The sequence below is a fragment of the Phaethon aethereus genome, assembly GCF_964289735.1.
Source record: "Phaethon aethereus genome assembly, chromosome: 3".
NCBI lineage: Eukaryota > Metazoa > Chordata > Aves > Phaethontiformes > Phaethontidae > Phaethon > Phaethon aethereus.
The window spans coordinates 26683903-26972260 of NC_138576.1; the positions used below are offsets into that span (position 1 = coordinate 26683903).

The 288358-nt window shown below is 39.4% G+C and overlaps 4 protein-coding genes across 6 annotated transcripts in view; 3 read left to right on the forward strand and 1 right to left on the reverse strand.

Moving 5' to 3' along the window:
• Nucleotides 1–19370: 19370 nt before the first annotated feature.
• MCPH1 (microcephalin 1) lies at nt 19371–152568 on the forward strand (the record flags this gene model as incomplete). Its single annotated transcript, XM_081998087.1, has 13 exons — nt 19371–19457; nt 23687–23805; nt 32089–32173; nt 34547–34667; nt 34956–35096; nt 36261–36356; nt 40217–40423; nt 47171–47283; nt 61878–61915; nt 64935–65097; nt 73481–73558; nt 150267–150504; nt 152513–152568. The coding sequence occupies exons 1-13, from the start codon at nt 19446–19448 to the stop codon at nt 152566–152568; spliced, it is 1467 nt and encodes a 488-aa protein (XP_081854213.1). The 5' UTR covers nt 19371–19445.
• Nucleotides 77948–119618, reverse strand: ANGPT2 (angiopoietin 2; the record flags this gene model as incomplete). 3 transcript variants are annotated; one of them, XM_081998085.1, is made up of 9 exons in its annotated part: nt 77948–78108; nt 79533–79663; nt 82176–82342; nt 82861–82962; nt 89285–89412; nt 92360–92592; nt 94224–94345; nt 96484–96639; nt 119334–119618. In XM_081998085.1, the coding sequence occupies 9 exons, from the start codon at nt 119616–119618 to the stop codon at nt 77948–77950; spliced, it is 1485 nt and encodes a 494-aa protein (XP_081854211.1). The 3 variants fall into 3 exon arrangements, with proteins under 3 accessions (XP_081854211.1, XP_081854210.1, XP_081854212.1); XM_081998084.1 differs by having other exon boundaries at nt 89285–89415; XM_081998086.1 differs by lacking the exon at nt 96484–96639 and having other exon boundaries at nt 89285–89415.
• Nucleotides 152569–183364: 30796 nt separating the features above from the next.
• AGPAT5 (1-acylglycerol-3-phosphate O-acyltransferase 5) lies at nt 183365–239889 on the forward strand (the record flags this gene model as incomplete). Its single annotated transcript, XM_081997178.1, has 8 exons — nt 183365–183937; nt 199377–199446; nt 199657–199772; nt 206262–206351; nt 213758–213848; nt 224375–224536; nt 237820–237943; nt 239664–239889. The coding sequence occupies exons 1-8, from the start codon at nt 183719–183721 to the stop codon at nt 239887–239889; spliced, it is 1098 nt and encodes a 365-aa protein (XP_081853304.1). The 5' UTR covers nt 183365–183718.
• A 45070-nt stretch (nt 239890–284959) lies between these two features.
• The window catches only part of TMEM14A (transmembrane protein 14A), a gene marked incomplete at its 3' end in the record, with an annotated part of 7371 nt that continues 3972 nt past the window's right edge, over nt 284960–288358 (forward strand). The window contains exons 1-2 of the mRNA XM_081998327.1: nt 284960–285221; nt 286928–287029. Of these exons, the coding sequence (XP_081854453.1) occupies nt 285068–285221; nt 286928–287029 (256 nt within the window). The 5' untranslated portion in view covers nt 284960–285067. The remainder of the gene's footprint in view (nt 285222–286927; nt 287030–288358) is intronic.

Sequence of the window (288358 nt, forward strand, 5' to 3'; positions counted from 1 at the left end):
TCTTTAACTATGTTGGTCAGATAGCCTACTTTCAGAGCAGGAGAGCAAGAACAATTTTCCTATGATGTAAAATAAAACTTTTGCAAAAATTGCTAGCTGTGTTCCCTTTTTAGTTTCTAGGTGACTTCTGAAACTCAACTGAGATTGAAAAGTTATGTAAGAATTATTTTTAAAAATGAAGCAACTTCTTTCCCTGCAGCACTTCAGATTAATGATGCTCTTGATTTTCTCTTTGTAACCAGAAGCATTGATCAGCTTTGATTCATGTAAAGATCATCTTCTGGTATGCTTCTTTCTTGTGATATGATGGATATAACCTAATTTTCTAAAACTCAATATGCTTGTTTTACTAGCAGAAGTTTTTTTTCTTGATTCTTGCCCCCCCCCACAAAAAAAATTATGTACATTTCCTGTCTTCACCAGTCAAACATAACTTTTCCAGCAATAAACGTCATACCCTGGCTTCATAGTCTGGGTGTAGTGGTCCTGATGTTATGAACCCGGACAGGTCTTGGAGAAGGACATGATTTTCCTCTTTCTCTCTGAGGCCAGATATGAATAAAGTCCTGAATTTTTTCTTCATACTGCATGGGCCCATAGTCTGGAAAAAGCAAGTATCACCACTGAATAATGCAAAGAAGAAAGGCCATGTACAATACAGCTGTCAAAAATGAGGCTGTAGTTCATAATATGCTGTCTTTAACAATGAAGAACACTGAAGAAGTTTCTCGTCCTCAGGAGCTCCTTCTGGCCCCTCCTACCCACTCTGAATCAGAGCAGTAAAATGAAATAACATTGTTCAAAAAAATGGGTCTTGGAGGAGAGGACATTACCTTTAACCTGAATGCAGCCAGCGATGCATCATGAACACCTAACAGCTTAAAGAGGACAGCAAACAACGACGGTATTACTGTATGTGTAGGGAAGGGATAATTTCTTAAGCCTGTTTCACCTTCAGAGATATTTTATCATGGATGTACTGCATGAAAACTGCCAAACTACTTAAAATCTCTGCATTTAAAACAAGAGGAGCCAAATGTTATCCTTGGTGTTGTCATGAAGTTCAAAATACCCCTGATATTTATCATATTGAGAATTACGATGAGCCTAATTTGTAGCAGACTTGTTAAACTGCTGGAAAGCATACACCATCCCAGTAAATTTCTCCATGCTTCTAAGACACACGCATACCTGCTACAAAGTTCTTCCCTTATAGGGAGAGAAAACGATGTAGACCGACCTTACTGATCCTACTGTCTCTCCTGAGCTTTGCTGCTCCTAGAAGTTTCCCTCTGTAAGAACACTTCGTCTCTTCCTCAGCCTCAAGAAACATTCAAATCCTTTTTATAACCCAATACATTGGCAGTAAAAACTCCTTGTTCCAACAGGAAGCCAAAGCAGATGAATTCCACATCACTGAGTATATTCCGAGAGCATGAATCCTTTTACAATCCCATTCGAGACTTTATATACTACTTTTTATTGGAGCAAGTATAGTGATGCAACTTTTTTCCTAATAATACATTCACTTCCTTTTTGTCTGACTCAATTTTGCTGCTATCTACAAGTCCTACATGAGAGTGCAAAGAACTATTTCTTTGCCCCAATGTTCTGCCATTTTTGAGAATGTTAGTTTTAGGCCTAATTTTTCCAAACCAATCAATAGTTTTAGATGCTCAATCCAAACTTCTCTACATCACTTGTTTCAGAGGAAGGCAGATGATATTTTCTAAGACTATTAGCAACTTACCAAGATAAAAGAAGTTAACATAGGCCATGAACATGCAATGAATTTGTCATTCCACTGTAACAATTCATGTACATACTTTGCCTTTTGTAAACATTCTCTTGCTAGTCAGTGAGAAAGGGTGATCAATCATCCACTTGCTTCTAGGTAAGAGCAGTTACTTTTTGGCAGTTATTGGACAAGCTGTTGTGCTGTAAATTAACAGATGAATTCCACAGTGACTTCTCTATAGGTCTACACCTTAACAACAAAAATGTTCTATACAGTAACCACACTGAAATTTAGGCACACAAAATTATCATAAAAAGTCTCAGTACGAGTCTGGAGCCTACTAATCATGCCCAAACTGCTTTTACTGCCAGCCTCATGAGTGTCAGGCCTTAATCTCTAGCCAACAAAAAATGATGTGAAAACTTCAAGCTAGACGAACAGAAATCAGTTTCAGAAATGTTATGTAGTGCTGCTGGGCTGCATGGAAGAGTAACTTTTTAACTTTACCAGCAGGCATATGGAAATGTAACATATGCGTGGCAAACGGACATAATACAAAACAAGGTAATCTTTTAGTTCTCATGTTGTCTAGCTTTGTGTTACACAACATATCAGAACTGCATTATGTGAAAGAACACAGAAAATAAAGTAGCTACATAACCACCTCAAAATAATCTCATTCTTGGGCTTTGTCCAAAACAATCTTTGCTCTAAAACTTTGGGATGCCAAATAACAGTCCTCTTATCAGTCAGTGGCTTTCAGTTTTTTCCAGTCTGTGGATGCCTACAGCTTTTCCAGTAGATCTATATGTCACTTTAAATTTTCATAACCATTGGATTATTGCATAACAAATACTGTTCATATGGCAAATCCCTAAGAAGCGATCTATGTATCTGTAGCCTACAGAGTAGAAACACTGTCTTAATAAATATAATTCATGTGAGTGTTCTGCAAGCATTACATAATGGCACTGATCACTCTTAACCGAGAAGCACTCTCTTATCTCATTATGAGCAGTCTGACAAAGTTGCTTACTCTTCTGATAGTTTTTGTTGCATTCTGATGATCCAAATATATTCTCTCTCTGCCTTGCTAAATGCAAATTTGAATCCAGCTTCAAAAAGCTGAAAAGCCAATGGGTTAATCTTTAGTGCTCCCAAGTCTCCCATCTGCCATTTACCTTCTTCCTTATAATCAATTTCTGAATTTTGTTCCATTTAATATTAGATGGGCAATATTCATTACTGGCTTCACTAAAATTGCATAAAAGATTAGTTTGATCCCCGATAACTAAAAACGTATGATGAGCAATAGAAACAACCAAAATGGAGTGTTGCACAAAAAGGCATTAGCTAATGAGAACGCCAGTTGACTTACAATAATTTTTATAATTGTTGCCCTAAAAACTAAGTGCTCCATAACATCCTGGAAGACAGCATTCCCAATGGTGATCTGTTCATAGAATCACAGAATATCTCAAGGTGGAAAGAACCCATAAGGATCATCAAGTCCAACTCCCTACTCCTCGCAGAACTACCTAAAACTAAACCATATGACTAAGAGCATCAACCACATGTTCCTTGAACTGACAGACTTGGTGCTGTGACCGCTTCCCTGGGGAGCCTGTTCCAGTGACTGTCCACCCCCTCAGTGAAGAACCTCTTCCTAATGTCCATTCTGAACTTCCCCTGATGCAGCTTCGCTCCATTTCCACATGTCCCATTGCTGGTCACCAGAGAGAGGAGATTGGCACCTTCCCCTCCACTGCCCCTTTTGAGGAAGTTGTAGACTGCAATGAGGTCACCCCTCAGCCTTCTCTTCTCCAAGAGGAAGAAACCAAGTAACCTCAACCACTCCTCATAAGTCTTGCTCTCGAGACCCTTCACCGTCCTGGTCACCCTCCTCTGGACACACTCTACTAGTTTGATGTCCTTCTTACATTGAAGCACCCAAAACTGCACACAGTACTCGAGGTGGGTCTGCATTAGTGCAGTGTTGAGTGGAACAATCACCTCCCTTGACCAGATAGCTATGCTGTGCTTGATGCACCCCAGGACACGGATAGACCTTTTGGCTGCCAGGGCACACTGTTGACTCATATTCAATTTACCATCAACCTGAACCTCCAGATTTCTTTCTGCAGGGCTGGTCTCCAGCCTCTCATCCCACAGATCATATGTATAACCAGGATTACCCCATCCCAGGTGCAGAATCCGGCACTTGCTCTTGTTACACTTCACAGAATCACAGAATCATAGAATCATTAAGGTTGGAAAAGACATTTAAGATTACCAAGTCCAACCGTTAACCCAACACCACCATGCCCACTAAACCATGTCCTGAAGCGCCACATCCACACGTTTTTTGAACACTTCCAGAGATGGTGACTCCACCACCTCCCTGGGCAGCCTGTTCCAATGCTTGACCACTCTCTCCATAAATAAATTTTTCCTGATATCTAGTCTAAACCTCCCCTGGCGCAACTTGAGGACATTTCCTCTTGTCCTATCACTAGTTACTTGGGAGAAGAGATCAATACCTACCTTGCCACAACCCCCTTTCAGGTAGTTGTAGAGAGCGATAAGGTCTCCCCTCAGCCTCCTCTTCTCCAGACTAAACAACTCCAGTTCCCTCAGCTGCTCCCCATAAGACTTGTGCTCCAGACCCCTCACCAGCTTCGATGCCCTTCTCTGGACACGCTCAAGCACCTCAATGTCCTTCCTGTAGTGAGGGGCCTAAAACTGAACACAGTGTTCAACGTGCGGCCTCACCAGTGCTGAGTACAGGGGCACAATCACTTCCCTGCTCCTGCTGGCCACATTATTTCTAATACAGGCCAGGATGCTGTTGGCCTTCTTGGCCACTTGGACACACTGCTGGCTCATGTTCAGCTGGCTGTCAACCAGCACCCCCAGGTCCTTTTCTACCATGCAGCTCTCCATCCCCTCCTCCCCAAGCCTGTAGCATTGCATGGGGTTGTTGTGACCAAAGTGCAGGACCCGGCACTTGGCCATATGAAACCTCATAGAGTTGACCTCAGCCCATCGATCCAGCCTCTCCAGATCCCTCTGCAGATCCCTCCTACCCTCCAGCAGATCAATACTCCCACCCAGGTTGGTGTCATCAGCAAACTTACTGAGGGAGCACTCGATCCCCTCATCCAGATCATCAATAAAGATATTGAACAAGACCAGCCCCAGAACCGAGCCCTGGGGAACACCACTTGTGACTCGCCGCCAGCCGGATTTAACACCATTCACCACAACTCTCTGAGCCATTTTATATGGTTGGTGATTGTCCAGCTGTCTAGTCTATCCAGATCTCTCTGTAATGTCTCTCTACCCTTGAGGGAGTCTACAGCTCCTCCTATTTTAGTATCATTGGCAAACTTACTTAAAGTACATTCAATTCTTGCATCCAGATCATTTATAAAAATATTGGAGGGCACTGGCCCTAAAATTGAGCCCTGTGGGGAACCCCACTGGTGACTGGCCGCCAGCGTGATGCAACCCCATTTAGTCAAACTCTTTGAGCCCGACCCATCAGCCAATTGCTCACCTAGCATATTATGGGATTATCTGTCTGTGTGCTGGGCATTTTATCCAGAAGGATGCTGTGAGAGGCAGTAGCAAAGGCTTTGCTAAAATACAAAAACAACATATATGCTGGCTTCCCTTGGTCAACTAGATGGGTGACCTTGTCATAAAAGGAAATTAAGTTAGTTAAGCACGACTTTCCCCTCATGAACCTGTGTTGGCTATGACCAACGACTGCATTGTCTCTCAAGTGTTTTTTCAGTAACTCCCAGAATAACCTTCTCCATAATTCTACCAGGCACTGAAGTGAGACTGATAAGCCTGTAATCACCAGGGTCTTCCTTCTTTCCCGTCTTGAAAACTGGGACAACATTTGCCAGCTTCCAGTTGACTAGGACCTCTCCAGACTCCTAAGTCCATTGAAAAATAATATAGAAAGGTCCTGCAATGACATCAGCGAGCTCTTTCAGTACCCTGGGATGAATTCCATTGGGACTCATAGATTTATACGCATCCAGCTGGAGCAGCAATACCAGAACAAGTTCAGGGTCAGCTGGGAATTTATCATCTCCCCCCTAGTCACGGTCTTTCAACACAGGGCTCTGGGACACCTAGAGCCCATCACCAGTGTTGAAGAGAGAGGTTAATAAGGCATTAAACATCTCCACTTTGTCTACATCCCTATTTGTGAGATGACCAACGTTACCTCTGATTCTCCTTTTGCTATTAACATATTTTAAAAATCCCTTTTTCTTGTCCTTCACAGTGCCAGGCAGCTTGAACTCTAATCAAGCTCTTACTGCACGAATTTTCTCCCTACAGTGGCAAACAGCATCTCTGTAGTCTCCTTGTGTCACCTGTCCTTGCTTCCAATGTCCATATACTTTTCAGTCTAAATTCTAGAATAAGATCCCTGCTCAGCCAAGCCAGCCTTCTACACTGCTTGCTTGACTGCCGACACCTCGGAATTGCCTGCTCCTGCACTCTTAAGAAATGGCTCTTAAAAAGTGACCAGCATTCATGGACCCCAATACCTGCAAAAGCAGATTCCCAGGGGACCTTACTTACCAGTTCCTTCAGCAGCCCGAAATCTGCTGTCCCCATTTCCAGGGTCAAAGTTTTGCTAGCAGTTTTTCCCCTATCGCAAATAATTTGAAACTCAACTGCTTCATGGTCACTGTGACCAAGACAGCCACCAATCACCACTTTGCCCACGAGTCCTTCTCTGTTTACAAACAAATCTAGGAGGGCACCTTTCCTAGTCAGCTCCCTTAGTACCTGCACCAAGAAGTTATCTTCAACATGCCTCAGAAATTTCCTGGACCTGTTTGTGTCTGCTGTGTGATATTCCCATTCGGTATCTGGGAAGTTAAAATCACCCATAAGGACAAGGGTTGTTGATCTAGAGAGATCCCTTAATTCCTTGTAGAATAATTCATCAGTATTGTCATCCTGGCTGAGTGGATGATAGAAGACTCCCACAACATCTGCTTTATTTGCTTTCCCTTTCATCCTTACCCAGAGGCTCTCAACAGTATTGTCACCAACTGTAAGTACCATACAATCCAACTCCCTTACATACAGCACCACCCACCCACCTCACCTGCCCTGCCCTGCCTATCCCTCCTGAAGAGCCTATCTATAATTGTCCATCACAGCACCCCAGTCACAGGACTCATCGTACCAGGTTTCACTTATGCCAATTGTGTTCTAGCTCTGAGACTGGGCCAAAGCTTCTAGCTCCTCTTGCTTATTCCTCCTACCATGCACATTAGTATAAAGGCATTTCAAATGTGCTCCAGTGTACTGAGCACATCATGGACCTCGCTAGCACACCATTCCTAAAACACCAGGCTGCTGCCCCTGGGCTTATCTCTAGTGAGCCTGGTTTTATCTCTTTCCCCTTTCAAATCTAGTTTATAGCTCTTTCAATGAGTCCTGCTAACTCCTGTGCAAAGATCCTTTTCCCTCTTTGAGACAGGTGTACCCCATCTGTTGCCAGCAGGCCTGGTGTCATGTAGACCAACCCATGATTGAAAAACCCAAAATTCTGCTGATGACACCAGTCTTGGAGCCAGGTATTTATATGCTGGGGCTTCCTCAGACCTTCCTTCTACCCTCATCATTCCCTGCAACTAGAAGGATACAGAAGACGACTACTTGTGCTCCTGATCCCTTAACCAGTTGTCCCAAGGCCCCGAAGTCTCTCTTGATTGCCCCCAGACTTCTCATCGCAACTTCATTGCTGCCTACATGAAAAATCAATAATGGATAATAATCCAAGGGCCATACCAGGGTAGGAAGTTTTCTTGTCACATCTTCAACCTGGGCCCCAAGGAGGCAGTAGACCTGTTCTTCTCTTAAAGATCAGGCTGCAGGTGGTTTTGTTCCAGGTGGTTTTGTTCCACCTTTAGAACATTGGCCTGATCTACAGCAAGAGGTGAAAGATGTCTTGGACTGCTGTGATTGTGCAGTTCCACAGCAGCTTACACTGGTCCAAATCAGATGTGTTTCAGCCCCTCTCTCAATCATGTGGCCCTATCCCCTGCTTTGCACAGGCACTGTTGCTCAGAAGTCATGCGGTAGGTGACCTAGTTCAAGGAGGTAATCTAGCTGAAAGTTCATAGAATTAGCGTGTAAATCTATTTGGAAGGGATCTTGGGAGTTTGTCTAGTCAGGTGCGACACTGAACTGAGACAATGTTTGCTTGAGTCTTTGTGCACTCAACTCTTGAAAACCACCAAGAACCGATATTCCACACCCTCTTTGGGCAACATGATCAAAGCTTTTGGGCCCACCTCCCTCAGCCTCTCCTCAAAGGACACATGCTCCAGCCAACTTGATGGCCCTTCACTGAACTTGCTCCAGTTTACCCATGTCTTTCTTGTACAGGAAGAACCCAAACCAGACTGTATTATTGACAGAGGTCCTTCCTGCCCAGTTGCAGAACTTTGGATATATCCTTGTTGAATTTAATGAGGTTCCCATCAGCCCATTTGGGTCCCTCTGAATACTGTCTTACACTCAGGAGTACTGACCCCACCCTACGTTGCAGTCATTCACAGTCTTAATGGATTCCTTTCTACAGCATCAAGGGTCTCACAAATTGGAACTTAAGAAACATAAAAATATGTATTCTGAGTCAAAGTTTACCTAACCCAGTAACCTCCCTCAGACAGTCTCAACCTATTTATGGCTTCAGGATTTCCTGAACTAGGCATAGTTGTGATAAATTTAGTAGTCACCGGTATATTTTCCTTACAGCCTCCATCTGAATTCTGTGACCACTTTTGTCATCCACAACACCTGGCTGCCAGGAGTTCTACAGTTTAAGTTCCTCTTGTGTGGAAAAAAACACTTTTTCTTGTTTGTTTTGAATCTGCCTTCTGTTAATTTCTTTTGATGACTCTACATTTTTTATTGGGAACAGAGAGTTAACAGTCACTCTCCAAACACCCTCTCCAGACCACTGATCATTCTATTATATTACATCCCCCCCCTCAGCTGACTGTTTCCCAGCCCATTTTGAGGTCCATTTAATTATACAGAATCTATTCCATACCTTTGATCATGCCAGTCACACTTCTCCGAACCTGAACTCTACTATACTCTACTTAACTTGGGAGACAAGATCTGCTGGCAGGATGTGGGCAAACTAAAGTTGCACATGTAGCATTCCTTCTTTTGCTGTTTATTCCTAAAGAGACAGCACCAGAGGGCTTCTGTCCTGTGTGTACCACTTCATCCACGCCTTCAGATGAGCTTTGGTCATTCATGTCAGGAAGATACAAGAAGTTCACACTTACCGTTGTTCTCTTTGCTATGTGCGTTGCTTCAGGAGCTGTCAGCTGCAGCAAATGTGAATCAGCACCTTTCCTGCCTCAGTCCACAGCCTGAACTCCAAACTTACCCTACCACCGCTCTTCCTGAGACTTACATAAACTGTGGAGCTCACAGCAGGAGGTGGAAACCTCTTCAATTGCTCTCACCATATATCACCAAGACCTGCCTGAACACACGCCGCAGGACAGTGTTTTTAAACAGGATCTTTTGGGCTGCTTTGCCAAGTGAGAATAGGACCATGAAGCATTTTGGATACCGCTCCTTAATGCAGTCTTCCGTAGTCTGGGTCTGCATCTCCACAAAGAGCTGTATGAAAAGCAAGCAGCCTGTGGTCAGTAGTCCGGTACTGCATTGCTTGGGAAAATCAAAACCTTCAGCACAGAATTTTAGTACAGAGGTCAGATAAACTGGCTTTCCCACCCCTTCACAGCTGCAGTCATAGCCTGAACTGCAGGCAGTGAAAACTGTTCAGAGGGCAGAGGTATAAGCCTTCTGCACCAGCATGAACAACACGGACACCTGCTTATTAGCGTGTTGTTGAGTCATGCTCTCAATTACATGATGGGCTGTTATTTTTCAGCATGGTGCTGTGTTTTTCTTCCGTGATAGGCCTTTGGGGTCATAGTATGTCAAAGACATTGTCTTACTGGGCAAGTTAAAACTTACAAGGCCAGGTCTCCATCCTATTATCAGAGTTTCACAAACTCAGAATAAACCAGTGCTGTGTCAGCAGATTAGCTGTGGCTCTAAAAGGGGTGATTTCTTAAATTACAGGGTAGAAAGAGAAAATAAAATTGGTGTCACTGCCTCAGTTGAAATAAAAAAAAGTAACTGCTTTTTCTTTTCCTGAAGAAGGCTTCATACTTAGTACATGTCATTGTCTTGATCATGAACATCACCATTAGAAAATGAACAGTCATCTCATCAATGAGAACATTCAACAATTTTGTAAGACTACATGTTCCGTAATATTACATGTTCTTTGTGACAAGAAATAAATGTCCCTCATAATTTTTTCCACATTCCATCAAACACAAATAAGGAGTAAGACTATCAGTAAAGGGTTTTGACAAAGATAAATACCATCTACCTGACAAGTTTATGCAACTTTTTTTCACAATATCGCTCACAAAGATCCTTTGGCTATTAAAAAAACTCTAATTTTGTTGTCTGCTTGTTTTATCAATATATAGTAATACTCCATATAACATATACCAAAAGAAACAGAGAAAATACGAGCTAAGAATTTCCCCCTCTCTGCTTAGATTTAATTACTCTGTAAAACAGAAAAGCTTTCATTGTTCTGTGGAACAGAAGTGGAAAGCTAAAACATGCCTTTTTCAGCATCAGTCAAAGGAGGAAAACAGGAAAACAAACACACCACTGTTGGTAATCTCAGGAGCCGTTCTGCTTGTGGAGAAGCAATGAGACTAGAATGTCTCTGAGACTACTGAGGTATGACTCCTGTATCTTATTTACAACAGTTCAGCATAAACTACTGCCAGCATATGTGTCAGATTATTATGTGGTATGAAAAATGGCAGTGTCAGAATTTCCTTTCACTAGTATGGCCCCAATTTTGAGCTATATTAGCACTACTTTCAGCTGGTTTCCTAGCCTGTAATTCTGCTGTGTGTCATCAAAATTCAGTCCTAACCAGCTGGAGGTGGCCATTCCTGGGCTCAAAGAAGTCTTCCTGGTGCTAACTGGTCAGGAACAATTTTGCTGACTTTTATACCAACTAGGATAGGAGAAAGGAAAAGGCATTTAGGGGCAACCTATGGCATAGGGAAGGGACAAAAATTGTCAATTGCATAAATTAATATTCCTGAGATCACGCTACCATGTACCTCTTTTTCGTAAGAAATTGTTTTCTAGACAAAGGTAACAAAGATGAAATCTATGTTGCTTTACTAAACCATTTGAGATATCTTAAGTTATTACTGTATATGAAGAAGAAGGGGGTTTGTTCAAGAAGTCCTAAGTGGGGAACGTAGACAGGGATAAGACACGTCACAGTAGACGGAGCGCTAAAGAAGATTCTAATGGAGGTTCTGAACAAGCAGTTGAGACCCAGTCGTAGCTCCAGTTAGGTCTAGATCCAGTTAAGATCCCTTCTTACTTACTATTTTAATTATGAGCTTGGAAATAAAGAAAGTGCGTGCTAATGAAATTTGCAGATGGCCTGAACAGAGGCTTTATTAAAACAGAGGCAGACCGGAAAACAGAAACAATTGGATGAGCTCACATATTGGAATGCAATGAAATCAGAAACTAATAAACAAGCAGCTACAATGTCAGAGCTCATCAGCTGGAAATATTAATCTATCACAGAATAATTAGGTGGCCCTGAGAAAAGGCACATACATCCTAGGGTGGATTATGGAAAGTATATCCAGAAGTCCAGTATTAACATCATGGTACATGGCAGCAGAAACACTGTACAATTTTGTATGCTACTTAGGAAAGCAACATTCAAACTGAAACAAGCACAGATGAGAACTGTTAGGGTGACTGAGAAAATGAAGAGTCTACTTTGTCAGAGGAGACTATGGTAGTCGATGTGGACAATGAGGGCTGCTTTCTGGGCCTTCCTCCATGAAGGCAACATGCAAGTTTGTACCTCCTCCAAGCATTTCTTCCCATCCCCGCATCTATAATGGTCAAGTAGCATTGTAGAGAAGGTAACTCCAAGTATGTTTTCACATACAAGCATTCAGGTGTTAAATATACAGACTGACTGACTGGCATTTATGATTTTAGGGGAAGTATCATAACCTAACTTTTTAAGTTTACCTGGAACACATGACTCACACTTGGAAATTTAAGAATGAAGAAAAATACAAAAGGTTAAAACTGTTGTTCGTCCAAATTGGAAACAGGCCCATAAAGCCAGCCAACCAACCAACAAAACAAACACCTCCCAATAATAAATACACAAAACTAGACTATACTTAATAATAAAAAACCTTCTTAATTGTTCTAGGTATCTTTCACATGTTTAATGTCAAGTCTTAGGGAGTAATTCATAGGCCACTATCTGAACTCTGTTCCTGATAAATTAACCTTATCTCTGTGTTACAGCCTTACAAAACACCATCCCAAAGATCTCTTCCAATTTATATCAATCAGTTAAGGACTGGTTGAGAGGGAATCTCCTGAATTATCAAAAAAATACTTGAGAATGCAGCTCCTTTTTATACTTTACTTAATTTTGGAAAACTACTGTATTGTAGGTTTTTTTAGTTTTTCAAGATTGGTTGGATGCCTGGGAAACATTTAGGTGTTCACAGGACTATTACTTCTTTGGGACTATTACTTCTTTTTGATTAGGAGCTCAAGTGAAATGTAACTTTCACTGGTGCTTCCTTTTTCAGCATAATATAACCTGTAAAACGCTTTCTTCACAGTGCAGCATTCTCTAACCTGTATGTCCTACCTAGTAAGTACTGACTGTACAAAAACCATGTCAATTCTACAGTTTATGCTATATTCCAAACGTTATAGACAGCTTGAAATTGCGTATCAGCAAGCCGAACAAGCCTAATTAAGAGGGCACTTACATTAGGTTTACTTCTACCCTACTTACTGTCATTTTCAGGAGTCCATATGCCATGAAAGCTAAAACAGCCTGATGTATTCAAACTGGCAAAACAGCAGCTGCAAAAATATATTGCTGCTTTCTGTAAGTACTACAGGACTATAAATGCTAAGGATGAACTGACAACAAGACAATACTGACACAAGAACAGACAGCTATTAACTACCAATGGAATTCTGAAGTTTTGTCACCATCCAAGAATGAAGTTCTTGTAAAGCTTGAAGTAACTGCGAGGTCAAAACTTCAACAGTTTAAGACAAAACTGTAAATTCATGAGATACTTTCAGCATTGTATGTATTTGTCTCTGAAATAAAAAAGGTGGGTATCCCAAGTCCAATGTTCCCATGGGTAGCCCTAGTCTGTTCCAATAATGAGTTGTACCAGCTTCTTGCAGCCACTACTCTTCATTGTCTCTACCAGTGTAGAATCAGAGCATACAGGTGTAATTGTATATTCCAGCAGATATCCCTTTAGAGTCTATAAAACCTGCTACTACTTCTCAGTTAAAGGGTCAAACTCAGCCTGTGTGTTTTCTACTGAAGGCCTTCAGTCTTGTATTCTGGATTAAGTATTATGCCTAGACACATTTGTACAGATTGATAGATTTTAATTATGCTGAAATTTCCCTCTCTCCAGATCTTACTTTTATTAGAACCACTGGCTGTAGGATCTTGTTGTTTGTGTCAGCTTTGGTTATGTGGATTGAGTTGAATTATATTGCTGACACAGCTGGAAACTATTCACAAAAACATGTAGTTTTCATGGATGTGGTGAAGCTAGTACCACCATTTCCTTATGGTGCTACTACCTCAGCTGTCTCACATTAGGCAGTTTCCTATCCCATACGAATCCAAAGAGATTGTGTGGGTGTGTCCAATTGTGAACTAATGTTATTTACAGATGCTCAACCGAATTTGATGTATTTACACGTGCTTAACAGAATTAGATCTGCTTGCTAATCTCCTGAACATCCCAGTTTTATTATGTGTGTTTCCAAACTCCATTTGAAAGCTCACGGCTACTTATTCTACCCCTTATCACTAATTTAATAGTTCTGAATTTAAGGAAGCACTAATTCAGTGACAAGACTCCCAATAGATTTCAATGGGGCCAGAGTTTCAGAGATTAAATGCTGCCTCTTGAACATTATCATTACTATATCCCCATATAGGACACAGCTCTAACTGAGCAGATGGTTATCTCCAACTGCGTTGAGAACTGAATCTCTCTGACACCATACGTTTAAACCTCCCCTACCTCCGCTTCTAGAATTGCCTTCAGACCAAGTGTTCATAGACACAGCATTAAGACTAGACTCCCTTTTCCTTGAGCCACGGATGAGAACCTTTGTAAAAATATTTCATTATTGCTGAGCAAAGAGCTGTGTAACACACTGACAGAAGTACAAAAGATAACTAAATACATACAAACGTATATACATGGATTGATTGGTCACTTTATTTGCATAGTGAATACATAGGCAAAAGGAAGTCTGTCACAGGTTCAGAAAATAGAGGACCCAAGAGCTTGCGCTCAACACATGCCATAGATCTAGGGTCATATTAATGCCCTGGAAATTAAAGAAACCGTATTGATGCTAAAATATTATATACTAGATTAAGATATCTTAAATAGCATTGGTATAGCCATCTGCTTGGTAGACTCCTAGGGGTCAAGATTTAAGTTTTGAGCTTGACCATGAAAGTAAGAATGGGCATAATAGACCACACCAAAGCCTTTTTATGTCAGCACTGGCTCTCCAGTGGGAGATGGCTGAAGAAAGAACGAAAGCAAAGAAAAACCCAAAGCGTTCACTATACATTCTCTGAGTCCAGCAATCTGCAATTCAGGGCTTTACTGTGGTAAAAGTGGTTTTGTACATTTTTTATACTCCTAAAATGGATTTCACAAATTAGCTGAATTTGTTTCTAGAAACCACATGGTCTGCTAGCACTCTGAACACACTTCCACAGCCTGATGAGGGGCAATGTGGAAACATCTCGTCCGAGAAGACTCCATCTGCTAGTTTCATTTGGTGCCCGGTAGTTCTCATTGGGAACGCACCGCTCCACGTTCACCTCCACGCACTCATGATTTCACAGACCTCTAGCACATCTGCCTTCCGCCATTCCTTTTCCAGGTTGACAAGTCTTTGTCTAAATAGCTACTTCTCATACAGAAATTATGTAGTACCCTTGTTTTGCATCTCTATTGTTTTCCATTTCTGCTGCGTTATTTTTCAGACGAAGAAACAAGGATTGCACATTGAAGATTTCAGAACAGCACCTATTTATTTATACAGCCATACAGCAATGCCTGTGCTTCTGAGCTGTGCGAGTTGTGTAAGAGCCATGCAGCAACATTTTCCTTTAAAAAAAGATGTGCTCCCTTCTTTCTTATTGTAAATCTCCTTATACTCACTAATTTCATTATTTTATTATAAATTTTATCAGTTTTTCCTGGGGAAGACATCAGGTTTTCTCTCTCTTATTTCCCGCTGATATCACATTTACTACACTCCAACCTTCTAGCACCAAAGCCCTTTCACGTAAGGGTGAGCTTGTTATAGTTAATAGTACAGTTGCCCTCAGGCAATTTTGGATGCTCCAGTAAACACTGCCTGGCCGTTCCTGATTGCTAATCCCTGTTTTGTTGGATTTCTCTGTTCTTTTTTTTCCATTTCAGACACTGCACCAGGGAGTTCAGAGGGCACTGGTTCTCTAAGGCACCTTCCTACAAAGCAAAATTCTTCAGAGAAGCCTCCTGAGGACTCCTCATGGTGAACGCAAGACGCAGAACATTCACTTATTGTTTGGCTTTTCAAAACAGTGTTTTCAGAAAAGCAGCCTTCAGCTGTCCCCCGGCGCTAAGCTCGGCCGGAGCTGCCCGGACAGCGCACACGTATTTCTTCTAAAAGGCCTTCAGGGCGCCAGAACTACTTTGCATCCTTGACTTCCGCAGCCACGACACCGACGACGCTCGAACGCTGTTCCTCACACCTCCAGCCAGGCCCCCACCCGCCAGGACCGCTGAACTGCCACCGAACCGCCACCGGTCCCCGCTCCTCCCTTGGCGGCGGCCGGCCGCAAGGCGCAGGCGCGGCGGGGGGGCCAGCCGCAGCACGCAGTGCGCAGGCCCGGCGGCCGTGCGTGGGGGCGGGTTTGAACGGTGGCGGGTACCGGAGCCTCTCGGTGTTACGCCGCGCTGCTAATGGAGCCCGTCCTGAAAGGTACCGCCTCGTCCGCTGTGCGCGGGCAGGGCCGGGGGCTGGGCCATGCTTCTCCCGGCGCGGCTGAGGGGAGCCGCCGGGCTGGAGCGGGTCCGTTTTAAAGCGCTGCCCTTGCCACCCCGTCTCCTTGCGGCCCTTTCTCCGGCGCTTGCCGACGGAGAGCGGCCTCGCCTGGTGGGGCCGGGGCCGCTGTGGTGCCTCCGGATCGTGGTGGCCGGTCGCCTCCTTCCTCGTCCGGGGGCGGCCCGCCGCTGAGTCCGGGATGGGACCTAGCCTTCGAGGTGGGGCGGTCTTCAGCTCGGCCGCGTAGCGTGGCTTCCCCCCGCGGGTAGGAAGCCCTCCCACGGAAAGGGCTTCGGTGGGGGGCTGCTGCGGCTAAATCGCGAATCCTTCCGAAACCGGCGGCGGAGCCTGGCGGTCGGGCTGCCCCCGGCCTGTCCCGGCGGGACGCGAATTGTGCCCGGCCGGAGGCGGGGCGGGGGTGCGCGGCCACTGGGGCGGGCAGGGCTGGAAGCACGGAGGGCCCCTCGGGCAGGGGAGGGAGCGACTGCCCCTTGGGGTAGCTCCTGGTACGGCACTGGCCGCGCTGCCGCTACCCGCCCCTGTCGCCACGCATCGGCGTCTGCCTCGCTCTTCCTGTCCGGATCAGTCATGGCTTCATCCTGTCAGGTTTCTTCTTCACCTTTCTAAATCTTCTGCCTCGCTAGGTTCCCCTCTGATGTTTATTTTTCCCCACTGTCACTGTCTTCTCTGAGATCTTGTAGCGTAAATTGCCCTTTACAAGAACCGAACTCTACTCAGAGCTCTTCTAGTTCAAAAAAGCTCCAAACCCTTCCTCGTTTTCCTTTCCATCCACTCAAAAAAAAAAAAAACAAAAAAAAAACCAGACACAAAAGGGTCACCTTACTGTAACATAGTGGGGGGCTTGTTTTAAGAGTGTGGTTAGAAGGTATTTCAGCTAGATCAGGAAGGGAGGGAAGGGAACAACGCAATTATCTGCCTATCATGCTTCGGGCCTATCACACTACAGATCTATCACCCACAGAGCTCCTCCATAATCCACAACCTGTCATTAGCTCTCCCAAGACAATTAGTGTAGTTTAGGGGCTTGCCCATCACTTCCATCTGACATTAAAGAGGTTGCTTTAGAGCAACGCTATCCAAAGGTGACACACTAGAAAAAACAAGGTTTCTTAAAACAAAAAATATCCCCTCCATACAAAAACCCCCAGCCCCCAATATCGGCAGCCAGAAGGGGCGAGAGCCAGGGGAGCAGAAACAAGAAAGGCCTGGGTTTAGCAGAAAAGACAAAGTGCCTTGTCTTTTGGTTGAGTGTATTTGATTAGCTAAAATTGGCTAATTATTGTAAAATAGACCTTTGATCCTACCGCAGGTGCATGCGGCTTTGAAGTAATGTTCCCCTAAGTTCCTGGTTTGACCTTCACTGAAAGGCTTTAAGTTGTCCTTCTAGGAGAATTGTAACTATGGAGGTTCTAGAATACTGTAAGAGGAAGGGTATTGGTTTTTTCGAATGCAAGTGCAGTATTTTTCACAACAGAGCAATCAAGAAAAAAAGCGAATCTGGCAAAAGCTGCCCTTGTCCAGCAGTAGAATGGACACAATTAAAAGCACATTGGAGTGGACTTAAGTCTTAAGTTCCCATGTATATCCGAAGTCATAATACTGATAATAGATTTTTCCCTGTGGTTTGACTAAGGAGGTGTTTTATGTTCCATATTTCTCTTGAATGTTAAAAGTATTTCTAGCAATTATAAAAATATATTAATCTTTATAAAAGCACTTCTGTTGGAGCATTATTCTGGTTTTCATTTAGAAAGACAGATGACACTAATGCATCAGAGGGACATATGTCGTAACTAAGACTTTAGTAACTACTTAAGTAATGTTTGACAAGGATGACCCTTTTAAATTGATGCTTTCAATTTTATTTATGAATTCTGAGAGTTGTCTGGCCTGTAGTTTGTGTAAAGTTGTTTCTGGCATTCCTCCAGTTTTCTGGAACTTTCCTGATTCATCATTCAAAATTGTACACTGGCATGGCTGATGGAGCTGTAGGTAACTTTAGTGAGCTGTCCTAAGTAAAATTAATGAAGGGATTGTTATGAGTTTCATTTAGTTATCCCCCCGTGTCAATACATCTGGGTTGGTTGGTTTGTTTAAAGACCTTTGTTGTGGTTTAACCCCAGCCAGCAACTAAGGCCCACGCAGCCACTTGCTCACTCCCCCACGGTGGGATGGGGGAGAGAATTGGAAGAGTAAAAGTGAGAAAACTCATGGGTTGAGATAAAGACAGTTTAATAGGTAAAGCAAAAGCTGTGCACACAAGCAGAACAAGCAAGGAATTCATTCACCACTTCCCATCGGCGGGCAGGCGTTCAGCCATTTCCAGGAAAGCAGGGCTCCATCACGCATAACAGTTACCTAGGAAGACAGACGCTGTAACTGCGCACATCCCTCCACCATCTTCCTTCTTCTTCGTCCCAGCTTTATATACTGAGCATGATGTCATATGGTATGGAATATCCCTTTGGCCAGTTTGGGTCAGCTGTCCTGGCTGTGTCCCCTCCCAGCTTCCTGTGTACCTCCAGCCCTCTAGCAGGCCAGCATGAAAAGCTGGACTGTCCTTGACTGCCTAGCAGCAACTCGGAACATGACCACATCATCAACGTTTTCTCATGCCAAATCCAAAACATAGCCTCACACTAGCTTCTATGAAGAAAATTAACTCTACCTCAGATGAAACCAGGGCAACTTTGTAACCAAGACCAACTTCATTCCTTGAAGAGATTATTGATCTGGTTGATAAAGGAAGCTACTTATATGCGATATACCTAAGGTTACATGAAGCAGCTGACATGAAATTGTATTAGCTCCTGTTATATGTACTTAATTTGGGGTGATTCAGTATAAATAAGGTGGAATTTTAAGTCAATTGGAAATTGTTAAGTAATATTTCTGCATTTTTTTCTGGGGTTTTGGTGAAGGAATAATTCTATTATGTTTATTTTGTTATGTTCTCTAAATCGTGTTACATCACCTTGTCTTAAAATTTTTGATTAACCTGAAGATTAGCAGTGATTAAATAATGATAAAGGTAAGCAGTCCTGTAAAGATGCTGCATTGCTTGTTAAGCTGGTAGTGTGCTTTGAACAGACCAAGTAAAAGTTGTGTAACTAATGCCAAACTTCTAAGTTTGTTCCATTACAACGAATTTAAGGGACAAAAATACTCTAAAATTATATTCTGCTGCTAACATCTGATACATTATTAAAAACTGTACTTGCTATTGAATGCAATATGTATAAAGGCAAAATTTTGTTGGAAAGGCAGTTTAACCAGTTCTACCACAGTATATACTTCATTAGCTGTTTGTTGTTTTCTCTCTTCTCATCCAGGTATATCTGCATTTGTAGAAGTTTGGTCATCTAACAGAACAGAAAATTACTCAAAAACCTTTGAACACCAACTTCTTGATATGGGAGCAAAAGTAAGGAAACTATTTTGAAATAAATAAATAGGAAAGCTCTTAATTACAAACCAGCTTGCACATTCTGTTTGTCATGTATATTTCTTAGTAGTTTTTACAGTGCAGGAAGGAAGATAATCATAGAATCTTTGCGTTGGAAGGGACCCTTTAAGGTCATCTACTCCAACACCTCTGCAAGGAGCAGGGACGTCTTCAACTATATCAGGTTGCTCAGAGCCCTGTCCAACCTGACCTGGAATGTTTCCAGGGATGGGGTGTCTACCACCTCTCTGGGCAACATGGGCCACTGTTTCACCACCCTTGGTGTGAAAAATTTCTTCCTTATATCGAGTCAAAATCTGCCCTCTTATAGTTTAAAACCATTACCCCTTGCCCTACCGCAACAAGCCCTGCTAAAAAGTCTGTCCCCATCTTTCTTATAAGCCCCCTTTAAGTACTGAAAGGCTGCAATAAGGTCTCCCTGGAGCCTTCTTCAAGGCTTGGAGGTCTCTAAGCTGGAAATCCTCTACAGATACTGTTTTTTAGCAAACAGGGACAACTGTTACTTCTGGGTGCTCAAGCAACCTGAGTAGCCTCTCGCATTCACTGTTGCAAGCCTTCTTTTCTCCAGGCTGAACAATCCCAACTCTCAGCCTGCCCCTCAGATAATTGCTGTAGCTGGTCCTCCTCTGGACCCGCTCCAACAGCTCCATGTCTTCCCTGTGCTGAGGGCTCCAGAGCTGGATGCAGGACTCCAGGTGGGGTCTCGACAGAGCAGAGTAGAGGGGCAGAATCCCCTCCCTCGACCTGCTGGCCACGCTGCTTTGGATGCAGCTCAGGATATGGTTGGCCTTCTGGGCTGCATGTGCACATTGCTGGCTCATGTCCAGTTTTTCATCCACCAGTACCCCCAAATCCTTCTTGGCAGGGCTGTTCTCAACCCCTTCATTGCCTGGCCTGTACTGATACCAGGGCTTGCCCCAACCCAGGTGCAGGACCCTGTACTTGGCCTTGTTGAACTTCATGAGGTTCACATGGGCCCATTCCTCAAGCTTGTCCAGGTCCCTCTGGATGGCATCCTCAGGTGTGTCAGTCACCATCACAGACCTGAGAATAGATGCATGTGCTTGTTAGTGACAGATGGGGAAATGCATTTAAAGCCTCCCTATATCTATAAACCTATTTGTATATTAATATGATAGCATGCATTTGTTGTGACGTATTGGGCTTGCCACATACTGTGAGCAAACCAAATCTAAGTGTTGAAAACCTGTGGCTTACAAGTATGTACCTTATGTTGTTTTGTTAACTTCTAGGCAGCTGCTCTGTTGTTACTACAATATTTTCTAACCCAAGTACCATGACAGTTTATTCTTCCATTCACTTTCTTACAAATACAGTTCAACTCCAGAAAGTGCTAGCAAAAATACACCTAAGAGACTTTGTATATGTCTCAGTGATTTTTTCCATATCAAGTGTAGTTGACTTGTAGGTGTAAAATACGTTTAATTGCCAGCTGTAAAATTTCAATCAAAGACCAAAGTCAAACTGGCATCTTCCCTTCTTGCACATTATCACCGGTTAATGGAGATTTTTGCAGCCCACATTGTGCTCTAAATAACATTTGCATGAACTCTCCATGCTTTTTAACTGTGCATGTGTAGGTTTATCCCTCAGTAAGTTTGCAGATGACACCAAGCTGAGTGGGAATGTTGATCTGCTGGAGGGTAGGAGGGCTCTGCAGAGGGATCTGGACAGGCTGGATCGATGGGCAGAGGCCAACTGTATGAGGTTTAATAAGGCCAAGTGCAGGGTCCTGCACTTTGGCCACAACAACCCCATGCAGTGCTACAGGCTTGGGGAGGAGTGGCTGGAGAGCAGCCCGGTGGAAAGGGACCTGGGGGTGCTGGTTGACAGCCGGCTGAACGTGAGCCGGCAGTGTGCCCAGGTGGCCAAGAAGGCCAACAGCATCCTGGCCTGTATCAGGAATAGTGTGGCCAGCAGGAGTAGGGAAGTGATTGTGCCCCTGTACTCGGCACTGGTGAGGCCACACCTTGAATCCTGTGTTCAGTTTTAGGCCCCTCACTACAAGAAGGATGTTGAGGTGCTGGAGCATGTCCAGAGAAGGGCAACGAAGCTGGTGAGGGGTCTGGAGCACAAGTCTTCTGAGGAGCGTCTGAGGGAACTGGGGTTGTTTAGTCTGGAGAAGAAGAGGCTGAGAGGAGACCTTATCGCTCTCGACAGCTACCTGAAAGGGGGTTGTGGCGACGAGGGTGTTGGTCTCTTCTCCCAAGTAACTAGTGATAGGACAAGAGGAAATGGCCTCAAGTTGCGCCAGGGGAGGTTTAGATTGGATATTAGGAAAAATTTCTTCACTGAGAGGGTGGTCAGGCATTGGAACAGGCTGCCCAGGGAGGTGGTGGAGTCGCCATCTCTGGAGGTGTTCAAAAAACGTGTGGATGTGGCACTTCAGGACATGGTTTAGGGGACATGGTGGTGCTGGATTAATGGTTGGACTTGATGATCTTAAAGGTCCTTTCCAACCTAGTGATTCTGTGATTCTGTAATCTTACTGTAATTTAGGAAGTTTTGCTGATGTCCCCAAAGCTTCTCTTTCTGTATGAATTTATCTGAGATAGCATGACAGAAGAGTAGAATAAGTTTTTATTATAAAAGCAAATACAACTCTCAGTAAATTGAGTAAGAAATGTTTCTTGTTCTTCTGTGCTGTCCTCTCAGATCTATGGAACTCTGATGTTTGGTTTTTCTCATAGAAAATATGACAAAGCATACGACTTCAAAAGTCCTCAAGCTGATCAAAAAGTAGCTGGATATGGTAAAAGCTATAGGCAGATGATACAGATGAGCCTATTTAGCAGATCCCTGTGACTGAAAATGGGTGGTTCTGTCCCTTCACTATTCCAGACACTTCCTTCCCTTTTATTGGGCTGAGCACATGATAGTAAACTGACTTGGCTCACTCTGTCAGGAAAGAAAATTGTAAATTAGTTCTTCACTAGATCATTGATTCAGACATCTCAAGCTAAGGTCAGGTGAGCAGTAGAGGATGTCCAGGGTAAGAGAGGAGATAAGAGAGGTGAGAGGGAAGTATAAGGTGGTGCTCCTCCATAATTTGGAGGCAAAGCTGTATGACACATCTGTCTCCTTAGGACATGGGCTGTGAGCTGGATACTAGCATAAGTGAGTAAGCAACTGTATCTGGAGTCATAATTTATTCTGAAGGAATTCATTGGTCCTGTATATTTAAATTATCATGGTTTTTTTGTCTTCCAAGAAGCAGTAAATCAGCTTGCCACCAGAAATTTTTGGAAAAGCTGAGTAGTTCTCTTAAAGCTAAATAAGATCCAGCATGTTGGAAGCTAAGTATAGTGATGCAATTGAGAGTGCAGCAGAAAGCTACCCAGCTATTTCTATTTGGCTGTGCTGAGAGGATGTTGCTGTAAAATATGAATTGTACTGATATCACCATGTCAACAATCACAACAACTGATCAAATAGTTTTATGCATAGGTTGTTTAATCTTCACAAAAGGAAACTTTGGTTGTGAAGAATGAAGTATCTAGAACTAGAAAGGTTATTACTTAGTTGTCAATAGAGGCTGGTAACTGAAGATTTGATCAGTTGTACAACACAATGAAAATGTCAGGTATGATATTAGCTGTACTGACTTAAGTTTTCTGTATTTCTTACTTTTTAAAGTGTTCCCATGTAATTTTTTCTGTTTGTAGTATCTTCAGCCTTCCCTCAAAACTAAAAGTGATCCTTATTGATGAGAATTAAAGGATGAGGTTAGCTGTACTCTTTAAGCCTGTGAGATCTTTGATAAATAAAAAAAATAATTTGGCATTTCTTTGGATAGTGGCAACTACTTTCTGTACTGGCTCTTGCATAAGAAATTATGTTGGGCTACATAAGTAAAAATGTTGTAAGATTAGCGATACAGCTGGAGTAGGGAGATTAAAATGGTAATCTAGAGAAAAGAAGTTTGAAAACAAAAGGCTACTCTAGCCCTCTAGCATGCATTGCTTTGGCTTGACTAATGAGCCTTGAGTTTTGATTGCTTGAGGCTTCTTGCGAAGTTGAGAAAGATCAAAAGAGTCCTTGACATAATGTTTAGAGTAAGTTTTTACGCTAATGGTTTATACATTAAAAACAGACTATGCTAGCTAGTTTCATTAGCATTTTCTGATTATCAGACTTAAAGATGAACTCTCTGTGTATTTCTGCAGGTTTCAAAATCTTTGAACAAGTATGTGACCCATGTAGTCTTCAAAGATGGACGTTTGTCTACATGGAGAAAAGCACAGAAGATGGGTGTAAAAATAGTTTCTGTACTCTGGGTGGAGAAGTGAGTACTTGTGAATATAATGAATGTGACCCATTCCAGAGATAATGGATTCTAGCATTGTTTTATTTAAAAACTTAAGTACAGTACCTGTTTTTTTCATGTACTTGAAATAGTGATAAATCTGTAAGTAAATTATAATTTTCCTATGACATATTCTTATTATTAAGCAAGTTACTTGCACAAAAAGGTAAAATGTTAACTCTTAAAAAATGAATGTGTTGAAGTAGTTCCGTAGTATATTTGTTAACCATTCAGTGTTCCAGTCCTTTGCTCTCAGATAGTATGCGTGGGCAGTGAAGACCAGATATTTATGTTGAATAAAATTCTTCAATTTGCACATGAAAAAGCACATTTCATCAGGGACATTGTACTGTTTCTCTACTTAACTCCTGGAGACAGAGTATCTCCCAGCAAGAAAGAAAAAAATCCATATGTAGTCTGGCTTTTAAGACATTTGGCAGGTTCAGAACAGCACTGCTTGAAGATTCTGAATTACCATGTGGAAAAAGTTAAATTTAAATAAACAAATAAATCAAATTTCAGCTGTGCAGCCAGCCAGTCCATGAGAATTTACTAGTCCATAGCTTCTCTGCGTTTGCAAAGCGGTTGTGAGACCTAACTTAGATTTCAGATAAAGTGTAAAATCACTTCCAGTGTTTAAGAATATGCATGTGTTATACTCAAACACTCCAATCAATAAATTGCTGTGATGATGAAAATTAGAATGTAAGTCAAGTAAAGAGGCCTTGTCCCATACCAGTTGCAATATACATGGAGAGACAGAAGTCTGCTAAATGAAAAAGTAAAAAAGAAAAAAAAGGGGAGGGGGGCAAAATGAGCTCTGCAGCCACTTAAATGTAGGCCAGTACAACCGCAAAACTTGCGATGCAAGACAGTTAGCCAAAAAAGAAATTCATGCAGTTCTGCAGAAGCCAGAGTTTTCTGTTTTTTTAAGAATATCGGATATAGAAGTTAGAGCTTCACAACCCAGCTAGCTTTAACACCAAGGAAGAAATACCTCAAAAATGAGTGTGATGCAAAATTTTATTTATGTGAATATATCTTTTTCTGTCCTGCTATCTGAGTGCATGAGAATGGTGGTCATTTCAGCAGGAATCTGGTTATGAAATTAAATATGCTCTTCAGCTGACTAAGTGTATAAGCACGGAATTTGAAACCTTAGTCACAGGACCTATAAACTATTTGAGGACTTGGATGTACTGTAGTAAAAAGGATCCCAGAAAAACATCCAGGTGAGTAGCATCTGCAATGGAAGAATGAATGTGCCTTACAGGGGAGAGTCTCGGATGTGTCATACAGAAATGCTGTCTCTAATAGCAGTTCCACCCCAAGAGTCTCGTCTGCAATACTGGAAGGTATTGAGTGCATGAATGCTGTAGAAAGCTCAGACACGGAGACAGCTAGATATGTGATACTATAGGGGTGTGGTGGGTTGACCTTGGCTGGATGCCAGGTGCCCACCAAAGCCGCTCTATTATTCCCCTTTGCTGGATAGGAGAGAGAAAATGTAATGCAAATCTTGTGGGTAGAGATAAGGACAGAGAGAGATCAGTCAGCAATTACTGTCATGGGCAAAACAGACTCGATTTGGGGAAAATAATTTAATTTATTGCCAATCAAATCACAGTAGGATAATGAGAAATAAGACCAAATCTTAAAACATCTTTCCCACACCCCTCCCTTCTTCCCGGGCTCAACTTTGCTTCCGATTTCTGTACCTCCTCCTCTCCAGCGGCACAGGGGGATGGGGAATGGGGGTTGTGGTCATGTCATCACACATTCTTTTCTGCCGCTTCTTCCTCCTCAGGGGGAGGACTCCTCACACTCTTTTCTGCTCCAGCGTGGGGTCCCTGCCATGGGAGGAAGCTCTCCATGAACTTTTCCAAAGCGAGTCCTTCCCACAGGCTGCAGTTCTTCACAAACTGCTTCAGCCTGGGTCCCTTCTACAGGGTGCCGTCCTTCAGGAACAGACTGCTCCAGTGTGGGTCTCCCACAGGGTCACGAGTCCTGCCAGCAAACCTGCTCCAATGTGGGCTCCTCTCTCCACGGGTCCACAGGTCCGGCCAGGAGCCTGGTCCAATATGGGCCTCCTACTGGGTCACAGACGCCTTCAGGCATCCCCCTGCTCTGGCATCGGTCTGCAGGTGGAGATCTGCTCCAGTGTGGAACTCCATGGGCTGCAGGGGGACAGCCTGCCTCACCATGGACTTCACCAGGGGCTGCAGGGGAATCTCTGCTCCGGTGCCTGGAGCACCTCCTCCCCCTCCTTCCTCACTGACCTTGGTGTCTGCAGAGCTGTTCCTCCCATATTCTCACCCCTCTCTCTGTCTGCAATTGCTGCGTGCCACTTTTTTTCCCCTTCTTAACTATGCTATCCCAGAGGCACTACCACCATCACTGATTGGCTTGGCCTTGGTCAGCACAAGGTCCATCTTGGAGCTGGCTGGCATGTGCTCTGTCAAACACAGAGGAAGCTTCTATCAGCTTCTCACAGAAGCCATCCCTGCAGCCCCCCACCACTACCAAAACCTTGCCACACAAACCCAAAACAAGACGACAGCATGGAGCTTTGAGATCCAGATGTAAAAGCCTCAAGAAACTTCAGCTGGAAACTTTTTTGTTGCTGGATACCAGCAACAAAAGAAAAAACAGGAGAAATGATCTGGAGGGAAAACTTAAGCTGTTTGATAGGAAAGAGAAAGCTAGCATCTTCCTGGTATTTTTTGAAGTGTTCCTAGTATGTGCTGGACAAGGCAGGGTCTTGCTATATGGCTTAGAAGATGAGGTTCATTGGAACTGGGGAAATCATCTGCCATGGAGAGATGTATTTTATTGTGTGGGGGATGACACTGAACACCCAAACTGTGAATTATGATTGAACTTCTCTGTAATTTTTTTCTTTTTCTTTTCTTAATCTTTTTCTTCTGCCTTTTAGTTTAAAGTTAATGCCAAAAGGTACACAAGAACATACAACTTAAATTTTTGTATACTCTAGGCAGAATTCATAGGAATATCATATCCTTGAGCAAAGTAGAGGTCAGGAGCAGTAGAAGCTTACATAAGAGATAGTAATGAATAGTCTTACTACTGATAGAGTTATTCAAATGAGGGACAGACAATACAAAATTAAAATGAGTCTGTGCTAGCATACATGCTAAAATTTTTTGTAATAAGATGAGGGAGCTGGGGTGCCTGACTTAAAATTATATGCCGAGTATATGAATATCTGAGAAATTTGGCAGGCAGAAGGTGATCTGTGAACCCTGGGACAATGTAAACAGGAAGGACTGGATAGTCTGTGCCAGTAAAATAGTGGTCCTGTATGTATGGAAACTTAGTTTGAAAATTATAACTGTGTAAGCAAATAATGCAGAGTTCATATGAGTTGAAGTTTTAGCATTACTAAAAAAAGATGGCTTGATCAACCATCTGCTTTGTTCAATAGAGAGTGGAACGTTCTCAAAATGGTCTGAAATGCTGTGAAATGTCATTTCAGGAAATGTAGTAGTAAATGGCAACTTTCTAGTGTAGACTGGGGATTGGATGACTCCTGTTGGAATGCAGTGTGAAGACAAATATTTTAGGTATTACTTGGTCTTAATTGGCTTGTGGATGGCTGTACAAATTATTTCAGAGAACCTTGTTGTCAGTATGACCACAGTATAAAACCAGTGTTCATACTGGAACAGCAAAACCCAAGAAGTTTTGTGACAGTGCTCAACTTCAAAATGGAGTGTACTTAAAATGGAAAAAGTTCTATTAAGAAGCTAAGACAGTGAAGGGAATAATATTCTTGCTGGTGTCAAGGAGACTAAAGCATAAGTCCTCTTAAGTATATGAGAAGGAAGATGGTCATCACATTGTGTGAGCAGAAAATTAAGGTTTTGGGACTTACAGTAAGTGTTTTCATGGCATTACTACCTAAGCAGTAGTCAAAATTCATGTTAAATAGAACATAAAACCTCATGTGATGGTATGACAGCATTTTATCATGGAAAGTTCTGACAAGATGGCAACAAGCATGACTGAAGCTATAAAATAGTTTTCTCACAAGATGTGATTGAAGAGACAAGAATTCTTCAGCCTGGGAAAGAAGTGGGAGTGGAGGGCGAGATACTCTTCTGAACACAAAGGTTCACATGGGTAGGCTGAATAGGGAACGAATGTATGTTTTCCTTTCCAGTAGAAGAATTGGAAAGCATCACATGAATCTGAAGGCAGATTGAGAGAAAACAGTAAATGATGTTTTTTAGGAAAAACATAGTTAGGGAACTCTTTGTTGCAGAACCATAGTCAGCAAAGATTTACATGAGTTTAAAAATTGCTGATGCAATTGAATGTTTAGTTTTACCAAAAACCAAATACAGTATTACATCTGACCATCCCTAAACCAGACATCTGTGGAGCATGGCAAAGTAAACTGGGAAAGTTTGCCTGTGTTTTCATGTTTTCACATGTTCTTGGGAATTTTGATATTGGAAACAAGATGCTGGAATATATGAAAGTTATGAAATCACAGAATAGTTTAGGTTGGAAAAGACCTTTAAGATCATCAAGTCAAACCTAGCACTGCCAAGTCTACCACTAAACCATGTCCCTAAGTGCCACATCTACATGTCTTTTAAATACCTCCAGGGATGGGGACTCAGCCACTTTCTGGGGCAGCCCGTTCCAGTGCTTGACAACCCTTTCAATGGAGAAATTTTTCCTAACATCCAATCTAAAACTCCCCTGGTGCAATTTGAGGCTGTTTCCTCTTGGACTATCGCTTGTTAATTGGAAGAAGAGACCGACACCTACCTCACTACAGCCTCCTTTGAGGTAGTTATAGAGAGCAATAAAGTCTCCCCTCAGCCTCCTTTTCTTCAGACCAAGCAACCCCAGTTCCCTCAGCTGCTCCTCATTCAGAGACTTGTTCTCTAGACCCCTCACCAGTTTCATTGCCCTTCTTTGGACGCGCTCCAGCATCTCAATGTCTTTCTTGTAGTGAGGGGCCCAAAACTGCATACAGTATTTGAGGTGCGGCCCCACCAGTGCCAAGTACAGGTGTACAATCACTTCCCTACTCCTGCTGGCCACGCTATTGCTGATACAAACCAGGATGCTGTTGGCCTTCTTGGCCACCTGGGCACCCTGCTGGCTCACGTTCAGCCAGCTGTCGATGAACACCCCCAGATCCTTTTCTGCCAGGCAGCTTTCCAGCCACTCTTCCTCAAGCCTGCAGCGTTGCATGAGGTTGTCCCTCAAGTGCAGGACCCAGCACTTAACCTTGTTAAACCTCATACAGGTGGCCTCGGCCCATTGATCCAGCCTGTCCAGATCCCCCTGTAGAGCCTTCCTATCCTCAAACAGATGAACATTGCACCCAACTTGCTGTCATCTGCAAACTTGCTGAGGATGCACTTGATCCACTCATCCAGATCATTGATAAAGATATTAAACAGAACTGGCACCAATGCTGAGACACTTGTGACTGCCTGCCAACTGGATTTAACTCCATTTGCCACAACTCTTTTGAGCCCAGCCATCCAGCCAGTTTTTAACCCAGAGAAAAGCACACCTGTCCAAGCCACCAGCACCAGTTTCTCCAGGAGAATGCTGTGGGATATGCTGTCAAAGGCTTTACAAGTCTAGGTAGACAACATCCACAGCCTTTCCCTCATGCACTGAGTGAGTGACCTTGTCATAGAAGGACGTGTCTTTATAAACCCATGCTGACTGGGCCTGATCACCTGGTTGTCCTGTACGTGCCATGTGATGTACGTACTGCTCAAGATGATCTGATCTATAACCTTCCCTGCCACCAAGGACAGAGTAACAGGCCTGTAGTTTCCCAGATCATCCTTCTGACCCTTCTTGTAGATGGGTGTCACATTTGCTAACCTCCTGTCAATTGGGACTTCCCCAGTTAGCCAGGACTGCTGATAAATGATGGAAAGTGGCTTGGCGAGCATTTCCGCCAGCTCCCTCAGTACCCTTGGGTGGATCCCAGCTGGCCCCATGGACTGGTGTGTGTCTAAGTGGTGTAGCAGGTCGCTAAGCATTTTCCCTTGGATTATGGGGGCTTCATTCTGTTCCCCATCCCTGTCTTCCAGCTCAGGGGGCTGCACACCCTGTGAACAACTGGTCTTACTATTAAAGACTGAGGCAAAAGCGGCATTAAGTACCTCAGCCTTTTCCTCATCCTTTGTCACTACGTTTCCCCCCGCATCCAATAAAGGATAGAGTTTCGCCTTAATCTGGACACTACTTTGTGATGTTTGAGCTCTGAAAACACCAGATAAGCAAATCATAAGCAAAATCATAAACAATCATAAAATCATAAAGCAAATCATAAACAGTTACTCCAGCATTTCCTGATTCTTCTGCTTTGTGCCAAATACTCTCTCACTTAACAGGTAGTGGACCCCTACTTCCAAGCTGTTTCATGTGTACACTACTGCTACCTTCCCACGAGCAGTGCTTGAGCCTCTCAGAGGAACATGCCCTATGATTTGAAAAATACTATAATAATCACTTTTCTCTATTAAAACCAGCACAAATCATTACAATACAAGGCTTTGTGCAGTATTTAGTGAATATTGCCTTGTTGAACTCCACTGGATTTCTAGTGCTTTCTCCAATGATCTGCCTCAAACTTGTATTGGAAGCTTCTGCTTTATAGTATGAGCATCTATGTGAATCTAAATTGAATGTAGTTCTGCAGTTTAATAGGAAATAATTTGATTGATAAGAAGGCTCTTTAAAATAAAATGACAATTGAAATTCAAAAAAATTCCTAACTGCAGAGTAAATGTATTTTTTATTGTAAAAAAATTTGTTTTACTTTTTTATTTTCTAAGAACGGTAGATATGTCTAACTTTAAAAATAGTGCACAAAATCATGGACTTGCTGTAATATTCATGTAAATAAATTGTGAGTTTAATGCAAAATGAGTGACAGCTTTGGGGTCACTGAAAAAAATTTTTTTAGTGCTTCTTCAACTCAAATACCTCAATGAGCAACCTGAAAAAAATCAAAACCCAATAACAAAAAGAACCCTACATAAGATAGAATTGCTACAATCTGTGTCCAAATTAAGAACATGTAATACTTCCAAATCAAATCCATAATTGGGAAAATCTACCTTATCTACCTTAGTATAGTAATTCACTCATGTCACAAATAAATTTGCATTCAGATTTGTCTGCAAAGTAAAAAATTCTTTTAAGATATTTCATGGTCAAATTTTCTTCCTTTTAGCTTCTCTGAATCAATTAAATCTCTGAATTAATGTAAATTTTAACGTAGTCTACATCTATGCTGATTGTTATACAGAATTTAATAATAGCCACTGAAGTCCATCATGTTGAATATCATCTATTTGATGCTCCAGAGAACGCTAAACTCAGTTAGTTTGAGAAATACGTGTAGTGGTTTGGCTTTTCTTTATTCAAAACTGAGTAAGCATTAGATTTTAATTCTACAGATACAAACTTTATAGCAGTTAGATCACTAGGTGTCACTAGAACCACAATTTTGAATGACTTCTGGGGGAATTCTAGTGTAGTCTATTAAGGTTCCATACTCTTTCCCATAATCGGTTTTATTATCCATTGTTTTAGAATAAAACTGTATTTACATATTTTTATCAAAAGAACTTTAATGTTCTTAATGTTCTTCTTATTAATTAATAACCAAGTTTTTGTCTCAATGTCATCCATAGTGTTCACAAATACAGTAGATTTTATCATATTCCAAGATAACATTAATCCTACTATTCTCAAATCAGTCTTTGAATATGAAAAGACAAGAAAAACTAGGGGTATGGTATCAGTTGGATTTTTGGTTTTGTAATTAAAAAAGAAGTTTGCATAAATACAGATTACTTCTGTGTAAAGGGCTGGCTTTGGCATGGCATGTACAAAGAGAAAGCAGAAAACTGAGACTAATGGGTAAGATGTAAAAGCCAGGATCAGATGAAGCCTCCTTCCTCATTTGCCCAAATAGAAAAATTTCCTGCCCTCCTCTCCTCCTGCCATGACATTCTGTAGACTACTTGGGAGTTTACTGTCATCACAGTGACCAAGTTAAGGTTTTAAGTTTATTAGCTAGTGAACAATGAAAACCTACAGTCCTCACAAAAGTCAGGGCAAGATTTGACGTTCATGAGAATCTGTCCAGAAGGACTTAATACAATGATTTTTTAATGTGTGGAAAATAAGTGTGAATCTTTGCATTTCAGAACAGCAATTTAGAGGGCATCGTAATTTATTATACAGGTGTCGAGAAACTGGAGTACATGTTGATGAATCCTTATTTCCTGCGGTAGATGCTAATGAAGGATTACCGCTACGGATGAAAAAAGTGAGTATGTGACTTTTTTTTTTTTAAATAGGCCTAGAGTAGTAAACTTTAAAGTTTGAACTTGATTTCCTGACCTCAGGCATTTTCAGAACATTCTGTAAACTCTACCTATCCATCTAAATAGGTTTTTAAAGGTAGGCTATGGCCGTGATGATGTGACATCTTATCTGAAGAAAGGATAATAAAAGTAGAGTTTTTATATTGGTGAATAAAGAAATTAAGTTTTAAATTAAAATGACATATTGATTAACTAATCAAAAAAACATGACCGTAATGTGGCTTATGTTTCACTGAGTTGCAACAAAGCCTAAAATCCTGGTATTTAAAAAGATCACAGAATCACAGTATCACAGAATCACTAAGGTTGGAAAGGACCTTCAAAATCATCAAGTCCAACCATTAATCCAGCGCCACCATGTTCCCTAAACCATGTCCTGAAGCGCCACATCCACACGTTTTTTGAACACTTCCAGAGATGGTGACTCCACCACCTCCCTGAGCAGCCTGTTCCAATGCTTGACCACCCTCTCGGTGAAGAAATTTTTCCTCATATCCAATCTAAACCTCCCCTGGCACAACTTGAGGCCATTTCCTCTCATCCTATTGCTAGTTACTTGGGAGAAGAGACCAATACCCTCGTCGCCACAACCCCCTTTCAGGTAGTTGTAGAGAGCGATAAGGTCTCCCCTCAGCCTCCTCTTCTCCAGACCAAGCAACCCCAGTTCCCTCAGCCGCTCCTCATAAGACTTGTGCTCCAGCCCCCTCACCAGCATTGCTGCCCTTCTTTGGACACGCTTAAGCACCTCAGCATCCTTCTTGTAGTGAGGGGCCCAAAACTGAACACAGGATTCAAGGTGCGGCCTCACCAGTGCCGAGTACAGGAGCACAATCACTTCCCTACTCCTGGTGGCCACGCTATTTCTGACACAGGCCAGGACACTGTTGGCCGCCTTGGCCACCTGGGCACACTGCCGGCTCATGTTCAGCCGGCTGTCAACCAGCACCCCCAGGTCCTTTTCCATCGGGCAGCTCTCCAGCCACGCCTCCCCAAGCCCATAGTGTTGCATGGGGTTGTTGTGACCGAAGTACAGGACCCGGCACTTGGCCGTATGAAACCTCATACAGTTGGCCTCTGCCCATCGATCCAGCCTGTCCAGATCCCTCTGCAGAGCCCTCCTACCCTCCAGCAGATCAACACTCCCACCCAGGTTGGTGTCATCTGCAAACTTACTGAGGGAGCACTCGATCCCTTCATCCAGATCATCAATAAAGATATTGAACAAGACCGGTCCCAGAACCAAGCCCTGGGGAACACCGCCAGCCGGATTTAACGCCGTTCACCACAACTCTCTGGGCTCGGCCATCCAGCCAGTTCCTCACCCAGTGAAGAGTAAACCTATCTAAGCCACGAGCCGCCAGTTTCTCCAGGATAATGCTGTGGGGGACACTGTCAAAGGCGTTACTAAAGTGCAGGTAGACAACGTCCACAGTCTTTCCCTCATCCACTAGGCGGGTCACCTGGTCATAGAAGGAGATCAAGTTGGTCAAGCAGGACCTGCCTTTCATGAACCCATGTTGGCTGGGCCTGATCCCTTTGTTGTCCTGCACGTGTCCTGTGAGCACTCTCAAGACTAACCGCTCCGTGATCTTCCCTGGTACGGAGGTCAGGCTGACAATCCTGTAGTTCCCAGGATCCTCCTTCCGGCCTTTCTTGTAGACGGGCGTCACATTGGCAAGCCTCCAGTCTTCTGGGGTCTCCCCTGTAACCAAGACTGCTGATAAATGATGGAGAGTGGCTTGGCAAGCTCCTCCGCCAGCTCTCTCAGTACTCTTGGGTGGATCCCATCAGGCCCCACAGACTTGTGGGTGTCCAGGTGGCTTAACATGTCCTTAACTGCTTCCTCCTGGATTATGGGCAGGTTATTGTGCTCTCCGTCCCCATCTTCCAGTTCAGGGGAATGAATACCCTGTGGATACCTGGACTGGCTATTAAAGACTGAGGCAAAGGCAGCATTAAGTACCTCAACCTTGTCCTCGTCCTTGGAGACAGTGTTCCCCGCCATATCCAGTAAGGGATGGAGATTCTCCTTGCCTTAGTTTTTCTACAAGCGAAAAAAAAAAGATGGTGACTTAGTCTCCTTTTTACTAAAATCTAATCTAAAATAATATGCTAGGTTCTTTCTTATTTCATATTAAAGTTCACTTTGGAAAACGTTAACTTCTACAGTTATCCGTGACTCTCAAAGAGACGATAATAAGTAGCATAGAGTTAAACACTGAAAATAAATGCTGTAATAAAGTGGGCAAATAGGAAAGAGTAGTTACTTCTGGCAGTTTTATACCATATAATTAATAGTTTTTTGTGTCTTGTAGCACAAATGTATGCAGCCAAAAGACTTTGTGGAAAAAACTCCAGAAAATGATAGAAAGCTGCAGAGAAGACTGGACCAGATGGCTAAAGAATTGGCTGTACAAAAGACAGCAATTGATGATGGTAAGAACAGCTTTGGACTAAGATTCAAATATCTTAAGTTATTTCTTTAAAGCATTTGATGGGTTTTGGTTTTTTCGATTTTTTTTTACTTTTGTGCATCTTACTATCAGAAATAAAGTTGACTTTTTACGGAGTTCTTCGCAAGTTTGTGGTATTAAGGCATCTGTAGTGATGTTAGGTATAAGGAACCTAATTTTTTTAAGTGTTTTTTGGGGAAAAAAATGACACTTCACCTGAAGCTGTTATAGCATGTAAATACTAATGTACAAATGCAATTTCTTTGTATAGAAACTGATGTACCAGTTTTACTATTTGAAGACAATGGTTCACTTGTATACAGCCCTGTTAGTAAAATAAAAGATCAGTGCAGTGCAATGGAAAGAAGAATAAAGGAAATGAAGGAAAAAAGAGAAAATCTTTCTCCTACTGGTAAGAGGTTACATTTTACTTATCCATGAACATGCACAAATGGCTACCATTTTTATCGCTGAATTTCTGGCGCACTTGTCTTGCTGTGGCCTTTAGTTTCTTTCTATCAAAGGGCACAAGAAGTCATGGAAGACAACGTTTGCAAAAAGGAATTTCTTAGTAACTAGACAGCTCAAGAGGACTGACGTTTAAGCTAGACTTTCTAAACTTGTAAATTGATATTATCACAACTCGGTTAAACTTTATAGCGAGACTCTAAATCTTATTTCCTATTAAATTTTAATGTGAATGCTGTACTTGACAAAAATTGTAATGTTATTACTCCCAGGCCAACAGTTTAAAGAGGAGTCTAAAATGGATGAGACATCTGTCCAGGTACTAAATAACAGGATTTTAAAAAATAAATTAGTTTGAATGACCTAATTGAATAAACCTAGTTGACCTCAAAATGCAGATCCTGGTGAATTAAATCTGGATTGCAGTTTTCAAAAAATTTTTTAGTGTTTGCATTACTTCATTGTGAAAGTATTGAGGTCTAAGTCATTAGGTTTTGCAAGTTATTATAAAAACTGTTGAAATGTAGAACATCTTGGGGGGGGTGTCAATCTGTAGTATTTCAAGTTTTAAGAGTTCTGTGTCAACTGCGCTGTCAGTTTATAATTTAAAAAGTAATTGTGGGAGGAGAGTAAAGAACCAGTGATACATGGATGAAAAATTAATTTATTTTAGCCTGGCTTGTATTTGTTTACTCTTTGAGTTTTAAGATGATACCTTCAAATGTTTTGAAAAGCATTTCTGCTGTATCAAGGCTTTGCTGCTAATTGCACAATTTGACAGATTCTTCAGTCAAATGCCTCAACTGGCTTAGAAATGTCTATAATATTTTCTAAATGATTTCCCATCATTCTTTAGTTTCAGAAAAATGTGGTGCTTGAGTTACCTAGAAAAATTTGCTTAAAATTTTAGAATATCTAATAGCTTTTTTGTTAGTATGTAAATTTGAGATACTATTGAGCAGTCTATAATTATTTATGTGGTTATAGTTAGTCAGCAAAACAAGGACTTGTCTATTATGAATGAGCTGTTTTGAAATAAGAATAAATGGTGTGGAAATCTGTATGGTTGCAAATAGGGATAACTAGTTTATTATTTACAAATTCCTAGCTTCACAAATGTCTCAAATACCTCCAAGTGGTTCACCAGGAGACTGCCCGCTGTCTACTTGTGTCTTAGCTAATTCAGAAGATGCATTGTTACCAGGTAACTAACACAACTTTATATATTACAGAAAATAAAAATAATTCATGGCCTGTATATCTTATTTTGGAAAATATGTTATACTGAAATGGGAACGGTATATATTTGCTCTATCATTTATATTTAAAGCTGAATTATTTCAGTTTTTCTTAACTGGCAAAGTATGTAGAAGTAAGAACTCAAGGAAAATGGAGCATGAGGAGTCACATCGGGTAAATGATCTGCCTTACTGCTGTGTTGCTTGCTTCACCTTGTGCTCTTTCCTCACACCATTCCCCACTAATGGCTTCTTGTCCTGGCATGGTGTCAGTCTTCTCTGCTCTTACAGTGATCTTGTGTAGAATACAGAATGCATACTAAACAGTGTGATGTGGGAAGCAAAAAAGAGAACTGAATGAGAGAGGCCTTAGGGAACTGAAATGTCTTCCAAACTTTCAATCAAAGAGCTTGAATGTGTTCTCCAACTTAAGTACCGTGATCAAAGAAATAAAAAGAGTAAAAATAAATTGGCTTTTAAAATGTTTTATGATTGCAGATTAATTCAAGTTGTTTGTTATCAAGGTTCTTATTCTCATAAATTTAGGGGGGATTTTCCTGTATTTTGGCATAGTAGCAGGATGTAAGGGAGAAGATTATTGTGAAGGCTGCTGAGCTACATCAGTGGGCATTTTAACAGCATTAATCATGTATGCAAAGGATATGTACTTCATACCTCACATCTTCTGTCAGTCACATGAGCAAAAGCTGAAGTCACATGCTGGTGTTTGCTCTCATTAGAAAAGTAAGGAGAAGACAGTGTTCAGAATTCATAATGGGGCCACTTGAGTGGTCTGTCTACTCTCCATTCGACCCCAACAGTAAGCTATATCTCATGCTGTTTTCAAGTGTTGTATTTTATTGACATCAGAGAGTAATTCTGTCATGGTGGCTTACATAAGAACAGGGGCAGGATCCTGCAGCCTGAGACAGCTTGGTATGTCTTCATGCAATTTTAGGGGGAAGTAATAGCTTAATACTGGAAGTAGCATAGCTGTGCCAGCGAACTTTTTTATTTTCATAAATTAGTTGTGTGCTAATGATTTTAAACATAGTGATTTGAGAGCTTTACCTTGAGTATGTCCCTCCAACATTACAATTGCGCAATGTAATTTTACATTAAGAATAGACCTCTACATCCTGTGGCAATATTCAGTGTAGCTTCCATCTGATGCTCTGTGACGGTGGCCCTTTTGTTTGTGCTTGTGAGATACATGAGAGCATGTTGGTTAATAATGGTTAAATTTTCATCTCCATATATTTAATTTTTCTGAATTTAGCTAGCTACACCATATGTTTAAAAATATTACTTATATTTCATAAGCAAATAACATCAAGACTTCTAAAACCTACAGGAGCACTTATACAGAGGACTATTGCTGAAACTTTGCACTTAAGGTGAATTTAAACAAAAGCATCTATTGCAATAATCACATTGTAGAACAACTGGATTTTAAACATTTTTTTCTGAATAATCAAAGATACTAGCCTGTTTCAGAGAAATTTATTGTGAAGAGTTATGAATAGATTATTTATATCACCTCCCCCAGAGTTATTTCATAAGAATAGCTACAAGAAATGATATGTTTTTCCACATTTTAATTATTTTTGATACATTGTGTTGATGTGTGTGGTGTGATACTATGATGTTGTATTTAATTTCATCTTAACTGCAAAAACTACAAGGTGATGGTAATGCTGTGGTAGTAAAAATGGTGATTGAGTTTCCAGTATTAATATAGGTAGCTTTATCAGTGTAAAATCATGCTGGTTTTCTCCACAAATTCAAGAGTGAAAGGGAGTTTCTCTGCTGCTTTGTTTCAAGAAAGCAGAACAGGACTTCACAGAATCACAGAATCACAGCATCACAGAATGGTAGGGGTTGGGAGGGACCTCTGAAGATCATCTGGTCCAACCTCCCTGCCAAAGCAGGATCACCTAGGGCAGGTCGCACAGGAATGTGTCCGGTCGGGTTTTGAAGGTCTCCAGAGAAGGAATCCACAACCTCTCTGGGCAGCCTGTTCCAGTGCTCCATCACCCTCACAGTAAAGAAGTTTTTCCTCATGTTGAGGTGGAACTTCCTGTGCCACAGTTTGTGCCCATTGCCCCTCGTCCTGTCACTGGGCACTACTGGAAAGAGACTGGCTCCATCCTCCTGACAGCCACCCTTCAGATATTTATAGACACTAATAAGGTCCCCTCTCAGCCTTCTCTTCTCCAGACTAAACAGCCCCAGGTCTCTCAGCCTTTCCTCATACGAGAGATATTCCAGTCCCTTAATCATCCTCATAGCCCTCCATTGGACTCTCTCCAGAAGTTCCCTGTCTCTCTTGAACTGGACACACCACTCCAGATGAGGCCTCACCAGCGCAGAGGAGAGGGGGAGGATAACCTCTCTCATCCTGCTGGTCACAGTCCACGTGTCCAACTCATACTTCCTGAGCTTCACTATGAGGATGTTATGGGAGACAGTGTCAAAAGCCTTACTGAAGTCAAGGTAAACCACATCCACTGCTCTCCCTTCATCTACCCAGCTAGTCACTCCATCATAGAAGGCTCTCAGGTTGATCAAGCACTATCTCCCCTTGGTGAATCCATGCTGACTACTCCTGATAACTTTTTCATCCATGTGCCTAGAGATGGCCTCCAGAAGGAGCTGTTCCATCACCTTCCCAGGGATGGAGGTGAGGCTGACCAGTCTATAATTTCCCAGTTCTTCCTTCTTGCCCTTTTTGAAGACTGGGGTGACTCTGGCTTTGCTCCAGTCCTCAGGCACCTCTCCCGTTCCCCATGATTTTTCAAAAATGATGGAGAGAGGTGTTGCAACAACATCAGCCAGCTCCCTCAGCACTCGCGAGTCCACCCCATCAGGGCCCCTGGATTTGTGAGTGTTCAGTTCATCCAAATGATCTCTAACCCAAACCTCATCAACCAGTGGAGAGTCTTCCTCCCTCCAGGCTTTTTCGCTTACCTCCAGGGTCTGGGTCTTATCAGTAAAGACTGAAGTGAAAAAGGCATTCAGTAACTCCGCCTTCTCTGCCTCCTCTGTCACCAGGGCTCCCACTTCATTCACCAAAGGTCCCACATTTTCCCTAGTCTTCCTTTTGCCACTGATATGCTTGAAGAAGCCCTTCTTGTTCTCTTTTACTTTGCCAGATTTAGTTCCAAGAGGGCCTTGGCCTTCCTTGTTACATCCCTGCATATCCCGACAACATTCCTATAGTCCTCTCAAGTGACCAGTCCCTTTTTCCACCTACTGTAAACTCCTTTCTTCCATACAAGTTTTTCCAACAGTTCCTTGCTCATCCATGGGGGTCTCCTGCCTCCTCTACTTGATTTCTTACTTAAAGGAATGCACCAATCTTGAGCTTTAAGGAAGTGGTGCTTGAATATTAACCAACTCTTTTGGGCTCCCCTACCTTCTAGAGTCCTAGCCCATGGGATACCTCCAAGCAGGTCTTTGAAGAGGACAAAGTTAGTCCTCCTGAAGTCCAGGGTCGCAATCTTACTTATCGCCCTGCTTCTTCCTCGTACAATACTGAACTCCATCATGTCGTTATCACTACAACTAAGGCTACCATGGATGCTTACTACCATGTAAGAAGATATGATAGCTAAAACTATTGTAGCTTCCTGTCAACATAGAACATACTTTGTTTCTAATCCATTTTCTGTTTAGTTTTTGATGACTTGCTGTATAATATCCAGAGAAGTGGCTAAATCTTTGTTTTCTTATGTCAGTAATTTAATATGTATTTTACTAAGAATATTGGTACTCTTTCTGTTTTGTTAAATACATTTATATTGCCACTTTTCATATGTTGCAGGAGAACAAATGGAAGACTGCTTGAACTCAAGTTATGATTATCTTTGGGGAACTGATAAATTAAAGAGACAGAAAACAGAGGTAGTAAAACATGCCTGTGATACTTTGACTGATATTCATGTATCCATGAGTGCGTCAGTGAATTCTCCCTCACATAGCTATGAGCAGAAGAGCTTAACACCAAAAAAACACAGTAGAAGAAGCTTAAGAAAGAAACAGATTTTGCAGCACACTTCGGATGATAAATTGTCTTTAGAAAAGAAAGATCTAAAAACATTTCCAAAGCAATATCAGAAAGATGAAAATAGCATGACTACTTCAGTTGGAAATGAAAGTTCTCTTCACCAAATCAAGGGCTTGGGTCATATTATTCCTTCCAAAAAAATAGTTAAGTTAAATACTGTTCCTGCTTTGATAAGCTGTTTCTCTAATTCACCTATGAACAGTGAAGACTTAAATATATGTTCATCGGATAGAAGCTTCCCTGCTGACAGAAATTATTGTATTCTTGAAGACAAGAAGAGGAAGAAATTACAAACACTATCTAGTTTGAAACTGGCTACCTCAGAACAGGATGCATCAGGGTCTAAAGAGTTATTGCAGGCAGTTAGTACATATAGCAAGTCTTTTTGTGCTGAAGAGACTTCTTATGAAGACTTCTTTTCGTCATCTAATTTGAGTGAAAATGAAGTACAGCTACAAGTACCAAAGGAATCACAGAATCCTCCTGAAGTTTGTTGCAAAGACCCTTTTACAAGCATGGACTCACTTGATGTGAGTTTCTGTAAGCCACATACTACTTCCAAGAAAAATAGGAAAAAGTCTATTCCAGCAAATGATGTTTCAGTAAAGAAAAACTTCAAACGAGCTGAACATCCTGGAAGCGTGCCATTAAATTATATGTCAGATGGTGAGAAAGCTGACACTGCAGAAGCTCTAGGTTCTGATGATGTGAATAGGCTGCCCCAGCATGCTCATGAAAAATCCTACAGAACCAATGTGAATTACGGTACTCACACTGCTGGTAAGTTGCTACATAGAGCTGGAAAATGAAAAGATACGATACCACATTAGATATACTCATGCAACTAAATTGCAAAATGAACTGCCATTCCCAAGGGAAAAAATATTTCAGATTACACCAAAAGAAGAAAATGCTGCAGTACTGACTTTATTTTTGAGTAAAATAAATGAATGTATAGGATCCAAAAGAACGCCCATCTTTTCCCCATACATTACAAACACAAAGAAGTCACAAAGAGATAAGGAAACTGTGCTCACAAAATGCAACAGAAGTATGTGAGCCTTCTTTTTCCCTAATGCTTGTTATTCTGTAAACTTTCTGCTGCTATTCAAAATACATTTAAGAAACCAAAGTCTTTCTGTTTTAAACGTTATGGTGCTCTTGTAAATTGTTTATAATTAACTCCTCATCATAGGATCCCGTGTTCAAATTATTTTTATCTCACAAGTTAAAATTAATTGCAGCTAAGGGCATAAAATCTCTAGTGAAAAAAATATTTGAGTTAGCAATTTGTAACTTGTGCTATGATGAAGATTGAATAAGACATTGGAGGGCATGTGCAAGAGTTGCAAAGTAAGCATCATTTTCAATTATGGCTTTTTTATCAGGAACTAATCTTAGTTTTTAATAATAATTTTAAGAGTATTTTTTATTTTTGAGTGTTTTCAAGTTGGTTTAGCTTAAGTTATTTCAATGTAAATGTATACTAGAATATTGAATCTCAGGAGCTTCCCTGGAAAATACTTCTAACTTGCATTGGGGTAATCACTTTCAGATTTTGGTATTTTGAGCTCTGTTTGTCAAGCTTTACATAGGGTTAAATATTTGTAATTGTAATTGTATATTTTAGTCATTTGTTTTCCCTAGAATTTTCTGCATCAGGGCATCCATGAATTATATAAAATTAATTATTAACTTAAAAGGCTCAACAAACTTGGTATCAGACTTAGGAAATCATCCAGTGGAAGTATTGAATGGTGACTGTGCTTAGATCTGTGGCTAATAAGCTGCTGAACTGTGAGCTGCTATCTTGGGTTCACTATATCTGTATTTTAATACCTGGAGAGCATCATTACAACACAGTGTAAAAAAAAAAGTTTATGCAGGTGCATGTTATACAAGTATGAATGTACACCCATAAATGTGTGAAGCCACTGTATGTACTTTTTGCCATGTGGCAATGTACTAGAAGATTATCCTTAAATCATGTATTTCTTAATGTCAAAGAACAGTCTGTTTTTCATTAAACAATCATGAAAACAAATGGGGAAGAAGAAAATGTTTACTACTTTTAAACTTAGCTATGACAGTTAATTTTAGAGGTAATTCTAACTTTTAAATGCTGGTGATTAAATTATAATCAATGTTCTAGCGTGTTATGCTTTTATTTTCTCTCTGGACAACTTGTTATAATAACAGATATTGGAGGAGGGGAAAAAGGATCAGTATTCAGCAAACAAAAATCTGATGATTATACTTTTTATCCTTTTTGTTAGGAACTTCTGTAAGTCTCAATTTGTATTTCTAGTGATTTTAATAATATTTGTGATTCATGCATGTGTTGTGTAGCCAAGTAGGACCTCAAGTTTGACAGCTCAGATGAGCTCACTTAAAAATGGAAGGAATTAATAATGAAAGATGAGTTGTATTTTCCCTAATGCAAGTTCTGTGGAAGCAAATTAAAATCTTGTTTTAAACTTACTATTGTGACAGTGTATAGTGGAATAATTGATTTTTATTAAATACAGATTTAATACTTCCTATTTTTTTGCTTAAATGTAAGTTATTTCTTGTCCCTGTTAGTAAATAAATGGTAAATTTCTTTGGTTTTCTGTATGCTGTACATGATTTGAAAGCTGGTAAATACAGTATATTATTTTTAAAAGGTAAAGAATTCTTTTCACTCATATATATACAGTTAGGAGTAATCAAATAACCACATAAAATTAATTATAGCTGTATATATTTTAAATATCAAGTATTTTTCTTGCCCATTTTTTTCCTTGTGTTTTTAGTGGCACCCTTACCCAGTGTCTTTAATGACAAGAAGTAAGATTTTATAAGCTTTCTGAGCTTTGTTTCTGGAGGTGAAATAAATTTTCTATCCTTCTTATTAAACCAGCCACACCTGATAAATTTCAGTGCTCTGTAATCAATAAGTGCTGTGTAACTGGGATTTGTGTGTCAGTGCCTAAATTTTTAGCAGTTGCAAAATGAGGAAAATGGTGGCTTTTCTCTGTCATGAATATAAGTTTATGGAAATGCAGTAATACTATCTTTTGTGAAAGTTAATAATCTGTGTTACTAGGAGAGTCTAAGAACTTATTTGTCATTCATGTTGTAAATTGCTTTGCTTTGAAATCCAGTCCATCTGCTTATAACTTTTGTACTAGGGCTGATGGTAGGGTAAGTTGGCACTTGAACTGCATGATTTAGAATGCCAATACTTGCTCAGATTTGATGAATTCCTATGACTTTTCATCTGAAAGCTACAACAATAAATAATATTAGGCAAGGAATGCAAGAGTACCTCTTTTAAGCTTTTGTCATTCTAAAATCATTTAGAAATATGAACTGTTATTTAGCATTATTTCCAGTCTTAAAAATAATCAAGGCTTCGCTGAGTGAATTTTAGATATTTATGGTTAATGTGGGAAGCAAATATTTTCTTAGTTGACCAAAAGACATAAAATAAGCCTCATTATAGTGTAATTAATGTAGTTCGATGTTAAGATGGGGAATCTGGAATATCATTCTGTTACTTGGTGCAAAAACGATGAAATTTAATTTAGATGAATGAGTTCTACCTGAGGTTCTAGGTGCTAGGTGCTTAATGCTGCTAAAATACTGTTCATGTCTTTAAAAACACACATGTAAAAACTTCCTTAGATTTGATGTGCCTTTTTTTTTCTTCAGTTTTGGAAGAAGACAAGCTCACTAAAAATATTTTCTGATGTCCTCTATCGACATTTTATTATGTCCTTTCAAAAAACAACTGAGGGACAAAGAGGAAAACTATTTCGTGCTTGATTCCTTGTTTTGTTTATCTTCACAAAAAGTTTAGTTGTAACTAATTATTAAAATAAAAAAGGACAAATATTTCTGAATAGAGGAACAGGTTGAGTATTATTTTGATGTAGTGAAATTTATAAAGCCTGATGACACTTGTCCTAGAGCACATAACAAACTAGATAAAATTGTTTTGAACCATTAGCATGTTCTCTTTGAGAACTTGGTGGGCACATAAGCTTTCAGAAGACTTGAAGTAATTGTGTTCTGAATAGCAAAAACTTGGTATTTGCCCATGCTGGAATAATAACTACAATAATAATCACACAAGTTATTAAATGTTCTGTGCAGATGTACCTGAAGGATTACTAATGATGGCAAATTCAGACTTACTTTCTTTACAGTGGGGAAAATCATCTTGTGGATAAGTACAAAATAGTAGATATGATATAGCTTAATTTCAGCAACAGTTTGCTATGATATTCTTAAAGCAGAACACTTTAGATAAAATTTTTATTAGATAGACATGATTGATTTGATTGAACAAAAACTAGTTGATTGTGCCTGATCATGGCTTTTCTTTAATTCGAAGGAAATATCAAATGGAATTTTTGAAAATATTCTGGTTCAAAACTTCACACTGGTGATAAATGATCATGAATGAGTAGAAGCTTAAATTGCTAATTAAAGTCACTCTAATTTTTCACAATACTTCAGAGGACTATCAGAGCTGTTAATTTTGATACCAGTCATTAAGCAATGTTTTAGAAGAGAATTTAGGGGATCTAATGGACCACAGTGTTATGAGTTAGCTGCATATTTGAAATAAATTTCGGGATCAGTGGATGGAATTGCTTAGAAAAGTTCTGTCGATCTTATCTGAAATACACTAGGAAAAGCTACTAAATATGAAAACTCCTTACCTGTGATGGAGCAACTGCTTTAAAAAGAAGCAGTCGGAATATCAGACAATAGACAGTGAAGCTTGAGACCTACAGGATGGAGAAGCTGGAAAGTGTTTAAGGAGTCCTGATAGTCAGGAGAGAAATAGGAAAAGAATAGTCTTTATTTATGTAATGTATAAGATCCCCAAGCTGATAATCAGAGGAGGTGCTGGACATTGTCCACTGTTCCTGCTTTCCTGTAAATATGAAGAACCAATGAGAATAAACCGTAACTGGAAAGAGATCCAAGCATACAGGTCTTGAGACTTTAATCCCAAGTGGGACAATAGCTGTGGAGCTTGAGCATTCAGGCCAAGAGTGGCAAAGGGAATATTACACCACTTCTTGCTGCTCTCCCCAACCCACCTCTCAAAAACAACCCCAAAATGGTGCATTGTCCTTTTACAGTGAAATGACTTACTGGAAGTTAACAGAGAGATACCTTGCTTTACCCCCATCTGCCTGCGGTAAAGCAATGGAGTACAGGATCTCCTGACATCCTTTGCAGTCCTCTGGTTGGTTGGGGTTTTTTTTCAAGATTCAAAATACATATTTAAAAATTCTGTTTTCCAAGTAAAAGGAGTTAAAGTTAAATTTCTTAGCTTTTTTTATTGTGTGGCAAGATCTGTTCTCCTCTTCTACTTGTCATCAGTCTTGCTCAGTGATTGAAGTTGATGGGCCTCAGTCCAATACTAAATAAATTTAACATAGTTAAGTAATTAGTTCTCCCTTTATGACACTTTGTTTTTAAATATTGACTTTAAATTAATGAGTATACCTGAAAACCAGGTTTACTTGTCTTACACAAAAATTACTGTAATACTGTGTAAATTCATGTGAAACTTGCAACTTCAGCATGGAAAATTTTTACTAGTTTAAAGGTTATAATTTTAAAATAAGCAATCAGTAATGGAAAATGCTCATCATTTTTTGTTGCTTTATTTATTGTTTTTGCTCTGTCACCTCAAGGATTAAGAGTTTAAATAGGTAATAGAGGAAAACCAAATGATTCTTAGTTATATATGCATTCAGACTAGTAAATATGGATAGTAGCCTTTAGTATTTTCCAAAAGTAATCAGAAGCAGCTTATTTGTGAGGAACTGAATTTAGGCCACTTCAATCACTAATTATTAAACTTTCTTTAACTTGTCTCATGCATTTTTTGAAATGAAAAATTAACAAATGTCCTAAAGTAGACTTCATTGAATTAAATTTGGGAAAAATTATCTACTTAAATCTTCAGTAATTAAAACTTCATTGATCAAATTATTCATCAAGGTTTTTCATCTTATGCAAGCAAGCTAATTTCTCAAATGATTCAAATGTCATCCTGAATGATGACATTTGAAAAATTAAATATATGTTAATTCACAAAATACGTGATGAAAAATACTGCTTTTTGGCAGTCATGTTAGAGTACATTCTTATGGATGGTGCCTTTTTATAAATAATAGGACTGATAAGTTTGCGTGTGCACGCAGTCTTTGCCTGCTAACAACTTGCTAGTTTTGCTTGCAAAGTGTTTGAAAGCATGTTTCAGACTTTCAGGTCATTTCACATAAACGAAGTGTGCACTGAAAGCACTGACATTTCAATAAGAAAGTAAAAATGTAGCCATAGCTGCTTCGAACTCTCAAATACCTCTGTTCAGAGGAATTGCAAATTTTGTAATAAATAGAAGACAATTCAGCTGATTCTCTACTTGTAGTTAATATATGGTTTTCAAAATATTGGAAATTGGGAATTTTACAACCAGTTTGTTTACAAGGTCAGATACTGAATGATGAAATCAGATCCTTGAGTGTCATCTTTTTTCCCGTAACTGAAATACAATGGAAAAGTAACTGGTACAAATTACTAAACTTAGGTATCTTAATTGTACGGAGCTCTATGTGCTATGACCAAATAATTAATTGGTAGCAGTTTCATTTCACAAGATTGCATTTTTCATTTCAAGTTTCTAAATTTGGTTTCTAGGTGGTGAAAATGAAGTTTCAGAGTGTCATGTTACTGATGGCCCTTGCAAAGTTTTTAATGAGCAAAAGACTAAGCAAAATGGGGCGTTAAGAAAACCTAGAAGACTCCAAAAGGTCAGTTTAAATGCACATATTTTTTAAGCTCTTTCTTTTTCTTGGAGAATCACTGAGTGACTTTGTATGTACAAAAAAGAAATGCATTCTCTATTTAAAAACTTTTCTGCATTTCACTTTCCTTGAAATGTTATGCAAATGGTGTTCAGAGATAATATGTATAACCATGGAACTCAGCTTTTTGGTAACTTGTGGTGGCAGAGTCTGTGCCAAGCTGAAGTCGTAAAGGAGGCTGATAAGCCAGCTCAAACTGTTGTAGTTGAAAAGCCACTGCAGTAACCTGAAAAGATGCCTATCCTGTTTGGAGGAGTTACTACATGGGGTAGTTTTTTTTGTTTGTTTTATAGTGCATCATCCCCAGTGAATGTTTCTGCAGGATAAAGATTTATGCAATATTTTCTTCTAAGTTCAGGTAAAGCTAAATTTCTTAACTTACTACTTGAGCTCAGTTTGGATGTAAAAAAAAGTGAGAGGACTGGGTCAGCACTGAATCTTTTTTAGGTGTTTTTCCCTTGTAAAAAGTTTTTTCTAAGTAAATATAAAACTAATCAAGAAAATAGATAGTTCTTTTTATCAGTAAGTAGTAAGTCATACAGTTAAAATGAGCACTGAATTGTTTTGAGAATGGGAAGTCCTAAAGCACTAAAAGGTGTCTGAGGTAATTAATTATATGAAATAAATTAAACAGGTGTTTCAGTGGTAGCTATTGGTGGAGTTTCAAAGAGGTTGATCACAGGTTTTGATCCTCTTTACATAAAAAGTTCTGAGAGGTGCAATTAGTAGGCTGTTCAACCTTTTAAAAATCCTGAAGATGGGATATTAATCTCCATGGACCAGTGATCTTCTCTGGGTTAAAATTATTTGACTTCTTGTCTGCATCTTACTGCTTGTTACTTCTCTTCAGTATTTGTTCACTTTCTTTTCCTAAGTATATACATATATGTTATTTGTATAACTAATAACTATTATGTAGAATGCATAAATCAACTTCAGTCTAGATCCGTGTCCTGTAGAAACATTATAAGATAGTCTATTTTTTAGACTAAAGCATCTATCCAGAACAATTCCATTTCCTGCCACAGAAATCTGCCTAAAGCTGCTAAATGTATATCCACAAACTACAGTCAATGGTTCTTCCTTAGGCTATCTGCAGAAATGGTGCTTGGAGATTTAGCAGATTTGTTGGTACAGATGCCTTCTCCTGTGTAATTATGCTGCAAGGGCATTATACAGCAGTGCTAGTTTTGATTCATTTCTCTTAAGAAACGATCCCAACATAACTATTGCATGCTGAAGAGAAACAAAAACCAATATGAAGTTCTTATTTCTTGTTCCCCATTTTCAAACCTGGCCTTGCAGTCAAAGGTGGTATCTTTGAATGGTTCTGTTTGGCGTCTGCTTGCAAAGCATGCTCTGTGAGGTGTTGAATGGTAGCAAAAGCTAAGTAGTAGCTGGAGAAAATTCCTATTCAGTGTTCCGAGATCTCTTCTTTTATCCATCCATTTCAGCTGGGTGATAATACAATTTGACTCAAATATCAGCGAAATAGCAGTATATACTTTCTTTCATGTAATGAATTTTTTTTTCAATAATTTTAAACGTTCCCAGTTGCAGTTTGACGGTTCAATTTCATATAGAGACAATGCTGGGGGGGGTGGGGATTGAAAAGTAGAAAGAACTTAACAAAAAGATTTTATGTGGTTTAACCAGACAGTCTGGCAACCAGACTGTTGCACTGAAAAGTTTTATTTCATATTTTCCTCAAGCGATTTTCTGTTAATATATATTAAATGTTTATGAAATTAATTATTAATTTAAGATCTATTTTCCATTGTTTGTATTCATACATACAAGCAAAATTTGTTGGAGGTCCCTAGGAAATTCTTAGTGAAGCAATTTTAAGAGGATATTGTTTTGAACAAAATCAGACTGAGTGTCTCAATTTTTGTAAAGAATTAAGTTGCAAACCTTCTCTAGTACCAGTCATAATATGTTCGTGAAGCTTTTTAAAAATAACCAAACATTACACAAATTTTTATAAACACTTTTTTTTAATGGCTGCAGCTTAAACATTGCAACATTTTGCTAATGGTTGACAACGTGAAAGTATAGTTAAATTAGGCAATTTTGGGTTGTTTCTTTTGCCCAAAGCAAAAAGTGTATGAGAGAAATAGCACAAATATTTTAAAAAATATGATTTAATTGAATCATAGTATTATGAAGAATTTTCTAATGTTTATTTAAATCTTAAAAAAAGTTTATGTTTAAAAATAAAGTGCAAAAGAAATGCCATTTCCTAGCTATTTTGATGGACTAACATTTCCAGAAATTTGACTATGTGAATCTCAAGACCCTTTATATTTAAAAAAGAAAAAAAAAGTCATTAAATTGTAGTCATTGTTGAGTATATGCAGTTTTGTACTGAATAGTTCCAATATGAGGTTTCAGATCATATTGTTGGTGTTCCAAGAGTCTGTTTTAAGTGTAATCTGTTAAATTCATTCCTTAGCTGTAAGTCTCTTCATTTGGGAAGCAATGTAAATTGCAGTTATTTTTTTTCTTAGAAAAAGAGTTTGAAATTTAATACCTCTTTAAAATCATTTTAGCTGTTTGCTGAATGTAATTCCTAGACAATATCTGAACTGAAACCTTTTAGAGTACTTTATAACTCATGCACTATAGTGAAGGCATGTCAGTAGGCATTTGGAGTTCACTCTGTGACAGTAAATATTAAAAAAGCCATACAAAAATATCTTTAGTAAATATGACCTGGCATAAGTGTTAACATTATTTACTTCCATGGTTATTTCAATTTGTCATTTGTAGTTTCTTTAATTTAATATAAATCAAGCTGTAGATTCTGTATTTCTCTGCTGTGCTATTGTGTTATGCATTTATTTTCTTCAAAACCTCATGCAGTTTGAGTTTCTTGTATTTTGTTTTAGCTGAAGTTAAAATCAAGAATGACTTTGTTAGGTACTTTTATATCACAATTTTAGATGACAAGTACTCATGTTTTCTTTCTTTATCTATACTATTCATATAGGCATGCTTATTGTACTCTTAACATGGAAGACTTCCCATCAAAGTTATGTAAAATTGTACTGTCAACTAAGAAAAGTCATGAAGACAGAGCAGTTGATAATGGCAGCAGTAGGCATGTTGGGGGAAGATATGTAAGATTTTTCAAGAGTCTTTAATGGCTTCAGGAACAAGTTTTTTGAATTTAAAACACCACCACCACACCAAAAACCCCAGGAGTTTTCGTGTGTTGTACATATTCAGATGCAGCACATAAGGACAGATTTGTAAAACTGGCCTATAGGTTTGAACTTCTTAGTTTTGAGACATGACAACACATAATTGAGGATAGTTCCAGATTCTTCTCATAGAGTTGGTAAGGATAAACGCTGTGGATTAATGCCTATGAATGTCAGCAGGTGGCTTCCCTGGTCTAGAATTCTAAATTGATGATACTGGATTGCAGGGATACAATCAACCCTTTATGCATTGTGATGCATTTTTCAGTTATTCCATGGTATTGAATACATAGTTCTTTGGTGCTTTGTATAGGGAGGAAAAAGTGAAATAACTAAAAATCATAAAGCCAAAAAGGTATTCAAACATGTTAGTTACACTGGTGTTAATTTGTTGGTATGAGGGTTGAGTGCTCATTTCATTGTTTAATGTCACAAAAATGTTTACATTTATCACAACACCCGTTGCATGTCACCAATGTAAACATTTTGTACTTGATCAGAGAAAGACTCATTATGAATACCCAGTTAACTGCCATTTTTATTCAAATAAAAAGTTGTTTAATATTTTTGGAGGGATATGAGAGCTGACAGATATCTTTTAAAGGATCTAACAGTATCACATCACTAGAAATGCAATGGGAATGAATTTTACAGTCAAGAAAACCCTTAAAATACTTTCTTCTGAGTGAATAGAAGACACTCTTCAACCATGTGAAAAAACAGTTAAGCATCATGAGGGATAATTAAAACCATATTTTCACAGAGAAGACAGTATGGACTTAACTGAAATTCCCTCAGTTTTGTTTTTAAACAGATTCATCTTGGCTTGTGTTTTTGTATCTCTTGGATTTGGGTGAAGGTAAAGTTACCAACACTGAACTTGAGAGAAGAGAAATTTTTTACAAAGAATCTAAGCTCACACGGTGGAACAATAGTGTGAAGCAGGCCGTCATTAGATCCTGTTATCAAAATCCTTCTTTCTGAAAATACTTTATTCGTGGCAAAACAAATTTTAATATCCTAAAAAATCTGTAACTACAAAACATGAAGCATTTTGCAGACATTCAGGAAAGTAACTTTATGTCTCTGATATGTATATTTGTAGACTGTCTTAAACAGATTGTATTTGTATAGGGGACAACATCTTTTTATGTTTTCCTTCCAATTTTGGTTTTGTAGTACATATTTTAAACACTGATACTTGAAATGTTACTGAGTTTGAGCTGCAAATGAATATTAAGCTAGTGTGAATTAGAAAAGGTGGAAGTATGCAAGCTCATTTACAGTTAACAGTGAAGAAACTGGAACTACCTATATGTTTACGGTCTGGGAAAGATATTTGATGTAATGGGGTTGCTGGACAAGTGGTCACTGAAAATTATTTAAACTGGTTGCTTCTGGGTGTAGTGATGATATGAGTAACTGAAGCTACAAATTATAAGAGTGCTTGCATAGTACCATCGAGAAACTTTTACGGTATTGACCAAATGTCCAGTGGTGTGATTTTATGCATATCTGGATTGATCCTAGAATGTTTTTGTTTACAAGATGACTCGTCTTACATGAAGTAATCCTGAAAATGTCTGACCAACTCCAGCTGATGACAATGTGAATAGTTGATTATTGTTTAACTGTAGTTATCTAGCTGACTCAACGTAAAGTTGAAGAAATGAGTCGCTGGGAAACAAGCTTTTGAGCAGACCACATTGTGGGACAAGTAACTTTGAAAGTGTCAGTGATAAAAGGATCTAATGTCATACATCACTGCAGAAAATTTGCTTCCTTGAGTGTCTGAAATATGCCACTGAATGGGACACTGAAATCCAACAAGAAGGTTTACTACTATATCCAAAATATAGCTGTGGTCATTTGTTTTTTCCAAATATCCAGGTCTTGTAATAATATTAGCATTTGAGAACAAAGTATCAATAAGTAGTGTTAGTATTTGTTTCATATAAATGGAATATCATTTGATAAAATACTTCTTTTCTTTCTTTTGATATAAAGTTAAGTAATGAAAAATTCTAAGAACTTCATTTTGGCCTAATGGATTTAAAAAATAGAAGAGTGGTAAGATATGAGTGATGCATAGGAAAAACTAAAATGAGTATCAGCAAGGTTAATATGAGGTGGCTAAGATCACTGAAAAATATTCTTAGGAAATATTTGAAAAGCAGTGTCTCAAAATACTGCCTGCGACTTAGTACTTGCTGGTCATGCTCAAGCTTTTCAGGGGATAGCACTGTAAAGGATGCCTGTATACCCCATGGTTTCAGATAGTTTTATAAGTCCTGCTGTATGTTTAATCTCATGACTATTTTCACTCAACCTTTGAAAGGCAGTTCTGGTTCTGAATTTTGTCCAAATAGTGAATTTGGCCCCCATACTTCTCCCACATCTATTTGAGGGCTTTCAGAACAGAAACCATACTCTTGACATGTGCTGCAGCACCAAACAGTGCATGCTTTGGGCAACAGCTTCATTATCACCACTTAGGGATGCTACCATTCCTGCCAGGAAGATCTCCCGTAGATGGATCTAGTGGGCTGATTCACGGCCTTGGGTCCCTAGAAATCATTCTCTTTATGATAGGTTTCATGCTAGCTATTCTGGACTACCTATTGAAGTGCTATGGTCTATGCCTTAACTTGAAAAAAGTGTTTTTTCACTTTCACAGTACCTTTCTATGGCAACAGGCGCAACCTCCTCTCGACTCAAGTTTAAGGTGTTTCCTGTTGTCCCAGGGACACTTGCAGCTGCCATTCACGCTCTTGTATGGGTTGCTGTTTGAAACACTGGAAACACATGCCATGACAGTGATATAGGAGGTGGTTGACTTTGTGGTTTGTCATCTTAGCAGGCAGAGTAGTTAAGATCCAGGAGTTGAATTCACCCAAGTTTTTATGTAAAATTGTCACTAAATTTCTGTTCCATCAACAGATTAACATATTGGTTCTTTTTCAGAACCTTATTCAAGAAACAGTGGCTTATTGAGAGTTTTGATTTTTTGTCCGCATAGAATTAAGAAAAAAAATCTTCACTTTTTTGTTGGGGGAGGGGGTGTTTGCTTGTTTGGGATTTGGGGGTGGTTTTTGTTTGTTTGTTTTTCCCCCAGAAGATCGGTGGGTATGGTGATTTTTGGTTCAAAGACTATTTATGAGGTCTTATGTAAAGGCAGAACATATTTTTTATTATTACTTTTAGGCAAGTAGGAAATTGCTCGAGAGCTATCAATGTTGAACAGTAGATAGGGATAAGGACCAAGAATAAAATCCTAGAATCCCAAATTACTTGAAGTACATCTATACCATCTCCATCCTTTTATTTAAAAGTCTATGTCATTCTTGGATTTGATGGTGGAAGGGAGGCTTAGGTCCAAGAAACAGATGCAACTCTTTCTGGCTGAGAGCATGAGGGAACAGTGCATAAACATTGGGTAAGAAGGGAGAGCATACAGTACACGCTTGAGACATACATAACTCAGTGCTGAAGATATGTATGTCTGCTGGAACTTAACTCTAGCTACTGGTATATCACATTTATTTTCCAGTTTTGGGGTACACTGTTACATTTAACACTGAGGTCATAACCGTCATGCTAGAAAACCAGACAATCCACTGGATTGCAGCTGGTTTGGCAAAGAATCAGTGTAAAGCTCCAACTATTTTTCCTCTTGGCATCAAAAACCACCAGGAGGAAAAGCAACTGCTGGATAGATCCTCTTTTTTTAGGAAATTTAACTTTTGGAAAAATGAACGCCCTACATAAACCTACTGACATCTGGCATGACTCTGTAGGCCGGAAATCCTTTAGTTGATGGAACTGCTTTCTAAATGATAGCCTCACAGCTCTTGAAAATCGTTGAAAATCAATCTGAACAAAAGACTTCCTAAACTCCATTTCATCAGCATTTGGTGTGTCTTCATTAACAATTTTTTTAACAATTCAACAAATTCCACCATTCTTTTCTACATCAAAATTAAACATTTTATGGTTTAGTGGTGTAATCTTTGTAGAATTGAATTATGAGCTCACAAAGAAATCTGCATAGAACAGGAGCCTAAATATGCAGTTAAATAGGAAGAAATCTTGCACCTCATTACTCCTTAATAGAAGTACTACTTCCTATTAGTATAAAGAATCAGAAATACTGAAAACAGTGGCTGTTGATCATAAATATGCACTACAAAAAATTTTTTTTTAAAGAATTGTGTGCATGTATGATTAATTCATAATCCTTTGAGATCCTAAAAATAAAAAAAAAAGTGGTTGAGTTTTTAAAATTATTATTCTACCCTTCATAATACTGCTGTTGCATCTCAAAGCCTGAAATAAGTATTTTTCAGTTATTTACAATATTGTCTAGAGGTCAGTAAAGCTTTAACTCAGGGTGTTGATTATCATCAAGTGGATTACAATCTTGTCAGCAGGGTATTTACTCAAGTTTACAGTCTTGTATCTTAACACAAACCTAACATAAATCCAGGTTTGACATTTTTGGCTGCAAATGTGTTCAGGAGTATCTTCACCTGAAATTCCACTCATTGCTACATAGTTGGCAATCTGCAGAAGACTTCAACTATCCAAATTAACCTCATGGTGTTAATAATTTTGCAAACCCAGTATTTAACAGTTGGTGTGATTCAAAATGGTTCTTTCCCTCTTAAAATGGTTCCATCCCTACAACCTATGCAATGGAAGTGTGTCTCTCTGTGCCTAAGCTGTTTCTGCCCGATGTGTGACCCACTGTGAGCATGTGAGCCACTCATGACTGCAATGAAGTAGCTGAGGCAGATATTTCCAATGAACCTTCCATGATGGGTGGCAACCACCAAAAATGGGATGAATGACTGATGAGGGCTTAAAAATCAAACTATTAATTCCACTGAAGCTACTCTACTGTTGCCCACTACCCTTGTGGCTTGCGTTTTATGTCACAGCTGGGGCATAGGTTATCTCAGATGAAGCTGTATGAAGTGTTTTTAGTGGGTCATAAGTCATTTGTCCAAAGAAATTGTTCACTTTGTTGAATCATTATGAAAGCATAAACAGTTTTTAATGTCTGAACAGATGAAACGGATTCACTTCTACATCATGCTTAATTTTTCGTTGAAATCATTCACAGACAGATACAAACTATTTTTGTTAACCTTGGTGAAGCTGGGGGGCAGTGGGCAGAAGCTCACGTTGCTGAAATTTCAGCAGAAAAAAATTAACTGTGCTGGACTTTCTCACAGACCATTTGGGAAGGCATTATTTGGTGCTAATAACAGAATTTATGCCTTAGTGTGGTCTTTAAAATGTTTCTGCTTGCATGTATGAGTTTTCTCCATAGCATAGTCTTGCCCTATGATATCACTTCTTTCTTCTGTCTTGTGACTTTTTTGGGGTGAGGGAGTGTCCTTCTTTCACTCAAGCTTGCATTTTCTGTTAGAATCTAAACTATAAAGTAGCTTTCTCCTCCACCTTAGCATCCCACTTCTTGAGATTCACTTCTGTCACATTGGCAGCCTCTCCCTCTCTGCATGTTACATGGTCTAGAGGAGAAACCTTCCTTGTAAAAGACAGTTGAGAACTGGGCTGTTTTTTTCCTGAGCAATGTTGACGAAGAAGTCAATGCCTAATTTGTGCCTATTGGAAAGGCTTGGGCTTCCCATGAGACAGGGAATGACTGCTGCCTGTGCTCACAGAAATTATAGTCATGCATGTTGGCTTTTTTCAGGTCATGTTTGACTGACTTGGAAATTTTTGGTTGCAGTCAAACGGGTGGGAAGGAGTATCTGCTCTCCCCTTAATCTTTGTCCTAACAGAAAAAGTCAGTCTCTAGTTTTGTTAAAGATCACAGCCATTGTCCTTTGAAGTTGCAGAATGCTGTGAAAGCTGTCCCTTGCTACAGAGTTTTGTATCCCCCATGGTTGATTTTATTTTTTTTTTACGTAGTTCTTAGCTATTATGGTTGCATGTGGAAAACTGAAAATGTCAGTAAGTTGTAAACTGTGACACTGCTAGTCTGAAAAGTCTGAAGCTATTCATCATCCTTAATCTTGCCAACAGAAGTTCTAGGGGTTCCTATGTCTGTGATTACAGCATTTCTCATCTTTGGTAGTGAAGAAAAACTGATGCCCAGGCACCTGTCATGTCATCTTATTTTTCTGTCTTCTTATAGCCTTTGTTTTTTCATCTTTCCCCATGGCAGTATTGATTTGGTTAGGATGGATGCATTTTTCACATGTCTCTAGGACCAAACCAGAGGTACTATATTTTGTCAGGAAATTACAGTCGAAATTCAGTTTGCAGCCAGAGGAAACTGGAAAAATATCAGTATCAAAGGATTGATAAGAAGAGAAAGGCCAGCCAGAAAGTAAATTACAGCTTTGAATAATTGCTGTTTAAAACTACTGAATAGTAATCATTCATTAAAATTACCAATTATTTTCAGCTATGAGCCACAATTACTTGAATAGAATAAATTAATGTAGCACAATTTATAGATTGTTTCTAAAAACAGCCTTAAAGTTTTGGATCCTCATTATAACCTTCCTAGATAAAAGCAGAGTGAAATTAACCTGATTCTTGAATATTCCCATGCTACACATGGCTCTGGTTTTTGGCGCATGTACTAGTAGGACTGAAGATTGTTACTTCTGAAACATAGCTGTAAAGATCAAAAGTGAGTATACGAGTTCTGAACGAATTTCAGGATCATCTGATGGACCTACAATAGCCAGAGAAAAAAGGGATTGGAAAAGTACAAAACAGATAGCATAATGATCTTGTACTCTCCCTTACACTTTAATTTGCACATGCATCCCCTACTCTCCCCTGCCTCCCTCCTGCCCCCAAAAAGTCCTTTGTCCCTGGTGTATTGGTCAAACCACATAGGGTAATTATCTTGTTGAGTCCTGAAGGTGAAGATCTTTTTTTACTCCATCGTAGCATGTCTGAGTTTGAGAGTATAATGAAGCTTATTTCTTTCCGAACGTCAGTCAACTCTAAAGCATAAGAGCAACATTTGGGCTAAGTAATACACAATTCAAAAGTGGTATTTATTGGTTGAAATCCTTTCTTGAAAAATATCTGAGGCCTGGGTTCTTGACCCAAAGACAAAATGAGATCTAATATACTTGGGCTGGAATTTTTAACCAGTCACAAATATAAAACTATTCCTATCGAGCCAATTCTTAGCATGAGTGCACTTTATTCTTGAGGACTGGTCTGGAAAAACATATTTTAGGGTCACATTTTAACTCATTTGTCACTTATGAAAAACAACTCATGACATTCTTAAGGAAACAAAATTTGAGTTCACTTTCTTGAAAAGCAGGTTGTACAAAACAGGACTTTTCTTTTATTGTCCTTCAGCTCCAAGAAACACCTGCTCACTCTTTGAAGGAAGAAAGAGTACATTCTGAGGTTGGATGCCTCTTTTGTGGTGTAAGTCAGCATACAGGAAGTATCACATTGTCTTTTAAGTACTGGGAAGATTTACAAATACTATTTCCTTTCAGCTACTGAAATGCATGTTTTATATTTCAGATGACTTAAAAAAATCTTGCTGTTGGCAAACTAAAGAAATGCTTAATACAACTGTGCTCTTAAGAAATTTATAAAGGAAAGCTGTGACATGTCATTTATAACACAGCCTATATGCCAGACCTAAAAAAGAATTCAGAGAGAAGTGTGTTCTGATTTAGAGTACAGATATGCAGGTCTTCCGGATTCAGAGATTAATGATAAATAAAAGGACCAGTTACCTTAATACCACCTTTTCCAGTGTTTTATTAATAATAATCCTGCTACAAATGTGCATTAGAACTCATAATGATGCTCAACAGATGTCTTTTTGCAGGTCGGAAAAGAAAATGCTAACTCAAAAAAAATTTTGCAGTAAAAGCAACATGTAAAATAAAACAGACACAAAAAGCATAGAAGAAAAATTGCATAGCAAGGAGGGAGAAGCAATTAACTTGAAAAATGTACAACTGAAAATTAAAACATAGTTTGGCTAAGTTTTCTGCTTGGTAACTGTAATTAAAGAGGACTGCTTGTCTTACTGAAGCAATAAAACAAAATGTTGTCTGCTTAGCAAATGACCTCTAACTTGCAAAAATATGCAGTTCTGAATGAAAATGAAATAACAGTTTGGAAGGAATTAAATTTATTCCAATTTCTACCTTTTGTATGCATCCTTCTACATTCTTGAGTCTTTGAATCCCTTTGAAGCACACTGACAGAACATTTGCCCAGAATACTCACTGTACCATCTTGTATGCTGTGTGTTGTAGCATAAAAGCTACAGTTCAAAAGCTAACTTTCCAAGGTAATGTCAGGACAGGCTGCAAGTTTCCCAGTTTGTGTGGATCCAGTATTTTCACTTCCCTATAGATAAGGTATTAAGGAGATGTTAACAAACTTTTCTGCTTTGAAGTTAAAGAAGCAGCTGTAGGATCTCAAGCTGCTCTGGCCTTGGTTTATAGTAATGCTTTTTTTCAACCCAAGTTTGGCAAAAGTAGTGGTCCAATTAGTAATACTTCCCTGACATTTCCTTTATAAGAAGTTGTGAGGAAGGATATTTTTCTGCACATTCTGAACAGGCACATCAGGATTTGGCTTTGCAGCTTAGCACTATACAAGGGCCCCAAGAAGCTAGTGCAATTCTTTTGTGTGGATGTAACTCCGGACTTTTAGCCAAAGAGCTTCATTCTGATGGCAGTGAGGGTCAGCTTCAGATACTGAAGGAGAACATCGTGATGATATTGAAGCATACATATTTGACATAGATGAGGTTTTCAGCCTAGAAAGATTGAACAGAGTAAAACCTTGCTTTTAAGCCATGTTTTGTGCCTTCCCAGGCTGTCACATCCCAGGACCCTTTAATTTTCAAAAGTTTATGCGAATGCAACAACATGTATTAAGACAGTATGAGGTATGTCCTCAGTGTTGTATAAGGTGGCCCCATGTCTGATTTCAATCATCTGACCTAATCTGTTCAGTAGAGTGCTTAATATTGCAGTCCTTCTGCCAAGAGAACCCTTATTCACTCTCTTACAAGATCTCTTTTTGAGCGTATATACTCAATTTTTATGTTTATATTACTTAATACTAATTATATGAATGTTATGATAGATATATTTTATATATATTGTTGCATTGTTATTATTTTTGCTCAAACTCTTTACGTATAAAAGTCAAATGTGGAATTTAAACTGCGAAGTTCTTGGATCTTCCAAGAGCAATTAAATGTAACTGCTTATTTGGAGTTGAAAGTAATACAGTAGAAAGTCTTTTGGCTAAGGGTACAACAAATTTGGATTACAGATAAGTGCAAATTATCTTCTCTTCAGCTGTCAGGCTAGCAGTAGGCTAAGGCATCATTAGTAAGTATTGCTGGCAATTAGTTAGAATTTGGAAACTTAGATTTCAAAAAATACTGCATAGAATTTCTCTCTAAGAAATGTTTCAATATAAAAGTTTCATCCTTTCCTCATTTGAAGTTCTATTCCATTCTACTGTTGGTTGTTTTTACATTTTCACGTTCTATGTATTTCCAGTTCTGAAGTATGGTATAACTTATGTAATGTTGTCTGAGTACATGTTTATCATTAATTTTAAAAAAATTATTGAATGTGCTACATTATGCTGCTTCTGAAGACTTAAATAGTATCATCTGGCTGTTATGCTTTTTCGAATTTACCCGATGACAGAATGAAATTACCATGTGTATGTTGAAATGACTACTTCTTATGTTATCTTTAATATCTAGCTTGTCAAAGGTATCTAAATTGTGTTTTATTTATGCAAAGATTGTTCATATAATGAACAGTCATGGTACACACTATTAGTCTACAGTATATTAGTTTACAGAGATAATTCCAAGGAACTCCATTCTTACATGTGACAAATTGCTTGAACACTTAAAGGAGAACAGCTCTGTACTGATAAGAGAGGACAAATGGAGTCGCATCAGAGTATGTTCTCTCTCCTGTTGCGTGATTCATTACTGGGTAAAATGAGTTGCCCTTGAGTCTTTTTTGGCCTGTGCTACCAGCTGTAATGCAATTCAAATTTTTGTGGTCTCAGCTCAATGCATTATTCAAAGAAAACTGAATTTTAGCAGAGACTTTGGGAGCTTACTGCTTGTGGTAGTGGTAATATATTGGGGGGCAGAAATGGGAATTATTATTTCTTATGGAGCAGTAGTTATCTAGAGAAATAATTTGAAAATTATATATTGATTTTGAAAATTAGGAAATGTTTGAAAAACAGTCAGCTGATCTTCTTTTTCTACAAAATTAAAATGTTCATGCATACATACTTGTGCATGTTCATGTAGCTACAAGTACTTAGCTAAGATTTTCAAAACCTCTTCTTACATCTATTTTTTGATGCCCATGTTATGTTCAGTTATTTATTTCTCTGATACTGCTAAAATTCATGTTCTTTCCTATCTTTGTGCATGCTGGAGGCTTTCATGGTCATTGCTGATGACCAAAGGATACTTCTTCCTTTTCTGACTTCTATAATACTAATTCCTAAAAAGCTTATTTAAAGTCTTGGTGGGGCAAACACTCCTACTTTGCACATAAGCTATGGTGAATATTGCAGGGGAGAGGGGGGCTGCTTTTAAGGTGTCTCAAAATTGCTGGCTTAAGGATTGCTGTGCTCTTTGAGTATAACTTGTGTGCTTTATTACTCGGATAGCTTTTACTCACTAGACGAGATTTAAGATTGAAAGAATGTTTACTTAACAACCTGGACTTAAAATACTGAAGTGTCAAATAAAAAAACCCCAGCTACACTATCAAAATAAAAATAAAATTACTAAAATTATACTTTACAATAAATATACTCTTGTTTCTGCCGCATCTCAGCCAGTTTCTGCCTTTCTTTTGGAAGAAATTGGAATAAACTTAAATTACAGGTTTTCTTTGTTGAAGGTAAGCTGCCTTTTCCTTTCCACCTGATCAGAAGGAAAATGCAGAAGACAAATACTGTCCTTTTTTCTGTGGCATCCCAGGCTGGAAATCCTTTGCTTTTTGTTTTTACTAATGAAAACTTACATTCCTGTCTTCTGCTATATTGGATGCCTTGATACCAGACATGATGGTATCTAATGGTACTTATTATTTATTATTTACAATTATCTATGGTACTAAACTCAAAGTTTAGTATTACTAGTATATGTGTTAATTAGTACAGCCTCTTCCCCATGTGATACTGTAATTACGAAGTAGTTTAGTCCTTTTAGTGGAACAGTTTCTAATTTAAGTTTTTTTTTCAGAGGAGAAAACTTTTCAGATTTTTGATACTTTCTTGTCTCTTTCACATCTCTAGCCAACAAGGACACTAGTTATGACGAGTATGTCTTCTGAGTAAGTATTGAACATTTTGACTCTTTAGTCAGCACACCGTTTAAACTTGAATGTTGATAATCTTTTTCTGCCTATACAAAATGAAATTTTTCTTTGGGCCATATGTTAAAATGCTTTATTTCGTTCTGTATTCTAGCTAGAAAGACTCAAAGAAGCTCAACGGGGCTTCAGAGCAATGAAACTAAAATCTTAAGCAAGTTTTGAATTTTTCTGAAGGAAGCATAAAAAGGAATTTTATGTAGTAAATGGTTCAGACTTTCAGCCCAAGACTTAGCTTTTTCCCCATACATTTTAATTATTTTGATTTAAAAAGTCATAATCTGAAACATCAGTTCAAAATGTTTTCTTTCATATAAATAGTTGCTGCAGAAATATCAGTTGTAGGCTTTTTAGCCACTTAGTTTCAAAACATTAGAAGCAGCTGCCACTGCATATTTTGGGGGAGAGTTAATAATTTTCTGGCATGCTTTTATCGTTCTCTTAAAAGTCTTACAGCATAAAGAACATCCAACAAAAACACAATTCCATATTTTATACTACACTTGCTTACAGTTTTCTGAATTCTTTTTCAAAACTCAAGATATTTCCACTACCCACAAATCTGCTTCAGGTTTGAAGTAATTAAATCTTGACAGTTACATAGATACAAGTACTCAGAAACAGCACTTGGTGGCTATCCTTTTAGAAGTTCATTGTAAATGGTTGTCAATAGCTATTAACAAGTATCCTCATGTATGTCAGAAACATAAAATGCAATTAATACTTTTCTTGTATTTAATGTGACTGGATGCTACTAACACCAGGGCTGTAAAATGCACTTTGCAAGTCATGCAGGATCACTGTGAAGGAGGTAGAGATAACAGCTACAGTGCAGATAGGAGTAGTGAAAAACAGAGGCTGTGATCTGCCCAAGAGAACAAATCCTGGCAGAGCTGGGGAAAAAGTTCTTTTGTTGAAAGAGGTCATTAATATATTATTTGTTATGTTGCTTGTATGTTGATTTTTCCCACTAGCCGATTACTATTTCATTAAATAAAAACATCTTCTGATAACAATGGCTTCTCTTCAGAACTTCTTCATCAAGATTGTGCTTTTGGCTGTCTACAGTTGTAGGCATTCATCAGCCTGTAAATGGGTGAAGGGAAAGGGACTGCTTCTGAGAAAACAGTTCTTCAAAGTGTACAGCCCAATGGCCAAAAGCCCATTCTACTACCCAGTAGCTACATCTTCAAAAGTGGTTCATTAGAATTTAAACTTAAAGATCATGAGTTCAGTGGTTTTGAGATTAAGTGCTGCTTGCTCAATCACTGCCAGCAGCTACCTGTTTTTCTGAATCAAATTCAGTGAAATTTTGCTGTAAATTTGCATCTGGCAGTTTTTGCATCTGACTGAAGTAAAAACTAGTGAGTTTTCACTGTAATTTATAGATTAGATTAGATCTAATTTATAGATTTGATTCAATGTAATTTATAGATTTAGATTCGATTCTTGACCAGCAGGACTTTTCGCTCTCGTTGTAAGGGATTTTGTGTAGACAGAAGAAAGAAGAAAAGCTTCAGGTAGAGCATGGAAATGCTTCCCCTGAGCATGTAGTCTAGGCAGGGCCAGCATCTATGGGTTGCACTGTTGCAAAAACATTCCCTTGTAGTCTATGTCAACTTGAAACTCATCAAATGAAAAGGGAATAGTAAATATTTCAGTAACATTCAAGGCAATATAGCCGAGGGCAGAATTCACACTAACCAGTGTCTGGAGTGAGGCAGTTAAGTCAGTGGTTTGACTTTTTATTTTTTTAAGTGTCTCCACATGCAATATCACCTTTTGTCTTAAGTGTGAAGTTAATCTGCTACACTATTTGCTGTTAAGATTCATTGATTTGTTTGAAACTTCTTCACAAAATATATTGTTGCATTCTCTGTGAAGAATTTTTTGCAAGTTTTGTTAGAGTTCCTCTAAGTATTTTCTGCTTTAGCTGGGGTATTTGGGGAGCTTTAATTGAGTTACTTTCTGTGCAGTGCAATGTAGTGAGAATGACAGTAACCCCAGAGGCTTCTGGAGATGTTCTGAGTGTGCTTGCATTATATCAGTGATTAACTGAAATGTTTTACCTGAGAGAATCACCGTTGTGATAGGTGTGACTGTATTCAAGGTTGTGCCTAATTGTTTTATCTTGTACAGCATGCCGTGGACATGAAGTCAGCCGAGGGGAGCAGAGAGGGCACTGGAACTGGGCTTTCATTTACAGATTTTTAATGATCATTTATAATAATGATTTATAATAATAATCATTAATAAAAACAGTAAATTGTTCTCATGCAACAGCTTTTCTTTAGTTATACCAAGATCACACTGTTTTCGCGATTATATATTTGTGTGCTTCGGTGTAGCTGTGTAGAGAACTCAAATTAGAATGCCAGTTACAGGTGGCCATTCTGGATTTTATATTTAATTATAATTGTATTTAAGCATAAGTGAATTTTTAGTTGAAACATTGTCTCAGCTGTATAGGTAGCAAGCCAGAACTTTAGGACTTCTCTCTAAATTTAGACACAGCATTTTATTCAGATGCTGAAAATCTGGTGCTTCCTACTGAAAACCTCTTAAGAATGCTGTGTCTAAATGTTTACATTTCCTGGTAATACTTTTTGATAGTACTACAAAAGCAACCAAGAATGAGGCTGTGTTGTACTAGGCATTGTACACAAACAATATGTTAGATAATTCCTAACTCAAAAGCTTCTATTTAAACAGACAAGATAGATGTGGGGGACAAAAGAGCTTTGATGTGCAAGTAATTATGATTGTATGATGACAGAAAAGGGTCTCTTTGGACTCTGTGGGAAGGCTAATGAATTTAGGACTAGCAAATGGGTAGAAACTCAGTGAGAAAAGGATAAGAAATGATTAGTGAGGAAAGAAATGAGGTGAGCTTGAGTTAATTTGTGTTCTGTGTATATGCTTTTATAATTTGGCATATCCATTCAACTTTGCATGTTTGTTTTTTTCCTTTTCTTTTTAGGAAACAAAATACAGTAATTCAGGTGGTGAATAAACTTGGAGACTTTTTATTCTCAGATGATGTATGTGAAACAACAAGTCATGTAGTTGCAGGGAGTCCTCGTCGTACCTTGAATGTTATGCTGGGAATTGCTCGTGGGTGTTGGATTGTTTCTTATGAATGGGTAAGAAATATTTTTAAATTTTACTACAGAATAAATTAAACTTATTTTGCATAGCTGAAATATCAACCATATAACAAAGTTTATGTCCATGCTATGTACAGTGGTGCAATGTTTGGATATTCAGGCTTACCTACAGTTAGCTCAGCGAAAATTTGTCTGTGTGAAGCTCTGTTACCATGACTTAGGCTTTCAGTACTTCATCTAACCAAAGTATTCCTGCGTTGTACCTCAGTATGTATTTTAGAAATGCCTGAAGTCTTATCTCATCTCATGGATGAGAAACTCATGTCACATGCATTATTTTTTGACAGATTAGAGCCTAAACAAACCATTTCTGCTCATCATTAACCAAGTCACATTATTCAAATTGAATTCTTTATATACCAATTTAATGTATTTCTACTATATTCCAAAACATGTGTTGTGTTCAGCATTGGTAAAAGTAAAGTGGAATTGTTAGATATTTTGCTGCATATTGGGAAAACTGTAAAATAGAAAAAAAAGTAAGGAAAGCTATTTGTAGATGAGTAGTTTGGAGACTTCGTAATTTACAGATACGGTTCCCAGACATCCAGATCAAATAATCACTGTATATCCTCAAAATTTTTTATGGAGTACCACATAAAGTTACTAGACTGTTACTGTAAAGATAAGATAATCATGAATTGCTGTACTGGGTCTGGCTGGGATGGAGTTAATTTTCTTCGTCATAGCCTGTATGGTGCTTTGGTTTAGACTGGTGACTAAAACGGTGGTGATAACCCACCAGTGTTTTATCTATTGTTCAACAGTGCTTACACAGCATCAAGGTGTTCTCTGTTTTTTGGTTAGCCTCCCAGCGCTGGGGGTGCGCAAGAAGTTGGGAGGGGACACAGCTCGGACAGCTGACCCCAACTGATCAAAGAGATTTTCCATATCATATGATGTCATGCTCAGTTATAAAACTGGGAGGTGTTTTTCCAAAAGCAGCCATTGCTCAGAGACTGGCTGGGCATCGATCTGCTGGTGGGAATGATTTCTTCTACATCATTTGGGTTTTTTTTAACTTCTTTTTTCCCTTCACTTATTAACTGTCTTTATCTTAACCCACAAGGTGTTTTTTTTCTCGCTTTCACCCTTCCAATTGTCTCCCCCATCCTGCTGGGGCAGGGAGTGAGTAGTGACCGGGTGAGGAGTTTACCTGTCAGCCCAGGGTTACACCACCTCAATTGCTCACTATGTTAATAGGCATTAACCACTCAATCTGACATTGCAGATGACAGTTTCTCAGCTTTCCTCGTGTTTCCAGAGCTATAAAAACATAGCTGTTGGAATTTATATGGAAATAGCTCTTCATCTTACACAGGAAAAGGTTGTAGAATAACTTTAAATTTCTTGGTTTCCTTTTTCTTATAAATACTTTAAAATTTAGTTGTCGGGCTGAAAACAAAATAAACTCCTGTTGCCTTTTTGCTTTCAAGAGATCTGGCACTTACCAGTGTGAAGCTTGTCCTACATGATATACATGTAGTTATCTGAAGAAACTGTTATGGTATACTTTGGAGTTTTCAGAAGTTCTTGGTGATTAATTTCCCTTGGAATAAAGGGGTTTGCATCTTTGGTCACCTTAACGAACCAGTAATGTGTCTTTGTGGCAAAAAAGACCCAATAGCATCCTTGGCTGCATTAAGAGAAACATATTTCAGCAGGTGGTTTTGACTAGACAATCTCCAGGTCAATTCCAGCTTCAACTATTATATGTTTCTATGCATCTATGAATTAAATACATTGAAATATCTGTCCCACACTTAGTTTTGTATGGAGTTTTAAACAAGTAACAACGTATTTTCTATTAGTCACTTTCTCATAACAGGATATTCAAACATGAAAGCTGTTTATTTCCTTGAGAAAATGCTTCAAATAACTACTAAGATAGCTAAAGATGTAGATAACTACTACAAAAATCCAGATAGTTTCCTATCTTTGTACATAAGGCAGTATTTGGATAATCAGTATTCTGGCAATTGCTGTCCTGTAATTTCATTGCCCATTTTATGCACTGTGGTTCTATGAATGGATCCATGGTGAAAACATCAACACATGCTCTTCATAGACCAGTATTGACTAGTAACAATGCCAAATTTTCTCCTGCTGTCTTACAGTCTACCTTTTAGACTCATCACAGGATCATCTGTATCCCTCATATAATACCCATAAATTAAATGGAATTGTTCCAAAGATTAGTTTGTTCCTGTAAGTATTATTGGATCAAATGCTGACACTGTCTTCATTCATTTTATTGAGCTGCTATTTAGAAAAAGTTCTAAAGTTACTAGGAGAGCTGCATGAGGAGGAACTAGAGAAAAACTTCAGAATTCATTTCTCCAAATCATAAGTTTATTCAATCTTATAGTATCTGCTTATCTGTGAATATTGCTACTTCTAATTTTCTTAGAACTGTTCACTGAGGCTGGGTACAACTTTGTCCATAAATGTCTAATCCCTCAAGTAATTAAGTCACTTGTTTCACTGAAAGAAAATACTGCTTTGAACTTTTTAAAAAATTATTCAAATCTATGCATCTTATAATGTAAAAGCATTATTGTCTTATTTCTAATTGACTCAATGGCACAATTTTGTCATCTTTTTACCCGAATTCATTAGCTGAATACTTTAACTAGAGAAGAGAAAGCTGAAGCCTTACTTAACCATCATGAGGAATTCTGTAGAAAATTAGTCAGGAGAATTTCATTTAAGCAAAATAATCTTTTCCTTTTATTAATGCTACAATACTGAATCCTTTAAATGCCTTTCTATGCTGTAGTCAATCCTACCATATGTACTTTCACTGGTAAAATACTTGAAATTTGATAATTAAAATAATCAGTCTGGAGAAATCAGTAGTACCTTTTAAACAAGGTATTCGTTTTGAGCAGTGAGGATTGTCTTTTGGAAGATGTTTCTCAACATTTTAAGAAGCTGAAATACTATTTACCTCTGCCTTTTGACTTGTAACATGGAAAGATAATTTGAGCTGCAATATTTTTTTCTTCTTCTGAGAAAAACTTAAAATTATCTTTTTAAAGATGTGTGTTGGAGAAATATCAAATTTACCTGTGAAGGTTAAATGTTAACCTTCATAGCACTCTGTTTACGTATTTCAAGATGAGTTACTCAATACAAATACTGAATGATCATTCAGTGTGCTAGCTAGATGGGTAAGAGGCCTTAAATAATGACTAGTCAAGCAGTGTGTTTTCAGACCCTTGAGAACTTGATATTTGACATAAATTTTCCTATATAGTGTGAATAAAAGAACATAGCTGATATGGATATACAAAGGAAAACTTTGCACCAAGGCTAACCTTATACCTGCTGTATAACCTGCAGGACGCTTGGAGCTCTATGCCACACAGGTTGCCTGCTACTGAGTTAGATAAAATAGTCCATACTTGAGCTCAAAGTAACAGAAGATTGATCAACTTGATGCTAGAGTCCAAAGCCAAAGGAAAACATTCTTTATGGTTGTAAGAAGTCCACAGAAAAACTATACTTTTCCCATTTGCCTCTTCCCTCCCTATTTCCTCCTTTCTTGGGTCCTCCCATGACCAGCAAGACTGCATTCTACTAGAATCTGATACATTCTTAATATCTCAATGTTATCAGCTGTATTTTCCTGTCTTCTGATATTCCTATAACCAGCATTCATGCTTGACCCATACTGTACTGCCTTATCATTACATTTTAAGTTAAATCTTTTGTAACTGCACATTTGAAAACTTCTAGAAAGCTCTTTCTTCTCAAGATAAACATTTTTATATTCTGAAGTATTTCAGCTTTTCTTGGTCTTTTTCCACATTCTCAGGAACTGTTGAATAGAAAGATATTACTGACTTAAAAAGAAAAAGTAATTTGCTCAAGAATAATATTGCAAATCATAACTTGATTTTGTCCTACATTAATTTGAAGCATTTTTTTTAGTGTTGCTATGAAAATATACTGGTTAAAAATTTTTCTCTGCCAAGAAGCAAACTTTCAGTGACTTAGAAAGTAGAGTTCTTGCCTTTGTGTTCATGAAAGCTGAATGTTTTAGTGAGTGGTGACCTAATTATTTACTGCAGGACCTGTTCATGAACTCTGTATCTAATTTTCTTTTTATCTAGGAAAATAGATACGATGCCTTTGTATCCAAGTACAGAACCATGATAGACAAGCATTAATCCATCTTTTGTTAAGATAAACAAAACTCATTTCTAAACAAAATTCTGTAAATACTACAAGGGTTGATAGAGGTTGTTACTATAAATTAGCCTGGAAAATGAAATGGGATTACTTAATCATAACTAATCTTTTGGGTTTATGTTTTAATCTATTTGGGTTGTTTGCCAGTTACTCTTGGTACAAACATCATTTTGGTACTATAAGGACATGATGTATGCATTATACAGCATGATACATCTGTTCATGCTCAAGATGATTTATGAAGAAATTATTTTCATACAGCATGTCTTTAAGAATTGTATTAGAAGTTACAATTTTCTTGGATCAGTTAAAGTTGATTTATACTGTCATTAAAAGAAAAATGGCTTGGATTAACGAGTTTCTTTTATTTGCAATAAATATACACAGCCATTAAGTATAAAGCTAACAGATTTCAACATTCTTTTTGTATATTATATAAAATATGCACAGGTACCATCTTAAAATTTATAACATAAAATCCTAAGTTGCAGGCTTAACTGAATGTTTTTAAGAAGTTACTACACTTTTCTTGGCTAAACACAGTAATGTTTTGAATATTTTTGAAAGGTCATTGATTTATTAATGTGCTTAACTCATTTTTAGGTTTGGTATGATATGACTATAGAAATTATTTTCTCTTTTTGTACAGCTGTTGCATTTTCAAATATTTGGTTGTGTGTTTTCTAAAAATAAACATAATATTCTTTGGATTTTTGTAATAAACTTCAACAGTAATTTTGAAAATATGCTGCTTTTCATCATCAACAAAAAATCACTGTTCACTTCCAGTAGCCTGCAAAATTGGACACCTCCCTTCACAAGTAAAAAACTACTTGCCACATCACACAAAGCACCAGCTTTTGTAGCAGTTCATGTGTGAGGTTACTGGTTCCCCTGAAAGTCGTCAAATATGAGCTACTTTGGACTGTAGTACTTGTTTTTGATAACAAAATTAGTTTCTATATTCAGTTTGCAAATTACTTTTTATAGCAATAGATTTGGGGTAAAAGAGCCCTTTACAGGAAGTTATTTTCCTACATACAGTTAGGTCATTTTATAAGATTTACATTACTAGTTTATAATCAGTCTGTTCGGTTTAGAATCTTGTTTAGTCAGTGAGCTGTAACATTGTAAAGGATAACTTTATCGTGCTTTATATCTATTATGCCAATTGTTGTCCAAAGGGAACATCTGATAGCACTGCTTCCCAAATTTTATGAGGTAAAGTTTTATAGTTTAAATTAAACCTAATAATGTATGGATTTGTATGGCATCTTCCAAAAGAATAAAAAAAATACAGAATATTTCAGTTAATTATGAAACAAGCATGGGGATGATTTCATGCACTGATGAAATTCAGCTTGTTCTAAGGTAAATAATGACAACAATTTAATGGTGCATGGCTGTGCTAACAGTAAGAAATCACCATCATCTATTTGAAATGGCTAGAGAACTATCTAGGGAAATTGTGACTGCCAGAGGTAGAATTATCTTAAACACGGCGATTTACTTTCTAATAAATTCCATATATCCCATTTTGGGGATATATATACACTTCTTGTTTACTTAATACTACCTGCTGCTGTAGGAGCAGCAGGTTATTGGGGGGTTGCAGTGGTTTTTAAGGTTGTATGAATCATGCTGTCTCTCACTAGTGGGTAACAATGCTTTTTTTGACTCGTATTTAAGGCATGCCAAATGGCAACTACAGGAAGGATGTTACAAAGCTCAAATATCTATAAAAGGGGAAAGTTGTTGAATTGTGTAACAGTGGGTGAACTTGGCAAAGAACTTACCAGTCTTTTACCTATATGAGAAACTTTATGTCTCAGTTCACAGTGATGAAGCTAATGAGGAAAATTTACTCTTCTTCCATCAGAGCGTTCTTCAGACTTTAGACTGTCTAGAAATTAGTAGAAAAACACCTTTTATACAACTAAGGGGCAGAGCCATTGTAGAAACTTCAGTCATTTTCCATTTTCCCATAAAGACAATGCTTTTACCACCTGAGGGATAGTCTCTGAACACTCTTTGTGAGGCTTTTAATATTATAGTCTACCAGCTGCAACTTATAATAATAAATTGTTTTGAAGAATGGTTTAGAAAATCAACCCAGAAAAAATGCTGGATAGTTGTCAGAAAGTTTTACCCTCCAAAAATATTTAAAATAGTGTATTTTAGAATCTGAAATTATAACCATTTCAAGTAGGGTATTTTTCTGTTAACCATTTTGTGATGGCCCTGATGGGAACAGAAGTCTGAAAGTAGTCCAAAGTATTAGGATTGCTAGTCTCCAAGGGTCATGTTGATCCAGTGTTTCAGAGCTCAGCTGGAACACAAATGAGCATGTATTTTCCAGACAGTCAGTATTCTGCACTGTTAGCAACCTTTTCTTATGCTCTAGAATGTGACATTGACAGAGGAGGATACCAAAGAGAATGAAATGGAGCTTTTCTTCTTTGCAGGCTGATTTATATATGTAACATGGATTATATATAATAGTTGCATAATCTCAGTCAGTAGAAGGGGTTGATATTGGTCCAATATTGTTTAACATCTTCATTTACGATCTGGATGATGGGGAAGAGTATACTCTCAGCAAGTTTGCAGATGTTACAAAACTGTGAAGTGTTGGATGCACCAGATGGGTGTTCCCATTCAGAGGGACCTTGACAGGCTGGAGAAATGGGCCAACAGGAACCAACAGTTCACAGAATCACAGAATCATTAAGGTTGGAAAAGACCTTTAAGATCATGAAGTCCAACTATCAACCCAACACCACCATGCCCACTAAACCATGTCCCAAAGTGCCACGTCCACACATTTTTTGAACACTTCTAGTGATGGTGACTCCACCACCTCCCTGGGCAGCCTGTTCCAATGCCTGACCACCCTCTCATTAAAGAAATTTTTCCTAATATCCAATCTAAACCTCCCCTGGCGCTACTTGAGGCCATTTCCTCTCAGTCTATCGCTACTTACCTGGGAGAAGAGACCAACACCCATGTTGCCACAACCCCCTTTCAGGTAGTTGTCGAGAGCGATAAGATCTCCCCTCAGCCTCCTCTTCTCCAGACTGAACAATCCCAGTATTCAAGGTGCGGCCTCACCAGTGCCGAGTACAGGGGCACAATCACTTCCCTACTCCTGCTGGCCACACTAGTGCTGATACAGGCCAGGACGCTGTTGGCCTTCTTGGCCACCTGGGCACACTGCTGGCTCATGTTCAGCCGGCTGTCAACTAGCACCCCCAGGTCCTTTTCCATTGGGCAGCTTTCCAGCCACTCCTCCCCAAGCCTGTAGCGTTGCATGGGGTTGTTGTGACTGAAGTGCAGGACCCTGCACTTGGCCTTATTAAACCTCATACAGTTGACCTCTGCCCATCGATCCAGCCTCTCCAGATCCCTCTGCAGAGCCCTCCTACCCTCCAGCAGATTGACACTTCCACCCAACATGGTGTCATCTGCAAACTTAGCAAGGGAGCACTTGATGCCCTCATCCAGATCATCAATAACAATATTGAACAAGACCGGCCCCAGAACCGAGCCCTGAGGAACACTTGTTACCGGCCGCCAGCTGGATCTAACTCTGTTCACCACAACTCTCTGGGCTCGGCCATCCAGCCAGTTCTTTACTCAGTAACGAGTGCACCTGTCTAAGCCACGAGTCGCCAGTTTCTCCGGGAGAATGCTGTGGGAGATGGTGTCAAAGGCTTTGCTAAAGTCCAGGTAGACAACATCCACAGCCTTTCCCTCATCCACTAGGCGGGTCACCTGGTCATAGAAGAAGATCAGGTTGGTCAAGCAGCTCAATGATTAACTGAACCCAGAGAACAGAACTGATATAGTATGAATTCCCTTTTCAAATATTTACTCTAATTTTATGTATCGTGATACAAAAAGTTGACTTTTCTAATATCATCAGGTGGTTTTAAAATTTAATGTAGCTATGCATAGAAATATGACTTTGGTATTTTAATGGTTTGTTTCAGTTGTAAAATTTGTATCTTTCTGATTGCTTGATTTTTCAGCAATCATTTGATTTGGGTATATGAAATATTCAGCCAACTATTGCAACTATATTGTTACTTCTAATTATACATTTAAAGAGTTTGCTATTTAGAAATTGTAAGAGTTCTACTTACTGCTTAATTCATTTTAGGTTCTGTGGTCTTTGGAATTGGGCCATTGGATCTCAGAGGAACCCTATGAGCTTTCATCCAGCTTCCCTGCAGCTCCTGTAAGTTTAATGACCCTTTAAGCTTGTGAACTTTCTTTTGTTTATCTAGAAAATTACTTGCCCTCTAAATAGGTTTTGTGAACAAGAAGGCCTACTAGAAAAAATGTTTTTTTAAAGCAAATACTGTAAGGACTTATTTTCTCCTTTGTCCACTACTTTTTCAAGTGTGTGCAAAAACTTTGGTATGCATGGAAAATGCAAAAAAAATGATTCACCAATTAATGTCTGAATAAACTAACTTCTTAGTTAAGAATAAATGTCCTTTAATTTATTTGTGGCATATTTTATTTCTATCTGTGCTTGTATATAAACTGGAGAGGCATGTTATTGCCTAATGGAAAGATTATTGAGGTCATGGACTCAGTATTTTCAGTCTAGAAATTACTTTGGCAATGGAAAAGTACTGTGGGCTTCTAAAACTACTAAGTAGGTACAATGAAGCATTTTTCTTGTCTTTAATGATCATTCCCAAATACTGAATTGTGAACTAGTGCAAAAGTGTGTATGTGGAAGCATGGTGTATTTGCAGACCCAAGTGTATCTGCACTCCATTGCTTAAACAGTAATTTTATTCTGGTTTTTAAAAAAGTAGAATTCTAGCAGGTTACTAGTCAATCACTCTAACAGTTTTGCCAAAAAAGGTTTCACAATTTCTCTTATATTGTAGCAGCTAGTTAAATATATTATCATCTGCTACTTGTTTCTCAAAGTTTCATTCGGGCTTTGAAGAAAGAACATTTAGTGGGGTTTGAACTTTATTCTTACTATAATTTTATTAACTGTTAAGAATTTATTTTTAACATTCTTTCCAAATCTATAATTTATGTAAATTTAGATGTTCAAGGTGAAGACTTTTATTTCATAAGTTGTATGTTCTCAAAGCGTAGGGAAACTAATAGTTATTCTGAAATAAGCCCAAAGAAATTAATCATCTAGTACAATGTAGTATTTTTTCTAAAAGGAGAAAGTAGATTTATATAGCAAATACATTAAGAATGGTAAAACTTAATGTGAAAAATAAATAAGAAGCATGTTCTTTTCTGTATTTGTATGAAAAAAAGAACAGAGTACTTCAGATTAATCTGTTTTGAGTTTTCTGTTTCTTCTCAGACTACCTTGTTTAATAACTAAGTATGCTATCAGTAACAACTTACATAGCATTCTTTGGAAGTGGTTCCTGCTGGGCTTGTTTTTCATTTATTTTACAGTTTTTATTCCTAGAGCAGAAGTAAGGAGGGCTTGAGATACTGTGAGAAGATGAAATTAAGGGAGGTTATGGTTATGCAGAAAACCTGAATCACTTCTGTTTGCAGCATGCTCCTCTTGCTGGGGAACGAAGTCGGTGTCCAAAGTGATATTTCCATCACCTTTCCAGTCATTCCCTTCTTGCGTCATTCTGGTTTCTTACTGTAACAGATATCTTACTTGTAAAGATATGATTATCATTTGAGCCTGAATGGTGTTTATATTCTCTTTCTTTTCTTGTTATTTAGAAGTGCATTCTAGTTTTATATACCATTTATTTGGTTACAGGAAGGAATTAAATGAAGGGGTTATCTTGCTGTTATGTTTTAATTGTTTGTACCAAGTCCAAAGCAGTTGTTGCAGCCTTCTTTTTCCTATTATTGCATTTCTTCCTGAATGTTCTCCTCTCACTTCACTTTGGTGCTTGCAGTTTAAGCCATCCAATCTCAATTAGATAAAATGTAATTTAAAAACATATTAAATCTAAAATTTTATATTTGTGCTGATAAATTACTCCTTGCTGATAAATTACTCCTTTTTCCCCAAAAATGAAAAAGTCTCATTAAAGAATTGATCCATTCAATGTCTCCATCAATATCTTCGATCACTTTTCCAGAACAGTCATCAAAAAGCCTTAAGCTTTATAAAGACTTTTTTCCAGCTAATGAAAACTAGCCATGCAATATTTAATTATTCTTGCCATACAGTGTTTTCTTACTGAAATAATGAAGATTAATGTCAACCAGAAGTTAGCACTATTTTCCTTTGCCAGGTTGAGCATTCATACTGTGCCAGATTCCATCATGGTTTTTAAGAAGCTTTTTGGTTTTTTTAGATTATTGGGCTGATTACGCTTACTATCTCAAACACTGGGAGTATTTTCTTTAGTTGTCTGACTAAATGCAGTGAAGCAGGAAATACAGTAAGCTAGACTCAGCATTTCTATTAAATTTCATAGAATCATAAAATATTTTAGATTAGAAGGGACCTCTGAAGGTTGTCTAGTTCAATGCTGTGCTCCAAGGGACTTGTCCAGTCCACTCTCATGGTAGTAAGTGGAATAAATTAAAAAGAAAATCCAATTTCCTGGATTCCAGCTTGTGTTTGCTGCCTCTTGTCCCATGTGGGACTGGCTCTGTCTTCTCGATGTCCTTGATCAGGTAGTTGTAGACACCAGTAAAGTCTCCCCTTACCCTTCTCTTTTCCAGGCTGAAGGAGGCCAGCTCCCTCAGCCTTTCCTCGTATGTTATGTGCTTGTTGGTATGTCTAGCTCCTTTACTAGGAGGCCACCACTAGCTTGGTGGCCCTCTACTAGGCTTGCTCTTTAAGATATTTCTTATAAATTCATGAAGGCAATTTTGTGAAGTATTTTTTTAGTTTAGGATATGTTTATCCTTACAAGCTTGCTTGGAGAAACAATGAAGTACTTAAACAGTAATCTTAAATGCATTCAGATTATTTTATGCAACTCTTCAGGTGATGGCGGTTAATTTACATTCATTAGGTTTATTTAAAATCAGATTATGAAGTAACACTAGAATTATTTTTTGTTTCTGCTACCTTTTAATAATGCTGACGTGTTCAGTGAAGAATGATGGTGGTGTGAGTGGTGGGGTACTCCAACAGCAGCTTTAATGACTGTCAGTATGAAATGAAGAGTTTTCTTCCATCTTTCTCAAAATCAAAGATACAATACCGTTTGTTAAGTAAGCCTCCAGAAATGTTGTGTCTGGGGTTTTTGTTTTGTTTTGGTATGAGATATGTTCTAGTCTTGTAACTAATTCAGTCATCTGCTGAAAATAATAATTTACAAAATTATTACTTTAAGGCAAAGACTAAGCATGAGAATTAACACCTAAGGTTAATTTGGGGAAAAATCTGCACAAAATTATTTTGTGTGATTTATGAAGAAATAGCTTCTCAATCTGAACTACAGTGCACAGTACACAATTTTAAAGCATACAGTAATAAAAAAAAAAAAAGAAAAGAAAAAATCACCCAGTAGAGTAATTTATTCACATTGTGTTATACATTGAGGGCCTACCTACAGAGAATTTCTAGGGAGAAGTCCTAACCTTACTGAAAAAAAACCAGTAGTGTAACCTTAGATAACTTTCAGATTTTTTTTCCTGTTTTTAAAATGTAGTAATTTGTATCTTAACTCATGAGCATAAATTTAATTCTATCAAAGAACATGCATATGTTTTTCAGTTAGGTTATTTTTACAAAACGTACAGATGTACTACAGCACCAGGTGATAACTGATTGTCATAGACAAACGGACATTTGGTGTTAATGCCATTGTCTCGGTTTATAAAATACTGATAAGTTATTTTACAGGTAAATGACAAGAAAAGGAAAAAAGTGCAATCTTCATAAAAATATAAAGAAACACATACTATATTTAATTTGCAGGGATTTTCGTAACTTAAAGATAATAGACTGTAATAAGTACAAACTGAAAGAAATGGTGATTTTTGTACATGGTATTTCCCAAGAATAAATGCAAAGTACTTAAATGCTATTTGTCCTCTGTTAAATAAAGTAATACAGGCTATTGGAAAAAATCCCTGAATAAGTGTAAGAAGTGGTTTAGGAGACTATGGGGGGAAAGAATGTATTCTTTAACTACAGGATTGAGCTAATTACAGGACATTGGGGGTTTTTATGTACATAAAAGGCAAACATGACACAGAGAGATAAATAGTTCTAGATCTAGTTAAGTGTTTTATATTAGAGTAATGTTTAAAGTTCAGTGATGAGGCAAAATGCATATTTCTAAAACTATTTTAGGTATTTTTCACAGTTCCAGTTATTTACTAATACATACATAACATAAATGATCAGTAAAACAGAGTCCTTAAGTTGTCTGACAGTTTCTTGGATGTTCTTTTTATTCAGTCGTTTGGCCAAATCACTGTTATACCAGGTTGATGCTTTAGAATTTGTGTCTGGTTGAATATATAAACGTTAGCTGATCAAGGCTATTACAATTCAGGAATTGTACTGAACTGATCCCTTCAGAACACTAGCACATGTTTTCTGGGCTTGAAAATGAGACGAGTTGCAGATGTGTGTTTATATGCTCAGCAAATTAAGTCTTTGAAGACTATACAATACATAATTCACATAATGCAAAAGCATTTAGAAATCTGCTGGTCGAATCATCATAGTCGTGGCTTTGAGAGAGTATCCCGAGCCCTTCCAGTAGTACCACTTGATACCGTTGAACTTGTTGTTGTTCTGTCGTAATGGATAATACATTCCGTTGAGGTTAGAAGGACCACATGCATCAAACCACCATCCTGCAAGACAGAAAACAAAGAGAAACATCAGCAGATGAAAATGTCAGCACAGGTAATTTTCATAATACTATATAAGGACACTTCATTGTCCTGAAATGAAAGGGAAATCAAAAACCAGATTTTCATTCTTATGATTTGGAAATGTTAGGATAAAATATGTCCCTCAAACTCAGCAAGGAAATGTCTTTGTGTATTCACTACGTATTTTTGAAGCTTATGTAATACATAGTAGTTTAAAATTGAGAAGGGAAGGCCTTCAATTGAGATTAATTTATTATCAATATCAAACATCATTGTTGACAGCCTCAGGGCAGAACTTGACTTGGACTATAATAATACTGAGTCTTCTTTGGTTTTTATCTACTCTTTGGTAAATTCCTGTTCTTCACAAATTTAAATTTTCTTAATTGTTTTTAGAGGATTAATTCAGTTATCTGTTTCATTCTCTGTGCAGATTAGTTCAAAACCTCTGTGCTGAAACTTGGTAAGAAGCAAAAGGAGAAAAAAGCAGCCCAACTTATTTTGTATCCTTGTGGTCCTGACCTGTTAGTGGGTCATAAGGAAAATTTATTTTTATTAATAAAATAATATTTTTATACTTCTGTGATGATGGCGATAATGTGTGTGTTCTGTTTTGCAGGGCAGTAATCCAATTATCCTTTTGGATAAACTGAAGCTGTCTTTTGTCTTGCAACTTGTGCTATAGGGAAACAAACCATTGCTTAAGAGATAACAGGAAGCGAAGTCAAATTTACAAAGCAGTTGTTTACATTTCAGAATGTGGAACTCTAGATGAACAAATTACTGAATGGCTTGCGTGGTTCAAGATAAAATTACCACTTAAAACTCCAATAACTAGTGCATAGTCATTTGAAAAATGTAGATATCTCATATATGTGGTGTATCTTAAATTTATGGCCATTTCATAAGAATATTGAAATATGGAATTAAATATTTGTACCCTTCTGTGGCACGTACAGTATACAGCAGCTTTTGGGGTTTTCTTCTCCTCTGGATAGTTAGGTTTGTGCCTAAAGAATCAGGCGGCATTTCACTGACCAACTGAATCGCTAAAACAACTTGCAGGGGACGACACATAAGTGTTTTGATCTCTGTGACTATGTTATCTCATTCTTTGGAAGAATTGCTGTCAACGCTGGTTAGTTCCACAATTACAGACTTTCTTGTACCCCAACTTGAGACTGGGTTTTTTTTTCCAGTTTTAACTTCTCTTGTTTTACTTTAAGTAACCTTTGTCCAATGATAAAATATTTAATTTGGAGTCACCGTACTAGCGTTTCTATCTGTGAGTTTTGGACTTCTTCAATAGTCAAAATTTACTGTCAAAATTATCACTATTTGTCTCACAGACAATTTCAGTGCCAAGAAAAATAGGAAGACTGAGGAAAAAAAAACATTCCTACCTCCTGTTAGCATTTGTGAACATTTGCAAATACATTTGTCATTGTCTGCATCCTTTGTGCTAAAATCATTTCCTGGTTGGCTTATACTACTTATTTTGCCCGCTGTCCCAGTAAGTCCTTTAAGGTAAATCCTGTAGAAGTGAGGAATGGAAAAACAATTATTACGTGGAAGTTAATGGTAGTTGATCTGCAAAATAATGATGGAATAGTTTGCAATAAATATCCTGTTCAAATAGCTCACTTCTGGCCAATGTACTGTTGTAAGCTGTTTTGCAGCATAATGTTTTCACATGAGCAGAAATGATCAGCACAATATTCTAATGAACAGCCTCCACATTTGTAGATGACTGTTTTGTTCATGTCATATTAGAAGAAAATGATAGATAGATAATAACTCCTGGAATTTTTCCTATGTACCATGCATTTCTTAATACTATAAACACATTGTGTGCAAATTTTTTTTTAATCAAGTTCAAAAGTTTAAACCAAAACTTTTTTGATTCCTATTTTGCTGTTAGCACAACATGGCAATGTAGCATTACAACTTTGCATCTGAGAGATAATAGCATCACCTGGACTACTAATTACCAACCAGTAACCTATATTTTAGGAGTCTGTCAATATTTCCTTGTCTGCTTTCCTAATTACTCTTCCTTGTCACATCCTTCATAGATTTATTAGTGTTAAATCACAGAATCATTTAGGTTGGAAAAGGCCCTAGGCTTAATTTTCATTTTCAAGTCTAATTTAAGCAGCGTATTATTCATTTTTTATTATCATTATTATTATTCAATTTTTAGAAGTATGGGTTAGTATAACAGAAGATGAGAGGCAGTGGATGTAAATTGAAATGAGAGGTTCTGACTGAATATCAGGAAAACTTTTTTCACCGTGAGGACAGACAAGCAGTAGAACGGGTTGTGCAGTCTCCACCTTTGGAGGTTGTCAAGACCCATGTGGATAAAGCCCTGAGCAACCTGGCCTGATCTCATAGCTTTGAGACCAGGAAGTTTGACTCAAATGAAGTCCATTCTGATTTCAATTTTTCTATGAATCTATGAAATGTCACTTTTATGACCCAACTCATAATCTTTCCAGCATTCAGAATGTAGGAATGTTTCAACGTAATGGAAGTTGCTCCATTAATTGAATACTTTCTTAGTTTTTTCTTGTTCATAATGTTAAACATATTCTTTAATCCACTGCATTCTACGATGCATTCCATGTTTGGTTGCATTTTAAAATAAAGTATCTATTTACAGACAGTTTTCAGTCATTATTTTTTAATATGGTAAGTGGACAACGGTAATGACCCATTTTGCAAGGTTGCCTTTGTAAGTATTTTAAAGTATTACTTTAAAAAAATCTCTGCTGTAGATTTGGACTCTCCAGATGAAAAAATATTTGCTTTGGAGTTGAGACAACTGTATACTACTAAGGCATTAAGATCTAATGTCTTGGGGGAGGGAGATACTGATCATTTTGGACTGTTTTGCATATAAGGCTTGAGTTGAAGTAACAGCATCAGTTCTGTTGAGTGTCAGATTGACTTTGTTTACAACAAATAGTTGCTAAAAATCTTGGAGAATTTAGTCTAAATTTAGGCATTTTTTCTGTCCAGTCACCTAAAGCTCTATGAATCTGTCAGATTCTTATAAACATTTCCTGGACCATGTAGTAGGAAAGCATCTGTTATTCTGTAGAGTCTCTAGTTTCTTCTGTAACCAATCAAACAATATCTACTGAATTTACAGAGAGCCTGGAGAATGATGTATGAACTGCCCATATATTTCAGCTGTGGCTGATACTGTTTCAAAATATGTAACACTGTGATACAATTTAAAATGTATAATACTATGATAATATTTGTTTATATATAAAGTATTTATTCAAAATGTATGTTATTTGCTATTTTAACCAAATATGTAAGAAGAATTTGTGAAGCTTTATGTTTTACAGAATGATGGAAGCATAAGTAATAGGTTCATTAAAATCTGGTGTTTAAATTGACAAGTTTGTAGAGGACTGGACATTTGCTATTAGCTTCATTTTCACAGGTAGGAGTGTTATTCTTCAAGAATCCAAGCCAGTGGGTCATGGAAGGAGAAGGTAGCATTACCTCAGTGTGCTCTGCATGACAACAGAATAGCTCTACTAGCCACTGACTTAATTGGAAAATCTTCTTGCAGTACTGTTCATCTTAGTCATCCACCTTGCAGAAATTTATTTATTGCCTGGAATAAGGATTTGATAGCAACTGCAGACAGGTTCCTATTGCCCTGGATGTTGTGCACTGCCATCCGCTGTGTTGGCAAGCGTATCCCATCCCATCCCATCCCATCCCATTACTGTTACCATTCCATTACTGTTACCATTCCATTACCATACCATACCATCATTTCATCTTTGTGCATCTTGTTTGTTACACTTACTCAGTGTGCACTAGTAAAATATACATTGTATCCGTTGGGAAAAAATTGATTATTAAGACTGTTTTAAGCAATAGGTGAAAATTGGAGCGAACATTATTTTCTGAGTGAATTGAAAATCGTCATAATTTGTATGAAATAAGGTCATGCTCTACACAGCCTAGAAATATTATTATCAGATCTTTTTTTATTCAGATCTGATTTTTCTGCTTACCTGTATTTTAGTTCTTCACTTGCTAGAGAGAAGTGGTCATACAATGAATATGCCTCGTTTCCTTCCCAGTCTTTCAGGTGTATTTTAAGAACATAACGCTTCTGATTAGTCAGTTGAGAAACAAACTCATTTCCCAGCCAGTACTCCCCAGCAGGATCACCAAACCCCTGTAATACAAGTTGTAAATTTAAATAGCTTTGTTTTGTTTTTTTGTTTGAGTTTGAAATGACCACTTTAGCAGTTTTTAAGTTCAATAGTTTTCAATCTGTCAACTAAGAATTTCACTGTGTCTATGAGGGTTATCGATCTGTAACCTTTCAAAAAGTTTGTTTCAGCAAAGATAAACTCAGGAATCTGAAATAGTGAATCAATATTACTTAGAAGATTTGGAGCAGTTTCTACTGTTGCCACTAGAAACACAAATATAAATAACTCAAAACATGTGGACATATCATCGAACAGTTGATGAAAGAAAAGTGAGGTTTTTCTTTAAAAACAGACATCACACTTGCAAGTCTGCTTGGCAAACAACTTACACTACTCTGACATTTCCTAAATGAACATCTAAGGACAAAGACAACTTCTAAAACCTGCTTACATTCTAAGGATGCTATTAATATAACTTCATTATATCAGATTTCAGCTAATAACAACTAATATTAACGCTTCAGAAAACATTGTTTACCATCTTGTACTCCTTCCATGTCCGGTGAAAGTCTACAGTGCCATCTTCACGTCTCTGAATAATGGTCCAACCTCCTCCACCAGTTTCCATGTCACAGTAGGCCTACCAGAGTAAGCATGTAACAGCGTTTAAATGCATGCAGTCATGGGAAAACAAAAATAAAAAACACGTGCTTTGCAGAATTCTATATAGTGACACATTTTAAAGTCTACAAGTGCAAAATGTGTATTAACCTAAAAATTCTAGTTTATGAAGTTTATTTTTTTTTACCATTTCTGACAAGATACTGAAGTTCTGAGTCTTCTTCAGAATTATTTCACATCTTTGTGAAGTTATAGTTTGAGTATTAAACTACATTAACTTCTAATCTGTATTCTAGGTCTTTCATCAATTAAGTGAAGTTCCATCTTCCCATTTACAGCAGTAGAGACAAGATTTGGCTTCTTATACTTTGGTAGGATATTTCATCTGTAGAGATTAAAAAAAAAAAAAAAAAAACAAAAAAACCCACCTAGACTTGACAGTTTCATTAGGAATTTGGATGTTCCCTTCTTTGTTTAAAAAATCTCTTAGCGGTCTTCCTTCTTACCCCTTCTTATTACTGCTGCTTGTCACAGTGTGCCTATAAATGCCCCAAATCGTGACTGAATGACAGTGAAGCTGTATGTCTTTTTCATCCTCTTCTACAGGAGTTTGTCTTATCGGTGTGAGCAGTTAGCAGATTTGAACTGTTAGACATCTTCAAAATTAATTGAAAAAATATGACTTCAGAGAAGCCAGTTTCCTTCTGTCCTGTGGCAGTGTTTTCTGTCATTTTAGGAAGTAAAGTGTGCTCCTTACTAAGTTTTCAATATAGTCGGCTCTTTTAGGGTATGCATGTATTTCTGTGTATGTGTATTGTACGTATGTTACAGACACATGCACACACGTATATATAAATCAAGCAGGGTATTTACAATGCAAGCAGTGGCATATATACTGTTCAAAGGCATCAGTCTTTTGAAGGGAAAGCAAGCCCTTAGACCTGCAATTATTAAACACATTAAGAAGAAAAAGAGTTGGGTTAGGGATTACTTATTAAAGTATGTCATGTGAACAGAATTTAATTGAAAACAGCAACTTTAAGTTGTACTGCTGCATGCAATTCCTTGCACCTCAAAGCTTATTTTTGGGGTTTTTTTACTAACCTCTGTATTTAAGAACTAGTAAAGTTATAGTAATAGGATATAAATTACATTTAGTAAAAATAAAACTTTTTTGGTTTTATAAATATAAGGCTGAAAATAAGGTATTGTAAAAAATGATCAAGGTTTTTAGAAAGCTAACTCATTTGATGTAAAATGCGTACATGAAAATTAATTTCCACAGGAGGTTATGAAGAGGGACACTAGGGGTAGGCTAAAGGAGATGCAGATACCTTTATTAAGTATGACTGCAAGTTAAAATTGCTGATTTAACAGTGGACAAGTATCATTGGTTAGTAGAGGAAGTTGTTGACTCTGAAGCTTCACACTACTGAATGGACAGTATAAGCAGCCAAACTGAGAATAGAACTGTTTCACTTTTCTTTGAAACATGTAGTTTTTAACTACTTAGAGAGAGAGGCTAGGTATTAATTTACATGGGCCACTGGTCCAGTCTAATATTTCTATTGTAGACATTAATGGATGTTTTTCAATGTCACATACAATTTCCTTGAGGTCTATCATCTAAATTTCAATTCAGCTGGAATCATTACTTTGAAGATATAAATGCCTAAAAATAGCACTTTATTTAGTTCTAATGAGCTTAAATTATTCTCAAACGGTGAATGACTGTGAATGTATCACATAAAATACCCCTGCTATAGCCAGTATCCATTTTGTATGTGAATGGTAAGACAACTAGCTTTATAAAAGCCATCTGACACTAGGGACACTACAGACTCTTTGGGATAAATGCTGGGGTACTGCAAATTTGTTCCCAAAGAGAGAAGCAGTTCAGCAGGAACTGACCCACATAATAAGAAACTGAAGAAGAGAATCATGTAGATCTTGTAGGTCTCATGTAGATTTTTCTTACTGGTAATGATTTTAAAAATTTTATGTCAATTCGGGAGCTTAATTTTTCAACACCAAAAAATTTCAGGTCAGTCATCTGTAAGTGCTTCTAAAAGATGCCAGTTTTATGGCCTTGGAACGGGAAATCCTTTTCTTTCTTGGGTGGAAAGTGTGGCATAGGCAAAATGAGTGTACTGGTTATACCATCTCCTTCTAGTGTCATAGTAACTATTTTAAAAGATGAGAAGATTATTGTTGTTTGACATTTCAATGTATAGTTTCTAACTGCTGTACTTCCTGGTTGCATACTTGCTCCCTGGAACTAGCTAAAAAGTGAAAATTCTTTTTACCACCTATTAAGTAAGTATCATACAGTGAAATGTTTTGCTTTCAGGCATGACTGGCAATTCAGAACCCTGTCTTTCAAGCCCTCACGTATGCACTTCGCTCATGAAATCATAACTTTGCTTTCCAGATCACACATGTAGACGTGGCACTTCGGGACGTGGTTTAGTGGGCATGGTGGTGTTGGGTTGATGGTTGGACTTGATGATCTTAAAGGTCTTTTCCAACCTTAATGATTCTGTGATTTCCCTAGAAATCAATTCTCTGATTAAACAAGATGAAAATACTTACTGTAAAACTAGGAACTTCAAATTTACATACAGACTTGATTTTTAATTTGGGAAAGACTAAAGTCAATGAAGAAAAATGGCAGTAAAGATTACAGAAAGCAAATTAATAAGTTTATCTATTTTTGTTACTTTTTACCAAAAATACTTAGGTGAATTATGTATATTCATAAGTAATTTTAAGGATGGAGCTGTTCAGTAAAATGAAGATTAAGGAAAGGATTTGCTTAGTTTGGAATAAACACAATAAATTGCTGTGTCAGTCTGCAGAAGGAACAATTTCTTCATGATGTATGTGAAAGATGAGGGGAAAGGAAGCTTTTATTTGGACTACAGCTTCTTTTTTTAAAAAAATCTTCACTCTCCAGTAAAATGATATGCATATGAAGCTTTCTCTAACACTTATTACTAGAACAGAACTGTTCTGACCTTTCAGCCTGGCCTAGGTTTTATATTCTAAAGGAATAAATGTAACATTTCATAAAACTAGTAAAAATAGATACCAAGATTAGGCAGGCAGCAGGAGTCTTCAAACAGATGCCAAAAAGAATAAAGAGATTAGCCTCTCAAATTACAACAAATTGGCAGCGGGAATATTTGATTTATCTTGTGAACTGCTTCAGTACTTACAGTTCTAGCATCTGTAGCACTGTGAAAGCTAAGGTCAGCTGTTTATATTTTTCACCTTCAGCTAAAGATCAGCGCTGTATTTTTGAAAATGCTGTAAGGTACATGGAACCTGAAGTAGTCCCTTTTCTAAAGATTATAAGCATGTAAGCTGCGAGCAGTCAATTTGATGTCTTTACTGTCTAGGAAGCTGACTTTCAGCGAAAGTAGGGTTTTTTCGTTTTTCTTGTACATTAGGATACTTGGTGTATAAGTGTTTTCAGACCTGCTTTTGAATGGAAAGGCTTTTGGCTGAGTTATCAGGATGAAGATCCACTACAGTTTTAATACCAAAGCAAGTGCTGTTGCCACATCTGTGCAGTTGCCCTTTGCAGCACTTTTGGCTGTTGTCTGAACACTTTTGAGTCATGATGCTCAATGATTTTGTATTCTGCTATGTCTAGCTCTTAGAGATGTGACTAGATCAGAATTGTGGTCTTAGTTTCCTTGTTCTGGAAAAATTTCACCTAACACCAGTTTCCAGTGAAAAAGACAAATGATGAGAGTTCTAAAATTCACAAAAAAAAAACCTTTATCTGACTTCTTACTGTACCGGAGAAGCTACATATCTGTTCTTTTTTAATGCTTGGGGTTGGAAGCAATTTCTGTATGCATACTTTAGATGTAAGGTCCATGGCATGGGCTCCTTTTGAAATGACTAGATAGTTGTTTGGATGATCACTTTTTTCGGAAAGATATGCAAAATAATTTTTGTTGGTAAATTCAACCTTCACCAGTTCACTTCCTTCAAGGAAATTTTGGTTAAAAAGGCCTTGGCTTAGAATGTGTGTCGGTTCTGGGATGAAAATTGACCTCAACAGAGGTGGAAATGGGGAAGAGCTTAGCCACTGCTTCAGCCACTATTTTAAGATTTGGGGTAATATGTTAGTAATAGTTGTGGTAATGGTTGGGCTAATACGTTAAGGTCATCCAGACTCAACTATTCTGCCTGGTTAAGACCTGGAGGTTAATCAGTTCAGGTAAGTGCTGTAAAAATGAAGCTATTGACTTTTCATGGGTTTGCCTCTGCCATTTTTCCTTGTGTCAGCAGTCTTTTGCTGTTTTTCCTCACTGTTTTTAAAAACACTTAGCTTTTGTCCTGGTGCAGAACAGGAAAGCTTGAAAGCTTGAAAATATTAATGAAATGAAATAATTGTTTTCCTCTCAGCTCTCGTATGCAATTCTTTAGTTTTGGATTATGATGGCAGACAAATTAGTAAAGTGGGATCAGTTGCAGATTACAGAGAAGTTGTTTATAAGCCTGTTGGGAGGTCAGAAGGTGTTACAAGAGGAAAAGACAAAAACATAAACAGCAGTGCAGCACTTTTGGCAACTAAAAAAGGTCATTCTGTTTCCTGGTCTGAGTGGCCATCCACATCATAAACAGCTGAAAATGGTGTAACATGTTGATTATCCCCACACCTTCACTTCCCTTGAGAAGTCCTCTTATGCATTTGTATTTGTGTAAAAAATTTGCATCAGATTAAGACTTTTTAGTCTCTTATTTTTCATGTCATATAGTAAGGAAAAACTTCACTGTCTTTTTAAGTGTCATCTTCTTTCTATCTGAAGTGGGCAGAATAAGATTAAAATTCTTTAATACTATTAAATTAATTACTAATTTAATTAAATTATTACATGTTAACTACTTTTTTTAACCTAGTCAATTACGAAAATGGGTATTTTTGTTAAGCGTTTTCAGCCTCCATGTTCAAAGGCAATTTAATATTTATGTAGTCTAGGAAATTTGCAAGTGTACTTTTGTTTCATGGATAGAATATTTTTGGTAGATTTTAGTTTTGTAGAAATGTGCATTGCTCTGGCTTCTTGGATCATATAAATTGCCCTAAACATTTATGGCTTTGAAAATGCAGCATTAAAGTTTATGACAGACATTTTCATTCTGTAATATGGCATGCATTTATATCTGCTTTTAGAAAATATGCATGCTCTGTATATTATATTTAATAATAAAATTAAAACTAAAGGTAAAAGCTCGAAACCGGTAATATTAAGAGATTCAAGGAATATAACCCTTCCTGAGATGTCTAACAAAGACTGCTGCAATCTATTACTTTAGAGATGTAGTAGCTTGCATCTCCTTTAGCATTTAAAATTGTGATTGTACATATCTATGCTATTTAAATACTATTCTGTTTCACATGTAATAAAACACTTTATTGCATCTTATGTAACTAATTTTCTTGTGAAACAGATGTACAGAATATAGACTAGACTATTCCAAAGGAAAACTAGCATCCTTTTTTTTTCTTTTTTCTTTCAAAAGCAGCAGACTGCAGCTATCATCATTTCTGTAGAAGATAAAAAAAAAAAAATTGCAGGTTTTATATATTGTATTTTATAGATCTTACCCAAACAAAATGCTAATTTCCTCTAGTTGAGAGCTTTGTAAGGGTAAAGATCACAAAGTCTGGCTTGGGCTAGATGAATTTCTGGCACTTCAAAGACTAGTCACCGGTGAACTTAATTGCTAAACCTTTGCTATCAAAATTTGGGGAAAAAAATGCTTAAAGCGGAATTTAAACTGATCTAGTGAAACTACTGCAAACTCTCACCTTTTATTTAAATCAGAGCAGTGTTTTCCAGGAAAGTCCTCTCTCTTACCCAATGTTGGTTGTGCTGATCTATGTGCTAATCTAATTGTTACACAAATGCCCTTAAAACTCTGCATAACAAAGAACTGGAACCCATATATGAGTCCAGTACTAGTAGATTGCTTACATGAGTAGACATCCCTGAGTACTCTTCCATGGAGTTAGAGATTTTATAAAGAAATTACAGTACTATAATTGCTTTAATTGCATTAATTATGCAGAAACAAAGAATGAAATTCTGGCATGCTAATGTGAACAACAAAATGCTCATTCATTTCTACTGAGCCAAGATTTCACCTGAAGGACTTTCTTCTTCCTGTGAGATACTCAGATTTGTAAGTAGTGAAATGCTCATAAAAAAACATGGCAAGTAATAAACTTCACTATTAACTACGCTTTAAAATTGCATATTTACCAGATCAAATAACTATTTAACACAGTATGCCTAGGTAGCACTTTATAGCCATCCTACCTTCTTTTCTTGTGCAGTGTTTGGAACAGTTAAAGTGTAGATTCCACTTGTTGTCAGTCCAGATTTGAAAGCTTCAGCACAGTCTTTGAAGCTGATTTGCTCCTCTTTAGCTATGAAGTTGTTCTTAGCTGCTAAAAATACAATAGAAGTTGAAGGCATTAAGAGAAGATGAATAAAAGTTACTACGAAGCAACTAATGATGTGATCAGCTTAAAGCTTTGCAGTTCCAAAAAATAAGCCTGGTCCTGAAGGGAATGACAGATCAAGGTATTAATTATGTGTGTTGTTGCTTTATATTATTTAGAGACGTTATTCTGATATGAGCATGGTTGCTTGATGGGTTGAAAAGTGATGACACTTACTAATATGTTGAATAATAAAACTTAGGATATAGCATCTCATTCAGTTGAACAATTTCTGCTTCCATTCATTGCATTTGCTGGACTCTTACATGCCTTACAACCTCTGCATGCATTAACTACTATTAAAACATATCTAATTAGAAACTGATTATATTAGTAATGACCTTTGGCCAGTACTCTAAAATTGTGAAATCTAACATAGGAGTTAGGAAATCTTTTATAATACAGCTGACTGGAATAACTACTCTTACAAAGTTTGAGCTAGTTTTTTTGCTCCTGTGCTGAGCAGAAACAACTTTGTATGTACCAAGCTGAAGCTTGGTAGCTCAGCCCAACCCACTAAGGAAACATCCCTTCTGGAATTCATTTGTGTAAAAAATACATTTTAGTATGCCTAAGCCTTCTTGTTTTACAGAACAATCTAAGGCTCATCTTTTTGTTCAGTTCTTTATTAACTATGGAGGTTGGAATTTCCTGGCATTTTGCCTGCTGACTGATACTTCATATTTGACCCTTTTGGGGTTGGTTCTGTGTATTTTCTCTTTTAATTTAATCTAACAAGCACAGACAGTTAGTACAAAGTTTTAGGTGCCATATAAACGTATGCTTATATTACAGTTGCTTATTATGTTCTTTTTGGCTTGCTTATTCGTTATTTACCAGTTGACATGCTTTGCCTTAAATACAAAAATAACACGTTCAGTGTTTTAATTGCTTTTCCACACTCTATTGTTTGTATACTGTCTTAGACGCTTTCCCTGCTAATTTTGTCTTTTTGGCAAACATTCATTATTTTTTCCACTCTGGGTTTAAGAGTGTTGTAGCCAACATGACTTTGACTTGTTTACTTATTTGTGCACTAGCATAGCAGATAACATCAGCAAGAACATGTTCAGCCTTGGTAATGGTATTTAAGGGGATAGTGTCAGTGATTAAGACAAAAAACTTGGGGTTTACTTTGTTTAGAAAAACCTACAACATCATATTATTTAGGACACTACTCTAAGCAAGGACTCCCGAACACCCTTTTCCTTTTTTGTGATCCAACTTACAGGAATGTAGCATAGACCATCTATACAGTCTTTTAAGTTGTAATGACAACTGTTTTAAAATCTTCCTAGTATTTAATTTTAAATCCTTTTTTTAGAGTTTCTATATGATTGTGTATTTCCAGCCCTGAGAACTTTACAGGCAAACATGCCAGATTCTTTACTCTCTTATATAGAACAGCTATACATTCTTAATTTGTCAAAGTTCCATAAGACATGGAGACATGAAATTCAAGGTAAGGAATTTGTCCATCTGTTTAAATCCTGTTTAGCCATAACTTTCAGTTTATGGTTTGTGTGGATTTTTTATAGAGCATATGAATCTGCATAAATTTGGAAGCTATGTTCGGTGGCTATGATTTGTTGCAGGACTGTCAGGCATTTAGGGGTGAGATTATTGCCTATAAAATTCGCTAGGCTGAGGAATTTTTAGGATGAACAGGGAAGCTTCAGTGAGAGATTGTAGGACTTCTGGGGGTACCTGCTGCCCGGGGCTGGTGCTTTCTGTTGTTTGGGGCATACACAGGTGCTAAAAACTGCCAGTGCTGATTCCTTTGCCTTTAATAGCCATTATAATTTGTCCTTTCTTTGATCAACTCTTTGTGCATAGAGCAATGAGAGGTGGCAGAAGTAACATTTGTGAGCCAGGAAGAAAAGCTACAGGCCTACATCATGCAGTCTAACCTAGATACATGGCCAAGGGAGTGTGTATTGCCAGATGAATGAATGCCACGTGAGATGAATGTCATGTGAGACGAAGGCCAACCATCTCCCAGGCTGCATCAAAAGAAGCGCAGCCACCAGGTCGAGAGGTGATTCTGCCCCTCTACTCCGCTCTGGTGAGACCCCACCTGGAGTCCTGCATCCAGCTCTGGAGCCCTCAGCACAGGAAAGACATGGACCTGTTGGAGCGGGTCCAGAGGAGGCCACAAAAATTATCAGAGGGATGGGACACCTCTGCTGTGAGGACAGGCTGAGAGAGTTGGCGTTGTTCAGCCTGGAGAAGAGAAGGCTCCGGGGAGACCTTATTGCAGCCTTCCAGTGCTTAAAGGGGGCTTATGAGAAAGATGGGGGCAGACTTTTTAGCAGGGCCTGTTGCAACAGGACAAAGGGTAATGGTTTTAAATGAGAAGAGGATAGGTTTAGATTAGATAGAAGGAAGGAATTTTTCGCAGTGAGGCTGGTGAAACACTGGCAGAGGTTGACAGAGCAGTGGTAGATGCCCCATGCCTGGAAACATCCCAGGTCAGGCTGGATGAGGATCTGAGCAACCTGATCTAGTTGAAGATGTCCCTGCTCACTGCAGGGGGGTTTGGACTAGATGACCTTTAAAGGTCCCTTCCAACCCAAACTATTCTACGATTCTATGAATGATACTTGGCATCTGTATTTTGTTGAACCACTGGAGGAGTGGGCAGGCAAACCAATATAAACCACAGAAGATGAGCAAAATGTTGAAAAGAAACCACATAAATGTCGTCATTGTTTCCCCCCACCCCTAAAAAAATAGTTTAATTAATCCAGACGCAGAATTTAAGGCAAAAAAAAATATAAACTTTTTGAGAAGCAAAAGTGTGGCAAAACTGGTTGTAAGGCCTTATAGGTAATGTACACAAGTTAGGGAATGTCACTCAAATGATATAAGCATGTCTGCTTTTACTTACAGTTTGGTGTAGATATCATAGTAAGCAAGTTATGAACAGTCTCCATCAGATCATGTTGCTGTTTTTGCAGAACCGAGTTGTTTACTGTAGCTGTAACTAACTGTTTTTCTAGTTCTTCTATAATAGAATTCTGTCTGGCTACTAGGACTTGAAGCTGATCTTTTTCATCTTTTATTGACTTCAGCTGAAGTGTGTGCTTGTCTTCCATCTCAAGAACTCTTTTTTCTAGAAAGCTAAATAAAAGATTACAATTAGGCTCCCCAGAAACAGGTTTGAGCTTATATAAAGAGAAGCAAGTCTGTTGCAGAAGTTTCTTCGTAAGTACTTGAACTTAATTCTCTGATGCCATGCATGCAGTAGAAAGCTAAATGAAAGGTGAGTTTAGTTTAATATATATGCTTTCATTTATTGTATTAGTACCTTAATAAACAACATTGTCTACTATAGTCTGTATTTCAGGCTTTTAAAGTGTAACCATTGCGTGTTCAATATTTCAACATTATGAAATGAAAGATTTAGTGAAAGATTTCATGGTTTTACCCTATTAAAAGATGAAACTTATTTAAAGATGAACCTATTAACTTTTCAAATGTCCTGTAATTATAATAAAATATATACTTAATATAAATAAATGTTACGGCGTTAAGACAGGGAAACGTGCAAATAGTTACTTGAAGATGTGTTACCCATCTCCAGTTCTGGAGCTGGTGTGAGTAGGTGACTGGCTGGAACATTATTTCATTGGCTAATTGTTCTGATGCAGACTCTGGGAAAGCTGATGTTAAAAAATGCATGGCCAAAAGGGAGAAGTTCACCTAAAATCCATTGCTGAAAAAAAAAATCCTGAACTTTATAATTAGGTTTCAAGCAGATTAGCTCAATGTCAGGTTGGTTTTTGTTAGGTGAGAAACAATGCTTTTGTGTTTATGTGGGTTTTACAAGTGTAGTCTAAAGTCTGCTGAGTTCAACACAAAACCAGTGACATTTTAATATTCAGTATTTGCTTTCCATTTGATAAGGATGCTTGTTTTTATTAAGGTGGTAGATAAAACCTTTAGGGAACATATATAAATGTAGTAGAGTAGTGAACAAAAACGTCAAAACATGTCTCCTGGTTTTTTTAGGCTAATTCTTTCAAAATAAAAAGCACTTTGCACATATGGTTCTCATTGAAAAACATGGCTTTGAAGGAGGAAGCTTACTGTTCTTGCTGCTTTTAGATTTCTCTGTAAACTATTTATTGCCAAAAGTAAAATAAGACCCTGGTGATATGAAAATGAAACTAGCTGAAAAAAGGTATGAGCCTTTGGACAACAGCTGAGTACAGAAATGGATAGGAATAATAGCTGGATATCGGTCTGAATTTCAAAAGATTGACAGGAAGGAACACTAAATATGAGTAGTATTTGACTTTTCTCACCAGGTTAGAAAAAAATTGTGGCAATGACCTGAGTGTGTTTTAGGATATCTGTGTACTACATGGAAATAAAATTTTAGAGATGTGGTTGCACTGGATTAATTTGAGTCAGGTTACATAATCCGTAACTTCATCTGGATAAGTCTAAAGAAGAATATAAATTGGCTACAGCTGAAGTACTGAGAAGTATTTCAGTTTTAACCTTAAGTTCTTCATATAAAGGAGAACTTTAGATAGTGAAGAATGATACATAAACAGTACACAAGAAGAATAAACCTACATGATTCTCTAGGCCTTAAATAATATATGACCTTTGTAATGAGCATACCTGGGTGTGGGGAGCTTCTGTACAAGGCCTTATTTTCATATTTGATTACATTTGTTTTTAAAACCATTAGAAGGGCACTTCAGGGAATAGCATTTTATTGGGTTGATAGGCAAACTTACCTGTTTTTTTCTTGTAATTTAGTTATCTCGTTGGTCTGATCTGAAATCTGTCTTTCTAGTTTGTTTGTTGAAAGAGAGTGTTCCAAAAGCTGAAGTTCAAGTCTGGTTGTCTGGTTTAAGACCTAAATAAAATTTATAAAAATACTTGAAAATCAACATACTATTTTAAAATAAATTGTAATTTCTTTATGTTGTGAAATCATGCAGATCTCTAATTAAGCCTAGAATTAAAAAAATATTTTGAGCACTTAATTTGAGCACAAATGCTCACAGAATATGAATGAAGAAGAATACACAGAGTTGCACGAATTTCGTTGTTACACTACCATATATCATTAGGAATATTTCAGTAGTATGCTACATTTCTGACCAATGCCTGAGAGTTAGCGTGTACTTTAGTTTTGCTGTCATACGTTCCCCTCTGTTATGATATTCTTATTTCATTACTGGAACTATTACGGTTGTTGTTCAGAGAATAATTTAAGTTGACTTGTTTTCTCAATCTGGTGTGGAAAGAAAGTACTTTGTGTATCTCTTACCGGTTGAAATCTTGGCCCAGTACTGATACCACTAGATAGTTCCTTTAGCTATTTTCCTTAATCCCAAATTCTATTTCAAAGTGTTTATCATATGAACCACACTTTTGTTGATTCATTCCTTGTATTTAATGTTACCTTTTCTATATGTATTGTTTACTGTCTACATTCATTTGCATCTTTAAATGAAGAAATGCAGATATTAGGAAACATGGAAGATAGATACTTTTTGTATCAGATTGCATTACTTTGAGGCATGTTTTCTAGAAATATTTTCTCATTGTTTTAGAACAGCTTTTTTTAATTCAGCAGAATCTGGGTTTCCTTGGCAGGAAGAATTGATTACTCATGTCCTTCATGTTAAACAGTCATTCAGGACATGATTTCACACTTAAGTGTAATTGAAAACTATTGCCAAAAGTAAGTGTCCTTGAGAGTAATTGTTTGGTTAATTTCCTTATGTTGTTAATTAAGCCCTTAACCCAGTCACCAGTAATTTCAAGCAGAGAAGGAAAGTTACAGTGATGATTTTCTTCCTCTAAGCAGAAAATAATTGAATAATTTCCATAAAGACATTACTGTGAATGAATAAATACATTCTCTCAACACGTGCAAAATACTGGGCTCCTGAATAATGCAATCAGAAAGTTGAATTCAGTTCGCCTGTGAGCTATGAACTATCAGTTTATCAAAGAGTTCACAAAGGCTTGGTTTAGGTTAAAAAATGTAATTTAATTCATTGGATGAATTCTACAGATAGTAAAATGTCTAACAAGGATTTTAGGTTTTGCATGCTAGTTACATTGTATAAAAAGTTATGTTCTACATGCTAAATTCATTGTTTGTTTTGGGAATCATATATCTGAATTTTCCTACCATGTTAGCAAAACTACAAATACATACCATTCTACATTGATTGGACTTGTCCTTATAGCATGTTAAAATCTGCATTCTATTTCACAGAATGTCTTATTGCAGTTAATGCTTTTCAATTAAAGCAATAATTAAAGATAAACCCATTAATTTTGTTCTGTTTGGAAATAATTTAGAAAATTATATGTACAGTAGACAAGATTAGTTCTGTGTGAATACACTTTTCTAATAGCCTCCTCCTAATTCCTCTTTTCTTCATTCATCTCTGATTCATTTATTTATCCCTCTGTTAAATAACTAATATAGTGCATTGTGCTGGAAATGAACTATCCCACTTATAGTATCTGTGAAAACATTCATTAAAAAGACGCATTTTTTCGTGATAAGAAGTTTTAAAAAATACAAAAGAAAATTAAAATGTAAAAAAGCAATTAGCCTGGTAAATGGAACAAAGGCAATTTGAAACAACTGTCTTTTAGCTAAGATCTGGTGATGAGATGTGAATAATCAACAGAGATATACAACAAGGGTTGTATAAAAGGATACTAGTACCCAACTGATGCTTGGATATAGTATAGTAGTTTTACATACATTATCTTTAAAGATGAGTGTAACAATTATCTTGCTGGACATTCCTGCTGTAATGGAAGTCTTTCGGGTGGCAACAGTGGGCTTGAGATGGAATTATGTATTACCAAATACTAATGTTTCCTTAAGCTGGGTAGAGCTGTTGATTTTAAAGATTGACACCTAATTGTTGAACTGAATAGTGTAACACTAAACTGTGTTAAATATATAGTTGTAGGTGTTTGGGAAGCAGAAGCATTTTGAGGTTGAAATTCATTACTTACTTGTGCTTCAACATCTGTTAATTTGCGGGTCTGTTCAGCTGTTTGATTTAGTAAGTTTGTGCCTATTTCAATCATTACTGCAGTCTGGTTCTGCACTGCAGTTTGCTGGATCTCTACCATTTCTTTCTTCATACTGTCTTGGATGTAATTCTCAAGCTACATGGGAAAGGAAAGAGAGAAGATAGTTGCATTCTTTAAATGTTGGAAGGGGGGTAGTACAGTAAGCCTGCTGGCTGCCTTGCTAAAGAAATTTGTTCCTTGTCCTTGTCTGTTATGCATTTATGTGAAGTGTCCCAATATTAAGCTCTGTGAGAAGGGCAAATATGACAAGGAATGTGTGGCCACCCGTCTTCTAAAGGCAGGAACAGAGGTTTGCAGGAGGGAGGTAGAAGGTGCGGCAGTGAGAATGCTTGCGGGCACTTGGAAGCTTTTCTGCCTTAGTACTCCCACCATTGTAACCACCAGAGGAGCTTCACCAGCTTTGGCAGCGATGGGAATTTTTTAGAAGACAAAGGCTTAGGACTTTAGTCATCTTCCTGTATCTAGACTTAAATATTTTCAAAAGCATTTTTCATCACATGACTAGAAGTCAGAAGAGAGGTCAGATGTCATTTAACACTGTTATGTGTGCATTTTTAAGAGAGAGAATTTCAAATAAAGCCATGAAACAGTAGGAAAACCTATAAATACTTTAAATGCTTAATATTTAGGAATGCAAAAACTGTTTTAAATACTTTATTCTCAAGTCATTTCTGTGTCTAAACTAATGAGGCTTTGTTGGTAGTCATTTTATATAGTACACTGCTTTCAGGGAAAGCAAGGAGAAAGTAAGTAGCAAGGAGAAAATTCAAGTAACCTTTCATGAAGACTTTCTTTCCATTTGTCTGCATTATCCAAAGGCAGTCTAATTTTTCTCCATGCTTCTTTAATATAATTTTCTCAATAATTTTGCAAATATTTCATATTTCTTTCATGAGTCATTGCTTATGTTTGAGCTCTTAAAATTCCAGGCCACGTGATTTTGTTTGGTATTGGCCGGGGAATTTCTAGCAATTTCTAGAACCTAACTTCTACTTCACTCCAACATTGTTCTAGCAACAGAACCGCAGTAATTTTTGACCTTCATGCTGTACCTACATAGAGGATACTAGCTAATAACAAATAGCTAGTGTCATTAAGCACAAATTATAAAACATCACCAATTCCTAATCTAAGGAAAATGGTAAAACAGGTTGATATCTTGATTTTTTTAAATATTATTTTCATAATGCTATCTTGATGTGAAAAATGGCTTGCTGTGAGGAGGAGCTTTGAACATTATTATATGGCTACTTTCCATATCAGTGAGGAAAAAGCAGCTTATGATTTAATAATTTAATAATTTTTCTATCAAACCACTGTTCAGATATAGCCATTCCACTTCTGATCAGCTAAAGAACAATTGGCAGATGTATCAGTTTGGAATGTTTCCCTCTTAAATACTACTTGAGCAAGGACTGGAATTTTTTTTTCTGACTTCACAGTTGTTTTTTAAAAGTGGCAAATGAAGAAAGCAGGGTACGTTAAGAAGTTAAAGCCTCTAAAACTAGAATTATATTCTTAGTTTGAAGTAAGCATTACTTCTTTTTGTCCAGTGTGACCAAACTTTCAAAGCATTATTTGTTTTATCTATTTCTTCCTATGCAGCTTGTGAACTGCAATGCACAACAGAGATTTCAGATCTGGCACAAGCTTTGACCCACATCTACTATACTGCTGCATAAGTGTACTTACTTCTCAGGTGTACCACACAGATTTAAAACTAGCCTTTAGACAGCCTTTAGATGCTCTTTGTGTAATAAACTTTTTGAATACTAAAAGTAAGCATACAATCAACCGGATTTTGGCATGATAATTTAACATGGGTATCTTCAATCACCGTCACGCTATGGCAATTAGAGTTGTTCCCTATTTAGAGGATCAATTCTGAAGTGTTACCTTTTGCTTCTGGATACTCCTCATTTTCAAAAGCTGCCCCACCCAGAGACAAATCTAATTTGACCAAAAAGGTTGGAATTGTTTTAAAACTGCAGTGACATCTTTTAGGTCAGCTTCTTCTTTTCTGATGAACTAAGATCAGTGGCTTTTAAATTTCTAGTAATGGTAAAACATCTTTGGTCCTTTATGATTAGGCTATGCAGTGTTGGAGTATAGTGATGATTTAATTTAAAAAGCAGTGCAAAATGGTATTTAGTGCACCATAATCCAAGGAGATGTGCAAAATTCTGAAGACTTTTATATAGATAAAGATAAGTAATTTTTCACAAAAGTTAGATGCTGCTCCATGAAGACCAAGAACAACAATTAATATGTGTCCTTCCAAAAAGGCTAGACATCTGGGAATTAAACAATTTATATGACTCTAAATTAACTTTAGCAGCTGAAGCTGGCGAACTGCACATCATTATAGACAACTTGGAAAAGACCTTTGTTCAAATGCACTTCTGTTAAAAGAAAATGAAGGGAGATCTCCAGAATGCATTTTATGTGCCTCAGTACCACAGTCAAATATTGTAATGCCTTTATAAAGATCAGCGATATGGCCTTGCTTGGCAGACTCAATGCACGTCTGCAGTTAGAAGGGTCACTGGGAAAAAAAAAAAGGACATACAGATAAAAAAAGACATCTCAGGTATCAGAGAGCTACCATATGAGAAAGCACTGAAAATATTGCATCTTCTTTAATTTAGAAAAAAGGCTCAAAAAATAAAAAAAGAAGGCAATAAATAGATGAACAAAGAAAGATTGATCAAGAGCTTTGATTCTTTCATAAAATCAGTGTGGATATTAAACCTCATTCTTCAAGGTTAGTTCTTTGTTCACTAGGGAGGGATCAGAATGAGAATCTGAGCAAAGTAATCTCTGCAAATAGGATTACAGAACTGCATGACTTCTTTGAAAATGTTATCACTGAGTTATTCCAAAACACACAACTAGAAAATGAGTTAATTCTGGGCTTAAAGGTAAGGTAAACATTTTACGGTAGGCTTAGGCAACTGTCCAGTTAAAACACACAGCTTTAAGGTTGCTCTGATTACAGTACACAAAACCTGTGATTACAATTGAAGGCATCTGGTGGTTCTGGTTGCCAGATTTTTATACCTCTTGTCACTGTGTTTGCAACCTTAGAAAGCAGTTTTGTTTTGACACACAGATCTGCATTTTCATAATTTATCTTATTTGAATATCTGTAAGTGTAAGCCTGTCTCCAAGTATCTAACCTCTTTCAAATAATATCTCATTGATGTGATATATTCTAAATCACTGAAGTATTCTCTTGACTCCAGTTTAACAGTTTGTCTTCACATCTGTTTTTCAACCTAAAAATATTCAATAGGTAACTTAGGGAATATGGTATTTCTGCTTACATGAAAGCATGAAATACGAACATCAAAAGGGATTTACTTTAATATTTAAAGCCAGTTTCATGATCTGGATCATTTATTCTAATTTAGAGCAACATGAAGCATCAAAATGATATTGACCTACTAAGTGCCTTTGGAGCTTCTTGGGTTTTTTTCCCTAAAAATTCTACAAAGCATGATTACATAAACCTCATCTGTTCTTTCCTCCATATTCACTAATCTTCTTCCACTTTTGTGCATTCTCTGCATGTACACATCATACAATCTCTTTTCCTGACCTGAACCAAGATACGTACTCATCCTTCTTTGCTTATATTCCCCTCTGTCTTCATCATACAATGCAAAACTGTAGAAAGTAGGACTTGATAATTTTTTTTTAGGGGCAGGTGCTTACTTTCATCTTTCTTCAAAGACAAATAAAAGAATGGCTTTCATACAAAATGCCCATCATCTCCCACTGACCTTAGCGAGAGCAGAACATGTTCCTCTTGCATACTCTTGGGAAGCAAGGCTCTTGCGTTTCCCCGAGAGATGGGTAGAAGAACTTTTTCAATACATGCTCCAGTTAAAGCAGCCCAGGCTGAGCTTCATCAGCAATACTAAGGATTAGCAGCCATTTTGCAAGACCGCAGTTCTTTGTGGCACACTGCTTTGTTCAGTACTATTCGTCAGCTCCTGCCAAGGAGCCTCCTTCCTTTATAATCAGTAGCACGCTCAGAATTTCTGAAGGGGGGAGAATAGCTTGGGTCATTTACAAGAGGGAAGGGCACAGGAATGGAATGCTTCAGTCCCCATCCATGAGTCCAGAAGACTGGCAGTTTGGTTCAAACAGCATGTCTGTCTTCTCCAACATTTTGCTCAAATTTGGACGGTGCAGCAGGAATTATTTGCCAGATTTCTCCTTTGCCACATGGCTAGATAGGGGATTATTAATTAAGTTATTAATTTTTAATCTCTTTTTAGTTCAATTAATAGCTGGCGTGTAAGACTTGTGTTGATATACGTTAACCTTGATTACATGTTGGTTATTTTGGACAAAGTACTCATCAAAACCTAAGAGCTGACTATTAGTGATGCATCTTGCAGAAATTCTGCTTTTGAGGGAGTAAGTCAATCAATGAAACCTATCTTAAGGAAATTGCAGGGGCGAGGGAAAGAGCTATTAATACATTCAGGTCTGAAAGAAGGAACAGTTAGTTGATAGCATTTCAGTGATTTTGTGGGATTTTTTCATGAAACATTCTATTTTTTGTGTAAGACTTTGGCTGGCATGTATTCTTGATGAAAGTAAATATAAAAATGAGAGCACAGATGGAAAAAACATGTCTCTTAAAGTATGCTTAAATTGCAAAAACATCTGGGAAAATTGAAAAAATAATTTCACAATTAAGGTTTGTAATACAGCTATGGTAATGTATTTTTAGAGAGACAAAATTCTCTTAAGGTCATCAATTTAGGGCTGTCATGCTTTATTACTTCACATCATATAAAATCATAAAATTTGATGAAAATACTTCTGCCAAGTTGCCAAAAGAACAAGGACAAATCAATCATATTGGAGCATATTCCAAAACATTGCTCTTATAGCCAAGATTGTCTTTTTTTAAGCAAGCTTTAAATTGGTAAGAAAGGACAACATGTAGAGGATGTGTTAAAAGAAATTTGTTTTCTAACCATTGGCAGAGATAGTACTAATCCTTTGTGAGGAATTGCCAATACTTACTTAAATGAAGAGCCTTCCTGATTGCTGTTGTACAGTTTGCATCCATATTGCAGAATAATTTTCCAAAGAATCAATAACTTGTGCATTTTGTAGACACTTTAACTTACCATTTTTTTAATTTAAAGTTATAAATGAGGTCTTGCTTTTGTTCTTTTTTGCCAAACAGTTAGTCTACACTAATTAAATGGTCATGTTCCTGGCAGCATTTAAGGCTGTATGAATATATAGATCCCTCCTTTGCCAAATGCTACCCCATATAAATGGTACAAACAGTCCTAGCTGCTAGTTTCTTTTTATAGAATTTATCAGTTATTGGAGAAGCCTTTCCAAATAAAGTTTAGTGATTTTCTTAATGTTTATAATCTGGTTCTGACAACTGTAACATTTTCAGAGAGAGGTAATGTTAATCATGAGTTCCTACATAGTGCTGTATCCACTAGAAAAAGTAGGTAGATGGCTGGAGCTGCATGATCCTTTGTATTCACCCCTAAGATCATCACAATCTATCAAGATCTTTTTTCCTTGAATCAAAAATGGATTACCAGACTACGCAATTTACCACTTTCAGGGAATTCATCTATAAGTTTGAGAAAATTCCAAAAGCACTGTTTCTAGGCGTTCTCACAACCAGTCTACTGAAATCTGAAGATAATCTTTATTCTTACAATAAAGCATCCATTCTAAAACTGTACCTGCTAAGAGAAATAGCAGAGAGGTCAAAGTTTATCTGCAGTCATATCTCTATAGCCCTGTATTTAGATCAGCAGATTCATTGCATGAAAAATGTCATTAGCCCCATAAACTCAGCAACTGCTATGTGTGATATACTGTATGAAGCTCAGCTGCATTTGGGTTGTTCATGCTATCTAACAGCTGGTTGCTGGCCAAATGGAGAGGTCATATGCCTCCATGCCGCAGCCATGGTGTTCCTGCTCCCGTCCTTGCACGGGCTTTCACATTTGTTGTTGTACTTTTGACTAAGCCTGGAGGCACTAACCTAAAAGAAAAGGGACAATCTCCTCTCAAGTTTGTGGATTGTGGCTCTCTTCTAGATGTCAAAACCGTTACTAAGATAACTGTGGCTGTTTATACTGTAGAAAAGTTATTTTAAGAAGTAACATGACTTAAAATTGTATGATAGAGTTTTAAATACAGATTTTGCCTAATATTCTCCTAAGGATATCAGTGTCTATGAGGGTCATTATCCTCCTCTGATTGTAGTGACAACTAATTGTTCTCCTGCCATTAATTTGAAGTTTTAGATCCTTCATGTTCTTGCCAGCAGTGGTGTGATAAATGTGGAATAAACTTAACTAAAACTAGCTTTCTTCATATTTTCAAGGGGGAAAACCAAAGAATATGCAGAAGGTTTCCATGAGAAACAGATACTTCTATTCAGACCTTGACTGTGCTTAGTAATTAATTTATAAAATAGTTCAAAAGAACTTGCAGAAGTGTTGAATAGGCTGTATTACAACACATATTGCATGCTTAGTCATCTAATTCAGATACAGAGAAAATTGCAGGGATCATGACATCTCTGTAATTTTTTTTCCCCTAATTTTTGTTTTGACTTTCCAAAAGTGGAGTAGATGAAGTCAAAAACCTAGCAACAGAAAATACCGCATTTACAGCTAGGCATTTTTTAAACATGCATTGAAACTACAGTGTTTGACATGTTAAGCTGACAAAAGATTTCTGAGTTATTTTCTTGCATCCCTATTAAAAATGTCTTGTGCTTTATTCAAAACTTATCTTTGTGAGTTTAAACCAAAAGAGCTTAAGTAGCCCTTCCATCACCTGTGGCCATCATCCTGACATTTTGTTCCCTAAGATGTTTAGTTTATACACAAAAGTGAGCAAGACAGAAAATGAACTTAAGCATTCATAATCACAGCATCACAGAATGGTAGGGGTTGGAAGGGACCTCTGAAGATCACCTGGTTCAACCCCCCTGCCAAGGCAGGATCACCTAGGGCAGGTCGCCCAGGAATGCGTCCAGTCGGGTTTTGAAGGTCTCCAGAGAAGGAGAATCCACAACCTCTCTGGGCAGCCTGTTCCAGTGCTCCATCACCCTCACAGTAAAGAAGTTTTTCCTCATGTTGAGGTGGAACTTCCTGTGCTGCAGTCTGTGCCCATTGCCCCTCGTCCTGTCACTGGGCACTACTGAAAAGAGACTGGCTCCATCCTCCTGACAGCCACCCTTCAGGTATTTATAGACATTGATAAGGTCCCCTCTCAGCCTTCTCTTCTCCAGACTAAACAGCCCCAGGTCTCTCAGCCTTTCCTCATATGAGAGATGTTCCAATCCCCTAATCATCCTCATAGCCCTTCCTTGGACTCTCTCCAAAAGTTCCCTGTCTCTCTTGAACTGGGGAGCCCAGAACTGGACACAACACTCCAGATGAGGCCTCACCAACGCAGATAGAGGGGGAGGAGAACCTCTCTTGACCTGCTGCTCACACTCTTCTTAATGCACCCCAGGATACCATTGGCCCTCTTGGCCACCAGCGCACATTGCTGTCAGTTGTGCTTAGTTCTATTGACAGGGTAAAATAAGAAAAATGCTGATGAGCCTCATCAGTTCCTTTTCTGAATACTTTTTCAGAGTGCAGATGAGACCCTCATACTCCAGGTGTATTGAGTTATCTTTAACCCAGTAATGCGTTGTCTTAATTGCCTGCCCTTGTTTCAGAGTGGCAGTGTTCTGTGGATTGTGGCCGCATCTGGTTTCTTCATGCGTCATCTGAAGTAGAATTTAGTCCATAATTTGAAACATTTTTTTCAAATTCTGTGCCAATGTACAACTGTCACATTGTAGAAGGTCATCCATATACGCCACAGAATTCTTAAACTTCTGATTCACAGATTCTTTTTTTTATATGAAGACATAAAATACAGTTCTGTGAAAGACTATTTTAACAAACTTCACTTTCAATTAAAATACTAAATATTAAATTGTTTGTGTTATAATTGAAGTCTGCACGCTAGGAAAGTTTTCTTGGGATGAGACTATCTTCTTGGATTGTACTGAACATGGATAACAGTGAAATGTAAAGTAGTCTTTACAAAAAGAAGAAAAAAGTGTCATTAATATGTGAACACAACAATTTCATCACAGCCGTTCATACAGGCAAAATGAAGGATTTTACCTACATATATATGCAACATATGCTGCTTAATGTGCATGTATGTAACGAATGGAGCACAATATTGCCAGGCTCTCCATGCGTGCTTATATTTATATTTCCACATCACTGCAACGTATTGGTGTTATGAAGACAAAAATACTGTAAAAATTTCAATTTTGCAGACAGTTTTGTTCTCTTTAAAATAGCTTTTCTTACTTGTTTTCACAGTCTATCAATGCTGCTACTGCTTAAAGTTAGAATAAAAATGGAAGAATCACTATCACTTCCAAGATCCGTTTATCTTGACAGACCTAAGGGAACACATTTTTAAGGACGCTGCATGAATCCCCAGCAATCAGACCGTAAACTATTTTAAATTAGTTTTTAATAAAAAAATATATTTTTTCTGTATTTTCTGAAAGTCAGTTATCAATTTTAGTAGCTTGTAACTTTTGGAAAAAATTAGTACACTGCAGAAGAAAAAAGCGATCATGTCTGGAAAAGAGACTTTTTAAATTGCCTTTTTTGTCTTTTTTTTTTTTTCTTTTCCTGGGGCAGGAAGTCCCTATGGACTATGTGTTGTTTCTCAAGGGAGGGAAAAAAATCTTTTGGGAATGTATATGGGAATGCTTGAGATGTCTCTACGCTATTAGCTTCTTACATGCCCCATCGAGCATGTCTGCCTGTCCAGACCTCCAGCTAAGATTTTTCTCTTATCTCATTTTCCTGTCAGCAAACAAAAGGTGAAAGTAACATCATAAATGAATACTAGCTGAAAGTGAGCTGTGATTTATTGGAAAATATTCAAGCTAAAATTGTGTCATAAAATACTAAAGGTTTAAAAGCTAACGCTTAAAATAGTAAATACAGACTTTACAGTAAATTGTATGCAGGAGATGGTTCAGTTAATGCAACTTCTGAACTAAATGAAAGCTACCAACTTATTCTCATGTCTGATTAGATCTCATTTAGAGGAAGCTGTTTGTTATGCTTTTATAATTTATGCTTTCTAGCAGAAGGAAAAAATTCTCCCCTTCATTGGGAATAACTTACTTGAATAAAAACCAAATATTGCATTAATATAATATGAAACTAAATGCATGAAATGCCTTTGTTGTCCGTGCAAATATTTATGAAGAATGACTTTCACTCTGTGTTCTTTACTGAAAGTATTTTGTTCCTAATACTAAAAGGTATTACGGCATGACCATAGTATGTTTTCAACTAACTATAAAAGTTACAATCAAAATTATGACCTCGAAAAATCAAAAGAGTGCATAGGAAAAGGAAATAGACGTTGAGGGGTGAAGCTATCCCAAAGGCTATCTTAGAGTTGAGCTCCCATGATTCCAGACACTGAACTTGTTCTGTACATGTCATATCGCACTACTGCTTTCCTAACTGCGCATGCATTTCATGTGGTTTGTCACTTGGAGGATGACATAGGTTCTTTATACTATATATGATGCATATACTTTATATGGTGCACAGATGTGCATTTTTGTAAGAGATGTAAATGAAATTGCAAATGAAAAATATTCTTGAGATTTCAAAAAAAATGTTACTAGAAACTAAATAGCAGCCTTGACAAATCTTTTAACAGTCTGAGTTTCTATATGGGTAAGGAAATAATTTAAAAGCAAAATTTAACAGTATCTTTGGAACTAAAACCAATTATATAGTGATTAACCGTTCTCATTAAGAGTTAAGGATATTCATTAAGGCAGTAATCTAAGATTCTGAATCACCATTTTTCAAGATCACAGCTAAGTGGTATTTCTCTTAAAAATCAGGGAAGGAATTCATAAAGTTCCCATTAGTCTAAAAATAAAGAATAAATAAATAAATAGTCTGAGTCATGAATGGCATTTTGCCGAAGTTCAGTAGCACTGAAGCCAGGAAGACAAGAAGCCAACGATGCTTCTGCCATTCACTGAAATGAATATAAATATTCCTCGTTACGTGCAACAAGCCACCAACATTCAAAATTAGGATTTCTTATTTAGGAACAGCGTAAGAAATACTGCTAATTGATACTTGATTTTTAAATACTAGATTAAAGCATTGGGCTATAATTTCACAAATTGAATGTTCAAACTTTTTGGAGACAAACCTACATGTTTTCAGTCATATTTTGTACTTGTATGCTACCATCAGTGAACAGGACTTTACCAGACTGGTATAAATATGAGATTCTGTCCTAAAAAGCCGACATTTGAATAAACACATGCTAAGATCCCAGATCTAAAGTAATCCTTTTCCATTTGCATTTTGTTTTTCCATTGCATTGAGCAACAGACAGTTGAAATAAAAGCTGATGGTAGGGGTACTTAAGACATTTTTTGTGAAAGATGTTGGCCATGTAGCGTTATAAATGTTACAAAATTTTTAGCTGATTTGTATCTGGCACAGATTTTTCTTAATATAAAACCATTTATCTTTTTTCTCTCAACTTACAATGTGAAGTTTTTCCTCCTTCAACAGGACAGGCTATTTTACAGAATAGCTCATGATGTGGTGGAGCAAATCATAGTGCAATTTTTTGAGGAAATATGAAGCAAATTCCTCTTTTTAAAGTATGTTATTGGGGAAGTGCAAAAGAGCTAGGCATTCACAGTTCATTCTCAGCATTGCTTTCTAGGGAAGCAGTCATCTTGCATTCCACTTCCAACCAGAAGGAAGAATGATTTGGAGTTCAAGGATCAAACTAGTTAGGAAGCTGTGGAACACAATTAGTCCCTTTTGTAAGCTATAAAACTGGGTGTCTCCTGTTTCAAAGCTGTGTTCACAGAGCATCTCTCAGTGTCAAAAATCATTAGATTTTTTTTCTTTTAAACTGCACAGATAAAAGAGACTGAAAGTATTTTGAGTAGTCCTTAAACTTTGCAACATACTGGCTTCTAAGTATGGTTTATGGAGTTTTTATAAAATATTTTTTTCTTGAAGAAGAAGCCTCAATGATGATGCTACCAAGAGAGAATCAGTCATTTGAGCTGAAGGCCTGCCAATTTCTGAATGCGCAAGTCTTTGAGACAGCGCACATGTCAGCTGCTGATTTCACTTTTGAAGGATTGAATTTCTGTACTAAGAACTCATGCACTGATTTTCCTCTACATTTGCAAAAAGAAAAAAAAAAGGTAATTTCCTCTCTCAAGTGCTGTGGTTCTTTTTTTAAGACATGCTGCATTTTTCTTGCTACTGCTTCCGTTGCTAATATGCTAGATGGACAGGGGACATGGCGTGTCCGAAAAGCTGCTACATTTTCATCACCAGCCTGAAAATTCCTCACTTCCCAGACCAGACCTGTCGGAGAACTTACCTGAGGTGTCCAAAACACTGAGCAGGGAAAGCAGGACCCCACAACCAAAATGGACTTAACTGTGACTACAGAAAGCACTTAGTGTTGTCTTAAGTAAAGGAAGCTCAGGTGGTCAACTCTGCTTAGTTAAAAAACTGAGAGTCTTGATATGTTCTTGTCAAATGCCACTTATTTCCCTTTGCTGTTCCATTAGCACAGTTAAGAGTCTTTAAAGCAAAAGCTTCTGAGGAATTCCATGCTTGAAAGATAAAACAGGAAGCTACTGTGTTAAGAGTGGACAAACACAAATATTTGGAAATAAGATGAGCACTTATAGGCAGCATATTGCAGAAACATAACATAGTGTGTGATGCAGAAAAAAAATATTTTGAATCATATAATCTTCATAAAAAATACATTTTTTGGCCTCAATAGCTAGGATTATCCATCTAAAAGCAGGCAGGTTAGTTTGTTGTAACAGAACCAAGAAGAAAAGTCTTTCCATCCATTGCTTCCAAAAGTTCCTCTTTCAGTCTGGTGCCCCACAGAGTGCTCAGGCCGTGATGTAAAGTCACCTCTTGAGCCGAGTTCCAGTCAGTGCTCACGAAAGCCTGAAGCCAGGCAGCTGCCCGTTGGTGCCCTTCTATGAAGGCCAGAAACTGGAGCCAGATCCTCTCGAAACAAAGCTATTGGCATTAAGTGTAATAGAAAAGGAGGAAATCTTAGCAAAAATGGCTAAGAAGCAAAGCTATGTACTACAGGATGGGTATTTTATGGGAGCAATCTGTCCCCGTCTGTCAAGATCTGATGGGATGGGCCACTGAAGAGGGAGACTTTTACATGCATTTTCAAGAGACTCCCTTGGATGTAAGACTGCACTCAAGATGAGCAACTACATGTAGCAACAAAGTACAATGTCATTGATACTGCATGGAGCTAGCCAGAAAAAGCAGCTGTCTGTCTTAATATCCAGGAGAGTATGCATGGAGGTGAGGGTTAAAAAGAAATTTAACAATGAAGACAAAAGACTCAAGAACTAAGAATCCTGAATGACAAGGAATGTAGAGAAAAGGGAGTTCAGACTGGACAGCCAGGAAGCTGAATGGTCTTAACAAAGGGAAAGAAGAAGGAGGAAAAAAAAAAAGGAACCGAATCTGTGTGAGAAGAATTTTAAAAATGGATGTGTCAGGGATAGGAATTTATAAAGACAATGAGCTGCAAAAGGGGGCTGGAAGACTGATCTTAAAGCCAGCTGAGGGAAGGAATTGTCTAGTTGGCTTGAAGGTTGAAAAACATTGTGAAGTTGGAAGGAAATTCACTGAGGAAAATGGTGACTGTGAAGGACCTGACTGGATAGACTCTTTGGAAGTGTTATTCCCACCTGGACTTGAGAGAGACAACAAAAGGAAAATGTGTATTTCCTTGTGATTAAAATTCTCACTCTTTCTTCTATTCCAATAGCGTCCTTACTGGTTAGAGGTAGTCTACATGAAGTGAGCCTTAAAAAGCACATGTCTGATTTACTGGTTTCCTCCATTGTCAACTTCAAATAGTTTTTAAAAAAGTTTCACCTTTTGAGTCAAATGAGTTTTTAGATACATCAGATGAAATCTCAGTTTCACTAAAGGCAGTGGGACTTTTTCTACTTGCCTAGAGTGGAGCTAAGTTTTTGCATGCTGTGCTCATAGCCTTTTTAAAATAATGAAGTTTGCCATAACAAAGAAGCTGAACTCAAGACTTGGATACGTTTTCTCTAGATGCAAGTCAAATAAACTTAAGTGTCAGGGAAAAAAAATAGGGTATTACAACTGTATTTAAACTTTCTTCCATAGCTGGTAAACTGTAGTTGTCAGAATCCTTACTTGTACATGGTAAGAGAGGGTCAGTTAGTTTATATTTGTTGCAGTTTATACCTTTTCTAAGGGTTAGGTTATTAGTCTTGGAGTTTACCTTCTAGTTATTTGAACTTTGCTTCAACATGTCAGAAAACATTCCCAGAAAGGCTCCGGTAGCAGTTACAACAGGGTTTTTTATTTTACTGTTGCTTTATAGGCAATCATTATATCTGACAGAAAATCTGGCATCAGAATGGAAGTTTAACATAAATGAAAAACACAGGGACAGTTAATATGGTCAAAGTTCAGACCTCACGCAAGGAAATTTAGTTTTATTTAAGTCAATTCCTTAGAAGCAGAAAGATACAAGACTGTCTGGTTTTACTCATTCACTTAAGCTGTCTTTTGCCTACTTTATCCATTCTTTTAAAGTTGTATTAAGAAACTGGAAGTTGGTGTTCCCTTTGAATAGTTGAATTACCCTGTTTATAGAAAAGCTTTCTAAAAGGAAAAGCAAAAACATGGAAATTGTTTCATTAAGTCTTCACCAGGGAATTTTCTTGAATATTGAACTGTCTGAATGGACAGGATATCTGCTAATGCAATAGGAAAGTATGGCAAGTGTGTTTTCCATAGCTATATATATTTCAGTCTGATGTGCAGCTTTTCTGGTGTTTGAATATTGACTTTTTGCACAGCTGAGATTGTCAGTTGACAACTGATACTGTGGAAAAATGAGGCCACTGCTTCTTGACTCATTGGCACATTCTCCTTAAAGGGCTGGATTATATTTCAATGTGAAACTGTGGGTTTGAACTAGTATCTTGCAGGTGGTTGCACCTTGCAAGTGGAAAACGGGGAGAAAATTGTTGTACAAAAGCAGTTGTACAGAACATGGTGGTGTAGTTCAAAGGAAGGAACCTAAAGGAAGTGTGTGAAGTGTCTTAGGATGTTCTCTAGAAGTTTCTGGGGGGAAAACAAAACTAAAAATATTTTTTTATGTGCCAGCTATCAAAATTAAATCTCTCAGCTTACGCACATACCTCAGTGTAAGACTATATGCATCAGGTCATATGATGAACAGCAGGTCTCTGGTACGCTGACGTCATATCATATGCAGGGGAGCTGCTGGTGGGGTAAGGGCTATGGCTATTTCCCAGGAAATGTCCTTTCCACTGAGCTGGGTGTCTCCCCATTCCCACAGCCTGACAGAATGGAACAAAAGAGGCTTTTTCCTTCCAGGATCTTGAACATCAGGTGCAGGCCTGAACCAAAACCCAAGCACAGCGATGAAGCTGATATCATGAGTACACGAGGTGACTGACTCTTAATGCTTGCAGCGTGACAATGAACAGGTCTGCAGAGCTGTTGTTTGGACAGGGCTTAGCACACTGCTCAGTCTTTTTTATACTAGAGATTTGAAGAAGATCCTACCATTTTTAAATGGATACAATTTTCCTGTCTCCAAAGATGAGAAATTTTAGCATTTCTCCCTGACAAAAGGTTTTATTAAGAGGAATGATAATTAAAGATCAAACGTTTGTCTAGTGTGTTTTCATGTGGTTTCACTGAAAAAGCATACTAAAACATTGCTTCTGAAGTAGCTCAAATGATGACAGTTGTGTGATTGACTATGCTGTACCACACCAGAATTCTCTAATACACTAGTTTTGACTTTATACTGAATTACTCTGGTCCTCGTGTATGCTTTAGCACAGCGTTTGGAATGCACATAGCTATTTTCCATTTCTTGATAAGGTACTACAGAGTCTAAAAATTGAATGCCTCTTAAAGAATTTAGTTTGCTAACATTGAGAGCGCTATAATGTATCAAGCAAGGCTTTTTTTCCCCCTTCTAAAAACACAAATAATAAGATGTCATAGCTAGCTATTCAATAAAATAGTCCTTTAAACTCTCAGGTGTATTACCACAACACACTGATTTTAATCCCTGACCAAAATCAGTGATAGAATGTAGATATGTTGTTCCCCAGAGGGTAAAGGAACCCTATACAGTTTCCTTTTTTTTAAGCTCTATCGTGATGCTTGAGACCTGAACAGAAATACAAAACTGAAAAACTAATTTTTTCCCTACAGTATTAAAGGGAGTTTGAGCAAAGTTAGGACACTATATGCTGCTTGGGTTTAACAGGAATCTCTAGAGACAGCTGAATTGGAAAGAAAGTTGTTGTCATCTAAGAATTCTGAAGTATTCGCTCATCTAGAGAGGGAAATGTTTCACTCCTTACAGTTCCTGTGAAAAATACTAGATTTCCATCCATCCTTTTACTAACAGAGAGAGCAGTTAACAGCGAGAAGGTTACATATTCTATCAGCCTTCTCCTTGTAGCAGTAAGAGCTTGTTATGACCTTAGTAGGGTCCTGGAAGATTGTTAGATAAACTGATAAAACTTAATATGGGCAGTATAAAGACAGCAGAAAAGTTCCTGTAGCTTCCCTCTCTCTGTCCAGACAAAGCCATAACGTGCTAGAAGTTGGACTGAGAACTAATCATACAAATTGCAGGACATGTTTGCTGAGCTTTGTAAACAACATCTTAATTTAGGGTTAACCTGTTCCACAAACAGATAGAAACTAATAGGATTTTCAGTAATAATTTGGAATGTAGTAAGCATTTTTTTAAAAAAGGGCATTTAAGGAGTAGTAATATATTTTCTTAGGCAGTTTGAAAACTGACACAGTGAGTGTTTGCAGGACTATTTAGGTGTGGGATTTTTTTTATACAAGACATGGATCTGGATTTTGTAACCTGAAGAATTCTTTAACATTTCCTCTGAGCTTGGTTTGCTTGCAATAGACTTTAGGTTCACCAACAGCGTTTCATTTATTCTCACTGGAGAATAAATACATTTCTTTTTTCCTCTGCCCCATTTCCTAAAGATATGTCTGTTAAAGGAAATGAAATGATCACAGTATTTCCAGCTGTAAAGTACTTTTTAACTTTTTTTGTGTGTCTGAGGCTATTTGGTTTAAATTGTTCCACTGTGGAATGTGCCAGCATTTCTAAGTATTAAATTACTGTGCCACACCTTCCTCCCCCCACCTCAGATGCTTAGCCCTAAGAAATTATCTGATGTTCCTATTATTTTTTTCACCTGTAATTTACATTTGGCTAGTCTGAGAAATTCAAAGAATAAAATGGCAGATAAAACTGTCTGTACATGCTTCTGAAACTTCTTACTCAGTCCCATAGAAACTCTCCTTTTCTTGAAGGTTATATTGATACTTAGGGTCCACTGACAAATTGTTTTATCAGTGGTTTAGCTGTTATTACCAGTGAGAGATTTCCTAGTGAGAGCATTTGGACCACCAAAATATTTTCTGTGTGTGGCATCCTTGTTTCGTATACTAGTACATACATGAAATATTTTTTTATTCAAGAGCTATCTTCTTCCATTTTCCTTTCTGCAGTCTGTATCCCATCAGTATCTCATTGCTAACGAGATGCCAGAACCCTTTTTCTCTGAAGTACAACTAGCATCTTCTGTTCTAGGAAGAATTTTTTTATGATAAAGGTGGTGAGATACCGGAAGAGGTTGCCCAGAGATGTTATAGATGCCCCATCCCTGGAAGTGTTCGAGGTCAGGTTGGACAGGGCTTTGAGCAACCTGATCTAGTGGAAGACATCCTTGCCCACAGCAGGGGGTTGAGCTTGATGATTTTTGAAGGTCACTTCCAACCCAAACCATTCTGTGATTCTATGATTCTGTCAGGATGTGGGAATGGGGAGACACCAAACTCTGTGGAAAGGTCAGCAGTCCTGATTTGACTCTTGTACCTAAGCTGCCTTAATGAGTGGGAAGCATTATGTTTATCTATATATTCGTATCATATCTGCAGCCTAGTCCACATTTCTACTTTCTGCCTATTATCTCTTGATTCTGAGGCTTACAAACTTAGTGTCAAAGTAGTATGCCAGGATGAGGGCTGTGCAGCAAGCTAGCTTTTGCAACTTCGTCAGCAGCGCAGATAAATCTGCCTCTTCAATGAGGACTTCTTTTAAGTTTTCCATTCCTCTATTTCTCTCTCTTCTAGGCTGAAGAGGCAAACTGAACTTACTCTAGGGAGCTAATTAAGATAGATTGAGTCATCTGATGAAACTGTGGATTTGCTAAGCTCCAGAGAAGGATTCGAGGGTGGCACGTCTGTTGTAGACTCTAATCTAAGCTCTGACACTATGTTTTCTAAATCAGTTGGCAGCATTTTGCACGTCTAGCCTTATAATAATGGCAATCGTGGAGAAAGACAGTCTTACTTTGCCCCCATCCTGGCTTTCAGCCAAAGCTACATAAAATCCCATGAAACAACAGAAGCAACAGGAGGTTCTTGCATTAAAGTATGTAAAAGGTTGTTAAATAAATAGTGGTTTACTAACCTGCCTTAGTTTACTGTAAGAAGTATTGTAAATCAAATAATGTATAATGTGGTATATTTTCAAAAACACAAGTAATGTAGTATGAAAAGGACAGTATAATACAGTCACTGAAGATACTAGATGTCATATTTTCAAGGTTAGAAATGGGTATCTGTGTCTTCTAGGCAAAATTCCGTTCTAAGCAATACGTACATAACTTGATTCTTGTGATTAGGAATCAAGCAAATATCAGCTGTTTCCCTTGGTAAATTATGGGGAGATGCACGTTACTGAATTTGTTCATAGTTAACAACAAAGAAGGAGCAATAACAAGATAATTGTCTGTAGAAGAACAGCATCCTGAACCTCAGTCTCTCTGCAAAAGTTTCTAAGATATTCTAAAGGTTATGCTGTTAAGTTTTGTATGTTAAGTGGGTATGCAAACAAAAAGGACTGGAAACTGTCAACTCAAGCATCTCAAGGCTCATTTTGTATATGTGCACTTGAAGAAAAAAGAAGAAAAATAAAGAACTTGATTAATGTCAATAATTAATGGAGAAAGTCTCCCAATTTGCTGTTTGGACCAAAGTTGATAAGTTTATGATCATATTAATAACAAGCAAAGCACATGAAAAAATATCTTGAATGCGACTAAGAGACTGGTTCAGTAAAACAAGCCTCTGTTTACCACATTTTTTACTGATAACATCTTGAAGATGGTGAGTTCTCACCATCAGTTTTGTCTTGTAGATCTGTACAAGAAAACCTCTACTCCTCTTTGTTCATTTTGCACAATTTCATACCTGTATCATCAATTTGGTATTTTCGGAAGGATGCAGAAGTAATTTCTACAACATAGTTTTTAAACACATGCAAAAGTGTCATTTAAAATCCTTTCACAGAAATTTACCTACAAGAGATATAACAATAAACTGCATAGTCAGATCACTTAAAGTAGAATGGAAACTTCATGCGATAACTTGTACTAATCTGAAAGTAAAAAAGTATTTTCTTTTGGGTCCTGCCAGTACTCTTTTGCTTAGCAAATACACAGTTGATAGACAGAAACAAGCACTTTTCACAATAAGTGAAAACAGATGCATTACTTAAGAAAGGAATGCAGCTCTTGATTCAGAGTCAGAATCATCTCTTGCGTACTTCAAAATCCAATACTGTACAATGTATTTGTCCTTGTCCATTGTATGCAGATGTTTTTGGATGATGGCATGTCAGAATATATTTTTGTGTTTGAGATATGAAGTTCAGTACAAGTATGACAATAATTATAACCTTTCATTGGTAATTACTTACTTATAAAAACTATAAGCATTCATTCCCATGCATCTTAAAACAGATGATTTTGTTGTGCTTAGGGAAGAAACATGTTTCAAAGAGACAAAGGGTTTTTAGCTACCAGGATAACATGACAAGGAAAAGTGAATCTCAGTTCAGAGCATCCAAAGATACTGCATCTCTATCGGCAAAGTGTCCCCCTCCTAGCCTGCTGGGATGGTTCGGGATGAAGTTCTGGTCTTAGGTTTAGATGTTGACTCCTGGCACAGACTTTTATTTTCTAGTCTTTTGATCTGCTGATGAACTACAAATAAATTACCTGTATTCCATATGCTATAATCAATTTGATCATACATTGTTTTCAGCTGTTTATAATAGGAAAGACTAAGAAAATATGACCCGTTTCTTTTACACTGTTGCTTTGGACAGAGTCGTATCTCCTGAGTCATAGGATCTAGTTTATGTGCTAAGAAGTAAATTCAAGTCAGCATTCAGTTATTTCACTGTCTTAATACCTGAAAAAATGCAGATCCTTGAGAAGAAATGCCATGATTCAAATGGTAAAGCTGCCGTTAATTCAGATAGAGGTTTGTTTAAGTGTGGAACTTAAGGGAATTGCCTGTCTTCTAGGAATATTTGAGCGCCCAATGTTGGTTTTATATTAAAAAAAAAGATCTGAAGTATAATAGCCCACATACATGTCTACATTTAAAATACCCAATCTTGTATCTCAGCTGTATACCAATCTGCTATCCTCTCAAATTAACTGAAAATCATATTGAGAGGTTTGTTCTTCCTGCCCACACACACGTTAAAAAAAATCTTGCACCTCAACATACAAATTGATCCCAAGGTAGGGAATGTCAAAGAAGAAAGTTCATTGCAGGTATGTTGCTGCACAGTTGATCTAGGGGTTTAGCTTTTGCTTTACAGCATCACTTACTGGCTTATTGCTAAACACTGGATTAGGTGGAATAGTGGTTTGTTCCAGTAGATCTGAACGCTTAAACATAATCTACTTTTGAAAAGACATTCTCCAGTTTTACGTATGGTACGTACAGTAGTGGCATAAGGCATTAACGCAGTTCAGACAAAAAAAATGTGTTTTCATGAAGCAGAAACCAGCTTAAATTGTTGAACGAAGTCTTCTGCCCCTACGCATGAGGAGATCAGAAAAGAACCTGGACCTACATAACTCATTTTCTTCCCATTGTGTTTGTCCATTAACCAGACGAAGCGCACACTTCCCATGCTGTTCCATTCATACAGCCTAGCGTTCATTCAGAAACAGAATGTTTCCTTTAGTTGATGGATTAAAGGCAGGAGGTGGGGGGGGAGGAGTGTAAAAATGTTTTGGGATGTGCAATACTTCAGGAACAATGTTTAAAGGTTAATTCACACTAAAAGTGGTAATGTATTTTTTTTTCCCACAACTTCAACACAAAACAGGTGCTGCCTCTTAAATGAGCAAAAATAACTTTTTTAAAAAGCAAGACCTAAAGCAGTTTTTTCTGCAATTGCTGAGAAGTTAATGTAAGTTTATTTTTTAAATCAATCTTATTTTACACTTTCCATACAGTATAAAGACTAAGTGAACAATTTTTTTTGCCATGCCTCGGCTAACCCAGTATTATATTTTGGTAAGTTGAAATATGAACCTAGGAATGTGTATTAGTGACCTTAAAAAAACAGCAAGTAAACTCTGTAAGCAACTTTAAAGGTTATTGTTTGCTTTTCATCTTCACTTGCAGACCAGGTGTCTCTAGCAAAGCAAATCTGAGGAAAAGCTACTTTTGTTGGAGTCTCTTTGTGAACAAAACAGATGACATAAAGAGCAGGTGTTAAAATAGTGAAAAAGGCAAACAGCATTTATTTTACAGGATGTTTAGCTGTGGAACAGCTAGAAAAAAATCAGGCTATTCTAAAGCATCTTATTTGGAAATCTTTGCTCAATTAAAAGAAACGTTTCTCTGTCTTGTAAAACAGAATTTACCTTTTGATCCCCCAAAGAATGGGTTAGATATACTTATCCTATTCCTCTTGTAACTGATTTCCCAGGGTCTGACAGGAAAAAGCATAGTTTTTACTAAATAAGGATGCTGGAATTTGCTTACTGGTTTCTGTTTACCTGATGCCACTTATGATACTGTGTTTGCCTACTTAAGTGGCATTTAGCACTGGAGTCCTGTGTGTGATTTTACCATTTATGTTAGGAAATTGCTTAGCAGCTGGGTAGATTAGACTGGTTTACTTAGTGTGTTTTTCATCCTGCAATGCACATCTGTTAATGTTGGTCTTAACATTACAATAGTGAGCATTGTAAATTAATGAGTATGTTTGCCTGTGAGATTAAAAAGCCAAAAGCTACTGAACTGACATTATTTGGATGTCTAAATTAAGCATCCTAAACCCAAAAAGACAGATTTAGAGGCCCACACTGCAGCCTTCAAGTGTATGCATTTTGGATTTGAGCTTCAAGGTTCATTTTCAGGTAGATGACAAGAGTATGCTTTCTGCTTTGAAGTGTGACTTCTGTTTCTTACACACACAAATTCTCTAGCAGGTTCCTTTGATTATATCATGCTAGTTCTGTAACTTTGTAACTGATGAGAGAAGCAAACCCTAATGCAAAATTATTTTATAATCATGTAAGCTTAGAATAAAGAATTGGCTATTCATTGTAGAGAACTGTGAATGCTCTCCATTCGCAACAAACATTTCTTTCTTTATTAAAAAAACACTTATGACATCAAGTTGAAGACTTATTTGGAGATACTATGTCAACTGCTCAATTAAGTCCTCAAAGTATTTATTGCTTGGAAGATAGGCATCTTGGTATGAAACATAAACACTCAAATTTACTATGCAATTAAACTATACTATTACACTTCTTCAGGTACCAGTGAAATAAAGGTTTATTAAATCAAAATCTATCGAACTGTACAGCATTTAGAATCAAGTGAGTTCCTATTAAAATGTGGAATAGTGATCAGGTTTATTCTCCAGTAATATTAAGAATGTATGCAGCATAAGGGTTTTTTTCTGCTGCTTTGGGCATAATTTTACAAATGTTGCTGCTTTGGCAACCAACATGCCATTTTCCCTTACTTACAATGGAGTTGCATTAAAGGAAGCTATGTGGCATCTGCAACACCTTTTCCAGAATATTTTTCCCTTGAATATTGTATATTTGACTGGAAATGTTACCGGATGCGAAGGATATCTGGTAATGAACTTTCCTGAAATTCTGTCACTTCACTAGGCTAATTTCACTGCAAGCCAGACTTGCAGTCATTGCTTAGAATTACAGTTCTTTACCAGTGAGGCTTACGTACGTCCAGTTCTTCATGCAAGTCTGAAATCATGTTTCAAATAACGTTTTTCAAAGATGCCTCGGATAAAGGTGCATTCTATATTCTTCAAATAGCGATAAAACAGCCCTTGTCCGTTAATTGTAAATTAGGAGCTGGTTCTTTCATGTCAGAAATTTCAGACATGCTTGCAGACTGCCTGCGTATGTAATTACCGTTTCTCCAAGCAACTCAAACGTAATGACAAACTTTAAAGCACAAGCTCTGCAGAACAGTGCAGTTCTCTGCTCCTTTCTAGTCAGCGAAATTATGTTCTCAGACTTCAAGGCAACTTTTTGATTGGAAGGTAGTTGAGAAATTTAGTTTAGATAATGCATTTTGTGAATTTAAAAGCTGCTAGAAGGAAAAAAAAACCCGCAATGAAATCGATAACAGGATGCTGTAAGCAAGAATTGTAGAACAGAAATGGTATTATCCTACCTTCATTAGCCACTGAGTGTTGTTTTCCATGATGTTTTCAAGTAGTTGCAGTCTTTGAACTGAGTCGTCATAGTCTAAAGGTGCATCCCTTTGCACCGCGTTGGAGACGTAGGAAGTGGAAGACCGGCAGTTGTCCGTCTCGGGCAGGAGGAAGGTATAGCTGCAGGACCCGTGCTGAACCTGGTACTGCTTCTTGCCTATCGTCTCCATGCTCTTACTAAAGGAGTTGTATCCTGAAGCTAAGAGAATACAGCAGCCCGAAAAGAAGTAAGCAGCCAGCTGCATTTTAATTCCTGCGGTAAAGCCAGCAAACCTAGAGCCGCTTTAGCGCGCTAGCGAGAGCGCGGAGCTCGGGAACCTGCGCCGGGACCCTGCTGCCATGTGCCGCCGGAGCGAGGGCTGCGCGTCCCGGCCGCCCGCGCCGCCGCCGCCGCCGGGCGCTCCGCCCCGGCCGCCTGCCCCCGGCCGCCGGCCCCGCAGCTGTCAGATGCGGGAGGCCAAGGCAGTCGGTCCCCTCTGCAGCTGCGGGATCCGGCCCCGGCTTCGCCCTCAAGCCGTGAGGCTTCTCTTCCCCTCGCCCCTGTCGGGGTTTTGCCGCCTCGGTACCCGAAATCAATCGCTTTCCTTCCCTTATATGATAAGTTGATAAGAGCAGGCAGACATGTGGAGCGGAGCTGCTCCTCCCTCCCGGCTTGGCCAGTGCCTTCCTGCGGGGTGGGAGGGGGTCATTTGGGAAGCGGGATGGAGGGAGAGCGCTGGCCCGGGCGCGGAGCGGCGCGGAGCGGCGCGGAGAGGAAACCCCGGGGAGGAGCCGGCAGCGGCAGGACCCCTGCGAATTCCTGCAGCACGGCTCTTAATTAAGAATTTCCTAGACAGAGCAATCAGTTCCGATAGCCTCCAACTACGCTTGTAAATTATTTGTGGTGGTAATCATTTTTAAACACTGTCCAACAACAAAACAAACGAACAAAAAAAGTTCCTGGGCTTGTTTGCTCTTCTTAAAGAATTTTTTTTTTTAATGTCCTGAACCAAGTTGTAATTTCGGCTGTGTTTAATGCGTTGTATAATTACAGAGAAAGACACTGTCCCAAGCATACAAAACCAGGCTCGGGCACGTCCTTGCAAAGAGAACAAGAGAGGGGGTTTAATTAAAAGTTTTCAGTCAAACACCGACTTCATATTTCACTGAATCTCTGAGATGCATACTCCTTTTTACACATGGCTTTCGAGAGTTAAGTGTTTTCAAGCTTTTCTTTTGGTAATGCTTTTTTGCCTGTGTTAAACGGCTAACTTGGGAAGCGCTAACCTTCGCAAGAGTTCCAAATCACGAGTCAGCTGGGGCTGGAAGAGGGAATGGCTGCACAGACACAGGGCCAGTAAGGCATGCCTTGGGGAAGTGGCATGGCTGAATAGCAGTTACCCTGTCAGCTTTCACTACCCCAATTCCATGCCCTTGGAAGGGGGAAATATATGTGAGGGTATTTCTGTGAGGGAAAATCTAATAAAGTAAGTATTTTAAATGTATATCTAAGAGTAAAAAGGAGCTTCCCCCTACTTCCCACTCCCATGTTCTCTGCGATGATCAGTGAGCTTGAAAAAGCGGAAAACTACTAACCAACTTCCCAAACCCTGGGAAAGAGTTGATTCCACTGAAATTTTGGAAAAGTCTACCTCTCTGTTTTTAGAAAATGTCTTCTTGAAACCGGCACAATATGATACTGACTCCTGAAGATGAACTGCCTGAGAGTTTTGCTAGGTCTGGATCTGGAAGCTATAGATTTTTCTTAATTAAAGCAAACAAAGGGAATGCCATGCTAGTCAAACTAACATGAATTACAGACCAAAGTTTCTCTTATACGCGAAAAATCCCAGTGTGCCTCGGGATCTCTTAGGACAGACTTTCTTACACAACTTGCTATATTTCATAGACTGTATTAATGTGGCCTTTTTAAATCATGGAAGTTGGGTTCAGGGGTTGTCAAAAATAGTTGTAGCAGCTGAAATGCATGCCTTACGTTGTTGGAAGCTGTTGGGATTTCTTTACATAATACATAGTTACCTCTGGAAAGGAAAATCTCTAGAATTCCATTCTGGAGACTTCCAAAAAGACTCGAATTATACTTGGGACTGTGACCCGTGAAACCTATTTGTCAGATTTTCTTCCTGTGGAGTGTTCATCTGCCATTGTTCATCCTTCCAGCCAGAGGAAATGGAACCAATGTTTGGAATTTGGGATACAGTCAAGATTATTTTCTACAGAATGTAGGTATTTGGAGGTTTTGGCATATAAATGATGCACTGTCCATGCCTTCAACTTTGTATTGCAATAGCAAAGCAAATTAATGTGACAGCTACCTGCATTGTTAATGAGGTTTCAAACGCCTTCTCCATAGTGATTTCTGCTTTTCAATATACTGCAGTCTTTGAAAGAATGCTTAATTCCATGTGAATAACAGTCTTTTGCAAGGTAGTTGAGAAACCTACAATTATGCGATGAGGCCAGCATGTAGGATTAGGCTTATATACTAGACTGTGTGAAGCATTTTTAGGTATCTAACCAGACATTCAAATTCAATATTTTCTTTTATTTTAATATTTTTATTAATTTTCTAAGTTAAATGAGAATTTCCTGTTGTGACTTGTACTGGTCCTTAAATTGGTCCACTCTCTGCTTCCTTTTCCTCTCAGAGCTAGCCCAAAAAATACAGGGTCCTCAATAGAGTGGTGCTGAAAATAAGAAAGCCCTGAAAGCATCTCTCTCCTAAACGATGAGGAACTGGAAGATAATATTAATTTTTCTGATTATATTTTCATGCATTTTTTTAATCCCTTAGTTAGACGTTAAAGGGAAAGATGAGACTGACCAACCATAGTCTCTCAGGGGTTTAGTTTTTAATTATTAGACATCTACTCAAGGGACTCTACATATATAAAGGACAAGATTTATTGGATGCTGAGAATTCATTGGAGAGGATTTCCGTGAGAGTCTTGATTAAATCGACAGGTTTTGAATTGCTATGAAGCTTGCCATCTGTATGCCACACTGGTGAGTCAGATGACCAACATAATCTGCCAGCTCAGTTTTGCTGTGTTTTTGAGGAGAGACTGGAGTGTTTCTAAAGGTTTGAACTGGAGTCTGTTTTCCGTTAGGAAAGGCCGATGCATGACCCCGGGAGGCCCTTGAGCCATAATGGGGCCAGGAACAAAACTGAACTTGGAGGCTGCCTAAGAAGACTTGCTGTATCTCGGACCTCCACTAGGGAGAACTGTGGTTGTATGAATACTGGAAAGAGAAACTAGTTCACTTTTTACTGTTTTTTTGGCTGGGTTTGGTTTTTTGTGGGTTGTTTGGTTGGGGGTTTTTTTTGAATGAATGAATGAATGAATGGCCAGGTGCTATGGCAGCTGTTAGCAGTTTGGGGAGAAGGTATGGAAAGTGCAGGTATTATTGTGAGAAATGACAACAAATTACTAATGGAAGACCCTTACCAGCACAGCAGGCACCACCAGTTAGCTACTCTGCCGTGCTTCTTATCTAGCTCTTGGAGTAACACCCTGAGGTTCACCACGGTGATGTTTTCCCCAACCTTTCCTTGATAATTCCAGGCTCTAGGGACGATAACTGGACTACAACCCCCAATACACACACATAACTGAGGGAGGATTTTTCTGTTTCCCCATTTGGGTCCAACGGGTTCATACTGCTTTAATGAAGTGCTCTTTCCCACTGCCCAAGAAAGTGAGCGTTCACCTTGCCAACAAAATAAATATACATCCCTTTAACCCTTCGCTACAGGATAGTGCCGTATTTGGTGCATCTTTTGGAGCATTTGATTGTGATCCTTCACCCTTTCTATCCCTTTGGGAGCAGCTTTCCCAGCTGTGGAGGAGGAAGTGGTCTTCTCTGCCTCCCCAGGGAGTCAAAGCCAGTCAGAGTTCAGGGGGAAAGAAAGTAGTAACAGCTAAATTTAGAAAACTGGTGTGAAAAGTAAGGCATGTTAAATACATTTTTGTCCTTGAAAACTGAGGAGGAGGAAGGAAGATGCCTGAATACAGCCTTTTTACTGAGCTTCAGAGGCATAATAACAAGTCTGCTTGCAGGGCAGGGCTTATTCCAGAAAAGCTGAATGACAGAGAAGATCTGTCTCCCGTCAATTATGAGAAGGAACATCTCATTGTTAGACATGTTGAAATAGGAAGGAATGTAAACAATTTGGCATGGAATCTTATATATGCCAGTATGAAACTGAGTAAAAAGTTGTAATTCAGACGAGTTGCTTCCTCTCGATGTTTTTTTCATGTTCATTTTTCTCTTCATCTTTTATTTCTGCTGTCGATGAGGAGTGGTACATTTATTCTGCAAGCTGAAATATAGCTGCTTAGCCTGTGATTTCCTGCTTGCTTTATAGCTGAGTGTATATAGTATTTGACATAAAATAGCAAATAGTGGCTTGGTGTATTTAAAGTACAAGTTAGATCTTTCCCTTTTTAGAAAGAAGATACCCACCCTACAGAACTCACCTTATAAGAAGAGCTGAAATGTATATTTTGTCAAAACTACACATTTAGAACGTTTTGCCAGATGTGTTGCAGGCAATTTCCTTTCCTGGGAAACAGTAAATTCCCTTACTCAGCCAATCCTGTTTTTATTTCATACAGCATATGACTAAGCTGCTTTGAGAGAGATGCCTGAATACCACTAACATTATCTTTCCAATTATCATTTTACTTACAGCTGCACAGCTTCTGTTTGACAGGCAAATACAGAGATCTTGTGAGACCTCTGATAGAAAAGGAAGCATAAAAGTTTTTGAGGTAATGTAAGAAAATGTTGACTTGGCTTTAGTCTGCTATCTGCAGACTTTGCCACCTAAAACTTTCAAGATGTTGATTTAGTAGATAAGCAAGTTCTCATTTCAGCAGTTTTCTTGTTTTAGAAAGGGAAAAATATGTAATGAAATATATGCAAAATAAAGGCAGAACGACATAAACAAGTACGTTTTGGTGCAGCATTCTTATAGGGATATTTGATCTACGTATATAAATGAAAATGCTGTAGTGTGAAAATATGGAACTTCAGAATCAAATCTGAGATGAAAAATTATCTGAATCTTGGAAGAAATTAATGAAGTATTTTTTATATTCCTGGTATTTACATTCCTCACATTTTGACACTCAATGTTAAGTCCCCACCTTTGGTTCCTGGTACTCTAATATTAGTTTATGGTAGTTCCATTTGCTGGCTTCAAAATATTTTCTTTCACTTGGAGTATTTTAGCATGTTTCTCAGGAACAAATGTCAACAAGGACAAGACTCATGAACTCGTAACTTAAAAAACAGGGAACAGGATCTTGGACCCCACTGGAGTTTTAGTCTGCTGAAAATCTTATCTGTTTTGAGATCTTACGCTCTCTTGGAAAGAGAGGAGTGCCAGATTATTATGTTTTCTGATAAGCCAAAACAAATTTTTTTCATCAAGACCCATAGTTCAGTTCTTTAGCACTGCTAAAAGTAGTGGTAATATCTTACCAATCATTCCTCCTTTCCCCACCATTTGCCCATTATCCTTTTTATTTGGTTTGAACTTCTCCACCGGTCTCTCATGACTTCTTTAACAAAATCTCAGGGTTCCTCTCACTTTCTCAGCTGCTGCTTATTTCTAATCACTTCAGAACATCTGGTGTAACATCTTGTGAATTCAGAGTCGTCTTTATGTTCCGTCTCTGATGTTCTCTCACGTCTCCTTTGAGTGCCCTTCCTTTCAAGGGAGGGTATTTACCCAGGAATTCTCATATTGTACTTTTGCTGAAGGGACAAGAGGTCAATAATCTGATCCACTGAAAATTCCAGTTACCACTGTGTCTTAGTGACTCAGTCTGTTTGTTCCCATCTTGCCTTGGAACATCCAATCCATCATTTCAGTACACAGTATTTCTCCTAGATGTCACGCCATTAGTGGAAGCATAATGCAGCCAAACCCACACTATGCATCTTCTCTTGGAAATGCTTGCACGCTACCCCCTTTTTCTCTTTTACAGTTGATACCACCACCATCCTTGAATGCGTTTAAATCTAGAATCTGTAAGTTATGTTTATAACCCTTTGTTTCTTTGGTATTGTATTCCGTCCCTTTTTTGATACTATGCTTTCATTCAGGTCTCTAAAATTCCTATGCTGATCCTCATCATCAACACGTTTAATTTTGTAACATATTCTCTCTGGCTCCTCCATAACATTTGAAATGTGACTTGTTTATGAAGCTTGTTATATTAGCTCTGCCTCTCTTGGAAAATTACATGCAACTGTATTTTCATACAATTGTTTGACAACTGTCAGAGCTTCATGCAAGCAGACTATCTACTTAATTGCTTCCCATTGGTTTTCATTTTTGGAAGCTCTAAATTCAGCACCTCTTCTAGCAAATACATCAGCTTCATTGCTTACTTTGCAGGCACTGACTGGACTGGCTTTCTTGGACTGTCTTGGTTATACTTGGGATGTCTTTTCTCAGTTAATCTGACATTTAACATGACCGTATTTTCCACTTATAGACTTATTTTGATATCCCACTTTTGTTATGTAACATCTGCTCACAACTTTTTGACTGAGATTATATTAACATTAAAATAAATTCATTTTTATATATGCATACTTATATCTGAATATAAGTATATGCTTAGTATGTTGTAGATTCCACTGTACCTAAAATATAAGTGGTCATGTTAATTGAGATTGTGACTTTGTGCTATCACATCTTGAGCAACAACAGTAACATGAATGAATGTTTTTTGAAATTCCTGTCATTATCACTTTCACATTCCAAAACCTTCTTAAATGCAAAATGCTTCTTAGTTTTTACTGTTTCATTACTTTTATAGTGATTTCCTTTATCAATCCAAATTTTCAAGGGATATATAAAGTAGAATATACAAATATCTATAAAACTGTAATCTATACAAATAATGTATGCAGATATCTAAGAAGATTCTTAAAATGCGTTAATGAAGTTCCTATTTGTAGGACAGATGGTAGTTTCTTTCACTGTGAGCATTTTTTAATAATGAATGTTATTTTAATCTCTGAAAGATGAATCATCCACATACTGAAGTAGGAAGTGAGTCGCAGGATTATGAAGAGTAGCTGCTATACGTCCTTCCTCCTTGACATTTTTATATTGTTTGGCTATAGTGCCCAAAGGCTGTGCTCATTCTCTTCAGAGTTACGTGATGACAGCAAACTTTAGCTGGTAACAAGTGTAATTACATCTTAAACTCAAATAGAATGAGTTCAAAATTATCATGGAAATTACAGTTGATGTTAAGGATCTTACAACTGGACTGCTGACTATCTTTGACAGTGTTAAGTGCTGTGCCCTGTCTATCTCCCATACTGGGCAAAACATAATACAGCACTTGTTTAAACAGGTTACCATCGGTTTGAAATTGAGTGAAATAACTTGCGTACTAATGTGTAGCAACTAGCACTAGTAAGGCCTTTAAAACCGGTTTTTAAAAATTCTTTCCACAGCACGTGTATATTTACTCTTCATTATTGAAATATATGTGAAAAAATTAACAAATATTGTTACTCTATATGCTCATATACTGTTTATATGGTCTTCAAAAAATATCTTTTTAATTAGAGGTTTGTGCATTTGGATAATTTAAACCTAAAATCTTTATGTAAGGTTTTGACTTTCATTGTGTTGTGTGAAGGTTGTATTATGTTGATGTGAAAAGGCAGCAGACTGTGAAAGAATCCAGAAGGCTTTTGGAAAATGAGAAATCTGCCTTACTGACATCTTAAAGAAAAATGCATATGCCGTTTGTTTAAAGGAATGTATTTTTAAAATGTCTAAGCAGTTGACAGTAATCTAGCCTTACAAATAACCTCAGTCCCCGTGATTTAAACCCTTCCTCTTGTAAGCAGTCATTCAGGTTAGCGGAAGGTTCTCTCATCTGGTAATAGCACACTTATTTGATAATAACAGCGTGTCATACTTCCGAAGAGCATGTTCAAGTTAAGAATCTGAATTCAAAGATAAACTGATGTCAAAGAGAGAATGAAAAGGAAGTCAGAAACTGTGTGAGAGGAATAAACAAAGTTTTCAGAGAGAGAGAGGACATTTATGGCAACAGTAAGGTACCTAGTTCCTGACATCTGTTTCCCTCAAGAAAAAAACACAGTACGTACGCTAACCTTTTTATGGAGAGTGCAAGAAAAATATTTGCAGCATATTTTCATATATTCATATTTGTTGAACTGTATTATGAATGTGTAATCTGAAGAGGACAGAGCCGACTGCAAACTATTTTTGCACTCCATAAAGATAAATCTTTGTTTTTTCCAATACTAATAAACATAGTTCAGTCATAGTTCTCAAAAACAGTGTCCACCCTCTTGCTGATTCTGCCACAAAAACTGGGCATTCTTTTTATTGTTGGTCAAATGAGCAAAGGAAGGAACTAAAGTATTTTTTTCCCTGGTTAGTGACGCATCAGAACCTGTGATGGGACAGGAGAAAGATTACCTGCATACTGATACTAAGGTTAGGGCTTCTTTGAGCTTGGTATCCTTGTCTTCATATGACCATTTAGTGAAACTCCTGTTGCTGTGTAAATATTAACATAAGTACCTCACTGGCTGAGTAACAGTCTGTTCTTTATCTCTCCAAATAAATCATTTGCTGGAAAGATAATCCTCCATCTGCACTGGAATGTGTACAGAAGATCAAATCTCTTATATGTATCCTATTATATAAAATGGTATATTTTCTTCCCAACAAAAACCAATTAGAAAGTCCTCTTACTGGTCTTTCACTAAATTCTAAATCTGAATTGTTACTTGAGTAGTCTCACTACACAGAGAAAATTCAAATCTTTGAAAGTCTTTATTTTTTCCAACTAGAAATACACGTATATGAAATTTGGAGACTGTCATTGATGATGTCTGTATTCGTTGAACATGAATCCCCGTTTAGGCTACCCACAGCCAAACTGACTTATGTTTACAGATCCTATCAAATAGTTCAATCTTAACTTACTAGCTTCAGTTTAAACTTGATTATAGAGGGTCTTGCTTGTAGTTGTATGTTCTCGCTTGATTTTTAAGTCAGTATTTTCAGTCAAATCTGTGATCAAATTCTATTTTAAGTAACTAATAAGCCTTCACCTTTAGTTTTAAATTATATACTATCAGTTGTTACTGCTTCAGTTGTAGCCTGTGGGATGTTACAGGCCAGGAGCCTTTTCCAAACCACTTTTCGGCAGAGGGTGATGAGAATTGAGGATAAAACTACTTGTCTTTTGATAAAAGTTCTCATTTGACTTACTGAAAGAAGTGATGGTTGTTCCAGATTTCAGATGTGTTTCATTGTCTCAACTTAAAGTGCTGTTATTAGTATATTATCGGTATTTTTTCATTTTATTACAATTTTTGGACTATTATATCCGAATTTTATTGTTTTGACTCTCATCTCTTTCAGTAATGGATTCACTTGGTCTGTAATTGATTAAAAACAGTCAACCAAGAAATTGGGTGTAAATAGATTATTTTCCCTGGAAAGGTAATTCTTTTATGCTGTAGGCACATTCTTCAAGGTTAAGAGCACTAAATAAAAGTCAGTTGAAAAGTTTAAGCAGTGCCTGTTCTGGAACCCCATTGCAGCCCTCCCTGACAGATGGCAAGGAAGGATGGGCTAGCAAGGGACTGACTTTTCAGCCAGCTACAAAGTATTCCAGACAGAACTACAGCAGGCAGGGAAACCGTTAGGAGTCATGGCCTAAACTTTGTTTTACTTTTATACCAAGTATAAAGAAATATTTTCTGAGGCTAAGATCTATGAGGCTGTAGAAAAGACTGTCATGAGAAGCTGTGGATTCCCTGTTGCATGAGTAATTCAATATAGATGGGCAAAACACTGAAATATGTAAAGGAAAGTCCTGTACTGGCAGCAGTAAGAATTTCGTGACCTAATGAGCTTTTTCATCTCCTAATTTCTCTCATTAAACCTCATCACTTTGCTGAAAGAAAGAAAAATGTTTATGTTGGACCTCCATGTGAAAAGTGCTTATAGAAAAAATATCCCTCTTCAGATGATAAAATGTAATTAATATATTTGAAATAATTCTTGCATTTTCTCACAGCCATGAAATTAAAACTGTCAGCCATGAGCTAATATTAATGCCTGCAAACTGTAAACACAATTATTGCAATATTAGCAGCAGTGGTTTTAGTATTGGAAATTATTATGGTTTTAGATTCAGTTGCAATAGTGGAACAACTTCATTTTATATTATTAATTCTACCAGGGACATGCAAAAGAATATAGTTAATCCTACTACTAAAAGCATTAGAGTGAGACTGTGCTTCATAGACTACTATTGCCCACAAGTGAACCTGCTTGACTGAGAAATTTACAATCAATCAAACTATTCTCAACTATCAATAGTTTAATTGCTACATTTGTTTTCAGATTTAAAAAAAAACCAACAACTTATTTAAACAAGTTTACAATAAATAATGTAAAAAAATACAGTTCATAGAGATCATCAACATAACAATCCTCAAAGTTTACATCAAAATCAGCCTGCTCTTGGTTTTTATTAACTTGAGCCAGATTCTTTCCTGACTTTTGAAACCTCTATTTTGGAGGTTTCTATTCTATGTGAAGTGGACTCCTTTGTATTCATAAATTTTACCTCACCGGTTCTGCAATAGGGTGGATAAAAACTACACTCACCTACCTCTCACCTAACTCTGCTGGCCCCCAATTTTAGAGTGCAGTACACCCAATAAAGAAAAATAACACCCACTTTTAAGATAGCAATTTCAATAAGCTGGTAGGCTGGAGGACTAAGACAAAAGCGATGCTTTAAGGGCAAACTGTGGGCCTCTCATTTAGAAGGCTTTTCTAGTATCAGTCAGAACCTTTTTCTGAAGTGTCTTGTGTGCACAATGGTCAGAAGCTGCTGAAGTAAACAAAATGTGGGTCTGCTCTCCATTATTATAATTTGCAGATACCTCGTGTCTGCTCACAGAGCATGGCCCAAGGCTTTTAAAGCTGTTAATGACATGAACAGTGGCCAAGAACTGTCTTTATTTGAAATACAAGTGTATTTTAAAAGTAAACCAGAATGTGTGAATCCTCAACCAGCTGCCACTTGCATTAACTTCACACAGTAAGGATTTATTTTAAAGATACAGATTTCTCACCAAACATTCACTGGATTAGTTAAACAATTGGAAGTTTTTTCAAGAGGTGTCACCACTAGTTAAAATACCGGCTTTCGTGGCTGGTCCAAATGAGAATCAGGCTTTACAGTAAGTGAAACTTGGTTCCCCCTCATTGATTTCTCAATGCTCTTAAATTCATTAAATGCTCATTCATCAAAGTTCATCTCATTGCTGGCTCTTCCATGCCAGAATGAGGCATCTGTTTCCAAAAAATGAAGTGGCAGATGGTTTAGTAAGCATTGCCCCATATTACAGCTGGGGGACTGAAGTAATTTAAATTAACAGAAGACAAAGAGAAACAAAGGTACTCGGGATTAGAAATGAGAGAGAGAGGTTTTCTTACCTTTTTTTTTTTTTCCCTTAGTTAATTTTCTTTTACTAAAATTAGGGTTGACAGTCCTAGATACTAAATGTTGAAATTCAGGACAGTCTGGGACTGTGTAACAGCTCTGCACATGGACACCGAATACACCGTAGTTGGTACCGCATCTGCTATACATGCAGGTTTTATCCATGTATGCACCGTGCCATTTTTCCAGTTTACCGGGCATCTGTAAAACAGCCTGGTTCCTATGAAAATATGTGGAAAACCATGTCCCACATGCTTTTCATATGAGACACGAGACTTGACTGTGTAATACAGGACATCCCCTGTTATGTGGGACATCTGCCAAGCCCAGCAAAAAGAAAAGATACAGGCAAGAGAACAAAACCAGAGGGATAAATGATTACTAAATCCGAATTCTGTTTTTAAAGTTTTTATTGTGCCATGGTCTCAGGTCTTATAGGCCACTTCTAACAATGTCTCTGAGCTGGAACAGTCATGTATTCTGTACTTGCTAGTCTATTTAATACTTTATGGTTAATACTTTAAAAAGTTTAGTGTACATAAGTGAATGACAGTCAGATTTTCAAAGCTAATACTCAATATAGGCTTCGAGTCTTCCAAGAATCCTACTATGTCTCCCTTTGCATCTTTAGGTAACACTGCATCTTTATGCGTAAGCATGGAAAAGCATGAGAGTCCTTTAATATGTCACATGCATGAGAACTTTAGGTTATATTTGAAAGCTGAACTGCAGCTATTATAAATTTTCTCAGCAGTTTTGGAGTAAAAAACAAATGTTACCTTGTTTTGGGGCATACCAGTGTTGCCAGTGCTTACGTTACTCAGCTGTTTTGGTCTGTTACGTCCTGGATTGTGAACTAATTAGATTAAGAAAACACGATAGTTTAAATTTAGGGGAAATAATTAGTTTCCTTATGGTTATAGATCTGTGAAAATGTTACTCTGAAAAATGGCAATAGGAGTCCACAAATAAATAAAAAACGTAATTTTGTTTTTAGCATGATTTTGGAAGCCAGAATCCTGATTTCTGGGTAGTTCAGTTAACAGTCCTTGAACATGTAAATTCCGCTGAAAGTCTCATTGTAAGACCTTTCTTTCACATTTCCAAAATGTGAAAGTAAAAACTGGTAATATTCTACAGATCTGACTTTGCTTTTGAGACTTTTTTTCTTCTATTTATACATCTAATACTGCTCAGCCCCTCTTTACTGGCATGTAAGTGTTTGTTATACCCAATGAGAAGCAAGTTGTCTCAGTACCTTTCATACTGTTGAAAACTTCCAATTAAATTGAAATTTAATACAGAGGCACAATATGATCCACACTCGCATGCAGGTTTCACTTACTAAAACTTACTGTGGTGGCTGCCGGTAGAAATTTTATAACATGCAGGCTAATGCATATGGAGTTTTTTCTAAGCACTTCAACTCCCAGTCTAACAGAAGGAATCCTGACAATATTTGCCTTCATTTATCATGTTTTCAGTATGAACTACATTACTAGAGATGGCAGAAACCACCTTCCTGGCATCGTCTCACTGTGGGTACCAGGTCAATGAAGGTGCTACCAGGCCATCGCTTTCTGCAAGTCATATGCTGCTTCTCTGTCTAATATTCTACTGCCGTTTGTTTGTCTGTGTTACATTTGTGAAACTCTGAATAATCCCTATATTCATATGATACATTTCTACAGACAAGAAAGAAAGGAACTTTTATACATTCAGGATGAGAATGCAAATGACTATTTTTATTTAATAAAGACAGATTGTTGAGCCTGGCACTAATTTTATCCTTTATTACCAGTGAAGACATGAGAACTTGAAGTACATCCTGCTTCCATACCAGGGAAATTGGCTCAAACTGGAAGGAGGAAGACATAGCATAGTTTTTTGTGGACTGTGTCCTTTAAATGTTAGTTTACAAAGGCATTCTGAGTCAAAAGGCCAATTTTATCCAAAAGATGTTTTTTAAGACGTACGTAGCATATTCAGACATACGTAGCATATTCAGAGAAAACAGCCAAGATGAAACAGTTTCAGAAACCTGTTGGACTTTATGGATGCATCTGATTATTGCCCAGGACCCCATTCAGGGAAGGATGCCCACCTACCTGTGTGGCTTCTCTAGCTGATGTACTTGATTTATGTTCTTGAGCACACGATCGTGTCCTGTAATGATTTACAAATAGCTTGTGACGCCACAACTAGCTGCTAAAGAGAGCTCTGTTTTAGCTACATAGCTAGTTCTCCAGGATAAAAATCAGTGTCTGTAATTCCTTTTTACAACTTTGTAGTCCTTGCTTACAGCACAATGAACTCATAGATCTCACTAACAAGATGCCGATGCCTTGCTACACTTCTGTCACAAAAACTTTTCATCGGTTACTTTGCTTGTAATTTTAATATATGCCACCAGTTTCCTCTCTGCATTCGACTCGTTTAGACTAACATGGAAATGAAAAATGAGTGAATGTAAATTTTTTGCTAAATGAAGGCACTAAGTGTTGACAGGATGGCTGAATCCAGCCCAGAATTTTCTCTGCATGTAAACATAGAATACATTTCATAAACCAAAACTACAGTTTTTGTTTGTTTGCTTTTGGGTTTTGTTCCAAGTTCCTTGAGAGGAGATGATCCTTAAATGAGAAGGAACACTAGAATGTGTTTCCATAAACTTATATGGGAAATACTGTGATCACAGGGCACCAGAAGAGCAAGCAAAACCTGGAGTAGGGAAGCTGAAATTAATGTATAGTTATTAAGAAGAACAGAGCCAGGCCCAGTCATATTTGCAGCCAGTATTCATTGCTAGGAAGAAATTGAGGTTTATATTGTTCCTTTGATATAGTTTTGGTAGATTGCTGGCTTGCTGCAATTGTAAACACATTCTACTTTTACACTGTTATCTGAACTATAACCTTGCACTTCTAGAAAATCAGCATTTGGGGAAGCTGTGTTATCATAGAAAAACACAACCAAAGTTTTATTTTCGTCTTTTTTCCACAGTAGCAAAAGCCTGGTTAAGTTTATGTGCCTTTGTCTTTTTTTTCTCTTCTGGTGATGTTACACTGTGATTGTGTTTGCCTGTATGATTCATTACAGGCTTGCTGGCAGATGGTCACGTACACTTTGCAAGAGTGCTTGATGCTAATAATAATCAGCTTTTAGCTTTTATATATTTTTTTCCTAGGGTAAGTAATGTATCTTATCCTAATGCCTAGAAAATCATGGTTGTTTTCAGTCACTGCCATCTAAATACTTTCATCCTTCAGTAAAAAAGGTTTCTCTCTACATGTTCAGCATTTCATGAGTGAAAGTTGTTTCATGGATGGATGGTAGCAGCAGAAGAATTAGTGTTCCATCTTCCTTATACGAACAAGCTGGAAGAATAAGTGTTTCATGAGACCAGTAAGTGTTAGAAAGCCTCCTGGATCCTGCATATGAATGATTTTTTGTTGGTTTAGCCAGTGGAGCCCCACAGGGGCTATATAGCTAAAGCTTCAGAAATCCTGCTTTGTCTCACTTGATCCCCACACTTGTTATGGTAGAAGGAAATTGTTTATGTATATTTTACTGCATAACAGTAAATCAAGCTTATATGCAGTGTTTATCTGCGATGGTTAAAATGTTGTCAGTCCAAAATACATTCCATTTATTTAAATGGTGAAATAGTAAAGAACTACTTCTATGTAGCACAGTAAAAAAGTGTATATCAAATAATGTTGTTTTATAAGAGGAAAAATCTGTTGAATTATGTGCTCTTATCATTACAATATGACACAGACACATTTCATGTTTTTTTTAATACCAAGACTAACATTTATTTAACACTAGTTTTAGATAGAATACCTGAAAAAGCCACAATATGGTGGAACTTTGTGGAGACTGTTTATAGATATCTTTATGTTGGAAAGAAGAATTCTAATCTAGTGATTTTAGTGGAGACAGCTGTTGAGATGCTCTTGTTGGCTTTTGTTTATCATAATTGTGGTACACTATATCCAGGCAATAAAATTAGTTATAAATCTGACTCCCTCAAAGCACAATGTCATGCAATGGTTCCAACAAAAGTGAATCTTAGTCATTTAATTAAATTTCCCTTATTTTTAATGAATTCCTTGCTCTGTTTCTTCATTTAGTCATAAGCAAAATGTCGTATTGCAATTCTACTTGTGTTCTTGCAAGAGCGTATGACACTAAAGTCCATGACAAGGTCTCTACAGTGTAGGATCATGGCCTACAGAGCTGATATGATATTTTTCTGAATGTAATTCTCAGGTACAGAGTCTTCTTCATCTCCTGACAGCATTAGAAAGTATGTTTTAGCTGATACAGTTCCTCTTCTCAGACTCTCTCATAAGTCTGTCTGACTTATGCTGCTGCATTCTGTCCTCCAAAGAATGGATGAAATAATTCACAGCTAATATGAAGAAAGTATTCCATGTACCTCTGCCAAATTCTGTCCTGCCAGTCTTAGTTTCACTGATACGTAAGTTGTAATAGGCTCCTTTGATTCCTAACTCCCATACCTTTGCTCCAACCACACGAAAAAAAGAATCAATTTTAAAATTTATACGTAAGATAGTTGCAGAAGTAAATTCCAACTTCAGCTGATTTATTTTGCATTGTTTTTGATTTATTGTGCTTGTGAGTATATGTATTTATATATAGACGTACTTCTGTTCTTGTTCTTACTCTTTTGTGATTTATTATGTGTTGATGAGATTCTGTTGTAAACCTTGGAGGCTTTTTCAAAGACAAGAAGTTCCATTGTCATGTTTTTCTTACAATGATTTATGTCTTGTGTATTGAAGTTATTTATCAGAACTATTTAAAAGATCATTTAAATTCATAATTTTTAAAAAGTTATTTAATACTTGCCTGAAGTTGGTCCCAGAGGCTGCAATCAAAAAAGGGCCTCAATTTGCTAGTCAGTATATTACTATTATAAAGGTAGTATTTCTTCATTATTTTCCACTGAACATAAAACTGGACTTTGCATCTTAACAAATTGCACCAATCCAAAACAAAAGATGGTGTCTGCCCCAGGGACCTTTTGATTTACAGAAGAATATTTCCATCCTTTTTTTTCCCAATCTGGCTGCAAGGTCACACTTTACCCATATTCCATTTTACCAGATTTATTTGTGGCCCCAAGGCTTTATCAACTTCATTTCAAGCGGAAGACTCTGGCAATAGTTGACATGAGGGTCTTTTACCTGTGGAGCTGTCTCCAGGCAGCCTGACTGTGCTGACCTTCAATAGTCTTCGCTGCATGGCATGACTATTTTTAAAGCTATTGTAGAGAGAGAAGTTTAACAGGCATATGTTTGCCTGAGGGAGGGGAGTTTTATGGGTAGTCTGAATGGGGTGGAATTTTGTTGTCTGTTTTAACAGTAACTGTTAATTAGTATCTTTTAAACTAGTAAGTTTTGGACAATCCAGGGAAAAAGTGTAATAATTCTGTTTAATACTAACATCCTAGAATCAAAGGAAATAAACATTTAAGAATGAGCTTTAAAGGGTCCTCGCTAGCATGTTAAAACTGAAAATCTTGTCCTAAAACTTTAGTGCTCTACCAAAAGTTTTGCCTAGACTCAGAGATTCCTGCCTGAATCGAAGTAAGTTTTGAGTCCCTGAAAGAGCTGCTGTTTCAACACAAAAGCGAGGATTTATTGAGTATTGTTATTGAAATTCTGGGTTTAGTCTAACATGAAGGATGTAATCGATGATGATGTTGATTAAGAAATTTTGCACAAAATTTTGTCATATGAAATTATAGAGTTGAGTTGATTGTGGCTTAGAAGAAAAACTATAAGATAAGAAGGGCATAAATAATTGAAATCTCTGTTTGTCCCATCCCATTGAGTTTTCAGTGTGGCCAAGCATATGCTTATAAAACAAAAGATGTGCCTTCTTGAAGCAGTAGCATAGTGTGATCCCATACTCTCTGTGCTGTGTGGATTGGGCTGGTTGCTGCCTACTTACGTAGGAGATGCCTAAAGGAGATACATTGGTTCACCTGACATGCAATTAGACAATGGTTTTTCTTGGGTTTTTCTGGTTTTTTCTGGAGGCTGATGAGATAATTTCTCAAATTTAGGATTTTTTCAGGATTAACTGTACTATTTCTATTTTCATGCTGTCTTTGGAGGATGTTGCAGACATTGTAGTGGCTATTTCTGTTATCAGAAGTCTTCAGCATCCTCTGCTGGCTTCAGCCACTTACAGTGCATAGTTTCTTCTGCTGCATTCCAGATTTGTCTAAAACACAACCCTGAGTAGCTGACTGGGGTTTTAACTGCATTTGCCTGAGAACTTACCTTTGCTCTATAAGCAAAGGAAGCCGTGCTCTCGACAAAGTTATAATGTGCACATAGACACCATTTAGCAATAGTTATTTTACTTATCCAAAATGGCATTTGTCTGATTAATTATAACTCCTGTTATAATGTCATTTTAAGTTTGAATTTCTGCCTTGGTGAATCAGCACTTCCGATTCTGCAGTTAAATAAATTTAGGGAAGAAACCACATATGTTGTAATATATACGCTATATTGTACTTAACCAGACAATTACATTATGTTGTGTTTGCAGGTCTGGTGTTTAACTTTTCGTGGGAAGTTGTCTTTGTCATGGTAATTGCATGTGAAGTAGACAGAGGTCTTTCATCTGGAATCTAACATTAACAAAAACTGAAAATTAAGGAAAGAGGGCATTGTAAAGAATTCTTATTACGCTGATTTCATAGATCATGCTGAGGAAAACACAGGATCATTTCAGTTAAAAAAAAGATTTTCAGATTGTGTGTTAAAGGATCTAGCAAGTTATAATAAGAGGTGAATATTGCTGTACAGAATAGTGTTTATTTCAAGTATTCTGGTGTTCTAAAAACGTTTTTGAATCACTTCACATAGATGGTATTATCTTTGTATGGCATTAGGGGAACTGATTATTACCTTTAATAGCTTTCATGAGACAGTATTAGTAAAAGCCCTGTTACCTGTGTTTCATCTCAGAGAACCACATGCCATAATTACGTGCACTTCAAAAGCCAAATTAAACTGAATGAAAGAAGTAACCAGTAAGGATGTTCTCTTGAGCATTCATTCTTACCATGATGAATGATGCTTGTTTTTCTCTTCTCTTTAATTAGAATGTTTCTACATTTGCCAAAGAAAATGTTGGAATGCAGACAAAAACTGAAATTATAGGAACAGGGCTTGATGTAATAGCTTATTTGTAAAGGAAACACAACTTGTTTGGTATTTTATTGAAACAGGAAGTTCAGAACCTCAGAACACACAAGCACAACAAATTCTCAGGTGCTAGTTGAGTCATCTGTTGTTGGAAGTAGTCTCATAGAAGGCTTCCCCTTGATTTAGTTTTAATCTTCAATTAACAAAGGGAAGGAAATTACATACAGATTTAGTTTTAGATTATGTGCAAAGCTCTCTGTTGCTTTTTAGCTGTCACCCTGATGTGCATGCTTTGTGAGTATATCATGTTGCCACAACTGGAGTGTGTCCGAGTGAATGTATTCAGCTTTTAATGATCAAAAGAAACCTGATGTACTACATTTATAAAATAATGTAAGGCTTGCTTAATCAAAATAATCTGATTTTTTCCTCCTTTTAGTCATCTCATACCTGATTTCAGCTTTACTGCAAGCTGTAGAAGTAATCATCTGTGATAAGCTGATAATTGATAAAACTACTGTTTTAAGTTCAGTATGGGATTATTTATTTATTAATTGTCATGTTTGTTTGTAATAATAGGTCTGTTATACAGCTGAGCATGGTGATACCATGTAGTTTGGTTTAGCTATGAAATCTTTAAAAGGCACTTGGGAGTTTGTGTCAGTATCTTCTCTGTAGAAGGCTTAGCTTTTCCCCGCCTTCAAAGGTCTGCATGACACTGGCCTTCTTTGAATGAGAAGGATTTTACTGAATTCCCTCCAAATCCCATCATTGCTGTTCCTCTGTTTAACCCCCAAGAACACTCCAGTGCTGTACAGTGAGAGTGAGTTCTCCTTTCCTTCACCAACAGTCTGAGCAATGATGGCTTTGTAGCTCTCCTAGGACTGGTCCATAGCATAAGGATAACTGCATTAGCACTTTAATCAATACTGTCATTTTAAGAAAGAAATTCATCGGTAATTATCATGTCAGCTCCTAAATTTTGAAGTTAATATAATTTTAAAATAAAAATAGACGCATGACCCAGTGCGTGTGCAGGACATTTTTAAACCTCTGCCCTTATGCAAGACTAGCTAGATTAGATTCTTTTTCCCCATCCTCTGAGTAGTGTATGTACTTTAGTATAGTATGTTTGCATACAAACAATACCTTCTGTTACATGCATGCTAGTTTGTATTGTTACAGGGCTAAAACTGTATTCATGATATGCCCACCTTATTCCCATTGATCTTAGTGGGAACTCTGGATAGGGACAGAGCCAGAGATGGTAAATACTTATTTACAGACTTTTACTAGAAAACTAATGTGTAGGAGAGGAAATATTCAGCATTTGTATTTACTCTAAGCTATCCAGCTGTTTGACTAGAAAATAACTAGTAATTTTGCTTGAAGACCACGACTCACTCTGTGCTTCAGAGTATTTACCCTGCATCTAAGCTCAAACACCCAGTTGCTTATTTTTTGTATACAGTACTTTGCTGAGTATCCTTCGGTTTTCGAATTGCAACTGCTTGCTTACACAATGACAACCTCATGAAAAGACTTTCTGCTCTCACTAAAGCACTTCAGTTAAAATGCAGATAGGCTAAAAAGTAGTAGCCTCTCTGTCCTGCATCATTCTTAGACGAAGAGCAGTAGGAATATAGGAAAGGAACTCAGAAAGGAGGACAGGGTCAGCAGTTTGACCCTACAAACTTTGCCCAGCTAGCATGAGAAGTCGCTGAAAGTCCACTACCATAATGTCTGCCTAGTTCTCCGTATTTAACCATGTCATAGATGGTGATCTCAAATTTAAAACAAAACAAAACAAAATTCTGTATAGAATTTATAACAATATTTCTTTTTTTTAAAAAAAAGTTTTTAACAAGATCATCGTTACATTTGCAGTAAACAGAAATGGACTTTTCTGTGAATCAGTGATTCAGTTTTCAGTGAATCTTTCCCCCACTTTAGATTTGCACTTTAACAGGTTTACCTGTGGAGTCACACTTCTATCTTCATTAAGATAGTTCCTGCAAGACCAAATGCAAATATCAGATAGGTCAAATGTTATCTTTGTCACTAAAAAAATTAAATTAGAAATAAGTGATAGAAAAGAAAAAAGTTGAAAAGTTATCACATGTTGAAATTCCAAATGCATCTGAAATCCTAATCAGGAGTAAGATTATATTCTACATGAGACTCATGTTCTAAAATAGCTTCTTCTTACTCACAGCAACAACTAATACCCAATGCTAGACTATTGTTTTCTTCCAGCAATTGATAAGGTTACTGACACAGCGTCTGCTTTGCCTCCTGTAGTCTCTTGAGAAGAAAGCAGTGAGGCAATATTCTGCAAATGTGTTTGGTGTATCAGCTCACAAGCTGATAAGCGTCAACTCCTCAAAACAGATATTGGAATCAGTTATTTTTAGAAGGGCGTCATTTGGTACCATGCACAACTTATCATTGTAGTTTGTCAATTATTTTTTCACTTTGTTAAAAAAAAAAATTTCAAAAGCTTGCCATTAACTTGAAAAATTCTCTGAGTAAAAAAAAAAAGAAAGAAGAAGAGCAGAGAGAATAAACTTGGTGTCAGTTACTGTGCCTTTACCCTACCAACTTTGATAGCTTTAAAATTACCCTGTATTGACAACAAAAATCGTTCTCCCTTAGCTATACAGAAGACCATCCCAGCTTGCTGTCACAATATAAAGTTCTTTCTTCTGTAATCTTTTGTCATGCTAAAAAGTACTAGAGTTCACGAAATTAATCTTCAAATAGAAAATGTTAATCATGTCCTTTGTTTAGCACCTATGAAGAAAGCGATGCCCTCAAAGAAACTTTTCTTGAGTAACTCTCATTTAAAAATACGATTGATAAATAGCACCTGGTCAAATATTTAAAGACCTGGGGGCAGGTTGCTGTGTGTGTTGGCAGCTCCATTTGCTACTCTCACTGCTAGAGGATTAAATGTCTTTGCTTTCGATACTTCTTATGGGATCTTTTCTTCCAATTTGTGACATAGATCACGTGAAGAAGAGATGTTACCACACATAAAGGAGTATTGCTGCCAAGGGGTACTAATCAGGGAAATTGGAGACCAGAGGTGATTGTGATAGTAGTACTATCAGGAGTTTCTGAAAGCAACCTGAACCTGGTCTAGTTTTGCAGTTGGCGGTGTCCCACAGCAGTGGCACACAATTGTGTGATGCCAGGTATTCTCTTTGAGTGGGTTTATTTCAGTAGTTCTCAGACAATTTTAAAGACTTTTCTCTGTTGAACACTGATGTAATTTCAACTGACCCTTTAGTTCATATTTTAAAAACCAAGCGTTCCCTGCTAATTATCATTGTAGTGCACGCGTTTCACTGTAAGTACAGAGTGTACGTACAGTTACATTGCATGTAACTTCTGAATGCAACTCTCTGGGTTTCTGCTGTGCTCAGTCATTACCATGCATCTTTTTTAAACAATTTAAGAAAAAAACAGCTTTTAATTATACATCACTTTTTCATTAGTATGTGGTCTGTTATGTTGTAATATATTGGGTGCTGAACAGAAGCATTTACATTTTTCTTGACGAGGGAAATCTTTAAGCTACTCTAAAGGAGGTATGTTTTTCCTCTGTTAATTAAAAAAAAAAGAACAAAACAACTTTTTAAAAATGTAATTTGCTGATGCCTGTTTTTTTAAAGCCAAGTCCATTTTATTTGTCTCGCTGCAGCATATAAAAAAAAAGATCGAGAAAAGTCAATCCTAAGAAATTTGAAGGAAAACCAAGTCACTGTGTTCAAGCTTTGACATATTTCATAAAGCTGTTGAAAACCAAACCATGGAAGCCAGATTTATGAGCTTTTTTAAAGTTATTTGTAGATTCCCAAGACGATTGTGTTCCCATCACTTACTGTAGCCTTTAAAACTCAAATGACGCTTAAAAATATTCATGTTTGGCACACACTGAGTTACTGCTGGGCGTTGCAATGGCATTGAGCTAAAACTGAAGAGTAGAGAGAATAATGTACTCTGCCTTCACTTAAATCATTTCAATCTGCTGAGGTAGAGCAAAAGGACTCACATATTCATATTTTAAAGATAAAACTAGGAATTATTTTTAATGTTAAGATTACTTTTATTGTGGGTTAATACAACTGTTTGGGGAATGAGCCTTTTGGGAGCATCTGTGTAACCCTTCACATTTGCCAGGCTTTTCCTTTCAACAAGATCACTCACTTTGTTATTACTGGAATAGAAAACTCTTTTATTTATCAAAGTATTATTCATCTGCACTTTGCCAGGTATAGCAAATCTGTTGACAGCACTGGATTTATCATTTACTGTTAAAGGCGAATGGAAGGATTCCCCATGTCCCTAAGCCAGCAAAACAAATGTCATTCTTGAAGCCTGCTGCACAATATCCTGTGTTGATTAAAAATGAAAGTTGGATTGTCCAAAATTATTCAATATCTGAAAAGTCTAAGGTAGTTGAAATGATCTTGTAATTTGTAATGTATTTCATGCAAATACTAGGCTGCCATGACTTGTATCTTCATTATGTGTAGTATTTAACCATGGGGAATATCAAGTTGTTTTCCATGAACTGCAGCACATTATTAGCTCATGGAATTTCTGTTTCAGTGTGGCCTTTAATCGGTGAAATACACTTAGCTGGAAATGTGTTATTTCAGTCTGTGTAAATGCAGATGTGTTTACTCCCATATGATTAAACACTGTTATTTACTCCATTGATACTTCATTCCTTAAGCTACCCTGCTGAAATTAATGACCTGTTCATAGATTACGTACTGGTCTCATGCAATAGGTACTGGTCTACTTAAAAAAAAAGCGACAAACAATTGGCTTTATGCGGGTTGGGAGAGTTCAGTAAGCCTACAGGATACTATGTATAAAATATGGGTAAATAATTGCAATATGAGGGGATGAATTCCAAGATCCAACTGATGTTCCTCCTTGTTGCCATGTGAGAATGAACTATAAGATAACAATAAGGGCAAGTTGCAACCGTTATAAAAAAATAGGCTGAATTCAGTTGAGATAATTATTTTTGTGCAGGTAATAATTCAGTTTGAAAGCAGCATCCCATACGTACATAACTACCCCATTACATCTGCCAGAAGTGACTCCATGCTCACTTGTGCCTGCATCTATAAGCCAGTAATGCAGATCAATGGAACGGGATCTGCGGAGTGCATGAGCTAGTGCCGAGAGCACCTTGCTTCAGGGCTCTGGGCTCCTCCCAGTCTGCTCCCCTGAACTGAGCACGTCTTCTGACTCTATTTCATCCAAAAGGAGTACAGTCTGTGGCCTTGATGGCTGCTCCACAGTGGGAACAAAAAATACACTCACAGGAATGACCAAGAGATTAATTTCAAAAGTCCACTCCCAGCTTGAACTAAACCAGTAAGAATGTACGTATCTTTTTTGCTAAGGGTCTTTTGAGGATATATCCAGCTAGACTAGATCTTTGTCAGCTGTGAGGAAAAACATGTCTGTGTATATAATACATACCTTTTAAAGTCATGGCTGGTTGTCTAAAGCAAATTATTTGGAGGCTGAGATTTTCTTGGTTGGCTCAACTGCATTTGTTCAACTGTCAGCTGAGTTAAGGGAAAAGACTTTCTGATTTTACTTTACTTTCTTTGCATTTTTGAGACATGTGAACTTGCATGCATTTAAGAACTGAGTTAGATGGAGAGTCCCACCAGTAGTGCCAGATACAAAATGGTGGATTCAATATGAATCCACTTCGGTCTGCTGCACAGAGGATCCGCGTATGCTCAGATCAGCTCTTTGTCATACAGGTAACGAGGCCACCATACCTCGTTGGTATCATTGGCATAAAATGTATAACTATCCCATCCATATACTGCATTTGTTGTCTAGGATTTTGCTAAGCTACCAGGCTGGAAAATCTGATTAATCATGACCTAAAGTAGCAGAACTGTAGCTTGACTCTGTCTGTTTTTTAATTACTGCACTGTCTTAATCTTAATCACTGTCTTAAATACTGCACTGTCTTAACACTGACTTAACTGTCTTAAACGATGAGTTTTCTCACTTTCACCCTTCTGATTCTCCCCCCTCATCCCACTGAGGTGGAGGGGGTGCAAGCAGCTGTGCGGTGCTTAGCTGCCTACTGGGCTTAAACCATGACAGATCGGAATTAAAATAACCTTGAGACATATAAGGAATGACCAGAAGTATGTATGATGGAGTTCAGTAAGGACAAGTGCAGAGCAGGGAGAAATAACCACCTGCAGAAACGCAAGATGAGATTGACAATGTGATATTTCTGCCAAAAGAGCAACTGAGTATTTTAGAGGCTCCGAACCAATATATGTCACCTATGCCATATGCCGATAAAAGAAGCAGGCACGCTAGGATGCGTTAACAGGAATGCTACACATAAGAGACATGGGTGGTTCGCAGCGTGCAGAGCAGTGATGGGGCCTGAGCTGGAGTACTGTGTCTAGCTTTGGGCACTGCACTTCAGGAAAGATGTGGATCCATTGGAGAGAATCCAGGGGAGAATAACAAAACGATCACAGGTCTCCAAAATATGACCCATGAGCAAAGACTGGAAGAACTGTGTTTGTTTAGTCTAGAGAAGAGAAGACTGAGGGGAGACATGATAACAGTCTTCAAATATTTAAAAGGTTGTTGCAAATAGGAAGAGAATAAATTGTTCTCCATGTCCCTTGGCACTAGGACAAGAAGTTACAGGCTTAAAATGCAGCGGAGCCAATTTAGGTTATATTATTAGGAAAAGCTTGCTAACTGCAAGAGAAGATAAGCATTGGGCTAGATTATGTATGGAGGTGGAGAATTTCTGTCTTTGAATTTTACTGGGATCCTTAGGGGCTTGTCACTTGTAGTATACGTAACCCTTGTGCTTTGCCAGTGATGCAGGGCTGAGTCGTCTGTGCCACACTCGTCTACTGCTTCGGAGTGATGCATGGCACAGTGCTGCTTTATTGGTATCTGGGTGAGGAAAACACCTCCCAGTTACAACTGGTAATTCTTTGCAGAATTTTAACATAGATTTGCAATTGCAATTTGCAGTCTCATCACTGCCTTGTAGTCACTTAAGTTTAATTTTCTTGAAATAAGACAAAAACAAGGATGGACAAGTTCCTGAAGTATTTCTGAAGCAAGGTTTAAATTTCTAATCCTGAAAAAATCCCTCTTTCATTAGCTAACCTGTAATGAAAGGATTTTTTAAATTTCAAAACGAATTAGTTTGCATTGAAACCAAATGCAAATATATTTAATTCGGAATCTTTTTGAAGCTATAAACAAATAGCTATAGTAAAGTGACCACATCTTAAAAGCTTAGCAGAGTGTTTTTAAGTGATGTATATTGGAAATACGGCTCCTTGATTTAGAGGTCATACTTACCCTCAAAAGGGAAAAAACTTATTGTTTTATCCTAATTTGTTTTTTATTAATCCATAGTTAATAATGTTGATATTACATAGTATTTAAAAATAGTTCTACCTCTGCAAAACAAGGAAATTAAACTAAAAATAAGTGAATTTGTTATCTTTTTTCCTGCAAAAATTTGCTGTGCCGGAAAAAATGGTTCAAACGTCTTCCAGTATAATTTTGACTACCCGCCAAACAGTAGATTTATTTGCCAAACATTTTCATATAGTATTCCCAACAGGACTGAGTCTTTCAGAGAATAAATTGGTGAAATTAACTTTTCTTATCAGTCTATGGGATTTGAGAGAAGCAAGGTTGTTTGCCAACATGCAGTGGAAAGAAACAGTATCAGCTAAATTGCCTGGATTCTAGCGTTCTTCCCTTCACCCTCATCTTGGCCAGGAAACACTTACATGAAGGCCTATGCAGAGGAGGGGAAGAAACTGTGTTTTGAAGAATTTTCCAGATAATACAGTCTTGACTGTATGCCATTTCTTCTTCTTTTACTTTCCTTTTTATTTTCCAACACCAAACATCGAAGGTTTCTTTTTTCTGGACCAAATTTTCCACTCTATATCCCTCCACTTTTGGCTGCCGGCTCGGTGCACCAGTCTTCTCCCACCGCACAAACATACGAAGTTTGCCTGTAGGTATTCTCAGTTTGCAGGTACGTGCTGGGGTGCTAACGTAGCCTTACCAAGCATTCAAAAAGTAGGTTCTCACTTCTGTCTGTCTGAAGGCTTCTGCTTCTCGAAGAAAGGGAGCTTCTATTTTAGCCAACCGATACTGATAACCAGTGGAAAAGCCTTGTTTCAGTAAACATGCAGAAATAAGGATGCAATATTTATAAATAATTTGCATCAACGTTGCAGGTTGAGTTTTGCTCTGAGAGTGCAAAACATCGCTAGCTATAACAAATGCATTTCACACCAAAGAGTGGAATGAGGTGCACTATGGTAGTACGCTTGAGCCAGCTGAGGTCCCACATCCGTGTGATGTTCATTAATTTGGATTCTTCAAAGCTGAAGATCTATTTCGTTGTGCAACAGCTTGCTGAAGGAAGTTGTTTCCAGCTCTTAACGCACTCTTTTGTATTGGCAAGCACCAGTGTATTTATCTAGTACAGACTTTACAGATTTTCAATGTAATATTTAAGTAAAGATTTTAGTGAATATTATTTCAATTTTAATACTCTCAATGTGTTAAAAAAATAACAGCAAACTGCTCAAATAAATTGCAAAGAAATCAAACTAAAATGTTGAGATTTTAATTCAAGTAGAAAATGTGTGTCACACATTGCTCCTACAAAAACAGAGCTGCTGTTTAGTTGGTCGCTTCTATTCTCCTATTAAACCTCATATTTAGAAAGATGAAAAAGAGAGCATTTCTTCTTTGTCCTGCAGGAGTGCTGCACTGTTAACACAAACTTCCTTGATCCCTGTAGGGTCCTGCAGATTCTGCAAATTCCTCACTGCAGGACAACTGTACTTCCAGAAGTCTGCACGCTGCAATACACTACTCTTTATCAGAAGCAGGCTGATGCTCCACTTGTGTGGATGTGTGCGAGCCCTTGATCTTTAGATGGACATGGGGTTCCACATATGTGTTTTTCTTTTAAATTTTTACTAAATGACAGACTGTCTGAAAATGCACATAACCATGCAAGTGTAACGTTTCCTAACAGTGGTGTAGCTTTGAGTGCGTTCTTCATGAGGTCTTTGTACAGAATTATAGTGAAATGAAAATGTAAACATTGCTTGGCCAGTATATTTATCCGTACTGAAATCATATGAATATTAAAATCTTAGAGTTTAATATTTCCCCAGCAACATCACCCAGCTATATTAAATGAATATGGTGTTTTATGTGTCTCTTTTTGTTACATTTGTAGATTATCAAATCATAAAGTTTTTTTTTTTTACTTTATCAATTTTACGTTTTTCCATCATTTAATAGTTGCAGAATGGTGAACTAATACATAAGGCTTCAACAGTCCAATCCTTTTCTCTTTAGTGAAAATAAGAAGTTTCTCATCAACTTCAAATGAAATAATACTTGGCCTTTATGTAGATATAAACCATAAAATCTCTTCAGAATTATGTCTGCAATTTTATCTTCTGCTTTTGCATTTAATTAAATTTATTTATTATTTTTGTAAGTAACAGTAAATAAGATATAATTATAGCTTTCCATAGTTGATTAAATACTTCATTAAAAAATAGCCTTTTTAAATAGGTGTTGGTAAGGTTTCCAATCCTATATTAAATGCTCAAATAGTAATGACAAGATAAATCAAAAGTTCGTGTTTGTAGATGCATTTATCTCTGGTGAATAAGATAAATTAGTAAGAAAGATTTACCGTTATGCAGACACTGATTGTGTAATGCATGCACAAATTTTTAGACATCTATAATTATTACAGTTGGCTACATTGTATATATTTTTTAAACTAGAACTTCACATTTTCAATTCTAGCCTACAAATACAATTTCTATTAATTGTAGTAAATCAGAAGCATATTCTCTATTTATGTTTTGTGAAGTAGTATTATTCTAGTAGCATTTTAGACAGGAAATTTCTTCATTTCTGGAAGTACACTGAAAATTGTGTGCTGTACATAGGACATTAGCAGTTTCAATGCTGAAAAATTTCCAAGTACATCCGAAGAATTAGTTTTCTTTCATCTTCTGTTGCATGAATTCAGGTATCAATTCGGAAAGAACACCTTTGTGAGACTTGATGGCTATCTCCTGAGCCTCATAAAAAGATCACACCTTTGGACTTTTATGGGGATTTTGTGTTTGTTCCCGTACCCCATTTCCACCCAGCAGGAAATATTTTCGTAAAGCTCTAGGCAAAGTTGCAAAGTTTTAGGGTTTTTTTTGAATATATGCACTTTTGGATTGTGGGGATTGAAAATGAGTCGCAGGAGGGAAAATAACTGGTGAAAAGTTTGGTGGTGGTTTTTTTTATAATGAATAAAGAGTCTATTTATTTATCATACATGCCCCATAAGTTTTATGTCGTGTGATTTTTTTTTCCTTTCAAAACTTAGTCTTAAACAAACATCCAAATTAATGGTACATTTTATGATAAATGCATACATCTAAGAGGCATCTTCCTGCCGTTCATCCAGCTAGTGAAGAATGAGGTTAACACTTAGGATCTTATCAAAAGGAGTAAATAGACCCTTTTATTTTGTAACATTTTGGTTTTCTGTCCATCTGCTAACAAATGTAATCAGAAAGGAAAATCGGTGCTGTCTGTTACAATAGGGACTGACACAATTGCAACTACTGACTGATACATACACAATTTGTGGAAATAGTCACTTTTGGGGTCTGATGTTTTCCCAGGCTTGGTCTCTGTTGAGGAATTATTTATTTATTTGTAAGAGCTTACATGAAATATGTATAGTTTCAAAGGGCTGGGAGCACCCCTGGAGTGCCGCAAAGGCTTTGATCTTGCAAAGGCAGCTGAGTCAATTCAGGGGTAAGAGCTAAGACTGTGCCTTCTCATCCCACCGGCAAAGCCTGTGTGGTCAGCTAGCTGCCTTTTCAGCAACTGGCTAGTGGCCGTTCTTTCAGGTTAGTGGGCCAGGAAGCAAAGTTAACCATTCAGACTGCTCTCCAAGCCCTCAACATAAATGCTATGACTTTCCCCGCCTCCGAGACTGTGTGTGGACGCAGTGTGCTCCAGCACATCCAAGCAACAGCCTGCCGGGAAAACTGTGGTGGTGGTGGTGGTCCAGCTGAAGGCGAAGCAAAGGTGACGTTCCATGCAAAAGCTTTCCTTTGACGATACCACCGAGATGTACTATATTCTTACCCTGCCCTCCTCTCAAGTGCACTGATAATGCACGCAGCTGGAGTTTTAAAGGCAGTTTAAGAAAGTCCTCTCTATAGCACGTCAGCATGTTTGACGTTATGTACATTATAGCTAAAGGAAATGGCTTTAGTTGCTGAACCACTGTCCTGCCTGGTACATATAGAGAAGAAAAGGCGCCTCATATAGATCAGGTAGTTTTTTATTATAACGATCAAGTGTTACAGGCTGCACAGCATTCACAGAGGACTTCCTTTTTTGCTTTTGTGGAGATGAAAGAGTTTACATGAAGCAGTTTGCTCCGAGCTCTGGTACGTTTGTGTCACTTCATACATCTGAGAGAAAATGCAGTTGGTATATGCGGAGCACAGGAGGGAATAAGACCTTCTAAAGTACCTTGAACTCTGAATTAGATATGGCTGTAAAGCTTCCCGATACAAACTGATGAGCACTATATATTGCATAGGCTTTCACAGGTTGTCGTTATGCTGAAAGACTGCACTTATTTAGAATATCATTTGATATTTCTGCGTGATGGCCAGTGTTATAAATGTAAGAATGTAAGATTATGGTGAAAAATAATACTGTCAAGTGCTTTAAAAAGTCTTACAGGTAAACCATCTGACCTACAACTAAATAGTCTCACCTCTGGTTTGGGAATTATAGCAGTCAAGTATATCGTACGTGGATATTTAAACTTCTATATCAAAACTAAAACAATAAAATAGAGCAAATTCTTTGTATAGTTTACCCAAAAGTTTCTGATGTGTCTGAAAAAGTAAAGTGCATATTCACAAACTATAATTCTATTTTTCTGAATTAACGAAGACAAGGATTAGTTTTACTTTGATTGGAAATGCATCACATTAGTTAATTAATTTCCTTGTTTCCTCAAATACAGATCTGCAGACTTCAGCGTCAGCTATCAACAGGAAAATACCAGCAGAATCTCTTTTCAAACCAGCCTGTCATGTTTGTATCTCCTTCAAGTCAGCCACCCTGCAAAAAGCTAATTGAACTTATACAGCTGTCAGGAGGGAAAATATGTAAAGCCTTACGTCAGGCAAAAATCTGTATTGGAAAAAAACCAGGAAAGAAGTACCAGGAAATAAAATGTTTATCAGAAAAATGGGTATTAGGTAAGACACTAAATTTCAACTCATATAAAATATTGAGGAGTATGTATTCAAAAATTGACGGTAAATAGTTCACTAAACTGAGGCTATAGAGGGAAGAAAATGGAACAGATTGCTACAGTTAGGTTTTCAGGAAGGTAGTCTCCGTGGTGAGGACTTTCTCTTACAACTACGACTGCTTTATGATGGTCCTGGTACCCACCATTGTAATTTTACCAAGAAAAATTCCATACAAAGTTTTTCAAATTTATCTTCTGTACAATTGTTTCATTTAGATCAAACTAAATTATGGGGAAACCCCCATAGGAAAATTTCTTTTTAAAATGGCATGTATTTCAATTTTAGATGATGTAAGAAAGATTTTTAACTGGTATAAACTGGCGTAGCACTACTGAAATATGGTGATTGGCACCCTCTGATAATCTGTCCTGAATTATATGTTGTATTTCTGAAAAACAATTTTCTGCAGTTTCTATGTCACTTGCAAAAATTTTCTTTTTAAAATCTGCTGTGAAGTTTCTAAGGGTTGTTAGTCCATTGCTTTTCCATTAGGACACCATAGTTCTAACAGTTACCTGTTTGCAGGGAATCAAATGTAAAATTGCAATACCTCACCCTGAAAGAAAAGCTTTTGATAATCTATATAGGATTCACAGCTTCCAGCTTGACACTTTTGCTTCTTCAGACAAGATATGGGTATTTTCCAAAAAGGGACCTTTTGCGTACTAGAAAAAAAAAGATTAAATTTTCCCCATCCACTATGTCAGACTCGTATAGATAGTGCCTCACTCAGCCTCCGGCAATAAATGTACTACATGCATTGATGTTATATGAGACTAGACAAACAAGTCCTAATCTCTTGACTGTTAATGCTATCAGATCATAATGACTTAAAACCTGAAAGAAAATACCACTAAAGAAAGGAAAAGTGAGCCATAAGGGAAAAATAATCATCTAAATGCAAATATTATTTGATACTTTCTTAAAGTATAAGATAAAATTGGGAAGATTTGAGAGAGAGGCATAAGAAGGCGGCATTGCTTATTGTGCCTTTCTCTGGCTTCAAAGAAGACTTAAAGAGCAAGTGTGGCCAAAAAAAAGTGGCCAGATGAGGAAAGCAAAGGTTTGTGCAAGTCTAAAAATATGATGTAGTAAATTAAACACAAAAGTTTCACATAATAGTACTCCAGTCATAAATTCCAGATGAGCAAAGGTAATGATCTAAAGTGGCATGCAACTCATGTGGCACATCCCACACTTTACTGGCCTCATGGAGTTCTGCCTCACCCCAGGTCCAACGTCTCATGATCTACCTGCGGCTGGACAGGCCGTGCTCAGCCTGTCAGTGGGCTGAAGGAATTGCATATCCAGCTGCTAATGAAAAAGGACTCCGAATTCTTGGTGCCCTTTACCAATTTCTCAGTTCTCTTTTGCAGTCTGATGGTCCCTTTTCTAATTGTTATGTCCTGCTCACGAGGCATGGTTATGCAAGCTCCGGCTAACGGATTTTAAATGATGAATCATCAAAACTCAGAAAAAAGTATTTCTATATGGTACTTTAAAGGAAGGATACAGCTGTTTGAAGCTCAGGCTCTTTCTCAGCAACTGTTTATGTAATAGTCTGAACAGTGTCACCTATAAATTGCCATCTTAATCAAATAAATCAGATCTGAAATTTTGTCTCATCTTTGACACTTCACTGTTGCAATCCCATTGGTTTGTGGCTACTTGCTTTCTGCTGTTAATACTGACTGACAATTAATTCACTCAAGGCTGACCAGAATAAAAAGTGTATAGATAGATAATGCAGCACCTTTTTTAAGCTTAAATAAATTACAAGTTCTTGTGGTATAATAATTTGACTGCTTTTTCTTTAGTGTCCTTCTCTGTCTGGGTTCTCAGCTCCACCAAACTGTTTTATACCAGAAATTGCTCTGAAGTACGTTGTTGCTTTATAATCTGTTTCTTGTGTATTTTATCTTAAATAATCCTGCTTTTTTATTTCTTTTAGATTCAATCACTCAGCACACAATATGTCCCATGGAAAACTACATTTTTCAGCTGTGAGCTAACTCAAGAGCTTCCATATGGTTGCAAGGAAACAAGCCTAGTTTGGATTCAACAAAAAACTAAGCTGTAAATAAAATTTTTAAGAAAGCGCAAGTTGCATATTTATAAATAAAGGAAAATGTTCTCTACATTTTTATTACTTGTGTAAATGTTCATCTTGTGAAATCTTTACGTTTTTATAATAAAGTACTTCCCTAATAAAAGTCATCTTGCTTTTATTTATTTGTTGAAGACCTTTGGATCTAAAAGTTGAATGAATCATTCTTCACTGGGAAGAAGTGGGAAGATCTTTTCTAATCTCTAAGCAAAGTCGATCATGTTACAGTGCAATTACAAGATGTGCACGCAGAGTGGGCTAGCATGCCTGAGCTAGCTCTGGTGTAGTCAGCAGGAGCTGTGCTACCAGTGCAGATGCATGGATTCTGTAGGCTCCTCTGATCCGAGTGCCTCTGCAGACAGCTGAAGGCCCATCTTGCCGTATCTTCATGACCGGTGCTGATTAAGTCTCTTTGGTAAAAGGATAAGATGTCCCATCATGTTCAACTCACATCTGCTGATGTAAACTTGCACTTCTAAATTGAGTTTTCAAAAGTAATCGAAACTCAGTAATTATTCTCAGGTGCACAGTTAAGGTATTACTTTATTTCAATACCTTTAATTGAATTTCAAACTCTGTTTACCTTACATCTACGCTGAAACCATAAACAGTTACTGATCTTAAGTCAAATGAATTAAATTGAGTCAAATTAATCATTCAAGCTCTAAAATCTGTTGAAAATGGAACATATCAGTAAACCCTTTAGGTATGCTTGAAAAATGTATGCAAATGTCTTAAATGTTAAATTCCTCTTCAGTCTGGGGGGGGGGGGTTTAGCAGGTACAAAGTAAGATGTGTATGGAAAGTATGTTGTGTAACGCTTGTTTATCTATAAATGTACAATCTCCTTTAAATATTTGAAAGGTCCATCAATATGGTATATCGTCATCATAGAGAGTAATGTATTATCAAGTAACTCAATGGCAGCTCATAACTCACACCTCCTAAACTCAGAGCTCACCTCACAGTGTAAGGCAATGGAAATCCTGTACTAAAACTAATGATTTCAAGTTAATATCAGTCAGTACAGTGGTTTATAAATGTTGCCATTCCATTGCATTGTTCTAACTTCTTGGCCTTTTTAAGGGATTTGGATGTGCAATTTCTGTAAGCTTGAGGATTATACACATTTTTTCCTCAAAACAAGTTCAGCAGTATCCGGGTGGCAGGCTGCTTCAGGCACAAATTGCATTTATAGTTGCTCTGTAAATTAAACATACTTCTTAATGGAAAAGCTCCAAGTTACGGTTTTTTAATGGAAAATTAAATTGATTTTATTTTCAGAAAGACTGAGCACCTGTAACTCAAAAGGTTAAGATCTTGTTTTCAAGTATCTAAGTGCTATATAGCTGGTTTTAGTATATAAACTAGAAAACATAATTTATTGACATCTTTTCCTTGCTTAGTTTTCTGACATGCACATTTTTAACAGCATCTTAGCTAGGAAAAGTATGTTTGATACAAAAATGGGTAATCAGTCTACAAATTGTACTGTTTATAGTCAAAGCTATGTACCTATTTACTGTAGAGCACTGGTAACATGGTATCACTCTTCACCCTTGACCTTATGAGTACCATTATTAAGTAACTAGTTGCCAAGTGCTATAGACTAAAATATAAATACTTAAATAGGTTTTGACATGTGAACATATGGTTCCCAGTCAATAACAGAATAATTTGTTTGAATTATATTGCTTAACTTTGAATATTACGACCTCCTAGTTTATTTTGTAGTCATTTCCTAAGTGTACTACCCATAAAAATCTGTCACTATTAATTTATATAATATAACATTCCAAATCAGTTTTCTCATAAATCTTCTTAAGATTAATCATCTCAGCTATTTAAATTGTAAATCCTTGGATCAACTTGTTGGTCTTTATTAGTCGCACGTGTAACAGACTTGACAATGAAAAGGCTGATATACTTTTTTCTAAATTAAAATGCTTCAGATAAAACAATCTGTCAATTTAGATAATTTCATCTTAAATTATAAGGTTTGATAGAAATCCCCACCTAACAGCTCTTCTTGCAAAATCCGTAGTACACAGGTAAATGTAGCCAGCAGGAGATTAAATGCCTACTTTTGGTCTGACATTATGGGTGACAGGAGTGCTGTCCATCCATACTGACCGTTGCATTGTAATAGTACATAGCAAATACAGGAGAGGTTAGAATTAAATCCAAAGACCAGCATGCTGTACAGGCAGCAAAAAAGAAATACTATTTCGTGTTTATAGCCTGGAGTCACGCAAACAGCCTCTGACCTACGTACCCCAGTGTGGGTTCTCAATCAGTTCAGCAATGGTAGGAAGGCAAATTTCTACCCAAGACCTCAACAGGAAAAGACACCGTCACTGGCCATTCCCTCATTAAACACCACGGGAGGGGGAATGATGAAAATTTGTCGAATGATTCATTTGTCAGAAGAAATCCACCAACTGAAAAGAAAAACTGCACTTGATACCAAGGTCCTAAGGATGATAACACAGAAGAAAAGGCACAAAACCCACTAATGTGAAGCATCATTGATTCATTGGTAGTTTTGAGTTGATCAGTGCTAAGATCTTTCAACATACGGTGCTTAATCGGCATTCTGCTGCAGTAGAGCTCTACCATGCACTGTCTCCTCTACAAAATGGTACCATGCTCACCTTATCAGGAATCTATTTTTTTAATTTCTTTTTTTTTCTCAATCTTTTTTTGTGGAGGAGAGGTTGTCTTAACCTTACCTCTTTTATCCTGCATGAATATTTTTGCCATTCATTTGTGAAAATGACTTAACTCAGCTGCTTTGTCTCCTTCTCAGAGAGCTCCTGCACCCCTGCTAAAGGCTGTCTCCAACAAAATCACATTAGCATGATTAAAGATCTTTCTAAGTTACCTTAATTTGATTAGGAATCTGTTTCAACCAAAATAAATTGAAAAGCCAAAATAAGTATTATTCCTTCCTGAGATTCACAATGGCTGAGTTAATTTTTAAAAGTAGTTTAACTCCCAGCATAGGTCTGATTTTAACTCATTTCACTTGCATTGGCAGTATAGGTGATATCACTCGGATGCACAGACCACCAATATCCCTCCCCTTCTTCCTCTTCCAGAGATAAGAAGAGGTTTTACCACACTTTGTCTAATTTACTGGGGACTCACATTGGCAAATGCACAAATACTGATGACACACACAGGCATGACCTTGAAAAATGTGTTGCTTAAGTTGTGTCAGAATGGCAGCAAAATTGATGGCCTCTTCAAACTCTATATCCTTAAAAATAGATCAGGATCTAAAACAATTGCTTTATAGAGTGACTAGTAACATGAGATTAGCTAAAGATGTGTTTCAAAGCAAAACTGCCAGAAACTTGTAAGATGTGTGGATTATACAGCTCTTTTTTTCCCTTTTCTCTGATTTTGTAATCAATTTTAGATTACAACTGCATTTGGGGTGTGTATATCTAGTAAGTAAAGAATTGACCAGTACTGACTTATTAAACTACAGATTTGTTGAGCTGGTTTTGTTTCTGGATATTTCCCTGACTCAACTATAGGCAACCTTTTGGAGATTGCTACTTTTCAAATAAAAATAACCAGTAAAAACTATTGCATCACTTGATTTTCTGTTTATAGTTCTACTAAACTCGTGTTATCTTAATTGATCTGTATAGAATGTAATTTAGGCGTGACTGTATTATGTGGTAAAGTGTTATCAGCACATTCAGTGCTAGGAAGCTGCTAGCACACACATGCAGTTTTTGGTGAAACCTATAATCAGCTTAGGAACTTTAAGGCAAAGGTGCCTTTAACTAGTACGTCTGAGCAGGAACTGTGGCTTTGTGGAGCTGTATTTCTAACACTTGTAGAGAATAAAATGGAGGTATCCCAGGAACGACGTCTAGAAAGCAGATTAAACTAATTTTTTCCTTAAGAACAACACACAAGCCTGGAAAAAAACCGGAATATTTGCTCAGACTGAAAACTGGAAAGCATGAAAACGTCTGTGTCTGTGCCAGCAGTCCAAGTTCTTTAAGGACGGGTCTAACAACAGAAAACCAAATGGCTGTAATCCTGTTGCATTAAGCGGAGTTTTACTTCTGATCTCCTTTTATTGTTGTATTTCAGAATGAGCTCTTTGCATGACATGACCAAATGGTGGGCGCTGGAAGACCATCACCCTTCCTGCAGCATGGTGCAGCAGCTGACAGTAAGCTGGTTTGAAACTGCCAGTAGTAAATAAAGAACGGCTGATGTTCCGGTTACCAGCACAGGTGTCTTTTTAGAGCTGGCAAAGCAGAGTTTTTCATCTGTCGATACAGATATGAAACAAGCCTCTGAGCACCCAGGAGCAGCTCAAACTCCTGTGCGGGGCTGAGAGGTTGACAGGTAGCAACCAGGTGTAAGGTAGAACCTCAAGCTTCTTTGAACTGCCGGGCCAGCATCCGTCAGAGGGATCGGCAGTGATTTGTGGCATCGTGCTGGCGGCGCGGCCCTCCCAGCCTGCCAACAGGTCCGCACCTCCCTCGCCCCAGGAACCCCGAGGTCACGCCAGCTGAACCTTCATACGACTCCTTCCATGCCAGCTTGTGTTGTTTGCCTCGTAGCTTCTGTTGTCTGGAAAGCACCTGAACTATCACTAGAGACGGAGCTGCCCTGTGGTGTTTACTTCCCAAGGACATAAGGACATTTATCATTGCCCACAACATCTTTCATGTTGTTCTTGGGTATATAAAAAAACCCTGCAGTTACATGAGAGGTGGCAAAAGGATTGGTGCTGCCGGTCCAGACAGATTTGGGGTTTGTTTTTCTTTTCTTCATGACAGATTTTATGGAACTACAGAGTTAGGGCTTTTAAGAGAGAGAAAACTAGGTGTTGAGGAACGTGTGTGCAGAGGGAGGTGGTTTCACGATATTATCACAGTGACGTGATCTTTTAATAACAGGCTAAGCAGCTGAAGCTGAAACTTGGCAACTCCTCTTTAAGTGGTTGCTTTCTGCAGTATGTAGGTCCCTCTTAAGACCCTGCTTTTTCAAAACTTTGCATAATTAAAGAAATATACTTTAAAAATCACAGGAGGAGATAGCTTTATAACTGAGAACTGTTACAGAGATGACCTCATGTCTAAATTACAATGCAGGATATTTACACACAAAAATCAAAAGAATGCAGCCTGGAGAATTGTGTAAGTAAGGATGAAATAGCCTTGTCAAAGGTGGAAAAAATTCCTTGATAAGAATATCTCAGACCTTGCTACTAGGCACCGAAGTACTGTCTGCAGAGGAACAGAAACAAGCAAATCCTTTCACTCAAATCAAGAAGCAGCACAACTTTTATATTATACAGTGACTGGGCATCATCTTTTCCTCCTTTGTATTCTTCAAAAATAACTGTTTCTTATATAGGACCTAGAGATTCCTCAGTCTTGTGTCAATTAAGGTCATAAAACATTGTCTGTCTGTTTGAACAGACACATCAAGATGTATCCTTCCCTCTCTGCCGCAACTGCTGTCCAAGCCTAGAATTACAGTTTTCATCTTGGCTGCTGTTATCTTTCCTCAGTCAACACTTGCAATACCAGTTCCTCTTGTCCACCAAACTCCTGTTCCTAAGATTATTTGTACTGTTCTTTGCCATCTTCCCTGTTGTAGTCAGTACTTGTTTCATTATTCCAGTTCCTCAAACAAAACCTTCCTTTCTCTTCTGATCTCTCATCACTGTAGTCCCACCCTCCCTATCAGATCTGACATGGACCTTCTTTTTGATTCTCACTTTTGTTTCATTACAGGCTACCAGCCTTAAGAATTAAATCTTGGTGGGAGAGAATGGGATGGCACAGTTAATAACCATTTTCATGCTTCTCTTTTCAGACTTCCCTTTTACAAGTTACTGTAGAAATCCATTGTGCAGTTCTCCATCCTCTCCACATCCTACTTCAAAGCTCTCCACTTTTTTACCACTTGTAGTACACTGAAAATATCTGGTTAGGGCAAGACAGGTAGAAAGCTATACTCTGAGCTTCTGATGGGCCAAGAACTGTATATTTGCTGTTACATTTAGATGATGTTACTTCGTTCCATCTATTCCAGCCATCTCGTTCATCTGCCTCCTTCGCGTGTTCCCTGAGGAAGCTCTCCAGCACATTGATGTGTTTGTGAGTGGATAAGTGCCTGGGACCATCAGACTCTACTTGGGCATAAAAATGGAAGAACAGAAGAGATTCCCATCTTACCACTAAGGTAAAACCCGGGATATGTACTTTGCACACCCCTGTGCCTATTTTCAACAAACAGTAAATACTGTAACACGTTATCCCAGAAAGACTGTGTAGACTCAAACTGTATGCAACACACATGATATCCTTGAGCCGTAAATTACTCTTCAGGCATTCAACTTGGGTAAGACTGGTTTTTCTTTACATCATTTTTAGTTGTTGACTTGGCTACAAGTATGGGGAGAGGTAAAGGAAAAGCACTTTCCAGATTTTCTGCTCTGGAGTGAAACATTCCAGCTCATTCACTCATAAACCAGAAGTTCAGTCAGGGGTTGTTTTGCTAAGTGAGCAGTCCCCAGGATCCAGAAATAAACCTAAAGCCAAGATTAATTGTATGTATGTGGTATGGAAGATGGCATGACTTTAAATATTCTGTGCAACACGTGGGTAAAACTAAACCAACATCTGAAATTCTGCATTATATTCTTTAAGTGTTAAATTGAGTAAACCCAGGGTTTCGAGTTTGCACAGATGTGAGGAGGGTAAAGGTTTTAGTTCAAGAAATGAACAAATATGGACCTGGTATGATTATTGCCTAATGTGTCAATTCATATGAAAACGAAGACACTTGGAAACAGTACTTCAAGCTTGCAGATACTTGACCTCTGTGAAGAGCCTGCCTGGTCCCTCTGCCACTTTTAATGTGCACTTAAAGAAATCTGGTGTTCCTCCTCCCCCCCACTGATGACTGAATATTTCTGAATAACTTGAAATTCACACCCACTTGAAATGCTGACCTGGGAATACACTTTTTTGGACACATGCTTCATCATATTTCAGCAGTACACAAAGATAAGCATTTTAGAAGTTTGAAGGCAGAGCATTTCCTCCTACAGAAGAGAATTTATATTTTCCCTGACATTGCCCAGGCAACACAGGCTTGAGTAAAAAATTGACGCTAAAAGCAGTGTTCTCTAGTCTGGGAATGAACACTGTTATTTTATTCCCAGCTACATTCAGTATCCTACTTCACAAAGAAAAGAATGTTCTTCATAAATGCAGGGATGTTGAATATATTTTGATGACCCATATAAAAGTTATTAGAGGGCATGAAGATGCAAACAAAAGAATCTGGAGTTATAAAAGATCCAACTTGAGACTCACTTTTCCCTCACTTTATCCAGCCTTTTCTCCTTCTGTGCTTTCTTGGCTTCTTGTTTTTTCCCCTCTGTTATTAGTAGTGGTATTTCATGTCTATTATATTTTTAAAATGTTGTATGAGAGACCAAAACTCATATTCTCTAAACCGTACTCTCCGAACAGTATCATAGCCACTTAGCTACAGAATCAGATCTCCTCCTCTGCCTTCCCATTTGAAATCTTTTGTATAACTAGAACAGCAGTGATGAGGCACACACAAACTATGAAGCTATAAAAATCTCAGGGGAGATATGAGCTTGAATGTGCCCAGGCTAACAAGGGTTTTGTACCCAAGTCTTCAGTTCTCTAGATGCCTTTATGAAGGTTACGCATACTTTGCTATCTGACATGCAATTTAGAGCATCTAAGTTAGAAGCATAAGCAAGAAAACAGCAGAAGCAGGAAGACTCCTAATAAAGGTTGTCTGAACATCCAACTGAAGATTTCCAGGAGATTAATGAACAGAGGTGTGTATCTCTCAAGGCTTCCTCTCATGCCTCAGTTAGAGAGCTAAAGGCACAAGTAACCCAAAAGGCATCTGCCCATTGAATTCAAGAAAGGTTCTTTTCTTCCTGCTAGGCTAGCAGCATCTTCCTCTGCATTTCCGAGCATGCAGGTATGCAGTCCTGATCCCCCTGAATCTAAACGGATACAGTACATGTTGAAAAGGCTTAGAGAGGGGCAGCACAGTCAAACCTACAAAGTGGTCCCCATATAAGAGGTGATCACATAGGCTGGGATTCTCTGGCCTAGAAAAGAGGTGGCTGGGAGGGCGATGTTGCTCTTCACACAAAATATAATCAAGCTATGGAACTCAGTGGACGTTAAAAGTTTATATGTATTTAAAACTAACTGATCACATTCAAATCAAAATAATCTGGCTCAGGAAGTTCCTGAACTAGGAATTGTTGGAGGCTGCACAATTCTGATGAATGGCATGGTGACTCCCTCGATCTTGATGGGACCAATTCCAAGTGCTTTCTGGCTTTTTTGCTGCCAGGCAGCAGTTATACAAGATATTATGCACCTTGCAAAACTAGTTGGAAACGATGGGTATGATGATCTACGGTGGTTTGCAATGCTGCAGAGACACAACATCCTTCCTGATGATGAACCATTACATCCGGTCAGGGAAGCAGGTAAGATGTGTGTTGCATCAGTGGCTATGACACCATTCAAGGAAGCTAATGACAGCAAAGTCTGCTGCTATGGCTTTGCTTGTGACTGTCACCCTGAAATAGTGTGGGTTGAATCTTACAAATACCATACCACCTAACCATCATCTTTCCAGTTCTGGAGGTGGAAGTCAGAGTCCAAATAATCTTGGCAACCCACATTTGTGGTGCCATCATTACTGCACCAAATAAGAGGTGCCTTCCCTTTTTTGAAGTTCTTCCTACACTGCTGAAAGACCATGCCTTCCCATATCAGCAGCACAACGCTGTCACTCTTCATGGACCAGAGACTACGAAACGGGTGTATAACCGTAGGAAATGGCTAGCAAAGTAGTCAGCTCTGCCTCCTCTAACTCTCCTGGCACAGATGCCATGAGTTGTTCTTTGTGGTATGCAGTGAGCAGAAAAGCCTGCTCACTCACAAGGACTCCCAATACAGTTGACAACCCGCTGCAAGCCTGTAGTCAGAAAGGGATCTGCGCTGCTGCTGCAACTACAGCTGTCCCCGTGGAAGCTGAAAACGGCATATTGCTCTCACCGTGCTGAGATGCAGACAGCAGCCTGGCTCAGCAGTGATGTGCCATGGCACCTTCTGCAATGCTGTTCCTTGTGGGGGCTGATTTGAGAAGCATCTTTTCACAGGAGCTGCACAAACTTCCCACAGCAGACGGGGTCGGGCAGCGGTAGGCTGGGCACAGTGCAGTTCTGCAATACAACCAAGACACATCTGGCTGAGAAACCACTACTGGGTGCTTTTTTAATTTCTTGCTGTTCACTGGAAGTGTATTCCTTAGAGCTGAGCCTCTACTGCAAGTGCTCAGATTCCGTATTACAGATCATGGTATCGCACCCCTAATGAATAAGCTTTGGAAGGACTAGTTTTCCTGTCTACATTGCTGCTTAGTTATTTACACATAAACCTTCCTAGTAATGGCTAGGAATCATCCAGTACTTGAAGTAATTTTATATATATTATTACACTTTTTTTTTCCCCTGGAGCCATTTTCTTAGTAGCTAATGGTAGCTACTGATCAATACTACTCCTTATATCTAAACTAATATCAAAATTCTTTCCAATTAATCAAAGAATACTGTTTCAGGTATCTTTAGTCAGCAGAAATGTTTGAACATATCAATAAATAACTGGAGCCACATTTGATCTCAACTTGGTAACTTTTTGCTTTTGTATTTTTGGCAGAATTAGCGTCAGTTACTGAGGTAAGAAAATCTTTGCTTTTTGCAAAACAAGCTCGGCTCTGTCGTAATAATACAATTTACTCACATCAGTGGCCTTGTCTTTTTTCCAATTCTATCTTAGTGGCTGGACTCTGTAAAACCAGCAATTCACTAAGATGATTACTACTTTACTCCCTACTAAGACAGAATAAATACTCTTAAGCCACTTTCCAAATGCAGACTTTCAACTTCCAATGCAGAGAAAAAAATCGTGTACAAATGTACAATCCCAAGTTATACAAGGAAAGTACAAATACAGGGTCTCTCAGGAAAACTGGATGGTGCAAATCGAGTGTGGGAAAATGCTAAGAGCTTCAGGTCATGGCTGACATTTAAACTCAACACCTCTGCTTCTGCGTTGCTATTACTGGTAGTCAGTGACGTAAAACACTGCTTTGCTGTGGGTTTGATACTGAGATAATTTGCACAATGAGCTACTGAATGCAGCTATATTTACAGACTTAATAAGCTCTGTCTGCAGAATATCAATATGGGTACCTAGAAGCAATATTTCTTTTTAACTAGCAGAGTTACGCATTTTTGTGTGGCCTGTGCAAGGAAAGTACTAATGTCTGCCTCTTCACAAGTGTTTTCTATCCCATTATTATTGCCCACAATTCAGGTAACTGAATAATGAAAACTGATGGCTAAATTTTGCAAGGTAGAAAATTCCAAAAGAAACTAATAAGGTGATTTCTCTCCACACGTCATTTCTGCTGCACCAGAGAGGGTCAGAGGTGCTTCATCCTTGGCCAGAGTCTGTGGTTTCCTCCTTAATAAGGGGAAAGACCAACATGTGAACTCAGTCAGCCCAGGCGCTCTCAGTCCCCTGCTCTTACAAAACAGTCTGGTGGTACAGTTTATGGACCTATGCTATTTATTTTCCACCCTGCTTTTTAAATATGTTGCTGTAAAGCATTTTTCTGTCTTTTAGGGAAAGAAAATGAGCTCAACTCTTTATGAATTTCAGGTTTGGAAAAAAGGAGGCACACTGCAATAGGAGAAATAAGTTTGAAAATAACCCTTTAAAAACACCCAGCATTGTATTAAAGAATACTTGAGTAATATACATATGGCTGCTAATAAGGCTGTAAATGGCTGCATTAGTGCCAATAAAAGACACAATCTGGTAGGTCTGCCTATTAAAACACAGGTTCATCTGCAACCTTTTAAGTCCGTTTCTTTCTTGCTGCTGGAGGTCGCTGAATCATTAAGAGAATCATGGCAGTGTTAATAAAATGATTTATGAAGTTATCAAAATGCCAGTTGTGGTAAATTAGATCCTAAACTCAAGCCACTCCTAAACTGAGCTTTGACTTTGTCAAACCAACTTTACCTCAACTTTGGTCATCAGCCCTTCATACCATGAAGGGCAGTAAAAGCATGAGTGCATCGAGTCAAGCTCTGATGGCTTTCAGCAGTGAAGGCTGAAGTCTGACCTGGGGGAGTTATTCTGCATCAGCGTGCGTCAGCATGTGATTGCAATGTCATCTGTGAAACCTGTTACACCTGAAGGGGGAGGTGGGGGGGAAAAAAAGGATACCTCACTTCAAAGGGTATTTTTTACCCCAAGAAACCTCTTTTTCCACTCCACTGTGGGTCGCTACTGAAATATAGCCAAGTTGGGAGAAGTAGGGTAAGATAACAGAAGAACAGGCAGGTAGTTTCTACATGCACATATCCACCCCATGTTTCTCTACACAGAGATTGCAGGCACAAGGTAAGGCAATCTAGACACTCAGTGCAAACACGCTTGTCCCAAGGGCTTGTCCCAAAAAAAGCACTAGCAAGCAAAACTCAATTTTAAGTAGGAGGTTATCACCTACCTGATTAATGGCATCACCACACAGCAGCTCTTTGCTGACCCTAAAACCTTGGTAAACTGCAAATGATACAAGGTTTAAAGACATTTACACAAATTTCAGCATTAGGCAGGACCAAGGAGAAGCTTGGCTTAGAGCAAAAATAATAGACAACTCTCATTTGAAATGAGACATTTAAATCCACTACTCAAAGAACAAAAAGTGAGTTTTTCTGAAGATACTAAAAGATGCCTCTTTCAATACGTGAAATAATACATTTATCGGTGATACTAATTGAAAGATATTCTAGTCAGGCAGAGTAAAAAGCGTTGGAAGATTTGAGAGGGTTTTTTTAAATAATAATAGTAATACTTTATGAGGTTTGGGCTTGGGGATTTTTAAAGAGACATAGTTGATTTTGCACACTAACTTCATCAATGAAGCACAGCAGTGGGAAAGCATGCATCACTGTCATTTCATGTTTGACATTATCCAGGTTACAGTAGGAAAAGCTTCCCCTTAAATGTTTAGTTACATTAACAGTGTTATTTTATATGATATTTTTGTACTAATGAGCTGCATGTCAATGTCTTTCTCAGGTTGTACAGGACATTTATGTTTAGATGTCAGTTTGCATCTGCTGATGACGTTCAACCATCAGTAGATTGGAAAAGAGATATTCCTACAGAGATCTTGAATTCCTATGGCAAATTCAGGCTTGTTACAGACAATTTTGACAAGAGCACAAAAAGATTTATAGATTATCTATTTTTGAAATGTAGTCAGTTACCAAGGTGCTGTGAGGATGGGGCACCCCAGCTGGTCCAAGGAACCAGCCCTGCAGCCCAGCCTGCTGCCATCCACATGTGGGCAATCCTGGCTGCTGGAGCTTCAGAGGGAACTCCACCACAAAGCACAGCCCAGAACATGCAGAATAATGCACCCAGTGATACCCAGCTCCTGCTGGTGCCTTGGGGAGCTCACTGAAGAAAGGGCTCATGCACAGACTTCCAAGGATTTAAAGAATAAAGAGACTCGACACACCAAAACAGGTAAAGATAATGGCTCTAACATAGTGGCAGCTGGCATGGGTTTCCTCTAACAGCCAGTACAAATCACACTCCGGCAGTGGAAGATGCTGACTTGCCGTCAACAGACACAACCAAAGAGCAAGCGTGCAGGTCCCGACCACCCTTTGGCACTGGGTGAAGTCGGCAGGTTCTCAGGGGCAGCCTCGGCCACCGCGGGGCTCTGCGCAGGAGCCCTTTCCTGTTTTCACAACATGGCGCATGTGTTTCGTCAAATTAGCGTCTTTACCTCGTCTTCCAATTTCTCCTAGTTTTCCTCAATCTCAGCTAGCCCCATCCCATGCTCAGAAGTCCCATTTAATATAACCGATGGATAAAAAGCATATGCAACTTTTTCAATAAGATTTCTGACTTCACCCTTTTAACCCAAAGAATAACTATAAATAGTTTATAATGTCTGGGATTTCCACAGCCTAAGTGCAGCTATAAATAGTTCTAAACATTTTCCCACTTCATGCTTTTGAAAAGAACATTCTCCACTTCCTTTCTTGGAGAACCCCTGGGAATAACGCTAGATCACAGCTCAGAAAATATGTATATTAGGAGAGTTTAGCAAAACAGAGCTAACAAAGTTGCTAACAGCAGCTCTCAAACCAATTTCGCCTGAGGAAAGGGTCAGGCGTCCTCTGTAACAAGTTCATATTCATAATTCACCCCAGGACGCTCAAGCCAGCCATTTGTGGTATGTCTCTATTCACTTAGCCCAACAGGGTATTTTTGGGGGTTGTTTGTTTTCGCAAGGAATTCGTTGTTCTCCAAGCCTCCCAAGCAATGGCAGGATTTATTTGTATTTACTTGAAGTACATGTGCGTTCCGCATTTGGTATTTCAAACACGAGAGCAGGACACGTCCCTTCGACTTGTTTTTGCCCATGACTTCAGCGGCCTCCCCTGTCAGCGCAGAACCGCCGAGCCCCAGCCCAGAGGCCCGGCCGGGGCCCCTACACGAAGATCCCGGCCCCGCGGAGCCCTTCGCATGGCGGCGGCGGGCAGGGAGGCCCGGGCAGCGCGCAGCGGAGCGGGCCGGCTGCCCGCGTTGCCCGGCGCTGCCCTGCGCTGCCCGGCGGCGCCCCCTGCCGGCGGGCGGGGCGCGGCGGCGCCTGCCTGCCTGCGTGCCTGCAAGTCTGGCGCAGCGAGAGGCGGCGAAAAGGAAGAGGAATTCCCTTTTCGCGAAGGGTAAGGTAGTTCTGGAACGCGCTAGGAACAGGAAAGCTGGTCAGCCTGCATCTCCTTCCCAAGGAGAAAGAAAAAAGGCGAGGGGGGGGGGGAAGCTTGACCGAATGGCAAATTCTGTCCTTCTGCCATTCTGTCCTTCATTTCCTGCATGTTGCCTTTTTTCTCTAAAGTCCCCACAGTCCTTTCGCTTTAAATGTTCTATAACCTCTGATATCTATCTTACCCTTGACCTGAAGGTATTTGAAGTTGATGATCAGAAAAGACTGGAATTTAGCACTACAGAGGAGAAACTATTAACTATTTGCTCAGGGACAGCAGATCGTGTACCTCCTAATGAACGGGTATCGGCAAGATGCAGCTACAGGGAATGGCTTCGCACAAAAAATTTAGGAAGCGCAAACCAGTAGAACAGCTCAGTTTAGAGACTCAGACCACTTGTTTTGAGTGGCCCAGAAAAATATTTGTGTGAAAACAGAAAATGCCATTATGCCATTATATCTTTTCAAAATATAGAGCGGTTTGTTGAGACCATTTTATGCATGGCTTACACATATACAAAAATCTAGATGAGCAGTAATGAAAGACCAGATTCAAAACAAACATTTTTAAATTGGGCCTAGGAACTGGCAGAGATGTTGAGTTCCTAATATTAGATGGCAACGACTTCTGTAAACAAGGAGCATGAGAAGAGAAAGTCTTAACCCCATAGGACTCCAGCAACTCTGAGAACCTCCATAGTGTAAGGTGTAAAGTGTGTGATGGCTAAGACTCAGAGCACAGTGAAATGGTTTAGTGTAGATAAAATCAAGCTGAGATGCCTCCAGGAATTCAAACTTGCTTTGATGTTTTGATTCAAAATTGTTTTAAATGTGTATCTATGCGATGGCAAAGTTGTATACAAAATGAATGCAAATTCTTGGTGATGTAAGCAAAACCAAGATGCTGATTCCTTAAAAAGAGCCAAAGCTTCCACAAATATTACTACTGCAGACTGTTCGTTGATTTGTTACCCGGTATGCAAACTCTGCACCCATTTAAATGCTTAAGCACTGAATGAAGTAAGGCTCACTTCAAAAATGCATCCCTTTTAAATTGACTCAATTTTAGTTGGTCCAGATAAAAAAGTTGTCAAGATAATGGAAAATTCCTCGTAACAGAGAAGATCTGACTGTGCATGGGAACAGAGTTATCTGCATGGCCACCTCTCACAAGGTGGTTGTTGAAGGCTTTGGTAGTTGCACGTTGTGGAGGGGAGGGGATTTTTTTTTATTTAATCCATTGCAGACAGAATGTGAAAATATAACAAACCTTTGTATCACAGCTGATCAACCAAAAAGAAATCATCCAATCAGTGAGTGCTCTGCAGTCCACTTAAAAATACTTTACTCATCACAGATGACCTCATAAAGTCTGAGAAAAGAAAAGCAATGGCTCCATGGTTAATTATAAAAGACAAGTCTGATCTCTTGATCAGGGAGAGCAGGTAGTGGCCAGCACGTACTCTCATTCAGAGTTTTTTTTAATCAGAATTAAGATGCCTATACCAGCAGACCAGTAAAATGATTCTGCAGTTATGACAGTAGGAACATAAACCCCAAACAAAGCTAGAGAAATAACCACAACTTTGAGACACAACACTCCCTCCTTGGAAAGAGCACTGAGAATGCAGCAAGCAGTATGTTGCACTTGCAGTTGTGTAGGATAATCGCAGAAATTTCTAAGTCAAAAAAAATTGTTATAGGTTCTGTCTTATTGTCACAAAGTACTCTGTAAGCACTTATGCTCCTCAGCCCAGTTTCTTTTCCTTCCAATCTTGTTTTTCAAGCGGAACTCCTTTACTAGTAAGCATTCATTTAAATAGTCATAGTATGAGCCATGGCCTCTGAACTGGCAATTTCATTAATCTCCCTTCTGTGCAATGTTTTTCTTTTTCATGCCCTATCTCTGTAGGGTATAATGCATTTCACTCTAATGGATTCAACTCAAAATGCTGCTCCCATTTGGCAGGGAGCAAGTTCTTACAGAACCCAACAGCCAAACACATGTTTTCCAAACAGAAGTAATATGCTGAGAGGGCTTGGTTCAAGAAGCCTTAACACTATTCTAGGTAAGCTCTACTATGCAGCTGAATGTGGAAGTAAGCTGAGCTAGGAAAGAGTTAAATGATCAAGCTGAAATGTTATTTAAATATCATGAATTAAAAGCTCCAGCCTAGCTGCAAAGAATAAAAAAGGGCACTAGCTTGGCAATGTTCCTAAGGCAGTAAAAGCAACGTTTACAGAGAAAGAAATCTTTGTCTGAATGCAAAAAGGAAACTCAAATTGGCAAAACGGAGCAAGGAAAATGTATCTGGGTGATAGCAAACTGACAGAATACAAATTTCCCTCAATACAAAGAGAATCTCCACGAATTTCAGCATGGCCACTGTCAAAGATCTCATCTTCCAATATAGTCAAGGTGAAACCCTAGCAATTTCATAGTCTATTTTTAAAACTGCATTTAATTTGTAATTGTTTTTGTCACATCTCACTCTCTTCTGTTTCCCACTCCAAGGGAAGAAGGTCAGTCACTTCTTCCTCGCTCATCTAAGTTATAAGAAATGCTGTCTGAGAACTCAGATTCTTTCCCGTTGGCACCAATGGGGCTTTTGCTGATGATTTCAGTAAAATGGGAACATGGACACCAGCCTCCCTGGAAAATCTGCAGCAAGTGGAAAGGAACCTAAACCTCTCACCTCTTCAAAGAAACCATTAGCCAGGGAACTGAGATTACACTAAGTTGATGTGATTGCTGACTGACACAAAAACGGTGGTCCCACCTCCTCCTGTGCAGGGAACCCAATCCAGCATGGGCACATTGAGATGGCTCCGTTTGCTGATTTGAGGCAATGATTACGCTTTGTTTCTTGTTTCAATGGGTTAGTTTTCTGTGGAGTCTCCTGCTTGATCAGGTTCAACTTGTGGTTGCACAACATCTAAATCCCACCTCAAGGAAGCAGTGTGTGAGCACAGGGCTGTGGGGAGTGAGCCCACTCCATCAGATTGAGTATACTGTGAAAATGTCTCATGAGGAAAGTATGATCAGAAGTCTTAGTGCCAGACTGTGAAGGACTAGGATGAGAGTTTCTGCGGCATGCAATTAATGACATTGCTGAGCATCCCTATCTATCATTGAAAACTAGGTGGGGAAAATTAATTCCATTTCTTGGAGATTTGTATTGCTTCAGAGTGCATTCCTCTTCCCGCCTCATCCTGGCAGTGAAAAAGTCTCCATGAAAGACTGTGGAGGAGGGATGTGTGCTGCCCTGGAGCTGCAAAGTCCTTTAAACCTGCTAGACTGGGTAGACTGGGCAGGGAGGCAAGGTGAGCCCTGTCAGTCAGCACGGTGGCTGACATGATGATCTATCCGACTTCACAGACCCCATGGAAAAGTTGCTCTGTCCATGTTTTTTCAATAGGTTTACTCTGCCTGCCACGTCCTTGCCTCCCAACTCACAGTGTCGCTGGCAGGGGAGGACTAATAATAATTGAGCTACAAAAAATCTCATCACTTCCCACAGCCCCTTCCCCTCTGAGCTGGGCACTCAGAGCCTCAACTTGGGGAAAAGGGACATTCCTCACCCAGTGTGAATACAATCAAAACATGTCACGGTACTTCTAATGAAATCCTACTTAAAATGATTGCCTCTGTAGAATTGCCTGCAAGGAAAAACCCCAGAATAACTCAGTGAACATCAAGTTCAATTCACCATTGTTGTCTGTGAGCAATGCCAAACACATCCGAGAAACGGCCATCACTGACATAAATTCCTGCAATCGTATGAACAAGTAGAGGAGTCTTCCTGACCATACCTGGGATTTGGCCAACAATATGTGAATAGCCTTTGTAATTTTCTTGTAGGTAGTGTAACCACAGAGGCTCCCTACACTTAAATAATTAGGACTTTGGAGAGTCCCTAAACAAGTTCCCATGAGAAAAGGGTTTCTGGGTAAGGTTTCAGGACTCTGGTAAATTGCTCAGGCTGGAATATGATGACATTATTCCTTGCAGTGACAGAAAGTAAGAACTCACAAGATAATAGTGGAAATGGATCCCTTCAGCTGGAAATGTGATATTATTACATGATCTGCTAATATATTTGTTTCTTTCTCTTTTCAAAGCAAAGTTGTGTGAACAGTATCTATCTGCTATGCTGGTACTGACTGATGAAACATTTTGGAAATTATCTGCTCATAAACTTGTATGCTTAATACAAAAGCAGGATGGAAATTTAACTGTATTCAGCACTTTTATAGCCAGTTTTTTTCTTATGAGTCTAAGTTTTAGTTTTACAGGACTGGGTTCTGTGAAACTAAGGAGTACACTTGTGCTGCTGCATGGGAAATGTCTTGTTTTTAATGAGTTGCCAACTTAATGACCTGTGGGATTTCAAAGTTCCTTTTTGGTTTTAAAGGAAATGATTAATATATATTCTGTCTTTAATTATGGTGCTATAATTGCGTGAAAGGAATTCCATTCATTCTTTTCTTCATTTAAATGTCTTATATTTGTGCATGTTAGACAATGTATTCTCTTAAAAGGTCTGTCTGTAAAAGAGTTGTATAATATTATTCACTTTCAAACTGGTGAGTAATGAGAATAATGGTACCCTCAGTTTTGGGGCAGAATATTTTGATTCTTACTTTAAAAGCATACACAAGTTGTTTAAATGATTACTTGACTAAGTAAGGTGTATTTATATGGAAATAAATGCCTGGCTTCATAAGTATCTATTAATGTAATACTGTCCCTTATTTTTTACAACAAAATATATTTTATAAAACAGGAAATCTCATGTGTATATTTTTGTTGATACTGGAATTGGCTACTATAGCCCACTAGCAAATGTCCTAGGATAAATTAGGTAAGTGGTAGTTACACTTCAGAAAGCAAATCTTAATCCTACTGTTCTGCCTGCATAATCTAAGGATTTTCTAGTTCTGAAAATGATTCGTGACTTCTTTCTCCTGTTTTTGACCCAAGTAATTGGGAGATTAAGTTTCTGGGTTTTTAAGAGCTTATATATGCACCGCATACAAATCCCATCCCTGTGACTCAGACATTTTGATCCCTTGGTTATCAGCCAGGCATTTTTCAACAACCTGTGAATCTCTGGAAATAAACTCTTTGATGTGACTATCCATTATACCTAAGGAGAGCTTGATTTGCAAAAACTTAGAAAATCCTTTTAGCGTGCACAACACCACCCCACACAGATACAGAACACCCTTCTCCCACTACCTACTCCGCTTTCCTGTAGCCATGCTCATCACCAGGGATTCCTAATTTGCTTTCCCAGATAGTTTGGCCTGGAGACCAAGATTCACTCCTTGACTAGGGTCACAAAGACAACATAGACTTAACTTATCAGACTTGAAACCTTTTATTTCACAGATGTCTGAAAACTTTGTTTCTTTGGGCTTTTGAATTGTCCCCAGTCCTTTAGACAAACATGAAACCTGTATTCCCTAATGTAATTCACAGCTTCTCATATGCACCTCTTCCTCCTACCAGAGCCAACTGGCTCTTCCCTCAGCAGCACCACCACCAAAAAAGGAACAGAGACTAGGAAAGGACCACCTCGGTCATCAAATCCCAGTTGTCTCCTATCTCAGGAACATGTCATTTATAAATTTACCAAGCTCCGTCTTAAAACTACTTAGCCTTTGTTGCCCCTCTACACCTATTGGGAAGCTCTCATTTCCAAGAGATAAGATTCTATCATCTAACAGAAATACCTAGTATTAAACCTTCAGTGCATCGACTTGCATTTTGCACAATTGCATTTAAACCCATTTCCATTTCTCCAGTTTTTGTCTACCCTGTTAACCATCGGTGTTTTGCCTTCCCTGCATCAGGAAGGGTGTAAATTTAAGAAGCTTATTTGATACACAAGAACTGTATTATCATTCTGCTGATAAACAGAAAATGCTCTACTATCCTAGCAAGGTTACAGTGACCTTGCTTGTTAGTTCGGAAAGGAAAATATGCATGTTCTTTCCATTAAATGATTGTGCCAGCATCTTCTGCTAGAATTGAAGTGCAAAGTTAAATTGCAATCATACATCACCACAGGATTACAAAAGGAAGTGTTGAGGTCATTTTCACAAATGTAATTTTGTAGCCAAAAAAAATTCCACTGTATTGACCCATATAATTTTAACCTAATAAATTAATGTAAGAAGCAGTATGGTTAAGAATAACTTAGAAAAAGAACTGGCAAAAAAAGTAACAGATAAAAACATAAGTAAGGCTGATTTTCTGTAGCTTTCATATTTCTGGAAATTCTGTCTCTAGCTTAACTGTCAACCATGTCAAAATGAAGAAGATAAGCAACTTAGAAAAACAGGAACGATAACTTTATTTCTCTTGTAAGTAGGCCTGTAGCTTTCATAATAATGTCATTGTGTCCACATGTGAACCTAGCAAGAGGAACCAGCATGCCCCAGGCACTAGTCTGAATGGCCATTGCCATTATGGGCAAATGTTCCTGCCTCCTCTGTCCTCACCCAGCTACTCAGCTTTGTGCCATTAGAAAATAACAATAGCACTATTTTTTTTTTTGCCACTAATTCTTGTGGCAAAGCCGTTACAGAAAGCATTTGATAGTATCAGGCTCAAGAGCAGTCTTTGAGGAACTCTGCTTTCACACTAGTTCTCTTTTCTCTTTAGCCAGTTCCTCACCTTGCCTACAGTTCTAACACTAATCTTCAGGCTCTCCACCTTAATTATTAATTTTCCATATGGCATGAATCAGGTCCTCTAGAGAAGCTGACAATTCTATTGCATTTTTTCAGTTACGTTAATAAAGAAAGAAATCAAGTTTTTCTGGCTTGAGCTACTGCTGCCAAATGTAATTTGTATTTTATCCTCTTTTACGGCAGCTTTAGTCTCTTTAATCATTTTTTCCATCAAAAATAGATTTTAAAGTCCTGTGAAGTCAGACTGACAGACTGTCCAGAGTACCTTTCCTAAATATAGCACTATGCATTGATATAATTGAAACCTTGCAAGCTGCAGAATCAATGTTATCTGTTTTCTTCATGCACACAGCACATTCTGCCTACCCTCAGGAGACCATGAGAGCCCTGCTGATAGCCGAGCAGTAATTTAAAAAGTCAATAAATTCCTCCATTTTAAGTAGGTTAATGAGAAATGAATAAATTTTATATTGCCCAAAGTAGAATTGGATAACTTCACTTACTTGCATTTACTCCAGATTATATTACCAATCACTGTTGTACCTGCGTGGCAGGTCTCTGCAAGCCCCTTTGTGCACTAAGAACGTAATTTCTGCGGCCTGTGATGTTGACTTCCAGCTACGTTTCTAACTTCTCTTTTCCAGTCTGAGAGGAGGAGCTAGGCATATGTCATAAAGAGTAGGTCTATGGTATATTATGTCCTCAGTTTTAGAGTCCACAGTATATGTGGGAGATCGTCCTTCCTTATTCTACTGCAGCCATCTTTGAGAGAACAACACTGCTCTTTCTTTTATTTCAGGATGTCTTCTCAGGTAGAATACCAGTGGTCTTGGGTCTTCATACATGGTTTATCATATTGATTCTCCCTTTCTGGCTGCTTGGGTCTTATCTCTCCAAGCAAAAGCATTTGTAAAACATGAAATAATTATTCTGTTCTGTTCTGTTCTGGGGAGGTTTTCAAACTTGGGATTTAAGAAGTTAACAAAACAGGGAGAGTCAAGAAAAAACCAAGTAATATGAGAAGAGATTTAGAAATTGTGGCACAAATAAAAGATGGAAGAAATTTGATTTGCTTTCTGCAGGGTAAAGAAGACTGAAGAGTCTTCAGGGAAGAAGTCTGGTAATAACCTTCGTAAAAGATGTAAAAGACTGACTAAGCATGTTTGAGCTTTTCTTAATGCAAGGGGCCTGAAGTGTATAATCTCTTGAGATGTGTCAGTTTTGCATTTCTATGCTTTTGTCTCAAGACAGAAGGTCATTACCAATGTCACCAATAGACATTTTGGGCCTGGCGATTTCACCATCAGTGCCTTTAAGCATTGAGATGGTTGTTTTCATGCATGTATCTGCATATAAACTGTTTTATTTTTCTTGAGTAGTTCTTTGCAGGATACAGAGATAAAGATGGCCTAAAGCCAAAGAGGTGGCAACCCTCTCCTCTGTAACATCTGTTAATTCACAAATTACAGTTGAACATACATAGAATTGTGACTTTGCATGTGTGCATCTTCTGTGAAGTCTTTGACTGCTGTATGTCTCAGATTATTCCTTTGGAGATGAACAGAGATTAGTTTTGCTGATACTGGATATATTATTAAAACATTATGTATATTACCCTTCTTTTTGGTATTACAATGTCAGGTAAGGACATCACCTTCCCGTTAGAGGGTAAGGGTATCACCTGCCTTTACAGGAAGAAGGAGTAGGTAGAGTGAAGATCAGCCAACTACTTCCACCTCTATTCTCACACCAGGGTCCCATCCGTAGGCAAATGGGTTGAGCAACATGTCTAGCATTGTGAGGCTGGAAACTCTGATGAAAGTATTGTATGAGGCAGTGAAAGGACTGACTGTAACTGCTGTGTTAGTCTTCTTTCTACATGGTTTATCGCTTCTTAAACAGAGGGCTATGCTTCTCCTGGTCTTATGCAATGTACCAGCATTAAAACAAAAGACAGTCCTGCTCTGAAAAGCTGCATAGAGAAGGGTAACTTTGTTTTGCAGAAAACTCTGTTATTGCAGAATATGGTTCCTTTCTGTTGGGAACAATCCCCTATTTAGAAAAAAAGGCGTGAAACTGTGGCTCCAGGGAACTGGCGGTGAACTGCCCCAGAGCCATGAGCAGTGGGAGTCCCCACACAGCAGGCTGCCCCACAGCTGTGGACACCGAGAGCTCCAGCTATCAAGGAAGAATGAGCCTGGAAGCCCTGAGAGCCACAGCTCCCGGCACTTCCCAGATCTCTGCCAAGGAACCAGGTCAGCAAGCTGTCAGGAAGCTGGGTAGGGTTCTCATTGAAACAGTAGATTTTGATGAGTCAGCAAATGGTCAATTAAAAACATGTCAGAATTTTTCCAACCAGCTCTACTCACAATCTAAACAAATAAAGGGTGTGGGGAGGAAATACTGTCCTTATTTTATACCAGAGGGACTGAGGCACAGAAACATGAAATAACTTATGCCAGGTGCTATAGAAAGTCTACAGTCAGGAGGCAGACTTAAATTCCATGCTGTCCCTTAATCACAAGAGTATCCTTCCTCTAAACTTAATTAATTTGGCATTACAATGACCTTGTAAGGTAAGTATTACTTTCATTTTATAAACGGGAAACCAAAATAACTTGTACAACAGCAGATAGGAAGCCTGTATCTGTGCCAGGGCTTGAACCCAATGTTCCTAAAGCTGCTAAGCTTTAGTAGCAAGCCTACCTGTTTCTATCATGGGCAAGGTACACAGACAATATACAGTCAATCTTGGATGAACTTACTTACCTAACCATACTAATTGCAGCGATGGTATAGATTCCTACAGCAAAATACTTCTGTGCTATAGTCTTGTTATACTGAAGCCATACTGTCCATACAAAAATGCTGTTTTACTATGAATAAAGCCCTCTTAGGTGGTTAGTGGATAGTACAGAACTGAAGCTTTATACAGAAGGAGGTACCTAATGCTTCCCTAAACACTCATATATACAGTTCAACTTGCTTTCCCGGTTCTGCTAAATATGAGCAGCTATATCTATACCTAGGCACACCACATAAGCCCTTCTCACACCTTTTATGATCCCAGGTTTCTTAGGCTTCTGTATGTAAATATTAACTTGTCCTTCAGCTAAATTTCCACTTTGAACACAGCCCTAATTGTAGACAAGAACTGTAGCATCACCTGGTATTAAAGTCAGTTCAGTTTTTATTAATAGATTTTAATTTCAAATGTCAAGGGGCTTTTCTTTGCTGTCTTGTCTATGCCTATTTTAAAATTTGGGGTTGAAATTTCCTAAACTGCATTCTTTTAGGGAACTACTTTTGGCCTTTGGACAGAAATTTGAAATTTGATAAGGTAGTGAGTAGCATTTAAGATATGGACATGTCTTCTGCTGCTACTATGAAAATCAGATCAAATTTGTCGAAGTCACAGACCTTTGATAAATCTCTTTGCAAGTGCATAATAGAGAACCCAGACTTTACCAACTAAAATGCACAAATCCTGTTCTCTCTTAACAGGCTGTATAGATGGTGTCCTTTCCAAGAGACAGCATGCTGCGTCCCCTTCGGGCTGTCCAAGGCCCAGCCGGAGGGAGGTAACAGGCTGTGCCACGGTACCTTACGTCTGCCATTCTCTCCGTGCCCTCCCTGCCGGCACCTGAGTGCCACAGAGGAAGAGGCCACCCAAGTTACACACAAAGGGAGTAAGAGCTTGACCAAAAGAGGGGAAAAAGGCAAAACTAAAACTGCCTGGTCAAGGGTGAAGCTGTGACTGTGAAGCGCTGTGGAAAGACTGGACTGTGACCAAGTAGGCAGGAAGCAAAAATTAGAATCGCTCAACCAAAGAGACTTTGACATACAGAAGAGGGGATAACAGGATTACGAGTTCTCGAGGGAAATTAAGAGCAAACTAGTATTCACTAGGAAAAAGAGACTGACATTGTGTGAGAAATGTGAATGGGATGCACAGGAGTCATGGGAGTAGAATTAGCTAGGTTTGCCTGGGAAGGAGATTGGGAAAAAAGCATGTAGAGACAGAGCAGGGCTGAGAACAAAGCATGCATTTTGGAAGGGAGACTGAGTTTGATGGGTGAAGGCTGAAACTGGGTAAAGACTCTAAAAAGAGGAGGCAGATGAAAGGCAACAGGGATCCAGCTTGATGCAGAAGAGTCTGTGTTCATTAAAACACTCTTTCCTCTATGATCTGTAAAGAGTCTTGAAGAATCACCATTTCTCTAGGGCCACCAAATACATTTTAGAACCATTGGCAAAGTGCGTTTTTCCCCCTTTACTAGGTTGGTTTATTGAATGGTGACATATTATACTAGACCTGTAGCAGAGAAGCTGAAAGTTATTTTTATGGATAAATCCTATGAAAGTGAACATAATGTCTCACATGAAAATTCAGGATGTATTTTTGGTAAAAGAAGAATCACTTGCAAAGTGAAATCTTAGAAGTTAGCAAATGCCATAGGTAACACTGCCTATGCTTGCACGATAGAAGTTATAGAATAACTTTCATATGGGGCACAATTGAGTAAAAGTCATTCTGGGAAACAGCCAGCCTAGAGTGGATATTATAGAGATCTGTAAGAATCATGAATGGCACAAATAAGAGAGTGGAAAGGGATTTTCTGTCTCTCAATACAAGCTCCAAGGTATATAAAATGAAACTCCAATGAGGCAAGGTTCAAAACAAAAAGAGATGATTCTACTGTTTGCCCAAGGTTGTTGTGGAGGCTAAAAGCCAATACAGGTAAAGGGAAGAAAGGATAGGTACATGTAGGATAAATCTGTTGGTGATTACACTGTGTATATAGAAGTCATACTTGCCTCTAGACCTTGAAACACAAATGGAAGGCTTGGAGAAGGCTGGGAGAACATGGGAGATGTTTGCTCTGTTCTTACTTCTGTATCTCTCATTCTTATTGATTTGTAGAGGGGAAAAGTATAGCCAGATCCTCAAGAAGAGATTTCATAGGAGGCAGAGAAGGAGTGAAACCTGCCTCAATTAATGTACAGCTGAACTTGAGTTTCCCCTTCACTGCAAGGGCATGATGCAGAAGAAGAACCATGCCCACTGTCACCCCGGGACATAAGATGGAAAATGCTCTTGTGGGCCATGGAATTATCCCAGAACACAAGCTGGCCCACTGGATTTCCTCACCATTTTCTATTGGTAAAAGACATAGTCTCTGGGTAGGACATGAGGGTGAGGAATGGAACGTGCATGTAAACATGTTTCTGAGGTGGACCAGCTAGATATTGTACAGCCTTGTCATGTTGTGTGTGAGGGGCAGCCAAGGAATCCCAACGGACAGAGGCACAAGAATGAGCCCTGCAAGGCCAGAGTCAGGGATGGACAGGAACTAATACAAGTCTCACCAAAGATTGGAGAGGATCACAGAACTCAAGGAAGTCTTCATCTCCTAGAGCAAACATGGAGAGATGCAGAAGGTTATGACCACTGTTAGAGAAAAGGGACACATCTAAAATAGTTCACTTGTCTAAACTAGTCTAACTGTAATCTAAACTAGCCTACCAGTAATCTAATCTAATTATTTTTATACATTGCATTAAACAATTGCTAAGTAAATGCATCTTCAACATAAGAGATGCTCATTATTCTTACCCTGCAGGTCACCCTCCTCAGTGGTGGCAGGTACGAGTTTGACACCCTCAACAAACTGAATCCATGTCTAATACAGTTCTCTGTCCATGCCAGTGGAAATAGGAGGTGATGTTGGCATCTTCTCTCACCACATTTTAAAAAGTGCGTTACCAAACTCTTGGAGAGAGACCTGTGGCTTGTGGATCTCAAGTTGACAGAGGTGTTTCTGAAATCCAGAATGAGGTCCTGTGAGGCTGTACTTAGGCCACAACGCCATCCTCAGCATGTCCTTTTACCTGACTTTACACAAATACACATTGAGCCTGCTAATTTTAATCAACTTTCTGCTCAGACTGATTGCTGTGGATCCTATTCTATGCTGCTTAGCTCTCTGTGTGTCATATACTGCATAGAAAGCCTAGCTACCCACTCAAGAGTCCTGGACCCCAGGAATTCAGGTGCTTAAATCCTTATTTGGATCTAGTCCTTTGGCCTTAATATCTGTGCCTCGTTTCTCAACACATGTAAACAAAGGTAATACCAATAAATCATCTCCCAGGATGTTGTTGGAGATAAGACTACCTGTAAAGGTTTAAATTCCAGACCTTGAGGCACTCTGATTTGTATCTAATGTTATCTGGCTTTGCTTAGACTAATTGATAATTACAGTGAGTGGGTGACAGAATTGTGAAACACCATTGTGTGACTAGCACTACGAGAAAATCCCTTAACGTTCAGAGTTGGCGCTTAGCGACTCAGTTTATGGTTCCTTCTAGAGGTACAGTCACTGGTATTTTTCACTATAAGATGAAAGTCTGGTATTTTTCCAGAGTTTGGTGAGTTTGGCCACTTTAGAGGCCACTGGCAGAAGAACCTAACACTGGAATAATCTGGTTCACACCAAATAATTATGCTTAACAGACTGCACTCCTTAGGCATGGCAGACTGATTTTTTCCAAAATTGCAAGCTTGTTTTGTCTTTTACATTTCAAGGTTGTTCTACAGAAGAAAATAATATCTGAACAGGTTTGAAGTCTTAACTTCCTAAATAGAGTCCTAATCACCCTAAATGGAGTGATTTTGCTTCTTCCAGATGAAAATAAAATGACTAGGAATAAATTCTGCTGATTGACTGGCTTTTCAGTTAAAGGAGGTGTAATTAGGGCCTATGCTGCCATAGGACTAGAAATTACAAATTGTAGCAAGGATCAGAATATTTTTCTTCTTTTGCCTTTGTAGTCTAGAATGTGAAAGACCAATATTCAAATTCCTGCGGCACAATTCAGAACGATCAAGGATAAAAAGTGCCTATGAATCAAGTGAAGCAACGACTTGGTGGCAGTGTCCCAGGTCTAATCATTGGGCCTATTCATTTCTTTAAGTGAAAAGTTTGGGTTTCATTCACTTGCAGACATTTCAACACCGTATTACCATATCATACTGATATAATTATACTAGGAAATTAAACAAGCCCTAAGCCTTAGTACAAGAGACTCTATACTTTTTGTGTGACTAAAAACTAAAACAGTATCTATACATTTGATAACATATACTTGATAAAGAGAAGAATCCGTATTAAAAGAGACTGTTGAAAATATCAAATGATTAAAAGCAGAAATGAAGTGTGTGAACGTGTGTGTGTGTGTGTGGTGTGGGATGGTGACAGATTAAGAATGCGAAAAAGCATCAAATGGAAGAAAAAATAAAATTCAAATATTAGTGTGACAAAAAAGGAAAAAGAAGGGGCATGTTAAAAACATGTTAAATATAAAATACAGCAAAGTCAAGTAGTCTTACTTAGTCATTGGTACTATAGGAGGAAAAAAAAACGTTCAAAGGAATCGAGGGGAAACCATTCTTAAACTGGTAAAGATATTTCTTTTTATATATAAGCCTAATGAATTGAAGGACCTCAGTGCTCATTTTTATCACTGGGGTAAAGGCCTGAGTTAGATGCAAGATAGAAAGAGCCATCTATGTAGGATAGCAATGTATATAAATGCATATACAAAAGGACCCCACAAACCCTAAACTGAAAGAATATTATTGTCTGCAAAGTCAACCACTTAAATACATCAAGAAATGCCAGATTAAGACTGTATGTCTGAGTTAGTTAAACTATGAGATTAGGTACTACTTTTCCACTAGACTTCTATTGCATTTGGTGCACAGAATGTGCATTGTTTCTTGATGAGCTTGATATTTTATTTTCCTTTTCGTTCAAGGTGTGTCTTCAGTTCTTATTTGTCACATAATAGTCAAGCTGTCCTCCAGAGCCAGAACTGTGCATTTCTCCAGATTTTGTAATCATTATAACATCCGAGTTCTTCAAAAAGATGAGTGGATTTATAGTCCTGTAAGGAAAGATATGATTTTACATATATGGAATCAGAGGCCCCAAGTTCCTTCCTTGATATGAAGATTTTATCTGTTTCACATTGTCACTGCAACTCATCTCTTCAGGCTGTTCACTGAGTCTTTAACCCTATCTCACAAGCTCATATTCTGCCTTAAGTGCAGCCAGTTGAATTTTCCTGTATTTTCCCAATCCTCCAACACTTCCCAGTCCACTGTTTATTTTACAGACTGCTAATCTACATTTTCCACTCCAGATTGCAGTCTCATTAGCCAAACACACCTGGTTGCTCTGAATCCTAGTCTCTCTCTGAAGTTGCCTTTGTGAAGCAGCAGGTCTGGATCCACTCTCCAACCCATCCTGCCATTCCAGCCACACCAGAGCACTCATTCCTACATATCTGGCTCTGTTCGCTGGCATCAGCTTTTCCTTCTCTGTGTTGTCTTGGATTACTTTCTCCTCCCTGTATTGTGGTGAATTACTTTCTCTTCCATGTGGCCATGTCATAGGCATCACAAAACAGAAACTTCCTCCTCAATTTTCTGTCTGCTCTAAGCAGACTAATTTTGCTGATTCTCAGCTGAGAGAGTTGGCCTGGAGAAGAGAAGGCTCCAGGGAGACCTTATTGCAGCCTTCCAGTACTTAAAAGGGGCTTATAAGAAAGATGGGGACAGACTTTTTAGCAGGGCCTGTTGCGATAGGACAAGGGGTAATGGTTTTAAACTAAAAGAGGGTAGATTTAGACTAGATACAAGGAAGAAATTTTTTACAATGCAGGTGGTGAAACACTGGCACATGTTGCCCAGAGAGGTGGTAGATGCCCCATCCCTGGAAACATTCCAGGTCAGGTTGGATGGGGCTCTGAGCAACATGATCTAGTTGACGATGTCCCTGCTCATGGCAGGGGGGTTGGACTAGATGACCTTAAAAGGTCCCTTCCAGCCCAAACTATTCTATGATTCTATGAAATTTGCTGCCAAAAGAAGCCATGATGGGGAAAGTGCCTCTACTCTGGTAGTCCTGAGCCAAGGGTAGTGCATGCAGTTGCTGAGAGAGGACAGAAATGTATGTACTGATCAAGACATGGGATCCTGACAGAAAAGCTGTCATCACTCCTCCTGCCTTCCACCCCCAGCTTCAGGAAGGGGCAAGGAATTAAAGTCCATTTAGTCTTGTTAGGGACAGAGAATTTACAATGCATGTCAAACAGAAGTTCTCACTGCAGAGCACAGGACCGCTGCGGTGGTTCAAAGAGAATATTGCCACAGTACTTCAACTTAATATCATTCCCCAGTCTTATTTTGGTGAACTATCCAGGGTACAATTTTCAACAGACATTAAAAAACAGCTAACATGAGGCAAACAACAGCAAAGGACAAAGCTCATCCCAGTTACAGCTTGGCAAAGGAAACAGAATCTTAGCAGAAGGTACTGAGCATCCACTTCTTTTAAAAGAATGAGATCTTCACAAGCTTCAGGATAAAACAATTTAAAAAACAAAACCCCATGGAATAAAAACTTCACTATGGGCTACAGCTTAGTAAGAAACTCCCTTTGGGAAGGTTATGGCACTGTTGTTTTCTACAAGGCTTCTTGCAGTTTCTTCAAAAGCAGCTGGTGCACCCGGCCGCTGCTGTCAGCAGGCTGCTGGGGTCCGAAGGATGCGAAGCAGGCAGCTGCCCGCGTTTGGGAGAACCTGGGGGAGCCGAGACGCACACCGGCCAGCACGAAATGCAGACAAGCCCCCGACCATCACTGCGGTTGTAGCTGGCAGCAGTAATAAATAGAATTTTCTTAGTGCTCCACTTTGGATTCATGACAGAAAGTGTGTGTGTGGGGAAGTAATTTTCTTCTAATTTACGCTATGCTCAGTTAAAATTAATGCTAATTATCCCTACTCAATTACAAGCGCGGGTGCCTCATTTCGCATGGTGCCGTGGAGCCCTCCACCACACCACGAGGGAGCGGCCCGCAGGCCGCACCGGCGGGCTGCTGTAGCCATTTACTGCGCGCCGGGGCCCGAGTGGGGATGAATGGGGGACGAGGACAGAGCCCCGGGCCTCCCCGTGGGCGGGCGACCGGACCGGTCGAGGCCCGGACAGCTGCGGCGGCTGCTCCAGTGGTAGCAGCGCATCCCGCCCCGTCAGGCCGCGGCCGAGGCGGAGCCACCGCAGCGCCCGCCCGTCCCGGAAGTCCCCCCGCAGACGCCGAGGGGCCGCCTTCCTGCCGGCGCGGCTCCGCCTCCGAGCGGGCAATATGGTGGCAGAGGCGGCGCGGGGGGAGCCGTGAGCCGGTGCCCGCTCCCGCGCTTCTTTCCCTCTTTCCTTCCCTCCTTGCTGCCGCCGTCCGCCGCTCCTTCCCCGCTCGCCTGGCGGGTCTGCCCGGCGCGGCCGGCGATGCGGTCGGCGGGGCTGCCTGCCTGTGTGTGAGCGCGCCGCCCATGTGGGTGTCCCGGTGAGGCCGGGGGGGCAGCGGCAAGATGCTGCTGTCGCTGGTGCTGCACACCTACTCCATGCGCTACGTCTTGCCCGCCGCCGTCATGATGGGCACGGCGCCCACCTACGTGCTGGCTTGGGGCGCCTGGCGCCTGCTCTCCGCTGTGCTACCCGCCCGCTTCTACCGCGAGGTGGACGACCGCCTCTACACCATCTACCAGAGCATGGTGCTCTTCTTCTTCGAGAACTACACGGGCGTGCAGGTGAGCCGGGCGGGGCTGGGGGGGGGGCGGGCTTCGGCCTGGCGGCCCTCCGGTAGCCGGCAGCCGTTGGGGACCGGGCGTCGGTGATGTCGGGCACGGGCCCGCGGCTCTCGGCTTGCCTCCCGGCCGGCGCCAGCCCCCGCTTTGCCTCTCCTCGGGCCGCTCCGGCAGGCGGGACGCAGCTGGCCTCGCCGGGCCCGCCCGCCGCCATGTGCGGTCCGCGGGGAGGAAGCGGCCGCCGCCAGCAGGTGCGGGCCGTGGCCTTTCCTCGGCGGCACCGGCGGCGGACCCGCAGAGGACGGCCGTGTTTCGCAGAAGCTGTTGCTGCTCTGGTGATGCTTTTCACGGAGTATTGGTGTTGTGTTCGTTTTGCAGGTGGGGAAAACGGAAGGGATGCGACACCGGTCGTGCTCTGTCAGCACTCGAGCGGCAGCCTCCTTTGCACACTTGAACGCTGTGGCCTGTGTTGCACATCTGTAGTATTAAATTGGTGGTAGATAAGAGAGCTGTAGTCAACTATAATTGTATTTAATACATCTACGAGTTTTTAATAAATAGATTACTTAACCTCTGAATTGTTGCAGCAGCCAAGTTCTCGTGCAGTCTACCCACTGTCAGTCCTTGGCCCTTAAGTTTTGGGTCAGCTGTGGATTGTGATTATTCAGTATCTCAGAAACTGAAGTCCAAGGTTTCAGGTTAATAAGTCGGAATTGGAGGCATCGCTTGCGTGACCAGAGTGGTGTTTGCTTTCAAATAGTAATACTTCACTTAGGAAGCATTAAATGTTTGAAAGGTTATATATTTGTCTGCAATTTGAAAAGTAAATGAGGAAACTTTTAATTCTACATTTTTAAAAGTAATTATGTAAGTGACAGGTGTTTACTGTGCCTGACTTTCAAAGTTGCCTGAATATACAGAAGTGTGTTTGAAGTTAGTGTCAATGGTAGGTGCTTGACAGTAGGAATAACAAGTGCTTACATGTTGACTGGCAGGTGACAGAGCTGGTACAAATAGGCCCTTTATATTTACAGCTAAAGCATTTGTCCACTCTCTTATGAAGCATTTATTTCAAAATCAGGCTAGGTGTCCCCTAATTTCCACCCTTGAGCTGCAGTTGTAGGCCTCATTTCATACCGGCTCTCATGAAAACCCTCAAAGCCAGGTAAAGATGGAAGAATTGCACAGTTTGACGTCAGGGTAAATAGAACGAATACAAAATGGAAGTGAAATAATCTTTTAGTGGTAATTAGTTTTCGATTCAGCTTGTAACTCCTGTAACTTCACCTTTTGCATCTGTCCAAATTATTTCACTTGTGTTTTACATACCTGTTTTAAAAAATAAGAAAAACGGAAGAGGGAGCAGTAGTTTGCAGATAAGTACTTGCTGTTTTGTCTGCCTTCCTTTTTGTGTGGCATCTTTATTGTAGGTATCTTGATGTGTAGTGACACACCTTGATCTTTAGCTACTGAAAGTAGCAGTAGTTTAATTCAACCCATTCTAAGAATGAGAGCCAAAAATCAATATGGAAATTGTAACAGAAAAATTACTCAGATTTCCTGCATATAGTGTACATGGAGTAGCAACCACTTTGAACTTTTGATAAGAACTTTTATCAAAAAAAAATGCCTGTGACATAAAGGTACAGAAAGGAAAATGCTAAACCAAAGAAACAAAAAGGCAACCATTGTCTGTTGATGTCTGTTCTTTTGTTGCATTTGTAAAACTTCATACAGAAAAAAAATAATGGTGGGAGACAGTACAGATGATCACTTAGGACAATATTAAAATAGAGAAGCTTTGTCACAGTGAGCAACAGATGATATTAAGAGAAGAGGAGATGATATATGCAAAGCTGAAATACAGGATAACAGAAACAAGAGAGACCACAAAACCCACATGGCATATGTCATAGGATGAGTAAAATAGTAACTGAGACAAAGTTAAATAAAAACTTGGAAAACATGATACATACGTAGAGAGGTAAGAGGTAGAATCCTCAAAATTCATGCATCATTTAACTGGAAGATACCATCCATTTGTTTAAGGAGGAGAAACAGGATGTCCTTTCAGACCTACTCTTGGGAGCGCTGAGCATGTTTAACTTGAAACTCAAGTGGAAAGTTAAGCATGTGCCTGAGTGTTTGAGATTGGGATCGTAACCTGAGAGCTACTGTGAATTGGCTGTTTTAAGGCATGTAATTAGATGCAGCAGTGTAGTATCATTAAACTTAATCCCAAAAAACAATGCAAGAATAGTAACTTGCATGGCTTCATAAGCAGTTGTAGGGCTTTACCAGCATTAAGGCATTGTAATGGCCATGGGAGGGAGGAATTCAGCATATCTTTCAAGTCTATTAATTTATTAAATCAATTGAAGTGTGTTGGGATTTTTCTTTTTTTTGGTAACTGGATAAATGAGGGGCCAGCAAACTCATCCATCGGAGTACCGGAACTTGTTGCATAGTCTCACTGAAGTCATTAGGATTATACAGATGCTTAAGTGACTTTCTGAATTAAAGCCTTGAGTTACTTTTTCTTAACATTGCCACCTATATAAAAAGTCTTTAATGTTAGGTACTGTTTAGCATTCTTTGGTTTATTATGCTTAGTGTACTTGTGTTTTTTCAATATGATAACACTCCAAGGCAGTTGTGAATAGCTGAGATGTCTGACCTTAAAATAATAATTTTGTTGAAATTCCCAGTAATGTGAGTGGGGCCTTAATAGAATAAAACTTATTTGGGTCATAAATGTAGATTATTTTGTGACTAAATGAAATACTAATGTATCTTGGATATTTACTTTTTTTAATTTATCTATCAGGAAGTGATGCTTCTTTGTATCATTTGCTATTAGTCCATCAAGTATCTAAATTAGTCTCCCCCTCATGACTGTATGCACAAATGTATTTTTCTACTTTTTTTATCCTCCTTGACTTGGATGTTTTTAGCCAACTTTTTAAAAATAAAAATCCTAGTTCATAATAGGAAGGCATTTTATCTTTGTAGCAAATGCTTTTCAGTTGTGAAATGTCACTACATAAGGTGATAACCTGAACTATGTGACAGAAAATCTTGGCATTCCCTTTCTTTTAAGTATTTGACTTGATATAAAATAATTACAGAGCTATAATGGCTGTGAACCTTTACTGAGTATTTATCTTCTAGAAAGTGTCTCATGAAGTAAGTGTAGAAGTTTCTTACTTTCTCATACTGTAAATACTTTTACTTTTTAAATTTTGGGTCAGACTTGGTTTTTTCCCACCAAAATGATTTGTTTTAGAAAGCCTAAGAGAACTTGAGCTTAAAATGGAATAGGTTTAGATTTTCAGTTAATTTTAGAATTCTGTTAATGAATTGCCAAAAATAGCCCTTTTGATGACTGTCATGCAAGAGTTGGCTGTAGAAAATTGAAGAACCAGTATTTAGACTACAAAAAGCAACCTGGAACATACCAGTCCTGTAAATGAGGTAAACTGGACAAAACCAGTATGACTATAAAGTGAAATCCTAAAATGCTGTGTAAATTTTTCAATGCAATTGCAGTTTAGCAGATACTTGTTAATTTTATTAAGGAGCTATAAATATATAAAATTAATCTATACAGGCATTATGACAGTGCTCTTCAACAATCTCTGGGATTATAAACTCATAGTAATGAAAATCTGTAAACACAGTCTTGTTGGAAAGTGGCCTAGAGGGTATGACCCTGTTTTGACCCTCTGTTGCTTTAGAATCAAATGCAGTTGTGTTGGTTCCCACCCATCCTGCTGAAGTGCTACAGTACTCTTTTCTAGGAAGAATATATACAAGATGCTTGAACTCTATGTAGAATGAATAGTAAGTCTTAGAGCGTTAATTTTATCAGCAACAAGCCAACGCAGTCACTGACACAAACAGGTGCAATTCAAGTGCTTTGGAGGAATTGCATTTGCTTGTGCTAATAGTAGATTTGGCCCCAAGTTTCTAAACCATCAAGTAGCTTGTGAACTGTGGTTGTGTTACTGCTTTTGTCCTTACTCTCTTAGGGAAACCTGGTCTCTTACATTTCATACAGACAATAAGCAGTTGCATCTTACCATAAAATGTGAAAATCAAAATGACTGCAAATATGCCTATGATTAGGATGCTTGAAGGGTGAAAGGACTAGCAATTCAACATGATGAATGCTTCATCTCTCTCTGACCCTTAGCATCTTATCCCAGTTGCTGTCAGGCTGATGAAATTAATACCTGTTGTGTTTGTGCACATTTTTCAGATCAGATGAGGACTAAATGTTCTTCAGTGTTGTTGTTGTTGTAATTGTGTTTTGATACTTTGTATTGAGTGGTGAAGAAATAATAAAGAAATCATCACTCAGCTTTCTAAAGGAACGTTTTCCATCTGAAAGGTTTTGACAATTGAATAAAATCCATGACTGAATTAATGTGCATGGATTTTTTTTAGTGCTTGTGTCAGCTCTCTTCCCTACCCCCACTTCCTGCTGAACAGGAGTTTTGGAAGTGGTGCTTTCATTAAAGGCATTATGAAATTCTGGTTTTCGTTGTCATTATGGGGCCCTGGAAGGGCTGTGAGAATCAGATGCTACCTCAGTGTTGTTTAGCAGAGCTGTAGTATTTATGACAATTATTTTAGAAAATAGGGGAGATCTCTGTTACTGCAGTGTGCTTTCTGGATTGAATTGAAGCTTGGACTTGCTGTGTCTCAACAAGGTTAAAACTGCTTAGGATTAGAGCAAATTAAAACTTTGCGGAAACACTGTACTCTTCACAATGCTTTCCAGCGGAGCAGAGCCTGGGCTGTGTTTCATGTCTTGGCTTCATAGGAAATCTCTGAGGCAAGCTCAGTGTCTGAGCCTGGGATGGATGCTTAGTCTTGTAGCTGTTGGCCAATTTACATTGGAAGTGAAAGTTACAAGATCTGTGCCCATCTCTGTTCCCAGGACAGCAGCCTTCCCAGACAAAGTTATCTTTACTTACTCCCTGCTTTCCCTTTTGAAGCTGTTCCGCCATCCAGCAGGCAACTTGGGAGGCCCCAAGGTGGAGGTGGGAAGCAAAAGAGGCAGTGCAAGTCTGTTGGCCAAGTTGCAGTGTACTCGCGTCAGGGAGATGCTTCTGATTGCTATTGGTGATGTGGGTTTGTTATCTCTGAAGAACCTGGTTCTCGCTCCACAGTGGGGAAGGCACCATAACCAGGCTTCATCAAGGCAGGGTGAAGGTTTGTCTTCATCTGCTTTCTGTCAGTAGATGTGAGTGACAGGGTCTGACTCCCCTCAAGATGAGGACCCATTTCCCGGCCAAATGCCATAACCGGAAGGTCAAAAGGAGACATCACTTTTCACCCTTGTCCAGTTGTGTTTGGAAAGAAAATGCTGGCAATCACATTTTGGCATGAGCCTGGCAGTCCCAGTCTGGCAGTTCAGGAGTGGGAGAGTACTGGGATGGTATTGGAGCTGAGCAGGAAGGTGCAGAGGTGCAGGCAAGGCAAACCTTCAAGCTCAGGTGGTAGCTGAGCAGCCTCTGAGTGCTTTCCTCATTCGGTCCATGTAGCTTGCAGCAGCCTGCTCATGTTGCTGCTTTGTGAAACTATTTTAGCTGTTGTGAGGCATCTTGAGAGGTTAAGATAATTGTAACTTGTCATTTACTTGTGATGGTAGAAATAATGAAATTAAGGTCTTGGAGTGATAGAAATTTGGGGATTGGTGGGGTGCAAAGATTGAAAAAAAAACCTGGAGAACATAATGAAGTGAATCACTTTTGTGCAGTAACCTTTTGAAAGAAGCCCAGTGAAATTTTTTCTACTCCATGAAGACAATTTACCCTGGCTCATACAATCATAGAATCTTTGGGTTGGAAGGGACATTTTAAGGTCACCTAGACCAACCCCTCTGCAAGGAGCAGAGGGACATCTTCAACTAGATCAGGTTGCTCAGAGCCCTGTCTAACCTGACTTTGACTTTCCAGGGATGGGGCATCCACCACCTCTCTGGGCAACCTGGGCCAGTGTTTCACCACCCTCATGGTGAAAAATTTCTTCCTTCTATCTGGTCTAAACCTACCCTCTTTTAGTTTAAAACCATTATCCCTTGTCCTATTGCTACAGGCCCTGCTAAACAGTCTGTACCCATCTTTCTTATAGGCCCCCTTTAAGTACTGGAAAGCTGCAATAAAGTCTCCCTGGAGCCTTCTCTTCTCCAGGCTGAACAACCCCAACTCTCCCAGCCTGTCCTCGCAGCAGAGGTGTTCCACCCCTCTGAGCATTTCTGTGGCCTCCTCTGGACCTTATCCAACAGGTCCATGTCTTTCCTGTGCTGAGGGCTCCAGAGCTGGATGCAGGATTCCAGGTGGGGTCTCACCAGAGCAGAGCAGAGGGGCAGAATCCCCTCCCTTGACCTGCTGGCCACGCTGCTTTGGGTGCAGCTCAGGAGACATTTGGCCTTCTGGGCTGCAGGCACACATCACATTAGAGCTCATCTCATTAGAGATTTCAGGGTGCAGCTGTCTCCAGGTGTATATGTCTTTTATAGTATGCAACAGTGTCCTGTGTGTTATTGTAGCAGAAATTAAGTGATACCTGCTAAGCCTGAGGGATGCAGCTTTCAAATTGAGATGGATGCCTAATTTTAGACTCTTTATGTTCAACGGTGGTGTGAGACAGCAAAAATAGATACATTAGGTGCGTAAGATTTGTGCTCTTTCTTTTTTAGATATTGCAAAAGATATATTTGCACATATCTCAATTTTTGTTGTATCTGCTCTTGGCTATCGTTCTGAAGGTGAGACTTCAGATTCTGGTTTGTCAGGATACCAGCTGGAGTTCTGGTGTGCTCTGAGGCAATCTGAAAAGAATTTGGTGTGGGGAGATTCCACATTCGGTGCTGATCCTTATCATCCCCTACCTCCTCTCTGATATATGAAAAATAAATAAATTAAAACTGAGGTCTGTTGGCATCTTTAGAAATCAGGTATCAGCTACGTGAATCAAAACTGCTATTCAGGTTCAGAAGTTAGAAGCTTTATGTGGAGATTGACCTAGCATATATTTTAGAATTGGCAAGTCACAACTGAATATGAATTTTATATCAGTCTTATCTAATACAGTCTGCAACTTGAAACCAATATGTATGTTTACATTTTAAAGTTAGCTACATATATTTATGAAAATCCTAAGAAGTCAGGTATTTGTCAGGTAGGAAAAGCTAAGGAGTCAAAGGGCAGGTTTGAATGCACTTATAAATTCTGATTCCAAGTATTTGGCCAGTAAGATGTACAATCTCATAGTTTGATTTTAAAATTTTCTGTTTAAATATATTTTAATTTGGATACCTTCAAATTTTTAGTATATTCAGTTCTTAATATGAGTTGTCCTGATTTTTGCATAATTTGTTACATTTGAAAATACAAACAGTACTTCTAATATTTTTTGAAATTACAACTTTTTTTTTTTTTAAACCTGCATGAGTTTTAAACATTTTCTTCTTCTTGCATTTAACTGTGCTTTGGTACATACTGGGCCATGGAGTTTTACAGGGCTGTTCCATGCCCTTTCCTTCTGCTTACATAATATGTCCAGATACTTTATGTAAGGATGATTGTTAATTGAGAAGTTTTTTTCTCCTAGTACTCTACCGTAAGACACTGTTCTTGCTAAGAGAAGTTTCTATTCATAGTTCAACATTTGACTCCAGTTATTTCAAGCTATTTACCTCAGGCTTACAGAGTATCTTTTTTTTTTCTCAGTATTAGTTTTGTTCGATAAAGTAGGCTCAGATATTAGGGATTTTGACATTACAGTTATGAGGAAGAATATCTTCTCAGGGGAAAAATATACTTTAATCTTTGAAATGTAAAATTAGCTACCCATTATTTGGCTGAATCTGTATTTGAGCACATAACTAGATGTGAAGAAAAATAATTATTTTGGATTACTTTGTATTGTGGTAGTTATAATAATTTTTCCTCTGGAACTTATGGATTGACTTGAAGAGTTATCCCATCCCATTTTCTAACGCTACTTGGGAATCTGAGGGCACGCATCTTTCTTTTTGCATAAGCAAACATAGCGCACAGCCCCCAGCAAGCTGCAGGCGAACTGGCTCATTCACACACTGTGGTGGCGTGCAGATATTAGAGTGATTTTTACAGTGGCTATTTTTTGAGGCTGATTCAAGTTTACTGTGTTCAGGTCTGGAGCCAGATTAGTTGCAGCTAGCTCAGATTCCTCCCTGCATGTTCTCTTTTGCTGTGTAATGATTCCTTTGCCTCACCCTGAAAGTCCACAGTGCTTAAATTCTGAATACTTACTGAAAATGATGTGTGGAGGAGTTTTCAAAAATCTTATTCCACAGTCACAAGCAGAGGATGTGGAGGTTTCTTAATCATTCCCTTTCCCATGCATGTCAACTCATTGATAACTTCACACCAAGTCTGTACTTCATACAAACGCTTGTGTGAGCATTACAGATATGATCAACTGCTCCTTGGAGTCCTTGGCAGTTAGAAGCAAAGTTCCTATTATAAAGAGCTCTAGCTAGAGGAACACTGTGAACTGCCATGAGGTTTCCTGCTTCTGGCTGGTCCAGTTAAACACGTAATATTGCTTCTCTGTTGACAAGTGTCTAATTCCTTTTACAGGATTGTGGGGGTTTTGTGTGTGTGTTTTTTAGAATTACTCTTACCCCATTAAGAGTATTCAGGATAATAGAGGGTGTTGGCATCATTTAGCCTGCTGCTGTAACTAGGTTCTAAGTATATAATTTTTAATTAACTTCCTCTGTATGAAACTCTTTCAGCTTTTGCCCTAAAGTAAATGTGGTGGTTATTATTGCTGTTGATTTGATTTCGTTCAGTAAGCTAATGGCAGTGAAACTATAAAGATTTTTCTTCAGACTCACTGCAGTGAAAATTATTTAATTCATTATAAAACTCTAGAAAATTAGGCAACTAATTTCTTATAAGAAATTTTATATATATTTTATATACATAAATATTTGCAAGTCTTTTATGCTCAAATATAAAAAGTAGTCAAATATGCACAGAATAAAAGACTCTAAAGCTGTATTTTTACTGACATAGCTATTATACAATTTATTAGAAATATTAATATATGTTTTCATTAGCTCACAAGGTAACGGCATTTCCTTTAAGATTTTATTGATTTTGATTTTTCCAGAAGGAGCTGTCCCTTAATTCAGGGGTCAATTATCTTTAATTCAGCTAAAAAACTGTAAAGCCATTCAGCATCAGAACTAGACTTCTTCTATACATGTAGCTAGTGCCATTGAATGAAGCATAACCACTCATGTTTGTAAGAGTTTGTCAATTTAGACCATAAGACTAAAAACTAGTATGAAAGCAAAAATATACAGCCTTCATACTTAACATCAGATGGTATAATTCAGTCCTGCATAATCCATATGTGTTCCTAAGTCTCTTACAAAAAGGAGATAAAATGGCAGTAACTGTATTTTCTTTGAAGTTCTCTGCTTTCTGGTTCCATCAAATGAATGCTTTAAAAAAAAATTAATTATATATAGGAATCTTATCAATATTCTCCAGAGGTCAGTCTTCTGGCAGTGGTTTTCTTCATTGAACCCCAGTAAAAAATATAACTGCAGGATATTTGAGCAAACTCTCAGCTTCAGTATAATGGATTGCATTGTGATTTTATGGTTTGATGCTGAGCCTGAGCAGCTCAGGCTTCAGACTTGTGCAATTATGTATTGAGCAGATAGTCTGTTTAACTGAAGAGGATATGAGGTATAGCAATTATATGACCATTACCTAAAAACTGTATGACCTAAAGGTATCTTTAGAAAAATGATACTTAGAGGTAAACTCTTTTTTCCCAGATCTAGAGAAGAGGCAACTAAAAGCTAAAACATTAAAGTCCTTTCTCTTGTCTTATTCATATTCCTTATGCTGTAGGCAAGTGAAACCTATATCTGTTAAATGTGAATAGAAGTGCTTCTCTGTCTTCTGTGAAGAAAAATAAATGTTTGAAATTCTTATACTAGGACATCTGAAAACTTGAGGAATTTGTCAGCACTAGGTAAAAGTTCTGCATTTGTATCCTGTCTTGAGTCTGCTTCTTGACAAACAGGGTAAATAGATTCTGTAATCTGAGGTACTTTCTCTAGAAGCTCAAAGGACTGGTGGTGTCATTAGGGAGGTTTTTAGACTAAGAGAGAATTTAAACAACTTCCCCTAAGATGCTTGCACCAATGCTGCAGAAGTCAGCTTCCATACGGTTGTGCCTTGACTTCAGAAGCCATATCTGGTAGTTGCTTTTGGTGGTTTGTTGATGCAAGCTCTACCCTTTCACCACAAAATTATATCCAGACTTTTTAACAAACAGATGAGAAATACATCCTAGGATACTATTTATTTTAACAAGCACTGATGTTGTAGTAGTGCCCAGCTAACAAAGTTGCTCTTGTCCCAAAGAACATGTAATCCCAGTTATAAAAGTAGTCATGAGGAAATAGCAAAATGGAGAGAAGTGTGTGTTGTGAGGATAGCACAGCTGAGTATATGAAGTTTGCATGGTTTTTAAGTAAAGTGTTGATATCTTGAATGTTCTGTTTCTCCTCTCTTGCTCCAGGAGAGGGAAGGAAAGTTCTCCTTCTATTATCCTACTGCTTTTATCCTTCTTTCCAGTTGCTGTTGCCTGTGCTTGAAGGTGACGTTTTTCCTGATCAAAATGACCCACCTTCTCTGCAAAGTGCCCCAGTGCACATCAGTTTTGTTGAACTAATAGCAAAGTAGGGAACATCATTCTGCAATTCATACCTGGTTTCTTTGAGTAGGGAGGGGAGGAGAGTTAAGCAGTCTAGGAATCAAGAATAAGTGTGCTGATAGACATGTGATGGGACATCAGATGAGATGGCCCAAGTTTTACCACCAATAACCAGCTGTGTTGCCTTTCTGCCACTCAAGCAGAAGCACCAGATCTGCTTGCAGGTCAGCTCCTGAACTGCTCCCATTATCAGCCACATCCAATTATCATATTAATGTAATCTCTTTGCTAGGACTTTGATGTGGTCACCAGTTGACCTGCAAGCAGGTCTTCTGATTAGTGTAGTTACTTTTACCTCTGGAGTTATTTTTGTCATGGCCCTGTTTACTGAGCTGATATAGCTAGGATGTGATTAAATGATCATTTAATTTTCTTTGGTATGTGCAGATTTCATAAGCAAGAAATCAAACTCTTACTCTAAATCGGGAGTGTCCACTTTGTTGCAGTGAAACCCTATGCAAATTACGAGCTACTCAGATGTGGCTTGCCGTGCAAAACTGTTTTACATAGCTACGTGACCTACCACGGTAGCACAGCCATAGTTGAATGTGTTGCACTGGAAGAAGCAGAGGCTGCTAGGGAAGCTGAAGCTGGTGTCAGCAGATCACCCAGGAGCTCTCATTTGCACACCTAGATCACCCTGTCACTGAATTAGTAAATTCTTCCATCAGGACAACTTGTAACCTCCTGCCAATGAATCGGAGCTTCCTCTGGCCACGACACTCTGAAGGTGTGTCTTGTGCCTGCCAAGCGTGTGAACAGCTTTTGGCGTATGGCATTCAGGGAAGCTGGGTACCAGCCTTCCCACAGAAGGGAATCTGTTAGCATTTGGTTTCCTTTATTTGAAACCTCACTGAGCTGAGTTTGACAGCACCGCGATGTACACAGATGTGAAAGACCCATGTTAACAGTAACCGTATTACCCGTTCTTGTGAACGGGGCTATGAAACAACCAAAACATGGTTAAAAGCACACATTTTAATGTTCTGTATACAAGTAATGTTTGCAATATTAGACTCTAAATCTGCATTTTAAGTATTTTCCCTCAAACCTCTGCTTACTTTGGCTTGCTGGGTTGCTTTTCCTTTTAACTTTGCTTAGACTTCATTGTGCCTTTTTTTTTTTTTTAAAAACAAAGCAATACCTATTCAAATGAATAGATTCATTGTGGCAGACAGGACATTTATCTTCTGTCTTTCAAACTGGTATATAGGTAGAATGTACGTATGCTGTGCCATGTGGAGAGCTGTGAATAAAATATCTGAAACACCAGGTCCATTAGCTTCTGGAAGTGAAAACTGCCTACCAAGTATGTCCTGTACCACTTGCCAGGTGCTGGCTAGTGGGTGCCCTGAAGAGGGGAAGACCACCCCCTCTGGTGCTGCAGGGAATGGCACTGTTCTTCTGAGGAGGACTAGGAGTCTCTTGGCTACTCTGATCTCTTCAGGTTGCTTCAAAAGGGGCATGCACACAACCTGGTGCTGTGGACACTTGTTTCTGCATTGCTGTCCCTGGTAAGTCACTCAGGTGGTTGACTTCACTGTGGTCTCCAGATCTCTGCTGCGCCAGCAGACTGAGAAGGAGCCAGTCACTGCTGCACAGTCTCTGCAGCAGGGGAATTTTGCAGAGTTAGATACAAACAACAGCAGGGGGTCAGGTTTTCTGGAGACCACGGAGTACTATATCACCTTCTGCAGCTATAATATGCATTAGGTGCCCTGCTTCACTTAAAAGCATCAGATAGCCAGAAATTGAAGGCTTGCCATGAGAGGGCTCTTCCCCTGCTTATCCACAAGCAGGTGAATTCTTCAGACATCATCTCAAAGGGAAAAGGGCAATGTTTCTTGTAGGATTCAAAGCTCTTAACTGTTAGCCCTCTCTTGTGTAAGGTCTGTGAAAATTTCCAGAAATAAAACAGTAAAGCAAAAATTCTTCGTTCTCAGGAGAGCAGTGTGGCTGCCCATTGAGTAGGTGTTTCCTGTGAAATCCAAGAAGCCTCTAGAGAATGCAGGTTGGAAGTTGCCGTTTTTATCTGGTTGTAATAATGGTTGTAAGTTTGTAGCTCTTAGTTCTTAGCCATAAGTGTCTGATGCCTGAATAGGTGTTTGCTGGCCTTTCATGACCTGTATAAGCCTTTTCTCGAGATTACTGAAATGGGCAGTGCTGAAGTCAATGATGCTGCAGTTAACTGTTGCATCCTCTTAGGCTGAGCTATCTGAGCAAACAAAATAGAGCTTCCAGATTTTCTCACTCCTCCCTTTGCTTTGAAATAAAATATCCATGTTGTTGTGTTTCATGAGAGCTGATTATAGATAGGAAAAAATAGCTTTTTTTTTTTTAAAGTTCTGTACAACAGTGTGGCTATGTGTTTTATCATGAGTAAAAAATTTTGGTCCATTACACGTAAACATATGTAACTGTTACGGTAAGACTTAATGTTGTACTTATAAATTGCTTACAGTAACAGTGAGTGGGTGTTCCTCTGGGATTAAAAAGTGAACTAGATCCAATCTTATTGAAATAAAAAATAATATAGATTAACTGTTATATTTGGCAGACACAATCATACATGCTTTTTTAAGGGAATGATCCTTCATATTTGTTTTTACTCATGCAATAATCACAAGTGAATGCTGTGAATTGTGGGTCTGATTACACTGAGATTTTGACTTTGTACATTAAAGTGGAAATTTTTACAAGTTGAAGTTATAATTTATAACTTTTCAAACCTTTTGTGGGGCAGCTCTTACAGTGTCAAGGGCAGATTTTTTTTCCTCTTGTTCTTATTTTTTTGAATTTTAAAAAAGCACAGAGAGCATTCAGGACCTTCTGGTTTAGTGATTTGTTGTATTGGGCCTTTCCCCTTCCTCTAAAACAGTCTTTGCCAGAAACTGCATAGTGGGAGTCTTAACTTGAAATTAAAGAAAACAGTATTTATGGACCTAGTGCATAACACTGCTGGAAAAATATACACTTGAAAAAGAAAGCTTTAACTCCGTAAGTGAAAGTAGGAAGGTAATTTTTTATTACAGCTCAGGTGCAAAAACTCCACTGAAAGATCAGACCATCTGACTGCTACCTTTTACTAAATAGTTTGTGGTACCTAGAGTGTCAGCAGTAATATTATAAATTCTCTTGGAACTTTAATGAGAAAATTAATCCTACAGCTTTTCAAAATCTTGTTTGAATTTCTTGGATACTGTTTAGAATATACTTGTCAACTGACTTGTTACAAATAATGTTCAGTTAAAATTTATTGTGCCTTTTTTTTTTAAATTAATTCAAATAAGTAATGTTCTCTTTTACTGTATGCCAGATGATCTCTTGTTCACATATTTATTGAATATGTCAGTTTGCCAATATCTGGTTTCTTAACTTGAAAACAAAATTTGATCAACAATACGGCTACATTTTCAAGGAAGAAGGAACAGCGTCAATATAAAACATACAGCTTTATGTGGGGTTTTTGCCTAACGTTACAGTACAAGGCATTCCCCATCCAGTATCACAGGCTGAGAGGTGGGCAGATCTTCCAGAGATGCTTGTAGAGACCTTCTGTAAGGTTTCTAATTAATACAAGACTTGACATACTAAATTATATTAATCAAGATAAGAATATTAGTTAGATCTTCCTAATAAAATTCCCAGATGGTTCAGACTAGGGAAGCTGTCATAATAAGTGGGTAAATAGCACTTTGTTTTATGGTGAATGGAGTCACTTTGAAGAAGATGGTATGTTTAATACAGCTAACTTCCAGAAACAAGGAGTATAGCCATTGGTATTGGCAGAGCAGGAGGAATGTTAGCGAGAAAGTACTGGGTGGAAAAACTAAGCTTCATTAGATAATGAAAATATTTATTAAAGATAATTAAATGGCTTCATGGATTCTTCAGAATTGAAATCATTTAACTCATTTGTCATATTTGAAATGAAAGTTATTGAATTAGTCCATCTTAAAAGCTGACTTGGATTACTGCTTCAGCATCTGGCTTTGTAGTCATGCTCTTAGAAGGTTATTTCACTAGTAGGCAGTTACCTTTCAGGGGAAAACTACAAGGTTAAAGTGTATCTGTAATGTAATGGAGGGAAAAAAAGTAACAAACCTGCCAGCTGGAAACTGAAGACCAATTTAGAGACACCCCTCGCCTTCATGCTCCTTTGGTCATTCTTGACGGTTACAATCATGGCAAATGGTTGAGATTCTGTTCTTGATGTAATCCAGGAAAACTTACCATTTTAGATTGAATGATAACAAGTGTCTGGCTGAAGCATATCTTATTCATTAGATGTATAAAGTTAAATGGTGGGTTTGTACATGTCTATGGTTCCTTTTTAACTATACTAATGTAGGAATCTTGTGGATGTAGATCAGCTTCCATAGATCCAGTTCTAGGGCTGAGGTACAGGAACAGAATAGCTTTCTTAAACCCTCATTAATTAATATTCACTGCTTTGTTGATAAGTCAATTGTATGCATGATGGGTACTGATGCAGTGATGGGGTGTTTTTCTGTTAATAGTGCTACCTTGCTGGCAGTTTTCCTGTTAAGTAGCTAATTACTGTATTGGATTTCATCGCTGCCTAATGCAATGAAAATAAATAATAAAGTAATACTACATTTTTTTCTTTTTTTTGTTTTAGGTAATACTCTATGGAGATTTGCCAAAAAATAAAGAAAATGTAATATATTTATCAAATCATCAGTGTACAGGTTTGTGTATTTTTGTGTCTTAGCACTTTTATGGATTTTAAAAAACTGCCTATCTGTTTACTGTGTCTCTTTCCAGCCTTGCCCTAACGAGCAAGAACTTCTAGTTCAGAAACCTGTAATGATAGCTATATGTGCAGCATGTGCTTTTTGTCTCTTCAATGGCAATTAAGAACTATTTTAACTAAACATTTTGGGCTTTTGTCTTTGCAGTTGATTGGATTATTGCAGACATGCTGGCAATTAGGCAGAATGCTCTCGGGCATGTCCGGTATGTCTTGAAAGATGGGTTAAAATGGCTTCCGCTGTATGGGTGGTATTTTTCACAGGTAAGCCAATTCACTTTTCCCTTGCTCTTTGTGGGTCAAATATGTAAGATATACTTGCCTTCCATTTATGATATGTGCTGGGAAGATGTAGTTCTGAGCTGGCACTTGTTTATTTGAACATGAAAATAGATGGTTTCACTCGGTGTAGTTAGATATGTATCTTAGTTGAGAGGCAGTTATTAAAGAATCAGTTTACTTTTCTAAAATAATACTTTTACAGATGGTGTTTATTACTAGAATTAAAACTGCAGAGTATCATGCTACCAAATTGGGAGTAAATTGACATTGCTGTGGTGTACTTATTTATTTTTCAGTCATTTGGTTTTAGCACAATATAAAAGAGAAAAATTAGACCTTAGTATAGTGTGAAGGAAAAGCAGATCCCAGCCTCGATGAAAGTCTTGACAGTTTTGCTTTGGACTTCAGTTAAGCAAAAACACTGTAAACCTGAATCTAGCAGTATTCCTATTACTCCTTTTTTTACTTTCTCCTCTTCCTACATAATGCTCCTCTTGTTCCTTTTAGTTTGAGAGCTCAAGCTGATGTGACTCAAAATTATACAATTACTGAAGAAACAGAGGGCCATGGTCACTGTACAGCCAACATACTGAGTAGATGTGATCTTTAATCTAAAATGGTGGAGAACAGTATAGATGGAGTTTACCTCCCTAAAAACCTCTCTGAATTTTTCATGTCTATTCTTTGCTTTTTCTGAAAGCAGGACTATTTCTATATAGAAATGAAATAAAATGTAGAGGGGGGTGTTTTTGGAAGTATTGGTGTGTTTTGCTCGTTGATACAAAATGGCTTCAACAGTATTTATCTCAGCATTTAGATGGTTGCTTAGTTGTTTAGAATAGAAATGGATTAAGTTTTGGATAACTGTTCCAAAGTTCTTGTTCAATAAGACTTTCCTCCTTTGGCTTCCGTCTTTAATGTTCAGGGAACAGGTGAAGATCAATCTGCTTTCTGCCCTGCCCTGCCCAGGCAAAGAAAAGCAAAAAACACTTAGAGAAATACTTCTAATAGAATTAGACAGTTTGATTTGAAGTGAGTCAGCCCTGCCCAAGAAGATGAGGGATATTGAGAGCAATACTACACTGGGTATTATTTGAACTAATTTTGAAAAGTAATATATGAAGAGTAGGCAACTACAGACATATGTCCGAATAGGAGGCTTTACCCTTTCCCTCATCCTTGGCTGTACGTTCATCTCTCTCACTGCTTGCACTCTTGCATCCGTAAGTCAAGTCAGATCAGCTGATTGCTAGAACCAGCAAAAGGGGGAAAGTTTTGAGTATACGGCAATGTATGGGAAGAGGGGAGGAGGCAGGATAGCCCTTGTGTGGCAGTTGACTCCAAAACTTTGCCTCCAGGAAGCTCATATAAGTTGTATTTGGTTTAGAGAGCATTGGGCAAGGGGAGGTACAGATCCATGAACTGCCTAATTAATATGTTGAAGAATAGGAAGTGCCTGAAACAGTAGTCTTTCCCAGCAATCAGATGTTGCCTTCTAGTTTGGGCATAGGTAATTCGAAAAGAGGTTCATAGTCTTGGATCATGCCACATTAAGATGCCCAACTCTAGGGTGTGAACTATCTCACCATTTTGTCTTAGAGCACAGGCAGTGTTTGGGGTTCCTACTGATTGCTCAGTGTGTAAGAGGTTAGAGTGTCCCCTGAGGTACTGGGAGATCCAGGTTAGATATTTTCAGCACGATGGTTGAAAATGTCTTCTGGATGAATGCCTTAGCAAGTAGGCTATAAATCTAGGCTGGAGCATGGGTGGTTGCCATCCTTTCTTCTAAAATCACTATGTTTAGAAAAGAACATGCTGCAGAGAAAATAAGAAAACTGTTGACGATTTCTTTTTTTTTGGTGGGTTTGCTGTCCCAGTCCCCTAAATAAGTTCGGACTGTCACACCCTGTCATACCTCATTGAGGGTATCCATTGGGGAAAATGGACTTTGTTGTGTTTGCTTGCTGCCACTAATGACTCTGTTTCTCTACATTTTTCTTCTACTGAAGTGAGCAGTCTGCTGCATGGAAACATTTTGCTCTTTCTCCTTGCCTGTAGTCATTACATTGCAGATTTAAGTCTGCTTTAATTAAAATATAGACAGGATATATTCCATCTGCTATCACTAGGTGTCCAGAAATGACTTTTTTCAAGATTTTGGAAAATTACTATTGCTATCTGGAATATCCGGCACTCAGTTTCCTGAGTGCTATATTGACTGTTAAAAGAAGGTTCCTGTGGAGATTAATCTGAATGTAGCCTACATTTTTAATCAAAACATATATATTAAATAAAATCTGTTCAGCTTTAGATTCCCAAAAACATAAAACTGCCACAAGGTTTAGTGGAAAATTATTATATATATTTAATCCAGTGACACAAACGAAAGGCAGCTTACTAACAGTGGTGATGCATGTGCGTTTAAATGACTGAGACGGGATGCAGCAGGACTGCAGTGCAAGCTAATATGTATTTTTATTGTTTTTATCACACCAAACAGTGCAAAAACATAAAACACTTCCTGCCCTTCCTGTTGATGTTCTGTTAGTGATGTCACTTACACTCCACTAAAAGTTTCCAGAGACACGTAATTACGCCATACTCACGGAATTCATATTCCCTACCTCAGGTAAACATCCTGTTTGGAAATAAACGTGGTCTGGATGTCCAGGAGAGCGAAATTCAGGCACAAAGGAAGTATATTTGTAAACATAATCCATTGTTGACTGAGAGAGGGGCTTTTAAAGTACAGCGGAAAAAAATTATAACCTTAAAAACAGTACTTCCAGAAATATGTTTTGAAAAGCGTTCATATATTTGATCTCTTGCTGAAAAGGAAATGCAATACAAATTGGGGAATTTGAGCTATATACAATTGCATAACTAGCATTCTTCTTTGGAGGCAGCTAACTAATCACAAGAAAAGAAAAGAAGCGCTTAAATTAACCCATTATGTTCCATATTTGATTTATTAGGTAGCTATTTCTTTTCATAAAACTGGCTTTATTATTTTTGGATGTATCTGAAATATTTTTTTGCCCTATCTTTCTCCACCAAAATGCAGCTAGCTCTTACTCATCTTATACCACCTGGTGAGTCTGGGATGTAATTTTGATAAGCAAACTCTGTGATATCAAAAATATTTGACTTCTTAACATGGGAAGTATGTCTTTGTCTTTTCTGTTATTCAGCATCAGCTTCTCATCACCCTTTTGGTTGTTAGCCAAATTACTATCCAAATATTTAGCTAGTGGGGCATCTCACATCTTTCTAGTTTTGTAACTCTGTGCCATAGGGGAGCTGACATATTTGTGTAGTTGGGTTGTATGCAGCGAATGGTGATCCTACAGTATGTAGTTTGTCTGTTCTCACGTTAGGCAAGTGTATACTCATATTTGAGAAGTACAAATCTATTCCTGACCATTCAGAAGTCTGAGGTGGGGACACCAAACCTGTCTTTGGTGTTGTGGTGTCCCTTAAGCAAGCTGTGCAAAATCAACCTGCCTTCTCCAAGTTCACAAATTAAACAAGGAAAATGTGGGTTGGTATTTTCCGGGTTTGCTGCAGCTGGTTAGTAATTTGATAAATAAGGGAAGACTTTGGTTCCAGCTTTCCCTCATTTATCAAAGCTTCACCTACCTGAGCTGACATGGAATGATGACTTACCAATTACAGGGAAGTCTTGTATAGTAGATGCACTATTACTCATACCAAACTGAGTTTGCCCTTCCTGAAAGTGGTTGTTGTGGTGTCACTGCACAGAATAAGACTTCTGCTTCCCTTTAATGGTGTCGGATCTTAAAAACGGTCTTACATGTGTAGTGTGTAGATAACATGTGGCGCTCCGCTGCACAGCTGATGGAATGTTTTTCTGCTCATGCCGTTATCTCTCTGGGACTGGTGAACTGCTTTGTGGGGTGGTCCTGATACGATGCTCCAGCCTGCTAAAGGCCAAGCTCAGTGGACTGGGGGATTCTGTTCTTGGTTTTGGTCCCCTGCCAGCCACAGCAGCACAGCCGAGTGTCACAGCTGGCTACTTCACCTTGGAAGGGAACCACAGACAATAATGTTAAGACAGAATATTTAATATGGAGTTAATGTACCGTTGACTTTCTGTTCCTTTTCACTGCAGCTTTTGGAGAACAACTTAAAAGTCAGATACCATTAGCTAAGCAGCTGCATGGCCATCTCTTCACACCATGAAAAGCAAAGGCTGAAAGCACTTTGCATAACTGCCTCTTCTGCCTGCTCCTCCTAAGCCCTCAAACTTTCTTCCTGTCCTTGCCATACAAATAACGTAATAGCTACACACACACACCCCACCACCCCTGTTTCTACAGTTCCTGAGATAAGACATTTGAAAAAGGTTCAGCTCGTAATAGTTTTAATCTTACTGTCATCCTTCTGTTAAAAGCGTGTAAAGCCATAAATGGGCAGAAATTATCTGACAAATCCTGATGTCAGGGTAGGCAGAAGAGAGTATTACCAACTTAGGGAATCAGAAAACCCGTGAAAACAATGTACCTTAAAAATGAAATTCTGTTTTTTGGTGTCCCTCAGGGGTCCCTACTGAGACCAGTACTGCTCAGTATCTACATCAATGACCTAGACAGTGGGATCAAGTGCACCCTCAGCAAGTTTGCAGATGACACCAAGCTGAGTGGTACGGATGACACACCTGAGGGACAGAATGCCATCCAGAGGGACCTGGGCAAGCTCGAGGAATGGGCCTGTGTGAACCTCATGAGGTTCAACAGGGCCTAATGCAGGGTCCTGCACCTGGGTTGAGGCAACCCCTGGTATCAATCCAGGCTGGGGGATGAAGGGATTGAGAGCAGACCTGCCAAGAAGGACTTGGAGGTACTGGTGGATGAAAAGCTGGACATGAGCTGGCAATGTGCGCTCGTAGCCCAGAAGGTCAACCGTATCCTGGGCTGCATCCAAAGCAGCGTGGCCAGCAGGTCGAGGGAGGGGATTCTGCCCCTCTACTCTGCTCTGTCGAGACCCCCACCTGGAGTCCTACGTCCAGCTCTGGAGCCCTCAGCACAGGAAAGACATGGAGCCGTTGGAGCGGGTCCAGAGGAGGGCCACAAAAATGATGCAAGGGATAGAACACCTCTGCTGTGAGGACAAGCTGAGAGAGTTGGGGTTGTTCAGCCTGGAGAAGAGAACGCTCTGGGAAGACCTTACTGCAGCCTCCCAGTACTTAAAGGGGGCTTATAAGAAAGATGGGGACAGGATTTTTATCAGGGCCTGTTGTGATAGGACAAGGGATAATGGTTTTAAACTAAAAGAGGGTAGATTTAGACTAGATACAAGGAAGAAATTTTTCCCAGCAAGGGTAGTGAAACACTGGCACAGGTTGCCCAGAGAGGTGGGAGATGCCCCATCCCTGGAAACATTCCAGGTCAGGTTGGATGGGGCTCTGAGCAACCTGATCTAGTTGAAGATGTTCCTGCTCATTGCAGGGGGGTTGGACTAGATGACCTTTAAATGTCCCTTCCAACCCAAACTATTCTATGATTATTTTTTTCAGAATTTATTGTATCAGTAGTTCGTTTTGGAACATGTTTTTTTACATCCTTTCGTAGCAACACTGTAGATAAGAGAGCGATGGAAGGGGGAAATGATGAGGCAAATTTTATTTCTTTATAACCCTCTTTCTTTGTATGTACTTCGCCATAGTCCTTTTACTGAAGTTTTTGTCATAAATTGTGTGGAAAAATTTATAAAATGAATCTTTTCCAGGAAATTGTCTAACTTTTTATAATGGTTTTCAGTAAAAATACCTTTATAAAATCCTTTGCCTTCTAAAGATTTTGTGTTACTTACTGAATTATTACCTCTGTTTATAACTTCTTTATTAAAAGTGTGTATCTCGGTATATAACTTCCTTATTAAAAGTGTGATTCTCTAATAAAAGTGCCTGGAAGTTTTCAAGGCCTATGCTAGTTACTTTTGTGCTATTTGGAAATTTTGTATGTATAGGTACAGTACTTGTAATTCCAGTATTTGTATTAGTCACTATTTAAGAGTGGGCACATAAAATTCCAAACATTGACCTGTAAGTACTTGCATGTGAGTAACTTCAGTCATGATTTTTTTTTTCCCACCTTTGTATAACAAGTTAAGCTGCTTGTCAATGTTGTTGGGAATAGATAGATCCCTGGAGTTGGTTCCAATGCCATCTTCGAGTTAATTATTTAACACCTTTAAACCAGACACTTCAAGTGTCTTATGTTTTTGGGGTTTTTTTTTGATCTGATCTTTAAACAGATTTTTTTGTACTCAAGTACATGCAAATGTAAAATTAGTTTCAGGTGCTTTCATCCTAGGAGAAAATGTCTTGTGGGCTATTTGCAGCGTGAGTCATAAAGGTGACTTGTCACTGTTGTCTTGCTTGTTATGCTATCAACTATTCTACATTAAACTACTTAAATATTTAATACTTCTTTTTTTCTTCTCTGTTAGCATGGAGGAGTCTATGTAAAAAGAAGTGCCAAATTCAATGAAAAAGAAATGAGAGAGAAGTTACGGGCCCAGATGAAAGCTGAGACTCCGGTAAGATTATACCTTCCTTCTCTGCTTTTTTCTCCTTTTTTAATGGCAAAGGCTTATTGGAGTAGTATTTCATGCCTCATAACTACAAATTACAACACAGTAATAATGGATTTGTTTTCTTTTGGTATTTTTACAGTTACTCGCTATGATTAGAGCGATACCTCTAATTAAACTTAGGAAAATTTGACTAGTCCTTCATTAATGATACGAACTTCATGATTCTGCCTGTAGAGGGCAGGGGGGATCTGGACTGAATCTTAAACCATGAGCTGTAGCACCTTCCTTGAGAAACCGCTGTCAGTATTTTCTGTGGTTCAAAAGACAACATTTTGACTACTGTATGCTTGTCAGAGACTGGTATTTTTGTAGAATATCAATTATTTGATCTTTTGAAAGTCAAGAACCATTCTTACCAAATCTTAATTAGTCATCCCAATGATCAATCATTTTGAATGGCAGTGACATCTTGGAATAGAGTAACTTTGTTTGCTATGCCTAGATGAGGAAAAAACCAAAAAAACCTGAACTCTTCATAATTTTCCATTTTAAGAATGATTGTTGGTGCCAAGTGACTTTTCTCATGACTCTCTGTATGGTTTGTGGCTCAGTGGTTAGAATTACTGTGCTTTGCTTCCATTACTTGTTGTGCATTAAAATGTTTGCTGTGTTTTTGGCTGGACTTAAGAAAACCAACCAAGCAAGCCTTGATACAGAACAGTTACGCTTTCATTTTATTTAAAATTATGTGATTAGGACTTGCCACTCCAAATACTAAGTGGCAAACCTTTTATAAGCTGAGGCTTGGTTAAGAGGAATGCATAGGTTGTTTTGACCTTCATAATAGTTGTCTTTTTTATTATTGTTTTTAGTATTATTTTTTGCGATAGTGTGTTTATGTTTGTGCATGTGTGTCTGTTGAAAAAGTAAACTAGCCTTATGTGAACTGAAAGGCTTAAGTGAGTAAAACACCCCTGTTCAAGACAGGGCTCGAACTCATGTTGTCTTAAACTAAGATTTAGCATGAACAGGGTTTGTTTTTTTTGTTTTTAATCGAGATGAGAAAGTGGTTCTATCTCCAGTTTTTAGCATATAAGTTACAAAGGCCAGAAATACATTACAATAACTAAACTTCTGCTGTCCAGTGTCTAATCTAATGATGTCCACATGGAGAAGGTAGTCACATTCAATAGTGGTAACTTGTGCCTGCATAACCAGAGAGGGTCTTCGGATGTGAAGAGGTTGCATTGCGTCAAGCTACTTTCTGTATGTCAGTGGCCAAGTTTCTACTTTTTGTAGAACTTGCAGTGTAATGGAATAAGCAAAGACAAATTGCAGGATGTATGAAACATATTTGTAGTCATCCCCCTAAGCAATTGCTCCCCCTGCAGAGAGCTGGTTAAGTTTGCTTCAGTTAGTTTGGATGAAATATCCTAGCAGGACGTTTTCCCACATAGGCCCATGGATTTCTTGCTAGCCAAAGAGGCAGCTTCTGGTTGAGTCCAGCTTTCTGGCTTCTGTCTGCACCCCCTAAAATGCAGGGTTTGTTGTAATAATAAGGTTTTGATTGTGATAAGAGTCTTGATTTGAACTCTGCATTAAATTAGCCTGCTTTATAGAAATGTAGATTTTTTGGGTGTGGGTTTTTTTTTTTTTTGGTAATACAATCTTAGGAAGCTGTGCCTAGAAACTCATCTAATTCTGCATCTCTTTGGAAACCTGCAAATGATTTTCAGTGTTGCTTCAGTGCTATAAATTTGACTGGACAGGCTAGTGTGTGATTTTAGCCCAACTGGAACGTAAGGGGAGGTTTAAGCATAAAGCTTTTCTTTCAAGCTACATCTGCTGTGGGTTCTGCTTTCCATGGTGGATGTCTACTTGTGATTAAGAAATTAAATAAATCCAGAAGGCTTTTTTTCTGGAATCATCTTTCTCTTCCCTCCTCTGTTGTGTGTGGATTGAAAAACTATACCTAACCTATCTAAGTTAACGCCAAATGAATTTGGGACCGCTTGGGGTACATTTGGGTTTTTTGGTGTAATTTGGCTATCTGGAATTTTGGTGGTGTTGGAACTGGGCACAGAACCTGGATATGCTTACCAGGCAATTGTTGCCATTTTCCTCATATTATCTAGACTAGCAGTATAGAAGAGAAGTAAGTGTAACTACTGCAGAAATGCATTCTGTTTCAAATCTCTTTCAGCCAGACCATATAGGGAGTGACACTTAAGTTTTACAAAACCAAAGTTGTCAAAAGCTTGTTTGCTGAGACAAATGTTTGCATCTGCTGGGGTAAAAGACACAGACTGTTGAGTTGTCATTTGAGGGAAGACTAAACTTTCTATAATCCACTTTATCTGAGAATTGAGTTGTAGATGCTGTAAATGCCCTTTCACCTACAATTACTACTGGGAGAAGAACATGATAACCTGTGTCCTTACCGCATTATTCATTAAGAAACTTTGCAATTCTGCAACTTATCATGACATTCATAAACAACCATATTGCTTTTAAAATAAAGACATTTTAATCAGTAAAGCAAGTATGACCTGAACTCGTCAGCTTCATGTGAAAATAATTAATTTACTGCTCTGGAATTTTTATTAAAATTTACGCAGTGGATGCTACAGCTCAGGGTAGACTTTTCCTCATTTTAGTGAACAGCTGTTTTTGCTTAGTAATTCTGCGTGTACATGGTAGAGTTCGTTCTTTAATGTAGTGTTAGAGAAAAGCTTGCCTTTCAGCTGCTAAGGAAAGAATTATATGCCAATAGAGAGGAGATGGAGGGGAGTCTGTATTAAGGGTCGCTTTGTTACTTACAGTTTCTCTCCACATACAGTTTAAACACAAGAATCCAAATGACAAATGTTCAGTCTGTCTATCCCTGTTCCCATTAAGAAACTGAAGATGTGTAGGAAGGCAGAACCAGTTCTTGTTAGTGTAGCAAGCTCTTTACTGTTTTACTGTAGCTCTTTTGGGCGGAGTGGGGGGACCTTTTTTCTTTTTTCCTCCTTCCCCTCTCCTTCCCCTTCTTTGTTCTTGTCTTTGTTCTTCTCTGTTCTTTATTTTTTCCTTTTTGTTTTTTTTTTTTTTTTCCGTTTTTTAATGAAAAGTAAATCAGAGGTGGAACATGGGAAAAATAAGGCTGCCTCTTGGCCTCTTACCTTCACAGTAGAACCAGATAAGTGATCTGGTATGTCTCATTTTGTGTAGGGGCAGTGGACTGCATGATGCTCCTTGCTTGCCTTGTCTTATGACTTCTACCTGCCTGCCTTAACCAGCCCCTTCTCCTGCCCTGCTGGTCACAGTTGTTCCACCCTTCTGCCTAGGTGCAGCACAGCAGTATTAGACACACACAAAACTCTGATGCTAGGCTGAAATGCTGTTGCACCTGTGTTTTCTTAGTGGAGATCTTGAACTAATAAATTTTCTCATTTATTTCTGGAAATCACTTTGCTTCTCAAACTGTCATTGAAGTATACACTCAAATGGTTCATTATTGGGCCTTTTGTGGCAAAACTCACTTGAAAGGATGTGATTTTGTTTTAAATTGTATAAAATCTGGCTGATTGTTAACAAGAGTCTCTGCTCTCTTGTTGTGAGAGCAGAGACTGTCACATGGTTTCAAGGTCACTTTTGTGTTAATGTTGTTTTAATGTAAGCCATAATAAGAGAAACGCATTTCTCAGTGTAACAATATATCCAGCCAGCATTTGATATACTCAATCTGCTTGTTTTATAAAGAAAGTTAACTCTTCTGAACAGCAAACTATTCAGTTTGATAACTGAAAATGTAACATGTATCTTCTTATCATGCATCGAGAGTAGGAAATCTGCATTCTGAGATGTGGGATTTAACCCAGTATAGCAAATATTTAGCTGGTTAGTAACGATTTTGAACTTTGAAAATAAAAATATTCAATTGTTTTCCCCTTGTCACCCACCCAGGAACAGCACAGTAAATGCAAGTTATCTTTAGCCAGTAGTTACCACTTCTTGATGCCCTGTGTTCTTCTACAGACTGTCAGCTACTCTCTCCGGGACACCCTCCAAAGCCCTGCCCTTGGTCAGGATTTTTTATCACCACTTCTCACTGTATGTGTATGGTATCTGGGCTGGCTTTGTTCTGTATTCCAGGGACTCGTGTGTTGCCTCATACCCCCTTCCCCTGCTCCATCCATACTAGCTCCTTTTCTGGTACTCTGATTTCTCTCAAGGACTTTCCTTGGCTGCCCTACTCCCCTCTCTGGAAGCACAGCCCGTCTCAGTGCCATTGCTATTTCTTTTGCCTGGGTGACCTTGACAACACTGGGGAAATGAAAAGAGTTGGTATTCAGGTGAAAGCAGTTATCATCATGCATTCAGTTCATTTGTGGATTGTGGCAAGTCCACTGACATTACGCTGGGGACTCTGTGGGTAACCGCTGCCTCTTTTCTATTTTTCTGGCTCCAACAAGAATCAGTAGGGCTCTACTAAATGAATCCTGATCCGTTCCTTGAAGCTTTCAAATTGACGAGAGATAGCGACTACACGGACACCTACCCATTACAACAGAAACAGTCATGAAAGTACCATGTATCTGAACATAGGAACCTACTCTGCTTGTGTTAAAATCGGTATAACAGTGAATCAGGGACTGTGGTAATGCGAGATTTTCTGTGTCATTTTGAACACAAGCACTGTATTTTGCAGTCACTGTGATAAGATGTGTAATTTTTATGTAGCTAATTGACCTAAATGAAAAATTCTGTATAAAAAATTGCCTTAGCTGCAGCTAGTGTTTCTAGGCAATTAAAATGCTCCTAGAACTCAACAGTTCTTAACCCAAGTTCAGGGGAGCTTATTTAGTTATTAAAATCTCAGAGATTCTTAGTTCTTATAATAGTTGGAAATAGTGCTTAAGGATTTAGCTTCTGCTGCCCGTAGTGGGAGAAAACCCAGTCAATACAAATAGATTTGGTAGGCTGAATTGCACTGGCAGAGTATCTTTTTCTTGTACAGGACTGTAGATGAGTATAAGACAGACATCTGTTTACATTCATGAATTTTACCCAGGTAAAGTAGTCCTAATGAGCTACATACTAGGTTTATATATGCTGAATTTAAAGCAAAAGCCACCTCTCTGTCATGTTGGTGTGATTCCAGTTCAGATATACTCAGATTCTGGTCAGCAACTGGTTCAGCTGCTTGTGTTTTAGAGGTTTGCAAGAACAATTAAAATATAATTTCAACCCCTGCTTTGTAGGACTGGAGTAAGTAGGTACTATTCTCTCTTGTGTAATCAGCTTTTGGTGGCTGATTGTCTGCTCTGAAGACTGGTAATGTTGTTGCATGCTTTTAAGTGCTGATCTCTGCACCAAGAATGGTATTCCGATCCTGTGTGCTTCACACTTCTTTCTGTGTGCTTATCACTTGTTACTGCCCCTGTATTACCTTTTGGAGCAGAGCATTCAGTCTTTAATTGGGGTGGGGGGAGTAACCTCATCTTGAAGTACCATTTTAAGGATCCAAATTATGTGATTTGAATATAAGCACATTTATGGGGAAAAAAAATAAATAAATGCATGTGGATTTGAATATTTTGCCCTTTCCAGCTAACTCTGAAAAGTTTTACTTAGTCACTTAAATATCTCAACAGTGTACTTCATAGCTGAAATGTATACATGACTGGGGAAAGTGTGGACTGCTGCTGGGTCTAAGGATTCCTGTACTCGTCCCTGTGCTTATGCTACTGTCATGGTAGAAAAAAGTAAGCACCTTGCCTCTTAAACCCATTTTCTTTTGTTCTTTCCCCACCAAATCTGTATACATCTTGGGTTTCTGCCGGTCCTTGCATGGTCTTGGACTCCACTTGCATCTGCAATCTGCCAGTTCTCCTCCTCTCCGAATGTGCCATGACAAGTACAGCCTTTCCTCTAACTCTTTACTCCACTCTACTGACACTGGTTTTGCCATTCTTAATATTTCTTCTTTTTTTGTATTTTTCCAGATTCTGGGCTATGTACTTAGTTCTCCTCTTTCTTCCTCTCATGCTGGCTTCACTGGTTGGCACAGTTCCTATATTTCTGGTATTTTTATACCTTTGCATTTTAGCGCATCTTTCAACCTTCCTCACTGTGGGGTGATTCCGGAGAGTTTGCTGGCTGGGTCCTGTCTTTCTGCATTCAACTTTTTCTCTGCAATCATTAAGTGCAAATACCAGCACACTCTTGATGTTTTGTGGGCCAGAAGCACAAAGTTATATTCCTGTATGTCTCTTTCTGAGTTTTTATTTAACTTCTCATCTTTTCATGATGTGCACTCCCAGTTGTCAGTGTTTTCCTGTACTCACTGATAATCCTCCTTGAACTGCTTTATAAATCCACTATCTCTTTTTCTTTCACATATTTTCTGAGACTCACTGATGCAAAGGTAACATATGAAGTAGTTAGTTAGTCTAGGCACAGTAGGCATGATGTTACTGTGAATGGACACTCCACACTAGTTACCATATGTGGCCGTAGCCTTTTCTTCTGCAGATGGACCCCAAATATGAAATTTTCACTGCTTAAGTGATGTTTTGTGTCAACTTTGTATGTAGGAGATGATGCAAGACATGCGCAAAAAAAGAGAGATAGAAACCTCTGTTCTGTTTCAAAAGAAAATAGAAAATTCATCAAATTTGACTGCTTCTATTTGGGTACGTAATTTTGCAGTCAGATATGCAGATACTTAGGCAACCGTTACCTGTGTAATGATTTGAGAACGAACAGACAGTTGTTGCTGAATAGGCAAGCAAACCAATTTACTTGGGAAATCAAAACTTGCAGACATGCATGCTTAGAGGAATGTGACTTTAAAGTTCAAATTATGTTAAACTCTGAGTTTAAGTTCATAATATATTTAGTATCTAATACAGTGAGATACATAAAGGCACATAAGGTAGCTGATCTATCATAATTTCAATTAATAGTATTTCTGATTATGAATGGAATTAAATAGGTATTTTAGTATAAGGAGAGACTAGATGCAAGATCAGTATTAAAGAAAAAAATATAATTTAGGTCATCTGTGACATACTTGACTGTCTTTTCAAAATCTCCTCTTATCCCATTTAACAAAACCAATACTCTCATTGATATCAGCTGCTCCTGACTTGCTCACTTTTGTTGACTTGTGCTATCTCCCTTCCTAAATCACCTGGGCGACTTTCTATGGTGTACATTCAAAGAAAATTATTTTGACCCTCAAACAGTAAGTTTCTTAAAGCTCAGAAATTTTAGCTCAAGTATTCTTTGGATCCTTACAATAATCGATGGTGTGAATTAGATTCAATATGGGCCTATTAAGTGATGATGATTTCTGTAGAACAAATCAGTTTACATTCATTATAAGAACTTGTCTATTTTGTTTCTTTTTAATCCCACAGATGTATTTAGTGATTTTTCCAGAGGGGACTCGTTACAATCCAGAAATACCAAAAGTCATTGCAGATAGTCAATCATTTGCTGAAAAGGAAGGTAAGCAAAAAAAGCTTTGAAATCATTCTTTTGTTACAGTGTTAACACATGTTACATAAAATTGTTACATAATATGAAGATGATCTCACCTTAACTGCACTCTTAAGCCTGCCTGATTGATACTTAGGGGTTAGAGTAGCATAAGCAAGTGTTTCTCTTACCACAGAGTAAGATCAGAGCAGTATATACAGACATTTCATGCATTTCACACTGCAAGAGTATTAATTCTCAAGAAAGCTCTCTTTAGTTTCTGTCTATATCTGTGTATTTATGGACACTTCTTTTCTTGCTCCTTCAGGGACATAAGAATTACCTGCACTGGATCAGGGCACTGTTCTATCTAAGTTGACATTATAACTCCAATTACAGTTGTTACTCGATACAAAGAATATTTTGTGTAGAGATTGTTGTGCCTTAAAAGAAAAAGTCTTCCATCACTTCATTTTTAATTACTGTTAGTACTACCATGGCTTTTTGGTTTTGTTCCTTTCTTACCTTCCAGTCTCACCCTTCCTTGGTTTAACTGTATTATGTAGTTGCTTTGAGTGTTGGGATCGTCTCTATAACCACAGATGGAATTACTTCATCTTTGGAAAGGCTTGCAAAAAATCTAAGGGTCCCAAGCTTTTTCATTTTTTTCTCACATTATATGCACAATACACGTAAACTTTTAAGTCCAACAGTTCAGTGAACATGTTTCCTGGTTTTGTTTTTTCCTGTTGACCAAAAGTTAAATAATTCACTATGAAGGTAAACAAAGAATAACAAATAGGTCTGGTAAATTCATTTCTGTGACACACTGAAATGAATTCACAAGTCTGTGAATCAGCCTGTTGATATCATCAAGCTATTAAGTATTGTTAGCTCTTGTCCAAAAGGATATATGCTTTTCTTCTCCTTGGGAAGAATGGAATTTGTTTGTGTGTATGAGCAGGAGAGCTTAAGTCATAACGTATTTATTCATCACTTCAGTTTCCTGTTGGAAATGAAAGTCAAATGTTTCATTTAGGTTGGTGGTTCTTTGAGAGTTCAGATGGGGTGTTTGATAGGGGGTTTCTTCCCCCCTCCTCCTTTTTCAGGGAAAAGAAAGGGCTCTTGTTGTGATTATTATTATTTTAATAAACCTCTTAATTACATCTCTACAGTCTGCAAAACAGTAAAACACTGCTTTTGTGCTTTCAGAGCACCTGTTTGTTTCTTCTAGAGCTTTTGTCCAGTTTTGGTCTGCTTTTATTTTGTAAGGGTTACTCCTTTTAAAAACTCCCAAGACAAATATTTATTAAACAGGAAGCATCTACTATTCTACTACCGAATCCTCTTGATCTGCTTTTCGTCATTGCTAAATTCTTTTGTCGTTGGTCTCTCCTCAACTTTTTATATGGAGAGAGTTGGGAAGCAATCTGTGTTGGACCCTGCTGCCCTACAAGTTCATATAAAGATTGATACTCGCTTGAATTAGAGCATCCATCACAGAAGCAGTCTGAGAAGCAGGGATGGCTGACACTGAAAGCCGCGTACTGAACTATTCTGACAGTTAAGAGCCACAAGGCATATACCAGTACAAGGCACCATACATCGGGGAGCTCTCAGGATGGGGAACTCCACATGGCCACCAGCAGGAGATGACAATGACTCCACAGGGTCCCCCCACCATGCCGCTGTGCTCTCCTCAGCTTGCAGCTTCCACCCAGCAGCCCCAGTGCCACCACGGTCCTGGCTGCTGGCCATGTGCTGGGGCTGCAGCGTGGGAGCCATGACCAAACCCCTCTCCAGTGGTTGCGTATAGATTGAGTGCTGGCCACGCTCCTTGTAAGCGTGCAAGGGCTGTTAGGTGACACCGCTGAGCTGAACTAAAAATGCACAACTGCATGCTTGTCTAAAGGATCTTCAGAGCTTCTTATTTCCTACGGTTTTAGGAAAGGTGGTAATACCCAGTAGTACTGCCAGTCAGAGGAATGAGGACATACTGTAACTTCTAGTTTAAAATCTGTACTTCATACCTGGTGGAGATATAATGAAATCTGATAATTTGGTCTTATCATTTTAGTTTACAGAGCACAGTGCTTCAGTATTGACTTTTCAGACATGCAGGGGAATTTTTTTGCTTGTTTTTCCCTTGAAATGTAAGCTTTATAGTGATTATTTTCCTACATTTTTGAATGATTTATATGTTGAGAAAATAGTGCAATTCTAATGTTGGAAAAAGTGGCTCAATTAAGAGGTAAACTTCAAATTGATGTTAGGACCAGAGGTAGTGTACCCAAAGATAAAAAAAGCAGTTCCTAGAGCACAAGCATAACTTACATTTATGATGCTGTTTGAACTACTGTTTTTGACATAAATGTGTATATATGTTTTAGTAGTTTTGCAGAGAGGAATTATGAAAAGGTTGTGTGAGTTTTGTGTTTACTTTTACTCTCCATGGGCTGGATTCTCTTTTTGAGAAGGTTCATTTGGTTTAAGCAGAATTATTGGGTCGAAGTTAATACCTGGTCTTAGTGTGAGCAGCTGATGAGCTGCATCTCCTATCTTGACATTCTTTTTAAGTAAACATTAGTTTTGGACACAGTTACTGCTTCTTTACAATTGGTCCTAGGACCAGTACAACAAAAATAAAATAAAAAAATAAAGTTTTAGGTTTGCATCGAAAGGCATACTTTCACACTGCTGATTTCAACTATTATGTCTTTTCTCATTGATATGAATATATAAATAAATCTTCTTTGTCTGTGAATAGGATGGAAGGATATCAAACAGCAAAAGAATTTAAAGGTGATTTAGGTTGCCCTTGAAAGAGAGGCAACTTTTTAAAATACTGATAATACTCCATGTTACAGTTTGTTCTGCCACAGGACTCGGGTTCTACACAAAAACTTGACCCCTAACAAGAGCAGATGTATTTCCTCTTTCTGAAACACAGGCAAATCAAACACACAGGGTAGATCCAATAGATCTGGGTAGATAGGGTTATGAATAAGTTGAGTCTGAAGGCTATAAAGCACAGAGAAACTTCTAGAGAAGGAGTAGGGCCATATCCTTTCTTACTATTTTTAGAAAGAAAGAAGGGATGTTGTACAGTAAAAAATGAAACCCGTAAACTGGTCATGCAAATTTGTCATTAACTCTCTTGCCAAGTTCAAGTTGAATGTACTGCCAGGCTTTTGTTTGTTAAAACCAAAGAATGCCAAAACCATCTAGAGGTAAAAATGATAAAAATTGGGCATTAATATTCCTCGTTTTCCTGTTGGAGACTGACACAAGAATATTCTTCAGCACTGATGGATTCGACACAGCAAAACTCTATCCTAATTAATTTGAACTCTACTGTAAGTTCTGTCCACCCTAACTGTATTCAGTGAGATAAAGAAAGTTGCTTACTTCCAGTAATGGTTTTGTGGTGATAAACAGAGAACATTATTGCCTAAGGGTAATGCTGGTACCCTCAGAAACTGAAGTTTACTCATTCTACACATATTACAAGTGTCAGAAAATTCCAGTCAGATCACATTTTTATCCAGGATAGGACAGGCACCATTTTAAAATCAAAATACATTTCTTTGATTGCATTGGGGAAGAAAAAATGCACTTCCTGAAGTTTAAAAGCAGAAGCACAAATCACCTCTCTGTGATTCTATGAGAAATAACCAAATAATAGAATCTTTGTTTTGGAAGGGACCTTTTAAGGTCATCTAGTCCAGTCCCCCTTCAAAGGAGCAGGAACATCTTCAACTAGATCAGGTTGCTCAAAGCCCTGTCCAACCTGACCTTGAACGTTTCCAGGGATGGGCCATCTATCACCTCTCAGAGCAACCTGTGCCAGTGTTTTACCACCGTCGAAGTAAAAAATTTCTACATCTACTGTCTTTTATTTTAAAACTGTTACTCCTTGTCCTGTCACTGCAGGCCCTGCTAAAAGGTCTGTCCCCGTCTTTCTTACAAGCCCCCTTTAAGTTCTGGAAGGCCGCAATAAGGTCTCCCCAGAGCCTTTTCTTCTGCAGGCTGAACAACCCCAACTCTCTCAGCCTGTCCTCAGAGGAGAGGTGTTCCATCCATCGGATCATTTTTGTGGCCCTCGACTTGCTGGCCACACTGCTTGGGATGCGGCCCAGGATATGGTTGGCCTTCTGGGCTGCGAGCGCTCATCTCCAGCTTTTCATCCACCAGTACCCATGAGTCCTTCTTGGCAGCGCTGCTCTCAATCCCTTCATCCCCCAGCCTGTACTGATAGCAGGGGTTGCACTGACCCAGGTGCAGGACCCTGTACTTGGCTTTGTTGAACCTCATGAGGTTCACACAGGCCCATTCCTCAAGCTTGTCCAGGTCCCTCTGGATGGTATCCTGTCCCTCAGGTGTGTCAACCACACCACTCAGCTTGATGTCAACTGCAAATCAAGGGTGCACTTGATCCTACTATGTCATTGATGAAGATATTAAAGAGTACTGGTCCCAGTACAGACCCCTGAGGGACACCACTAGTCACTGACTTCCATCTGGACATTGAGCCGTTGACCACTACCCTCTGGCTGTGACCATCAGCCAATTTCTCATCCACCCAACAGTCCACCCATCCAATCCATATATCTTCAATTTAGAGAGAAGTATGTTGTGGGGGACAGTGTCAAAGGCCTTGGAGAAGTCCAGATCGATGACATCCATTGCTCTTCCTTTGTCCTCTGATGTGGTCACGCCATCATAGAAGGCCATGATGTTGATCAGGCAGGACTTGCCCTTGCTGAAGCCATGCTAGCTGTCTCGAATCACCTCCCTGTGCTCAATTTATCATAGGATTAATGCAGGAGTTACTCATAGAACAAGTTAAATTCTGTGGAGTTGATAAAATTAATCATGTATTTATCTTTGGCCAAAATTGCAATATTTGCTGAGGTTTCGCAACCACATTCAACAACATAAGCAGTGTTGACGGAATATCAGGTGAAGCCCTCTGTTTTCACGTTTCTGTCAGAGGCAAATGAAACACCCCACTTCCAAGCCGATGGGGATACATGCCATATAGCTGGATTTGAACCTGATGCTCCTTGTTGTCCTCTCCTGATGGGAAGCAGGTGGCTGCATGAGGTGATTCCAGCAATTGCTACCAGGATGGGCTCTCTTTTTCTCCAGGTTTCAGAATGGTTGGTGACTAATGTGTTTCTAATGGGACATCTTGTAAGATTCTCATAGTCAAATGAAATATTTCTCCCTCTACTCCCTCCCTCTCTTGAAGATAGAAGAATGTGATGGTATGTATTTTGCCCCTTGTCCCCTAAGCTTTTGCCATCCAGCTTCCACTACTTAAGTAGTCAGTAATCTTAGTTTAACTGAGTTTGCTTTAGTTTTCCATTGTAAAGGAGTTATTGGATAACATGATTCCTGTCTTCAAAATCTGATGCAGTCATTCAGTTGGATTACATATTGGTGATAACTTTAGGCTCAAATCTATTACTTTAGGCATCTTAAAAGTGCAGCAGTTCTTCCACACTAGTTAATGGACTTCAGTTGCTGAGTTCAGGGAATTATAATATGTAGGTGGCGCTCATATTTTCATAGGGATTTAAGTCTAATCTTGTCATAATGTTAGAAGTGGTAATTTTTATTTTATGTATTTATTTCAAACTATAAATCTTCTCAGGCTGGGTCTTTTTAATGGTACTGGACTACAGAACAAAATTTCTATAAAACCCACAAAATACATGATTATTATTTTTTGTATCAGTTTCTGGTATAAAGTTTGTTCCATTTATATGTTCCCAAAATACATATGTATAGATTTCTGATCATTTTCTAGCAGTTAGACCTCTATAATGTTCCAAACAACCACAAATTTCTTAGGTTTAGTAGAATATTAATTTTATCCAAATGTTAAGAAATGGCATTCTAAAAATTTGAAAATAAATAGGACTAATCCGAAGCCCTTGTAATCCTAATGTTACTAACTGAAAAGTCAAAGAGAAGGGGATAAGAAGCTTGTTAAATTTAACTTGGCTTGCTGTTGCTGAATGAAGACAAAACAATCTTCCCTGTTGAAAGGCATGTATGGAATTTTGTATTAATGTTTGATTTCTAACAAAGGTCATTTAATCAAGCAAACATTTCAGGTATTCATTTATTATCTCCCCTGTCTTTATGCAGAAAAGTTTCAAATGTAAATGTTTTTTAATGCTAAGTTTATCTTGACTAGCATCATGCTTTCTACTAAGATGTTTGTGTGTGCAGGATATGCTTATCTCAAAATTGCTTTTACAGGTCATGTAAAAAAGAGGTATTTCAACTGAGCTAATTGAAAATATTTCCCTTCTAGACCTTGGCATTTGTTCTAGATTGCTTTAAAATACAATCTGAAGTATTTAATATCCAGAAATGTTATTTGGAACTGTCTCTAAAAAAAATAGCTTTTGGTGATTTTTTTTTTTTCTCCACACACTTTCATGTAAGCAAGCTTGATGTAAATGTGCACAATGAGATGTGGAAAGGAGAATATAATTTTTAAAAAGAGTTTCGATGATGCCTTGCGTAGCATTTGAAAGACATACCATTAGGATGAAGAAAGGATTTCTGTTATTGAAAGTCATCCTTAGGAAATTAAGTTGAGAAAAGCAAGAAATACCTTGTATTTCTGGAGATAAACATCACAGAAGAAAGCATACTGAAGAGTGGTATCTCCCATGTTTTGCTGTTGGATGATCATACTCTTCTTGAGGAGATTACTTGCTTTTCTTGTACTTCAGTTCATGGTAACAGAAAACATTTTTTACAAGAGCATGCGATTTTTTTAATGCTGTCACCAGCTGAGTCCTATTTATGTAAGTCGATGGAATACTAGCATACAAATGGATGAGCTCTCCCACCATATGTCATTTTTTAAGTGTAACTCTGGACTCTGTTTTCAATAAGTAAGGTTTCGATCACTGGGGGCATTCCAGAAGGCTGGTGGAAACTCAGTGCTGGGTAAGTTACTTGGGACACCCCAGGTAACTGCAAAGCTTTCAGCCTAATATCACTCCTGCACACACACACATGAAAAAGGAAAACAGAGGAGAAAAAAGATCTAGTTGCTATTGAAATCAATTTTTACCCTTTTTGAAATAAATTTTCTGGTTTTTCACCCTGCTTTCAGTTTTTGCATTACTGTCAACTAACGTAGTTTGGAGAGGGACCCTCAAGCTAATTTTGACATCCACTTTCAGTGAGCACATAACTTTTGTTGTTGAAATGTGGTAGTAGTAATGTCATACACATAGGGTATTCCTAATTTAGAGCACTTTTTAAAAATTGTTTTCATTTTAAAATGTGATATGTGCGTATGTCAGGGGTACAAATATGACTAATGGAGTCCAAGTCTGAAAATGTAGATGGCCTGCCTGCGCTGAACAGCTCTGAATTTTTGACCCAGATGAAGCAAGGAGGAAGAGGCATCTTTTTCATAGAGTTGTACTCAGCTATTATATATGTAACTTCACGCTGAGAGGTTAGATAAATGGTATTTTGTCTGGGGTTTTTCATTCTGTTTAGATGAAAAATTCGGTTCTATAGATGCTAATGATTTGAGCCTTTGTACTTCCCAGACTATAACCTTACTTTATTTCATTCCATTTTCTTGCAGACTTTCTGAAGTAATTCTGCATCTTAATATACTCTAGTAAACGGATGATATTTGAAGTACCATTGTTCACCCTATTTCTTCAGATATTCACATTATTTTCATATTATGTCTGTTGATCATTTAAAAGTTAGCTAATATAGAAGAGCAAACCTATAGCATTTTAAGGTAGAGTATTACATTATTAGACATCTAGTTCATTTTCTTTGGCATTTAAAATAAAATCTCATGACCTCAGATACTTTGACAGAGAGTCTTAACTTAGTATTGCACAACATTAAAAACAGTTTAAGCAGAGTGTGTTTTGTGAATTGGATGCAGGCAGTTTGCCAAGGTAACTATACTGTAACTACTTGGGTTTAAATTCTGTTATGTTGATTTTAGCAAAGATCATCAAGTAATTGCAAGAATGTGTGGTTAGTGTTTTTATAAAACAGAGTCTTTAAAAGGATATTCTGAACTGTTGTTGCTGCATGTTTGTCATGCACTGGAGTGATTCTGAATAATGGATTATGGACTTTATTGATTTTAATTAGATGCATACTCATTTTTTACTTAAAGCTGCTAGAGTTCACTGGTAGCACATGGAGTAAGAAGGGCTTATTCTACAATTGCACTTCCCGTATTGTCCTGACCATCTTCATCACCAAAACTAGCCATGGATTCAAAATATTCATCACCAAATAGTCAATATTGTCTTAGATACCTAAATTAATTTGTCTAGAGGATTCAGTTCTCATTTAAGTCTGTTTTCCCTTTTTCTTCCCCATAGTAATAGTTTGCATAAGGGGAAGGTGAGTGGGGCAGGAAAGGAATGACAATGTTTTTAGAATGTGTTTGGGAATTTGTCTCAACAAGAGTTGGGTTGAGTGGTATGTCCACACTAATATCATTACTGACACAACACTAGAATATTCAGTGCTTCATTTACAGAGTAAACATTTGGAAACATAACATAATAAGCTGTTTGATGTACCAGTTCACAAGCTAAGAAAACATTACCACCATATTATGCTTCAAAATATTTACATGATCCATATAACATTTTGCATAGACAGTTATCGCTATTGCCAGTAAAGCTTAGAACAATGACTTCAGAATGAGTGCTAGTAAATAACCTTTTATCTCCATGTTCAAACAAGGAGATTCTTAGCAAGTGTTAAGAAATCGAGTTAATTTATACGGAAATTTTCTACTGTAAGGATGGTAGAGCAGTTTAGAAACTAGCATTATCTCACAGTGTTCAGTAGATATTTCATAATTTTAGATCAAAGTATGCTTTGTCCAGAAAAGGAGAGAAGTTCAGTGCAAAATCAGGACAATATACTATGTTTTGAACTGATTTTGCAAGTGGAAACATATCTAAAGCAATACCACAATAATTTGGCTTGGAAAAAATTCTGCTTCATCTATCAGGAACCAGTAACACTACTGGAAAGTTCTTTAAAAATGGACTGAGAGTAAGCCAATGAAAAACCAGGGTAGAAAGGAATAATTGCAATTTTATTCTGATACTTCTCTTTGTGAAAGATACACATCTTATAGTGCATCTTTGCATAATATGTTTTGTTTTTTCCTAGAAGCACTTTCAAATAAGTGTGGAAGAGCCATGTTCAGATCATGAAAAGGTTGAGGGTGTGTTTCTTTTATTTGTTTTCATTTTGAAAGTAATTTTATATTAAAATTCTGGAAATACAATAAAAGTTTACACTTTCCAGCCCAGTGTACTTGTATGTTCTAGAGTATGCTGTAGGTGGAAGTGGTCAGCTGAAGCAAACATGGATATGAGATACTGTTGTTAAGACATGCAGAGTGCTGTTAAACTTGATGTTCTTATGTCCTTGACATACTGGTCTCTGTGTCTTGGCCTGGGTGGCTAAAGGTAACAGCTGTGACTCTGGTCTTGTTAGTAGCTAAGTCAGTCTCATAGGTTGTTGGCAGGGAAACAGAGGTTTCCTCCTTGCTGTCAGCTCTCAGTGCCTTTTACCACCTCCCTGCTTAGTTTTCTGATGGGATTATGAGTTAAATTAGCTGGTGGGAAAGGGGGGAACCAGAGCAATACAAAGTTAGCAGCAGGAATAGGCACACAGAGAAGAGCAATAAGGGAAACAGCTGCAAGCATCAAGTGGAATTTCCCATTTTTTATAGCAGCAAGTCATTGCAGTTGGCTGAAGTGATCTTGAGTCTGTGAGCACCCTCAGAGTAACCATATCTAATATCCCAGAATCTGCCATTAGGAAGAAGGAAACGAAAGCAGGAAAGCTAGAATCTAAAGTAGGAGGTCACAAAACATACTGAAATTTCTGATAGCATCATAGCTTTGGAGAAATGTAGCATCCTGTTTAAGCATGTGTAGTTTAAGACAACCACTGTTTTGTTACTATGGGGCAGTATTAGGATTCAGTATGTCGACAAAATTGGCTTGTCCTTTGGGAAGTAAAATGCTGGATGAGCATTAGGCATGCTTAAAATTACCTGTGCTTATGCCTCACCTACCAAATCTGTTTCGGATACAGAATTTCAGGAGGCAATGTCCTGTGCATTTAGTATGTCTCAATTAATTTGCTCATTTTTTTACAGCAGTTGGACAAACAAACGGTAGGGAGAAGTGCTGTTTCATGGCTTATGAGCCACATTAAAACCATCACTGCGTCTAGAGCAGAAGCTGTAAAAAGAACACTTCTGTTGAGCAGCCTTTTTGTCATTAATACCTTTTTTTATTAACAGAAATATTTCTGTTTCATCTTCTACGTGTGCTCAGTAGAATAAATGCAGGGTGCACACACTCTCTCAACTGAGAATTGAGATTTAAAAATAAGCCTTTTGTGATTTTGAGTGGGGGTGCTGAAGTTCCTTGGCATGATGTTCCTTTTGTGAATGTAGTCCAGTTTACTTTCAAACACTGTAATTATGTTTTTTCCCCCTCTAGGTCTTGCTATATTAAAGCATGTGCTAACGCCACGTGTGAAGGCAACTCACGTAGCTATTGACACTATGAAAGACTATCTGGATGCAGTGTATGATGTGACCGTAGCTTATGAAGGTACTGTGGACCACAAGGGGCAAAGAAAACTGGCACCATCTATGACAGGTGAGTTGATGTATATTAGATGTGCTACAGCCATATGCTTGTTAATATACAGAACCAACTCCAGGTGCTTTGTAATGCTCTGAAGATAATCTCCACAGTGCTTCAGCCATCTTACCGCACCTTGATAGGGCATCATTCACCGGTGACTAGGCTTTACAATAGTTATCTGTGACATTCCTGCCCTCTCCTTCCCTTCCTTATTCCACGCAGAGAATATTGCTGTAGTGAAATTCTGCATACAAGTCCTCTTTGGAGTGAAAATGAACTTGGGGCCATAGGCAGCAGATGCCATATACCTTTGTGTTCTTCTAGCACTGGGATTTGGCATCACCCTAAATTCTCTCTTTCCCTCTGCTGTGCTATGTATGTATACATATGATCTAATTGCTAAAATGCATGTGTTTTAAAGTGAAAATGTGTAGTAATAGTATTTTACTGGCAATTCTTCAAATTGTTACACATACCCAGTAAACTTACAAGCATTTAACAGCATTTTATGCAAGTGGTCTTACCTTGCTGTAGTATTTTAAACCATCTACAGCACCTTAAGAGAAGGGAGTAAATTAGGTGTATGTTCCTCAAGTAATCTAACCAAAAAATAAGTTCTGGGGTTTCTGTTGGGGAAAACTCTGGGACAGAGAGCTTCAGGGTTTGCTGTTTTTAGATTGTGCTTGGCTGGATTGATTTTTTTTTTTTTTTTTTTTTTTTTTTTTTTTTTTTTTTTTAGTGATTCATTTAACTGCACCATCACTGGAGGGCCAGATGTCATCTTTCTTTCCGGCTGTAGTTGATGCGTTACTCAGCCATATCTGTGCACAACTGTCTGTTGCTAGTTGGCTCAAAGTGGTACTTTTGAATCTACTGCACTACTGATAATAATGGGGAAAAAAGAGCCACAGTAGTTCCACACAGCTGTTCAGACCTTTGGGCAAGGGATCAGTGTTGGCTGAGGAACCTGCAGGGAACTTCTCTAACTCCCCACTCCTTGGCTGGCCTAGTGTCACTGGGATTTGTTCCTTCTGCTGCTAAAAATAGTGATGTGGCTGTTTCCATGTCACTTCATTAGCAGGTGTAACTCCTTGAGTTGATGTAAAGTTCACATGAACTCCTTCAAGGTGCTAGTTGCTTAGAAGTTCTGGAATTGTCTGTTTTTACATTTTCACCCTATTTAAAATTCTTCTGGATAGGTGAGCAACAAAACTGTTAACACTGTGTATTAACACTTGTGTTGTACTGTTGTCCTGTCTTAGGATGGTTTTATTTTATGTACGTTTTGTTCCCAACAGGCATTTTTTTATGGCTAAATATCAAGAATGTTTTTTAGTATTTAACATTTTTTATTTATAGTTTTCTTTTGAACTTGATTTTACAGATTTTATTATTTAAAGTTTTTAATTTTTGTTTAATACCTTATGACCCTTTTACAGACTCCTTTGAAGGCTGGGCAGCCTCCCTCTTGTCCTGTTACCCAACCCTTTTCAAGACCCCCTTCAAAACAAATAGGATTGTTCCCCCTTCCCTGCAGCATATCTTGTTTCGTGACTTAATTATTAGGCAGTTTCAACCATTCTTATGCTGGACTTCTCACTGCCTGATGGTTAATTAAACTATTAAAATGTCATTACCTAATGATAAAATGGCAAATGTTCAAATTCCATATAAGACCTCTTCACCTATTGAACCTTCCAGTTTGCATAAAGCATGATACAATTATAGAACGGGAACCAACCAACTGAATATCCCTGTTGGCTGTTTCTTGTGTCTGGTGTCAAGTGGTAATCAGATGGTTTGGGGTGGTGGCTTCTCCACGTCCAGCCTTTTGGAAACCCACAGCAGGCAGTCCAGGCGTATCATTACTGTTAGGCCCAGGGTAACTACTGTCTCAGCCTTGGGTAAAAATACAGACAGTAACACAGAATGAAGTGCAGACAACCAGTTGTTACCCATTACGGAGTAGATAAAGGAAATATCCATCCAGGGCATTCCACGCTATTGTGGCAGTCGCATGTATTCCATATAATATAAATTATGTAGATTAAAGACACTTTATAAATTACAGTGTGGAACATAGTTGTCATTCTTTTAGGCCCTCCAGACACAAAGTGGAAGAAAAACAATTTCCGTTCTAAGAGGTCAAGATCATTTCACCATTTGTTATGCAGAAGTCCAGCAACTGGTCTGTTCAGGAATATAATAGAACAAGAATTGATTTAGGCTTTGCTAGGCATTTGAGATTTTTTAACATTATTGGTTTTTTAATAGTACTAAAATGAGTTGTAAAATTTTTTTATGTGTGCCTTTCTTATGAACATTTTATATTTGTGTCAGTGCTGAATGAGAATTTTGTTCTTCATTCTCATCGGAATAAAACGGCAGTGCAATCCTGGTAATTTTTAAAAGATAAGGTTGACATGTCTTCTTCAATCTAGCAACTCTGATTAAAATTTATTGCATGGAAAACAAACTTCTGATAAACACAACTTTACTTGAGGACTGTATTTCCCATAGTATGACATTTCCCATGTGAATGAAATCTGAATTCCACACAGATATAATGTGTTTCTTGAACTGCATTTTACTTTCAGTTCTATAAATCTCAATTCATCAGAAGAGCCTGTGCCACTTCTGGAAAAACCCATACTTATCCGGGGATATGGTCAGCTCTTGGCTGCTGTCTCCACTAGTAGACAGAGCAGGTTAAAAGGAACATTTTAGTGACTGCAAGTAGTACTACCACACTTTACTTGAGAAATTGTGTTAATAAATGGGAAACAAATTCTGAAGAAAAAATGAGTTGCATTTTCAATTTTGTAATATGGAACTCTTAGTGGAAATAGCCTTTCTTAGCAAAATTGGGTGGGGGTTTTTTTTCAGACCAGCAAGCTTAAATATAATGTTGACTTGCTCAGCAGGATTAAAACAAAACGTAGTATACTATCAACTGGAAAATAGATATTCACCATCGATTCTGCATTAGTGTTTTGAAAAGAACAGTGAATGCCAGGCACACCTGGTAACATGGTACCTTTTTAGAGTAGGCAAATTATTATAGTATATCTTTTCAAATGTGTTGAACGTTTTGTCACTATTTATGTGGTTTTAATCTTTTGTTGGCATTTTCCAGCTGCAAGTTGTTTGTTTTAGAAGACATCAGATTTGATTATTCTTAGACAGGGACCAAGATTAGATTAGCTTTAGACAGGGACGTTGCTTTCTGCTATTGCTTCACATCCAGTTGTGACCAAGGGATGCATTTTTTTTCCTGCCATTTATTCGTTATTCATTCCTTTTCATTCCAACAAGTTTGGAACTTGGTACGTTTCCAGTGGAAGCTTGCCCTGCACATGGCAGCCTTTCCAAAGAACAGTGATTTCCCACAGATTTTTCCCCTCTCACTACTGAAGATGGTTTGTGCAGATCATTAATGATGGTCCTGCTTAGGGAGGACCATGCTGCTAGACAGTATTTATTTGTGGTCATTAGAATAAGATGCAAATAATCATATGGGCACTGCGGCATAGATGAAGTCCATCTCAGGTACTGAATTCTGGAAGAACTATTTAGAAGGGAAAAGGAGGGGGAGAAACTCTTGTGCTGGATTTACTGATATTGTTTTACTACATTGTCATGAAGTAAAAAGTAGAAATAAGCTGGGGAAGAAAGAATGAGAACCTAGTTTCCCCCTTCTGAATTAACGTCCTAAGTGTTCACATCCAGCTTTGCCTGGTGTTAAGGGGCAGGTCTCATGGGACGTGGGAACTGTTGTCATTCTTGCACCTGAAAGAGCATTATGGACATGTGTACATCTTTATTATTCTGCCTGAAGGCTTTAACATAACCAGATGGTATTTATCTGGCCATTGTAGATGAAAGAGTGTGTGAAATAGCAGCATGTGACAATGATAAACACTGAATAAAAATAGCAAGTACATGTAGACTGTCTTAAAGAAGTCAGAGGAATTCCTGAGAATTATTGACTCTACTGTATATCAATCCCAGAACAAACACTTTGAAAGCATGTGTATGTGTGCATAGCTGAAAATCTGTACATCACTTTGATCGGTATAATTTGAGGAGGTCAGACTGGCCTAACTTCCCTAGGGGAAATTGCTCGTTTCCAAGTGCTTGCACTTTTGTTAGGACCCAGTTAGACAGTGAAGTACAGGGCAATAGAAAAGAAACTGGTGCAACAGAAACCAGTCTTTGGGCTGTGGCCCAAATTTGATCATACCCATTGTCTTTAAAGGCCCAAAGAATGTTAACAAGCACATGGTTATAGATATGTTGAAAGAATTAAAAAACTAAATTAATAAACTGATAAACAGTAACAGGAATGTAAACCAGTACAAAGTAAGACTTATAGTAATGAAATGTTCAGATCTCTGCTAGCTGTCATGTTCTTCCTGTATGAAGGAATACTGAAAGTAAATGGCAGTTATTTTAGCGTAACCGAAGAAAGGATGTAGTTAGAACTGAGTCCAGACATCAGCACTAGTGAAATTTGCACGAAGTATGGGATGGCTTTTTAAGATGCGTAGTAAATCTCACATCAAGAACTTGTCATTCTGCATCTGTTCAAGCAAAATTTAAGTAACTACCTTTCATATTTCAAAACGTAAAATTTCCGTTGAAATATTTGGAGGGATCTTGATAGCAACACTAGTTGGCAACCTAGTTCTAGTGATATTCTGTCATACAGGAAAAGGAATGATTTAAAGGAAAACCCTGTTTTTATTTTGCGTAAAGTATTGAAAAACAACTTTTTTAACAACATGATTTCATCAAGTACCACAAAGTAAGTAAACTATCATTCAGTTTTGAACTGAATGCATTTTCACTTGTGCTCCGTAAGACTAGATCTCTTGTTTTAGAAACCCTGTAATTTCCTATCTGTTCATTTGTGGATGACTTATTTGAAAAAGCACTTTGAACACAGATTTGCACCTGTGCATCAATATTCTGTAGATAAGGATGGTCTGGGTAAACACAAAATATTTTCATACTGTAACAATTAAACATTGTACTTCTGCTCAAAAATAACATTTCACTGAAGAGCGGAATCAGCTTATGGGAATGTATAGGCCTTGCTATAGTTCTTCATAGGACTCCAAAAATCAGAGAAAATGAAAGTCATATGAGCATGCGTAGCAACTCTGTTTATGTCCTTGTTTTGAGATAGGTAAAGAAAGATGACTGTATTTGGAGTCCCTGTAGCCCAGTTTCTTGTCTCCACCAACAACCAAACTTGCATGCCTAAGGCGTGTGTAAGAATAAGGCAAGTGTAAATGATTTTTCCTTTTCCCAAGTGACAAATGCCTGTGGGCACTGCATCTGTGTGTTAGTAGCACCCCCTCAATGGGGGTAAAACTCTCTTCAGCATCCTTTCGAGCCCAAAGTGTGTGTTCCTCTGATCGTAAACTTGGACCTTGTGTATCTCAGTTACTCTCAAGCAGCTCCTACTGAAGGTAGGTATCCATAGCTTTCCTTTGGGAATGTGTGATCAGAAAGCACACGGTCATCAGAAAGCCTCTGCGACACAAAGAGGATTTTGAAAGTATTTACACTGGAGATTCATAAAATTACCCTGCACCCTGGGCCTCACGCACATGTGAGAGGAAGCATTCAGCTCCCCAGGCAGCATTTATGTACAACAGCTCGAGGAATTCCTGACCTTTATGCAAAAGTGTATCTAAACCCTGAGGATAACAAAAACAACTTTAATTTCTTCACACTGTCAGGTTTGGCCAGAAACATGTTGCTGCTTTGAGAGCTTGTGTTTATTTTTGCTTTTTTTGTGCATCAGAGTCCTTTTTTTCTTCTACTCTCTTTGTGGTACTGTTCCCTGTTTATCAAAACAGACTAGCTGAAGGAAAGGCAAAAACATGAATACTAGCAGTACTGGCATAGTTCCTAATGGATCCTGTTTATTTGCTAGAGAGACAATTGTTTTGAACTGGTCCAGTCCTTGTATCTTTTTCTTGCCTTTTTTTTAATTGCATAGTTCAATTGCAGGTGCTTTTTCTTCTTAAACATTTTAGTTGTCCCTTTCTGTAGCCTTCTCTGACTCTACTAACTACATCTTCCTTGAAGTACAGAGACCAGTATTTAAAATGTGGACTTGCAGTCTTTTCATATATCTGCAGAGTGACTCTCTTTGCCCTGTTCTCAGTGTCCTTGCTGATGCTGCTCAGTGTTTGGGGACGTGTGGGGCTGCTGCTGCACAAACTGAGAAGATGATTTCAGACAAGGGTCACTGAATCCCAAATTGTAACCACCAGTTCCAAGTTAAGCATCATGTAATCAGGGTTTTAGTTTTTTTTCCCATGTTTGTTTATGCCGAAGCTCAGCTGCCACATTTTCACCCTGTTTGCTCAGTTTTGAGGTCCTTTTGGAGTCAGCCAACATTTGACTACCCAAACGAGCTTAGGATCTTCTGAAAAAGATGTGATAAACTGGGGAGCTCACTGTTTGCTGCCTTCTTCAGCTCATCTGTCATGACACAGAATAAAACCAGTCCTAATGTCAATCGCTGGAGGACCCCAGCTGGTGGGTCTTTTCCATCCTGAAAAGTGACCATTAAGTCCCTCCGTTTGCTTCCTCTCTTTTAAGCAGCTTTCATTCCATAAAACATCATTTCCTCTAATCCCATGGCAGCTTATTTTCTTTAATAGCCTTCAGTGTGGAACCCTGTCAGAGGCTTTATGAAAATTCAAATATATCATGTCAAGTGAATCCCCTTTATCCGCCTGCTCCTTGACACTGTTGTAGAAATCCAGCAAATTGGTGAGACGGGATTTCCCTTTACAGAATCCATGCCAACTCTTTGCCAACAGGCTGTGACTATCTTTGTGCTTAGCAATCATCTTCTAGACCCTGCTATCTTACACAGGGATTAAGACTCTGGTTTGTATTTCCCAGCACAATCTGTAAACCCCTCGTTTGTAGAGGGGAAGCTCTCCATTTTTCTGGCACAATGGCTGTTTGTGATGATAGGTTACACATCTTTGTTTTTAAATTCCACATTTGAGAGCTTTTGGATTAATGCTGTCTGGTTTTGGTGACTTCCTGACATCTGACTTGTTTATTTAGTCTAATACTTTCTGCCTGTTTACTTATTGATCTAGTTCCTTTGAGCGATTTGGTAGAAAGAATGCAATGGGTGTAGGAATCAAACATTTTTAGCAAGAAAAAATAATGCAAACAAATACTTGAGCTTCTCTTGCATGGGCTTATACTTATACCATGAGTGCTGCCCTTCACACCTATGACATCCAGCAGCCCCACCAATGTCTTAGCTGGTTTACTGCTTTTGCTATATTAAAAAAACAAAAGTTAAAATTGTTAGAGCATCCTTGGCATTTTTCAAGTTCCTTTTTAGCCCTCTTAATTTTATGTTTACAGTTGGCATGAGCATTCTTGTGGCTTTTCCTTATTTGGACAAACTTTCCATTCCTCAAAGAGAAGGTAGGAATATAGTGGTAGCCTCCTCAACTTTCCTTAACAGGAAACCCACACAGGTGGGTTTCAGACCCACCCAGACTTTTTCTTTTGCAGTGTTATGTGTGTTTTCTGTGGGTTTCTAATACAAGTTTTTCTGGGTTTTGGTAGTTAGCCTAGTTTTTTAACAGCTGCCTCTAGGCTGCCTCCTTTTGGACTGTTTCTTGCAGGGTGTTTTGACACTTTGCCTCCCTCCCCATTACAGAGTTCCTTCAATTGTGTGTTTGTGTGTTGTAGACTCTTTCTCTACAATCCTGAAATTAATTGTATTGTGGTTGCAGAACACTTCTCACTAACATGGTGCACCACTCCAGACCACATCAGGAATGGCATCTTTTCTTCTGGGTTTTGCAACTAGTTTTTCTAGGAAACAATCTTTATTTTTCCTCTCTTTTTTTTTTTTTTCCCCTTTACACCTCATCCTGATGGAAGTATTGATGCAGTTTGATAAAGGTAGCTGGAATCTCATGCTTCTGCTACCGGTCCTGAAATGGCAGCTCTCAGTCTTGCTTTACAGTTTCTGATTGCTATTATCAAACTCACTAGGAAGTCATTTAATATATCTATCTAATATATGTTTTATTAGAGTCTGGGATTTCCATCCACAAGGATTTCATTGTGCTTCTGTCTCCTTGTACTATTTTTATGCTATTTTTATGCTTGATGTAATCCACCATGCACACTGCCATTCCCTCACCCATGCGTCCTATTCTGTCATTCCTATAAACCTGGAGCAGCTACGTTGTACACTCCTTTGGGGTCACAGAGGTACCTGCCTTCCAAGGGTAATCTCTTGGTGGCAAGAATTCTTGTTCTTCCGTCTTCATGTTTAGGCTTCATGTGTTGGTATAGAGGCACTTCTGAATTTTGCCCTCACATTGAATTTTAGCCACATCCACTTCACGTTACATCCATCTGAACAGGTTGCTTTTCCTGACCTTTCACTTTCTGCAACTCCTAGTTGAAACGCTGTCTAAGACTTTTTCAGTCTTCATTGCCAGCACCTTAATAATGATTCAGGTGCATCCCATTTCTCTTGTCTCAAAAGGTCCCCAGCTCCCAATGTGCTTACTACTTACACCGTGTCCCTTGTAGATGCATGCAGGCTCTGATCTCTGTGTGCATCTTGGGCTTTGCACAAAGGATTGGCAGTATTTTGGAGATTGCTATTCCTCACATTCCAGGCTTGTCTCCTGGCTGCAAGCTTCAATCTAGCCTGCAGAACATCCACTCCATGCTTCCCTACATCAGTAGTACCAACAGGTACTGGTGCTGCCCGCTCCTCCACTGCTCCCCAGATTAACCCATCTAAACAACCTTCGCTGTACCCTGGATGTTTGCTTTCCTGTCTAGTGCCGTTTTGCTGTACCACTGCTTTATTTTGTCAGAACAAGCCATGAAATAGTTTCCTGTCAGCTTAACTTGAGGTGATGGAAAGCGTGAAGCTGAGAAACAATGCAGCACTTCAATTCATGTTTGTTTTGCCAATTGATTGCTAATTTGGTGTACAAAGCAAATGAAAGTAGAGGGATGGGATTTCTTTCTTTAAGGAGGAGATAGTTTACGAACTGCTTTGGTAGCTGAACACTTAAGTCCAGGCTAATGAAAATTTAAAAAGTGGAGAAAGTGTCTACAGTTCAGAGAGGAATGTCTTTGCTATTGTGGTTTTGCCTGTGAAACTGTACACGGTACAACACGCAATGTTCTATTACTGAATACATGTTTGAAATACTATTTACTTAGAATGAATATATGTTACTCAGATTTACGTTTCCTGTGATACCACTTTCAATTTACCACAAACATTACTGAGATATGTTAGGAGAGAATTGGGGGCTCTTTAAGCAGACTTGACTATGTCAGGCTGCAGTTTGTCCTTGCTTAATTTTGAAGGACTTTGGCAATAATTATGTTGCAGTAAAAGAGCTGATGTATGAGGTTGAAATCTGAGCTACTTTATTGCTGGCATATTTAAAGAGCATGTAAAAATAGACTTCACTAGTAATTGAAAACTGGAGTATCTGTTTAAGTGTTACACCACTGTCACAACTTTCTTAAGGGGCAAGGAAAATAATTTGGAGTGGTGGAATGAACTTCTCTGGTAGCATTAAGGGGAAGGTGGTCTGAAGCCATTTGTATGTCCCTTCTCAGTTACAATTATGTTTATGCTTTGGAGCTTCTCTCCTTCCCTCACTTACCCTAGTAATGCTGAGAAATCAAAACAGAATTAACTGGCTTTTGCAGGTGAGGAGTTGAAAACTGGTAGAATTTTGTGGAAGCCCCAGTGAGCAAAACAACCTCCCAAAACATTCGTTTGCAATTAAAAACTCTGTGGATCCGATTCCTTTCCTGGAGGCTGTTGCACCCCATTCATTAATCCTAATTCTGCACCGAGTTCTTCAGTCCTGTGTTAGTGTGAATCCTGTCCCACAGACGGAGGGCCACGATGTCACAGTTGAAGACCAAACCTGCTCAGTCCACCTTATTAGTTTCAATTCCTTCCTTCCGCTGTGGTTGGTGACTGGAAGCATTATAAACATTCTGCACTTGCATCTGTTATTTAGCCAGATAGAAAGTTTTATTAGTAAATTATCTCCCACACAAAAGGCAGACCACTTGGCTCCCACACAAGTTGTTAGCGTTCATTTAACCCAAGCTATACTCGGTTATTGATTGACTAAAGCTGTCCCCAGTATAATGTTTGATTATAATGCATGATTTGCACTTACATTTTGTCTTTTGAAGGAAAGTTCAGGCTTGCTTGTTCCTGCTGTTAATTATAACAAATTCTGGCAAGTTTAGAGATCTGAAAAGCCTGTCAGATGTCAGCCTGAAGGGCTAGTGTCCCTGAAGTTGGATGTAATTTGCACATAATAAATTGCTTCAATAAGATTTTGTTTCTTAGCTTAATTACATAAGTCTTTCGGGAGTTAAGCTAATGTGAAATTAAGGGTCATGGGACCACCACAAACCTTTAGAGGTTGTGGTAATAAAATCCAGCTGTTTCTTCTCAAAAACCACCTCTCAATATATTGTTCCTATGTGGCATTGTGCATCTAAAAAAAAAAAAAAAAAAGGATTAATTGCATTAAACCCTGACATGAATTGGATAACTAAAGACTAGTCAGATACCCTGACTAGCTTGATTGCATGCATTGCAATGTGGGAATCACGATCCTCTCTTAAGGGAGCACCTACAGCTAACTTCGGTGAGCCTGTACTAAGTCTCAGACTGCAAGGGAGAGTAAGACTGTAGGGAAGAGCATTGGGATTTACAAAGACGGGAAATTAGGACAAAGTTTTGGGATCTTCACATATGGGTACTCGATTTTGACTGGTTGAAGAAGACCAGTGTGGGAATTACTAAGACTCAACTTGCATTGGAACTTGGGCCTGAGATAGAAAACCAGCAGCAAGGCTTAGATATTTGTGGAGGTTTTTTTGCTTTCTAAGCAGATTTGTAGAGTTGCTATATTTCAGCTTTGGTGGGGGAAGGTGTTTCTTTTCAAATACTTATGTGTTATTCCTGTTTTGTTAACTACAGCTTATTATTGCTCTTTAAATGACCAAATATCCATATTTTTTAAGCAGCATAACATCAGTTTTAAAAATACCATATAGCTATTAATAATGCTATCTCGTCTAACTTAGAATCTTGCTTGGTTTATAATTTTCCTTAATAATTTATAACTGAGATTAAAATAACGTCAGGAAATAGTTGTTTGTTCCTATACAGAACAACCTATGTGCTATGAAGCAAAAGAAACATACACTATACAATGCACAGAATGTTTAAACTATATTTTAAAGCTAGATCTTCAGCCCTAGCTGAATATGCGTAGCGCAGAGGCTTTTTATAGGAGTCTAGCACAAAAAAGACCATGTCATCTGGCTTCCGGGCATTTGTTTTCTAGATACAGTTTGCATATTTTTAGAATGTTCCACTTAATAGGTAATGCCACTCAAAAAGAGGATTTGTACATCAGCAAGCATAAGCATTTAAGACATGGATAATACGTTTGTAATTTTAAAATATTAATAGTACACTTTTACATGCTTATATAGTGAATGACCTTCGTACAGTGGCCTGGATAGTATCCTCAGAGAACCAGACCTCTAAAAGCAAGAGGAAAAACCTGCGTTCATATACATGAACACTGATTTCTTTGTGGTTAGTAAAAGCATTGCACGTGAACCTGAAGACAATGTCTATACATACCGTCATTCTGGACTCCAAGTACTTAACTTGCCTGCCATCTAGGAGATGGTTTCTAGCTAGGAGATGGTTTTACCAGGAACTTTTTAGTGACAGTTGTGTTTGCTACTCCATGGCTACGAGGTGGACATGTTTCTGGTTAGACCCCTCAGCCATTTCTTCAGTTGGTGGTGCATGGGCCATGTTGATGCCTTTCTGCTAAGGTACGGTTCAGTGAAGAGTTCTCTTTGCCTGAGGACTAGACAAAACTGGACACGGCACCTTACTAATTTCTGCATCAAAATGCTGTAAGACTTTACTGATCTCTTTATCTCTTCTGCTTCCCTCCCCCTCTACAAGCACACAAACACATTTGCATGAACAGGCTTTTAAAATTCTTTAAGGCAATTATCAATATACTAGAGTATATGATAAGGGTTGCTTTTACAGCAAAGTCCTTAAAAATCAATAATCTTGTAAAGAACAAAAACAAATAGGGGGATATCTGCTTTGGCACACAATAATAATAAATACTACATGCAGTAACAATTATTTTGCGCAGTCATTCCACAAGATACCCCTAACAGTTATGGGTCAAAGTCTTCTGTACATCTGCACTGCCCTCCAAAAAATGTCAACAACCTAAAGGGACCACCCAATCTGTGTTACATTTGTTGCCTGTCTGTATTGTAGGAAGGCACTTCGGGTCCCTTTTCAAAATACGAAGATTGTCCAGATTTCTCAGGACTATGTGTCTCTGTACAGGGACACTGTGTTTACTGCAATAGCCATTGCTATTGATAAATGCAAATGCTTACTAATACACAAATGCTGGTGGGTTTTTCATGCTATGTGCAGTATTTTTACCACTTGTAAGAAATCCCACAAGGCTATTTGAGTAATGGAGTTTTGTTTGTAATTAACGCTTGCTTGCTAAATTTTTCTAGGGACAAATTGAGGAAATGGGGGAGGGGGACTGAAATATTTCTCGAGCTTTGTAAGACAGAAGAAAAATGAAGGGATGCAAAATGGAAAACAGCATTTTGTTCTGAATCTTTTGCCCTATTACACTTTTTAATTATAGGTTATTACTTAAACTGAAGCCCACTTCCTCCTGGAGATACTTGGGAAATCACTGTAATTCCAATTTTGTCATCCAAGAGCAAACAAAATTTAGATTTCAAAAAGGACAAGCAAAAAGGATTGCTAACTTTAATCAAAATTGCAGGCTAGATAACTTTACAACATCAAAGTTATTGCATCCCACACTACAGAATGAGTAGATTGCTGCTGAGGTAGAAGTGTAACATTTTCAAGCATAGCATTTTACAGTTAGCAGGGTGCATTTCAGGACAGTTGTTCCATGCTGCACATGATAATGGGCAACCATTTCAAAAGTATGTAGGCCAGATGACTTCCAAGTTCAGTGAAGTGCTCAGGATCCGAACATAAAGAGGGGAGGCTTTTGAGAACTGAAGTTAGGCTTCCAAGGCACTTACAGCTACGAGGTCAGTTTTTCAGTGTATTTTAGACAAATAAATGTTCTACAGTGCTTTTGTAACTCAGTCCTGTTGTTTTGCTCTCTTTTTAGAGTTTCTTTGCAAGGAATGCCCAAGAGTTCATATTTTCATTGACCGAATTGAACTGAAGGACATTCCAGAAGAGCAGATGTATATGAGAAGGTGGCTTCATGAACGTTTTGAAATAAAGGATAAGTGAGTAGCAATATGCAGAACTTTCTGTTTCAAGAAGCTCTCTGTCTTCTTTTATATTAACAGATATACCCGTGATTTCTGTGTTACCAGTAGTGCAAGCTGTAGGGCTCTCTGAAGAGAGGTGGTGTTGGTAATCCTGTGCATATTTTGTGTAATAATCTTGGGGTTAAACCTTTTGCTCAGGAGGTTGGGATTCCTGGGTTTTAGACCTTCCTTAGGCTGAGGAGCTGTGAGTCCATGTTCCAGGCGAGACTCATATTCATCTGAATACTCTCCATTTACCTTCTCATAGCTGAGTCATGTGCAGCTAGGAATGCAAGATGCCCACGTTAGGCAAGCAAGCAAAAAGCAGTTTGATTCTGGCCTCGTAATCAGTGTTAGGCTAGAGTTAGGGAGGGGCAGGTCTTGATCTAAACTCTTCTGACAAAATTGTTTACGCATCTTCCATCAGACAGCGGCTGGCTCAAAACACAAGTAAGCCCGAGATCCCTACCTTCACTGGGGAAATTAGGTGAAGTAGAAGTTTCATCTGCCCATCTTTGAATTGTGGCAGAACTAAAGTGCCTGGCTCTCTCCAGCAACCTCTAGATAAGGTCACGCGTGAGCCTGTGCAACAGATTCTGGGGGACCTTGTGCCTAAATGTGGAATTTAAGTATTTTTTGAGAGATGATGGTTTAATTTGCCATGTCTGAAGTCCAGCTTAAGGGAGCTGAATCTGTTTACTTTCTAAATCCTTGAATACAGTGTGTGAGATAGAAATTTTCCTGGTTCTTCAGGTATGTTCTGCTTTAAAATAGTTCTGCCAGTCTCACACTCTGTGGAAGGAAAAAGTGGATTAATTTGTCTTGTGATCTTTGAATCCATGTAAAAGTTAACATGACTATCTGTAAACATGGCACTGTTACTACAGTGTCTTAAGAAGTTTAGCATCACTACATAATTTTTCTTTTCTTCACTTTTGAGAGAAAGAAAGTCTGAATTTCATTTCATAGACAAGGAACTGATACATAAAATAAAAGGCTGGCCAGTGTCCCTTAAGTAGTCTTCTGGTGAAGACCAGCAGAACTGAACCCTGATCATCTGTGTCTCATTGTAGACTCCTGTTGACTGGAACATCTTTCCTGGGATCAAAGCAGTCTGTCAGGTGAATTTAGAGATACTTAAAACCCCAGAATTTTCAAATCCATTTATTACCGGTTTACAAAAATAGGATGCAAAAAGTTACTACTAAACCAGTGGTGTAGCATTTTACTCTTGTACATTTGGCTGCCAAAATATTTAGTGTCTTGTGAGTCCTTGTTATTTATTAGTTTATTTTATGAAGATACTTACTCCCTTTTCTTTGGTGTTCAAGGATTAGCTGTGTGCTCTTTTGTCTTACAGTATTGCCCAGTCATCTGGGTTTATCTGCTAAATGTTGAATGAAAAGGATTCTTTTCAACTTTTATATTCAGTGTTAAAATAGGTCCCTAAGGAAAATCTGCTTTTATTGCTTACAAGGGTTCAGGTTGAGTACTGTGACGTGCAACGTTACTTTGAATGCATCATATTCTTAAGGCGTACTGATTGTTTGAACTTGTTACAGATGAGCTGCTACATATTGTGAAATCATTTATCAAATAATGTGTGATTAGAAGCAGTTATTGGATGACAGTAAGTTCCTTAAAATTTCTTGACGCTAATGTATAACTTTGACCATCTCCTTTTGTCTGCTTGTAGGTTACTAATAGAGTTTTATGATGCAAAGGATTCTAAAAGAAGAAATAAGTTCCCTGGGAAAAGTGTTCATTCCAAACTAAGCCTCAAGAAGACTTTGCCATCTTTGCTGTTTTTAGGTGGCCTGACTGCTAGTATGCTTCTGACAGAATCTGGAAGGAAACTTTATGTAAAAACATGGATATATGGGACTTTAATTGGCTGCCTGTGGGTTAGCATTAAACCATAAGCAGATGTTAGTCTCCAAACAGTGAAATGTGCAGTCTTTTCTTGCACATTGCACCAGACTTTTTCCTGACTTTATAGTAAAAAAGTGTAAATAAAGCCTTATTGATCGAACATTGGAAATAATAGAATTTGTGACTTACACCTCTGTGTGGTTGGTCTGGGGAAAATAAATGTAGATTTCCAAATTTGCTACTGATTTTTGCTGGAATAATGACAGATAAACCGAGTCATATGATAAATCGCTTTCCCCATGAGCTAACATCCATCTCTATCTGCAGATTCAATGAAGTATGATTTATGCATAAGGGTGTCTTAAGTGGACCTGTGAATGTATTTACAGAGATTAATTTAGGGTATATATTTATTCTTCTGGTATTCATGTTGAATTTTTGTTACTCTTTGGTGCATTGCAGCAGCTCAGTTGTATCTCAGCTGTATCGCAACTAAAATCAAAATTTGTTTGTTGTTTGTTTGTTTTTTTTTAATTTTGCTTTTCAGTTTTAGTTAAATACTGTGTTCTTTAAAAGGGACTATGTAAGCTGGCAAGTCATGAGAAGTTATCTGAAGCAGAATAAAATGTTCCTGGGAACTACTGTTCATGGGGAAGAAGCTCTGTTTATCTAGTGCATGATTTTTTTTATTATATTGCAGTATTAGCTGATTATTTTACATATGCAAAACATTAAATTTTACTGAGCAAACAGCTTATTTTGCGCACCCTGTATTTATGCATAAAAGGAATGTATGCAGCATAATGAAATGTTAAGTTTTTGTTTCTGGCCTAACCACACTGTAGCCTACTGTATGTCTGCGTTATCCCTAGCGCCTTGAGAGTTTCAGCTCAGCTCACAGACGTTTCATGTGTACGTGCCATAAGCAGAAGTTTCCTGTTACCTCACAATTTTCTGGAAGCAAACTCTGTCGTTTGGGTAATGCACAGAATTACTGTAACTTCAGGAGCGTAAGGGTATGGTAACGAGGAGCCTTCAGATGTTCCTGCTAAATCCGAAGCATGTGCCTTTTCCTACTAATCTGATTTAGCCTGATGTTTCGTAATCTGGCAGTCATCTCTGTGCTGTAGTATCACACTAGGTTCTCAAATTGTTCTTGGCGATGCAGACTGCAGTTGGATTGAAGTTACGGAGTTGATGTACATGATTTGCACAATAGACTAGTAGTGAAAGAAAAGCATATCCCATCAGTATTTCACCTGCTTGAAAATATACTTTAAAAAGCAAAATCAACAAACCCTGACTACCAGAAAGTCTGCGATTCCCATGGCTGGCATTTTTGTTGGGGGAAATGCCATTTCCTGATATCGAGGGAACAGTCTATATGTACAGTGATGGGGTAGGAAAGAGGATGTATTTTATCATCTTCCATTAGGGAACTGGACTGCCTGTATCAAAATGAAAGAACTAGAGAATATTTTTATATCACGCTTGCAAGCTTTAAATGTGCATCTGTCTCTAGCTTCAGTACAGTTTGTCTTGCATTAGAGTCCATTGTGAGTTAAAGGTCTCTTAAAAGATTCCATCATTGCTAGTTAATTAAAGATACTGCTTTTACTGTGTGGTGTTTGTTTTTTTTTTTTTTACAGAATTTTATTGAATAATTACAGTTCCACCTTAAAGTCATTTGGTACAACTTTCAGTTTGCAGTTCTGTGTCTTTCCATAACGGATTTTGTCACTGGAGTTATTTATATCAGTAATTGATTCAGGATATGTTGATGAACCATTTTAAAAACAATGACTGGGAACAATGTTGAAAAACAGTATTGTTATGAGGCTGTGAAACCAGAAAAAAAAGCGCCATTTTATGTAACGGCCAAATGTGCTCACATGTAGGTCTTCCTATTCTCAGCTGACTGTTTCCAGTGGGTATAACCAGAAGACAGTGTTCCTATGTTAGTGTGATTTTTTTCAATCATGGAATGAAATTTTACTCTGACATGACTAAATTTCTTTGTAACAGCTAAGAGTAACATTTAATTATATATCAAAAATAAATGCAAACTACTTAATTCATTTGTAGAAAAATAACTGCTATTTTGGAGATCCTAATTACCATGAAATATTGGATCTCTCTTGCTGTTTAAGTACCAGGAGTGTAATTGATGCAGTGCAACAAACAAACAGGATGTTTATTTTGAACCTTATTTTCTATGTTAATCTTAATTATTTTTTTCGTATCATTAATTTATAAAGTTTTCAAACTGTAATTTGCTGATGTATTTGGCATTGGGAGTATCACATGCTATTTCTAAATATGCACTGCTATTAACTTGAGATATTTCTTCATTAAAATAAGAAGAGCTAATGCTCATTCAAATTTTCTGTCATGTCTACTTGTTCTATTTTTTCTGCACTTCTGTGTTTGTAACTTGGTTAACAGGAACTGCTTACAAAAAGGCTATGAATGTGGTTTGAAGTCCTTGACGGAAGGATTTGTGTGAGAAGCAGTCAATGAAAAGAAAACAACTTTGTCTTTTTTTTTTTTTCCATGCATGCTAAAAAATGTGTTAGAAAAGATGTGTGTTTGTTCCGTCACAACACACTGCCAGGTCGGTCGGATTGCAGTAGCTTTTCACCCGTGAATACCTGCACCACTTGTTGCTTGTTAATAATGTTCATGAATGTGCAGTTAGGGTTGTTCAGCCTGGAGAACGTTTGGGATTTTTGGCTTAGTGTTAAAAATGAAGAGATACTTGTCCCCCACCACCTCCAGATAAAAAATGCTTTTAATGGCAGAAATTTCAACCATGCCCAGAGAAGGCAATAAAAAAACAGGTAATAGATTCAAGGTCTTGGCACCTGCTTTGTAAAGGTTTTTCCTTTATAAATATCGAAACGACAGTTTGGTCCTAACCTGCAGTTCTAGGTCACTTTTTAGCAGAGTGGCTCTCATGACAGGGCTTGAAGTGAACACGATGGGGTTTCTCTTGTCCTCATTTTCATGTTCCTTGCCTGTCTCATGACTTTGGAGCTCTCTGCTCCCAGTGAATAGTGTTGCACAATTTGCTAAGCATAAGACAAGAAAAAAAAAAGTTACTTTAAGTTTGTATAATGGCAAAAATCATGCACGTAAAACAAAACACAGAGCAAATCCAGAGAAGGAAAAGCAGCAATAATCTAATACAAAAAAGATTAGAAACGTCAGCTCCAGTCAGGCCTGACCACATCTGATTGATTCCAGGGAAGATTTGTTTTCTGTGTTGGGACCAATTTCCCTGTCGGCGGGGTGAGTATTTCTCCTACCTGTCCTCTTTCAGTCCCAGATCTCCAGCCTTACCCTGGGCTGACTGGTCTCTTATTTTCCTAACGAGGAGTCCCTCATCACTTTCCAGACTGATGGGAATCTTGGGTTTCCTCCATCCTCCTCCTGGACCCAAAGAATTTCCCTGTTTGTATTCAGCCTGATAAACTGCTGACAGACAGACCACCAACACCCACCTCCTTCAAACTACGTCCTCCTTTTGAGGACTGGCATTCGGTGGGCAAACACCAGCAGAGAGGCTGGGGTCTGTTGCTGGTGGGCTGGAAGGAGATGTTGCTGTTGAGAGAGGGGTTACCGGTGAGTCTGTTGGGGGACACCCGAGGTGGACCGATGGATCTCCCTCCCACCTCTGCCAGAGCAAGCTCTTCCACTGACAGATGGTTTGCACGACCGTAAGTAAACGTGAAGACTAGACACTACCCTGAAAAATAATGACTTGTTCCTGGGTTGTATTTGTAATGTGAAAACTTCATTAGTTATGCTTGTACAAGCTATTTCACAGCCATCCCCTCTCTCTCATCTTGTGTGGGAACTCGGCTTTCGAAGGACATTGTGATGCCTCTGTTTGTGTTCCCTGCGTGCCTAATTTGAACCAGAGCCATTTCAACCTGTTTGCCCCATTGGCCCAGAGATGCTACAGAGGACACAGATGTGTAGGGGCAGAAGTTGCTGTCGGTCCTCTGGCCGTGCAGTTGCAGACGGAGCTGCTCCGTACAAAGCCTCTGCAGTAAACGGGCCCCTCGAATCCCCGTCCCACCGCTGCAGACTGAGGCAGGCATCACCACGGGCTGCCAGTACAAGGGGAGAGGTGCGTTCTAAAACCCACTTGGCTTGTTTGCAAAGTGTCCAGGACCTGGACCTTCTCTCCAGAAGGTCCCTCTGAAAGGTGGGCTGGGGCTCATTGGTGCTTCAAAGCATGGACGGGCGAGCAGTTGGAGGATGATGCCTACTTTGGGACATCAAAGCCTAGTCAGGAGAATGGGAAGTAGAAGATACGGTCTGAACATCTTGGTACCTTCCCCACCGCCCCATGTCCTCAGGGAGGCTTGCCAGTGATGCTTTTCACATCTTCTGGGTGCTCTGGCAAAGGTCAGAAAAGATGTCAAGATTTGTAGGGCCAGCACAGCTGTAACGGGTGCCAAAGGCATCGGCTGGGTACGTGGATGTCTGCGTTCAGCTTCAGCCCTGGGGCATTTCTGTACCCAAAACTGAACCGCCCTAGGGACAAGGTGGAACCAGAGGTGTCCCCAGGATCTCACCCCAGCGTGCAGGCAGCTGTAGCCTCCAGCCTGTGGTTACAAAATGAGGAAAAGGGGAAGGGTTCTGCTCTGAAGTGCTGTATTTTTTAAAGTGCCTTTCCATGTCAGGAGTGAGCCTGGCACATCATGGGCACTAGCAGACCTTGTCGCTGCTGTGCCTGTTGTGGTCGCACACTCTGCACCAAGACCCTCCTTCTCCGTCCTCTTCAGCGACACCCACAAAGGCTGGAATTGCCAAAGCAGTTTTGAATTTCGGGATGCAGCCAGCCCCTGGCCTTACTCAGCTGTGCAACTATTTTGTCTAGTTGGGGCCACAGGGGAAACTGAGCTAGAGAGAATTTAATTTGTAGTTGGCCAAGATGGGAGAGTTAACACTGTAATGATCCCAAAAATTATCAAATGCTGTAAAACATCGTTAGGCACAAATAAAAGAATATGCACAGTTCTCAAGGCTGAAACCTGAACTGGAGGTATTAAATTACTTTCCATGCTGTAGGCATTACAGTCCCTGGTTAAGATTTTCACTTACAGTTTAGCAGGCATTTACATCTCCTATAGTCTAATGTTGCACTTCTAGGAGAAACATCATAGGACCAGAAAACGGCATTGCCTTTACGTTAGTTTGCACCCAAGTCTTTAAAAGTCTTGTGTGATAAAGAGACTACAAAAATGTACCTCTAATTTATATAATTTATGAGCATTTTTTGGCTTCTCTAAACTAAGTCATCTTCACTTCTTGTTGCATGAGGTATAAAAAAAGTTGCTTTGACATCAAGGTGCTCTAATAAATTCCTGTTGACCACAAAGGATTGCAGTAGTATGGTCACATACTGACAAATGTTGAAAAGATTTTTTAAAAACACACACAGTTTTTTATAGCCAGGGAGGATAAATTAAAAAGCAGAATTACTTCTTTTGGGAACCACACGATTGTAGATAGGACTTGACTGTAGTCAAAGACCCACCCGCTTTTCCAATGAGAGAGAAATAAATATAGGTGAATAAGGTAATCCACACCACTGTTTAAAGACAGAAAAGTAGAACTTGCTGAAGAAATAGTGTTTTGACTCTCCAGAAACAGAAAAGTATTCCAAAGAGCTGACAAATAATTTTGCATAGCTAATAGTACTCCTGCCAGCACAGGATATGGTATTGTTTTCTATGTTTAAACAGTAATAAGAGCTTGTGTGTACGTATCCTAATACTGTCAATTGTATTCCTGTTCTGTGACAAGATAACGAGAGATTCAAGAAGTTGCAATACTTAAAACACATCCCCTTTGGCACCGCAGGGTTGGAAATGCCAAGTGGCTGCTGTTGCTAGCTCATCCCCTGCGTCCCTTTGGAAAGCCGGCTGTTGCTTTCAGAGCTGGTTTAAAACTAACGATTATTCTTGGCAGCGCAATACGTATCAAAGCAAAGGTGCGAGCAGGGACACGTACCAGCACCCAGAGTGCTGGTCACAGTGGTAAAGCCTGGGTGGCCCACCAGCGAGCTGCGAATGGGACCTCGAGCCAAACGGTGGAGCTGCGGTCGTGGGGAGATGACAAAGGTTGAACAGGCAACCTCAGCGCAAGCGGTGGGCGCTGGCAGTGCCGACGGCTGTACACAGCCTGCACGGCCAAGGTAGCGTCTGCGGGGGCCAGACCAGGCTCGGCCGAAATAAATGGGGACTTTGCATTTTTTTTTTTTTTTAGTAGGACAAATTTTAAGCTTTAGAAGAAAATCCCTCTTCGAATTTTAGGATGTCCTGGGAAGGAGGAGTGCTCCTGAACCCTCAAAGTCTGGAGTAGCTTTGATATCAAATGATATCGTAGAATAATTGGATAAGGGTCTGCCAGGCTGCAGGGTCTCACCTCTCCCTTCTTTGTCACCTCAGGCCAAATTCCTCCACACACACTTAGGAGTTTTGCTTCCCTTATTCCTTAGTCGCCAGCCTTAAATTAAGCCTAGTTTGCAGAAAAATTTAGGACTTGCATTTGCTGTAGAAGGCAACAGGAACATATAAAGTACATCCACAAACCACTACACAGCAGTGTCCTGCAAATGTACTTCTTGGATTGAATGATCAGGAAATACTTCTAGGCTCTGGTTTTCTGCTTGCAGTATGATGGTAATGCCCCTCCTTGCATTTCGGGGGTGTTCAACAAGCGTTTCATTTTGGTTTGTGAAGTTTTGGATTTTTTTTTATAACATTCACCATGACGGTAGCAGGCAGAAACATGTGATTGTGCCTTCATAACCGGGTTTATTTAACGTACAGTCAGTAAGGTGTGGGAAGGCCTCCTGAGCGAGCTCAAGGGTTCGTAAGTGAGCTCAGAATAGAGTGCAGAGAGAGGCTGAAGTGAGATCTCTCCCACCCTTTCTCCGTGTGCCATTTCCCAGTTGCCTTGCCAAACTCCGCACTTTGCCGTGCCTCAGTCTCCATCCTCCGATTTCCCCCCAGCGCACTCCAGTTCCCCCAGCTCTCTGCCAGGGTTCATTTTGCCTGCTCCGAATCTGCTTTTCCAAACCGTCTTCTCCTCTTGCACGTCTCACCTCCTGTGAATTCAGCTCAGCTGACGTCCTTCATGTAGCCTGGCAGCAAACAGGTGGGGAAAAAATAAAAAAAAAAATCCGTGCGTTCCACTCTGAGTACCTGGACTTAGAGCTGCTCTGGCCTGAAGCAGTGAGGAACTGCCGATTGCTAGGGAAGTCCTGCTGCAGGCCCTGTGGACCCATCCCTGGAGCACGTCCCATGCTCATGAACTCGCCAGAGAACAAAGCCTGCAAGCTCTAGCTGGCCTCTGGCGAGCACGTGTGAACTACAGCTGGCTTGGTTTTTTTCCAAAGCCTTATGAATTGGCCAAATTGTGACAGACGTTTCACTGAGATTACAAAAAGTCCATCTCAGCAGTAAGGTTATTTTTTTGTCCGGTTCCAAGTCCCTCTTCCAATAAAAAATGCACCACAGCTTTTCGAAGAAGAGCGCCAGAGTATTGGGAGTGGGATGTGGGCTTTTGTTTGTCTTAAACCTGGACATGCTTAAGTTAAGGAAAATGGATGCTCTCAGAAATGGGGAACAGTTTTGGCTTAAAACTTTGAAGAAAACCCAGCTTTTGACACGCAGCTGTCAAGGAAAGCTTTGGCATAAATATTTGCTGATTGGGCAAAGGTATACGCACATAAACCCAGGATCGAGACGGCAAGATGTGCTGAGCCATCCTAACCACAGGTTGCACTATCAGCCATGTAACTTCCATCTTTCCATCTCTCAACCTTGAACTCCGAGAAAATTTGGACTCAACGATCGATGTGGGATCGGTTGTGGGTTGGATCAGATTTGGCTCAGTCTTTGTTTTTAACCGGGTGTCTTCAGTGAACCCATTTTTTGGCTGCACGTATCTCAGATTCTGCTTCCTGCATAATGAAGTTTGGCTGCTTGAGCCAAACCTGAGAATATGCCAAACCAGCTTGGCTACACGAATGGGGTTATAAAGGTTTAACTAAACCAAAGGGCTGAAGCAAAGAGTAGCTAAGTCATGTACAGAATATCTAGGTGTTTTGCTTCCCCATGTAAGGAAATACTGTATTTTATTCACCAAGTATTAATTTCTAACAGCTGTTCCTGAGTATACCTTCATCAACCAGCACCAACGTGTCTCTCAAGTGCTCAGAATCGGTCCTGCCACCCAGGTGAGGTCAGCATTGCTATAACCAAAGTGGCTGATCTTAGCCTGGAAGAAGTCTGACAGTTTGATTATAAAATGCATTAGAAATGTCAGACTTAAGGCTGGGGGAAGAATGCAGCCCTTAATTAAAAAGGAAAAACATTTCTGTCATTAAGTGGACCCTGCAGCACACCGTTCCTCGGTCATACAGCATGCCAATACTATGTGTCCAGCAACAGCCAGGCAGCTCGTACGTTCAGGCTCTGAGGGCTCCTTTTTGGGATTTCAGCACCCTCCGTAGCCCCTAAGATAAGAGGCTGGCCTGCCAGGGCAGCTGGAGTTCACATCTTTACGCCGTGCGAGTTGGCTGTGAGAGGCAGGGCTGCAGGACCCAGGTGCTCTGCCAAGTCTTACGTCCTTCTCTTTTCTGGATCCGAGCGGTCCTCTTTCTTACACCACCTGCCATCTAAGCGACTCTGCTGAGTTTGCGCAGGAGCAGAGCCAAGGAGCAGCCTCATGCGAGCAGTAGAGGTGGTCTCGGTCAGGAAGGCAGCAAGTATGAGCCGAGAGGCTTGTCCAGTGTTTGCTAGGACCTGATTTGTCCACAACAGCAGCGGCTCAGCCAGCACCTTGGACTAAACCCCAGAGCTCAGGCCCAGCTGACACATGCAGTGTGGATGCTGTCTTACAGGCTGCCTGACACGAGCCTCCCCTTGCTCATACCCACTCCCAAGGCTCCCGGCTAGCACAGCCCTGTGGGGTTCCCCCCCTCCTTCCCTCTGCCGTGGGAAAGTTGCCTTTGTGTCACCTCTGAAGTCATCACCGACCAGGCTGCAGCGATGAGCACTGGGGTACCAGCTACTTTTCCCTCTGCGGATGAACTCAAACTCGCCTGTCCTTGCAAGCCGCCCACAGTCACCAGTGGGTGACACCCCGTCCCTGCAAGCTCAGCCTCCTCTGGAGGCAGGAGCCTGGGGCTGGATGCCCTGTCTGATCCTACTCTCCGTCCCTCTGGGCCCTTGCTGTGATGTCAGCTTACGTGGGTTTTTTGAAACATTTCACACCAAATTCTTATGTGGGTGAAGCTCCTACATCGAGCTGTGCAGAAGGACTGGAAGGGATAGGACGGTTTATAAGCCAAGGGGTTAGAGTTGTAAGGATTAGGGTTGTGAGGGGGGTTTTGTTATTCGGCAGCAAGCAAGTGCCGATGCCAAGCACGCTGCAGGACTGCGGCAGTGTACCCCTCGTGGCATCTGCCGTGGGACTCCGTCCAGCATGCACCTCGTGTGCCCGCAGCAGGGCACACCAACATATGGGGGATTGCACGTGTGTTCGGGCATAAGGACTGGGTTTTTTTTTTCCCATTCTTCCACGTTTTTCAATGTTAAACTGCAAATGCAGAAGGGACATACTGGTTTTCACTGCAGTGAAAAGGTCAACCCCAGATCCTTCCGCGAGGTTTATAATCACAGAACACAGAATCATTAAGGTTGGAAAAGACCTTTAAAATCATCAAGTCCAACCATTAACCCAACACCACCATGCCCACTAAACCATGTCCCGAAGTGCCACATCCACATGTTTTTTGAACACTTCCAGTGATGGTGACCCCACACCTCCCTGTTCCAACGTCTGACCTCTCTCTCAGTAAAGAAATTTTTCCTACTATCTAGTGTAAACCTCCCCTGGCACAACTTGAATGAAGCTTCAAACCCAGGTTGTCTTGCCTGCACAGCTTTTGTAATGTGGTGGCTGCTCTAAGGTAGTTGATGTGTATTAAGAAGGCACTTTCTGTAAGACAGGTATTCCCCAAGGAGTCCTGTGCCAGAGCGCGGGGGAGCCTGGGCTGCGAGACGGGCTCCCTTTGCCGGCCCTTTGCGTATCATCCTGCTTTGTCCCCAACGAACCTGCCGAGAGCTGCCGTCTTTTCTTCCCTGCATGGCATGAGGCACAGGCGTGCGTGCGAAACAAGGCTGGAGGGGACCCCCGTGCAGCGAACCCCTAACCCTGGTGGCGGGGAGAAGGGCGGTCCTGGTAACAAGGGGGAAACAGGCAGGGTGAGTCTCTGAATATCCAGGGTAGGGACTATACCATGAAAAGGGAAAGGAGTCGGAAGGAGAGAAAATTGCCAGCATTGGCGGATGCCCAGCATAAACCTGTCACTCCGGTGTGGTTTTGCTAAGGGAAGGGAAGCCAGGCCATGCTCCGGCACTGGCCCAGCGCTAGCATTTACCACCATCTCGTGGTGAACCAGAAGATACCAGCTTTTTGCCGTTTCCACTTATTTATTAATAGCAAGGGGAAGGGGCAGGGAGGTGGTCCTCATGTTTTACGGTCAGTGCTGTCCCTGGTCACAGAAGAGATGCCGGGAATCCACTGAGCAGGATCAACCAAGGTTCATTCGCTGGAGATCACAGGCAATGTGCAATATGTGCCCAGCCCAGGACCAGCCTGAGAAAGTCTACCCGACAGATCTGCACCCATCTACACTCACCAGGCTCATAAAACATTAATCAAGACACCTGCCTGCCAAGGAGCCCTCAGTCCCGAGCAGTGGCGCAAGTGGACGTGATGCTTCTCCTCAAACATTGGTACAAATGTTTGGAGGGAGGGAAAAAAGCAACCTCCCTGCTCCTTTCCCTGTAGGAATGGTAAAATGCACAAAATCAGCAGTGGTAGCAAGTCAGGTTCACAGTGAAAGAAATGATGGAAATCATTTTAGAAAAGAGAATTTCATGGGAGGGCAGAGGAGGAAGAGGGCTGCCGAAACGACAAGGAAGATTTACGATTTCCTACTGAAAATACGTGAAGCAGTTTTGAGCTTCGTTTTCATCTGCTTTCGGAAAGCAGCGACACAGTAACAAGCCTTAATGCACCATGCTTTATGCAGGAAACTCGCTTAATGCACCGTGGATTGATTTATACATTTGAGATTCTCCCCAGCCTGACAATAAATCAGAAAAGGTCTTGGGGGGCGGTGGTGGTGTTGCAGGGGTTAGCGAGCTGCCATCTGAACCGGGCGGAAGGGAGCTGAGGATTAAGGCAACGCAAACCCAGTGATGCTTACTGAGTGCCCTTGGAAAACCAAGTAAGTATCTAAACAAATGCTCATCTCATGAGCTGGGTGTTTTACATCTGCTTTACCCATAGAGACGGAGCCTAGCCAGCTGGACCTCAGGTTCAATGTATTGACTAACCTGTGGCCTACAGGAATAAACTACTTTTTTTTTCCCCCTCCATCTCCTACTTCGCAGCAAAACCGGGGAGAGGAACAGAGATCCCCGTGCTCTGACTTTCAGCTCCTCCAGAAAAAAACAAAGACTTTCTCCTCCCGGTTTTAAGGGATCCCTAGTGTGGACTGTTTTGCCTGTGGATCCCCTGCCAAGCTCCCTGCATTCCTTCGCTCACTTCTTGGCTGTCCTGGCTAGAAAGAGGGCGTCTGATTCAAATTTGTGGGTGGTGATCATCAGGCCCACGAGCTATGGCGGAGCAGACAAAGCATTTGGCGTCACACTCGTTTCAGATAACTTGAGACATCCACAATATACACAGCTACAGCTGATCTGGACGCCCTCATAGGAGACCAAGGAGCCCAGGCCCTTCTACCTCTCTGTACCGTCACCTGGGAGATAAAGGCACGTCCAAGTGTTCCCCTCACCTGAGCAATTCCAGACGCTGGTTCCCGGAGGAGGTGAAGCAGAGCCCAGCTGGGTTCGTTACACCGACTGCACGTCTGCTGGCTGTAAGGAGAGCACAGCCTGAGCGGCTCGGGCGCGGACGGCCGCGCGGGCGGTTGCCCACGCGGAGCCCGGTGGACGCTGGCCCTCGTCCCGCTGCCTCCAGCGGCGCGCCCGAGGTGTCTCGACGCCGGCGGCCCAGGGGAAAGGGCTGCAGGCAGCGCAGCCAGCCCCGAGCCGTCACCTCCTGCCGTCCTCCGCTCCTGGCCTGGGCCGCAGAGGCTGAGGTGGGGGTGCCACCCGCCCAGGGCTGTGACAAAGGGTAGCTGGGCTGCCAGAGCACCGCACCGAAGCACTGCGACCTGTGCGCGGTTTGGCTCCTGCGTCTTGACGACCTCACACAGCGTACCCACCCTTCTCCCTTTTGGGCGTGGGCCTGGGGGGAGATCTGCCCTCTCGTAGGGTCTGCTTTCTCTGCCTCTTTGTTTTCCCGATGTCCAGCCGATATGGAGCTACTCGTGTCGTACTGTGGAGAACGACAGAAGCTGAGTTGTATTTAGCAATGTTCCCATAGAAAAGGTCGGTCTTGTTAGGCAACGTTTGATGTACTTCATCTAGTGAAGTGCATGGCTAAATGCCATGTTCTGATCCAGAAATTTCTATTGCTTAAGCAAACAGGAAGCCCAGAAAGTGCAATTATGTCCCTAATTTTAGAAGAAAAAATCCAGACCGTGCTTAGGTCTATTTCTACCTTTCTTTGGATACTTCTAAAATGCACTTTAGGGCAGTCAGTGATGCACTTAGGGTATGACCAAGAAAACCCCCCAAAGCTTGCCACCGTTACCCAAGCTGAAAGCTCTGCAGTGTGAGGCAGCTGAGGCCACCGACTCTGCACCGTGTGTAGCTATGGCAAGTCATTCCCACCAGGTTCAGAGTAAATTGCTCCTATCCAGTTTTCAACAAGCTTGCATTAAGTTTGAGTCCCTGGACTGTTATAAGTTTTACTGCTCCTCTCAGGCAGGATCACTTTCTCTGTGGTGTTAATGATCTCCTAAGCATTCCTGTTGTTTAACTTTCCATGCAGAGTGATGCACGATGAGAGCGGGGTTGTATTATATTACATTATAATAGTGTTTCTCAAACTGATATGATGAAATACCTGCAGCGGAGCCAGAACGTCCAAGGCATCCTGGTGTGTATTCAAAAACATACCATATGCAGCTGTGCATAGTTCTATCTGTGCAGCCCACGGTCAAAGAAAACCGAAGAGCAGAAAATGGAGGAATTTTTGTCTAGTCTTGCATTGGAGGACTGGGCGCTACGACGGAGCCAGGTTTACTTGGACAGCATCTTGGGGCCCGTCTTCTCAGTTGAACTGTGGAAGGACAGACAAACTGGAATAGCCTCTCTAGAAACAGGCAATCATGGTCACTTCTGTCCTCGCTAATACGCTTACTGCAACCTACAACCTCCCTCACCTCCACACCATACCCCTCATCTTCAGGATCTAACACATGCTTTTTCCGCTCACAGAGAACATAACTTATATTGCCAACAGCTCGGTTTATATTTAGTCATTATTAAAAGCCAGGGGAAGCAAATAAAACAGCGTCCTGGCCTGTATCAGGAATAGTGTGGCCAGCAGGAGCAGGGAAGTGATTGTGCCCCTGTACTCGGCACTGGTGAGGCCGCACCTTGAATACTGTGTTCAGTTTTGGGCCCCTCACTACAAGAAGGATGTTGAGGTGCTGGAGCGTGTCCAGAGAAGGGCAACGAAGCTGGTGAGGGGTCTGGAGCACATGTCTTATGAGGAGCGGCTGAGGGAACTGGGGTTGTTTAGTCTGGAGAAGAGGAGGCTGAGGGGAGACCTTATCGCTCTCTACAACTACCTGAAAGGGGGTTGTGGCGATGAGGGTGTTGGTCTCTTCTCCCAAGTAACTAGTGATAGGACAAGAGGAAATGGCCTCAAGTTGCGCCAGGGGAGGTTTAGATTGGATATTAGGAAAAATTTCTTCACTGAGAGGGTGGTCAGGCATTGGAACAGGCTGCCCAGGGAGGTGGTTGAGTCGCCATCCCTGGAAGTGTTCAAAAAACGTGTGGATGTGGCACTTCAGGACATGGTTTAGGGGACATGGTGGTTTTGGATTAATGGTTGGACTTGATGATCTTAAAGGTCCTTTCCAACCTAGTGATTCTGTGAAATCTGTGAAAAGACACTATTGGCTCCCAGAAGCTCTCTGCGCTGCAGGCAGTCAGATGGGATGACCTTGAGAGCTCCTCCATTGCTTGTTGCTGTGGTAATTGCTGCTGCTGAGAAAATGAGCCCGAACAGAATGAATTCAACACACGGTTTCATTACATTTTTCTGTACTTGTTTTTTCATGGAAAAGCCTCCCAACACTCTCAGCTTTCAACTTTCTCTGTTGTTCAGCTGTCGTAAAGGTTTCTTCCCTCCTCATTTCATGCTGTCTTCCCTCTTCTTCTTCCTTTCCCTGTGGTTTCAGAACAGATCGCTGTTCTCTTAGCCGGACACACTATTTCTTTGTGTGCTGTTTTCTTGTATCCTTGCTACTTCTGTTACCCTATCTTGCCCCTTCCCTCTACCTTTTACCTCTCTTCACTTTGGGGTACTTATTTCCCCCATCTGTTTTTGCCTTGTGCTTTTTTGTGTCCTGGCTTGCATACTGTTATTTGCTCTGGCTCTTTATTTTTGTGCATTTTTTTGCATTTCTTCAATCTTCTCTATTACAGTCTCACTATCACACTACATTGACTTCATTGATTTCAGGGGCACCAGAAAGAGTAAGAGGATAATCCAATTTGGAAGAGATCAGGACCCAGGTAGTACAAAGTGGAAAAATGAGGAAAGGAAAGCCTATGATAATCCTTAAGCTAGATGCTCCTGTGTTGCAAAGGGAAAACTCTGCCAGATGTATGGATTTGCCAGGCCCAGAAGCAGCAGGAGACCTGCTGGCACGACTGCGATGCGCAGGCTGGGCACGCCGTAAACTCACTTGAGCTTTCCAGAGCCAAGCAAATAAGGGGCTAGCTCACCTGCATGACTTGCCAGCATCCTTACGGAAAAGCAATGTATTCCTCCACCAGCCACAGTCCCACATTAGGTACCAGGAGTAAATCGGGGCTACAGATGTCTGGGGAAACTCGTGTTACACAACCTGCATTCGTATTCCCTTTTTCCCCCCGTGGCTAATGATGGAGAGCTCTTCTTCTTCCCATGTTATCTGTCTCTGGGCTATGAAGCACAACGAACATCTGTGCCTTTGTTCAAAGAATCTGCTGATGCAATTTGCTAAAGACGGCGAAGTACTGGAATTAGGGAGACGATTTCTATTTATGAAAACAGCGCTATCAGTCCAGTCCCTAGCGTGAGGCAGTTACACAGCACAGCAGCATCTTACATTGCCTTAGTTGATTCCCTGGTTTGTACTTGGGTCAGCAGGACAGCAGCTTAACTGTCAGACTGTGCGAAAGAAAATGTGAGAGCAAAATTAAAGGACCAGACCTAATAATACTGAGTATCTGAGCCAGGCTGTCAGTTAGTTCAGGCACATTCTTGATGACTGAGCCCACAGGGCTGGTAATGTTGCTAGCAGGGTGATTGCAAATAGGGGAAGGCTTCCTAAGAGCAGTTCATTAGTATGCATTCATAAAAAATTGCATCTAATCCATCCTTATTTAGTTGCAGTGATTTAATATCTGAAACATACTCCTCCAATGTAATTCCCATTAGTTATGTTCAAAAGTCCTTATGTCATCCAAAGCCCTTTCACCCTTTATCACCAGGATAAACGTATCCCCTCACTGTTTCTGCAGTGTACAGCTGGTGAAGAACAATTTTCAAGTGTGCAAATGCTCTCTCCCACACAGTGATTTAAAAATCACAAGAAAACAAAATGCCAAAGAACAACATAAGCTAGTAGACAGGCCTGGTAAGGCTGACTCTGCAAAGCTGACCTGCTGAATGGTCTTCGGTGCCCCAGCTCAGCCCAGTGGATGCTTGGCCATGCCTTGGATCGCCATCAGCCTCTGAACACTGCAAATGCAGAGCACAGCCCTCCTCGATGGTGACAGGAACTAGTGGGGATCGCACTCTGCATTTCACATCACTACTAACACACAGCCAGAATTGCTGCCAGCGTCGAAATTGCTGTAAAGCTGAAATTGCTCTGTGACTGGCTAAAGGATTTGAGGAAGTGGATGCAATGTAGAAATATATTAAATCATGTCTTTATAAATTACATGGTATTACAGATTTCTCAAAAAAGCTCCACAAAAAGTTGTCTTGACAACATTCCCAGTGAAAATGCAGTAATTTTATCTATTTTACCTATAGCAGATTATAATGGGGATATGAATATACCATCCCTCAAATAGAATTTCCATCTCCTTTACCAAAATAAATTGTTCCTTTGCACTTTACAATGGATATATTTTTCATAGCAGGAATGTTTAAGAGTTCATTTTCGTAATGGATGCGGACAGTAGCACAGATTTCCCACGCTGCACGGAGATGCAGTATTGACTTATGTTTCATTGTCCAGAGCTGTCAGGATTGTATGTGTGGGCTGAACTGGAATTTTGCTTCCAGCTTTTCACCTGTCCCCGTGCATGTCCTGACCATTTCCCATCCCTCCATCAGTTCACATGACTTCTCATGCCCCAGCCAACAGTCCCCCTGCATCTCTCTCCTGCTGCCCAGCAGCTTAGGTCACTGGGGGCTGTCCTTGGCCAAGTGTCTCAGGGAAGGTAATATTTTCTCCTGTCTGCCTTTTCTCAGAGGGAAAATATTACAAGAGACTTCATTTAGGCAGCAAATGTGCTCGAGTGGGTAAAAACCAGGCCTGGTCCTCAGTGATGCGGTCCAAACCCCACCTTCATGACTCCGAACAGGGCAGTGAGTTTCATTTCCCTCCTCTTGCCTCTCTCATCGTGGAGCTCAGTGGTTACATACTCCCAAAAAGGTTGAGGTGGGAAGGGACCTCTGGAGATCATCGAGTCCAACTCCAGGGTCACCTAGCAGGGTCGCCTAGAGCAGGTTTCCCAGGACCCTGTCCAGTCAGATTTTGAGTATCTCCAAGGCTGGTTCATAGGGTGCTAGGGTTTAGTGTACCACTCTGGTGGCAACTCCTGTGTTGAGTTGCTGAGTTGCTTGGTGAGCCCCTGCACGCAGGCCAACAGTTGACAGACCTCTGTTCTCCACCCTACTCCTGTGGTGGGAGGCCACCGATGTCCAGGCTGCCCGCTGGGTCTGGCTGCAGGAGGAGGCACGAGGAAGAAAAAGTAGGAAACATGGACTGATGTGGGGAAAAATAGGGGTGGAGAGAGGTGAGATAAGGGACTCCAGCTGCTGAAGCGAGGGAGGGAGGTTGGGGTATGTTCGGGATCCCAGAATAGTAGGTAGGAGAGTAAGATCCCAGACTGACAGTGGGTTGTTAATAGGAGAGGGGTACACAGGGTTCATGTACTAGTGTAGTGGGGTAAGATTATGCTAAAGAAAAGGTGGGGTTGGAAGTGTGTACAGCTTGTGTACAGCCCATCCAAGGCATATTTGGAGGAAAGCATTTTTCTCTCCTCTCCTTGGTCTTCCTCTGAAGCCTGATACAGTCCAGAATGACAGGGTCCCAACTTGGGACTCTTTGTGTTGCCTCGCTTTTCCTCCCTGGGATCTGTTTTTTTTTCTAAGCTTTATGCTCTTGGATGTCCCTGCTGCAACAATTTTTATCACGCCCAAATCAGGCAGGGAGCCTGACGGTACACCAGCCTTTCAACCACCAGCTGTTTGATCAGGTGAACAGAGGTAGCAGGGAGAATTCAAATAACTCTCTATCTATACAATAGCTATTGTTTCCTCTATCTCCCAACTCCAGAGCTAGGAAAGAAAGATGTTGATTCCCATCTTTGCTTCTAAAAGCCAGGATTTTCAAACAGCCTTTTTATCTGACTTTCACTGACTGTCAAGGCAACCGGTTCCTGGCTTGCATACAAAGGGTGCTCGCTCTCCCATTACTCAGGCCATTTAAACTTCAGGGCCTGATTCACTGCTGTTGTTCGTTTCAAGTAGGGAAACCACTGCTGCCATTTTTTTAAAGTTTCATTTCTGCTTTCCAAAGCAACGTGTAAATTCATAGAGGCTCTGCCTCTAGTATTAATGAATTGCACCAAGAAAACCATCTCTCAATCATTTAAACATGACAGAGTACATCCCAAGGAAACCAAAGCATCGGTCACGACAGCAACGGACAAAGAGAAAGAGTGGACAGATAAACACCGTGGCCTTGATTTAAAAGCTGCAGGAATGTGAGAAGTCTGCATTTGATTACTCCAAAGAAATCCATTCCTCTCATCTTCTCCTTTGCTCGGCCTATGGCAAGGGAGAAAATTCATCCCTGCTGTAAGCCAACTGAAGTCATTCTGATCTTGCTGTTTTTAATGCTTACTGCTGTGCTTTTTGTATTGATATGAAAAAATAGCATAAAGAAAGAAAAGAGAGAGAAAAATTAGGCAAAGTTACAATAACAAGTGAGATATCAAGCAAAGATTAAAGCAAGAAACAAAACATCACAGCTCAGCATGGGGTCAAACACAGAAAGACAGCATTAACTTTAACTCTCCTCTTCCCTCTTCATCTATACATTGTCATCTTAGACTGTATAGGCCTGATATATTTTAAATCTTAAAAACTGAAAATGGCGGAAGGATGAAACTTCGATTTTAAATAAGGTGGATATATTTCACATAGAATACACAAATTCCGGCTATCTTTAATGTATTTGTGTAAAATATAGAAGGAGTTTCTCAAGGACAGAGCAGCTACTTCTCTTTGCTCTAAGCAGCTCACTCCATGCCAGGGAATAGCTGATGGGGAAGCGACCTTCGCTTTCCACTCCTGCTCTTCACGAGCCAAATGCAAAGCTGCTCAAGTTTGTCAAGTGTTTGCATATGTATCGCTTTCTATATATATATATATATATGTTTGTGTGTGTGTGTGTTTGTAGGTACATACATGTATATCTGCCTGTATATAGGTAATGCTTTGAAATTAATAAAGCTACAATCCTTTTGAATCATCCAAATTTAGGGGCAGAGAAAGAGTAATTTTCAGAATTGTAGCTTCACATAGACACATCTAAATCTTGTCTCTATCCTCATTTTGTCTGGACCTGAATCTCTGTGCCTTAATATCCAAGGTATTTATTTTATATGGTTACACTGCTCTGGGGCAAAGCCTGAGATAAAAGTGAATTTTTCTCTCATTCTCCTGATTCTTTCTGTTTAGGGTAGAATAGCATTAAAAGGTTAACTGGCAATGGAAAATCTTACACAATGGACAAAGGAAAATTGCAACATTTCAGGGACTCAGACTGTTAATGAGTAGCAATAAATAGTATCTTCTTTCTATCTACATATTTTGGATAAGCCAGCATTGTTGTACAATCTTCCAACTGCAAAGCAGCGCCACTACTGTCGCATAAAGCCCACCCGGCCAGCAGTAAGGGCATGCTGTATGTATACCTGGGGATATCTGCAGTATGGATTGCAGTGTAATACAGAGGTATCCATGTAAACCTGTGTTTTAAAAGCAACCAGGTGCAATAATTCTGTGTATTGAGGTTGCAAAACTCATATAATTTATATAAGAAAGGTCAGTTAGCAACACTGTGCTCATTGCATGGGTATCATTTGCAGAATTATTGCTGGGGGGCAACTTACTTAGAAATTAAACTTATATTCCCCCTCTAAGAACAGCATTGAAACAGGGTGGAACGTAGCTAATGTATGATGAGTCTGCACCATGGCAATTCCGTAGGCAACCCTAGATGTTGGCAACATCAGGGGAACTTGGTGTGGCTGACTCTGGGAGAAATTGCATGGAGGGTGGAGTGGAGATGTCGCAGCCACGCTCTGTGATTATGGGGGAACCTAAAGGTACACGGTATAATTAATTAGATGCGCATTTGATACCCTGAGTCAGCAGTCTGCCAACTTTTGATGAAAAGCTGTACTCGGGGTGAACTTTGCTTATTATAATATCATTATAATACCAAAATGGACACCCATCTCAAAAGTTACCCACCTCCCAAGGTGCGGCCACCCCTCAATGAGCTTGCGCACTTAATTTTTCCTAGTCTGTGCCTTTAAACGCGAAGCAAGATAATTTTGGACCGATCTTAATAAAGGTATGTATGACTAGAGTCACTCAAGCTCCACCTGTAAAGTAAAACACTATAAAAGAGTATGAGAAGGGCTGGATGTCAGGGAAGATACCATCACTCCTGACCTTTAGGATCTGCCGACGAGCTGACCCTCTCTTGCCCCCCATTGGGACGCCTTTGGGTAAGATTCAAACACTCGGCTATCCTGAGTGAATCCCCGGGAAATTTAGGAATCTCTATAAGTTGCTTTATTACCCCACATGTGTGTAACCCGGCTATATTTCATTTATTGCACGTGCTTTGCAGACAGTGAATTTATCAACGGCAATCCAAAAGAATCTGTGCATCTGTTGCTTCAATAAATCGTATTATTGATTGACTCAGCCAAGTGTGTTGTCCCTGAACGCGACCGTACCTTTGAGTGTGGTCGTGTGAGTTCAGGAGGTGTCCGGCTGAGCAGGTCATGCGATGTTAGTAGCGCATCCGGACCCATGATAGTCCAACGGAGGTGTTGGGAGCGACCGGACTACTAACGCTGACTTTGGGCATCACTCAGAACGTAAGCTCAGCCGCCCCCCATCCCTCTGATATCTTGAGGATCGACTGGAATGCAAGGGGGTTTAGTTTCTGCCAAATTGCTCTGCCTCTTAATGCAACAATCATTGCAATTGCTAGTCAAGGCATTCGCAGTGCAGACCTGCTCCGCACAAGCACAAAGCAGCAGTCAGGGACAGGTGTAAACCGAGGTGTCCACAGCTGGAGACCTGCCACCTACACACCAAGCGCTTCTGTGTTCTCCCTGGGGTAAAATTCATATGCCTGGCTACAGCTGTGTTTGTAAGCTCAGCCAAGGGCATCTGCCCTGATAAATGCATCAAAGCTGAACAAAGACAAAGCTCCAAATACGGAAGTTGGTGGCAATACACAGATAGTGAAAGTAGCTGTGTGTCCAGCTTGCTGGAGAGGAAGATATGGTTGTGAAAACATGGCACTTGTCTTTGAACATGAGGTGGCCATCTAGTCATCTAATACACTTGCTTAGGAGTATTCTGCCCTGCTGAGACATTTTAAAGAAGTCATCGGTGGATGGCAGTTATGCTTTCACTCACATGGACCTCAAGAAGCATCCAAATACAGTGCAAAACAATCCTCATAAAAAAGGAGGTCATGCAGAGCACTGCAGTATTGGTCATGTCAAAAACTATAGCTAAAACCTTCCTTTAAACAGAAAGCGGCTCCCCTTCTTTCTTAGGCACATTGTTGAACCTCCGGGCAGGTATAATAGTTTAGCATAAATAGTCCTACCATTTTAACTATATTTAATATTTCTAATATTGCCATTTCACAGAATCACAGAATCATGGATTGTTCGAGGAACCTCTGGAGGTCATCTGGTCCAACCTGCCTCCTCAAGCAGGGTGACCTACAGCCAGTTCCCCAGGAGCATGTCCAGCTGGCTTTTGAATATGTCCAAGGATGAAGACTCCCCAGCCTCTCTGGGCACTGTGCCGGTGCTCAGTCACCGACACAGTGAAAAAGTGTTTCCTTATGTTCAGATGGCACCTCCTGTGTTTCATATTTACTAATATGAAATTAGTAAATTTCATATTAGAAATGAACCATGGGGTGCTGGTTGACATCCGGCTGAACATGAGCCGGCAGTGTGCCCAAGTGGCCAAGAAGGCCAACAGCATCCTGGCCTGTATCAGAAACAGTGTGGCCAGCAGGAGTAGGGAAGTGATTGTGCCCCTGTACTCGGCACTGGTGAGGCCGCACCTTGAATACCGTGTTCAGTTTGGGCCTCTCACTACAAGAAGTTCACTAAGGTGATGGAGCGTGTCCAGAGAAGAGCTATGAAGCTGGTGGGGGGTCTGGAGCACAAGTCTTCTGAGGAGCGGCTGAGGGAACTGTGGTTGTTTAGTCTGGAGAAAAGGAGGCTGAGGGGAGACCTTACTGTTCTCTACAGCTACCTGAAAAGGGACTGTGATGAGGTGGGTATTGGTCTCTTCTCCCAAGCAACTGGTGATAGAGGAAATGGCCTCAAGATGCTCCAGGGGAGGTTTAGACTAGATATTAGGAAAAATTTCTTTACTGAGAGAGTGGTCAAACATTGGAACAGTCTGCCCAGGGATGTGGTGGAGTCACCATCACTGGAAGTGGTCAAAAAATGTGCAGATGTGGCACTTTGGGACACAGTTTAGGGGGCTTGGTGGTGTTGGGTTAACAGTTGGACTTGATGACCTTAAAGGTCTTTTCCAGCCTTAATGATTCTGTGATTGTGCCTCTGTAATATTTTAATGCTAATAATCCCCACAGAAGATTTGGAAAGACAAATTTTATAGATGGGGATAATGTGTCCAAAAAAAAAAAAAAATTGCTAGTCTGGAGCTATCCAGCAGCCCCAGGTCAATAGCAAGTGTGGTCTCCTAATTCCTGAGCCTTCCTCTCACATGGCTTCCTTTTCTTTCAGAACTTGTGGTGTCTCTGCCATTGCCTGCCCATTTCACCCACCCTCATCAGGGGGCAGGAGGAGGGTATGGTCACTACTGGTGAGATAGCAATGAAAAGTTTCAGAATGGTCAATGTCCATTCAGCACGGGACTCTCCTCTCTGGCGGACAGCAGCAGATGCACAGGGGCACAGCCAAGGCCATGTGCAGGTTGAACTTTCTTCTGACATGTCCTCTTGACCTCCAGCAAACAGCCATTTAGGAACTTCCTGAGGTGACAGTTTCATCCAAATCCCTGTGTACCAATGGATATATTTTCCATGCACTCATCTAATCACTTCTTGAATCTACTTACTTGTACTTTTGGTCTCTGCCAAATCTTTCACAACATTGTTATATACTCATGAACCAAGTTTTGTTTGTTTTTAAACTTCCTGCTTGATCATCTTGTTGAGTGCTCTCTACTTCTTGTACTCCAAGAAACAGTGACTGATCGTTCCCTTTTTAGCATTGCCTCAGTATTCAGCACTTCCTAAGCCTCGACTGCACCCAGACCCAGCACCTCTCTTCAAACTGCAGAACCTAGCCCAGTTAGTCTTTCCTCACAGTGCTCTTCTCTGTATCTTTCCTGGTTCTCCTACATCTATGCTGTAGTGTGGTGAGTGGAACTGAGCAAAGCATTCAGTAACCCAGGGACAATGCAGATTAGAAGAGTGATGTAACGCTGTGTTCAGTTTTGTTCTCAGCTCCTCTCCTCATAACAACTGACACTGTTGGCCTTGACAAGAAGAAAGGGCATGAAGGAGAAGTCAGAGTGCATGGTCAGCTGAGAGCCACTGACTTGTTCAGGTTGGAAGGGACACCAGGAGGCCTCTAGCCCAACCTTATTCTCAAAGCAGGCTCAGCTACGGGATCAGAACTCCAGCAGTTCTTGAATATCTCCAAGGATGGAGATTATCACAGAATCACAGAATCACTAGGTTGGAAAGGACCTTCAAGATCATCAAGTCCAACCATTAATCCAGCGCCACCATGTCCCCTAAACCATGTCCTGAAGCGCCACATCCACATGTTTTTTGAACACTTCCAGAGATGGCGACTCCACCACCTCCCTGGGCAGCCTGTTCCAATGTCTGACCACTCTCTCAGTAAAGAAATTTTTTCTAATATCCAATCTAAACCTCCCCTGGTGCAACTTGAGGCCATTTCCTCTTGCCCTATCACTAGTGACTTGGGAGAAGAGACCAACACCCTCGTCGCCACAACCCCTTTTCAGGTAGTTGTAGAGAGCGATAAGGTCTCCTCTCAGCCTCCTCTTCTCCAGACTAAACAACCCCAGTTCCCTCAGCCGCTCCTCAGAAGACTTGTGCTCCAGACCCCTCACCAGCTTCATTGCCCTTCTCTGGACACGCTCCAGCACCTCAATGTCCTTCTTGTAGTGAGGGGCCCAAAACTGAACGCAGTATTCAAGGTGCGGCCTCACCAGTGCCGAGTACAGGGGCACAATCACTTCCCTACTCCTGCTGGCCACACTATTCCTGATACAGGCCAGGACGCTGTTGGCCTTCTTGGCCACCTGGGCACACTGCCGGCTCATGTTCAGCTGGCTGTCAACCAGCACCCCCAGGTCCCTTTCTGCCGGGCTGCTCTTCAGCCACTCCTCCCCAAGCCTGTAGCGTTGCATGGGGTTGTTGCGGCCAAAGTGCAGGACCCTGCACTTGGCCTTATTAAACCTCATACAGTTGGCCTCTGCCCGTTGATCCAGCCTGTCCAGATCCCTCTGCAGAGCCCTCCTATCCTCCAGCAGATCAACACTCCCACCCAACTTGGTGTCATCTGCAAACTTACTGAGGGAGCACTCGATTCCCTCATCCAGATCATCAATAAAGATATTGAACAAGACCGGCCCCAGAACCGAGCCCTGGGGAACACCGCTTGTGACCGGCCGCCAGCCGGATTTAACGCCATTCACCACAACTCTCTGGGCTCGGCCATCCAGCCAGTTCCTCACCCAGCGAAGAGTAAACCTGTCTAAGCCACGAGCCACCAGTTTCTCCAGGAGAATGCTGTGGGAGACACTGTCAAAGGCTTTACTAAAGTCCAGGTAGACAACGTCCACAGTCTTTCCCTCATCCACTGGGCAGGTCACCTGGTCATAGAAGGAGATCAGGTTGGTCAAGCAGGACCTGCCTTTCATGAACCCATGTTGGCTGGGCGTGATCCCTTGGTTGTCCTGCAGGTGCCCTGTGAGCACTCTCAAGACCAACCACTCCATAAACTTCCCCGGTACAGAGGTCAGACTGGTCTTGTGCAGAAGAGGTTTCTCCTCATACTCAGTGTGAACCTCTCTTGTATCAACTTACAGCATTGTCCTTCATCCTCCCACCATGCACCACTGTGAAGAACCTAGCTCCACCTCCTTGACACCCTCCCTGTAGGCACTGAGGGTGCTGTTAGGTACCACTGAAGCCATCCCTTCCGAAGACTGAACAAGCCCAGCTCCCTCAGCCTTTCCTCACAGGGCATGTGCTCCAGACCTGACCATCTTGGTAGTCTCCACTGAAGTTGCTCCAGTTTATCTATGTGTTGCAAGGGAAGGACTGGGACCCAAACTGGACATTCTAATCTATATGAGGAATGAGAAATAATCATTGCTGGGGAATAAGCATCACCCCAGATCAACTGACCATACTCCTATTATTACAAGCCCAGATGCTGTTGGCCATCCCTGCTGCTAGGGCTCGCTACTGGCTCAGGCTCAGCTCACTGCTCAGCTCACTGCCCACCAGGACCCCCATGGCCTCTTCAGCAGAGCTACTCCCCAGGCACTCCGGCCTGAATTGCCATCACAAAATGGCTGAGGTTCAAAGGAACCTCTAGAGGTCATCTGGTTCAATCCCTCTGCTTAAGCAGGCTCACTTAAAGCAGGTTGCCTGGACCATGTCTAGATTGCTTTGGAGTATCGCCAAAGATGGAGACACCACAACCTCTCTGGGCAACCTGTGCCAGTGATCAGTCACCTTCTTGTGTTTCAGTTTGTGCTCATTGCCTCTTCTTCTGTCACTGGGCACCACTGAAAAGAACCTGGCTCCATATTCTTTACACCCTGTCTTCAAGTGTTTATACACATTGATGATATATACATGTGTACATACATGATATATACAAGTGATATACTCATTGTTCAGTTTTGGGCCTCTCACTACAAGAAGGATGTTGAGGTGCTGGACCGTGTCCAGAGAAGGGCAATGAAGCTGGTGAGGGGTCTGGAGCACAAGTCTTCTGAGGAGTGGCTGAGGGAACTGGGGTTGTTCAGTCTGGAGAAGAGGAGGCTGAGGGGAGACCTTATCGCTCTCTACAACTACCTGAAAGGGGGTTGTGGTGACGTGGGTGCTGATCTCTTCTCCCAGGTAACTAGTGATAGGACGAGAGGAAATGGACTCAAGTTGCACCAGGGAAGGTTTAGATTGGATATTAGGAAAAATTTCTTCACCGAGAGGGTGGTCAAGCACTGGAAGAGGCTGCCCAGGGAGGTGGTGGAGTCACCATCTCTGGAAGTGTTCAAAAAACGTGTGGATGTGGCGCTTCAGGACATGGTTTAGGGGACATGGTGGTGCTGGATTAATGGTTGGACTTGATGATCTTGGAAGTCCTTTCCAACCTTAGTGATTCTGTGATTCTATGAGATCCCCCTGAGCCTTTTCCAGGCTGAACAGTCCCAGCTCTCTCAGCCTTTCTTCATAAGAGAGATATTCCAGTCCCTTAATCATCTTTGTGGCCCTTCATTAGATTTGCTTCCATATATCCATGTCTGTCTTCTACAGGGGAGCCCAGAACAGGACACAGCACTCTGAATGTTGCCTTACCAGTACTGAGAGGAAGCATCCCCTCCCTCGACCTGCTTGGACACACTCCTCCAAATGCAGCCCGGGATTTAGCATTCTTTGCTTCAAGGACACATTGCTGGCTCATGTTTGCCACCCCAGGTGTACAACTTTGCACCTCTTCTTGTTGAATCTCATATTTTCCTTGGTGGCTCATTTCTCCAGCCTGTCTGGGTCCTGAAGGGCAGTCCTGCCCTGAAGTGTACCAGCTGGTCACTGCTCTACCCCACTTTGGTGTTGTCTGCAAACCTGATGAGAATGCCCTCCCTTGCCTCCTGCAGGTCACTGATGAAGATGATAAAGAGGACAGGTCCCAGGACAGACCCCTGTGGGACCTCATTTGTTACTGATCTCCAGGTAGAGTACAAACCATCAGCCACTACCTGCTGAGCCCATCCATCCAACCAGTTTCTTTCTGGACTAAAGAATGCTTAAAAAATTGCATCTGAAGGTTTAGAAAAATTTATAAGCAGAAGTTGGCCAATCTGAGACCAATCAAGATTGGTTCATGAAGATTTGGGGTTTCAGATATGCTAGTTTTGATCATTATCACCAGTGGAGGAATTGGATGGAGGAATTTTCATCTTTGGCTCCTCTCGTAGTCAGTGGAGAGACAGAAAGAGCAAGACCCTTATGCAAAGGATAACGCATTCTACCCACTCTATTACAGATTTTTAAGACAGATGGGGTAGATCACTGAGCGCTATCTGTCTCCACTAAAGAAGGAGCTTAAGTAACTAGTTCAGTATGTTCAAGATGGTGAGATGCGCCATACACTTGCCATCTTCGTAGTTTTCTTCACTATCTGTAAAATGAGGATGCTAACGTTTCCTTGTCCCTCACATCTATTTGAACTGTATGTAACTACTAAGTTAGACCGAAAGGTGGTTTCCTTGGTGTCTAGAATAATGACACCTGACATTTTTTGAGCCTCTCTTACTGGCTTCATGCTACCACTATTAATGATGAGGGGATGGAAGATGGAGGTTCTAGAGCAAATAAATTTTCAGCATCTAAACACAACCTAAAAAATTCACATAGAAGAGGCATGAAGGGAAAAATAAGGTGGTGGATTGCCACAATTTCTCATTCTCTCAACCTTTTGAACTGCTGCCAAATTCAAGTCTAAACTGACATATTTCTTATTTTGCTGTTTTTAACAGTAGATAATTATAGCTCATTGTTCCACAACTTACTAAGATGCTGAGCAGTACTTCTGTCTATTCTTCTTAGCTCTAAAGAACTTTAACTACTTTTGATTCTTGTGTCCCAGATAACCACTATTTAGCAGTTAAAAGTTCATTAAAAATGAGGCCAAACAGATGAAAATGCCAACAAAAACATGTCTGAAAAGATAGATGAATAACATGGAAGTGCCAATAGAAACAGGTTTTCTCACACTGTATTTTTAAAACATATTTAATGAACATTTTATAAACTTTAAGTATATTTGATGAAACAGACTTTCTACAAAGTAATTGTCCTAAGGATGGGAAATTTAAAAATGTAAATGATACTCTGAAGCAGCATCCAATGAGGACACTTTCTGCAAATATCCCTGTGTATGTATTTGATGACCTGGAGTTCAAATTTCTCTACTGTTTTGCACACTATGGAAATACTTTTAAACTATAATGCATCATTAAAATTAAAATGGAAAAAGCATGTCTGAGTTGCACTCCTGCACTTTTCCACAATTAGGAAGGCAACAGCTCCCTTGGGTTTTCCTTCTTTGGCTGTGAAGGAGAATGGCTGGTTAGTATTTCCAAAACATTTGTGTGCTATTCCACAACATAAATTAGCGTAAGAAAAGGAGGTTCCTTTTCTCATTCTTTTAATCCAAACACCAATTGAAAAATATATCATTAGAAAACACTCTTCTAGAGTTCCTCAATTTTTCATTTTTCATTTGAAGTTTTCCACATCGAAAGGATGCTCAGATCATCCCTTCTCTCAGCTTGAACTTTGCTAAGGAGAAGGTCCTCAGCTTTTTTTCTTCTTTGTGAATGGGTAGGGAAAAAAATAGTGCTAGCAGAAAAACAGGGTGGATGAACAGGGCGGCAGAATCTTAGATTAGGACAGAGATTCATCACTGACAGACAGGACAAAGGTCAAATAACTTCTTACTAGAAAATATCTAAAACAGTGAAGCACATTTGGAAGCACAAGTTGCAACCAGAATTCCTGGCCAGGTCACAGCAATAAAATCTGTTTTCCTACATTTAAAACTAACTCTAAAGTACTAAAAAATTATTAGCAAGTTTTGTGTTTTGTAGAACTAGTTGAAGAAGCTGAAGAAGCTGGCAGAGTCGGGGCTGGCACCAGGCAGCCAGGCAGGGTGATAACCTGAACAGGGTAATAAAAGCGTACCTCTGTGTCAGCAGGCACACTTCACAGGCCAGATGTTTGTGGAAACGCACATTCACGAGAGCCTGAAATAACTGTTCAAAGCACAGAGCAGGGCAGTGCTGGTAGAGATACAGGCTCAGTAGCCACCACCCCTGCTAGGGCACTGGCTGGTAGGAAGAGGATGCAGATAACCAGCGATATGACTATCTGTTATGAGGGGAACAATGTTTTATTTGCCAGAGGCAGCAAATAGCCCCATGAAAACTGTTGTTCACCCATTCCTAACAGTTTACAGCATTCAAGGTCATTCAGAGATACAAAATGAGCCTCTTTCTTTGTTTATGTTATGCTGCGGGCCATAAAGAGACAAACATAAAGTTCTTCTTAAAGAATAAAGGAAAACCAGAATGTTTTTATTAACCCATCAGAGGCCTGACATTGTACCAAGGACCACTGACTCAATTCATATTTGTTTTATAGGAATGTATTTTGGTGAGAAAAATAGCTGGACTTACATTGATTGCTCCTTGTTTATGTTAAGAAAATTTTATGTAATAGGAATGGTTAGGCACTGCACAGAGAACCAGGGTATGATGCAAATCTTAAGGAGATGGAAAATCACCCATATGGTAAGAATTTATTATGGAGATGTTCAAAAGCATGCAACCTCCACTAAAAGTGCCCAGAGTCAAGTTCGTAAGTTCCCGGTACCTTCAAAGCTTTTTCTCTTCTAGTGTCATGGAAATTGAAATTGTTTCTACATTTTCTTCTTAACTGCTGCAGAACTTGAGGAATAATAATCCAACTCCTAACCGCTGTGCTCACATGAACAAAAAACAGAAAAAGAAAAAATCTAGTGAATGTGAAATGTCAAACAGAAGAGAAACAAATTCATACATGTACATAAGATATAAAAAATGAGGCTAGAAATTATATCTGGCTATGTGGTCACCTTGATAACTTCAACAAAGAGCCTTTCCAGATTGGTTTTGACCCAACCTAGTGCTTCTCTTTTATTAAATAATTTCAATGATTTGTAGTCCTGCTTGTATGTTATTTCCTCCTATTTTAATCTTCACAGGACCAGTGAAATGTTAGCCCAGGGACACTTTCTCTCTGAAGCACAAGGGGCTTAGTCAACCCGTTTTGCATAAACATCTGAAAATACATAGATCAATTGATTTACCAAAGGCAGTACACTACCTAACTTGCCCATTCCTTCCTGTCCTGAGATAGAGATTAGAGAAAAAAGATTAGAGGCACGAGACACATTTATTCTGTTTTCGCTATGCTTGAATAATCATCATAAAAATTCAGTTCTGCTAAGTCCATAGACTAAGAACCAAGGATACTTTGACTCCCTTTGCTTTGCCATCACAACAGGGATTTAAGGTATGAAAGCTGATCAGGTAAGTAGTCAAATCCCACTGGGTTTTCTTCCTCCCATTTCTGAAGGACAGTCAGGTAGATGTGTAATATGGGACTGAAATAAAAGGGATGGCTACAAATTTGGCAAAGTGAGCTAGTCCTGTTCCTTTTTGGGGGCCTGAAATATATAGAAATAGGATAGATAGCTCTTCTTGATACTTCTGTATGGCACCTTCCATCCAAAAGAATCTCAGGGACAGGTGAATGCTTTCACACACTGCTGAGAGCCTGAAGCTCCGCAGGTGGAGTTCTGGGGCCGTGATCTGAGACAGCCGTAAGGACTAACACACATAGCTGGAGCTGCAGGAAGCAGCAGCAGAAGCAGGCTGCTCTCAAATAGATCAGAACTGGCTAGGTACCAAAGATCTACTCTTGATTTAAAACAAGGCCTGTGACATCTTAAACAACTAGAGTTTGTCAGGACAACGGCCAAGCCATCGTTTCCAAGTGCCACTTGGAAATCTGACACGCTTCATGTACCAATTAAAGAACATTCTTTGGGCTCCAGTGTCTCAAACTGTGCAGCCTTCATAGTCTCCCAGCTCTACCTGGTTGGGCAAACTGCACCAGGAGCACATCCGATCTGAACCTACCATTCAAAACGTGTGTCTTCACCCTCCTTGTGCCTGGTCTCTGTGACACCTGATCACTACCATGACCACCAAATTTGATCACTCACAGGTGAATCAGACTGAGCAAAGGACTGACCTCCATCTGACAGTTTTAAAATCTCTTATTCAAGGAAGAATACATGTCAACAGTGATTTGAGCTTCTCTGGAGTAGCTGGGAGGAGATCTTCTGTCTTCCCATGGTGTCTATTCCAAAGCTGAGGGCAAAAACTGCAGACCATGAATGCAGCTGAAACAGGCACATCTGTATCTCTGCCTGAACACTACACTGAGCCCCTATTTTTACCCACTGTTATAGTTAAGATGGCTGAATTACAAGGTCACGTATTTTGCTGAAGGCCATATCATGAGTCATTTGATTAAAACTCTGCCCTTCCTGGCTCTCAGTCCTTTGCTCTACTCATTAGTACACACAATGTAATGAAATGTTGGAATATCCCCAGAAGGGAGTCTTGCTTAGACCACTTCCTCTGTAGTTCACTACCACAGACCTCAATTCTTGGCTTGGGCAGCTTTCCAGCTGAACTACATGATGCAAAATAACATTTTAAGTTAAATTTCAAGTGGGATAATGAGCAGCTACAGAACTTCAACATTGTTCTAAATTTAAACAAAACAGCCATAGGAATTTTAGAGAGTATTCAAGAGAGTAAACAGAATAGAGGCTAAGGAAATACATAGCAGACACTATTCGCCCTTCCTATTATCCATCTTGACAAGCATTCTTTGATGCATTTCGTAACTTATAACCTCCCTTGCCTTTTTTTCAATTTTTAGCAAAAACCCCTTACCCGACTCTCTGACCCAGGATAACCGAAAACTGAAAAGCTGGTAAAATTAACCAGCTGCGCTGACTGATGAGAAATCATTGATAACATTAGATACTTTAATAAAGTTGCATTAAAACTCTTCTATTTAATACCAGTTTAAGGAAGGGTTCATTTTATAAACTCATAGGGTGTTGGAATGAAAGATGTGATAGTTCCCATGTAACCTCATAAATTCTCTTGCTACTCAGTCTCGAGTCTATGAGCTCTAATAAAATTCTCATGAGAACACAGTATCCGTCCATAAAAACTCCTGAACCCCCCATGGGAATCAGCTGGTTTTGAAAGGTTCAGAGGTTCAAGCCTGTGGTTTATTTATTAAAATTTTCTCAGTAAATATATCATGGTATAATAGATAACAACCACACTGTTCTGTGCTAGTAACATCTGTCTTCCATAAAATACATGAACAGTAAGCTTCAAAAATAGGAAGGAAGAAGAACCTTAAGTTACATATAAATGTGGATGCACTGAACCCACAAAAGAGGCTGAAATCATAAACAGGAGTGAGAATTTGCTTCCTTATTTTCCCCTCACAAAACCACTGTCATCAGCAGCAGCTAAAATGTTGCTCTATGCAAAGCTATAAAAAGGGAATTCAGATCACCTGAGCTTTTAATAGACAGGGCTGAGGACTTACAGTCCCAAAAGACAATGGTGACTTAGACATAACATAGCTGCAGTATTAGAAGTGTGAATCGGATCAGGAACACAGTGTTCATGCTGGAAATAAATACATACATTTTGTATAGTCTGTGGTTGAAGGCTCTGAACCAATTTTACCTCCTCCCTCTACAAAGCCTCCAAATCAACCCAAAAAAAAGAAAAATGCAAAATCCTTCCCTTGGAGCCAGTGAACAGCAGTAGGAATGCAACAGACAGCAGTAGCTTCTGTGAGGCAATGTTGTACCCAAGAATTGCTCAGATACTCTCGTGATGACTTTGATAGCTACTTGGTGTCAGACTAATTATTCTAACACAGGATCCACACAGTCATTTCCACCATAAAAGGCTCCTTAGGGAGGAAAAATATCACTAAAATCCAGATTTTTTTTTTTTTCTGTTGGAAAGCAAAACCAGTTGGTCTAAATCCTGGGCCTCTGGAGGTGTCAGGCAGGTGGTCAGAGTGCTGCTGGTCCAAAAGACACTGCTTCAGGCAGGTGAGCAGAGCACAGCAGCCCCAGCACACTGCGGGACCCAGGACTGCTTCTGCCAAAAGCACCGTTACCTTAAGGTGCCAGAGCTGAGCGTGCCATCGACAGTCTCCACTGTCTCTACTTCTCAACAGCTCCCATATCCTCCACTCTCCTCCTGGTACTTCTGTATTAAGAGAAAATAGCAGAGGAGGATGCCATGTGGAAAGGGTGGAATACCTTTGCATATTCCCTGCCTCGCTCCCTGCGACACAAATGCACAGCCTTCATACTCAGCTGCTCTGCGCTCTGTATTGCATCCCATACTCATCGCGCCATTCCCTAACGCTGATGCGGTCTTCGCCTATAAAGAGCACAAGTTGTGCAGCAAATGAGCCATGAGCCTCAACTCTCTGCAGTCTGCGTGCATGCAGGTCCTGCTCAGAAAAATGGACTTTGTTCTGATCTCTGCCAAGCGTCCACTGAGGCGTAAATGTGTTTTACTTTGTATTCTCAGTGTATTTCAAACAACTCCAACCAACTTCACAGGCCTCCTTCACTCACCATTACAACACCTTATATATGTTAAGAAAATTTGCTTAGCTTGGATAATAAAGTTCTGGCTTTGTATTTCAAAGAAGTGTACTTCAAACCCTGCTAGGACTGCCTTTTTATTAAAAATTCTCTGTATCTTTCCTTTCTCTCCACGTGAGCTCAGCACATGTGCACTAGCTGAGTGTCTGGATTACAAAGATAATTAACAAGAATATTGAATATTGAAACAACCTTTTTTTTTTTTCTGGAAGAAGCCAAACTTACTCTGTGTGAGTGTGTGTGTGTTCATGCATGCTCATGCATGTGACAGAGCTGGTTTCCTTCACAGACACACCTAATAAATGTTTAAATAGAAACATGTGTGTAAAATTCAACTGTTCAACATGTAAAGTTACCATCAAAATCTTTCTTAATTTCCTAATGGAATCAAGAGTTGGATCTTATAAGTAGTGTACACTATTATTTACTGTTAACCAGCTATAGCTGTGCACATAGAGGAAGTCTGCAGGCACAGTACCTTTACACATCTATACATCTTTTCTCTGGAATAGAGCTGGCATTTGGATTTGTCAAATGATTTACACCATACAGATAGAAGAAAGCAAAGTAATATAGCATTCATTGACTTTTGCAAAGTAGAAACTAGGTCTGAATTCCATCTTAGCCCACTCAAAATCCTAAGGCTTTAGAGAAAGCTTCTGTTTGCATTTTAGCTCCAGCCATAAGTGACCTGTAATTTACATAGTACATCTTTTGAAAAAATCTCAAACTTACAAAGATTTACAGGGGTCATTTCAGCCAACAGTGAACAGCAGAGATGGGGGAAATAAGTTGGTGACATAAAGAGACAGGCCACAGAAGTGAAAGACGGAAGAATAAGAATACTGTAGTCCCTTGAAAAATGTAGAGCATAATAGGTAGACACACTATAGATTACAACACTGGATTATCCTTCAGCTTGTAAAAAGTGTCAGGAGACTTTAAATACCTACAGATGGCCAGTGACTCCATTTTCAATTACCTCTGACAGATGGCCCTTCCCTATGGCCCAGTGCTGATATGCCAAGAACAGTGATTAGAGATTGACTCAGTGGCAAGAGCGGTGCCATAGTTTGTAGCTGTATTTATAGTCAAACACATGTCTATCTATTTATAGTCAAAATTGCATGTCTATCTGCAATTCAAAAACGCCGCCTGAAGACATACTGAAACAATAGCAGTCATATAGCTCTATCCCCCCGCCCTGATTTACCACCATAAATCATGTTCCATTGAGAGAAAAGGCTATTCATCAGTTACACTAAGAGCCCCGAATTTATCTGTATCCTTTCTAGAAGCTAACAGCTCTGCATATGCTTAATGCCTTAAGTTATCAATGCAACTCTCTCCCATTCCCAAAAGTTGAGGATTCTGTTATAGATCAAATCATCATTTAAACTATTGGCCAGTAACCACAAAATCCGAGCCAACTGCTGACAAACCAAAACCGTAACTGGCATTTATACTAAATTAATCATGTAACACGTGGCATTTGTTAGCGCTTTACCACATTGTACACAGTCTGGTTATTTCCTGACTGCAGTTCCAGTTTCAATCGTGGCTCTTCATTTTATGTAAAACATCCAAAAAACAAAATTATCCCAACGTCTTTATCACCTCGGAAAATGTAAACTGTGGGAGTGTGAAATGTAAATTCTTCACCATCCAGTAAAGCACCAGGCTTCAAGGCTCCGTTCCGGTTTCGGTTCTCACCACGATGCAGTGTTCAGGCAACCCCAGGCTGAGCCGTTTTTGCAGCTCCCCCCAAGTCATCTCTGCAGAGATAAGCATTTGCCAAGGTGAGACGAAGCTGAGTCGCATCACAACTCCCTGCATCTCGCCTTTGGGCTCCGAAACCGGCCCAGCCGGGTGATCCCTTACAGCTGGACACCCCTTACAGGGGTGCATACAACTCTCTGCCTGCATGTGTATGTGTACACTAAGAAGGCTTTGGGATTAGTTACAGGAAACTGTTTAGAAATTTCTAGTATGCTTTGCCTATTGTATTACTGATCTTGTATGCATAGTTCACTGATTGCTGGTTAATTACATACTGTCAATAAAGCAACAAACTGCTTTGATCCTTATTTATTTTAAGCTATGTGAACACAACAGTTTTTCCCTGCAATTTCTAACAAGTTGCTGAAGCAACCAAGAGATCTCTGTAGCCCAAGGATTTTACGTTTTCTTCCAGAGCACTGACACTGAAAAATTCATGTAAAGAATAAATTCATATTTAGTGAATCACATCTAAATACAGCTGAGATACCTTAAGTGCATGCAGTATTTGTCTCAAAATAATTGCTTTGAAGTAAGACATTACACATATGGTTACCTCAGATCTATTCCCCAGGGGTTTATATGCAGATGTTACACAGTTAGCATTTATAATTAAACATACTCTTCTATTTCAATTTGGGGATTGGCACTCACTGTTTGCACCATATTTTCCCTTTGAGTTGTCTGTGAAAAGAACAAACTGGGCTGGATTTGGAGCTCAGTTACCACAAGCCAACAAAGAGCCTGAGCTCAGCCCCAAAAAAGAATCAAAATCATAACAGTACAAGTGTTTTTTTGCATGTTGCAGCATTTCACTAATCTTATAGTGGGTTTTTTTCTGTAACATCAACTCAGAATTTCCTTTTTCTATACGACAGACAAATCTTTTCAGTTTTACCCATTTAATTGGCCTGGCCAGTTCTCCCTCCTTCCATAGCTGTAATAACATACACTAGTATTCCCTAACGCATGTTTTGCTGTGCATGCCTGAATATGCTAGTCAGTGCTTAATTTGCTATAACTCTGCTGTCCTGACTTTCCCAGACCGCCCTGATACGAATGTAGGCAGTTTGGTCCAAAGTGTGGACTTGGCAATAGCATTACAGCCCTGAACATAGCCCAGCATTGATGCACTAGCAGTGACAGCAAACTCTCCACACATCCTCGCAGTACGGACAGGGCGTAAGCAGGCAATCAGTTGGGAAGGCTCTAACACTTACCAAACAATGAACTTTGAACAACTTGGTAAAGGAAACAAAAAAAAAATCTATTTCTGGACCGAGATTGTAGCTGGATATCCCAGCCAAAGAGAATTGTATTTCACAAAATTGCAAACCTCACATGAGGGTTTATAGTGGAAAAACACTGACAGGCCATTGTCTACAGCATTGTATTCACAATGCTGTAATTACAGCTTTACCATAATGAATGTAACTCTGTGGTCAGAAAGATGGCAAGAATATGGTATTTTTCCATGGAATACTTCTTCCTTCATAGATGTTTGGCTTGAAACCTAAAGTTTAAGTTGCAGTGTTGTTGGCATTATTTTTCTCACATTTTCCTTTTTTGGGGCTAATCTGTGTAAGTGCTTTAACTTGGCTTCTCCTTTTAGGTGTACAAATAAAAATTACCTCACTTTTTCCAAGCTTGATTAATTGCATGTAAAAGTAGACATGTAAACATTTTATATCATTTGATGTTTATAATCCTCCCTTCACACCCACAGTGGTACTCCCTCAGGTATTATCAGCCACAAAAAATAAAGAAAGCTTTTTTTCTCTTGTTTCAAATTAGGTCACTGCTGGTATTAGGCAAGATCCCTAAGGTCTCACTGAGCTGTGCTCCTCCAGACTGGCTTGGCAGAAGACATATCCTAACCCACGCTGCCTGATGACAACCACCATGAGATACCAGTCTTACACCCACTGGAGGCTCCTTTACCACATGGTTGTGGAAGGCTTCTGGCTTGTCTGCACTGCAGGAGCAGCAAAAAACATCCTCATCAGAGACCAAAGATCTGGCTCCATAATCAGGCAAGCATGAAAGATAGTACTGTCTAATACACTCTTGTGTATCTAAGTGAGGGATAAGCTTTGGAAAGGGAAGGAAAACAATGTCTGGACTGTTAAAAATGTTACTTCTGATAGGTCTAGAAGACAGGTTGGTAATCATTACTGGTGGCTGATGATCCTCCTTACTGGATGTCCCAACTCTAATGAGCTCTGAAGGTCAGAATCTCACTGGGAAAGTGCTGGAACAAGAACATTGCTTTAAGGGCCCAAGCCTGTTCACCACTTTTTCTCAGTAGTACTTGTGTAAGCAATACTCCTGATGTTAATGTGATTATATAAAGGCAGAAGGAATACTCATACAAATAAGGGTTGGGACTTATGCCTAGTAATCTGTCTAATCTGGCACTCCCTCTCCTTCAGCTGCACTAGATGTTTTCCAGCAGAAGACTCTCAAGTAATATATCCAAAATACACCATATCCTGGGGGAAAATTCTATAATAGCTTATGAAATCCTTCCTAGGACATGAGTATTCATCAAGTTCTATGCAGACAGAGCAGAAGGATCCCAGGGGAAAAGGGCAACATCAGGAGGGCTGTAGTTTAGTCTAAGGGTCCCTTTCTAAGGGCAAATACTATGTGTATTGTCCTAAAATTGCATGTTTCCTCAATAGGGTACAATACAGTATTAGTGATCTAAACATCAGGTTTCACTGAGGTAAGAGATCCTGAGATATCACCTTCAAAAAATAAAATACAAACTCCTACCAACATCACATTTTCCCTCACATACCTGTGGACACAAAACCAGGACCCTGAAAAGAACATGAGGGATGCCCTGGTGGGTCAGACCAACATCCAGCTATCCCAAATATCCTTTCTCCAATAACAAGAGATGCTATTAAAAGAGAACACGCAAGTCAGGCATATATATTTCCTTGTTCTCCTCCAGCATCTACAATGATTGTATTAGGGATGTTAGGGAGCACATTCCTAGTCATTCCTTTTAGTATCTCTTTATGAACCTGTAGTCCATTTAATCCAGTCTACTGACCTATCTGCTTCCAAAACCTCTGCTGGCAGCAAATTCCACAAGTTCACTATACCTGCTACATAAAAAAAAGTATTCCCTTTGACCTTTTCTAAACCAATGTCCTATCAGTTTCAGTGAGTGCCCCCTAGTTCTAGTACTGCAGGATTTGGAGAACAATAATCTGCATTCACTCTACCCACTGCTTTGATTTTGTAAATCCTGATCATATCCACTGTCTCCAGACTGAGGCTTATGCTGTGGATAGCCTCACTCCCTTTTATTTGCCCCCTGAGAGTATGGCATGCGGGTTTGAGCGGGACTGTCTCTCCGCCTTTCATTCCCTGCTTCTCCCCATAAGCAAGGATGAGCTCTCCAAGACTGCAGTTCCAGGGCAGAAATGTCAACAGCAAGCTAAATTTTCTGATGATTTATCATTATGGCTCCACACAGAGTTCACTGAATGCCAGAGGTAGTTCAAGGAAGGGACTGAGAATGGGGAAGCCCACAACTGAAATACGTTATTGCAAAATCACAGCTTGAGCCACTCTCTGTGCACCCCGTAAAAGCCAGGATCTCGCAGACCTCTTCCTTCTGGGAAAGATATTGTATTTTACTTTCCTTTCTTTTTTTGGTGTGAGAATGATCCAAAGGATGCTTATGATTTGGATACTCCTGTACATAAGCTTGCCCATACTGGACCTGAACAAAGGTCCAGCCAGCTCATGCTCCTGTCTCAGTCAATGGCCATGGGTAGGAGAGAAACAGGAAGAGCAGTGGGCATGAACAGATGTCTAGGAAAGAGTAAGGACAGGGCATGCATATATGAACTTTCATCCTAAAACTTTCCTAGCTTCAAACTATTTTTCAGGCAAGGAAGCTGCCTTGAGGCATATACAGGTTTTAGGTATGCCTTGGTGTATAATCTGATAGAATTTGAAGAGGGCGAGGGATCCTGTGCCTCTGTCCTTCACTGAGCTGTTCTCCGGAAAACTCTTGTCTCTTAGTGTGTGCAGCTGAAAACAGACTCCTCTGTACCGAGCACATAATGGTGAGAGGTATCAGAGACCTGATGTCTATTGTAAGATGAGAAATATTAGGGAAAAGGTCTGAAAATACACACACAAATCCTTCCTCCATCCCAAGAAACTTTCATCTTGACGAGTTGTTTTCAGTCAGCTGAAAACATCACACAATGACAAACAAGCCACTTCAAATGTCTCTGAAATCCCTCAGGGTTTCATTCTGACTTCCTGAACTGCTTTAAAATCCACATAACTAATTAAGAAAGATGGGAAATTTGGGATAGCTGGTGGTCCTAATCTGGATTTATTTAGACCAAGGATTCCTGAGATACTGAAGAAAACCTCAATTTCTTCAGGAGAGAGAGTCTATCAACTTTTGAGAACTTACCTAGGAAAATCAAATCACTATGCTGATCAGAACCCAAGGCAGTTTAATCACTCACTCTTAATATCTGCTACAGCCCTTTGATTGTGCCTGGTGGGCAGAAAGAGTTTTACATATGCTCTCCCAAATCACTGTGTATCACAATCATATTCCTGTATTTTGTTCCCGTTAATCTCTCCAATATTAAATGTAGCTAGAACCTAATTTTGCTGGAGACCTCACACTAAAATCATGGATATTGTCAGCTCACAGTAAAATTGCATATTGTCAGCAACCAGGGCCCACAGGTAGGTTTCTGTGGCCAAGTATCTATTTCACTGTTTGCTAGCCTCCAGAAATACTATTTTGTTGGACACAGTATCTGGGAAGATTCCTGAGAGACCAGTGAACAGTCGTAATCTTGAGTTGCATTTCACTGAATTTAGCAAGAATTTCAGTTGGTGCCATACCATAATACTTTCTCACAGGCAAAGTTCTCTGAAAAGTTGGAGGAAATGTGCAACTTCAGGTTATCTCACTCTTTCTTGCTGATGCCTGCAGAGAGTCTCCCCAGCCTCCCATCCTGTCATGCAGTCCCAGCTCTTCCTTTGTGCCCTGATGCTTGTTAGACTCTCCTCACTTAACTAACTGAAACACGACTGACTGAACTAATTCAGCAGAAAGCTACGTATTTTTCTGCCTGGTTATGTTCCTGCTGGGCTACTGAGTTAACTCGGCCACTGAGGATTGGGAGAGAAGGAGCAAAACCCATCAATTGCTGCACAAAATAAGGGACTGGAAGGCAGAATTGGAAATGAAGAGGCCCTTTTGGCAGCAGTGAGCTGTTAAATTCAAGCACCCTTTCCTGTGAAATAGCTGCCCAAGAACCCATCTATTTTTCCTTTGCAGGCTCTAGTCCATGTTCACAGAAACATAGAAATATAGTTCATAGAAGAGGCCTTAGTTTGTGTGGCTATTTATCAATGTATATGTTCTGTCAGATTACTTCATGGTTATTATAAAGAGCAGCATCTCTGCTTTGTACCATTTGATTGAATTGCCAGGGATGATTCTGGATCTAAGCTTTCATACTAAATTTTCCAGGAAGTGATACCTCAGGACTGAAGGGTAATGACCTATAAATGCAGACCAATGAGGCTGTAGATCAGTCTCCTCAGCCTTTTAAAGCACCTTGTGTTACTTTAACACCACTGTCCTTCTTGCTGCTTGTATACATATGTGTGTCTACATATATCTACATATGAAAACTTTTATTTCTAACAACAATCACCTTTTTGTACTGGAACATAACAACTGACTTCTTCCTTATTTAACTACAGATTATTAAACCTGAAGACTTTGAATGTGCATTTTGAAAACTTTTTTGCTTCTCTTCTTTAAAAAAATATTTTGTTCCTCTTCCTTTTCCATAGTCCCACCTGAGGAAAACAACAATCTTTTGCACAAAAATCTTCTAGAATTACAGCTATCATCTCAGCAAGCCTAGCTACTCCTTTTTCCCCACTCAGGACTTATTCTGTCTCTGCTATTTCAGAGGCCACCTCTACAGATCTCAACTGGTATCACGTTATGTTCTGCGATAGAAGTTAGCATTAAATCTTACTTGGAGCTTACACCTACGAGTAGCCTTTAGTGTTAATACAGGAAGACCACCAAAAACTGCAAACATCCCGTCAACACTCTCTCTCTAACAACAGGTAGTCTGAGCAAAAATGTTCAAGGGGAGGGAGATGGGCTGCATTACACAAGCCCCTGAGAGGTTTCTTGTTTTATACAGAACATTTGCAAAGCAAGACACAAACTCAGCCTTTCTCTGGAGAGAGTGCATACATTCAGCTGTGAATATAGGTGGGCCTAACAAAAGGTCACACATTATCAACATGGGTGGAACTTTCTGGGGACTGGGCTGTACAATTTTAAGAAGCCCCTGCTCAGCATTTTTAACGATTTTTCTCTTCAGGTCACATTTTCACAAAGGTGGAAAAATATATCCCTGAAACTAAAGCAATTTACTTGCCAAATTTGAAAGCTGTTTTTCCCAAACCAGAAAGATGCTAGAGGCTGTTCAGTGAATGGTTATGTTTATAATGGACAAAACTGTGTATTCTCCCCTAAATTCATCCTTGTAGTTGGCTGGACTGTTGTAAAGGGAACTTTCCAAAAACAAAGAAAAGAAATCATAATACAAAACAAAACAACCAAAACAAGCTAAAATAAAACAGCTGGAAGCAGACACCCAGTGGGGGAAATTTCATCTCAGACTGGCAGTTATGAACAACTGAAAACTAGAATAGAAAGCACTTAGCAACATTAACACTAGCTTTGCTGCTATCTCTGTTATACCTCACTGTTAGGACTGAGGGCTCTGATCTATCATGCTACCAACAAATTAATTCAGTGATGCTTCCTCCTGTTAAAAACCTCCCATGGGAGCCTACCTGTGCTGCAAAATACAGCAACCATTTCACATCAGACGACAGTTTAAGTAACAGCTTAGGGAAAACAATACCAAATAATTTTCATAATTGAAAATAGAAGGGAACATAACAAGCAGCATATAATTATGTGAATTCAAATTTAGTCCAGAATTCAGGGTTATCCAGTCTACTTTAGTGAGGAGTATCGTTGAATCAGTAACCACACTGGTCATTACCATAGAGGTGCCAAGAGACTCTGTATTTGTTCCATTTTGGAGTCCCCACAAATAGAATTGCATGGTTTTGCTCCATTTAATCCACTGTTTATTTTACTGTGCTTTTCAAGATCCACAAGTCTCAGCAAGCTTCATAAAGATATCCAAGATTTATGGATTTCAGCTTATGAATCTGCTTTTGGTTTGCATTTTGGAGCCGTCCTGCCCTCAAGTGTCCTATGTTTGTTTTCCAAAGTTGTTGTACCTTCAGTCTTCCTTCCCACAGACACTGGTGAGATAAGGAGAACAGTTCTGTTTTCCACCGAGCAGACAGACTTGGACAGCTCACATGGAGCGGGTTTGTGTCACAGCAGTCAAACACTAACAGAAAAAACAAATGGAACGTTAGGAGTGGAAATTAAATACATTAACCCTAATGAGAATACTGATTCCCTTTCCAGAAAGTTCTTTGGAGCGGAAAACTCCCACACCTTTAAGCAAAGAAATCTAAAGGAAACACAAGATTTTGGCAGGAATTTTCCAATGACCCCTGAAGAAGGCAGGTATCCAAGTCCCATCACACAGCACTGTACGTCTCTCTCTGTTGTGGCCATGTTTATGCTCAGCCTGTCCGTGGGAACAATGGAAGCGTGTGGAACATCACAGGCAGGCACTCCTCAATTACTGCCGAAGGACATGTTCCGCAGTGGTCAAGAATGGCTCACTTGAGAGACAGTTAAAGAAATACCACAGAGGGTGACAAAATACGGCCAAAAATAGCTCCAGCAAGCAGGGCTAGCAGATGAGACGTCAACCTGTCAAAATAACCACATAAAGCAACTTCATAAATTAGCTACGTGCATAGTATCTGAGCCTTGGGGTTTGTGCATGTTGGCTTCCCCTGACAAACTGGTAACATCAGCGTTCGGTCTGGGTGTCTGCCGGCCTGACTTCATGCAGGCAACCCTCAAGGTTTCAAAGACGCAGGCAAGGAGGAGAAGGAGAGCGGAACTACCCCATGTGAGGGGCAGTGGTCAGAGGGGTGCCCCGCATGGCAGCCAGTGCCCGTCGCTGGGTCGCAGTGGGTCTCTGGGGTGGTGCAGGCAAGAGACCCTCGTCCCAGCCCCTGCCCAGGTCTCCATGGGATGCGCACCCTTTGGGGACAAGTGGCTCTGCAGACATGCCTCTTTTCTCATTCACGAGTTCTGCCATCCCCAACACGGTAGGGCAGGGTGTTTTAGGCTTAAAAGTCTAAAATCAGCCACGGATCTTTCCGCTGACCGTGGAGCCCAGGCAGACGAGCCGCCCGAGGGCAGAACGAGGGGTCTCACCAGGTGGGAGAAGCCAACCCGGGGGCTGGGCCCTGCCTCTGAGGGGCCCAGACAAACACCGTGCAAAGTCCCGCTGCCCTGCGCCTGTCTCCCCGATTCCCGTCCCAGCCAAGTGCCACTAAAACGCCGCTCCCCTGCTCACAAGGAGCTCCGCAAGCGCGGCGCGCCGCCGCCATGACAGTGGCAGACGCCCTCCCGCCCCTCTGCCGAGGGCCATCGGCCGAGGAGGGGGCGATGAGGCGGCCGCCGGCGGCTCGGCGGGACCGCGGCGCAGGCCCCGCGACGCCTGACGGGGCCCGCCGGGCGCGGCAGGCGGGGCCGGGGAGGTCGGAGGGCGGCGGGGCGGGCGCGGAGCGGCGGGACGAGGTACGGCGGAGTGGCCGCGGAAGGGGGCCGTGTCCTGCGGGGCTGCGCCGCGGCGGAGAGCCGCTGAGGGCGCGCGGCTGAGGGCGGTGGGGCTCGCCGCCGCACCCGCCTGCCGTCTGGCGGGGGCTCCGCCGCGGAGGGCGGCGCGAGCGAGCGCGGGACTGCGGGGAGCGGAGGCGGGGAAGCGCGGCGAGGGGCGGGCTGCGGGCGGGCGCGGGCCCGGCCGGCCCGGGGCGGGCGGCGGAAGGCCCCAGCCGAGGGAGAGCGGCCGGCCGCGCCCGGCCTCGGCCGGCCTGCCCGCCTGGGCCACGGAGGCCGTGTGGATCGAAGGCCGGGCTTTGCGCTTGGCCCCTGCAGACCTCGCTTTGGGGGGTGCCATGGCCCCCTAAATCCCCCTGTCTAGGTTACAGCTGGGGGGGGCCTCGCTGTGAGTTGCTCGCTTTAATATTAAAGGCGTGACATGAAATGATGAGTGTGTGCTCTTTCCTGCCACCGCTTTAGCACGGCGACCATGGCCACATGCACTCGGGTAAAAACTAAGATGCACTTAATTAAAAGTAGACAATTTGGGAGAAGGAGGGGTAAGGTGTATCCCAGCGGCTGTGGGAGAGAGGCTATAGTGCTGCTGGGGCTGTGGGGCTGCAAGCCACCCCCACTCGTGCCTTTATAAAGCCCATCTGGGGAAGAAGGGATCAGTATTACAAGGGTAACTTAAATGCTTGTTGGAGGATAGAAGCCTAGCGTCGGACAATGCATCAAAATCAAAAGGTGAAACAAAAGGGGCATAGACAGAGATAGGGTAAAGCTTCTGTATGTATAACTTCTGAAGGTGGCCTAGGTTTCTGTCTGGAAACTTTGGGTAGACTCTGAAAATTCCAATTTTTGCCTGGCGTTGCAGGGCCTATGACATTCTGCTTGAAGTACACCGAGTACAGCCTCCTTGAAAGGGCACCAAGCTGTGTGCTCGCAAGACCTGTATGTATCCATAGTGTATGCCCAGATCCACCATATAGCACAGGTGCAACAAAACGGATGCTTTGAGTGGTACCAGGCTTTTTGCTTGCACACGTGTATTTTTGACTGGGCAAAATTCATGCCACATACATCCCAAAAATACCAATTTCCCCTAATGGAAATACGATATACTGAGATACTGAGGTGTGAGGAAGGGCAACAGTTTAGTGAAAAGATGATAAAATAGCCAATAGACACACCTTCGCCTTTTGAATGTTTTGACATAGTCAAAACGCGCCTTAGGAGAAAGTAATGTTATTTAGAACACTTTAAGTCATGATTTTTTTTTTTACCAGGAGGAAGGAATTTGTTTGTCTTCAGTTGCAATGTGTTTTCTTCTCCAGAGTTGGGACCATGGCTATTGACTGGATTGGTTTTGCCTATGCTGCATTGCTGGCTGTTGGAGGTATTGTAGGATACACTCGTAAAGGTAAATATTGGGACAGCAGATTTGGAAATGAAGCATTTGTATTTCTTCTCCACTAATTTTTATGAAAAAAAAAAAAGATGCAAGACATGAAAACTTTGTTATAATGAACATGACTGCATCTTAAATCCATCCTGCACTGCTGTAAATGAGCTGAGTCTCATGAGATTTACTTGGGTCAACTTTTTTTCTGTTAATCTAACTGATGAGTTTGTTTTCAGGGCAAAAAGAATCTGTCATGTTGTTTTTGACCTTCAGTGTATTTTGGGCCGTCTCATTTCCTTTAATCGTTCCTGTGCTGAGTACCATTCTACAGAGACATCCTGGCTTGGTTTTGAGATTTCCAGATGTACACTGGAAAGAAAACCCTTCACTTGTGTATTCTGATCCGGTGATTAATGATCTCTTAGATATTAAGTCTAAGATAATTAGGGTTTAGGTTATTGTGTACTATAAAGCACATTTTCCATATTTCAGTCCGTTTCGCAGCCCTTTCCAGCCGGCGGCACCCTGGACAGCATCCCGGCAGAGGTCGCAGTGGTACCGACGACAGGCAGGCGGGATCTCCAGGCTGGTCCCCCTTTCTCTCGCCCAAAAAGTGCACCTCCCAGCACCGCATCGGTCTTTTTTGCCGTGGCATTATCCATCCTGTGCATTCGTGTGAATCAAGGTCACTGTTTCCCTGCGCAACATGCAGCATGCTTTGCTCTTAGAGATAGGGCTTTATATCTGACTTTCTGAAAAAGCTTGCAGTATTTTTTTTTGTTTGTACACATCTGTGCTCACTGGCTATCCCATTTGCTTGTTCTCTTCATTCTTTAATAGTTGGTCAGTCCTTGTGGCAAATACAGATTTTTTTTTGTTATCGGTAATGATTTCTGTTTTCTTGCAAATTCTTGATTAAAAATAGTCAATATAACATGACTATGAGCTAAGTGACATCTGGGGATCTGGATTCTTCATTTATAAACATTCTGAGATCAGCTTAATCCAGATAATACCTGCTGTGCTGATTCTACACTTTTATCATTTGGTACTGAGCCAAATGCCTGTTCAGAAACCTAGGTATATTACTGAAACCCTGGGCTTTATGAACCAGTTTTGTAATAGCACTGAAAGAAGATGTCAAATTACTTTTAAAAGCCATATTTCATCTCCATTGCCATCTACTTGTTTTAACTCTTTTTCAGTTCTTTATTAATTCAATGTGATGTTGGTGATACCATTTCTTTGTCCAAGACTGATGTCAGACTGAAAGGCTTATGACTACATGTGTTGTCCAATTTACCCTTTATATATATTGACACATTTCCACCATTTTGGAGACTCCCAAGTGCTGTAATATATAGTTAAAGTCAACAGAGAGTCCAGAGAAATTACAAAAATGCTTCTAAAGATATGTATGGTAGAGAAAATAGCCAAATTTACGTTTGTGCTTCAAAGATTGTTTTTCCCAAATTGCAATTATTACTTGATCCTCATCATTTCCTTCTAATTTAGTCAACTTTGCTCCAAATGCCATGCAAGAGAATGACCCATTTACAGAAATATTACCTCTCTATTCACACTGGGTGATCCAGCTGCATTGTGGCAAAATTGGTTCTATTTTTTAAATATTTGGATAATACTCTGGGGAGAGAGAACTACTGTGTAAAGATCAAGCTTAAAGACACTGTATTGAGAAGTAACGCTTGAATCGTTTCTTGCAGGTAGTAAAATCTCTTTAGCTGCTGGTCTTACCTGTGGTTCTGTGGCTGGTTATGGAGCTTACTGCGTAACACATGATCCAAGAAATGTGAAGATATCATTGTGTAAGTGTTTTAGTACCCTAAAAAAAAAACCAAATCAAAAAACCCACCAACAAAAACAAGCAGTTTCCTGAATTACATGTAAAAATCTCTCTTATATTAAATTTTGAGCATTGCTTTGGTTGAAATGTTATTTTTTAAATAGAGTTAGACATTGCAATTTAGCTTGCAAAACTCAAGGGCTCCTCTGCATGGAAGTGTTTGCCAGGTAAGGCAGATGATTCACACAAAGCCAGCAGGTGTGTGTTACCACCTGGCCGCGCTGCCTTTTATTAACTGGTTACATAACACAGCACATACTGTGAAATCCAGCCGAGAAACATGGGAGAGTATGGGAAAAAAGTCATTACAGCTGCAGATTAGACTGTAATCTGAGAAGTCAGGTAGGTGTGGGATCCAGTCTTGCGTAATGGCATGTATCCTCAGTTCCCAATGAAACTAATAGTTTGTGTTTTTCCTTTGCTGCTAAGAAAGACAGGATACAAAGAATACAGTAATTGTCATGTTTGCCATAAAACCCTCATGGAGGCAAGGAGCTACAGTCTCTAAGGGGGAAGTTGTCACCTTCATACAACTGATTTGCAGTAAGATCTCTTTGGAGCTGGTCTCGCTCATGGTTTTAGCAAAGGTGGCTGTGGCTTCACATGCAGAAATACATTTAAAATACATTTAATCCAGATTGTGTGAGTACATACTTGCTTTTTCTGAACTTAGTTAGAATTTACAGTACAGTGCTCAAGCTGGCTTTGTGCTTTACACTAGCCACAGTTGTAAAAACTTTCATTTCAAAAAATGTTGAATAGCATTGTTAGCAAAGTATATTAGCACCAAATGGGTTCTTTAGTAGAGTCGGTAATGGCATACCTGATCTGTTCCTAGATGGCCTAAAATTGGATATTCCAGTTTTGCCACCGTGACCTTGCTCAGATTAAGTTATCACACTGTTAAAAAAGAACTTCTTGGAATGAAGACACCACCTTAAGTATATGTAAATTTTTAATCATTCTGTGTGACATGCTTTTAAGTAGCATATGGTATTGTACTTTTATGGGTCGATTACATCACTAATTTGGATACAGAATTTGTGGAAGAGAAGACTAATAGAAACTTAGTAAATGTTGCCTGTTTCCGAATTTGCTGTTTTTTCAAAGGACTAATACAAAATTTCCACGAATCTGCTTGTTGACATCAGATATACTAAAATATTGTCAGTGTTGTGCATTTTGTGTAGCTGTAGGCATGTGAGGACTTTCTCTCAACTGGAGAAATATGTATTACTAATTTAATAAATAAAGTATATAGCAATACAGATGAGCTACAGGTTCACTACAC